General features: G+C 38.4%; 9 protein-coding genes, 1 long non-coding RNA gene and 1 other non-coding gene across 18 annotated transcripts in view; 7 read left to right on the top strand and 4 right to left on the bottom strand.

Annotated features, from left to right (window-relative positions):
• The first annotated feature begins 65,729 nt into the window (after positions 1 to 65,729).
• LOC121295787 (fibroblast growth factor 16-like) lies at positions 65,730 to 71,717 on the top strand. The gene is made up of 3 exons (XM_041220836.1): positions 65,730 to 66,189; positions 68,146 to 68,249; positions 71,106 to 71,717. The coding sequence occupies exons 1-3, from the start codon at positions 65,919 to 65,921 to the stop codon at positions 71,349 to 71,351; spliced, it is 621 nt and encodes a 206-aa protein (XP_041076770.1). The 5' UTR covers positions 65,730 to 65,918; the 3' UTR covers positions 71,352 to 71,717.
• Positions 71,718 to 76,340: 4,623 nt separating this feature from the next.
• LOC121295282 (transcriptional regulator ATRX-like) lies at positions 76,341 to 157,888 on the bottom strand. The gene is made up of 35 exons (XM_041219736.1): positions 157,733 to 157,888; positions 146,807 to 146,913; positions 146,464 to 146,516; positions 146,034 to 146,086; positions 145,329 to 145,450; positions 144,083 to 144,199; positions 143,391 to 143,500; positions 140,741 to 140,808; positions 137,657 to 140,010; positions 136,777 to 136,846; positions 129,749 to 129,897; positions 127,778 to 127,945; positions 126,059 to 126,173; positions 125,111 to 125,213; positions 124,234 to 124,437; positions 114,652 to 114,793; positions 112,060 to 112,169; positions 110,438 to 110,584; positions 109,893 to 110,070; positions 108,005 to 108,142; positions 107,577 to 107,752; positions 106,782 to 106,899; positions 103,119 to 103,249; positions 101,656 to 101,747; positions 101,302 to 101,456; positions 100,591 to 100,747; positions 100,379 to 100,479; positions 98,997 to 99,105; positions 97,575 to 97,752; positions 96,889 to 97,083; positions 90,605 to 90,754; positions 80,446 to 80,571; positions 79,843 to 79,938; positions 78,228 to 78,356; positions 76,341 to 77,726 (listed from the first exon to the last, which is right to left on the bottom strand). Exons 1-35 carry the CDS (start codon positions 157,750 to 157,752, stop codon positions 77,466 to 77,468), a joined length of 6,702 nt encoding a protein of 2,233 aa, XP_041075670.1. The 5' UTR covers positions 157,753 to 157,888; the 3' UTR covers positions 76,341 to 77,465.
• A 1,866-nt stretch (positions 157,889 to 159,754) lies between these two features.
• Positions 159,755 to 176,965, bottom strand: LOC121295695 (magnesium transporter protein 1-like). Of its 2 annotated transcripts, none has more exons than XM_041220666.1 (10): positions 176,843 to 176,965; positions 174,679 to 174,848; positions 173,764 to 173,881; positions 172,773 to 172,913; positions 172,087 to 172,227; positions 171,760 to 171,849; positions 163,068 to 163,131; positions 161,870 to 161,944; positions 161,410 to 161,500; positions 159,755 to 160,583 (listed from the first exon to the last, which is right to left on the bottom strand). In XM_041220666.1, exons 1-10 carry the CDS (start codon positions 176,927 to 176,929, stop codon positions 160,568 to 160,570), a joined length of 993 nt encoding a protein of 330 aa, XP_041076600.1. In that variant the 5' UTR covers positions 176,930 to 176,965; the 3' UTR covers positions 159,755 to 160,567. The 2 variants fall into 2 exon arrangements, with proteins under 2 accessions (XP_041076600.1, XP_041076601.1); XM_041220667.1 differs by having other exon boundaries at positions 176,770 to 176,853.
• Positions 176,966 to 178,202: 1,237 nt separating this feature from the next.
• On the top strand, positions 178,203 to 182,648 carry LOC121295655 (membrane-associated progesterone receptor component 1-like). Its single transcript, XM_041220592.1, has 3 exons — positions 178,203 to 178,539; positions 180,056 to 180,211; positions 181,856 to 182,648. The coding sequence occupies exons 1-3, from the start codon at positions 178,248 to 178,250 to the stop codon at positions 181,957 to 181,959; spliced, it is 552 nt and encodes a 183-aa protein (XP_041076526.1). The 5' UTR covers positions 178,203 to 178,247; the 3' UTR covers positions 181,960 to 182,648.
• Positions 182,649 to 184,464: 1,816 nt separating this feature from the next.
• Positions 184,465 to 186,139, top strand: LOC121295657. Of its 3 annotated transcripts, XR_005946955.1 has the most exons (4): positions 184,465 to 185,124; positions 185,450 to 185,519; positions 185,891 to 185,997; positions 186,100 to 186,139. It is a non-coding gene; the product is annotated as an uncharacterized LOC121295657 (long non-coding RNA). The 3 variants fall into 3 exon arrangements; XR_005946954.1 differs by having other exon boundaries at positions 184,465 to 185,519; XR_005946956.1 differs by lacking the exon at positions 185,891 to 185,997 and having other exon boundaries at positions 186,100 to 186,138.
• A 6,897-nt stretch (positions 186,140 to 193,036) lies between these two features.
• LOC121295169 (A-kinase anchor protein 17B-like) lies at positions 193,037 to 206,964 on the bottom strand. 2 transcript variants are annotated; one of them, XM_041219571.1, is made up of 5 exons: positions 206,835 to 206,964; positions 198,280 to 199,023; positions 197,230 to 197,366; positions 195,151 to 195,391; positions 193,037 to 194,939 (listed from the first exon to the last, which is right to left on the bottom strand). In XM_041219571.1, exons 2-5 carry the CDS (start codon positions 199,006 to 199,008, stop codon positions 193,200 to 193,202), a joined length of 2,847 nt encoding a protein of 948 aa, XP_041075505.1. In that variant the 5' UTR covers positions 199,009 to 199,023; positions 206,835 to 206,964; the 3' UTR covers positions 193,037 to 193,199. The 2 variants fall into 2 exon arrangements, with proteins under 2 accessions (XP_041075505.1, XP_041075506.1); XM_041219572.1 differs by having other exon boundaries at positions 195,241 to 195,391.
• Positions 206,965 to 207,327: 363 nt separating this feature from the next.
• trnal-caa lies at positions 207,328 to 207,435 on the bottom strand. The gene is made up of 2 exons: positions 207,398 to 207,435; positions 207,328 to 207,373 (listed from the first exon to the last, which is right to left on the bottom strand). It is a non-coding gene; the product is annotated as a tRNA-Leu (tRNA).
• A 359-nt stretch (positions 207,436 to 207,794) lies between these two features.
• LOC121295271 (cytochrome c oxidase subunit 7B, mitochondrial-like) lies at positions 207,795 to 210,770 on the top strand. Its single transcript, XM_041219725.1, has 3 exons — positions 207,795 to 207,902; positions 209,945 to 210,069; positions 210,527 to 210,770. Exons 1-3 carry the CDS (start codon positions 207,866 to 207,868, stop codon positions 210,602 to 210,604), a joined length of 240 nt encoding a protein of 79 aa, XP_041075659.1. The 5' UTR covers positions 207,795 to 207,865; the 3' UTR covers positions 210,605 to 210,770.
• Positions 210,771 to 214,442: 3,672 nt separating this feature from the next.
• Positions 214,443 to 251,020, top strand: LOC121295497 (copper-transporting ATPase 1-like). 3 transcript variants are annotated; one of them, XM_041220185.1, is made up of 23 exons: positions 214,443 to 214,869; positions 220,643 to 220,745; positions 223,698 to 224,178; positions 224,739 to 225,467; positions 226,071 to 226,322; positions 227,616 to 227,779; positions 228,799 to 228,960; positions 229,811 to 229,887; positions 230,294 to 230,516; positions 230,770 to 231,003; positions 231,592 to 231,683; positions 235,091 to 235,218; positions 236,357 to 236,511; positions 238,337 to 238,471; positions 240,294 to 240,488; positions 242,479 to 242,661; positions 243,839 to 244,049; positions 244,410 to 244,556; positions 244,645 to 244,787; positions 245,302 to 245,505; positions 245,842 to 245,959; positions 246,761 to 246,863; positions 247,419 to 251,020. In XM_041220185.1, the coding sequence occupies exons 2-23, from the start codon at positions 220,659 to 220,661 to the stop codon at positions 247,675 to 247,677; spliced, it is 4,482 nt and encodes a 1,493-aa protein (XP_041076119.1). In that variant the 5' UTR covers positions 214,443 to 214,869; positions 220,643 to 220,658; the 3' UTR covers positions 247,678 to 251,020. The 3 variants fall into 3 exon arrangements, with proteins under 3 accessions (XP_041076119.1, XP_041076118.1, XP_041076120.1); XM_041220184.1 differs by having other exon boundaries at positions 220,643 to 220,778; positions 247,419 to 251,019; XM_041220186.1 differs by lacking the exon at positions 246,761 to 246,863 and having other exon boundaries at positions 220,643 to 220,778; positions 247,419 to 247,612.
• A 1,912-nt stretch (positions 251,021 to 252,932) lies between these two features.
• On the top strand, positions 252,933 to 264,090 carry LOC121295652 (phosphoglycerate kinase 1). Its single transcript, XM_041220580.1, has 11 exons — positions 252,933 to 253,101; positions 254,886 to 254,936; positions 255,507 to 255,662; positions 256,996 to 257,140; positions 257,961 to 258,064; positions 258,812 to 258,931; positions 260,744 to 260,858; positions 261,314 to 261,493; positions 262,283 to 262,460; positions 263,134 to 263,232; positions 263,588 to 264,090. Exons 1-11 carry the CDS (start codon positions 253,037 to 253,039, stop codon positions 263,626 to 263,628), a joined length of 1,254 nt encoding a protein of 417 aa, XP_041076514.1. The 5' UTR covers positions 252,933 to 253,036; the 3' UTR covers positions 263,629 to 264,090.
• A 6,367-nt stretch (positions 264,091 to 270,457) lies between these two features.
• The window catches only part of LOC121295393 (angiomotin-like), a 53,077-nt gene continuing 50,675 nt past the window's right edge, over positions 270,458 to 272,859 (top strand). For both annotated transcript variants that reach the window (XM_041219953.1, XM_041219951.1), the window contains exon 1: positions 270,458 to 270,518. The gene's annotated coding sequence lies outside the window, so the exon portion shown is untranslated. The remainder of the gene's footprint in view (positions 270,519 to 272,859) is intronic.

Raw genomic sequence — 272,859 nt, 5'->3', positions numbered from 1 at the left:
ATTGTATCTTGAATGAAATGCATCATTAAATCATCAAATGAAAAATACATTTTTCTCGCTATATTATATTCTGTACATCTAAATGACGTGGACAAGTAAAACTCAGAAGCAAGCAGTATGTTGTGTGTGTCTATGCAGTGGCGCCAGCTGCAAGGTTTACTTCAGCAGTGTAGCCTGGACTGCAACTCCCTGAATGCATTGCAAAGCAAAGCGGGGGCCTTGTTCTAGTGTGTGAAATTCAAACAAATCTGTTAAAATCGATAAAGAGTGGTGGTTTAAAAAAAAAGATTACAAAAGTGGACTCAGAAATTATAAATAATAGTGCGAGTAATATACAGTACAAGTAATAGCACTACTTTTTTAAATTAACTATATAATATATATATATATATATATATATATATATATATATATATATATATATATATATATATATATATATATGTAATGATATTGTATTCATTTTTTTCCAGTAATGACCCCAACTCTGTATCATTGGCCAACTTGTTTTACTTAGCATCTGATGGGCATTCTAAAACATTAATAAATAGTTAAAATGCAAAAGAATACGATTCATTTGATGAATCGTTGGACTATGGGCTAAGCTTTCTGTAAATTATATATTAAAAAATATTAACTTGATCATTATGTACTGTACAAATGAATTGCATTGTTGGGCAGACTGTTTAGTAATGTGTTACTGATTGGTTTGATAAGCACATGAACCACGTTAAGCCACGACACCAATTTACAACTCTATTCATCGGTGTTTCTTGCGCATAAAAGTTGAAAGTAAACACACATGAAATGAAATAAAAAAATGGTTGGTGTTTATATAAATTCTAGCTAAGAGGTGCACCTGCATCTGTTGTTTTCCCTAATTCTAGGGGAACACTGGCAGTAGTATTTGATTCAGCCTGTTCAGGTTCGCTATTTAAAATGAGCGATTCTGCATATCAGCCTGCAGCTTCAGAATCTAAAAAGAATATTACAAAATGTTAAATAAAAAAAATAAATATATAATATATATATATATATATATATATATATATATATATATATATATATGTGTGTGTGTGTGTATATTAACAATTACCGTTTTGAAGGCGGATTGCGGTATTCGTATCTACAGTTAAATCCCATTCATAGTTTTTATACAGCAGCTTGATCGTGGTTGTGGGTGTCGCCATCTTTCTGTTGAGCAGCGCTCAGCAGCTCTGAGAGTTGATGAGTTTGTTGAGTGAGCGTTGAGTCAACGCTGCACGTCACTAGCTCTCAACGGTAAGTTTAGGAGCGATTTTGACAGTTGTTGTTTCTCAGCGTTGAATTGTGGAACGCAGCCATACCTCCAATATTTTGATTTAAATGTTCCTTTGAGAAAGATATGTACAACATATCGAAACGTTGGGCAGCTGGCTTTTTGTATACCTGTGTCGTCTGGTCAAATATTTTTCTTCTCTGGATTAGAACATCTGATTGTTCAAATAACATAAGTTTCATTAGAAAACAATTGAGTGCAAACAGCCAATCAGCTTCCATATCTAGCGGGCTGTTATTTTGCATAGATGCCCAGTGGAACGTTGAAGTGCTTAAGTGTGAATTAAATTTTAAATCAATCCGCACAAAAAATACTGTCTTTTTCCCTTAACATTCTAATCTACATCTGTTCTTATAATATAAAGAGCTACATAAACACTGATCCTTTCTGACGCTGGTCTAGAGACAAGGAAAATCATTTCTGTGACAGGACAACATAAAGAAGGCTACAGCTACTGGACAGCTAACAACAGGAAACACTTGGTCAACAATTCTGTCATAAACTGGATCCAAACAACACCCTGCCTCAAAACCAACCGGTCAAACTGCCAACCCTGTTTCATTTCTTCCCTTACCAGCCAATCCACTCCCTTCCAGCTAGAATAATAATAATAAAAACCGTTTTCTCTGTGTGTATGTCGTTTTTCTATTCTAATTATGTTATGTTACCCGATGAAAATATCAGAAGTTTTTAAACTGAAAATAAAGAAATAAATCATTTTTTAATAGCCTACAGCTCGGGACGCATAACTCTAGTTGCGGTTATCTACCACATGGTAGAGCCCACATTGACGGATATCGCTTAATTATTTATCCCTATTAGCAAGTGCACAGTGTCTCTTCGTATAGTAGACACACATATCCACTAAAAACTAATACCTACTGTAAAAATAGCTCTGTTGTTTATGGAATAGCCTGTGAAATATGCATGGAATAAAGTATGTTCGAGAGACTGGAACAACTTTATATAAAAGAATTCAGAACCACCTTTCATTAATTAGAAATAAACAAAATAAATGAACCAATACTACAGCACTTCACCAGTCAAGGACATGACACAAATGATGTAAAGTTTGTAGTATTAGAACAGCTAAAATTAGACAATGCGACATATAGAAGAATAAAAGAAAGTAAATGGATAAATAAACTGAACATGGTTATGCCAGCGGGACTCAACATTAAAGAATGAACTAATTAACTCCAATAGATATATAACATTTAAATAAATAAATAAACACAATCCATTCAAAAGTTGTGCATGCTGATGCACTGTGGAGGCCAAATCAAGATTGATCCTCAGAGCCAGCATTGCATGATAATATAAATATAAGTTTATATAAAATAATGTTAATTAGAATTAATACAGATTTAAACAGTCACAATATATAAAAGTCACAATATATAAAACACCATTACATCATGTAAGAATAAATCATAGATTTGAATATAAACAATAACAAGTAGTTGTCATGACGTCAAAAATCTATAAATACCTCCAATGTTTTGACTTAAACACATGCTCTCTTGAGAAAGAGATGTACAACATATTGAAACGTTGGGCAGCTGATATATATATATACCTCTGCTCAAAAATCTTTCTTCTGTGGATTAGAACATCAGATTGATCAAACAGTATAAATCCCATAATTTATCCCTATTAGCACGTGCAGAGTGTCTCTTATTATAGTAGACATAATTTCTATAAAATCAGAGGGCTGTTGATTAAGAGTGGAGCTACTGAGGATCTGTAAGCTATGAGAGCCAGGGCCACCATTTAATGACTGAGCGCAAGTGATCATATAACTGTTAACAGTCCTGGTAATAAAACACAGCATCTTGCATTACATTTTAAAGCCTGGTATTAAAGACCTTGTTTTTTTGTTAAAGAGTTATAATTAGAAACAGCCCTTGAAGAATGTGTGCACTTAGCTGTTCTTTTTTTGTTCATTAGTCATTTTCTCCAGACGAAGGCTCTACAGGTGCACCACTGTCTTTGTGGTTGAGAAGTTTATTAGCACAGTTTAAATTAAAAGAAAGGCACTGCTACGCAAAACTGTTTACACACTGGGTTATTTACCCCTTTAAATCCATTTGCTCCTGTGGTTATAGTTGGTGTTATATCCAGGCTACGTGTATATTCACAAGATCTGACTTTATTTAAATGGCATTAGGTTGAACCAGGTTATTGCTGGGTAAATGTTTGCTATGACAATGTAAAAGATTATGTACTTCAAGACATGCAACTGTATCTATCCTCCAATATACTGTAGAAACCAGGCTAATGTTTGATTGAATGGGTTTTCAAACTAACCTGTACAGCATGTTAAAGTGCCATTTATTTCTGGTCGTTATTCATTAAGTCTTGCAGTAAGCTGATGATAAGCACCATATTTGTCTTTTGGAAGAAACGGTTATTTTTCTTTTTCATGTTTTCTTTCTTGTAAAACGAGACAAATCTGTTTTGGTCAGAGAATCTTGCCAGGGCTACTTTCAGCAGATCTGAGTTTATAAAGGATTGCTTGGTATGACCTTTAGTTATTGTAGAAAGTTGTGCGAGGTTACGTCACAAACAGGATCTTCAATGCTGATGTCTTGTGAACATATTGTACGGCTTTCGTACTTGTTTCCATGCGACAAAAAGTGTGAGAAGGCGATTTACCCCCTTTACAGTTTTGACTGCGCATTTCCTACAGCACGAGGGATGTGCATGATGTAAGCGTGCTACGTCACATTCTCACGACAATGGAGAGAGAATGTGAAGTTTTTAAGCATGTAAACCACACAAATGTTTCTGAAGCAAAAAATAATAATAATAATAAAAAGATAAAATAAGCCATCTGGCATTACTATTGCTGTAGAGCTTGATTACTTAACTCACAACATTACTGTCCAACAAGATCAAAATGCACTGATCAAAAGGCACTGAAAAGGTTAAACATGTATACTTTAAGCATCTTGGTTTTTGTTTTGCTTTTTTTTCATTCATGAGGATATGCTTCAGCAGCAATGCACTGTGCCTGTCTGCCATGGGTGAAGGATATTTTGTGGTCAGTGTTGGCTGCCAACTACAATTTGTTTGGAGCATGTGCTCCTACTCCTTTGATTAGATTGAGCAGAAACAGAAGGCTTCCTCTTCAAGCCCTGCTCCAGCTCAAGCTAGCCCCAGGCTGTGTCCTGATGCAGGTACAGTACATCCAGTCGGGCAGGGCCTGCGTGTGAGTGCGTTCCTTTGGATACAAGCATAAACACCACAGAAGCCACAGTAATACAGACACACGCCAGTAGAAGTTGGGAGTTAAAGTAATCTTCAGTCCTGACACATCAATAACACTTGTGTTTATCTTTTTATTTAATGAAGCATGCTCTTGTTTGTTGGCATATTGCCTTGTTTGTATCATTTCGATACCTTTTTTTTTTTTTTTTTAAATGTGGTGCTTCTGAAGCTAGTGCCCATGAAAGGTGAGGAAATGGCACTGGCTGCAAGGCTGGTAGGAAGCATGAGATGGTCTCTTCCCTGCACACCACAATCAAAATACCCACTGTCATTCAGTCCTGAGACTTCTTCAAGCAGACACTGTCAAATTGTGCTGAACTGTGTTTTGTAGATTGCCACCAAGTTTACACTACATCAAAGAAATTACAGTAATTTATACACTATAGGATGCACTATTCTATAAAGTGTAGGAGATTTCCTGTCTTTTGTATGCAGGCAGTGTGTTATATACCTAGTATACGCGGGTCATAGTATTCTGTATAATATATAATGATATTTTTGCTATACAATAGGTTGTATGCATGTTACACAGAGTGAGCATTGTATTAAAATAATTATGGCAACCCTTCCCTAATCCCATAAGAACTAACAGTAGCAAGCAAAGTTGTCTAAGTAACTTGAACTGCGTACCTCCCCATGTGCCTCCAGCAGACATGACATCACTTAGCAGAGCAATATGCTAGCAAGTGGTAATGGGTAGCATATCTCTTTAGAGGTGTCACAGAGCACGACACCGACACACACTCTTGATGCTGAAAAGGCATCCAAGACAGTCAAGACAGCCATGGACAGGTCAAGACGGGCCAAGACTATTCCAGCACATTGCTCTTTCATCCCTCCTCATGGTTCTTCATTAACAATGGGAGGTCAACCAGCAGTTAGAGAAGGTAAAGGGTGTCAAAAGAGGGGTGAAATATGCACCTTAATGAATTCCACATCTTTATATACAAATAGCCAGAGAGAGACTGCCACTTTCAAAATGAAACGAGTACATTACAGCTGCCTGTTTGGTTTGAGCACTGTGGCTTTTAAAACTTCAATTCTGGGGCTCCTGAATGGGGCATCCAGTAAAGGCGCTCTGCTCGGATGTGCCCTGTAGCCTGGAGATCGCAAATTCGAATCCAGGCTATGTCACTGCCAAACGTGACCGGGAGTTCCTAGGGGGAGGTGCACAATTGGACCAGCGCCGCCCAGGAGGAGGGAGACTAGGTCGGCCAGGGTGTCCTCGGCTCACGGCGCACCAGCAACCCCGGTGGTCTGGCGCCTGCGGGCTTGCCTGTAAGCTGCCCAGAGTTGCGTTATCCTCCGATGCTGTAGCTCTGGGTGGCTGCATGTTGAGTCTGCAGTGTGTAAAGATGTGGGCGGCTGACGGCACACGCTTCGAAGGACAGCGTGTGTTCGTCTTCACCCCTCCTGAGTCAATGCAGCGGTGGTAGAAGTGAGCTGAGCTAAAAATAATTGGGAAGAAAATAATAAAAAAAAAAATAAGTGGCGACAACTAAATAAAAAAAAAAAGAAAAAAAAATTCAATTCCAACGAACCTTTAATAGGAGCAGCATCAGTTCTCATCAGTTATATCAAGTCGCAGTAATAACAAGTAGATATGCCTGTGGGATTGGACTGTGAGCACTGAACGCAAATTAAAAACAGATGTTGGAAATTACATCTCGAAAAATGATAATTGTTATTATAGCAGCTGTCATTCTTAAAGTTTCAGCTGGCTCGGTAACTAACCGTCAACATATGTAGAGTGTGGGAAATGACTGCTTTGTGAAAATGGGGCTAGCTAAAGCAGATGGACACCAATGAGTGTGTTTAGAGAGACTGTGGTATTCCCAGGTAACCACTAGATGGCGGTATGAATAAGCCCAGAGATACAGCTACTGGGTTACAGCAGTGGTGGGAACACTCACAATACTGTGACAGTTTAGAAATTACACTTCAAAGAGCAAATTGACCTGGGAATAAAATCTCAGAGTTCTCTTAACTAGTGTATTCATCTTGTTCTTTAAATTCGCGTTGAATATCATTTTCTGTTTCAGTCATCACATCCTGGTGGCTTTTTTAGATTGATAAGTGTATAGCCTCAACGTGGCCTCATTAGAGCTCTCAGATAAATCTAGACCGTGGGTTTCCCAGACTGGCTATGACATGGTTTCAGGGGTTGTAGTACATACAACAATGTTCTCTTCCAAATTATCCTGACAAAGCAATGTTCCCCAGACCGTGGGATCAATTCATTTACACATCGCTGCAGTTAGGTGCTTTGGGTTATTTTGAATGTAACAATTATACAACGGTAATTGGGTGATTGTAAGGAAAACTATTTAGATAACTATATTAATGCATTTATAATTATGACCTCAAAAATGTTAATTTAGGATTTCTGCCAGTGTATGTGTTTTCTGTAAAGTTATTGATACAGTTTCCTCCTCCCACATGAATAAAATAAACCATAGCATTCCCTCTTACCTTTACAGGCAGGTTTATGCTGCGTTTGCAGTCAGACAGTGTTCCACATGGATGCTGCACAATTTGGAAAACCTGCAAGACCTCCAGTGGAAACCAGATATTAGATTTGCACAGATGGATACCAATTACTTTTTTTTTTCTTTTCATGCAATCCAAATGCTTTGATCCCATAAGATTTGGAAGCTGTGATGGAGGAGCCTAACGATGCCAGGTTTTTGGAATACATCACTCCTCCTGGGGGCTTTGACAAGCGTTGATTTATCTCTGCTCAGAGGCCTTCATTGGAGGCATAACCATGCTGGAAGTTATTCTGAACTTTACTGTTACTCCTTCAAAGTGTGTTGACTACACACGCAGCCCAACAGTCTTGCCTATAATAGATTATGGTAGTGTCTGCCTTTCTGAACTACTTGCTGTTTTAAATCAAATCTAGCTGTGTGAGCTTGTTGGGTTATTTACAGTCATCACTCATATTTCATGTACAGAATTGTGAACTGCACTAGGTACATTTTACATTGGGTTCTGTTTTCTGTTTAATCATGTAAGTAAATGTCCAACTCCACCTAATAATACATCATTTTTTAGTCCTGTTAACATTCAGAATAGTTTCGAAAGATTAAAAGAGATTTTGTTTAAATCATCAAGGACTGTCCCCCCATCTCACACCAGACCCTGCCATTATGTGGATGTCTACTGTGATGGAACATAATTGGACATAGGAAGAAAATCAGAGGAAAAGTTTTTTTTTTTTTTTTTTTAAACAGATTTTTATTCACACAATATGGATCATAACTCAGCTGGAAATACATTTGACTTATTTAACGAGTATCTTAGTCTCTCCAGGAAGCACTACAGCTGCCCTTAGTTGCCAGGTAACCAGTGTGCCTGCAGGGCTGTCATTTGTCCTCCAGTGGCTGGAAGCTGGAGTATTCTCCCTAACCTTCTTGTAGGGTTTACTGCAGTGAGGGAACATAATTGGACATTCTAAAAAAGGGGAGTAAAAGGACTCAGAACTATAGTAACAAGGCAGGGAGGGGGAGTTAATATCCTCCCTGCCAGAAATGTGTATTTGTTTATTAATTTATTTGTTTAATTAGTATTTATTAGTTAATTATCATCTGCACCTGATGATCATTGTAAATTAGAGCCAGGTGCAGGGTGTTTAATAAAGCAACCAGTCTAAAGCAGCACAGGGCGACTGCAGTGTGTGTACAACCGTAGATAAAAAAGAAAGGTAGTGTAAAAACCTTTGGTTCTATGTGTAGTTGTGTGTTTGTTTCATTTTATACCGGTAAACAGTTTAGCTGTCAAGTTTATAGTTTAGGTTCCAGTGTGTTTTAGTTATTGCTTGAGTAGAGCTAGGTGTTTGTTTTTGTTTTGTTTATATTCTTGTTTATTAAAAATAGCGTTAAAGTGCTTTGAAAACTCAATTTATCTGTGTCCTGGGTCATTTTTAAAGGGGCAACGAACCGCAGAGAGAGAAGCCTGGTATACTATATATATATATATATATATATATATATATATATACACACACACACACACACACACACACACACACACACACACACACAGACACACACACACACAGAGTACTGGTGCAAAGTATGAAAACAACAAATGATTTACAGCAAGACTAGGGGTGTGGATTGATTGGCCATTACTTACTAAATACCCTGGTATCTCTGAATAGATAGCTGTCTCCTCTTTAAAAAACTGTGCTTAATATTTTAATGAGCAAGACATCTCACATGTAGAATGGTCCCCTGAAATGTTCTTTTTAACCCCTTTTCAACGGGGGATGGGGAGTTTGTTGCCAGATAACTTAACTAAATATCTTGGTATCCCTGAATAGATCATTGTCTCTGATGCAGGAACTTTACATTTAGATCTGGCTGAAATACTCTTATTTTTAAAACAGAAAGTATGGAAAAAACAGTTAAAATGCTGTCCTTTCAGTTTTATTTATTAGTAAGACAAAGACCCCTCAACTTTTTTTTATTCTCTCTCTCTCTCTCTCTCTCTCTCTCTCTCTCTCTCTCTCTCTCTCTCTCTCTCTCTATATATATATATATATATATATATATATATATATATATATAGAAACTCAAAGTGTGACGTGTAGTATGTAGGCATGTATGTTTTAATTTACAAATCTTCTGTATTCAGTCATGGTATGTGGAAACAGAAAACGTTTTGTATTAAATTTGAATATCTGAGTATTCTAAATTAAAACCAGCACAGAGGTGACATTTTTTGATTTAGCATTTGGTTCTTTTGTGCTAAATATACCCCAGATGGCCTTCTCATGTTCACACAGTGTTTAATCCACAAGTATGTTTTGCAATTATTCATAGAACAGATGTTTGCTGTATTATAGCATTAAGCCCATATCTTATGTAGGCCTGCATTTCAATGTTACTTTTCAAAAGCCATGGATTGGTATGAGGCAGTGTTTTTCTTATGTTTGAGTCAGTCAAAAATAAACACAAAATGTTAAAAACGAAAATTATAAATCTAAAGTTAACATGTGTGTGTGTGTGTGTGTGTGTGTGTGTGTGTGTGTGCGTGTGTGTGCGTGGCATTTCTGTGAATACATTGGATTCCCATGCTGTCCTTTTTGGGTCATTTTATTGGTGCTAAACTGGGCAGTTGTCATTACTTTCACACCATGTGTAAAGATCTTTTATGTTTTTCAACTACATACAAAGGACGCTCTGCTCATTTGCATTGACAGCAATGTTAAGAGCTGTGGTGGTTCAATACACTATCCTTTGAAAACAGAGTAAATGACACCTGAGTGAGAGCTGCAGCAGACTGCTTTCCTGATACAGAAACTCTCCAGCCACTGCATCACCACGAGAGAGAGTCCCCTACCACTGTCAGCATACTTTATAATCCACATCATTTACCCCAGTCTATCCCCATCATCCTAATGCTCATTATTCATCCCTGCCTGTTATTTAAAGGTTTCATTACAGAGATGACACACAAAAAAAAAGATTTATGTTACACATAGCTGCATGTTATATCCGGAAAATGATGGGTGAGAACTGCATTTGAAAAACAAAAGCCCAGTTCCTGAGGATTATTGATTTAGTTTGAACACAATCCACCTGAACTCGGCAACTCTGATACACTGCTAGGCTTTTCATAAAAAGTCCAAAGCACTTTACTAGGTCGATATTTTAGGCACTCGAACAATAATTGCAAATGTTATAAAAGATAACAGGTAACAAAATCAAAATTGTAAAAAAAAACTGTTAGAAACGACTTTCCCTTTAATATTCAGGGGCATTTTAATGTTATGCCTGCTGCTGTTATTTCAAATTAACCATGCAGAAATCCTGTGGGACAGATTCAATAACTGAAAAGAAAATGTAATTGAGCTACCTTAAATTCCTTCTGATGCAAAAGAATTTGAAAAGCTAATCTGTGGCCGCTTTTGGCTCTATTTAAATTTTCCATAAACACTTACAAAAAAAGCTAATAATACTCAGTGATATATGAATCAAATGGAAATTTAGATTGCAAACAGGACTGCTGTCAATTCCGCAGCATATTTTCAACAAATTGCCTGTTCTATAAACAATGTTGCTTTTGGTTTTCATCAATTAAAACCCAATATAAGTTTCCATGTGCAGTTAATGAAATCAATATGAATAAATATTTTAAAAAAGCTTTTTTTTTTTTTTTTTCCAATAACACAAAATATAAAGGATTTTTTTTTTTTTATTATACAGCCTTTCATCACCATTCAATGGCACTAAAAGTTTAGCCTACAGTATACTATTGTACTGATTGGATTGTTAATCTTCATATTACAAAACAACAGTAGAACTTCAAAACAGCACAATAAAAAATACACCACTTATCTTTTAATTGTTTATTCATATTAAGAAAATACATTAACATTTAGAATTTTTTTTTTTGTTGTACAAAGCCTTCCGTTATTGTGATGTGTTATAATCAGGATTGCTCTTTTTTATTTTTCATAAAATACCGTAATAAATCTCTCACCTATTAGAGAAACAGATTTGCTTTTGAGATGGGTCTCAGGTTCTTTATTAAAACATAATGAAACTGGTTAACTGTGCAATGGTTTGCAGGAGCTTTGCTTCCAAATGTGATCATTTTATTAAACTGCTTCTGACCAGCAGCTTACCAAATACAGCCCTGGCTGGTTAAAGAAAACCACAGTAAACAGAATAGCTGTCAGTCATACCGGCTGCTTTCTACTGCTTTACATACCAGTATCTCTTCCCAACTCCATCACGGAGTGTCGTCAGCTCAGCTTCTCAGAAACAACTCATAAACTAAAAGTGGCAAAACCTGTTCAAAAATACTCTCCAGTTAACTACATATACTCAAAAAGGTAAGTGCTTTTTTTTTTACTGCATTTTGTGAGCCCCTGGAAAAGAAACAAAGCAGAAAGCCTGATTATAATGGCGTGTGAATCTTAACAGGTCTCAGTATCATAATGCTCTGAAACTCTGTAATTGAGTTTGACATGCTGTATTAAACAACACAAGCCCCACATCTAAATTCTTACCATTCAGTTACCCTGATAGAACGACTCTCTCCAAACATGCACCAATTAATAACAATTATCTCATTAACTTTCTTGGCATTAAAAAAAAAAATCTTTGCGTTCAAAAGTAGACAAGTCGTAACAAGCCATGCCTGTATTAAATGAAATCATTGCTGCTAAATGTATTGGAGAGCACTAAGGGCTTCATTTAAGGGTTTGCTGTACAAAGGCTGTGGCTTATCAGGTTGAAAAAATTGACCACTAAGTGATCTACATACTGCACACCACAGTACTGTCATCATTTTATGAATTGGAGATTTCTGGAAAATCAATAATGACAAAAAATGAAAAAGCTAAAATGGTTTCTGCTTCTTGTACTGCAAACGTACCTGAATATTCCAGGAGACTGTGTTTAATTGAACAGTCAGCTACTCAGACCACACAAGTGACCCACATTTCGTGAGTCAGACCCACAAATTGAAATTAAAACCAGCAGACCAGTGACAGTCATTGTACAACCCGCAAAATAAAGCGTACATGTAAGATTTGATTTAAGGTCACTCTTGGCTGGTTCCCGGCTTCTTTGCGCAACACAAGACTAGAGTCCTCCGCGTTGGCACAGTTATCAGCACAAGACTAGACTCCTCTGCATCTGTACGGTTACACTATGTAACACAATTTTTGTTCCTGGGTAGTAAGTGTTATTTTCTAATTGATATGCCTCAAAAGTATAGAAAATGGCTATTATTCCCCACAAACTTTGCTTTTGTGAACAGGACAGTGATATTTCAAAATATCACTATTTCCAATGGGAAAATGGGCAAATGTGTGTTTTTTCGTTCACATAAAGTCAGAAAAAAACAACATATGAATCCAAATTAACATGTATTTATGCTAAAGTAATACAAAGATGACTACAAAAGATTTAGAAGCGAGTAGTTTTTCGAGATTTACAATTATACTGTATTTACAGTATGGTCACAAAAGCAAAGTTTGTGGGGAATAATAGCCATGTTCTATACTTTTGAGGCAAAGCAATTAGGAAATAACACTTACTACCCAGGATCAAAAACACTTACTACCCAGGATTCGTCGGCACAGTTATCAGCACAAGACTAGAGTCCTCAGCCTCGACACAGTTATCAGCACAAGACTAGAGTCCTCAGCCTCGACACAGTTATCAGCACAAGACTAGAGTCCTCAGCCTCGACACAGTTATCAGCACAAGACTAGAGTCCTCAGTCTCGACACAGTTATCAGCACAAGACTAGAGTCCTCAGCCTCGACACAGTTATCAGCACAAGACTAGAGTCCTCCAGACTGCGCAGTTATCAGCACAAGACTAGAGTCCTCCCGTCTGCGCAGTTATCAGCACAAGACTAGAGTCCTCAGCCTCGACACAGTTATCAGCACAAGACTAGAGTCCTCAGCCTCGACACAGTTATCAGCACAAGACTAGAGTCCTCAGCCTCGACACAGTTATCAGCACAAGACTAGAGTCCTCAGACTCGACACAGTTATCAGCACAAGACTAGAGTCCTCCTCTTGTTTGTAGAGTTGAGCACACCAAGAACCCTGATTTCAGGACATTGGAAAGCACCATACAGACAATTACTAACTTCAGACAAAGGCAATACGTTATTCCCAAGTTCAGAATCAAATAAAGAAAAAAAGGGTCTGGTTTCACATGAAAATGATCTAAAGTTGTGTTTAACCTGAAAATATGTGACATCACTCACATTAAACTGAGCCCGAAGAAAAATAATACAAGCTTTAGGAGAAGACTACTATTTCATTTTTTGGCTCTGACTTCTGCCAAATCTACAGTTGCTGTAAGTCAATATTGTTAAATTTTTTTTTTTTTTTTTTTAAAACACCTTATCCCAAAGTTTTAAATATTCTCAAAAGACCTAGTTACCATGGTTACCATGGTTACCCTGCACCAGATAATAAGTTTGATGGGAACATATCCACTTCCTGGGTGACAGGCGATAGGTCCACATATGACATGGGGCTGCAAGGTAGGTCTGATACAACTGGGATTGGAGTCTCTCAAACTATCAGACCTTAACCCCCTGCACAGACATTTGGTTTGACCTTGATGTGTCCTACAGTTGTAAGCCAACTATTTTGGCGCCAGTTTACCTGTTACACAGGAAGAGAATATACTTCCATTAGGAGGGTGCTATGTTTCAAAAGTGATCCTAGATCCCAAAGCATGGAGCACAATCCAGTGCATTTGGACCTGTCCATATGATCATGATTTTGAAGTCCTGCAAAAGGGTACGTGACAGGATGGCGTGTGTGGTGACGCCAGGCCAGAATGCAGGAACAAAAACAAACAAGGTACTGCAGAGGAATACACGCTGCGGCGCCATTTATTTAAACACAAAAATAAATCAAATATTTAAACAAACAAAAACACTTGCTCACAGAGCACAAAAATAAAAAGGCAAACAAAACAAATCACGAACACAACACACTCCTCTCCTCTCCTCTCCTCTCCTCTCCTCTCCTCTCCTCTCCTCTGAACACCCACCCTGAATATGGAGAGCTGCAGGCTTTTTATACCATGGACGAGAGGTTTAACTAGCTCGTAATTATTCTATTACCCTCGGCCACAATCTGCACGAGTTTATTAATACTCCCGAGTTTATAAATAGGTGTTACAGACATTCTCTTTAAGAGCACGGTGGCCTCTGCAATCAACCCACTGTGATTTTGATAGAGGCTTGATAAAGCCACGGGACAATTATAACTGGTATTTTGCATGGCTTTGATTGTTTAAATAATGTTGCCTATTTTGTGTTTATTGCACGTCAATAGGTGGCTTTGTTGGGTTGATTTTATTATAAACAGCATACTTTTTAAGGGCTCAGTTTAAATAAGTTAACTTGTTGTATAGTGAATTGTATATGTATTGTAAATACTGCCAAAACACAATCTTTAAATAAGAAATATTAGCTCTATAGTAAGTAGCAACATTTTAGAGTAATTTATTTCAATGTGCATACAGTACCTTAGCAGTGTACAACACCTGTAGGCTGTGCACTGGTCATTAAATTGATACACTGATACAGGGCTCCCCCTTTATAACGCTATAGTCAGAGGCCATGTGTTGCTACAGAGACTCTGCACTGTTAACAGCTGGACCTTTGATACAAATCTGTCAAATGAGTGATTAGCAATTCAAAACAGAAACAAATGGTTCTGTTACTGTGCAGCGCAAACAGATACACAACAGGATAAAAAGAGACTGGAAAAAAAAAGACTATAATTAGGGCTGAATAACACTTCATTGTGCTCTGCGGTGCTATATTTAATATAATCTACCAGAGACTGTCTTGTGTCCTTCATACAATACCTCCAATTCCTATCAGTATTGCTGTGACTCTATCAACAAGCTTAATGCCTTGTGTTCTTTGTAGTTGTAGAGTTGCTGACAGGTATCATTAATTTCCACAGCTATTCTAAATCATGGCAAGGATCTTGGATAATGAGTGCCAGTGATGCAAAACAGGCTAAATGCATACTTCTTGACTATATGGTTACTAATACAGTATTCTGCATTTTTTTTATATCTATATACTTTAAATTGTACTGTCTTTTGGTTAAAACATAAATAATTATTTACTATGTGATATTTAAAGTGTTACATATGCAGTATAAGGTGTTACAATGTAGCATCATACAGGTCTTATCTATGTTCTAAAGCAGGGGCTTTTCTATCCCCTTTTGAAGTGGTTTGGGTCTGCTGCAACCCCCGAATATATGCCCTTATTAATATATCTATACCTGTACATAGATTAACATTAGTAAAATTATGTTATTCTTAAGTATACTTTCATAACACAACTATCTACAAAATATTCACTGTAAATATACTAAATAAATCAATGCGGCTGTTTTGTGGCCCTGTGAACCCTGTCTGTGGCCGCCCCCCGGAGAACCCCTGCTCCCAAGTTCTTGTCATAGTTCAAACAGTAAGAAATAATATACATACTGAACAAATTAAACAACTACAGAAAGGAAGTGCCATCCCGAACAAACAACAAAAAATCGAGTTGAGCTTGGTCAGTGTTTACAGAAATCTCACAAAACACAGAATCATTAGCAGGCAGTACTGAGTAAGTCCAGTTTGGAAGGCACCTCCTCTGTCTGTGCATGCAGTAGATCTGGGTAATAGTAAGAAACATTATAATATTACTGAAGGCTCAATACTGCATTTACAGCTGTGGTGTGATGAATGTCACTTTCATACTGGTTATTGTTATTATTACTAATAGTCGTAGTAGTATTTTATCCAGTTGTTATGACACAGAGGTGATGCGACAGGTTTGAAAACCGCCAGATCTATAGAACTGTTCATAATTTCTATTGACAAAAATATGATCAAGACTGCTACATATTTGTCAATATGATGTAGTAGTTATAAATGTCTTCTCTGATGGGATTTCAACACATATGGCAATAAATCATACATACCAGGCTTATCCAGTGCCTTCGAAATGGATTCTCATATATTGTCTTTCAAATCTGTATCTTTATAATTGTGATATCTCATAAAGGTATCTTTTCAATGGCAGGTATTAGTGTTTCCTCTGTCATTTTGGATACTGCTTCACCCTGCTGGACCACGTGCATTGAAGCTCTTCTCTGATTGCTCAACGCCCTAGCTGACGCTATTTATTTTGCGTCGCTCCAGTGCCACCCTGGTGCCACTCTTGCATGTCCTGTCACGTCACCTGTGGTGTGAAAGATACCTATTAAAGGTACTGGTTCTATTCATTGTGTCGCATCGCTACAGTTTCACTTGCCGCATCGCGTCTGGTGGGCCTTTAAAATACAAATCACTTGTGCGTTTGTTTCTTATATTTTGTCCACCCCCTGCCATACCAGGGTTTAAATGCCACTTCACTATGTATAAACCTGCTGGTGTTTCCTCCCAGCCCAGGTTTATTGTCCTCCACATTGAACACTATACCTTCTTGTGACAGAAATACAATGATTATTGGCTGTAAATCTCCCTCTCGACCTGTGAGGGTGCTAAGCAGTGAGAACAGAGTTCCTTGGACAGACTGGTCTGACAATTCTTCCCCAAGGTTCAAGGTAAGTTGACCTGCCAGGAAGGGTGCGAGACTCTGTTGCAATAATGCATTGACCCGGAAGGGAAATGATGTGGCAGCCGCAGATTGGAGAGGTGGATGCACTTGTTTACCAAGGGGTCATGTGTGACAGAATAAAAGGGGAATCATAATCTGTTCCTTCTCATTGGTTTATATGGATAAAACCGAGAAGGACTGTGAGAGATCCAGTAAGAACCGTGAAACAGTATTGTGAGTGTTTTTGTTTGTTTGTCTGTGTGTGTAATCGTCTTATTTGTAACACTACATTATACAGCTAACATGATTCCAGACCTGTCGCCGAGGGCCAGCACTAAAGCCGGAACAGCACTACACTACTGTCACAAAAATAAACTGTATCACCCACCACGAGCAATACTGCACTCACCCAGGACTGGTGACCGTGTATGAATAATTGTGGGATATATGTTGTCTATTATTATTGTTTGGGTCTGTAAACCTGTTATTGTTTATTGTTATTGTTACTAGTCGCCAGACCTGGTACAAAAATAAAAATAAACATTTCCAAACCTGTATTGAAAGCCTCTGTTTGTTTATTACCACACTGCATCACTCCTGCACCTGTTTCCGCTCAGCCACCTTGTCACACTTCTGAATGTGCATATTATTTTATCCTCCTCGGTCTCAATTATCAATAATTCAAAGTGGAGTGAAATCTAATTAACAGAAATCTTTCAGGTCACAAGAGGAAAGAGGATATTACTGTTTCTGTGCTCATGGATGTGTGGCATGATTAATCAGCATTACCCCCTCCAAGGTTGGTAATTCAAAACTAGAGCTTTCAGTATGACCACAAAGTTAATGACCATGATATTTGTGTAGGATAGCTGATTCCAGGCTATTAGGTATGATATTATCTAATAAGTGACACAAGCTCAAATACCCTATGACATGAGAAGCAAGGGGTTGCCAGCGGTAATGGAACAAATCAAGTAAATATCACAACTAGCCTGGAATCAGTATTTTATACATATGTAAATTAATTTAATTTGCAGCTCTTTTGTAGAAAGCCTGTATGATTAACTGTAAGCAACTGCCAAATACCTAAGAGAAGAAGAAGCATGCGCTAAAGATTACCAGTTATACAAATTAACATTTACACCAAGCACTAATTTTCTTTTTACTGTAAATGGAAAATATATAACATTAAAAATAATTTTGGTGGTGACCTAGTCTGTGTTTTCTAATGTGGTTTTCCTTCTTGTTCATTTTGAATTTTTTTAGCCAACAGGTGGTATGAAGAATAGAATAGACCAGAATAATAAATCACAATGAATAGAACATTGGTATTTAGTGTCTACATACCATTAGGTAAGCAGACTAGGTGTTAGTATCTTGATAAAGTGGACTATTGAAATTATTGATTTACAGTATGGGGAATAACTTATAGTGTTCTCAAGAAAGTGTATATCTACCTCCACTACATCCCGTCGCAGGGTTTTTCATCCCCTGCTGGGTTATTCAAGTCAACAGCATATTTTACCTTTATAGTTTGTCATATATTTTCCATTGTGAGAAATTATTAATGCACACCTCAAGTGCGACCTACTGAACATTTTTATATTGACCTAATTTCTGAAATAATATCAATGATAAACAAATTAAATATTAAATGTACTTAGAGAGTACCAAATCTTCTTTTAAAATGGTTGTATCTTACAAAATAATTTAAAAAATCTGACCTGTCATGCACTTTTATTCACTATGTAGATTTCAAATGTGTCGTTTTGAAAGAAACATGTTAAAGCGATTTTTATTTTAAAACCTGACATCTGTTACTACACTGGGTTAAAGAAAGTTCTCCGTTTTCTGGCCTTACCTTCCAAGAAGTCTATTACTGCTTTACATCCTTGGTCCCCACAGCATTGTCTTCAAGGCTGAAAGCCTCATACTGGCTGCAAGTCACTAAGTGGGGAAGCAGCTGGCTGGTTGCGGACAGGAAAGAAGGCCTTGAAAGGGAGGGGACAATTTCACTCTCTAGGTGAAATGAACCAGGAAATGTGAAAACATGTTTTGCTAACATACATGTATTTAATCTAGTGTAATACCAGATGCCATGTTTAAAAATGAAAACACTGTATGTTTTCTAAAATATATGTTTATTTCAGAACTGCACATTTGAGACCTACAGTATATAGTGAATACATATGGCAAGGGATATATATATATATATAGTAAGCTACAATCATGTTAACATCATACAAATCCAAAAGAAAGTGGTCCTCCATAGACCAGGCTTATTGATTCAAATGCAGGTGCATTACTATCACAAAAAATACCCACTATGAAACACATATGCCTGTTTAATTTAAGAGACTGATTTAAAACACATACAGAACGTTTCCATGTTACTGATACTATCTTTTTTATATATATAAATAACCAGCAGCAGTGTTGACAAGCATTTTTATTTTCCAACAAAAAATGCAGGAAGTCTTTTGTCACTAACACTTCAGTCAAATCCACAAACAAACAGAATAACAAATCCAATCCGCATTTAAATTTGGTGTGCGCCAATTCAGTGGCAGCTTTGAAGACTTTACCTTTGTACTCTGAGCTAAAGAGGAAAATATAGCATGTGGGAACCTGTTTCACCTAGCAGCACTCAACACGTACTGTCTGCAGCTGGGTACAGAAATAGTCGCTCGTCGCAAGATCAAAATGCAGGAACAAAAGAATAAGTTTTCCATAGTTTGAACAGGTAATTAAGCATGTATAATTATAGCTGAAATATAATTTGTCTTGCCACATGTCTTCGACTTGCAATTTATTCAAGAGCTGTAGTAACTGAAGGATTTTCCAGACAGCTTCTGTTAATGACTACGTGAAGGAACCTTAATATTAGGACCCATTTTACCCCTAAAAGCTGCAACATCTAGAAGGTTTTTCCAGTTGACTCATGAAGAGTTAAACAGTGCCAGTATTTAGATGACCTATTCAGAGGTACCAAGATGGGAACAAGGAGTTTGAATCTCGGAAATGGGCAATAAATAAATCCCCTTGCCCCAGATCGTCATCATTCCTAGAAAATGGATAGTTTGGAGAGGAACTATTGAGTCAGACATAAAAATAATTTAAGATGGGTAAAACAACCAACAAATGCCCCAGGACCAACAACCAGTTTTATTTTTTTGTTAGGTCAGAGTATGTGTTTTGTTTACATGTATGTATATATCAGCACTAAATTAGTGTCCTTTTCTATATATCTCACAAGTATTCACCTCCTTGGACTTTTCCACATTTTATTGTGTTACAACATGGAATCAGAATGGATTTAATTAGTTTTTGCCACTGATCATCACAAAAAAGTCAATAAAGTCAAAGTGAAAAATTAAATCTAAAATTGTTCTAAATTAATTACAAATATAAAACAGAAAATAATTGAATGCATAAGTATTCACCCCCTTTGCTATGACACACCTAAATAAGCTCTGGTGCAACCAATTCTCTTTAGAAGTCACATAATTAGTTGATTTCAGGCTAAATGCACCTGTCTCTTGAAGGTCCCACAGTTGGTTAGTACATTTACTAACAAAATCTACATCATGAAGACGAAGGAACATTCAAAGCAAATCCGGAATAAGGTTCTTCAAAAGCAAGGCATTGAATATCCCCCGGAGCACAGTAAAGTCTATTATTAAGAAATGGAGAGAACATGGCACAACTGTGAATCTGTCTAGAACAGGCAGTCCTCAAAAACTGAGTATCCGGGTGAGAAGGACACTAGTCAGGGAGGCCACCAAGAGGCCTATGGCAACTTTAACGGAGTTACAGTCTTCCACAGCTGATCTGGGAGAGACTGTGCATATGGCAACAGTGCTTCACAAAACTGGCCTTTATGGGAGAGTGGCAAAAAGAAAGCCATTGTTGAAAAAAACTCACATCAAATCTCGGCTAGAGTTTGCCCGAAGGCATGTAGGAGACTGAGACCAAGTGGAAGAAGATTTTATGGCCTGACAAGACCAAAATAGAGCTTTTTGGCCTCAACGCTAAGCGATATGTTTGGCGCAAGCCTAAAATCACACATCATCCTGAGAACAACATCCCTACCGTGAAGCATGGTGGTGGCAGCATCATGCTATGGGGATGTTTCTCTGCGTCAGGGCCTGGAAAGCATGTGAAGATAGAGGGCAAAATGGAAGCAGCAAAGTACAGGGAAATCTTGGAGGAAAATCTGCTGAAGTCTACAAGAGACCTGGGACTTGGGAGAGGACAATGACCCCAAACGTACAGCCAAAGCCACACTGGAGATGCTTAAAAACAAAAAGGTGAATGTCCTGGAGTGGCCCAGACCTCAATCTAATGGAGAATATGTGAAAACAGTTGAAAATTGCTGTTCACCAAAGGTCCCCATCCAACTTGACAGAGCTTGAGCAATTTTGCAAACAAGAATAGACAAAATTGTAGTGCCCAGATGTGCAAAGCTGGTAGAGACTTATCCAAATAGACTCATGGCTGTAATTGCTGCCAAGGTGCCTCTACCAAATATTGACTCAAGAGGGTGAATACTTATCAATCAATTATTTTCTGTTTTGTATTTGTAATTAATTTAGAACAATTTGTAAATTTTATTTTTCACTTCGACATTATGGACCTTTTTTGTGTTGATCAGTGGCAAAAACTCCTAATTAATTCCATTTTGATTCCATGTTGTAACACAAGAAAATGTGGAAAAGTCCAAGGGTTAGGGTTAGGGTTAGGGTTAGGGTTAGGGTTAGGGTTGAATACTTTTGAGAGCCACTGAATATACAATGGTTTGCAGAAGTATTCACCCCCCTGCAATGTTTTCACATCTTGTTGGCACTTGAGCATACTCCACGACGCTTTCAAATTAGACTTTACATGTAGAATCTACACAAACTACTCCACATTGATAATTAAAAAAAAAAAATGCATATAGAATATAAATAAGTAAGATTTAAAAAGAAAAACAGATTAATCTCAGTTGCATAAGTATTCAACCCCTTTGCTACTGCAGCCCTAAATCAGCTCAGGTGCAAATGATTTGTTTATAATGTCACAAAATTAGTGAAATGGTTTCAGCCTGTGTGTACTCAAAGTGGTTTAATTTTTAGATAATTTCCCTCAGGCATATAAAAACTTTCAAGCTGCACTTCACATGGTGATCCAACAAAGCAACCACGAAGACCAAGGAGCTTTCGAATCAAGTCAGGGATAAAGTGGTACAGAGGCACAGAGCAGGAGATGGGTAAAAGAAAATTTCATAGGTGCTGATTATCCCTCTCAGCACAGTGAAGTCCATTATTAAGAAGTGGAAAATGCATCATACCACCGCAACACTACCCAGATCAGGTCGCCCAAACTGAGCAGTCGGGCAAGCAGGAAACTGGTTCAGAATGTCACTCTGAAGCCAACAACGATCCTAAGAGATCTACAAAGTTCTGTGTCTGAGATGGGAGTCAGTATTCACACATCAACAATAAACTACACAAAGCTGACCTGTATGGACAGGTGGCAAGAAAGTAGCCATTACTGAAAAAGCCTCATCTTAAAGCATGTATGGAGTTTACAAAAAAGCATGTAGATGATAGACATGTGGAAAAAGGTTTTGTTGTCAGACGAGACAAAAATTTAACTAAATTCCAAGCCCTATGTCTGCTACGTCCGTTATGTATGCGTAAGCATGGTGGTGGCAGCATCATGTTATGGGGATGCATCTCTTCAGCAGGGACTGGGCAGCTTGTCAGGATAGAGGGGGGAATGGATGGTGCAAAGTACAGGTGAATCCTTGAGGAAAACCTATTTGAGTCAGCCATGACTCTGAAACTGGGGAGAAAATTACATTTCAGTAGGACAATGACCTGAAGCACAAAGCCAAAGCCACACTGAAGTGGTTGAACAAGAAGAGAATTAATGTTCTTGAGTAGCCCAGTCAAAGTCCTGACCTGAATCCGATCAAAAATTTATGACAAGACTTTAAGATTGCAGTCCATTGACGATCGCCAACAAACTTATCAGAACTGGAGCAATTTTCATGTAAACAATGGGCAAAAATTTCACCATCCTACTGTGCAAAGCTAAAGTTTAACCACTACAGCTTTGAATAAAAAAAGTTAGTTGGAAAAAAACTGTGCATACATTATTTGTAATTCTGCAAACCACTGTATATATATATATATATATATATATATATATATATATATATATATATATATATATATACACGTGTGTGTATATATATATATATATATATATATATATATATATATATATATATATATATATATATATATAGACACACACATACATTTTTAATTTGTTGTAGATTTTCAAATGCATAATTGGCTGTGAATTAGTAGCAAAGTTGAATTGGTTTACAAGGCTTGTTTCTGTGTCCTAAGTCAGACTGTAAGAACATTAGAAAATGTATAACCCATTCTGTCTCCTCAGTGGGGTCTTTGGGTTCAAATCATGTTAAGCTGAGTCAACACAAAGCCACTTTGTGGCTTGAAACTTGATTTCAGAAGACTAGGTGCACGGTCCACTGAGACTCAAAAGTAGGTCTTGTCTGCAGCTAGGTCTCCCGGTCTCTTGGAGCCAGGCTTTAAGCCACTGTTCCTGAAACAGTACAGATATCTTTTTTTTTTAATTAAATAATTTCACCATTGACATTTGAAACAAAATGGAAAAACCACTTCAAAGTAACTATCCTAAAAGTCTGTGAAAGAAACGAACACCAGCGTAAAACAACCCCATCAACTGTTTTAAAGCTTTCTGAATATGCATCCTATGATTCAGGACTTTCTCTGCAAGAGGAATAATACAACAGTGTTTTTTTCCAGTTCAAATAGGGGCATAAGACTGAGCTCCATTGCCCTTGTGCTTGAGACACACTATAAATAAACTTCTTGTCAGTAAAAATAAGTGGAATTTCATATTTAGAGACAATTATCTTAAAATTGGCAACATTTTCGAAAGAAGTGTTCTGAAAAGTGCTTGAACTCTCTGACTAAAAAATATCTTTTAAAAACTGTATTACATTTCCGTAGCAAAAATATATAAAATCTCCAGCTGCATTGTCTCTTGAGTATTGCTTTATGTGTAAAGCAGATATTGGCAGACCTGTTTCTTTCCCCTCTCCCTCGTTTTCACTCCCACAACTTGTGCTTGAGAAACACCGCCATCAATTGCAAACAAGAGCGCTAATTGCTATGCCTGCTGCCGTATGTACACAACTGGCAAGGAAAACAAACCAATTCATCACTTTTAAAGCAAGCATCTCTCACTGGAGCAGAGGGAAGCCGAGATGCAGAGCGATTAGAGTAGCGGGGGAGAAGAACATGAGAAAAGTTGGAAGGAACACAGAAGAAAGAGTTTTGTGTGATTCAATCCAGAGTATCCACAACCCTTAACCTGAGCTGAGTTTACACCAAGCAGGTCAGCGGCTACTCAAATTACAAATAATCCAGGTGATCTGTAGCCAAGGCACCTCAGTGGTAACTGTACAATCTCTGCAGGTGCGCCTCTCTGCCAAATCTCGCATTGCATACCTCCATGTTCAGCAATGCAAACCGTTATTTAGGGAAATGCACAACATGACAGCACTTGTGATACAGACACTTTGTATATCCTTTAGTGAGTGTGTGTTCTCATTTCACCATCACCAGGATTCTTCCAGGAATGATCTTAAAGAGGAAGGAGGCAAACCAGGCTTTTAAAATGCATTTTCTTACCTTTTATTAGATATTTCATCCATAGCTATAGTATAAAACACTCATAGTAGTACATTCAGAAATACTAAAAGAAACTAAAGCTAAAACCAAACAGTAGAACAAACTGTCTAATCCAGGCAACAATGCGCTGCATTCTGTATAAGTCTGCATCATTTTTTTGTCCTTTTTTGTATAATAAAGTGTATTACTCGTGGGTATGGCACCCCTACAGCACAATCCTTGCATTACATGGTATACCTGTATAATACTACCGTATGTACTGAAATACATACAGTAGAAAACTGTTTTTAAAGAGTTGAACCAGTTTGTCATTTATACCTATATCTGATTTTGATTTGTATGTAAACTATAACCCAGCACAATTTTCAGTTCCAAAGTGATGCCAGATTATACAATTTTAATGTATTTTAGAAATTGACCTCTTTTGAGCACTTGCAATATTATAGCTGCTTCTCCTCTTATCTTTTGAAGGTCTTGGTGTGGTAAGTCTCTGCTACAAGGGTACAAAACACATCTGTGAAATGGCGAATTTAAACTAATTCTGAAACATTCTCTGGCAAATGGAATTAAATCAAATTAATAAAGTAAATTTAAAAAGAAAAATGTTTTAAATTGTGTTGGCGGTTGTTTGTCTCTGCAAATTCTACATATTGTGCTGTGCACATAACTAGAAGGGTTAAAAGTGAAAGAATTCTATGCATTTATGTCACACATGACCAAAATTGTAATTGTTTTAGTCACTGGTGGTTTTATTGTATACTGTTTTAGTTGCACTAATTATTTTATTTTTTACACTGTTTTAATTATTTTTATACCCACAGGGAGACTCCAATAAGGGGAGAACATGGGAGGAACACATTGGAACCCGGCTGTGGCCATTTTGGACACAGAAGGAAGAGAAGCAACACTGGAGCCTAAACAACAAATACATTGAAGAGAAGCAGAAGGAAATAAACCGGCTCAATGCAGTGAAGACTCTACGCCGCAGAAAAGAAAGTACTCTTTGCATTGTCGAGATTGCAGAATGCTGTTTCACAGACTGCGAGTATAATGTGTGTTACACGACTCCTGTACATAGGGACTGTGAATGGAATAAGTATACTGTCGGACCGGAAGATATCTTTATTGTATTATGGGTGCTGACACATTGTAGTTCTGTCTGTTTGCAGGGCTTGCCCTCTCTCCCCCGGTTCCAGAAAGCTGTATTACCTGCAGACATCCCGATAAGAGAGTCTCTCACCTACTAGAGTTAAGTATCAGTGGCCGGGTTGGAAGACTAATGCTCTTAAAGGGAGGGGCCAAATGCGAGGTGTGTGAAGTATTAAGGACGGATTATTTTAATTGCTTCTCCAGGATTGACGTCACAGAGGGAGGGAGGAACCACCCCCTGGAGGTGGCTGTGGGGTCTGGTTGCAACGTATTGGCAAGGAGCCAGCTGGACTTTTGTGGACAAATTAAAGTGCTTGCATTATGGTGAAACCATTTTGAAGAATGTTTTTTGTCCTTTGAGGAATAAGACACTCTGGCTATTAAAGGTCATGTGATACTATAATGGTATTGTGGATATAATTAATACACTTTCTAAACAGTGTGGGACATCTTGAAATCCTCGGGTGGGACTGAACTATACTGTTTACTTACCTGAAACCTACCGCGTGGATATTAAATTATAGCATCGCTTGGAAAACCATTGTTATTTTAGGGGGTATATGTGTTCTTATTGACATTTCTTTGTGAAAACTGTTTTGTTTTCTGTTTGACATAAAGCAACCATTTTACCTGTCTGTATGGTTCCTGTGCATTCCTGGGGGGGGGGGGGGGGGGGGGGGGGGGGGGGGTTTCCAGTGATCAGTCTGAGATCCAAACCTGGGTGGTGTAGAAGAGAAGGTTATTATAAAAAATATGCTTACCTGTAAAGTTAAATAAACAAACCCCTGACATGTATTCAATCTGCATTTGTTTTTGGTGCGTATGGCGCAGTGCTTCAGTGCATGCTGTGCGTATAGTATCTAGCATTGCATGGTACTCAGGGCACGTGGCGCGCGGTACATGTTGCACGCAGGCTTACGATGTCGAGCAGGGCTGGTTTCCATGCCTGTGAGGCTCGTGGAACTAATATCCCACAGGAGGTGCTTAGGCCCCGAGCACACTTCTACAGCCCTACAAGGCTCTTGCGGCATCTGCACAGCTTTTCAGCCCTGAGTGCTCGCCAGTCGCCTGGAGGGAGTCGCACGGGGGCATTCTTCATTCCCTGCTGCGGACCCCTCCCAGCCACACCTCCCAATACCGTCACAGAGCCCCTCATGGGGCGCTTGGCAGCGTACCTGCAGGTCCCCTGGACAACAGAGGCAGAGCCACGTCGCTCCATCTTTCGGTCGCATGTTGTGGCTCCTCGACCTTAACCCTTCCCTGCTTTCCCTGATTTTATGAAGGAGGTGCTCTCCTCTTGGGATCACCCAGCCACAGTGCCTAGCCAGTTGAGACAGGGTTCTTAACTGGCCTCGCTGGAGGGGATGGAGAAACCGGGCCTGGCAGTGTTTCTCCCTGTAGATTCCACCATCGCAGCCTTGGTGAAGGCTCTAGCTGTGGGAGGTATGCCCAGGGACCCTATGTGCCTGAACCTGCAATGCAGGGTTACTGAGACACAAGTCTGGAGGGCTTATGTGGCAGGGGCCCGGATCACCCTCTTGGCCAATACATCCAATATGCTGACTGCATATATGAATGGTATCCTGCATGACGCCCGCTCCCAGTGCCGGTGGCCACGGAGTTGCGATTGCTGTCGCACACGTTGCTCCGCATCTCTAGCCTGCAGAGTTTGGCGGGCCCAGTGGTCGCGCGCAGACAACTGTGGCCGTCACAGGTGCAGGTGCCTGATGCCGATAAGTCTGCGCTTTTGGATGCGCCTATATCGCCAGGCCATACCTTTGGTCCAGCAGTAGAGGAGATCCAACAGCGTCCTCTTCGAGAACGTGAGGCATCTAAGCAAGTTGCTGCGTTTCTCCCTCCCCCCAATCCGGCTCAGGGCAGGTCTTGCTGCTGGCACTTGCCCCCAATGCGGACAGTCTCTAAAGCAGTGCCAGTTCCCACAGCCCCGCTAGATGACCTTAGGCATCGCCTACAGGCCTCATCTCAGACGAGGAACAGGACTTTCCCACAACATGGAGGGCGCGGCCGGGGCCAGCATGAACAGCAGTGCCCTAGAAAGCGGTTCCAGGGCACTCCGCCTCAGCCAGCCCCGCCTCAGCCTCATCCGCCCCAGCAGGGCCCGAGGGCTTGAAGCACATGAGCTGCACTACTGGCGCGCTTGCACCTCCAGTGCGTGGGTGCTCGCAACCGTACAGTACAGTTACGAGCATCCGCTTATCTTGGGACACCCTTCTTTTTGCAGCGTCATGACTATGTACGTGACAGATCCGCTTCAGGCCTTGGTGCTCCAGACCGAAGTGGCAGCCTTGCTGGACAAGTGCACCATTCGTCTTGTAGATCCCACCTCTCCTGGGGAGGGGTTCTACTCAAGATACTTTCTGGTTCCGAAGAAGGACGATGGCTTTCGCCCCATCTTGGACCTACAGTTTCTCAACCGGTTCCTGAAACAAAGGATGTTCCAAATGCTGACTCATCGTCACATACTCCAGTCTGTCCTGACAGGCGACCGGTTTACCATGGTGGACTTGCGTGACGCGTATTTTCAAGTCCCCATACGTCCACAGCACAGGAAGTATCTCTGCTTCACATTTCAAGGCAGCGTTTCCGAGTTTTCCATGCTGCCGTTCGGCCTCTCCGTAGCTCCCCGTACGTTTTCAAAGTGCTTGTGGCTGCAAGGGGTCAGAGTGATGAACTACCTCGACGACTGGTTAATCTGTTGCCAATCACAGGAGGGAGCGGTGGCCCACAAGAAGTTACTGGATCTGATGGCGGCAGCAATATAAGCCATCGAGCTGGGTTTATTGTGCATGCACCCGCTGCAGGAGTGGTTCAATGCGTTTCACTTACATCCCAAGCGAGACAGGCACCGTCGACTGACAGTGTGTCTTGCGTGCGCGGCGGATGGAGGATTCCTTCTCACCTGTGCCAAGGAGTCCAAATGGGAGTGGTCTACAAATGCAGGGTGGTGACGACTGAACCATCCAACTCAGGTTGGGAGCGGTCTGCTAAGGCAGAGGAGTCAGTGGACCCTGGTCGGATCGTTGGACGTCCCTGCATATCAACATGCTGGAATTGCAGGCTGTGTTCCTTGCCCTCCAGCACTTCCTACCCATAGTACGGAACTAGCATGTGCTGATCCACACGGACAACACATCAGTGGTGGCGTATGTCAACCACCGGTGTGGCCTTTGGTCCACGGAGTTGCATACCCTACCCTTCAGGTTACTGATTTGGACACAACGGAACCTGCTGTGTGGAAAATTGGGCAGCGGACCTCCTCTCGAGGGTAGGCCCGCATCCGTCGGAGTCAGGTGGTGGAGCGCGTCTGGGGACGGTTCGGAAAGGCGCAGGTCGATTTCGTCGCCTCAGAGGAGACGACACATTGCCCCCTGTGGTACTCCCTCCACTGCTGCGGTCCACTCGGTGTCAACACCCTAGCCCACATATGGCCCAGAGCACTCCTTTACGTGTTCCCGCCTCTGCCTTTACTATTGAACGGCCCGCCTCGCCAGGATCTTCTCAGCCAGGCGAGAGGCATGCTTTGGCACCTGGACCAGGGCAAGCTCCAATTATGGGTCTGGCCCCTGAAAGGGACCACTGGTCAGCTTTAGGGCTGTCAGACGTGGTTGTGAGTACTCTAGGGCGCATTCCACTAGGTCGCTAGGGCACATTCCACTAGGTCGCTGTACGACTATAAGTGGAAATGTTTACAAATGGTGCCGTACTAACGGTTATGATCCAATCTCTTGTCCCATGCCTGTCATCTTGCAGTTTACCTAGCGGCTATTTCTGCTTGCCATGCCCCCATTGACTCAGTGTCCCCGGGCACACATTTTCTGGCTACCTGGTTTCTCCGAGGCGGTCTCCTGTTGAGCCCTCCTAGGAGGGCTACTGTCCCCAAATGGAGCCTGGAGATTGTACAGAAGGCTTTCACGGAGGCCCCGTTTGAGCTTATCTACTCCTTTGAGTTTAAGTATCTGTTCATGAAGAAAGCCTTCCTCTTGGCTATCACCTCCACAAAGCGGGTTAGAGAGCTGCAGACGTTGGCTGTGCATAGCTCTGCATGTGTATTTGGGATGATGGTAGCAGCGTATCACTGCGTGCAAACCCTGCTTTTCTCTCCAAGGTGGTTTCAGCCTGCAGAACTGGAGTCCTTCCATCTTCCACCGTTTGCTTCGGCGGAGGATAGAAAGTTGAACTTTCTCTGCCCAGCTCTTTGTCTGCCATGGGACACAGACCCGGGGACAGCCCCTCTCGAAGCAGCGACTGCCGCATGGAATTGCAGACACAGTCTGCGTATGACGGTGCCGGCTTACTCCCGCCTATGCGGGTAGCCGCATATTCTACTGATAGATTGCACCGCTGACCTTGGTCAGACAGGGCTAAGGTGTCCCTCGTATGCTGCCGTTCTTCTCTCCCTTGCGACGGCTCTGGTACTCGTTTTCCCATAACAATGTTTTGGTGGCTATCTTCGAATTGACAGGTAATGTTAGTTTACCTACCGTAAATCTGGTTCCCTGAGAGAAGATGGCCACCAACTATGAGGTTGCGTCGGTCGTCATCACGGTTTTGTCGCGAAAAGAGCGAGTATCCCCTGTGTGACGGTTAAGTACCCTCAGGAGGCGGGACCAAGGGGGTCACCGAAGGAAGAAGGCCTATCGGCAGCTTTGATAGAAAGAGCTCAGTGACACCTATCAATAGGCAGGCGTATTCCCATAACAATGTTTTGGTGGCCATCTTCTCTTTCAGGGAACCAGGTTTACATTAGGTAAACCGTTTTCAGAAGTGTCAAAGAGAAAGCACGTGCCATACTGTTCAATTTTTTTATATCACAAAGCAACGTTTCTCCTTTAACTCATCTGATCTGATTCACACATGTCACTTTCTGTATTGCACTATTTCACACAGTAATTTAACATGGAAAATACAGTTTATACACAAGAGATTTTTATAGTGGTCCCTCTATTATAAAGATCTAAATAATATTAAAGTGCTACAGAACGCCCTGTAAAGTTTTACAAGAAACGCATTCAGTTCTTTGCTGTGCCCCATGCTGTTTGTATCGTAGCGTTTATATCTTAAACCTGGGTTATAAATCAATCAATTTCTCAACACTTACTAGGGAGCATTCGCTAGAAGAGAATAAATACACTGCGATGTTTAGAAGAAAAATGATCTTTCTCCTGGTGAACATTCCTGTAAAAAGTTGAAAAAAAGTAATTACGTGGTTGAATTACCGGGGATGTGTGAAAAAAAATCAGGGAATATGTTGAACAACATACGATATGGACACAGGACACATAGCAACGGCATTGCATTTCTTGTAAACACTGCAGGTGGTCCTGTAACACTTTTTATTTGAGAATGTAATTTAATTATATAACAGATCTTAATACTTTAATCTGTTTAGTGATGTGACAAAAAAGCGTTAAAAAATCTGCAGTAATAATATAGATTAGACAAGTATTATAGACCTTGCGCTGTTTAAGAGTGATTTTATTTAAACTGTGCTAGATCTAATTTTAAGACTTACAATAAAACTACAGTGACATGAGGAAAAGTCTTTTGACTGCAGTACTATCTGCTACTGTATAGATCATTAAAGTAGACCCCAGTGTCTCATCTTCCGGCACCGTTTTTCAATATTATCAGTGACATCAGGGGAAGATAATGTTCCACACCCCATTCCTTTCCTATTCAGTTTCCTTCACGTCCCCATTTGGCATCTATAAGCAGCAACTACTCTCAAACAGCACATTTTAACTGAACAGATTAAACCGGTTAATATCAGCTTTTTGTCTGTTTTTTATTTAGATGTACTGAGTGTTTTTAAGTGTTCAGTAGTTGCCTCTAATCAAATTAAGAGTGTATTTTCTCTTTGTACCCTTTGCTCTTCGTTGGCGGGCCAGACACAGTGAAGAGTGTGTGAGAAATACACCGTTAAGGTGATCTGGGCCCAGTTGATAGGTAACTGAGAAACTATGAGAACCTATTTTAAATCATAACTTGAATCCTTGTCTTGTTTTGTTGTTTATTGTCTCGTCTATTTTAAATTACGTTTCTGTTTCTGTGCTTGAGACAATACACTTAATTAATGAAATGTGTACACAGTCCATGTTCCTAAGGTTTAGCCATAAATAATGCCATAAATCTTACTGGTCACGTGTTTACATTCACTGTCTAAAATATGAAGTTCTGAAAGAAACACAATCCATGTTATAGCAAACATGGATTTTAATTTCTAGAGGAAAAAAAGTTCTATGTTTGCTTGTCTTTTTTTAAGTTTGTATTGTTTAACTTCCTAGGTCATCTCAGTAGTGTCTTCTGGGTCAAAGCAGGTTACTGGCTGCAAAACATGTCAACAGGGGAAGCAGCTGGTTGATTCGTGCCAGACAAGGCTTTCACATACAGTAGGGATATATGTAACCTGGTGCAGAATCAGATATACCTGTACAGTCAATAGACATTTGATAGAAGGTTTGTGGAATTATTTTGTTCGCCTTAACCACTGTAAAGGAATATTGAATCTGGCTAATATATTTTTTATAACATATTCATCACATTATCTCATTTTGTGTTCTTAATCATCATTCATTCCTGTTTCTGCACTCACAAGATTTACCCCAAAGGTAATTTAATAAAAATATCCTTGAGTGCAGAAAAAGTTGGAAACCAGTAAAAACACAACCTGAATCTGATTTGATGGTATTAACTTGGCAATATCATCAAAGCTACCAACGAGTTATTAACCTGAAGCTTGGGGTTTGTAAACATGAGGCCTGCCTTTAAACAGACGCCAAGAAGAAAGCAGAGCAGGAGACTGCTCTAATCTGCATGGAGAATTGCTTTTACAGTGTGCATTTTATAAAGGAATGTGACGAGCTGTTTATTTATCTGTCTTCAATGACGCCTGTGTTGTTTGCTTAATGATAGAAATTCATTTGGATTTGAAGTGCATTTTTCATCTTTCTACTCTGACAAAGACCATTAGACTGAGTGGACTTTCAAGTCATTTAGAATAAAAGTCATGGGTCCCATTATTTGTCACTATTAGCATGTGACCAAGCCCATACCACTTTTTTTAAAGTTGCAGACCGCCTCAACTCTAAAGACATGCATGGACATATGATGGATAGCTGAATGGAAACAGTATGACACTTGCAAATATTTTCATCACTGTTTAACACCCATCATAATAATTATATTATTATTGTTCTTGTTTTTAATAATAATAATAATAATAATAATAATAATAATAATAAATAATAATAATAATAATAATAATAATAATAAGCAATTATTATTATTATTATTATTATTATTATTATTATAAACTATTATAGTCAGTAATTTGTCATGACTCCAACATCAAAACATTACAGTTTTACATGTCTGCTCCATACAAAAGCCTTTCAAAACAGTTTAGGAAAACACTAGTACCAGCTGTTGACCTATTGATTTTAATCAGGAATTTGTAAAGTTAATCTCATATAAGGATAGAATTATGCAAGAAAATATTTATAGAGCTGCAATAACACATGCATACAGTTTGAGGTTCAACCTGCAGAATATTTGAAGACCCCACAGCAAAGCTCCCTGTTAGCTGTTAATTGGTTCCTCTAGTGCAAGAGAGAGGCTGCTGTTTAAAAACCAACACAGTAAAACAGAAGAAAGAAATGAAATGGGACTAAGTCACAGGGGTTTCACCCTTATTAATGATTGCTAATCTATATGCCTGGAAGTAGTTTCACTTCATAAAACAGAGTGATTGTTGGGCTCCTTTAAAAAACAAAAAGGGGAAAGGAAAAAAGAAGAAAAGTGATGAAAGGAAATCTTTTGTTTGCAGAATTACTAAACCTGTTAGCAGGTCAAGCATGATGATGTCATGCATGGAAATGTGCAGTATTTTTTATTTTTGTATTTATTTATTTTTACAAAGCAGGGAGATTCCATGGACTAGTAACAACTAGATACAAGTGTGAACAATAGTTCGTCTTAACTAATGTGTTCTCCTTGATCAGATTCACTCTGATTGTTTTATTTAGAGTCCCCAATTTGTACCCCTGATTTTCTCGCCAATTGAGAATGTGCGATTACATTCCCACAGCACAGCAATTCTCCCCAATAACTCAGGAGAAGCAACTGTCAGTGGGTGTCCTTTGATCCCAAAATCAAGCCCCTTTACACCCAGGAAATCTAGAGCATATGTTGCAGAGGAGGACAAAGGCCAGGCCTGCAGGTATCCACTGTGAGCTCTCCAGATGCCAGGCCAATAGAGCCCTCTGTTGTGCGATGAAGAGAAACTGATGTCTTTGCCTCCATAACCTCGTGCCGAAGGATCCCTCTGGAATCCAGAGGAACCCAAGTTTCCCTGACTGTATGACTCCTCTTGCACACCACACGGCTGTGCTTTTACTGGGTGAGCCACTCTGGGATCTTTTGTTTCATTCATTGCACCTCTGTGACCTCAATATAGTTCACAGAATCACATCTACCCTCCAAAGGCATCTGGTTCGCCAGAGTGTAACTTTAACACCCACCCCACATCACTCTGCTGCCAGGGCAGAAAGAAATACAGGTACCTTACATGCTCCACTGCATGTGGTATTTGTCCTTGTATGAAAACCAATTAAGAACGTACATGTTTTTATGCAATGACTCGTCCTGAGTGGACATTTTTAAAATACATATTTCTCCAGAAAAAATCTAATAAAAAAACAAATATCAGTAATTGCTCAATGTATTTAAGCACACAAAATAATTTAGAATAAGCAATATATCATAATTAATGTAGTATAATTATTGTGTAAAAGTGCTTTATAAAGTATTTTGTTTTTAATGATGTCTATATTTATTTGCTCAAGATAACATTGTTTTTGTATATATAAATAAAAACAAGCAGAAAGGTCATTTTCCTGTACTATTTTTAAGTTTACTGTTTCAATTTAAATGAAAAGTAGACAGAAACATCAGTGTGATAACATTAGTAAATTACACAAGCTATATATTCCTGTTGTTTACATAAAATAAAGTGTTTTGAATTTTGAATACTGCAATTGTGCAAGACTAGTGCATCCTCCTCTCTCTCTCTCTCTCTCTTACATCCATTCGCCTTTTCTTCATAACATTATTGTGATCTCAGTCTGTATACAAATTTGACAGCCAATGGTCTTTAAACTACGTGCCACACATGTTTGCATCTCATTGGACAGTTTCCCTAGTTACGTGTTGTGCAGCTCTAGAATCGGACCTTGGCTCGCTTAGTACAACACCTTCTGATTACCCAGCTCCATATCCAATCACATTTTTTTTCCACTGTCATATACAGTGCCTATAAAAGTCTACACCCACTTTCAAAAAATTCACCTTTTGTTGCTTTATAGGCTGGAATTAAAATGCATTAAATTATTTATTTATTTATTTTTTTTTTAAATTTATCTACACATCCTACCCCACAACTTCCAAGTGAAAAAAATATTCTATAAATTTGTAGAAAATTAATTAAAAATAAAAACTGAAATAGCTTGGTTGGATAAGTGCCCTTGTAATAGCAATCCTAAATTAGCTCAGGTGTAACCAATCGCCTTCAAAATCACACATCAAGTTAAGTGGCCTCCATCTGTTTTAAATTGTAGTGAGTCACGTGATTTTGTGATAGATTCAGCACTTCCTGTAGGTTCCCTCTGCTGGGTAGTGCATTTCAAAGCAAAGACTCAACCATGAGCACCAAGGCGCTTTCAAAAGAACTACGAGACAAAGTTGTTGAAAGGCACAGATCAGGGGATGGGTTAGGGTTAGGGTTAGGGTTATGAAAGGCCTTGAATATTCCTTGGAGCACGGTCAAGACGATCACTAATGGAAGGGGTATAGCACCACCAAGACCCTGGCTAGATCAGGCCGTCCCTCTAAACTGGATGACCGAGTAAGAAGGAGACTGATCAGAGAGGCTACCAAGAGGCCAATGGCAACTTTACAAGAGCATATGCTTCTATGTCCAAAACTGGTCAAAGTGTGCATGTGACAACAATATTCCAAGCACTCCACAAATCTTGCCTGTTTGGTAGGGTGGCAAGAAGGAAGCCATTACTCAAGAAATCCCCTTTGAAGTATGCAAAAAAACACTGGCATGTGGCAAAAAGTTTTGTGGTCTGCCGAAACTAAAATGGAACTTTTTGGCTTAAATGCAAAGTGTTATGTTTGCCGCAAACCCAACACAGCGCATCACCCAAAAAACACCATCCCTACTGTGAAGCATGGTGGTGGCAGCGTCATGTTATGGGGATGTTTCTGATCGTCAGGAACTGGGGCACTTGTCAGGATAGAAGGGAAAATAAATGGAGCACAGTACAGAGAAGTCCTTGTGGAAAACCTGCTGCCTTCTGCAAGAAAGCTGAAACTGGGAAGGAAGTTCAACTTTCAGCATGACAATGTCCCAAAGCACATAGCCAAAGCTGGAGTGGCTAAGGAACAAAAAGGTAAATGTCATTGAGTGGCCCAGTCAGAGCCCCGAACTAAATCCAATCGGAAATTTGTGGCATGACTTGAAGATTGCTGTCCATCAACGCTCCCCAAGGAACTTGACAGAGCTTGAACAGTTTTGTAAAGAAGAATGGCCAAATATTGCCAAATCTAGGTGTGCAAAGTTGGTAGAGACCTATCCCAACAGATTCACAGCTGTAATTGCTGCCGAAGGTGCTTCCACCAAGTATTAACTCAGGGGGGTGGAGACTTATCCAATTATGATCTTTCAGTTTTGGATTTTTAATATACAATTTTTTTCTCAATAAAATCTTTTTCCCCTTTAACAGTGTGGAGTATGGTGTGTAGATAAGTGGAAAAAAACCTTCATTTAAATGTATGAAACTCTGAGGCACTGACACAAAATGTGAAAAAAGTTCAAGGAGGTGTAAACTTTCTATAGGCACTGTATAGGGGTCCCTGAGTGGTTCATCTGGTAAAAGCAGTGCCGCGTGATGTGCTGGGTGAGTCACACAGTTAGGGGAGTGCTGGTTTGTGTCCTTGCTCTGCAAAGTCACCGGTCTTCGCTGGAGATTCTTAAGAGAGCATCGCTTTTGTTCTGGCTCGCCCACGGGTTAGGGAGCCAAAACCGGAAGGAACTTTCTCCTCTTCGCACTACAGCAGACCTTACTGGCCAGGCATGTAGTGAGCTCAGGAGGACACCTGGGAGTGCTGGTCGACGTGAAATGATCTGTGAAACAGTACCAGACTTCCTGAGAATCAAGTAAGCAAACCACACATTTTCTTTAAAATAGTAACAGATATTACGTTTTAAAATTAATGTAACATATGTTTCTATCAAATCTGACAAATATAGTGAATGGTCTGGGATGATAGGTAAGATTCATGGAATTATCTTATCAGCTACAATCACATTACAGCACAAATGTTTATATTTAACAAATTGTTATATTTAATCTGGCCTGGGACCATTCTTACAGAAAGAAACTGCAAATCAGATCTAAACTACTTCTTTATTGAGCAAGTTCAAATCTTTTCTATTACCTTGGGATTTTAAAAATATGGTTTCGTTCTCAAAACAGGTTTAGTGATCAGACATTATTCACCGGAATCCAGCAATCTGAACTTGCGAGGTCTAGGATTACCGACGCTCATTAGTCATAGGCAGATATTTTCTTAAAGGTATGCGTAAACATTAAAGTTTTCCTAGCCCAGGGGTGAGCACCCCAGCTACCACCCAGCCACACCCCACTGCTCAGGGCAGGAGTGAAAGACACTTCCCTCCTTTAATTACTTTTCTCTCCTGATGCTGCAGAGTCTGCCCACATATTTCCTGTAGTCATGTCACTTTAGGGCTGGTGAATCCCAATTCTTTTTAGATTTGTTCTTCTCAATTTATACAAGAATATTTATTTATATAATATAGATATATAATATATAATTTATCATTATATATATATATATATATATATATATATATATATATATATATATATATATATATACACACACACACACACACACACACACACACACACAAGTACTAAATAAAAAAAATGCAGGGTCATATTCAATTGATCTGTTTAAATAATGACCCAGCATCGAACATGTTTTATTTCACAGTCATAAGGAATATTGCATAATCTGAAGGATTGATGGCTACAGTAAATATCAAATGGTAGGCTGTTAGGAGGCTCACAGTGTTAGTTGAGATGAGATGTTACATTAGATGTAGTGAAGTAATGGTTTGGAGTGAGGAAATGAATACATTCAGTTGACCAATTCTGGGAATTCTTTAGGGACCATCTATGTTTACTCATAGTTGTCTCCAGACTGGCCCGTTGCAGAAAACAAATTGTTGGTGGTAAAGAACAATATTATATGTTGACTATTAACAATGTAATAGGTTATCAATATATGTGTAAAGGATAAGAATGACAGTTTCTGAAACTGACAAAATACAGTCATAAACACCTCAGTTTATACTGCAATGAATGCTCCAAATAACGTCTCAACTAGGTCAGTTTGCTCTTTATGTCACACTGGCCAGTATCACAATCTTTAATGCACAAATAAATAGTCAAACAAAACATATGGCTCAGGGCTTTTTTCAAATGTTTCCCTCAAAAACAAAGTTCATTTTTTAAATCATTAAGTTTAAAAAAAAACAAACACATAAGAAAAAGGAAAATAACCTTGTTACTGTTCCCTCCAAAAGGCTCGAGACCTGATGAATATGGTGGACGACACAACAGAGTTTTATTAAAGATATGAAACCAGCTTGACCTGTAGAGGTATCCAGTATAAATGGTTAATAATTCAATAAAGACTACAACTACGACTGCTATGACTAGTAAAAATAATAATCATTCTTCAATTCAAATTTAGTTTTAAATTCCAGAAGAGCAACAGGCAACCTCTTTTCCCTATGTCAAACAAATCCTCTGCTGATTCCAAACAGGTATTGTTGTTGAACTCCTGAACCCCGGAGACACATCCCAGCAAAGACCAATGAAGCCCTTTCTCTGGTTCTTCAGCCAAGATTGGCAACTTAACATGACCAGATTGCAACCAGTGAGCTCTCTCAATCACATGACTCACCCTGAACCCCACGTGGCTTTTTGAGTCACTGGGGATCGCAAAAGCAAAGTTCTAGTATACACCGGCTATGTTTACATGCAAGTTGTAGTCGTACCAAATGACATGCTTTAAGTGTTAAATTTAAAGTGGTACCGCTGAATTACAATAGCTGCGTTACATAGACAAGTCTTTACCAGTTTTGTCCAGATGGACTTGCAGTACTTTGTTGGGAACTTGTTACTATCCACGCTCTTCGGTTGTCATGTGATTTCCTCGTATCTCGACAACATAGAGCGACTCGAGCGGCTCGTCAGAATAGCATGATGTTTAAAGCACGCTCCATGGTCACTCTAATGCTGGTATATGAGGAATTGACATGGCAACCATGGAGCGTAGATAGCAACAAGTTCCCGACAACGTATAGCAAGACCATCTGGACAAAAATTGGTAAGGGCTAGTCTATGTAACGCAGCTATTGTAATTCAGCGGTACCACTTTAAATTTGACACATAAACCACGTCATTTGGCACGATTCAAACTTGCTTGTAATTTGCCCCACTGGCAAGCCTAGAGTACAGTATGAAAAACGTGTACATCAGCACTTACCAGAATTCTTACTGGATACTGGATCCAAATCATGTTAAGGGGGAAAAGTGCTGTTTTCAGAAAACTAATAATTCGATTATTTTTTTTTTTTATTTTAAATACTGCACTTTTCAGAAATCTGAACTTATGAAAACATGTAGAGATGGCTGCCTGGATCTCTTCCAGCAGATGATGAAATACTGCAGTCAACCTGAGGTGAGACTGGCTGGAGAACTCCGCTGGGAGTGGATATAATAGAAGGCCAACTGTCATTCCAATCCTGTTTTCATTATGTGTTGATCAGTTGATATTTAGGCAGTGTAAAGTACAAGAAACACATCCAAAAAGGTAAAACAGGAGTGGGCTGGTCAGGATTCCTACAGATACATAATACTGCCTATGAGTGATAGGTCCACAATGTGACAAGCTGCCTTGGTGATAACTCACTGATACCACTTATACCATACAAATGAGCTTAATCTCCATTCCTGGTTTCATGGCAACAAATAAAAATAATTACTTTAGTCATATTGAAAACATTTTTTTATCACCATGACAATATTGTTTTAAAAACATTGCGTAGGATTTTACTTCAAGCAAAGGAATACTGTACTACAATTCTGTCTCAGTACACAAAATGCTTACCCCAAGCATTAACCTTTTTTTATGGTCAATGAACAATAGACCCCCTCATTGTGCCACTGTAATAATTGCAGTTATACACTGCTATATTCAAATCTCTGTTTAAGCATTAAAACCATTAAGTATAATAAAGCTGTGTGTTTTTTTTTTATTATTTCTTTACTACAAACTGAAAAGTTAAAAAACAAAACAAAAACAAAAAAACTCTGCAACTGAAACTAGAAAGAAATTACACAGACTAGTATGACCAATTACCCACCAGGGTCACTACAATACTTTACAACTACAAAATACACACATACACCTACTCAGATCAAAAACCTCTCTGTAGTAACATGCATCAATCAGCTGGACATACTGGTAAGATTGATACTCGGCCTAGAGAAATTCTATTGTTTTTCTGAGCCTTGTGTCCCCGTTGAGCTGCTGGGGTCCCAAGCAATGGATTTTTCTGCTTGTCGCTGCCCTGCAACTGCTTCCAACTACAACAGCCTCTAATGAATGTAAACAGACTAACCAAGTCGGTCAACAAGGTCTGCTTTCTTCCTGAGAGTTTTTGTTTTTGATAAAGTAGTTAGCTAAACACTAAACTATGGAGATGCATTAAGTAATAACAGACTCTGAGTGTGATTCTAGGACACTGCAGCTTGAAGTAATGTATTAACCCTTAAAACCTAAAAATGCATTTTTCATATGAATTCTGGTTGCCCATTTTAAGAAATCAGACATGTTTTACAAAGACACAATAGCTTTGGTCATGGAAACGGGAGCCCTTGATTAATCTCCTCTTTCTAAGTGTTCTTCTCAAACTCTTACTTCACCCTACATTTTCTTCATTATTCAAAAACATCTGGCAGCCAGGTTTTTTTTTCTTTTTCTTTTCTTTTACAAGTTGCCTAATTTTGATCCCAGTAAACAGAAAGGTATGGCATGAACCAGCCAGCTGCCTGGAATGACATCACACCTCAGATAGCAAGCCCACTAATAAAATATTCCATGGCTCAACGCTAAACCTTCCAGTGGCTTGGATTAAATAGAAGAAAATAAAGTAACAAATAATTCAAGACACATTATTGCCCTATTATTTATCAAAGCTCAGCAATAAAATGGGTTTCTGAGTGAATGTATTGTATTTGGACTCTGAATTGGGGAGAAAATGAGGAGTAAAATAATCAGACAATTTATAATAAAAAAAAAATACATATAAAAAAACCTAAGCCTTATCCATGGCTTGTATACAGCTCCAGTCCATAATGTCAAAGAAGGGGTTTGCTAAACTAATGCAGGTCATTATTGTAAGACTTCCTCAGCCGTACAGTCAACCCCTTTGCAGCCTCCATAGGCTGTGTTCGATTCCCCTTTGGGTAGCCACCATTGTCCATGTTTGATTGTGTGGTATGCGTCCCTTCTTAGTGGAGTAACTACAGCATTCCATCATTAAACTGCATCAAACTTTGTATAGAGACAGTTAAGCCCTTTGCAAACCTGCCAGACTTGTCTCTGTTTACTTACACATTTGATTGACAGCTTTGAAAAATCACTTTGATTGGTGTTGCAGCTCTTTTGTATGTATTTTCAATTTCAAAGAGCAACGAAAGCATCTAATCCATGTAAAGAATACATTGTGTGATATTCTAAACGTTAGAAATGTGCTTATATGCATGCATAAACTATAAAATTTCATGCACAGTATTCTGTATTTGTTTTGTTTTATAGTGTTTTTTTCTGTCATTATGTTAGTGTGATAGTGACCAAGCTTGTTATACAACCATATGCATGTCAGATAAAATGTAATGGAAGTAGGAAGACATGCTATGAATGATTAATATGTTTCTTTGTACTAGATCTGTGTTGTGAGCAATAATCAAATGTAGAAAGTAGTTAATTACGTTGTTCTTTTCTTAATCTCCTCCACTGTTCTTTTAATAATGGCTACACTCTAAGAAGTAAAGGCTCTCATTAGAACCTTGCTTTGCCACAGTGGGGAGACCTTTTTAGGTGCTTCTAAGAACCTTTTTCACATGGATTCTATATTCTCTATTTGCAGACTTTCTGTTTTGTCATGTAAGCTATGAAACATGTATTGAAAATTGGAGTTTGCAAAACAATATGGTACCGTTATTATAAACCGTAATTTACAAACTGACTTGATCAGAAGGGTTAAAAAATGAGCTCTTTGCAAAATGTTATTAAATGTTTCTTTGTCCTTGAAAACGATGACTCCTTGCTGCAGACAAGCCTCCCACATCACCTTGCCTTTTATATAGCCTACTGTCTGACTGCAGCAAATTAACACATGCTTTTCAGAGTTCTTAAAATAATCACGCAAATAAGAGTAATCTGCAATTACCGGCAGCTTTAATAAATTAGATGAAATATTTAATAGACCTCATTTGCAAAATCCCCTCCCAATTTTAGCAGTTTCATTCAGAAACGCCCCAGAATTACATATGCACACATAGAATTACATATGCATCAAGGGCTAAAGCCATTGTCCCGGCAAATCACGTCTTAATTCTGTGTTTATGCCATTGCATGTGTTTTATAAATCCTATCCAAGAATTCAGAACCCTCAGCGCCCCGTTTTACGGTCGTAAAACATGTGCAATCCTTTTATAAATCTGGGCCTAAGTGTTGCCAGGAACGGAAGTCAACCTATCAGGTTTAACATGTGGTGATCATGACCATGAAATGGCTGTTTGTAGAAGTCTCTTATGGTCCGCTGCCATACTGTAAACTGTAAGGCATAATTTTGTACAGTTTAAGCTGTATGTGGGTTTATGTGTTATCTTTCACTGTGGCAAACAACATTAATCTACAGCAATTATATCCAAGTAATAATGGATAATTGAATATCACCCTCTAGCATATATATTAAAGCATAAAAGCCATTCATACAGTACAACATATTTGCCAAATTAAATACACCTACAGACGCAATAGCATTAATGATATACTAAATACCAGCGATAAGGGCAAATCAAAACAATTTCCATTTGCGCTGGTTTTGAAGCTATAGATGAATAACCTACAGCATGGCAAGATTCGCTCAACTCAAGAAGAAACCAAAGCCACTAATACATTAAAAATGCAATGCGTAATCCATACTGCTTTTGTAAGGGCTTGGGTGTGTTGTTGACATTAGGCATGTGGGTTCCAAAGGCTTGTATATAGCAATACAGGCAGTCCATATATCAGGCTCTAAAGAAGATCCCTATTAATTTTCCTTGTTATTTCTGTGACATTTGCCTTTGATCTAATGAGAAAAAAAGACAGGTACATTTTAGAAATAATTTCTAGTTGCAAAAGCTATTAACAGGATATGGCCTGCCCCAGATTCACTATCGATTCATCAATGGACTGACATTGCAAATGAGGGTGACATCATGGAAATATTAACCTTTGCCCCCAAGATTACAAAATTACAATATTGTAGCACTTTCTACTTATTTTTTGCCTATAATATCCTACTTTTCTAAACTAGATTACAGCCAGCGTCGCCTAATCGGGGTAATGATAATTAGGATTGCTGCTGAGATGGATTGCTCTGGGAGACTTCCCAATGCTAATTTCATTATTTTTCTTTTCATTAAGAATAAAAAAAAGTGTGTCTAAGGTTGTCTCAACTGCCTCTCGTTTAATTGGGACAGCCCCTTATTCGGGATATTTTTGCTTCTCCCGAGGCATCCCGATAAAGCGTCGCCGACTGCATACGTAAGCAAGGTGTCTAAAATAATTTCTCTCGCTTTTTTAAGTCTTGTTTTTTTATTATACCTTACAAAGTGGAAATAGTAGCTGATGTATTTGGCAGATCAATCAATAGATTTTTATTGTCTGAGCAATGTAATGAGGAAGAAACAGTTTGTTGTATTGGTCAATTTTGTGTGCTATACAGTAAGAAAAGTAATTAGAACAGAGTCAGGGGCGCTGGAAACAATTTCTGAAATGTGCCGACCCCACATTGTTTAAAATACTGCAGTGGAAAAGAGGGGTAGCAGTTTGTTTAACTCCCATTGGCCGGTTGGCTATGTGCTACTCCCCCTACACAGGGAGGTCCCGCACCCACATCATTAGTCTCATTAAAATAAATCCCCATACACTGTCATTCAGCGATTTGTGAAAGGTATTGAGCTTTACAGCAGGGCAACACTAAAAAGCTTGTGCTGCTCTAATAGTTACTGTTCCTGTGTCGATTGTCAAGAAAAATAAGATGAATTCATCCTCCACTTCAAACACATGCAAAAGATTTTCATGAGCAATATGCCCTTACTGCCAGCGAAGAATTACTAGATGGGGCATTTGTTCTTTATTTTACCCTGGTTACTGGTTGCTTTCAATGTATTTAATCATCTATGCCAGTACGTGTTGGAGGTTAGTGTATACATAGACATAAAACATAAAGAAACATGAGGTGAAACTCTTAAGAACTGTAGAAATACTTTCCATGGATTCAAAGTGTATGTTCCTGTCTTCCTGACAGCCTGTGCGCTTATTGCAAATCCTTTCCCAATGCCATTTTCTAAAGCTGGTTGGAAATTCTGACAGGTTTGTATAACTCAGTTCTTTACCCAGCCCGCTGGAGCACTAAGTACAAGGAGATCTGTCCCATTCAGAAGCCTTGCCACAGTGCTGAAATATGCACATGTAATTGTTAATTGTATTTCCACAAAGTCTGGTAAACTAAATACTGTTTAACATTTCCACTGTTATTTCAGATATTGTTAGTGCCAATACTGTACATGAGATGGAAGCATGTTTAGTCTCTCATTAACCTCATCATCTATTTTTTGTTTGTTTGTTTTATATTTGAACAGAATGGGTGCTCTCAAAGAGACAGCATTGACTTTATATTCAGTTTGAATGTGGTGCTTCATGTTTAGGATTTTTGAGCATAGAGTTTTGAAATAATTAAAAAAAACAACCAATCTGCACAAACACGTGGAACACAATTGAAATGAATTGGTGTTATTTTAAACAAATATAAACAGACAGCTTGACTATTTTAAACATGTCTACTAATAGACATTGCAACACAGAGCTGTAAAAAACTAGAAAGGCCACTGAAATATTGGGAAATTCAAAATATTTATTCAGCTAAACACTAGTGCCTTATTCTGTAAGATTTTACAGCATTAAAGGGAAAATAATTGCAACCAACAAGGGGAAATAACTTTTCCTCTTCCATGGTTTCTTTGCGGTTAGCAGGCGGTTCTTCTTTTCATTAATTGATGTTAAAGAGCACAGGATGATGTGGATTCAGTAATCAGAGTACGTCAGCAGCATTCCTGAGGGAATGGGGATGTCGCTTTGAGGGTCTGGTGAGAGAAGAGAGACATTTAGAGAGCCAAGTGATGACACTGTTACTCAAGATGGTGCCACTGTCGGTAAAGCATATATGATAGTCTGAAGCAGTATTTCCACATGTATGGTGTGCATACTGAGGGAAAACCTCACTGAAAAACTCCATTGGCATCTGCAATAGGGTGGTGGGAGCCCAGAGAGAGAGTGAGGGATAGTGGTTGACAATGCTGGCACAGGTATCCAAGTTTTATTAGTTTATGGTGCAGGTGCATCACCACCAGGCAACGAACAATGGTATCACTTGGGGTGGTGTTCCTCTGTGGCTTACACACAATGGCCTAGATTTGACATACGTCCTTCCCGATACACAGGGAAGTCCAGCACCAGGAACGCTGCTCTCGTTAAACTAAATATACCTTTTACAAAACTAGATCTGTATCTATTTCTCATGGGTAAAAGGAACTACATCCTCTTCGATTAATAAAGCATGTGGCCAGACCCTAACTGGCAATCAATTTATCAAGTTGAGTCTGGCTACATTCGTCATGTTTTTTTCAGGGATGGGTTTTTGGTCAAATACAACATATTTATACCATCTTCATTTTATCTTAACTGCTCAACATCCTACTATGTGAATTTTGTTTAGTTTTCTATTGCTGCTTCTGTTTATTTCAACTAGAAGGGACACTTCTGAAAAGCCTCCTAAAAGCCAAATCTCTGAAGTGAAGTGGTTTTAGAAATGACCACGGGTGCATTAAATCTGTCAGCAGCAGTGTGTTAGAAAATGGAAAATCCCCATAGAAATTAAAGTTACAGAGGGAACAAAAATAATAGAGTTACGCTGCACATCTCACTTCAGAAATGCAGTCTTTTCAGAAGCAGATCTAGTGGTTGAAAGTGGAATATTTTTTCTGTAATGTTCTAAAAAGAAACAATAGGGAAAACTAGATATACAAAAATATAGGGACTTAGGGATACTTTATACTTGATGATGTATAAAGTATCCCTTAAGCATGCAGTAAAGGAGTGGTTACAGGAAGGTCACCAAACCATATACATGCCAACGAGATCCTGATAGTATATATTAACCTATTAAAACACTAGTCAAAATGTACAGTAAAATAAAACCCGATGTCAGTCGTGCTAAAGGTCATGTCAGTGTCTTCAGTGCTGGTCAGATGTTTGCTGATCAGTTAAGCTGCCCTTTTTTATTAGTCCATAAACAGGATAATACCATAAATGTAGTGTCCCTTAAAATAAAGTGTGACCCAACGATTTATACAAAAATGATAAAGGGTTGTGGAAAAGCTGCTAAGCTAATGATCGGTAAGAATTATTTTTTTCAAATTCTTGGTTATTAACCATGTTAGTACAGAATCTCTCACCATACTCTATACAGTTCTACTGTCAGTAGGGAGTGGGATCACTACTGTCAACCAGCACAGCACTTTTTGGCCTGTCAGTAAGATATTTAAATTGTTCTTCAAGAATACAGAACATAAGAAAAGTTAGGAACTAGAGGAGGCCAGTCGTCCTGTCAGTACTCATTCAGTTCCTAGTAACTGTTTGATACCAGAACTTTGTCAAGGTTCCTAAGAGAACACAATGACTCAGCAACATTCTGTCTTGTTAACCCGTTCCATACACTCAGCACACAGCATGTAAAACAATAGTGCCTCCTATCCCGTATTGTAAGGTCTCCACTCAATTCCCAACTGTGTCTTCTAATCCTGATCTGCTTGTCTCCTGTCGACCCTCCTCACAGATTAATTCTTTTGGTGTGGAATTCCACAGTGAAGTCTATTCTACAGTCTATCTACACAATAGGCCACACAATCTTCACATTTGACTGCAGTCAGCCTTCAAACTAACTTAATCAGTCACATGAGGTCATTGATGGAAAAGTGAGTCATTTGGATTGACATGCCCGTTATTGTTAGATGCACATACCCTGTGTATATCACACATGACTGAGTAGTCATATTGTTCACAGTAAGTTTATTCTATAGCACTTTGTTTGAATTGGACCCTATGGAGCATTCTTACCACCTTCATAAAGGTTTTTTAATGCTGTACAACAAGGACACACACTTGCCTCTCAATGCCAAGCTCTTATAGTGCCACCCTAATGGAAAGTACTGAAAGCATTGAAAAAGCTAATTTAATTTCCTGTTGTTTGCATTCTAAGCTGTAGCATGTGTGCTGGCTCGTGAGACATGTAATTCTCGGAAGCCTCTCCAAGACTGCAAATGGGCGCGGTTACAACCCCTGACATTGAAACTCCTTGCGCCTCGGTGGACTCACACTGGGGTTTACTCTCAAGCGTGAGCTTTGATTAGGCTGAGGGAGAATGGAACGGAACTAGCGGCTGATGAGATAACAATACTGGACACCTATGTGCCTCTTGACTACAGAGCTTGCTTAGTTGAATGACAAGACATTCATCTTTGAACTGTGAAGTTCCCAGTTAGGTTCCAGCCCTTGCTTTCCAATGTTATGGACTGAGGTGCCAATTCATTAGTACATAAACCATCATAATCACTTTGAAAACCAGCATGCATATAATTAATCATAACACATTGTAAATAAACGTAATGTATCTTTAAAATAACATTTCAGGTGTATGTCTGTGAGTTGAGATTGATGACACAATTTTTTAGCATTATAGTTATAAATGCTTATGTGGGTTTTCAAAGTGGTTATGAAGGATTATTCACAGTTTAATCTCTTTATTAAAGTTAACCACAGTTAAGGATAGCAAAGTGTAATAATCCATGGTGAGCCCAGAGAGGTATGGTTAAGCATATAAAAAAAGAAAAACATGGTAAGCATGGGAAAACTGAAAAATGATGTGCAAATTTGCCATGATAAACTTTTATTAGGGTAGTGTTATATAGCCTTTTTGAAGGACTTACAAAGTGTCCCATGCAAATAAAGTATTGACGTTTATTGGCTAATACTGGGAGGAGTGCTCTTAACTGTCTAAAAAGGATAACGTTTTGGACTGACTGCAGAGGAATTATATTACAGTAGGGACACAGTTCTGAAGAGGAGCTGTTTGAGAAGACCAGGCCTGGAAGCCAACTGTATCTCCAAGCTGATAATATGTAAAGACTGCTTCAGTCAGTTGCCATGACAATGATTGTAAATGTAAACTGCCTGGCTAGATAAACCACCTCCAAATTTAAAAACAAATAAAGCCACTTGGGAGAAAAAAGAGGTGTTCAAAGTTGAAGTCTATTGGAAAATCTAAAAATAAAGTAAATCATTAATAACAAACATGAGTTACATCACCCCTGCTTGAACTTTCCACAGCAATTAGCTTATGTGTCTCAATTCTTCTTGCCCTGACAGTCTATGGTTTTAAGTCAAGCCGAGATGTTTGTTTAAAAAATTGAACATTGTAGCACCATCTGCTGGTCTTAAACTTTTTGGAAACAAAGGCCCCCCCCCCCTTTCCTTTCTGTATTTCTGACTCTCATTAAAGAGGTTAATTGTCCTCTTTTCAGTTTAGATGGTAGAAAGAGGTTGGCTAATTTATGTCTGGTACATGCAATCCTTATGGAAAGACTCAGGGGCCTTCGTTATGTGTCCACATCTCTTTCGCCTTCACTGGAGAATAGCTTTATAAAGCTCTGCAAGTGCTTTGATTCTTTTACAATATTAAAGGATTTAGGGCCTCGAGAGAATGAAACCTCTAACCAGAGAAATGGGAGCAGTAAAGTGTTGAAAGCTGGAACAATTCCACCAAAACAAGCCTTGAGCTCAATGAGGTCCTGTATTGTTTTTAAGCCTTGAGCGTGAGGAGGTCCTGTATTGTTTTCATTATTTTGCACTTCACAATATTTCACATTCACATCTGGGGTTCCCTTTTCAGTCAGGCCGAGCCAAAACAAAGTAGGGAGTGGAAAAACCGTTGTGTTTTGTAGGAATACCTAAATTCAAGGACTCAACCAACTTCAACCTGGTAACAGTTAAGAAGGTGAACTATTCAGCATGCATGTCATCAGCCTGGGTGTCTATGAGTAGGAGGGTTGTTTTAACGATACAGTGACTCAAAAGGGATTCAACAACAGAGTTTGTGGTGTTTGGGGTGGGACATGTATTGCCCTTGATACTAAATATTGGTGTCCTTAAATAGATAATTGTCCCCTCGTCAAAAATTGGCAAAAGATAAGAAACACTTTCCACAGGAGCAGTGCATTTCAAATGTAACCTATATACAAATTTTAGTGAGCCACCGGCCCCCAACAGGTGTTGCTGACCTCTAGGGGGTGCTGTAAGGTGGTGTGGTGACTCAGTGCCTGCCAAAATGTGACCCCTTAATCCATTGCAATACTCCCTGTGGAATTCCCAGTGAAGAGCACCAACTTCACACAGCCAGGACTCTTCCATGCGCTCCCCTAACTGCATGACTCACCATGGGATCAGTTCTTTAACAGGTGCAACACTCTCGGTAACTCAATTTAATACAACAGTACAGTGCATTCTAAACTCCAAAAATCACCAGAATTAAGACAACCTGTTGTGATTTTTGAAAAATTGTTAGTTATGAAAGACATTGTAAGAGTATATAGGGTTAAAGAAGCTTAGTGCATATCGACTTCAATGATGATGAAACTATGTGTTATAACAGTGCCCGGCTGTTAGCACATACAGTCAGATTACTGGACATTATGAACTGAACCCACGGGAGGCACATTCACGGTACTGTGATCTCGCTTTTCTGCACCTGCAAGAGCACTTGAAGCAACACAAGGAGGATGGCACAGAGACGAGAGCTCAAGCATCCAGCCAGCAGATGTGCATCCCTGGCATATCAATAGGAACGCTCACACAAAATAAGTAAGTGGATGGGAGCTGCCATATACATGATTTAATCCAGGTTAAAGGGCGGAGGACTTTTCAAAAGCCATAGTTATCTCCTGCTACCAAAATATTGTAGCTTTAATCTATGGTGAAAGTATCTCTTACAAACATTGAATATAAAACTTTACAATAGGTCACACCTGCTAGAATATACTAGATTTCTCAATTAAATGTATTTGACTCTTGTTAATGCAGTGGTGTGTATGTCATGAAGTCTGGTAAACACTGACATAGAACTGTGCAGTAGGTATAGCTGTGCTTTGTATTTTAATTTCCCCATTAATGCTCAAACTAATGTATAAAGCATTAGCACTGTAGCACAACTGTCATTTAATTTAAAACACATATACAACCCTCAAACAAGAATGGGACATCTAAAGATAGACTGAAAGAATGTAATGTATTTAACCTAGAATAAAGAATAATTAGGGAGAACATGATTGAAGTATTTAAAACCTTTAAGTACTTAAATAGTTTAAGCACAGGAACCAGGACCAGGAAATTAAGTGGAGATCAATTTAAGACAGAGGGAAGAGACACTTCTTCACACAGAGTGGGGAAGAGATAAAATGGGCAACCTAGTCATGTTGTTGAGGCACAATCACTTGAATCCTTTAAGACCTGACCTGTAAAAGTTTGGATATCAAACAGTTAGGAAAGTTTGTAAATGTTCTTATGTTCTAATAATCTTAGCCAAAAAGTACACCAAGTTAGATTTAAACGTAGGAAGAACATTTCTGGGGAACTGCAGTCATCTTTCAGAGGCTAGCAGACTAAAGAGGGCACTACATGTAAACAAAACTATTTGAAAACTGAATTTACAAGTGCTCATAAATGTTTGAACTCAAGGTCTAGTACATTAAACTGAATTGTCATGTAACATCAGGCCACATCTGTGGCCCATATGCTTCACTTAATGAGTCCATACACTTTCCCTTCAGAGAACATTATATATGCTTTGAGGTTGTGACACACACACACACACACACACACACACACACACACACATATATCATACAACCTGTTCTTCTATGTGTCACATCAAAAGGTCACTGTCCTTAGAAATATTGAGAACTAAAGAATTTTCTTTTAAATCTAAAAAATAGGGCATGGGCACAATATTCCATTTCTAAATAATTCAAAATACATTTCTGAAACCAAAATGTTTAAGATGTTGCTAAACTGCAATGGCTTATCAAAAATCTGCACTGAATTTAAATAACCTATAGAACACATCTTCTGCAAAGAAGATTTTTAAAAACATGGTGTGGGAGAATGGGTTATCATGGGTCTGGGAGTGGGTGGTGAGTGCAAAAGAAAAAAATAGAAAATGTTTTTGACACCAGCACTGTAGTTTAGTACTTTTGATATACTTTTATTAAGGAGCTAAACAAAAAAAAAAAACACAAAAGAAAAAAAGATGCCCAGATGATTACCAAATCATACACCTCTTACCAGAATGTCTGGAAACATTTACATAAATAACCAAACCACTCAGTGCATTCACAGGACTTAGAGAGAGGAGAGCATGGTGTTGCACTAACGAGAGCTCCCCTTTATTTACAGCTGGACTAGATCAATGAGGTAATCAAGCACTTGATAAGGCCTGGCCATTTTACTGCCAACTAAACCTGTTGACCAATCACTGCCTAATCAGCTCATTGATTGTTCCCATTCTAATCTTACTGAAGCTATGAACAATGTTGATACACAGCAAATTAACCCTATATCTGCTGGATATAAATACAAACAAAAATTCTATACAGTCCAACATTTTTACACCTTTTTACTTGTTTCCAGCTCTTAAACAGTTGTAGTTCAAGTTACTTATCAAATGTTATAGCTAACTTGAAATATGCAATTGTTCAAGAGCTGAAAACAAGTAAAAATGTCTAATTAAGCAAATTATCATTTCAATTAAGGGTATAGTTAAGTAATTGAGCGCTTGTTTGGAATGAAAACCAGCAGCCACAGGGGGTCCCCAGGATCGAGTTTGAGAAGCCCTGATTTACATACAAGTCACATAGTGGTATTGTTTAAAGCAGTGGTTCGCAATTCTGGTCCTGGGGGAACACTGCTATGCTAATTAATTATTATGTTATATGTTAATTATTAGTTCAATTAAGGTTCAATTATGTAAATGAGCGCTTGGTTGGAACAAAAAACCAGCAGGGCAGTGTTCCCCCCAGGACCAGGATTTAGAAGCATTGGTTTAGAGCAGGGTTTTCCAATCCTGGTCCCGGGGACCCACTGTGTCTTCTGGTTTTCATTTCAGCACAGTTCTTAATTACTTAATTGAACCATCAAAAGAACTATTCATTAGCTTAATAAGATCTTTTTAAATTGTTTTCAGCAGTAAAACAGTTTGATATTTCAAGTTAACTATATAATTTTATAAGAACTTGAAATCTGCAACTTTTTAGGAGCTCAGAACAATTAAAAAAGGTCTAATTAAGCATATTATTAGTTCAATTAAGGGTTCAATTAAGTAACTGAGAGCTCAAAATAAAAACCAAGACAACATAGTGGGTCCCCAGGATCAGGATTGGGAAACCCTGGATTAGAGGACGGCAAGTAATCATCTGCTCAGGGTAAGAGTGCCCTGTCACACATGGGTACATTTAATTTTGCAAATCATAAAAACGTTTAGTATATTATATTATTAATATATATATATATATATATATATATATATATATATATATATATATATATATATATATATATATATATATATATATATATATATAATGTAAGCACTGATATGAAAAAAGTACTAGCGTTAAAATCCCTTTGAATCACCATTGCAGAAACACACATGCTGTTTATTTGTACTGAGTTAAATGAAGAACAAATGTGTCACTAGGTGGACTGGGATGTGCCTTAACATGAATCATTCATTTATGTAAATTAATCCCCTGGTGTTATATCTGTAATATATAAAAACTGTATCTCTGAGGGCTGACAGTAGGCACTGGGTTGGCTGATGTTTCAGTTTTTTTTTTTTTTTTTTTTTTTTTATGTTCAAGAGGAACTGTCTCAAATGACAGGACTGCAGTATGGATGCTTCTGGAGAACATGTGCTGCAGATTTCCACCCTATCTCTAATGGATTAATGATAATCATTGAGCAGGATCACATAACCCTTCAGCACATCGGATGCACATCTTTCAGACTGGGCACGTTGAATCAGTTCATCTCAGGTATACGCTGACTTGTCCAATGTTGAAGGTTGCTATGATTTGGCCCACTCTGCCATTCTGTGTTCAAGATTGGAATTGTGCTTTTCCTTGGTGGTTTCCATTCCATTTTTTCAAAATATGAGAAAAGGCTCTGCTAAAGTTACAAAAGGAATTCAGGTGTGCAGTTTAAGGTCTTTTAAGTTCAGCTAGGTTGTTTCCTTGTCCTTTGGAGACTTTTTACCATTTGATACGTGCAGTAAATTCACAGACACATGCTCCAAACATTTATTTTAATATTATTGATGGCCGAGTCTTCAAAGTATGAGATTATGGTATATGAATTATCGTCCATTGTTTCCAAGTGTTCGCTAGATGTTTGAAATTCTGCCTGCCTGCAACCCAGTCTCCTGTATTCATTGCACTTCATTGGGAGTGAGTTCTTTTTTTGGAAGTGGATCACACACAGCTTGGGGGTCACCCCCCCCCCGATTAGGCAAGTAGTTACTACCAGCAGGGATATTGTTACCTATTAAGTCTACTGTTGTCCACATAACTTATTGACTTGCTGAACAATGATTTAATTAATAAGTGAATAAAGGTGCACTGCAAAGACATGTTTCTCGAGAAACTTCCCACGTGACACAAGCCTTGTCTCCTGTGTATGTGGTTGAGTGTGGGTGGGATGTAAGTAGTCCATACCCAATCTACAGTTGCTAAGGAATACAAATAAATAAATAAATACAATTAAGCATATCTATTGGCACCTGAATGTAATGTTGCTGGAATTATATGAGGTACCCTGGCACTAGAATCTAGCACCATAGCGCCAAATTTGCACTCCTGGGGGTTCTGTAGAGGAACTCAATGCCTTTGCACTCAAAAGGGTTGCATCTATTGTTCGACAATCCTGCTCAAAAAGGTTGGGAATTAGAGCACAGCTGGAGAATCAGAGCCATGTAAATAGTTGTGAAGATAGGTAAAGAACTGGGCGTCGCTCCAAAAAGCACTAAAATAGGGCTCCCAACATTTGTTTGAGGGTCGACTCTTAATCGTGCTCTCACTCAAGTGTTTTCTAATTGTGTCAGATCATGGGCGTGCATACATTCTGCGCAGCAGAGGCTAATCATGAAACGACAGAATTAAATGAACTCTGCCCTTCAAATCGTCACTTCAATATTCTATTGCAATAAATGATGGATGAAGCAAATTAATAAACCAATTTGTGTATATTTAAACAGCAACACTTTGGTAAAATGTCGGTTTCTGGAGATATCTTTAGATATTTATCAAAGTAAATATAGAGATATAATATTAGATATAAGCTGTTATATATATAAATATATATATATATATTATATATATATATATATATAGATATTATATATTAATTTTGGCTGCTGGCTTACACTTGGAACTCCCAGTGCGTGTTCATGTTGCTGTGATAATGTATGTATTCTGTCAAACCTTAAACCCCATTTTTCATTTTCCTGGTTCGCCGTCTGTTTAATCAAAGTATTTTTCGTCAGATCTACAGTCTTCCTGATCCCTTCTTTCATCTGGGTTTTGTATTTAATTCTGTATTACCAGGTGCTTTGGCTGCTTACCAGAAACTAGGAATTAACCCTTGTGTGAAATACTCACCTAGCAGAGACAAAGACTAAGATTCTCCTGTTCTGCCAACAAGAACTAGAAATCCAGGACTAGGTTTTGAACAAGGCACAGGCCAGGGCGGTCAAGCAGCATGTGTCAGTAGAGGTTCATACTGAACTGAAGGAAACCAACTGTAAAAAAAAAAAAAAAAAAAAAAAAAAAATTACAAAATTTGTGTATTTTGGGAGGTGAGAATGCATCCATATTCTGTAAGATCGAAATCCAGACTCATTTTCCACAAGCATTTAAGGAGCTTTTAATTGTGCATACAGTAATGCATCACAAAAAATTGCGATTTTAATGCAGTAACAGTGGGTCAGGGATACAGAAAAGTAGGAATATTTCTCTTCACTGGACAACAACGCTCCCTATTCGTCAGGTGTCCTGTGAGCTGAAATGGATACCCATAGGCTTTTTGGACATCCCTGAGCTATCAAATTAAACATACAAAAGCTATGGTAAATGCCTAATATAACTTTGGGAAAAGCATTAGAAAACTGACCGATTTACAAGGGGTGCTAAATCAATATACAATCTGGCTGAACATAAGCTATGGCAGGGGCCATAACTGAACTAACTGCTCGTCTCATACAAAGATCAGTTAGAGGATGATGTCATCTGTTCTTATTAAACCCTCTTGAAGCAGAAAATGACCTGTTCTGGGAAATATTTGTAGAGTTGGTGTTATGTTATTGTACTCCATAACAAAGACATAACATGAAGTTTCTCTTCTTTCATGCAGGTGGTCCTCTCATTCAGGATCAGATGGAATATATAGTCAGACAGTATTACGGGTTCTGACAAATACATTTGAATGTAGGTAATGGTGTTCAATTTCACCCTGTGATTACCTTGGCTATACATTTTAAACATAGGGTTAATTTATTTATTTGCTTTGCATTATACTGTGATAAATGAATCTGTCTGCTTGTGAGAAACTATCAACATCAAGGAATACTGTCTAGAACTAACATTTCTTATACAAATTACTTTCATATGTTTTGGTGCAACAACAAGATGGATGTCAAGCAAGCCTCATACATATGGGTAAAACGTCTGAATAATTTAATAAAAACACACATCTCTAAAGAGAGCAACTTATTATCTTTGATGGAAAAAAAAAATTGTTATCTTTGTACAGCGCATTTGACATTGGCTTCAAAAATCTTGAATAGTTTTGTGTTTTCCCCTGTGGCGCGTCTTGTCTAGAAATTGATTTAAACATACTGTACAACCCTGCAGCTGCCCCAAAAGAAAACAATCAGTTCTCTTCTCATGGATGCATTTAGTTCAGATGAAATTCTACTATAAATGTAAATAATCTTTTCCCCGTCTAAACCTGAAATACTTTCCTTCATTGCAACAAAAAAAAAAGCATTTCAGATGTTGCATGGTTGAATTATTTTCATAGGTTTTGTTTTTTTAAGGGTCTTTGTCTAACAATTCTTAACCCTACGCCAGGGGTGTCTAAAACAAAAACAAAACTTTTAAGTTTGGGGCCAGGCTCCATGTGTTGAAACAGTAAGGCACTACCGTCATTGCTTTTGATGCTATACAGGTGACAGATCCCAGCTTGGCACAGTAAACTGGAGAGAACTTTCTGTAAAGTGTAGGTTTTCTCCATGTTTGCACCCCATTACAAACTCTTTGATATTTTTTTAATTGGCTGGAGTGGACAGCTAGAATTGATTGCAGAGTTGACTGACTGGGGTAGTATTTCCATGTGCAATAAAACAGATATTTTTGTAGTATGCATGTGTTTGTGTCATTTTAAATGCAGGTGCATAGAGACGTTTATAAAGAGCATTCTTATCCAGTCTATGCAATGTTGGTAAGTGCTTGCTGCTGAGTTCCAGCCCTGTTTGCTTCTGTGCATCTGTTGCCTCAATCTTGATCCCGAAGTCTGAAGACAGAACTCTGACCACTTCACTATTAAAATACACATCTAAACTAAAACAAAAGCACCCCCTGACAATCTGTGAACTACTGATACCCCTGTAATCCCAGCAATAAAAAAATAGCATTGAAGCCAAAAGTTCTGAATGACCTAGAATTTTAGGGTTAGGATATAATAATAATAATTATTTTATTTAACATCAAAGAAACTATAAAATTATACCGCAAAAGTCTACCAGCAGCCATAACAGTAGAACAGAATTTCACGTCAGATTTCAAAATGTCCCAATTTTCGTCCCAATGACATTTTTTGTCAGTTTTTCATTAAATATGGAAAACTACAAAGCAGTATGTAATTCAGTATGTTAATGTAACATTATTCAGCAAGTTTCATTCAACTTTATGAAGCAAAATTTGTTAATTATATAGGGTGGTGCAAAACTTTTGGCCATAGCTGTAGAGCTTATGGTAATAAGATACTAGAAAATGAACTCCTTTATGTAACCAAGGTTTTGAAAAACAGGCTCAAAAGAAACAAATATCATTACATAGACAAAGGGCATCTTCCTTTAAATACAAAACAAAACTGGAAAAGTAGCTTACATTTTTGACTAAGTTTGATATGCCTTCATTAAAAGTTGTTCCAGGAAAGGTGTGGTATTAACATTACAAAAGTCCAACAAGTATATTTACAGGATGCGTTTGACAAATTGGCCATGGTTCAAACATTATTCCACCAGGTCCTTCCATCCCTACCTTTATCATCTGGTTGCTATTAATACATTTCCTTTGATGCAGCAAATCCCTTGAATCCCCCGGCACATATTGCAACTAAAACTAGGATAGTAAAACTAAATAGAGGTCTAAAGGAAACATCGCCACACTAAGGCATGGAAAATAAACCAGCCATCGCTGGAACAAGCAACTATCTTCTGACGCCCGTCACTCAAAAGGGGTTTAGCTTCATGCTATATTTAATTTCCAAAGTGGAAGCTATTGATGACATTGTCAACTTTGTTTTATTTTTTTACCTAAATCCAGGATATAAGGATATGTTAAGTTGAAAAAAGATTCCCGGAGCGCAATCACTTCCTTTGCTGTAGGTGGTGAAAATGACTAATCTGGAACCGTAGTATATTGTCAAGTCAATACCCTAAGAAAAATGTCATCCCTGTAGAGTGCCACAGGCTTAAGCCCCTTTCAGACTGGCACTCCTACCAGGGTCCGGACCCGGGTCCTGGCTAACCTGGTCACAAATCTTGCGTAGTGTTAAACCTGGGGCATACCCGGATTGACCCGGGTCCCTGCGACCCACCTCAGGATGTGGGTTGACACGCTTTGACTCAGGTTGAGTGAGACAAAATGCTTGATGGCCAATTGTGAGCTGACGCAATAACAAACAGCCACGCCTGCATGAAGGGTTCACTTCTGCAAGGAACATTTCTGTTTATTCTGTTTTGCCATATTTTTGTTGCTTAAGACACAGCATGAACCAGATTGCAGCAGGGATGTATAAAACATTTGCTCTAATCAACGTTTGGGCCGACGGTTGAATCCAGAGAAGCTTGGATGGAAGCGTCTGTATTGATACACTCATTGTTTACTTGCGTCTGTCACCCAGGTCAACCCTGCTTATCAAAAGCAGTGTGAAATAGCGGACCTGACCCGCATGACACCGGGTCCTGTCTGGTTAGGTTCTGACTCAGGTAGATCATGCCAGTATGAAAGGGGCTTTAGTAACTGATGCTACCTGAAACTGAATGAATGACTTACCCCATGGCTCTCTTAGTTCATTCAAGGTCAGGACACTTAGGTTCAGTTAACCACATATGCAATGCATAATGGACTGAAGGAGAGCCACACTTCTAGTGACCACTTTGCTCCTAACCCTATTTGCATGCTTAGTACTACATTGTCTATAGGGGGGATCAGTTACATGATCCTGCTCAAAGGGAGAAAAGTACACAGCTCATTTGAAAAATAGAAGTCCATTGAAGTACAGTATACTCTTGCTAAACTGAATCCCAATAGGCCTGCAACCATAAGAAAGATTGATAATTCTTCAATGTCTCCCTGGAATGTATCTGATTTTGGTATGAATGGAGCCAGACTGGTAGTAAACATAGCCTATGAAATATGTGGCCAACTCAAAACACACCCCAATAATAGAGCATTCACCTTAACCAGATTTAGCATGAACCAACAACTAGCATTGCAACACCAAGCTAGCTATAAAAAACAAGGAGGTCTTCCACAACTGTACTGTGGGATTACAGAATTCCTACAAAATTGTCTTGCTATACTTTTTCCTCCAATGTGCTACATTTTTTAGCAACCGCGGGTAGCCCAATAAAATGATTCTGACACCTCTCTAAGACAAAGAGAAGGCGGGAATGTAGTTAGCATAGTCGGCCACTGATTCTCAAAGGTGTCGAGAAGCTAAAGGCTTTTAGGAACTGAAAGTTCAACACCTGCTCTCAAAACCATGCTAACATGTTAGTGCTTTGTCAATGTGAGCTTCGACAGCGTATGTGTGTTTTGTCTACCCAAGTGCTAGCTGAGCTCTGAATCCTGTGCCGTATCCCCTTCACAGCCAATTAGCAATTTATCTTGTGAAAGCGTCCCATGCTCTGCACAAAAAAGCAGGGCTGAGTAGAGTGTTGAAAGATAATCTTTCCTGTTTGCCATAGTAAAAGTAAAGTATGAGCACATGGTATATGTAAGCATGATAAAGCGCAGAGAGGTATGGTAAAGTATAAAAAAACAAGGTAACCCAACCAATGTTATCCTAGTAAATAGAATTAAGAAATGAAGTAAATATATTCAGGTTAGCTTTATTTCTTTTTTACACTTTAATTTGCATTTAAACAGTTGCTGATGAATAAAACATGCCGGTAGGGTGCAACAGTCAAACAGGCTCATTTATTTTTTGTTCCCCCTCCAAAAAGACAAATAAACGAAGGGGCCTTTTGAGTGATGCACCACAACATTGTGCTCATGAATAATGAGTTATTAATTGATTTATTTTGATCAGATTCGAATTTAAAATATTTACATATGCCAGGCATAATTCATTTTCGGGAATTTGTTGTTGATTCACTCGGAACAAATCTTTTCTTTCCTATGAATTTCTTGGTAAAAGATAAATAAAATTATTTATAGGACACGCGTGCCGAAGTAATTGGGTACAGGTTTTGAAACATTAACATTCTTTTTTCTGTTACGAGAAACGATGGTTCCTTTGTTGAGGACCAACTACACCAATACGCAAAGAAGGTGTGAGGCTGCCACTGAAACAGGTTCTGATTGGGGGACTGGAACACCAAGAACGGGGAATAGGCTTATACAGTCAGAAACTCAGTATGATCCGAAAAGCTGTTCCCTTGTGCCTGCATTGCTATACTGATTACTTCTATTGACAATTCAAGGACGCATAATCACTAAAACGTACCTTAAATGGCGTAAAAAGATTATGGAACTATAGAAATAATAACGTTTAATATGCAATCATTTTTATTTAATATTGTTTTTTGACCAGTTCTATTGATCATTAGTTATTTACAGCAGTTCAGTTTAGGTAAATGGTACCCCTTGAGGCATAATGTGGGAATAATTATTGTAGCACATACTGTAGCTGCCTAATTGCTTTAACTAATGAGTTTAAAAGACTTTTAATTGACTGTTTACTAACAAAAAGAGATATGTATGCGTATATCTGTACAAAACAGTTTTCAAATAAATCAATTGCAATTTTAAACAGTTTTATGAAAGTCACACTTTATTTAATGAATCAAATCAGACTTGAAAAAGTCTTAAATAACATGCAAGATACTGCAACTGTAAAATGATTACAATAATGTGGTAAGGTTTGTTTTGGATTTATAGTAAAAAAAAAAAAGGAATGTATTTTTATAACAATGTGCCATTGATTTAATTAATCGTGTTTTCTCTGTATTTTGGTCAAATGTTAATTTTATTTTGTTATTTTGAAGCTTTTATTAAATATTTTAATTCTATAGAATTAAAATATAACATGTTTAATTTAATTATTATATAATTTATTCCAACACCCCTAATGGCCATGCAGGTAATCCCCAGTTCTTGTCAATCCCTACCATAATGCACAATTGCTTGAATCCTCTTTTTCAATTAAAACAGCTGGTACAAGATTTCAGCTTTTTCATTGCCTCCTAATCTATTACATATGTGTCTAAATATAGAATCTTAATAGAAATCCAGTTTTTGGAAGAGATTTCTCATTATGTTTGGTCCACTGGGCTTGGCAAGCAAATCTAATGAAATGTGTAACCATCTTCAGCTCAAAAGAAATTAACAAAAAGAAAAACAGGTTTATTTCACAGAGCAGGGTGAAATCAGGTACATTTGTGTCTATTCCATCACTACAATAAGGATCTTGATCATTTAAGAAATGATCCTTCCTGTATAATAGGTATTCAACATTAATGAAGAGCTCAATTAGGTTAATAACTCTTACTTTAATTATGCTTTGTTAGGTTTAACCCATAAAATCTAAACAAGTCTGAATAAAAATGCTCAGCATACATATGGAACGAGAAGAGAATTGCAACAGCAGTGGAAATGTGGATTCACACACGCACCCCGACTACAAATCTGTTGACTGCTTATTAACATTATTAATAATATTATTTATTTCGTAGCAGACGCCCTTACCAAGGGCGACTCACAGTTGTACACAAAAAATACATATCAAGAATTACAGTACAAGAGCAAGACACAAAATACAATGACTTCAGTCCTAAGAGCAAATACAAACCACAATACGATTTGATATCGGGGCAGTTCAAGAGCAGATAACAGTGTTGATAGTTACATCAGGGTTAGATACGAGTGCAAGTGAAATACAAAATACTACAGATTGGGTTACGTGCAGGATTCAATACAGTAAAATAGGGAGCAGATAAGTGCAAGTTAAAGAGCATTAAAGGCAGAGTGCTATATTGTCCAGAAGGGAATTGAGTTTTACAGTTGTTGTCTGAAGAGATGTGTCTTGAGGAAGCACCGGAAGGTGGTCAGGGACTGGGAAGTCCTGACATCCGTAGGAAGATCGTTCCATCACTGCGGGGCGAGGGTGGAGAAGGAGCGGGCTCAGGAGGCAGGGGAGCGTAGATGAGGTGCAGCCAGTCTTCTAGTGCAGGCAGCGCGGAGATGTCGGGTGGTGGTGTAGGGAGAGATGAGGGTCTGCAGGTAGCTGGGCGCAGTCTGGTCAAGGCATCGGTAGGCGAGTACAAGAGTCTTGTACTGGATGCAAGCGGTGATCGGTGGAGTCAGTGGAGTAGCAAGGCAGAGAGAACACCAGGCGAGCTGGAGCAGATAGGTGACAGACATGAACGAATGATTGTATGTCAAATAAATACTGAAAGTATTAATGGAATGCATAATAAACCATTACTTAGCTATAGCGCTTTAAGACAATATAATAATATTAACAGCCAGGCGAGTCATTTGAAGATTTTGGTAGATTTCCACAACTGCATCATCACTCCAGGAAAGCACAGCAGGTTCCTTCACTGTACTGAAAAACAATTGAAACTCTCAGAGACATTGGTTTCATTACACCTTTCCACAGCTAACTGGGAACTGTCATTTCAAACAAACAACCGCAGCAGCGTTTCGCATTGGCTCACTATTACTTTGTTCTCTATATAGCACTGTTACATTGTTTACTTCAGCAGCTTGGTTTTTAACATGATTTACTACAGGATACAATTCAAATTCCCACTGTTAGTTCCCTAGATCACGCCAATCCCTATATGTATGCATAACTGCTTGAAACCCCCCCTGATATTATCTAACAAGTTATCACAGATATTAACTTTGTTTTTCCACAGGATGTGATAGTGTCTGTACAGAAGCTTAGGAATTGAAATGCAATATTTGACAATCTACACGAAGCCACACACAGAATTCCAACTGATAATGCAAACAAACACGTTCTCAGTTGCTCATGTCCTGTTTTAGACTATACTCTTAAGTGATCAACTGAAGCAACCAACAGCTGTTCAGTAAGCATATTGTTATGGCACAAGTCAAGAGTCTCGCTCTTCATTTTAGCAGTAACATTTGTCTCTGCATACATAACTTTGTTATTTACCTGTCCCACGATTTCAGGAAAGCACCATGACACGTTGTGATAGTTTGTAAAGGAAAGCATATGGGGTGGGTACTATGAAAGATGCAGACCAATATGGAGGAGAGGACAGGAGAGGCTCACCACCACCTTCTCATGCTTTCTTGGCTTCATCTTCAAATCTGTCTGCATTACTGACACAAAAAAGTTGGCTTCTTTTGATACTCAAACTGCAATGATTTATATATTTGACATCATCCTGAGGTCTGATGTAATTCATGCATGCACAGCTCATCAAAGCAGTGATAATCTTACAAGAATAAATCACTGTCATCGTCATGTAGGAAAAAATCAGCATGATAAATTGTAGCAAACAAAGTATGTTTAAAAGGAGGAGGGGCATTTGAAAAGATGGGAAACAGAAATACAATCACACGTTGCATTTAAAAAAAAAATGAAGTTATGCAGTGTAATAATATATCCCTTTTGTCATTTCATGCTGTTTTTTGTAAATGATTTATTGATACAAGAAACTACTTTAAGTAAACCTTTCTAGTGGTACAGTTGTGTAAACTAGAATAACTCAGCATTGTTAACATTTACAAAGTGATGGATAAAGTCAGTATTTTCTTTAATGGCTAAACCTAAATATTTTGAAAGCACTTACTGTCGTCTTTAATGAAGTCCTGTTTTTTCAAAGGAGAAAATTCCATGTAAATCATATTAAACTGAGAAGCGAACAGCTTTAATGCATATGAAAGACCATCCATAGTAGTATAAAAGTTATTTGGTTCTAGTTTTTAAAAATCAGCAGCTTTTTTCTCCAAAAAAACAGGAGTTCATTAAAGACTAGAGTAAAAATAGCTTTGAAAATATAGCCCAAATCAGCTCGCAGTCTAAATACAAGGACTCTCCAACAATAAGTTCCAGTGCAGTTGAAGGTCTAAAATTTCACACTTCACTAGCTGACAGTCATCCCTTTTGTTCCTTGAATAGAAATGCCCCCATCACCTGGGATCCTACTTGCATCATCTGACCATCAGATCAGATCCCACTGGAACTAATGCTCTCTTGCAACAGGGAGATGCATCTTTCATATATTACAGAACATATGCAATGGATGCCACAGATAAGTCAGGGAATCAAAGTGTGTGCTACATATTGCAGGTGTATATTTCCACGTCAAGCCTCTATATTCCTCCATATTGTCTGTATCCATTTAAATGCATGTTGGGTATTAATTACATAAATCAGACCGAAAAGTGAAGGCACTATCCAACTGTGCCTGATGTATTTTCTTGACTGACTCATATTATACTGCTATTGTTACCTCTGTTGTTACCTGAAGCTTTGAGCATTATAGCCCCTTGTCAGTAACAATCGTCTTCCCTCATGTCAATAATTTTCTACTACAGCTCTCCTCTCCAGTCCATCCACACACACACCCCATTTATTTATATATATATATATATATATATATATATATATATATATATATATATATATATATATATATATATATATATATATAGATATAGGATCAAGTGATTAATTCAGATGTTTAGTTTTTGCATATTTATTTTTGTGCAACATGATTTACAAGTAGAGTTTATTCATACCCTAGCGCCCCCTGGTGTCACTGCAAGAACTCCCCAGTGAGTCTCTAGAACCCCCTGCCTCCTGGTGTATTCGTCCATCATCAAACATAGATCCACCCAGTCACATCACAAACTTTTGTTTCTATCACACTGGAAAAATAATCCCCAGCGTCTAACAAAACAGGAATAAGAATGAGAAACTAAATAACATCATAATTATCTCTTTGCCAAGCCTGCTAAAACAATATTAAAACATTAACTGACACTACATGTTTGCATTACTCCCCTCCTCACAGGTGGCTCTTGTAAATGGGATCAACGGCGCCGCCTACTGGCCACCACTAAATAACTTCCTTAAACATCAAACATTTCTCCCACGATCACAATGACAAAATATTACGAAGTGCCTTTAAAAACGGAAACAACTGCATTAATGATACCATTCTGTTCATTTATATTCAGTGTTTCTGTATTGGCCTTTTTGTTTATTCGCTTCGGTTTTTTTTTTCTTTTTTAATCCAACAGCTGGATTTCAATCCACAGTAACACCACCGAGGGAAACATTAAAGGAAACACCTGTTTCCAACGAGAAAGGGGGTGGGGGCAGTTTTTATTAAACTTCAAACTCAACAAGCATCCCGTGGCTCGTAATAAATTGTAACCCTAATACTAATAGTGACTGGTCGGTTCTGTTGGCATTCATCATGCAACCCAAGCGAGTACAAACTGGCCTCCGGCCCGGATTAACATGGACTCTTGTGTCAGTAACATCAGGTAAACAAAACGAAGCGAGAGGCTGTGCATGCAGTAGACTCCAGTTCCTACTATAACAAGACTCAAGCAAATGCTTGGGAGTTTTCACTATTTATTTTCTTGACTTTTACATTGCCGACGCGGTTACTCCGCTTGTTAGTTGCAGAAATCACCTATTCCTTAATATTGCAGTCCGGAGGCAATGCACCAGCAACCTTGCAAGCACATGGCAAAGTGATTTCATCAGCAGCGAACAAATACCTGCCAAAAGGCGACATGCTCCACTGCTTCAGTGCTATCTGTAGCTTTCCTCTGCTTTGTAATAATAATAAAAACAATAATACAAGAGGGAGTATACTTACATTTTCAGCAAGCAAAGGATGGATGCCAGCCAGGCGTGGCTTATTTAAATCCCCAATATGTCAATGCAAGGGGAGTACGTATATAAACGGCAGGATCCATCTGATAGCCATACACTTTCAGTTATGAATAGCAACGAAAGAAGGCTAATGAAAAGGGATTCTTACAAAGTATTCAATCAAAACGAAGTCTGTGTTATTGTGCTCCAGAGAAGACTCGTGAACTTGTATTTTCTTTCATTTTTATTTATTTATTACTACTTTGTTTTGTTTGTTTACGCTTCAAAGCAAGCGTGATTCCTCTTCAAACGAAGTTTTAAACTTCACCTTTGCGATGGCTGAGGTAGGGGGCTTTCTCGGGGCGCTCGATTTGGATTTACACGGATTTTCTGCTTTTGGGAATATTCCTCTGTCCGACTCTCCCGGTGTTTTGAATGAGAGGCTGGGGCAGATTGAGGGGAAGTTGCAGAGGGGGTCTCCCACGGATTTCGCCCACCTGAAAGGCATTTTGAGGCGAAGGCAGCTGTACTGTAGAACGGGTTTTCACCTCGAGATTTTCCCCAATGCTACAGTGCACGGAACCCGACAGGACCACAGCAGATTTGGTAAGAACCTGTGGCAGCTGTTTTTTTTGTTTGTTTGTTTAAACTAATCTCGCAATTACTGTCTTAATTAGTCAGATAACAGATGTTCGGGGTCTTTAGTCACTGATGTACAGACACCTAGAAAACCTGCAGGATTGGGACTCTCCAGGACCAGGTTTGGAGACCGCTGCTTTAATGGGTTTCTGAAAACATGCATTACTGCACTGGTGTTGGTTCTCTCTTTCTGTGCAGAAACCAAGTTGATAAAACATTGCATACTTTTAAAGTTATTAGTATGATTCTGCACACTTCAAATTAAAGAATCTGGACATGCATCTGTTTATTTCAAACTTGCAAGATCCCCCCCCCCCCCCCCCCCCCCCCCCCCCCCCCCCCCAAAAAAAAAAAATAAAACTGAAAAAAAACTCTTTCATTTAAATTGTATGTCACTGCTATATCAAAATTGTTAGTTATTTTAAACATCTGGTTAATTTTGTTTCCATATTAACAGTAATGTATTTTTAAATTTCTGTTCCTGAGGGTGCCCAGTTTAAAAACTGTCCTATATACACTTCTATGAGTTTTTTTTCCCTGAGCCTACTGTATTTTTTTCTTATTCATATTTCCGGGATGTAACAGGTGTCTTTTCTCTGTTGCAAACACGCGACCAAAGAGCTGTCTGTTTATTTTTTTTATGTTGCTCACAGAGCTACCGCGACCACCGCGACCACATGCCCTGTTAATTAATATAAACCATCCCGCCAGCAGTTATAATTAGCATTATAAACAAATGTGTTCATGCCTCAAAAATGTGTGCGTTTTCAAAGTCTGCTCTGCTAAGTTTTTCTGCAGGTGCGAAAAACAAAACAAAAACAACAAAAAAAAAAACCTGTAAATAAAACCATGATCGTCGTGGAATTCAGTTAGAGGGTAGGCTACAATTTTCTTATAAACCGGTTTGATCACTTGGCGAAAGGAAGAGGCAGAAATGTTTTGTAGTGTTAAACAAAATAAGTGGCAGTATAGTTAGAAACCATTTGTTAAAGAAACGATCAGAATTATAATGAACGCACATGTTTGTTTGTTTTTTTTTTTTTTTTCGTTTTTTTTAATATAAATGTTGCAAAATGGCCCAAATGTTAATTTATCGGTATTTTAATTGTAGGCTACTGGAAAAAAAATAACGAAAAAAATAACGGAAGCCCTAAAGAAGCCCAAAACGACTCGGCGCCGTTTCGAAAAATGTTATATATATTCTAAACTCGCTGCTTATGGATTGGGTAAGGTCAATGTGACATTAATACATATCGATAGTTCGTACGGGATGGTACCGCCGTTCTGCTGCAGTAATTAATCCATAGCGTAGCAAACATATATGATAAATAGTAGCCATCTAGCAGCTATATTGTATGTTGTTACAAAGTAGTTCTCAAAGGAAACGGCAATTTTGCTTCAACCTAAAAATATCCAGATATTGTATGAATTGTATTAAAATCAATATAAATTGAGTAATCAATACAAATACAAAATTATACTGACCTGACAACGTGTGGCGCTTTTTACTGTACAGTGAAATCAGTTCGTAGTAGCACTAAACGTATGTATTTACAATTTTCTTTCTTTCTTTATTTTATATTCATTAATATTTTTTTTTGTACATAACTTACCTTTACTGTGCTCTATTGCAAAAGTAGTATCCTGTAAGGGCCAACTTAAAAAAAAAAAAAACAACACACATACACACATAAACATATATAATGTGTGGTAAATGAAAAATACTGCATTATGAAAGACACTACAAGCATATTTAATTACCCAGTGTTTAAATCCACACTAACAAGGCGTTTTGTTTCTGCAGATTTTATTTATTTTTTAATATGTAAACTGGTCTATTCATGCTACACATTTGAAGAGCTGTTCATTATTTGTGCAGTGCGAGCTGCCCCAAGCTGATTGTAAATCTATTGTATTTTCAAGGAATTCTGGAGTTTATTAGCCTGGCTGTGGGCCTGGTCAGTATCCGAGGGGTTGATGCAGGACTTTACCTGGGCATGAATGAGAGGGGAGAGCTCTATGGGTCGGTAAGTTTGAAACTTATTACCTGAACCGTATTTGAAACGCTTCACAGCACAGGTTGTGTACACAGGTGGAGACAGTTAGTTTTATGACACAATTTATATTTCCCGTAAGGTATCTGAATGAATTGCTTAATTAACAAAAGAATAGTGGGTGCAGAACCTGGAGCTGTCACTAAAAAAGTGTGGTCTCTAATTGGTTTTTCTAGAGTGTGAAATTAGTGTTTGCATGTCAGGCACTTTGGCAGACAGCCACGGTCCTTGGTGCCACATTTTGGTATTATAATTACTTGGCTAAAGGATATGGGGGAGCCCAGTGCAGCAAGATCATGTAAAACAAAAGGAGGCCAAACATCATTTATTCATACAGCGTATTTGAAATGATCAGAACACAAGCAGAAAGTAGTACAAACCGTGTTAGCATGACATCAGCACTGGTCCCCCTTTTTATCTTGTGATTAAGGTCTTTGTTTATACTTCAATTAAATATTTGGTTCTTCCTGGTACTGAATCACTTCCTGTGTGCTAGGTCACCTTTTAAACATGGAAGCAGCAGCAGCTTTACTTCTACCCAAGTTGTCTTTGACATCTGCATTTTACAAGTTGAATACAAATTACAAACAGTGACTATATTGCCAGTGCTAATGAGAGGTTATAAAATTGGTTTTAAAACATTGGTCAACACTCCTTTATTAAAGACAGCTCTATTATAATCTTCCATGAAACTTCTAAATAACAGGATTATAAATGTTTAGGGACCCAGTATTAAGACCCACAGCTGTTTTCAGTTATTAAAATAGCCCCTAGTTTCCATTGAGTTTTTAACCTTCCCATGGTATCACTGTGTGCTAATGGAGCACCTGCCATCACCACAGTATTAGTCTGTAAGATCTGCTGTATTGGCCCCAATGACAGAAACAGGCTTGCAACAGGGTGATGCAGCTTTACTAATAACAGAATACACATGAGGGAGGCAGAACACGAGTCAGACATGTACTGCAATATGAGGAAGGGATGGAAAGATCAGTACCCTACCTCTGCTCTTCTTATTGTTTTTCCATATTAACCATTCCTCTGCTATTCTTATTGTTATCCATATTAACCCTTCCTCTGTAATATGCCCAAGATTAGTTGACAGACCCCAACAACTAGCTACACCGTAACCATTTTTGTGCATCTTAATGATTGTTCGCAGTGCTGAGCTTTGTGCCCTATATTTGTAAGTGCCATATGAAATGAACTTTAAAAAAAAAAAAAGAGGCACTATCTCTACATAATATTTTCTATATATTATTAACACACTGCAGTTGTTATATAACCCCTTCACTCCGCACATGGTCTACAGACACCCATGAGCATCTTTAACATGGGTAGCATACAAATAAAAATAAATTAATGTGAGAAAGAGAGAGAGAGAGAGAGAGATGGTGTTGGGAGGCTGTTGTGAACTGTCCCCCATACAGATTAGCTGTATCATGGCACACATAGGAAGGAAAGATTAGCATGGTGACTGATTTCATTTGAATTGAAAGCAGTCCAGAATTACCTTGTGATGAATTTTGTTCCAGAAAAAGGTGTTCGATTGGCAGTGCTGGAGACTTTTTCAAAGGGTACAGGCAGTATCAATGTGAGCCACCTTTTCTCATAGGGGTTTAGGAAGCAGTGCCTCAAACCTGTCTGGACTGGCGGGACCACCCTTCGAGGGTGAGGGAGCAGTTCATTCTCCATGCCTCAAGTCTGTCCTGTACTGGAGAGACCACCCTTTGAGGGTGAGGGAGTAGTTCATTCTCCATGCCTCAAGTCTGTCCTGTACTGGAGAGACCACCCATTTTCTTTCTGCCTCGTGTTTATGCATCATGTTTATCTTGTGTAAGGTCCAAACCCAAGTATCAAAGAAAGCATATACTGTGCAAAAAGAAAGGTATTTTATTAAGATGTAAAGCTAGTCTCTCAGCAGCAACACATTAAGATGAACAACATAATACAGTAGAAAATACAAAACATTAGAAGAATATCTACCTCATAACATGTACCTCTTTGTAGCATCAGATAAACTTATATAGTAGCGTGAACATGGTCTCAGTAGCGCAACAGTTTATTAATGTTCTGCATCTGTGAGGCAGCAACATGCACACTGGCTACAAAGAGACTTCCTCACAGGCGTTCCCAGTACAGTCACATTTCACATGCTTTGCACACACTATGAACAAGTGAACTGTATGTTAACATGTCTTGTTTGCTCGCAACTCATAATAGCAATGCAGATTATACTATTCCAGAACTGATCTGCTCATAAATGAAATGCACAGGAGACAGTAATTTGGTAATAGCAATAGTATTTCAGCGTGTGGTTCACACTGAGTGAATACCCTTGATTCTTTGATTCCCAGAGTCCAGCGGTTCAGTGCACACTTGGGAGTCAAATGACTAATCAAGACTATTAATGAGGCTTTGAATCTTTAACCATTTTTAACTTCTCAACCTTGACATCCATTGTTGTGTTATACATATTCATATCTAATGTAGAGTTATCACTCAATATGGCCATTAATACCACTGGGGAGGGGGGGGGTGGGCAATTCCGATATTGCATAATACTAAAAGCTTTCTCTTACCAAATACAGCCCTGATCTTTTCCACATGAGCTATGAAAGCAACAAGAAGCGCATGGGCTTTGCAAGATGTGACATGCGATCTGCCTGAAAGATTGGTTGACCACCTGGTCGTTATGTTGGAGCTGCAGGTGCTGCCTAACTCTTCCTCCCAGGCTAGCACACAAGCTGTCCTTTCACTGCAACTAATAACAATAACTAATAACTAATTTCAAGCCGCTAATAACTGTGGCCCCGTTTTGTCTTGCAGAAGAAGCTAACAGCTGAATGCGTGTTCCGGGAGCAGTTTGAAGAGAACTGGTACAACACCTACGCTTCCACTCTGTTTAAGCATTCTGACACAGGGAAATACTACTACGTGGCCTTGAATAAAGACGGATCAGCAAGAGAAGGATACCGGACTAAGAAACATCAAAAATTTACCCATTTTTTACCAAGGCCTGTGGACCCTGATAAAATCCCAGTGGCATATCGAGACCTGTTCCACTACAGGTGACATGTTCCATGCCCACTGGTATATATAGGGGTGTTTCACGCTGTAACTCAAGAATTCCCAGTACTAGATGTTAGAAGACAAGCACTTAAATTCACCACTACCGTTTTATATTTAATAGGTTATGTAGATCTGTTTTGGAGCTCCACTGAAATTCTTATAAAGGAAAAGTCTAAACTGTTATCCACACTGAGAACTTCCAGTATTGATATCGCACGTGGACAAAATGCTGCTGCAAATAAGCTTAAAGCTATAATATATTTAAAGAAAAAAAAAAAAAAAGAATGTTTAATAAATTGTTTAAATTGGATAATGAATCAAGGAAGACGCGTGATGGTCCAGCTCTAGGGAACATTATTAAAAAGGTGGTGTACATATGGATGGAACTATTTATAAAATTTACATTTTATTTATTTTATATATATGTTATATATAAAAGTATATTTATTTATTGCAAAAAATTTATTTTGTAACAAACTATAGATTCTAATGAAATGATAAGATCTTAAAGAAAAACAAACAGATGAATAATGAGACAATAAAATTGTCCTGTAATATCAGATACTCGGGTGTTTTTACTTGGTGTTTTTACGTTTATGCTGAACAGGGTTTGCATTCACACTCAATTGGGTGGTCAAATAAGATTTGCTTACCTCTCGTAGCAAAATCTCACAAGTCAAAGTAATAAGGCCACATCAGTTTAAGCTGAACAAAAAAAATGTGTGTGTGTGTGTGTGTGTGTGTGTGTGTGTGTATATATATATATATATATATATATATATATATATATATATATATATACATACATACACACACTCAATCACACACATATATAAAATATTAGAAATCACCTGCCACACAACTGTCAATCGGGTGACTGGTCATTCAACATGACAGCAAGTCTGGAAGATGTTTAAATTGTTCTGATTCATTAATTAATGATTACTGCCTTCAATTTCTGTGCAGAAATTGGGGAGTCAGCTTTTTTCAGAGTGTAATTCAGGGAGCATTTATATATTATACAAAAGCATATCTCACACACCAAGTGATAACAGACCTACAGTTATTTTGGGAATTGTCAATAGCACAGATATATGCACACATGCGCAAGTCATCCAATTTCATCCTGATCGGAGGACCTGGGTAACTCATTTCAAGTCAGTTTCCAATTTTGTTGCCTTGTAACCAGTTACAGAGAGGGCTGATTACCTGAAGCCATATAACATTCTGGATATACAGTAACTAGGATGTTTTCAATTACCAGTTAACCTAATAATGAAATACAAATATAAAGTACCAATCCCGTCCTTGAAGTGTGCACTGCGTATGGGTGTGGTAATGGGGAGATATTGTAGACGCACAAATAGGGTTTGCTAAGTTCCCCAGTAGCAAATGCAAGATGTCCTATAACACTTTTGACCTAAGTCATAACAGACGTGATCACTGGTCTGCTGTTTATCCTGTGACTATCAAGGAGGCCTGTGCAGGGTTCCCAGTCTTCACAAACACACAAAACACTCAACTGGATTTCAAGATGGTCAGTTTGAAAAGAAAAACTCCCAATGCAATAATCATTACAGTACAGCTACTGCCAAAAGGTTTTCATCGCCTAAAATTGTAGGCTTGAGACGTAATACACATAAAAAAGCTATATGGACATAATTTAGATCTTTTATTTAACACCACGTAATCAAAGAAACTACAAAATGATATCACAAAAAACGTGCCTGAAGATTATTAATAGGGCATTGGCGCACCAGCTGCAACCAGGAAGGCAAGATGTTTCAATTGTTGAGGGGGTACATGGCCATTTCGCAATGATAACCACCTGATCAGGGATGTTGCCAGAAAGCATCAGCATCAAATTCCAGAGTTGCCCTTTTGTCTCGCTGCTTTCAAGACTGTTTCTTTTGGAAAGTATATCTGCACCTGGATACAGAATGTCCTGTCAGAGCTGCGGTCGTGAACCTGCTCCGATATATGGAATGCAAAATGGAACTTAATAAATGACAAATGTTTCTACTCAAAGTCTTTTTCAATGTCTTCAAAAAGATTGAAAAAGACTTAGTCGAAAAGTTTGTCATTTCAATTATTAACATTCTTTTAGTGTTTCTAAATTAAGCATTATGAAGTGTTTAATAGTTATGGACGGGAACCCTTCTCTGGATGTAACAATCCTGCCTGTATGTTTACATTCTTCACAGACTGGACCCCACATCATTTTAAAACTGAAATGCACAACTCTCTCAACTGGCTGAGCCGCTCCCCAGAAACATCTCCTAGCTGTTGTACTGGATTACCCCTTATAAACATTTTTTTTTTTTTAAATCAGAGTGCAGAGAGCCTTGGCCCTTGCAAGAATTCATTCAGTGTACTCTGAACCTGGCTGGGATTGTGACTCTGTGGGACTCGTGAGGTTTGATCCACAGCCTGGCTGGGATTGTGACGCTGTGGGACTCATGGGGTTTGATCCACAGCCTGGCTGGGATTGTGACGCGGTGGGACTCGTGGGGTTTGATCCACAGCCTGGCTGGGATTGTGACCATGTGGGATTCGTGGGGTTTGATCCACAGCCTGGCTGGGTTTGTGACGCAGTGGGATTCGTGGGGTTTGATCCACAGCCTGGCTGGGATTGTGACGCAGTGTGACTCGTGGGGTTTGATCCACAGCCCGGCTGGGATTGTGACGCCGTGGGATTCGTGGGGGTTTGATCCACAGCCTGGCTGGGATTGTGACGCCGTGGGACTCGTGGGGTTTGATCCACAGCCTGGCTGGGATTGCGACGCAGTGTGACTCGTGGGGTTTGATCTACAGCCTGGCTGGGACTGCAATTCAATATGTTAGCTTAACATTATTCAGCAGCTTTCATTTGACTATGAAGCAAAATTAACTCATTCTATAGGGTGATACAAAACCTTCTCCATAGCTGTACAGTATAGTATATATCGAAGTTAAAAATTTTTGGGTATATATATATATATATATATATATATATATATATATATATCTATATATATATATATATATATATAATATATGAAGAACGCTTGCTTAAAAGTGTGCAGAAAAAAATGTAGTTGGCAAAAATGGGTCAGATTTACAGTTGCTGCACCAAAGCTATAAAGAAAATAAAGAAAAAACACACATTACTTTAAATAATACAAGACAAAATGCAATAAGCAAACATGCTGAAGTTGGTAGAGCGATGACAAACTCAGCATTGTTAAAGGATGGGATCAAACTCACAACATCTGCCTAAGTTAGTTTTGCTGCTTTGCTGGCAGATTTCTGGAGCTGTGAACGATAGTTCCCTGGGGAATGAAATGGAAAGAAAAAAAAGAACAAAAACCTGGCAGCAGAAGAAATAAAAACAGCTCAGAAAAGAAAAATGTGAAGAAAATGCAAATGACCAACGCAAAAGAAAAAAAAGTAATGTTAAAATGTTTTATAACACAATGAACAAAGTCCACACAAAAATACATAATGGGGATGGAATTTCATTGGATCAATCGGGTGGCAATACAATGGTTTATTCATGTCACAAGGGCACAGAAATATAATTCAAGCTTTACAGTAGCATGGAACTGATTTTGCTGTGTAACCATCTCTAAGATTTTGTCTTCATTGTTTCAGCATTTTCTTGTTGAATATCATTGTAATCCTCTTCCATGGTCAACATTTGAATTATGGAGGCTATTTTGAAGATATTTGTGTATTTACTACAGGAGATATGTGCAGTCCATTATTATTTTGCCATAGTCACAACAAAGATGTTGAATGTGCGTTACTGTTCTGCAGTGTAGGCTACTATTTGATGCTTAAAACTCTTCTAATGCAACATTCACGGTAATGCTTAATAAATGCATACAAGCATAAAAAACACAGGTATGGAAGCTTGAGAACACCAGAAACTAGATTGATAATATTATAAAAAACTAAAACAGGGCAAACTTCACAATATACCGTAACAGACATGTCCCCACAGCAGCTCAGGAGAATTGAAGGTCAGTTGGCATCCTCTGATCCTGCTACCAATCCAATTGCCTCTTTACACCCGGGAGGCGAGATTCCAGCCCCTGCGGGTGCAACCTGACCAATGCAACACTATGATAGGTATTAGGACCAGCCAGGACTTGAACCTGCGCTCCCTTGGCTATATGACTCACCTTGCACATCAGTCATGCCTTTATCACCATGCTTACTTTATTTTTACCTATAGTTTTATAGAATGTGTTCTCAAACCTATATCATAACGTAAAAGAAAAACTACACTACTTCTCTACAGTATGCCACTTGTGTGATCTGTAATATTACATTTGGACAAGGGAAAGTAAGTTTAAAAGCTGCCTCTGCAATGTATGCCTGTATACCAGCCTATTTGTAGAACTTGTATAAATAAACATATTTGATTAATGTTGGACTGACTGAGATCATAAAAAAAAGCTGACAGCAAAATGTGATACAATAAAAATACAACAATGACAGGTCTGAAGGAAAAAATGAAGTATGTAAAAATGTTACGCCCTGTTTGGTGGAAGCAGACTGCACCTGCTGATTGAAATGGGACGTCAGTCGGGCCTGGATATGATCGTACCTGCAGTGTAATTTTCTTTAAATAAAGTGATCAGATAAAAATACTTCCACAGGGACTTTTCATTTTGCACAGTGCAAATGTGTAGACCTATTGTGAACTAAGTGGTACTGCTGAAACAATTAATTCTCTGTTTTGAGCTTACAGATTTTTATTTTATGTTTGCCTTAATGATTTATGCAGAATCTCACATTATTACATAAAATGTGCCTGCTTTTAATAGGGCTTAACATTTCAGATATTGTATTTTATAGTATTACAAGGTTTTCTGGAGGGTTTCTTTTATTCTATCGCCTGAAAATGACAACTAGTGAAAACATAAACTTGAAACCAATTTAAAACAGAAGTGTAGCACTTCTTGTAAAGTCTTGACAAAATGAAGAAAATAACCACAGTATAAATACAAGAGAAACACCCTTTTGGTCACTTTTATTAAATGTTATATTAAATACTTAACTAGTAAATAGCAGGTTACCGGTAATAGCAAAACAAATAGGTGAATCTCTAGCATAAAACAACATTCTTGCAAAAAAGAATACAATTCAGAACAGCTGTCCCTGCACATTTCTCAAAATACACCTTGGGCAATCAAAAGGAGTTTATCTCCAGAATGAACACATTTTTGAATTTTTCTTTTCAAGAAATTAAACAGTCATCACAGCTGTGCAACTTCAGCATTGGAAGTGAGCTGACGTACCGAAACATTACTACACAAGTGGGACAAAAAAAAAAAACATACAGGAACACAATACTAAGCAAATAACACTTTACAACCAGAAGTCAGGTTACAAAAAGTCAGAATTTAGCAAGCAATTTTGAAACAATACAGGCATTTTCTAAATTTTTTTTTTTTTTTTTTTTTTTTTTACAACTACTACTAAAGATAATCACTCCAAAGCATTATACAAAAAATACTTCCTATATTGAACACGACTTTCATTTCTGTAATATTTTTGTATCTTTTGATGTTACAACATATAAGGCCATAACCTAACATTTGTCTCAAGTGATCTGTTTTTTTGTCTTTTTTTTCTCCAGCTTTAGACCTTAACTCTGTCCTCGTGCAATATCATTTTTACTTCCTGGCATCCATAAAAAAAATGTTAGAGGGCAGGTGCTACAATAAGCATCAGGATGTTTTCATCAATACCTATGTCAATTAGCAAAGCAGTGGTCCCAGTTTAATGTCCTCGATTGTTATAAAATTAGTTTTGATGGGTTTTGGAAATTAGAAAACTGAAAACAACAAAAAATGGACCAAGAGACAGAAATGCAAAAAAAAAAGAAATAATCTTAAGCAAAAGCACTGTTTAGTGTATTAAAAGCAGTTAAAACAGGGCTGACATTAATTAAACTTGAATAAAATGAACTATGTACACAGTTTTTCAATTAAAATAGCAGGATCCCTTCTGTGTATTACATTGCCCTTATCTACAAAACAGCATTTTGTTTTTACTTCAGGAAAGGCGGACTTGCATGTTCCTTTTTCAATGTACAGCAGGCCCTGGTTGACTGCCCATGCAGTGCTAGTTTCCTTGGGATGTCCCTGGGTTTTTGCTCTTCATCTGGTTTGCAGGAGATGGTACTCGCTGCAGAGGCGGGGGTTGCATTCCACCGGTCATCTGCTGATACAGTCCCATCAGATCCAGCTGGCTGAACCCTCCCTGCCCGCCACCCATGGCTCTTTTGGGCATTGCCATGCGGTTCAACAGCGTTGCTCTCTGCATTGCCATTTGCTGCTCGTGTATTTTTCTGTCTGTTAACACTTTCTGGATATACAGGATTAGCTGTGAAGTAAAAAGTTGTTTTAATTTTTTGAAGAGTCCAACTCATTTGCTTTAACCTGGAACTTTTCTTGCATTCAGCTCTAGGTTTTGAACTTTCTAATGAATTAATTTTGTAAACACAATAAGAAAGCATGATTGCTTGTGTTTGGCAAGGGCTTGGCATTTTTCAAAATTTTGTGGCAATATTTTGTGCCTTTAGCACCCCCTAAAAATACATTACATAATACAGCGTGCCAATTTGTTGCAGGAAACATGTATTCTTTGACAGAAAGATGGCAGCTTGCCATCAAATATCTACAATGCCGTTGGCAGTAACAGGAATATGAAAAAACAACCGGTTGTAAAAATGATATACAAATTGTAAAAATTTGTGTGTAGTTCTTAGTCTTCTATGAAGGCTTAAGGAATAATACAACTCTTTAAATGTTCTTTTTAAATGCAATGCCAATTCTGGAACACGCAAAGTGTTTTGGGTAGTAGAAACATGCAGTTAATATTTACCGTTTGCTGCTTTGTGAGTACATCTCTGTAAACTGCCTCCCTGCGTTTGAGTTCTAGCTCCACGCTAGCCTGCCTTCCCAGTGCCATAGACTGAACTTGAGCCTCATTCAGGTTGGGATTTTCTTTCCACTACAAGAGAAACAAACCACAAACAGCGCATCAGAGGTTTAGCCAACATTATACAGGAGATACCAATTTCTTAAAGGAGAAAACAGAAGCATGAGCTCAGTGTAGCAAGGCTTTTTGATGCCTACAAATTAAAATGTTCTTAGGCTTTGGCAAGCCAATGAACTCATTTTTGCTGTTCAATCTAGAATTTTTGTAATTGTAAATACACATTTAGAAAGAAAAAAAACGAATACAAATATTTCAACACTTTTTTTATTTGGAATTCTATTTATTCTGATTTAAATATTAGTAATGAAGAGTGTTTTAGGATCTCGCTGGACTGAAATATCAGAACTTTATAAAAAAAAAAAAAAACAACATCAAAAGAAGATTTAACATGTTTTCTTATTGAAATTTGTACTATTGTACAACTATCAAAACACAAGCTGCTGTGTAGTATCCAATAATTAATTAATTAAATTGTTTAAAGTGAGTTAAACCTCAAAACCCATTTGCACAAACATACAATAATGGGGAGTGTCAGATTCTGCGTATTGCTGTTGTTTCTTTGTACCTATGTGAGTGATGCAGTCATAACACCCACTATGTTTCAGAGAGAAGTCTGTCCGGCAGTATTCCCATTAGACGTGAGATTCAGACACTCTAGCCTTACTGTTAAGCAACTGTGGCAGGGCAGGGTCCTGCCTGTAAATAATATTGTTTTGTGGTGTTTTGTTGGTGGTTGGCAGGGATGGGGTTAGTTTCCTATCCCTGTCAAAATACATATGAAAATGTGGCTGGAGCGGATTGAATAATTGATGAGAATTAGGCTCCAGCCACATGTTTTGGCCCATGTGCCTTTTTGTTTGCACTTTGTGTTATTTTTTTTATTAAAACATGCAGCCGCACTTAAACTGCAGCTTCCTTGTTTCTGAGTCTCTGTCCCTGCTGATACCATCTGGGCCTGCAATGCTACCAATTAACCATGCGATGATAGCAAGGCGGTATTTGCGCAGCATTTTCTGAAGGACCCCTAAACTGGTTACTAAGTAACCAGGCTCAGAGCTTTTAGTATGTCAGTTAAAATGGTGTAATAAAAACTGTCAGTAAAATACAGTATTTAGAATAATTAATTCATTACAAAAAATTAAAACGGGAAAACGCACACATGGTATTGAAATAATTTTTCATAAACGTTTGGGGAGTATCCATCATTTATTTATTTAATAAAAATAGTAGTATTATACCCCTTTGGTGTAGCGCCGTAGCAGAACCTCCAAAACAGTAGCTGCTACGGCCAAATCGTAGCCGTTGGCATCTCTGCATTACAACAAAAACCCAGAACGTGAAAATGGAAATGCCCTGTACATGTCCACCTGAAAATCTGCAGAGACTTTATTGGGTGATTCATGTAAAAGTCTCATATGCAAGATAACTTGTACAAGGTGTGCAACACTTAGCTTTCAGTATCATAAATCTCTGGAATAAACCTACTGCAACTACTCACCACATTTCCAATGATATCTTCGAGGGGCTCTCGAGTTACTGATGTTATCTGAGCGCTGGCCTCCACAACTTTCTCTCTCCCTTGGTTAATGAGATCCTGAAAGAAAACACCTGGAAGTCAGATTCGGAGACTACCAACGATGATTTAGATATACATTTATAACAGGACCATCAAACAAGAGATTAAAGCGTTCATGCATTTACATGACACTGCTTAGGCACATGGGTTGCAGGTTTAGTGTTAAACACAACTTGGTCCAGATATGCTGGTGATCAGTAAGCCTGAGAGTGGCTTTCAAAACAGGAAGGTAAAACGTCATTACAATTTGTTAACGGATAAAAACTAAAATTACATTACATGTAAATTGGTATATAAATCTGACAGTCAAGCCACAGCTATCTTAGTTAGTTTAGTACGTCAGCAAGCAAGTTTGAATCAACTGGCTCAGAGCTCTGCACTTCTCTTGGTTCAAGTTATGTATGACTAGCTATACATATGACTATTAAAAGTATACGATATCAATAAATTACTTGCATAGTTACATGTCACAAGTCACAATTAGCTCCCAAAGAATGTTCCATCCATGTGGCTCTCATTACTTACCTCCAGCTGCTGGTTCGACATTGTGCCGAGTGCTGCTACATTGAAGGGGAAATATGTATTGGGAGCTGCCATGTTAAAAGCAGAATAATTGAGGTCAGGTTGCATGTTCCCACGGAAGGACATACCCTGAAAAAAAAAAAAAAAAAAAAAAAAAAAACAGTATGAAAAGAAAGAATCTCCTTATAAAATGGCAAGAATAGAGGGAGCAATCTGATTGGCTAACAAGTGTTCCAAACTGTGCATATATGTCACCACAGCAGCACAGCTCTGAACTTGACAACCAATTCACTTTGGTAAGGGTGCTATTTTAAAAGAGCAAAAACAAACTCTAGGGTGTTCAAATATTGTAATAGTGTATACTTTTATGCTGCATATTAAAATCACCCCCTTTTAATCTTTATAATAGTTCATCTTATTTCTACAAATCAGTCCAGTTCACTGTAGTTGCATCTATAAAAAGACAACTGTCATTTATATTGCTTTTTGAACTGTTTATGAAAAGTCCAACTGAAGAGTGGCAGTCTTAGGAGTTGGTTGACCATCACTCGGTGCCTCCCCGTGCCAAGTTTCATTACTTGGCAGTGAATGTTTTTTCCACAACTGCAGCCCAATTGCCCAAATAACTGTATAAAATCACCATGTATTTGCATTTTCAAGAACACAAAACCACCCCCTCACAGAAACACAAATCAGTCAACATAAAGATATGGCGCCCAATCATTTGCCATCTGAAGAATAGTTTTCAAAAAGTATTGGGACAGATGAATAAATGCAGAACGGGGGCCAATTAGCACTAACCGTAGAAAACCAAAAGTTAGGTAAAGTAGTCCATTGTCACTGCGACATTACACACAAGTCAAATATCACCTGCATATTTATTTTTTTTCTGTACAATTTCTAATTATTAATGAGTTCCTCCAATATGTCCTCAACAGGATAAAATATTCATAGGCTTCAAGTTCAGCCAGTTAGAGAGCTAGAATTCTACCAGCCCGCGACTAACAGAGTTCCAGTTGAAATCGATCTGATCTTGATTGGCTGTCCATCCCTAATCAGTGTTTAAAATGCAGTACAAGACCACCCGAGAGGTTCTACAAGGCTAAAAGCTGAAGCAAATGAGCTGTGAATGTCAGCGATATTAGAGCCATTTAAAAACACACTGACAGTGTCTTGTGATTTCTAGGACTGTTCTGCCACTCAAATGTTAAGAAAAGGAGGACCTGTGCTGAAAAGTGTAATTCCTTTTAAAATAAACTCAATTAACTGATGAAAACTTCGACAGGGTTGCCAAATTCACCAAGGTGATGATACAGCTCAACCAGAATGGATACAGACTACCTTTTCTAAATCTCAGAAAATCAAGTCTCGCTCAAAATATTTACACAGTATATGTTAACAGAAATATCACACTTTTATAAGTAATATTTAATATTCCTGTGGGAAGTGATTTCATGAGCTGGAAAACTAAGCATTTACTTTACTTCCCACAAAGTGGCGCTTCTTAAGTAGTCTTTGACAAACAGTTGGCTCAGGTTCTCGCTAAATGTTTAGAGCTGAACATATGTAAAACTAACCATATAACAAGGGCTTGTTACCGCACTGTGGCTTGATGGGGAAGGAGCAGTCAATTATTTCCAAGTGCCCAAGTTGTACTACTCAGCACCGCAATTCAGGTTTTATAAACAAGATGACATTGGCTAGCACCATAGTAAAAAGATCAAGAAAAGGTATTGTAATTTTTTTTTTTAAACTTTAATGTCTGTGACAGAGCTAGCGGGGTTATAAAAAGATGCTATATTGTCTTTGCACATAAGGATTTAATTAAAAAATAAAAAGCTCTATTTAAACCATGCTGGATGTCATCTGGGAGATTATAAACCTTGTTAAATAAACATTACATTAATTAAAACTGAATTAATTAAACTGAAGGGTTTTAATGTTTTACTAGATAATGTGTATAAAAGTTAAAATCTTAAGAAAACCAAAACTGTTCATTAAAACCTAATGTACTCCAAAGTAGTTTATATTCCAGCACACATCATACAACACCTATGTTTCCTACGTGGAATTAATTGTTTTGGGGTTTCAGAGTCTTTCCTGAAACCTAGTCTGTTTATTATTATTATTATTATTATTATTATTATTATTATTATTATTATTATTATTATTATTAAGTAAGCTAATGCACTTTTGTCCAAGATTTATCATTCTAGTTTGTACATTGAGTTAGTTATAGTTGTGTGTGAATAGTAACTCATTGAAATCTGGCTTCCAAAGGTGCAGAACATATGCTAGCTGCAACTTTAGCACCTACATTATTCACTATTCAACCCTGCCACTTTCATCTGATACTACAATTATCCATTATGCCACTTGTCTAGAATTTAAATTCTTTAACATTAAATCAACCACTAAAGTTGATTTAATTTAATTAACTTATTTGTTTTGTATGGGTTAGTGTGGAGTATTAAAGAAACTCATTAGAAAATAGTGTTGGGACAAATCTCCAAACAAATACTTTTTGGCATGTAATCGGACACAAAAAATCAGATATTTGTATTCGCACTTATTTACTGTCTCACTAGAATTTGCGCGGCAGTTTAAAAAAATGGCAAATGTAAAAGAGCTCTGTGTTATGCAAGACATACATACACACATATACATATATATATATATATATATATATATATATATATATATATATATATATATATATATATATATATATATATATAAAAATAGATGGGCTTCAATGAGTTACAGGAAAATAATTCCATCTTGGGTTTCTGTGACGTCATAAATTACGAGATTGAAAGTCGAGTTTATATCCTGTAACTCACTGAAGAGGCACATCGATTATTTTTTTTTATAATACATGGGACACCCTTGTGAGCTAATAGTACGTTTAAAAAAAAAAAAAAAAAAAAAAAAAAAAAAAAAAAAAAAAAAACTGTTTCAGTGCTTAACAGACGCTCTATGTTGTTATCTGTTAGTGCTTCAGCTTTATTTGGATGATTGCCTTTACCTTGTTTTAAATGACCTGTTCCTCTCCAGTTTCTCAGAGATACAAATGTACCAGCTTTACATCATCTTTGTTAACTTATTCTTATTTTGTTGATCATTAATGAACACTTCTGCATCGTGGGTGTTGTCGAGTGACTGAAAATGAGATATTTTGTGTTTGAATTGAAAGGGATGGTCTTGAGAAGTCGAATGGGTCAAAGTATATTTTCCTCTAGAGGAATTATCACGTTTTGACATCACTACTGTGGCATTATGCATTTTTTGCATTTCGAATGGCTCAGGATGCAAATATAGCCTTCATCCATGTATTTTCCATATAAGCACACAGGATCAACACGGCAGTTCCTGAGCCTCTAATTTATGACGTCACAGAAACCCTAGATGGAATTATTTTCCTGTAACTCATTGAAGCTGTAAAGTAAGAATGCTTTCAAAAATAGACATGTTAATAGTTTATATTTATCAATTAACAAAATGCAAAGTGAGTGAACAGGAGAAAAATCTACATCAAATCATTATTTGGTGTGACCACCCTTTGCCTTCAAAACAGCATCAATTCTTCTAGGTACACTCGCACACAGTTTTTGAAGAAACTCGGCAGGTAGGTTGGCCCAAACATCTTGGAGAACTAACCACAGTTCTTCTGTGGATTTAGGTAGCCTCAGTTGCTTCTCTCTCCATTTAATCCCAGACAGACTCGATGATGTTGAGATCAGGGCTCTGTGGGGGCCATACCATCACTTCCAGGACTTCTTGTTCTTTACGTTGAAGATAGTCCTTAATGACTTTCGCTGTATGTTTGGGGTCGTTGTCATGCTGCAGAATAAATTAGGGGCCAATCAGATGCCTCCCTGGTGGTACTGCATGATGGATAAGTATCTGCCTGTACTTCTCAGCATTGAGGAGTCCATTAATTCTGACTAAATCCCCAACTCCATTTGCAGAAATGCAGCCCCAAACTTGCAAGGAACCTCCACCATGCTTCACTGTTGCCTGCAGACACTCATTTGTGTACAGCTCTCTAGCCCTTCGGTGAACAAACTGCCTTCGGCTACAGCCAAATATTTCAAATTTTGACTCATCAGTCCAGAGCACCTGCCATTTTTCTGCACCCCAGTTCCTGTGTTATCGTGCATAGTTGAGTCGCTTGGCTTTGTTTCCACGTCAGCGGTATGGCTTTTTGGCCACAAGTCTTCCATGAAGGCCACTTCTGACCAGACTTCTCCAGACAGTAGATGGGTGTACAAGGGTCCCACTGGTTTCCGCCAATCCTGAGCTGATGGCATTGCTGGACATCTTGCGATTGCGAAGGGATGTCTGCCTTGAAATTTCTGCCTGGGAGAGACCTTGCTGATGCAGTATAACTACCTTGTGTCTTGTTGCTGTGCTTAGTCTTGCCATGGTCTATGACTTTTGACAGTAAACTGTCTTCACCAACCTCACCTTGTTAGCTGAGTTTGGCTGTTCCTCACCCAGTTTTATTCCTCCTACACAGCTGTTTCTGTTTCAGTTAATGATTATGTTTCAACCTACATATTGAATTGGTGATCATTAGCACCTGTTTGGTATAATTGTTTAATCACACACCTGACTATATGCCTACAAAATCCCTGACTTTGTGCAAGTGTACCTAGAAGAATTGATGCTGTTTTGAAGGCAAAGGGTGGTCACACCAAATATGGATTTGATTTAGATTTTTCTTCTGTTCACCCACTTTGCATTTAGTTAATTGATAAATATAAACTATTAACTTTTCCATTTTTGAAAGCATTCTTACTTTACAGCATTTTTTCACACCTGCCTAAAACTTTTGCACAGTACTATATTATATATATATATATATATATATATATATATATATATATTTTTATTTAAACTCAGGAGTTGTGTCGTTAAGCACTCGGTTATTATAGCAAAAAGTAAACAAACCCCATAATGCACGTGCACACATAGTGATCTCTATGGAAAGCCATCTGGGACAAAAATGCGTTGTCCTGGTTTAGAGTAAGTCAATTCTGAAATGTCTCGCTTCAACAGTTCCCAACTTCCTCAAAATGTTGTGTAGTGATTTTATATAGAGTGCATATATTATACATTTTTTGTCACTACTTTCTTATGTGGAATGTAATAAACGAGAACCAAAACTGCATGTTCACTTCAGCAATCAACACCAGATAGGTTATCTACATCATCAGATGGAAAACAACGTAAATGGATGGTGATGCAGATGGATCACATTAGTTTACTGTAAAGCTACGTCTTAGATGGTGCTTATCTTTGCGACAGCAGAGTTCAAATCAGCATGAAGTTCAACATCTACTATCGTAATGGAAATCATGAAGATCTGGATACATATAGTGACTGCTGTGAATAGTGCAGCTGGCTACAAGGGAAAGACCTTGTGACAGCATGGAGAGACAGCTGACAGGAGGAAAGAGAACCCATTGGGGCTCACAAGGGTTAGCTACCCTTGTCGGCAGTATCCAGCTCTATGTTTTCAAAGGTAAACAGGATGCTGGAGACACCCACCCAAGGCTTCTAAGAAAATATAGAGAAAAATACCCCTAGAGTCTGCGAGAGCAGGGGTGGAAGATGACTCAATGTTGGATAACATGGTTAACGACTTAGGAATGGAAACGGATATGAGAATGGAGAGTACTTCACAAAAGACTAGTTCAAGATCTGCAGTTAGCAAAGACATGGAACTCCAGGTTTGTGTCTGTGGCTGGAGCAAGGCAACAAAGGTCAGGGGTTTTTAGCCTTTCAAGATAAGCTGTCTGCCTGCTCCAACAATCACTTACTCAGTTCCTTTGTTTGTCAATCAAAGTAAAGATGAAAGGAACCGAGGTATTTTCAGTCTGGCAGCCTGATTTAGATCAGCAAAGATGTCTGCGTGTTCATTATTATTATTATTATTATTATTATTATTATTATTATTATTATAATAGACATTTAGCAGATGCCTTTATCCAATAATCAACATATGTTCAAGTGTCAGCAGTGCTTGAATGAGTGTAACCACTTTATTTTGAAAAAAAAAAAAACCTGATTATTTTGCTTCTTCACATTTACATACTTTCAAGCAAGTAAGTAACAAAAATACAGTCAGGTACTGAAAATTCAGAGCTACAAAAAAATCTCAGTAGCAACATTCTCCTGCACAAACACACAGTTATGTGAGAGCAATGTGCCTGACAGTTGTGGCATATGAACTGAGAGTATTTGTAACGCATACTCATCATGGATACATTTTGGGCACCCCAAAGCTCTCCAAAAAGGCCACCTTTGGAATGAAATATTGGACAAATAAGTAAAAAAGAGGATTACAAAATCTAATTCATGTCGCAATGTATAGCATTTGAGGTGCCAGAAGGTAACCTCCCTTTTAGATCTTGCTCAAGAAACTAGTGTATGACTGGCCATAAAGATTTACACAATATTCATTTCTGGAGAGGTTTGGGGAACCTTGGGCCTAGTTGTGTAAAAACTCACGTAGAATTTGATCCCTTTTCAATCAGTTTCAAATTTTTATCCAGTGTAGCAGACATGTTGGGGAAGCACTGGAAAAAAAATCTCTTTTCATGTGTTACAAGGTGAAAAAATGACTGTAGAATATAAACAAATGAAAATTGTTTATTTTTAAAAAAAAAAAAATTCTGGTTATCTCCTTCAAGTGTGGTACCGAGTAAGACTCAAATCTGTTTTAGTCCTAATGGCGAGGGGGTTACCTTGAATTCAAACCCTGAACCATGCCTGTGCTGTCTATACTTTGGAAGATAATTTGATTTATTTAAGGTCATAGCCCTCCAGTCAGAAATTACCTGTGGGAGGCTGGGGGTTTAACAGGTTAAAGAACTGCTTCATTGACACTTCAGTACAAAAAGTAGGCATTCCAGGTTTCCCAGGATGCTTAGAACACATCAGCATAATCTGGCAACAAATTCAATCGGCAAAAAAGGAGAGGAAGGACCTCCATGTGACATTCCTGGATTTGGCTAATACATGAACTTCTTTGGGCAGCATTTGATTTTTTCAGCGTACCGATGACAATAACAAATTTAGAGAAAGCCTGCTTTGGAGATTTGCAATTTAGTTTTTCAACTTCATAATTCAGCACTACATGGCAATGCCTAGAAGTTGGAATAATGGCAGGATGTACCATTTCTCCACTGGCTTTTACTATGGCAAATGAAGTAATTATTAGGGCATTAAAATGGGTAGTGGGAAGACAGCGCTTGGCTTCTGGAATGAGACTTCCACCAATTCGAGCATACATGGATGACATGACAACGATGACTACAACAGTAGCCTGCATTAATCGGTTATTGAGCAAATTAGCCAATAACATTGAATGGGCATGAATGCAATTCAAGCCCACTAAGTCAAGGAGCATCTCTAGAATTAAAGGTAAAGTAGTAGATAAAAGGTTCTACATTAAGGGTGAGGCAATATCAACAGTGTCCGAGAAGCCAGTGAAAAGTCTAGGGAGAGGGTACGACAGGGGATCTAAAACGACACAGTTCATGTGGGAGAAGTTAGACAACAAGCAGTGGAAGGGTTGAAGAGCGTAGACAGCAGCGCTTTACCAGGCAAACTGAAACTCTGGTGCTTTCAGTTTGGTCTACTGCCAAGACTGCTGTGGCCACTGACTGTGTATGAGGTTTCCTTGACAACAGTTGAGAAGCTGGAAGCTTTAATCAGTTCATACGTCAGCAAATGGTTGGGAGTTCCACGCTGCCTCAGCAGAGTGGGACTTTATGGTAAAGGAATACTGCAGCTACCAATTTCTGCTCTAACCAAGGAGTTTAAGTGCGCCAAAGTCCAACTGGAAATGAAATTAGTAGATTCACGTGACAAATGCGTAAGGGAGGCAGCACCTGTGTTGAAAACTGGAAGAAAATGGACAGCAAAGAAAGCTGTGGAAGATGCCAAGGCTGCCCTTCAAATAGGAGATATTATGGGGCAAATTCAGCATGGAAAAGGAGGTTTTGGTCTCAGTTCAGCTCCTCCTACATGGCACAAGGCAATCCCGGCTCAACAGAGGAAGCTGGTAGTCAATGAGGTGCAAAAGCAGGAGATCAGGTCTGTAAAGGCTGTTTCCCAGGCCAAGCAGGGAGATGGGAGTGTCTGGAACAACGCAGAATCGGCTGGCAAGACCTATGGACAATGGAACAGAGCAGTATCAGTTTCCTCATCAGATCAGCATATGAGGTTCTCCCATCACCACAGAACCTAAACCTCTGGGTGGGTGAGGATCCTTCATGACCTTTGTGTTCATTACCTACACATTTTGACAGGATGTAAGGTGGGTCTTAGCCAAGGACAGTTTTCTTGGCACCATGACCAGGTGCTGCGATGTTTGGCCTTAGCATTGGAAGACAAGCGTAACCTGACCAATAAGTTGCCACCAGTTCCATCAAAGCATTACACACAAGAGACAATATTCCTCCGTCCAGGAGAGCAACCACCAAGAAAAGGTGTTAAAATCAAGCCTCGCTCAGGACAACTGGAAGCTGCTAGAGGATGGTCAATGGCTTATTTTTCCACCTGAGATTGCCACCACTAACCTTCGACCAGACATTGTCTTGTGGCTGGATCAGCACGCCTTGTTCATCTGCTAGAGTTAACAGTGCCACGGAAAGATGCTGTGGATGAGGCGTATGAGAGGAAGAAACTTCGGTATGCTCAACTAGCTGCTGAAGTGGAACAGCGAGGATGGAGAATCCGAGTTTACCCAGTGGAGGTGGGTTGTCGAGGATTTGTGGCACACTCTACAACCCGGTTTCTCAGAGACGTCGGGTTCAGTGGCCAAGAGTTGCGTCACACAGTGAAGAAAGGAGCAGCAACTGGCTGTGGTTGAGACGGAAAGATTCTGGATAGGAATCTCAAGCACAATAGAAAGAAAGCAACGCTGATGTACTGTAAGTAAGCTGGGCTGAGCTGAGTGGGGAATGGAGGGGGGTGATGCTGGGAAGCCAGAAACATTGTTGAGCCCTCTTGAGGTGTCATGGGCTAGTCAACGAAACACTGAGGATGGAAGGTGCCCACTTGGAGACCCCAGAGATGTACCCTACTTAGCTCAATCCAGACGGTTGTCATGCTGATGTGCTGGGGAGACCGCACTGGGTTGATCCGGCACCAGCCAGCATCACAGCCGTTGTGTGTGCTGATGCGCTGGGGAGGCAAAATGAGCTGATCCTTGGAGCCAGCATTACACTTCAGCAATCAACACCAGACAGAAGAATATCTACATCATCAGATGGAAAACAACGCAAATGGATGGAAATGCAGATGGATCACATTAGTTTACTGCAAAGCTACGTCTTAGCTTATCTTGGCGAGAGCAGAGTTTAAAATCAGCATGAAGTTCAACATCTACTCTCTAATGGAAATCATCAATCCCCTTCACTTTACAACGCCATTTCCACATTTGTTCTATTTGTAGTGTTTAAAGTTAAATTTCAGTTTTTGTTTGCATGTTCAGCTACAAAAAGGCATACGTAAACCTCATTTTAGTTATTACTTTATGAAAATGTGTCGATGGCCACTGTTTACTGTGAAAAAACAGCAATGGCAAGGAATGAAAAAAAGCGCACTATTTATTTCGGGAATAAACAAAACAACGTTTAACTTGAACTTCTACTTGGCATCCTTTGTTTTGTTGTTAATTCACTGCGATAAAGTAAGCCCCACACAACTTATTCTTTACTCCTGGGATATTTTTCTATTTTAACGTGCTGCTGTAAAATAAAAGGCACCTACACACAGGCCATGGCCACGCCCCCTGCCACTGCTCCTATGCTGTCTCTGCCTGCGTTCAGAGCAATATAATGGCTTTTATTACTTTTTGAAAAACGAACGAATATCCGAACAAATACTTAAATTATCAGCAAATATCCGAAAATGAAAATCCTGTGTTCGTCCCAGCACTGGAAGATAAACAAGAAGTTACTGTTGAACAGATTCTTTTACAGAGTCCCTCCCCATTTGAGAAACATTATTCTCATGCACCACTATGGGTAGAAGAAATGGTAACTGTGTCAAGATCAAAATCCACTATATAAAACACCACAAATGAATGCACCGTCACTTAAATGAAAAGTAGCTAGTCCTGTGCAGCTGGCCGAGCACTCACCTTCTTCTCTGCCTCGTACTCTGCCCAAGCTGCTTTGCGGTCCTCCTCACTGAGAGCTTCTTCCTCTTTGTGGTCCAGCAGGGAGTCGTGTTCATGGTAACCCACGATGTGCTCTTTCTGGTTATGGAGCAATTCTGCCAAAAACAGGTCCTATGCAGCAACACAAATAAGCAGAGTTTTAAAAAAAGCCCTGCAACCCCATGTGCTGTCACTTTTAATAACATTTTCTTTAGGAGAGGCCAAGTCCCTGTAAAAATGTTTTTAAGTTTTGTCAGATCCTTTGGTGCCGATAATAGGGAGGTAATGTAACACCCCTTCAACTTCACCTACCAAAATTACTCTGAGCACATTTTTGTGTTTTTTGGTGTAATATCAACTTCCTTCTTCACAAACAAAATAGATAAATGCATGTTGTTTTACATGGCAACTAGCCTCCGTCCCAACTGCACTTTTCAGATACTCTATACATTGTACCACAAATTGCAGTGATTTCAAATGTCTGCCTATTATAGTATTTCTGGAGTGATCTAAAGATAAAGAGCAGATTATGCAAAATATCAGTTTATGGAAATACTGCCATCAGGTCTTTGGATATATTTTTTCTATAACCGGAAACCTTGATTGCATGCTGCCGTTTATTCATCCCACTTTATAGAGCCTTCATTGCTCCTTATCCAATAGTTCATGTGTTAATATCTTCACTATTATTCTTCAGGTGTAGCCTCCATTTGATTATATGGAAATCTGGAGGCTACACGACTCAATTGCAGGGGAGTCTGCTTGTTTGAAATCACCAGTGAATTTCTACAGGCCCTATTTATAAAATAAATAATTTCTCCTAACACCAATCATAAATAACCCTTATGTTTTGGTGAAACATGACACTACTTAAACATGTAAACACTGTATACCAGCTGCGTTCATCTAAGCAACTGGAGTTAAATAATTTTACAGTCAACTGGTTTAATTTCACTCTAATACAGTTGCCAATATACCATTAATTACGTGTGACACTTCGAACTTTGACATTTAAATCAGTGTGCTGGGGGGGGGGGGGGGGGGGGGTCATAAACCTACATGTGACTTCAGTTTCTATGACAACACTATTATTGAAAACAATACTGGAATATAATACTGGCTTCCTTGGCCAACACTGTCATCAAAATGTGGTTTAAATTACACCCAACTGTGTTTGCTTTTTTTTGTCTAAACTTTATTTTGCATTAAAATAGACCTAAAATGTGGAAATAGTATCAACAAAAGTACAACTTCCAACTTTTTACATTTTATATAGTCCAATGTTGCATTACTTTAATTTCTATACAGAACTTTGAATGACCCACAAGTATGGTAAAAAAAAAAAAAAAAAAAAAAACCTAAAACCTGTAATGGGCAAACCTCTAAACACAACATTGTTTCCAATGACTTCCCCTTTTATTTATTTTTATTTTTTATTGTAATTGTACTTGTTACAGGCATGCCACTTGGAATATGTTGAGTCTTAAGAGAATCTTAAATGCATTCAGCTATGAAAACAAGATGACCACCTCACCTGCTGCTGTGCAGAGCAGTCACACTATAGAACAACCATAAGGGCTCAATTGTTTACTGCAGTATTAGGAACAGGGGGGGTTCTGACTTCTGGGCTACAGATAGATTACAAAGGGAGATGGCAAAAAGTCATTTTGCTGCTACTTCCCTTTGTGTCCATTGAACACTGTTGTGCAAATTTAAAATCAGAACCCAAAGCTATGTATCATTTTGAGAAAAGCTTACATAAACACTGCTCTTTGACAGATCACCCACATTCCAATGTGCGTTTTTATACCCAAAAATTCAACCATTAAAAAAGAATAATTCTCTGTATCGCATGATACACAACAAAACAAAAAAGCAGCTACTTCCAAATGAAAATGAACTGCTAGGCTTTGTGAAACTCCCTGAATAAATAAATCCAGTGAACAAAATAAGACTTACAGTTAAGCAGCATAACACGGTTTATGACTGAGCCTTTGTAGCTTCACCTCCATGTCGGAATATGTTTTTACTGTACTGGCTTTGCTTTCAGCTCCCCTGTTGAGATCGCCCCACAATGCAGTGCTCAACAATCTCACTGTTGCTAAGGAATCATAGCTACTCTGTACTTACCAGTCTCTTCCACAAAGAAAGACAGATCGTGAGGCTAATCTAATAAAACAAGGACTTCCATTACAATGATAAATTCATGAAAAATCTAATGAAGCATGCCACAAGGAAAAATAAAACGGAATATGCACTTCTTTTACAAAAATAACTACACGGGAGGTAAATGTTGAGTTAATTTACCTCTAGAGCTAAAACATGTAGTGGACAAGAAGTGAATCCACCATAGTCAGCACCAAGATGGTCTCTAATCTGTCATCAAACCCACTGGTAGAGGTAAAATCTGAGGTAGACTGCTCTTTTGTAGAAGGAAGTCCACCAATATCCCCTTACCCACAGACTAGAGTGCAAACAATCAAAAGATACAAAATACCATTGGTCTTTTCATGCAAGAACACCCCCCCCCCCCCCCCCCCCGCCCAAATTCAGGATCAACAGCCCTCACATAAAATAAGATTTACAAGCTTACATCTATGTAATCTGCATGTTGGCAAAATAAATCGGGTAATATACAACCTGTGTCAGGATGCTTACTTGCTTCAGGTTCTTTAACAAAAAAAAAAAAAAAACAAAGAACAGCAACTCTAAATTCTGACAGAATTGTTTATCTGCAGAGCTCGGGAGAATGCAGGAGGCTGAATCTCTTCTACATTTCTCTTCTGTTGTGTTGAGCCCTGACTTGGTTTTAAAACTGCTGTACAAGCAATTCAGGCAAGAATGAAACTCTCAATTACTTGGTCCTTTTAGTTTGAACTGGACTATTATGCTTCAGAGCTGCTACTTTTTTTATGTGCAGTAAGCAACTTGGATGACTGTTGGAAATCTTTAACATTAAATACTGTCCATGCCTAGCTTGGAAACCATAGCAGATTTTAAAATTGAAGCTCTCTCAATCATAAACCCAGCAAAACTTCTCTCTCCAGTAACACTACATTATCCAAGTGCTGAGGTCAAATTAAGGAACTGCGAGTATAGTTATACACAATACTAACACCTCTTAAAACTGACTTGTGACTGCTGCCGGCACACTGTAGGTGGTCTCAAACTCCATATTGTGGACAACTGACTCAAACATTTAACTTGAGATGTATTGTCCATGTAACCCAAATCCTATTCTCATGGCATAAGAAATGTAATCCTTATTAACTCACCAAAAAACGCGACATTCAATTCCTTTGCTGTTAAACTAATGAGGGTTGATTTTTTTAAAATGAGGGAAAACTTCAGCGCCAGAAAAATTTGTGTTGCCCTGTCTGCACTGACTAAATACATTAGCTTAAAAATCCCAAAGGCTTCAAGACATAGCGCTTCAAGAAATTAACAATTCTTTGTTGTACATGACAATGACAAAGATTTAAAACTACTGGACATGTTATTAAATGGTGCATATGGATTAAGTTTGTTTTGCAGTAAATGTCAGTACAATAGATTGAGCCATTCTCCCTGGACTTCTCACACGAAAAAAACTAAAGACTAATCAATAAATTAAGGACCTCCAACCAGCTTAATGAAACCAAGACGTGACAAGCTTGCAATACAGAGGGAGAGCTCCTGACTGGCAGAATGTTTCTTCAGTTTGCATACATCACGTCATACCGCCTAGTTAAAACATCCATCAGCAAGCACAAGAGTATTACTTACACTTGTCCTTGAAAGACATCTACACGGGACATACCAACACATAGAGGTCAATACATTGTGTGTGGGCTGTCATTGTTATAAGATATGCCACCTTGTCCAGACACCCACACAATGTATTAACTTCTTACAAAATCACAAAAATGAAGACTGTACTCAGGAATCTCCATTAAACATAAAAAAGAGCCAACCTTCCCAACTCATAGAAGGTGGCCTCAAAGATGGCACCCAACTGTTCTTTTCTGTGATGCTAATATACAGCTATGGCCAAAAGTTTTGCATCACCTAGAATTTTAGGACCGAGACAGACAGATGTAGATATAGATATATAAAAATGATATGAACATAATTTAGATATTTTATATATCATGTAAATCAAAGGAACTGCACAATGATATTGCAAAAGTCTACTGCAAGCCATAATAGTAGTACAATACTTCATGTTAAATTTGTCAGTTTGATATCAAATATATGGAAAACTACAAAACTGTATGCAATTAAATTAATGTTAACGTAACATTACTCAGCAAGTTTCATTTGACTTTATGAAGCAAAATTTGTTAATTATATAAAGTGATGCTAAACTTTTGGCCAGAGCTGTACAATAACATAAGAAAATGTGTGAACGAGAGGAGGCCCTTCAGTGCTCCAGGTCAGAGTAGATGACTGATCACAAAACTTTGTCAAGGTCTTAAAAGGATCCCAATGATCCCTTTCCTTTATGATGGTCTGCAGATATTTTAGGTCCCCCTTTACAAAAGGATGACTGCATGCTACCCCACAGGCCATAATACAGAGAGCTTGACTTTAATCCTGCCCTGGTGTCACATCAGAATATTTTCTTGTTGCTGGATCTCTGGGAGATAAAACTGCAAGGTTCAGAGATAAAAGGCTCAGGCATTCATCCATTCTACCACCTTGCCACAAACTTTACTGATACTTCATGTCTAAGAAAAATCACTCATTTAAGGAACATCTGGTGAGCTTGTTAAGAGCCGATCCCTGCATCTAATTATCAATTCTTTTCCTTTTCAAAACGAGCCACAGCAGGCGACAAACGGAAGCAGTGGCAAATTATCACATTCCAACCAATCGCCTGCTGGGCTGAGAAATGTGTTCAACCCTCTCCCAAAACGCATCTATGTGGAGAGGTACTAAAACAGCCCTGATTTTCAGCTCCCCTTCCACCCCCTCAGGGCAGCATATTCTGAAATTAGACTTAATTTCAAGTACATAAAGCTGGAGGGACACCGTGCTGTGAAGCTCCCATGCTTACAGTTTCATCTTTTTTTTTTTTTGTCATTAAAACCTTTAAAGTGTATTATTCCCAGATTCTAAATTCAGCTTGAAGCTTTTTTTTTTATTTAAACTACAAAAGATATATATTCAAATAAAAATTTCTCCCACCAAGATGCAAAAATTGATTTGTTTTCTCAGGTAATTATAATCTATGTAGATACTTATTTGGTGTAAAAAGCACCTGTCTGGAAAAGCTCATTTTCAGGTCACCTCGGTCAACTTTTTCCATCAGTACTGCGCAAAAACACCAGAACATGCTCAAACTAATTTTCTGATGCATACATATGAAGCAAACCTGCAGAGACCACATGGGTTGCCAGCACAAACAGCAAGCTCCTCCAACTGTCATTCATTAATGTTATTTATTTATTTATTTAATTGTGGTGCTTGTGATTCAAGTGCCAACAAGAGATGAAAGCAATAGCATAAACTACAGGTTAGGCACTTCAATCGTGACCTGAACATGCCACTCCATCCTGGGACGCCAATGGTTATGAATTGTGGGTTTTGTTTTTAAATTAAGATTAATTTCCTCTGGGGGTAAAATGAAGCTACCAAATGTATTCAAACCCAGAACTCCCAAAGTGAAAGCCATGAAAGGCAAGTGAATTGGCCAAGTCATCCACGAACCCTTGGTCCCCTGCCTGTGTCAACCCAAAGAGGCACAGGGTAGTCCCTTCCTGAGGAGGCTCTCAATCAAAAACACGTTTGAGTTATACAGGAATTTTCATTTTACTTTACCTTTAAAAAGTGTCCAGTAATTACAAAATTGCGCTAAATAAAAGGTTAATTTTCAAGTAACCACCACCTCCTTTTTATTTATTTATTTAGCTCTTGGACTAAGCTTGACATTGGAAACAACTCTGGTACGGTGTATCATTTATGTAATACAATGGGCTTATGATGTGTTAAGCTAGAGTTGTAATAAATATGGAATAGGGTACCACATTGCGTAATTTATAGTTATAAGTTATGCATTTAATTAAATCACTAACATATTAATGCATTTGCAGGCCTCCCAGTAAAGCTTATTGAAAACGAACAACTAATTTAGTTTACATACCTGCATCAAACTAAAAGATAACAAGATATTAGAAACTGTAATTGACATTGGAATTCTGAAAACTAGTTTGCTGAATGCAGAGGCTGTTAATTGAAATGATCACTTGTATGACAGAACTGTGAAGCTCTATGAATAGACTGACCTTGGGCAGCATGGGGGTAGCTCGCTTGCTCTTCTTCTCTGAGTTGGGATCGTCCAGCTGGTCGGGTTCAAAGGTGTAGAGCTCCGTGAGCTCGTTCATGGTGAAGTGCCGCTCGATCTGCTGCTGATCCACCACCCGGAATGAGAGGGACTGCTTCGCCACCTGCCGGTCATAGATCTTCTCCTCCATGGTGCCCTGAGACAAATCAAGCAAATCAGATTCTAAACCTCACTTTTTTCAAACAGTTTTATTTTATATATATATTTGCAGAGCACAACGAAATAATACCAAATCTTTCTTATAACCTGGCAAATAGAACCTGCGATTGCCTCACATTTAGGAAAATACCTCTAGTGATGCCTGCAGCTTACATAATAGTTTCCATTTTTGAATAAAGAAATAAGCCACATTCTTCTTGTGTTTTATATTTTTTTCTTTAATTGAAGGCTAAATAGAAAATCTTGTAATAGACATTTCTCTCAAAGGTTACATAAAGGTTAAATAATAATGATACTTAGCACAGTTAAACTCACTTTATGCAGAAACGAACATACCTGAGATTTGTTTTTAGGATAATGTAATTATTTTAACATTATCTATCTTGTATTCAAATTGAAAATTGCCCAACTACAAATACTGAATTCCTTTTAAAAGGTTTATTTAGTTATAGAGATTATTCATATTACCTGAGCCAAAAACCTGTAGACAAAAACAGTTTTCGTCTGCCCAAATCGATACACTCGGAAGATACTCTGAACATCATAAGACGGGTTCCAAGAAGCGTCAAAAATTATAACTCTGTTGGAAGCTACCAAATTAATCCCAAGAGACCCAGCTCTTGTAGAGATGAGGAACAAGCGACCCCTGCAAGAGGAAAATGCACAGTGGCAGTAAGCACCAGGGATACACAGTTGTCCTGGTCAGTTTAATTAAACCCCAGTGTGACACTGATTGTAGCAGATTACCTTTTCTTTACTGACAATCAGTACTATATGCCAATAGTCTGATGCTAAATAAACTTTTGACAAAGCTTGGTTAAGACCATTTTTAGCACAACTGGCTAAGCTAGATGTGTGTAAATCTGTTTAGTATGAAGTAGGGACGCCACTTCACTATATCGCTGTCTCTGGGGGTAAGCATCCTGAGAGGGGGGTGATAAAAGGGAAAGAGTTCTGTTCTGGTTTATAGACCTTTACCAAACTGCACAAATCTGACTTGAGGCACTCACAACAACCCAATCGCCAGCATATGTGCAGAAGCCGGTACAAATGCCACATCAAAGGCTGGGGCATCTAACACAGCCTACCCTTTAATCAAGCAGCTCAATAGGAAACTGCACAAAGACAGAAGGAGCTCTATGAAAAGCACAGGTTTCACAGGAACCCACCTTGGCTCGTTAGAGAACACAGAGTTAGAGCTGAAATCCAAAACACTGCCCTTTTGTCTTCTGTTTAAACTTTAGAATGGCATTGGATTAAAAAGAGACCGCATAACACTGTTGTTTTCTTTCTTAAATGAAGTTTAATTCACTTTTTGTTTTTAAAATATCACCAACTACAAAAAAGTATAATTCTTTATTACTTTGTACATTATACTGAACATTATTTTCTGAAAAATAATTCTGTGCTGGGAAATGAGCTCATTGTTGCCTGTAAAATGTTACATTAAAAAAACTAAAATAAATAGATAAAATAATGTTTCCTTTCTGTATGCATTACTAAACAGGTAACACTTCTGTTTAAAAAAAATAAATCTGTGAATGCTAAATGTGTAATAAAACCTTATTCTGTTCAAGCAGAAACAAGTAAAGACCATTCCATTTCAAACAATGTAATTACAGTTACATACATTTGTAAATGTATGTTCCCTTGTATTCAGAATGAAAAAGCTCACTATGAACATTTTTATCACTGGGATCATTAGATATTTGAATATGAAGGGACTTCACATGCCCAAATTAAATCAGAAAGCACTGACCCAGACTTTAATACCCAGAAAATGTATAATAAGGAACTACCATATCAAGAGCAAAATCCTGTGAGTGATTCTCATGATAAAAATGATGCTGCAAATATTCAAGGTGCAGATGTTTAAACCGAACTATTTACCTGTCGTTGCTAACATCATTAAATTCTTCAGCCCATTTCTTTCTTGCGACTGCATTAGTGGAGCCATCAAGACGGTAGTAATCAATATTTCTAAACCACTTCCCATCTCCTGCAATTCAGAACAAACAGATCAGTTAAAGGAATACATGTTTTCCAGATAATGGCTCAATTTACTATAATTAAAAAAAACTTAAAAAAAAAAAAAAAAAAAAACACACAAAAAACACAACACAGGCCAGCAATGTGCTTATTATATCAAGAGTCAAGCAAGTATACAGGCTTCATCATGATTACAAGGTCATATCTGGACTGTAGACATTGTTTCTGGTTCAGAAACAATTGTTATTAGATCATACCTAAAATCCAGTGTTTCAAGTTTATCAGAACACATCTGAACTAATGCGTTCTTGAACTGCAAACGTGACATGGGAGAAGTACAGTATTTGTATTTGGTACACAAAATCAGGTTATCAACTCCATCCTTAAAGTGAACAGCATCACAAAAAGCTACTATGTTTAACCCTCATGCTCACTAACCCTAGTTTTTGTTCTTCCTTTGTATTTCAGCATGTTTCCAATTACTGGGCTGCAATCTATCCAATACAAATTGCAACCCTTAAGTAAACGTTTTTAGGAGAATTAGTAAAAAAAAAGTTAAAAAAATTAAAGTCAAGGTCTAATCATTTTGGAAATGAAAGTCAGGAGCAGCTGGTGTAGTTTAATTAGGGAGTGAGGCAGCACTACCTCATGCCAGATGTTGGAGAAAAAAATACAAGCTTTTGCTAAAGTATAACCCTTAATTTTCTTGGGGGTCAAAGTTTATTTATACAGTACAAGCCCTGTGGTGCATCATTTTCAGTTTTGGAGCAGTACACGGAAGCAGTGGCGCTGAGTGATGGATTATCACTGGAATAAAAACCAGCAGGAAACAAGAGGTGGGGGGGGGCCGGCAGTGGCTCAGACAACAAGCCTAACTGGGAAAAACTAACAAGAAAATCAGCAAGTGCTTAAAAACTATAGACGTACTCAAGTTTGAAAACATGATCACAGCTACAGTTTTAATAGCAGATGTAAAAGGACACGACTCTTTAGCTTAAACAACTCATTTATAAGCTGTAAAAATGCAGAAATGTTGTGTTTTTCTGAAAGCATTTTTAAAAAGGTGAAAAACACATTTTTAATAGGAATTTAGGGTTATCCCACTTCTAACTGCATTTCAGGCTCTATTGGTAAGAGATTGTCAGCAAAGAAGGAATTGCTGACAGAATCGATCACAAAATCATAACTAGTGAATCGCAATATGGGAATGTCCACATCTTATGTGATGCTACTTATGTTCATTCTACAGAGGAAAATAAATTCTAATAAAACTAATTACAAACCTTTATAAATCTCTGGTTTTCCCTCTTCTTTTGCCCTGCCTGCAAGCTCAAGGAAATCTTCTATTAAGTCCAATGATATCAATGACTGGCTGAATACAAGACTGGAAAAAAGTTTTGGAAAAAAAAAAACCCATTATAATATACATAACAAAAAAAAAAAAAGTTACAAATATGCTTCCATTTTATTTTTTTATGACCACTGAAAACCTTACACTTTGTCTCCTACTTCCTCAGCCATCCTGAGAATTTCAAAGAGCAGGACCATCTTCCCAGAGTGCTGCAGGATTTCTGCGTCTGCTTCAGTAACAAACTCCTTGTGCCAGTCTGGGGATGGGCTGCCAGGGCTTGAACTGGAGGTAGGTTTAGATACTATATAAAAAAAACAAAGCAAATTCTATTTCAATAACACTGTTTATAAGCGCTGACAGCAAATTATGTGACTACGACAAGTTTGATTAATGCCAAAAATTTGTCAAATCAAACCATGTGCAGTCAAATCATTTCTGCTATATCACACAACTTAAATTATAGCTTGCACATTTAACTTTTTTATAATACCAACATAATAAAAGGTGGTCTTTGACAGAGCAGATGTGTTACAAAACTCATTCATGTATTGTTGTTTATTATACTTAAAAACACACACTAATGCAATTTAATAATTAGCAATGTTCTTTTTTGTTGCCTGGGGAGAGAGGGTCACAGCAGGCTCAAGTAACTCAAACATTTGAGAACATTAACTACAGCAAAACCAATAGAATTACTGCATTAATCACATCCTGTAAACCACCACCCCCCCCCCCCCCCCCCACTCCCCCCCCTTACTTGCTGTTAAAATTCCACTTATACATGAATGAAAGAGAACCGCCATGATAGGGAAAGGGCTGGAGGTTAAAAGGTTCCACAGGAGAAAGCAGACTTACCTTCTTCTTGGGCAGGTTCTATTTCAGGTCTCTCTCGCCCCCCCTCGCCCCCACGAGATCGAGAGTTCCACACTTTAATCACCTCCATATCATTGTCACTGCCACTTTCATCGGAGCTGCTGCCCATCTTCCCTTTGCCTTTCTTTTTCTTCTTACTAAAAAACACACACACACGTTTACACAGGCTTTTACATACAGTAGAAAAATAGGCATGTCACTTGTACAATTACTAGTGGGGGGTTTGAACACTGTATTAGGTTCAGGAAACAGTGATGAAATGAAGCAATATTATGCAAAGGGAGCCAGCCACATGGCAAGATGCATTCCCAGATTAATTCCCAGAAAAATGCATACCTTTTTTTTTCATCTTCAGAAGATAAACTCATTGAGGACTCATCTGTTTCTGATGCAATGAATTCCTCCATACTGTCCTCATCAAAGTACCCCTGGAAAAGAGAAGCAACATTTTATTATATAAGGTACATTTAAAAAAAAAAAAAAATCACTACAATCAAAACCACAGCTCTAAAACAAGGGGGAAATTGGCAGAAAAAAAATAGTTACTCCTATTCAAAATTATTATAACTGCGATCTGCACATAAACTGTTAAAGGGCACCTTGCACCAATTAGTCTCAATTGATTAATCTGTCAAACTATCTACAATCCCAGTCATGTTTCAGAAATAGCCAATAACACATCTATAGCTATCAGCAATACCTAACATCTACTGGCAGGAACATGCTGAAGGCTCTAGCTTGAGAAATGATACCTTGACCAAGGATGTTTTGTTCTGTGTGATTTAATACTGTCGGAATCAATTCTTCACTGTATGTATAAAAGCAGGTCCCCCACCCCTTTCCTTAACAGAGTTTGGTAAATTAAATTAATAGATAATGGAAACTATTCACCAACACGATTACTTTAATTAACGCAGCAACTAACATTACCAAAGGGTTATGTGCCACAAGCAGTTCCAGACTGAAACCAATACCAATACCAAAGCTAACTCACACATGCATGCAAGACTGTCAAGAGACTACTAATGAGCAAAAGGGCTTTCTTCCACCAGAAACATTGGTGTGGTTCAACAATGTAACCAGTGTAAGGCACATGCACACCATTTGCAGCTTTAGGTTCTTTTATAGTTTGTATGTGGATCCCAACCACAAAGGTAAAGGATACAAGGTCCTATGAGGAACTAGATATTTTCATCACACCAGCCTAAATTCCACTTCAGGTGCCATCTTGTAGAAACTAGCTGCTTCACATCCAGACTGTGTTTACTTATTGACTGCATGCTTTTTAAATGCCCTTTTTTCTCTTCATTATTTACGACCCCCTACCCCATGGGAATGTTTTGTTTTTGTTCACATTTCTAGTTTTAAACTCCCTTTAAACACCATTTATTCTGTAAAATTGTACCAACTTTTGCTAACAGGGTGTGTTTTTGATGCAACAGTTTTTAGGTATTTCATTATTGAATATTGCCTCGATGGATTTTCTTACGGTATAATACATTTCTATGGGTTTACTTTGTAAAAATGTAAACACTATATAAGATCACAATACATTTATTCGATTTGAAAGACCATTCGTAAATCCTTTTAAAAAATCAAATTAATACATAGATACACTTTGTTTTTAATTTCAAAATATCAAACCGTGAACAGCTCCATACATACTGTGTTAAATTCTTGCAAAGTGTCACTTAACTTTTCCAAAGAAAATCATTATTGCAAGGAAATCCCGAAGTATTTGTCTGGATTTATTAAGCAGTGGTTTCAAACCTAAAAGACTGGTTTTAACTCTATTTTACCTTATTTTCTTTGCTAATATAGTCCAGTTGCAAACACCAGGGATGGGTCCAGATTCTGCTTAACATTTGGAAATCCTGGAATAGTCTGGTCCCTGTTTTGCCTCTCCCACTTTCCACACTTGTGCCCACACCTGATAAGAGATTTAGTTAACTTAGAGGAGCACTTCAAAGCAGGTTCAAACTAACATTGTTGTTTTAAGGTCATTACCAAGATTTGGGGCTAAAAAAAATACCAAGGATAGATTTGTATGTCAGATGGAAAGGAGGGATGGAGAAGGCAGGGGTGAAAAATAAATATTACATCAAACTGAAATTTACATGAATAAGAATACACATGAAGTTCATATATGAAAAAAACATGATTCATGTTGAAGATTACATTTAAATGCAACATAAAATACCTTCCCATTGTTTTGTAAAAAAACCCCACCTACAGTCCCAATCAATTACAGCAAGGAGGTGTAATTTGATAGAATCCCATATTAAACAAAAGAAGGAGACAGTAAAACCATTCTTATAGGCATTCCAGGTGAGGCCTCCAAGCAAAGCTTCTCTTCATAACACATGCTCACCCAGTGAGGCTTAACAATGCTGCTGGGAATTGTTTTCATCCTGCAATGCGTCTTCAAGAGACAGCCGTGCCAGCAGCAGATTATCAATGAATGATATCAATATAATCAGCTTTGAGGTGTAGTACTGTAGGAAGTGGTAAATGTAGCATGGATTTATTTCCAGAAACAGAATTGAAATAAAATATTCTAGTTCAAAACATCTTTAGCTTACTTGATCTAAATTTAACTAACTGAGTTTCAAAAGCCATTACACTATGTAACACAATTTTTGTTCCTGGGTAGTAAGTGTTATTTCCTAATTGCTTATGCCTCAAAAGTATAGAAAATGGCTATTATTCCCCACAAACTTTGCTTTTGTGACCAGGACAGTGAAATTTCAAAATATCACTATTTTCAATGGGAAAACGGGCAAATGTGTGTCTTTTCGTTCACATAAGGTCAGAAAAAAACAACATATGAATCCAAATTAACATGTATTTATACTAAAGTAATACAAAAATGACTACAAAAGATTTAGAAGCGAGTAGTTTGAGATTTACGATTATACTGTAAATACAGTAAATTTGTTACACGGTGTTATCAGCTTCAGGCATGTTCAGGACCGTATTTGGCTTTTCCTTATTATGCCAGCATTTTTTAATTCTATAAGAATCAATTAAATAATATCTCAGAGAATCTTACCCATGTGAAATTAATTTGTTTACAAATCATAAATGCGCCACTGCAAAGTTCAGTTCCTGGACACAAGATAGTGCAGGCAGTCACTTGAGCAGTGATCACACACAATGCATTTGCTTTAATCCAAGACAACCATTCAAGACATTGAATATTTTAGAGGAAACAAGCAAGCCATGACATGCATCTCGCTAAAAAACTAAGCATCTTATTTTGAGAGACGTGAGAATGGTCTCAAAAATCCTTAAGCACATTGCCAACTTCCACTCACTCTTACATCAAAACCAGCATTACACACTTGACACTTTGCCCTACTTGTACATGTTTTACCATTAGCCCATATTGCAGGACCCTACAAAATCACACAAACAAGAAAAAAATAAATACAATAAAAGCAGACAGTTAATTTGCAGCCAATTCAAACCCTAAACTGACATCAGGGCAATATGTACCATTTCAAAAGAGATCTGTACAAATACAGTGAAGTGAACCAAAAAATCAACCCAAATTAGTAAACAGTGCCTCTTTTCATACCCCATTTTCACATCTGCTGCACATTTGCTTTAATTTTGAAGCACAGGCTTCACAAGACCATTCTTTACACAAGAGCAACTTGTGGGGTCAATCTGAACGGGCAACCTCCCCGAGAACATCACAGTTCTGACGTTACCACCGTGTTGAACGCAGCTCTGAATGATAAAGTTCATTTGGCTACAGTTTCAAAGGGGCAAGTGACCAATTATAATCACGTAGGTAGCTGATGAATCAAATGAAAGAAAGCACAGATTGACTGGCCCTGGGCTATTCGTGCCCAATTAGCTTTAAACTTGCAATTCAGATTGTAATCTAACTCTCCCCTTAAACTACTATGCTATATCACTACCATTAATAGGCTAGAACCACCAGAATGAATGGTTAGAACTGATTCATGTTAAAAAGTGAGTCAGTGCTTTAGGAAAACATCCTTCATCTTAGGGATCAAAGAAAAAGCAGTAAAGTGCTTCACCAATATAGGATTGCACAGGAAATCTGGAGCTGGCGTTACAACATCCTACAGAAAACAATTTTGGTAATGTGCACTAATTACGTGACCTTTAATGATGCTTCCAAAACACGGAATGAATGGAAATGCATTCATTTAGCACTGTACGAGTATGGAGAGTGTCTATCTGGTCTCACAAACATTGCATACGTCACCTTTTTTACAAGTATGTCAGTAATATGCATCTCCTGTCACTGCTGTAAATACAAAATAGCACTATCAGAAGTAGACCACCATGACCTGCAGAACAAGTTAAACAGATGCCAGGTTTTTCTATATACAGTAAAGCCTGCACAATTCAGCTTCATTTGGGATTGGAAAATTGTGCCGGATTAGAGTGTGTGCTGGATTATAGAGTTACTGTAAAGAATCTAATATTGCCTCAACAAACTATACCTGTTATTAGCACAAGTCAGTTTAAACCATTCCTATTGAACGACGTTCACAACTGTTCCTGTATGCCTGATTCAGGCACTTTCTGCTGGCCTTCACAATGTCAAACAGGTTGCCTTGCGGTTTTCAATTTTGGTTGGTTTTGATAAACGTTCGGGTTTTTGGCAAGTTCAAAATGTTCTTTCAAGGTGATCACTCGTTCAACATTTATTTGCTGTTCAACAGATGCACAAATCAGAATGGCACAAGTAGGACATGAGTATATATGCCAGTTGCATATCACGTCACGTGACCCAGTGCCCAACTGCACAGTCAGATTTACATTGATTTTAGGCAGTAGAGACTTAATTATGCCGGATTCCAGAACAGACAGTTTCCGGATTGCAGAGGACATGGCACCATTCATTTCAACAAAATCCTGCAGATTTATATAGAATGGATTAGACAGGTATCCCTGAATACTGATGCTCTCAAATCACCATCTGGGAATAAAACCGCTGCTGCAAGTTAGGGAATTATAGGATACATGTTTTTTTTTTTCTGCACTGGCTGCAGATAATCAGGTTTTATGGATTTTATTCAAAATGTTATATCTTCCCTGTGCAGTAACTTATGGATCTAGTGTGTCCACATGCACATTAAATCATCAACTAAATAACAACAGTCTTGGATTTATATATCACCTTTCAGAGACAAAGCTCTTTACAAAATGTACTAAATACAGAAAAGGCAATTTGCCAGAAAACCCTTAAAAAAGCCCAACCTATTTTGTACCTACTGAGCCACCAACAACTTCAAAACAAAGTTAATAACAAAACAGTGGTCACTTCCTTGTGTTTTAGACCCAAACACAGAAGCAACCAGAAATCTATTCATTCAGTAGAGACCAGACAAACAATTATTAGCAGACAGTGTCTGTCCTTCTCGATATGTAGTTACTAAACATATTGGTAGAGATCAATGAAACCCTTCCAAGCTTACCTGTGAAATGTTCCAAGTAGTAGCGATATAGTGTGCACTGGATTGGAGTCATCCTCACTGCAAGGACATACTCGTGTTTTGGAGGCAAGAATTTTGTCAAGGCTGTGTAATCTTTTCTCTGAAAAACAGTTACTTAGGAGTTTTAGAACTCTAATAGAAAAGTGTTTTTGTGAATAAAAACCAAACATCTTTGGTATCACAATCTAAGGTGAATTATTATTTCAGACTGAATGTTTTGTAAAAACAAAATAAAATAAAAATCTGAATTCATATGCCCAAGTGGTTTAAACACTGTGGCAATGAAAAGGTTAATTTCTACCCGAAAAGAGCTTTATTGAGAGAATCATAGATTCATCTCCAGCATTATTATGACAATAACTTCCTCCAGCTAGAACATGGTTAAAAAATAATAATTTAAGTCTGAAACATATTTAAATAATGTAATGCATATTTCTTTTAATTTAAAATGTATATATGATATATATATATATATATATATATATATATATTAGCTCAAAGAGCCAGCTGCCCTTTTTTGATTTAATATATATATAAAGCATAGCATGAACAAACTGCAAGATCACATAGTGAGACAAGACTTGTGCAGGGAGAGAGCCTACATTTTACTCAAAACTCCTTCAGTCATATTGCAGTACAGTCAGATATATTTGAGGAAACAAAAGCAAGAGAGATACCATGGGGGCTGTACACATCTGATTAGTTCACTGCAAGAGTTGAATAGGACTCCACAGACATCCCCACACGTGCAGTCCCATTTCCTTCCTGTTTACTTGCCTGCACACATCCCGCTAGCATCTCGTACAGTATGTGGGCTCGCTTCTTCATCACTCGGACGTCCTGCATCGTGGAGTCTGCACACTGGCCGTTCTGAATGGGGTTGATGAATCGGTTCCGGAACTCTTTTACCGAACCCAGAAGGTTTTCTTTGATAAAGTTCACCATGCAATGGTCTAAAAAGGATAGAACGCAACACATTAACACAGTTTGTCTTTAATTGACAAATACAATTGGCACTTGCTTTAAAGGGTAAATACTATTGCAGCTGCAGAGTAGAGTTTAACCACATTTCACAATACTTTTTCATCGTACTTCGACTGTGTATCAGTGCGCTTTCAATTAGAAGTCCCCGGAAATTTGACATAAGAATTGAAGCGCAAGGAGACAAAATGAAAATGTAACAATAAAATAAAAACCATACACACATTCAATAAGATTGTTCTGCAATGGGGTTCCTGTAAGGACCACTCTGCGTCTTGTTTTTATAGAGTTCATGGCCTTGGATATAGCAGAGGCTTCGTTCTTCAGAATGTGTCCTTCATCACATATGACAAAGTCTGGACCTGCAGAGACAGACAGAATCTCATCAGTTACAAAAATCAATGGGTGTCGTTCTTAAAAAAAAAAAAAAAAAAAAAAAAAAAAAAAAAGGAAATACAATGTAAATGGAACAGCAAAACAGGGCCTCTCTGCCAGGTTTGACTTCAGATAGTGTGTGCTGCCACCTACTGAAGCAAATGTTAAAATTAGAAATGAATCATTGTATTATTTTAACATGTAAATTTAAAGTATGATGGTCAGTTAACCCTCAAAATAGCACAGGGCAAGCAAAATATAATCGTTTGAATAAAAAGATATTGTACCGCCCACATACATGTTCGCTCCTTTCCTTCCCATGGATGTGATTATTTTAATATCATTCCAGTGAAGTAAAAGCTTGCATAACAAATGAATGCGAGGGGGACTTATGCCTTGGTAGGGTCAGGAGCAAATAAATACACCACAACATGCATAAAGCAAGTTTAACATCCCACAGGAATGTTACTAAAATATTTATTCCAAATAGATTATAGTACTTTGGAATGTAATCTATATAAAAACTAGACACAAATTTATGAAAACCGTCTTTTTATTTTGACAGCTTCAGTGTCACGCATTGCATCTTGTTAATACTGTACCACCTAATCCCTGCCTAAAACAATAACAATAATAATGATAAATTGATTTACTTACCACAACATGCAGACTCGCTACAGGTCAAACAGATGGTTACTCCAAAATTACATTTAACATCACTGAGCGTTTACTTTATTAACGTTATTGAATATTGTTAAAAATATTCATTATATAACAGTTCATTTTGAAACTGCAAAAAGCACAAACTATATACAATCAGTTTTCTTCACTGTGCACAATTTATTTACAAAAGCATTTTGAAAAAATTCTCTGGTAGGATGGGACCAGCAAATCAGATGCTAGTTAACACGAGCAGGAACAGAAGAGCACAACCACTGCTTGTCTCTGGCAGAAATCATGTAAACAGCAAGGCAGGGTGTTCTGTGCAGTTTCACTGATAAATTTAAATAATGCTATTAACTATGCAAGTTCAGAAACTTAATTATGGAATCGATTATCCAGTATTTATACCGCTGTATATAATAAGGAATGGAATCGATCGAAAAATCGATTTTCGATTTAATTAATTATACATCAGCCAGCCTACTGTCACAATTGTACATATTTCACATCCAGCACAAAACAGCATTAAATTCAATCGGGTGGGCAATTCCAGTCCTGGAGGGCTGGTGTCCCTTCTGGCTTTTCTTCCAGCTTTGCCCTAAATTACTTAATTTCACCAATTATTGGTCTAATTAAGTAATTTAGAGCACAGTTGCAACAAAAGCCAGGAGGGGCACTGGCTCTCCATGACCGGAACTGCCCACCCCTGAATTAGATAGTCCAAAGGTGTATGCCCTTCATTAAACTAAATACAAATGATCTGAAAACTGAAAATCATTAAATTATTCATCGTTGGCATATTAAATTTATTTAAAAAAAGAAAATCATTGATTGAGTTAACAAACGACTTGCATTGCTCTCACCTGGTTCTATATGAACCTGCATTTCGTTCTGGCTCTAATCGCCGAATTCAGCTTATTCATTTCCACTGCATTAGTTTTTAGTAGTGCATCACTAAGTTAAACAACCTGGTATTCAGTTAAGGATTAACAACTATTAATTAATGTTTAAAGGGAGGGGGAGAAATGGAAAAGAAAAACCGAAAACTAGAAGCCCCAATTAGACGAGTCTTACCTGGGTTAACCAATGTCTTTTGGAAAGTTTCTTTCAGCTTCTTGCTTTTAACATTCTTGCCCTGAGTGAGATTGCGGTACATTTCATAGCCGATGATAATGACCCCACCATCTTCCTGCCAGCGCTGCAGCATATATGCCCGTTCCTGGGGCCGCTTCACAGTGGCAAGTTCGTTCACCTGGAAAAGAACTGATACTTCCAACTTCCGCAAAATGCATAAAGAAAAACGTAGTATGTGTTCCATTTTGTTCTTCCAATAATTTTATTAAAAACTTGAGATTAAAATTGGACGCTGTACACTTATTACTCAAGACCATTCATGTAACAATGAAATTAAAAAGCCCATTAGCACAACACATTGATCAAATTAACACACAAACAATCTTAAATGCCTTTGAGGAGACGCACTTCATTCAACCCAGGAAGGTGATTAGTTCCTTCACTCTTATTAGCTAAACTAGCCTAGATGGAAGTGAGATTAGAACACAATGTGTGTCTCTAGAATAAAAAAAAAAACAATACAATAAAACGATTACCGACAATACCTCTAAACTCTCTTCATCGGTCATGCCTTCTTGCCACTTCTCAAATTCATTCAGCCAGTTGAGAACAGTGTTGAGTGGACAGACCACCAGGGCTGTTTTGAACTCCAGCTTCTCACACAACAGCAAGGTGTGTAGTAACGTCACCACCTAGAATAAGCAGGGCATTTCAAACAATGAGATTCACAACTCTACATAAAACATTCCTTTAAAAACATACTGCATTTAAAAACTACAGAGCTCCGAAAATACTTCTATATTCAAAATTACCTTTTCAGATCTAAAATTTACTTATAATGAAAAGATATACACATTATGGTGTGTGTGTGTGTGTGTGTATATATATTATTTTTTTATTTTTTTATTTTTATATAGCGTGTGCATACTTCATACGGGGGAAAGTGTGAATTAATATAAGATTTACTGAAATTATGTTAGCTCTGTGTCATTACGAACTTAAAGTGCAATCTAAATACCTGGCCTTCAGCTTTCAGGCACATGAAATTAGCAGAATCTCAGGTGGAAATGATCACACTAACTTGCCGTGCACTCTCGTTATACCATTGAGAACATGCAGTTACAAGTATTACAGTAAAATTCATTTTGAATAGTTAAAACACAGCAATGAACAATATCTAATATAAAAGTCTTGCACTTTTCAGTTTTAACCGATAATAAACTTATAACTAGGCTTGCCATTTGATTATTTTTTTGTCAAATCGACGATTAAGACGTTTATTTTAGAAAGAATTTTGCAGGTTTTTTAGATCTCTATTTTTCAATTCAAGCAGAGAATGTGTGAAATTGACCTTTTTATGCCATTGAGAAACGTCTCATAGTAAAAACCCTTTATCATATCAACAAGCAACAAAACCATGGTTACCAACATTCTAATTGAAATAACGTTTGGTCACAGCAGAGCTATGCATTGTAAAAATAAATATTCTACACAAACTTAAAAACTGTCAAATAAACCGTAGAGAACACAGCATATAAAACTGTCACACAGACCTTTGTAGCATAAATTTACAAGTAAAAATAATATGCACAGAACAAAACATTAGATAGCTGAACAGAACTAACTTGAACTTATTAGTCGGAGTCTGAGCTCCACCCCTCTCCTGCTTCAGCACAACCGCACTCAGTTACTGGAAGACAAGGCAGACTTCAGCCGTCAGTCAGGGTATTGTGCACAATACTCATTAAGTGTTTTCCTCTTGCACCCTATTTTCAAATCAAACTAGTAACTGTCACCATATACCTATAGCAAAAGCTTACCTACACCGTAACCCACTAATTTCAAAGTAGGCGCTTTGGTTGACAGGCGCTATAGCTGACAAATGAAGGTGCACAGTTGGTGCAGGTCTTGATGATTGACAGTCATTTAAACGAATTAGAGCATTCTAGCCCTGCTTCAGTTAATGAGGGCTGTCAGAACAGGATGGAATGACTGACAAAGAAAACTACAGATTTTGACAAATAAAAAATCTCCACCGGTGCATATTCGAAAGTAAAAAATTCAAATTAAAGTGCTTCGTGCAATTGCAATCTCAACAGATACAATATTTGCACCTACTCTAAAGTTGATAAACTGTTACTTGCATGTTCAATGCATTTTAACTTACTTGTAACGTCTTTCCAAGACCCATACAATGTGCAAGAATACAACCAGATCCAGCTGACTTTTTAGTTTTCTTCAACGACTCACAGCAACAATCCCACATAAACTGCACACCTGTAAAATAAACATAGCTTCACTCTCTGGAAAACCAGCCAATGCAGGATTTAGACATTTCTTAAATCACCTTTAAATTCTACCACAAGAGGATTTATCAAGTGAACACCCAGGCTTCACTGCTTTTGTTTGTCAAGTTTTTAAAACAGTACTTCTATGCCGTTAAATGGTCTGTGATGTCCAGAGGATAACAACTTTACATACATGTAATATACTTTATTATTTAATTTAAAACAGAATTGTCTTATGTAAAACATATGCTTTTAACATATACAGCTATGGCCAAGAGATTTGTACCAACCTATAAAATTAACAAATTTTGCTTCATAAAGTTAAAGAAAACCTGCTGAATAATGTTACATTAACATATAGAACACACACACATATATATATATATATATATATATATATATATATATATATATATACATATATATATATATATATATATATATATATATATATATATATATATATATATATACACACACACACATATATACATACATATATATATATATATATATATATATATATATATATATATATATATATATATATATATATATATATATATATATATATATATATATATATATATATATACACACACACAGTGCCTTGCAAAAGTATTCAGACCCCTGACCAATTCTCTCATATTACCGAATTACATTACACCAGTACATTGAAATTTCGTTCAGTTTGATATTTTATTTTTAAACACTGAAACTCTGAATCAATTACTGTAAGGTGACATTGGTTGTGTGTTGGGAAATATTTTTAAGAAAAATAAAAACTGAAATATCTTGCTTGCATAAGGCCCCCTGTGCTGTGGGAGCTCCCAGTTTGCACCAGTGAAAGTGTGCCCTAACAAGGACACAATTACCTTACCATTGACCTCCACCTGTGAACCATTAAAGTTGCTGTCACATTTTCTGGATAAAAACCCTACTGTTGAAGGATCATTGGCAAGGCTGTGAATCTGAAGGAAAATGAAGACCAAAGAGCATTCTACAGAAGTCAGAGATAAAGTAATACAAAAGCATAGATTAGGGAAAGGGTACAAAATAATATCCAAGTGTTTGGATATCCCAGTGAGCGCTGTTGGATCAATAATCAGGAAGTGGAAGCTGCATCACACCACCCAGGCACTGCCAAGAAAAGGCCGTTCCTCAAAACTTAGCGCTCAAACAAGAAGGAGACTTGTGAGAGAAGCCACAGAGAGGCCAACAATCACTTTGAAGGAGCTACAGAATTCAGTGGCTGGGAGTGGAGTAATGGTGCACCAGTCAACCATATCAAGAGCTCTGCATAACACTGGCCTGTATGGGAGGGTGGCAAGAAAGGAGCCGTTACTCAAAAAGTACCATCTGAAAGCAAGTCTGGAGTTTGCCAGAAAGCATGAGAGTGACCCAGCTACGATGTGGGAAAAGGTTTTGTGGTCAGACGAGACCAAGATAGAGCTTTTTGGCCAAAACTCAAAGCGCTATGTGTGGCGCAAACCTAACACTGCCCATGCCTCGAGACACACCATCCCTATAGTAGAAGTATGGTGGTAGCAGCATCATGCTGTGGGGATGCTTCTCATCAGCAGGGACTGGGCATCTTGTTACAATTGAAGGAAGAATGGATGGAGCAAAATACAGGAAAATACTGCAAGAGAATCTGCTTCAGTCTGCTAAAAAACTGAAGCTTGGGAGGAAATTCACCTTTCAGCAGGACAATGATCCCAAGCACAAGGCCAAAGTAACATTGGAGTGACTCAAGAACAAAAAGGTGAATGTCCTACAGTGGCCCAGTCAAAGTCCTGATCTCAATCCCATTGAGAATCTGCGGCACTACTTGAAAATTGCGGTCCACAAGCATCGTCCAACCAACCTGAACAACCTGGAGTAAATCTGCCAAGAAGAATGGGCCAAAATCACTCCGACACTGTGTGCAAAGCTGGTACATACTTACCCCAAAAGACTTAAAGCTGTTATTGCAGCGAAAGGTGGCTCTACCAAATATTAATGTGTGGGGGTTGAATACTTATGCAAGCAAGATATTTCAGTTTTTTTTTTTCTTAAAAATATTTCCCAACATAAAACCAATGTCACCTTACAATAATTGACTTTGAGTTGAAGTGTTTTAAAAAAAAATATCGAACAGAAAGCAATTTCAATGTACCATTTGTAATTCAGTAATATGAGAGAATTGGTCAGGGGTCTGAATACTTTTGCAAGGCACTGTATGTATATATATATATATGCAGAACTTTTGGTCATACCTGTAATACATTGAAGTATGACTTTTTTCTAAGGAAAGAAGCAGCATCTCCATCTGCAAGCAATCAGTGCTTTAAGCCTAATATCAGTGTTGCAAATACATGGTACGAGATTAATCTGGACCCAGAACAGTTCCCTGAGCTTGTCTCTATCTACACCCACAGCCTTGTATAGTTGAAAGGGGACTTTAACTATTGTTGAATTGCAATCCATACCATCGACCTGATGAGGTTTTAGTTTCGTGACCAAGTTCCGGTGCACCTGCACGAGGGGTTCCTTGGTCTCTTCATCTTCATCCAATACCAGCTTGGTTGTTATGGGAACCGGGATTTGAGAAGACTCTTCAACAACAACGACCTGCAAAACATTAAATCACAGTTTAAAAAAATAAACAAAATACTTCAATATAAACTCTCAGTTAAGATTAAAAAAAAAACCACATCTCAAAAAACAAATTCGCCACATGCCAAATAACTTCATCCAGAACGTTGCACTCAAATCATTAGATCCAAGTGCTGTGCAGTCGTGCAGGCTGTTTTAGTAGAAAGTGAAGACAGATATCTATCAGTAACCCATATTCTGCTGAAAATCATTCTTGAATATAACTTCACTATAACAGTTTTTCATGCTTTTCTATAGGAATGCATACATGTGTCTGCAACGTCTTGCACTTGGACTAAAAGTTGGTTCATACTTCAGATTACGTTATCCACACTCTTGCGATGTGTCTTTTTTTGAAAGTCGTCCAGCCTTTTCTCTTGCGTCTGTGATCTGAAATCGCATAGGGATCGGATAATTTTGAAATGTTGCATGGTCGGAATGAAGCTGCACAGCTTTCACAGCTGTATGCACCTGACGTATCGCATTTATCTGTGACAGAAGTATGAACCAGCCCGAAGTGCCAGCCATTGGAAGTGCCTATACCCTGTCAGCACGAATACCTTAAATTCCAACAAAAGTGCATAAGCCTGTATATGAAACCAAATCAATTTCACAAAGCAGCAGTGCATCCAAGTAGAAGTCCTTATACCTATTTATAAAATTATAAACTTGTTCTTTTAGCCTACACACATTCCTCTGCAACACAAATTACAGGCCAAACTTAATAAACAAACTTTTGAGAGGTCTTCAGATGAGAAGTTGCTAGTTTAGTATGGTTCAGACTGAGAAGATTAAAATAACTGTTACCGTATTTTACATAAGCATTCAGCCTACCCTTTAAAAAATATCTATTAAAAACAGTTACATTACAGGTCGGTTGAACACTAACAGACCTTATAGATTTAAATATCTTATCTTAATTAAAAGATTATTTATGTTAATCTTAACTTTGTCATGCATATCTGTAACTGTTTCTAACTATTGAGAGGAAAGGCTGTTCCTCATGGCAAGTTATCAGCAAAGCGCGAGAACTGCCTGACTTTCTATACAGCAAGGGCAGTTTACGTGTTTTCAGGGTATTGGCGCAGCAAAAGTAAATCAGCCAAAAGCACCATTTCACTTTTAATGTGTAGTTCCCAGTTTGAAATGTAGAAAAAGTCCTCCTCCTTTACGTATTTTTTTTGCAGACCCCAGGCACTTTTATCCATGCATTTGTGTATTACAGGACATCCAAGTTTAATGACAAAACTTGTTTTGTCAACATGGAAATACACTAGGGAACGCATTTATTTTGACATCTATCATTTATATTAAATTATTTATTTCTGTTTTAAAATAGAACCTTTACCTGCAAAAAAAAAAAAATCTTTCTTTATATACAGTACTGTGAAAAAGTATTTGGCCCATCTGATTTTCTGCATTTTTACAAATTTTTGACACAATGTTATCAGATCTTCAACCAAAATATAATATTAGATAAAAGGGACCCCGAGTGAACAAATAACACAGTTTTGATATTTATTTCATTTATTTATTAAAGAAAGTTATGCAACACCCAATGCCCCCGTGTGGAAAAGTAACCCCCCCTCCCCTTAGGCTCAATAACTGGTTAAGCCACCTTTAGCAGCAATAACTGCAACCAAACGCTTCCTGTAGTTATCAGTCTCTCACAACGCCATGGAGAAATTTTGTCCCACTCCTTCATGCAGAACTGCTTCAACTCAGTGACATTTGTGGGTTTGAGCATAAACTGCTCGTTTCAGGTCCTGCCACACCATCTCAGTGGGGTTTAGGTCTGGGCTTTGACTTGGCCATTCCAAAACTTTAAATTTCTTGTTCTTCAACCATTCTGATGTAGACGTGCTTGTTTGTTTCAGATCATTGTCTTGCTGCATGACCCAGCTGCACTTCAGCTTCAGCTCACGGACGGATGGCACGACATTCTCCTTTATAATTCTCCTATGCAGAGCAGAATTCATGGTTCCTTCAACGTTGGCAAGTCGTCCAGGTCCTGATGCAGCAAAGCATCCCCAAATCATGACACTACCACCACCATGCTTGACCTTTGGGTTGAGGTTCTTACTGTGGAATGCAGTGTTTGGTTTTTGCCAGACATAACAGGGCTCATGTTGGCCAAAAAGTTCCACTTTTGACTCACCAGTCCATAGAACATTGTTCCAGAACTCTTGAGGATCATCCAGGTGCTTTTTGGTGAACATGAGACAAGCTCTCATGTTCTTCTTAGTAAGCAGTGGTTTCCGCCTTGCTACTCTGCCATGAATCCCATTTTTGCTCAGTTTCTTTCTGATGGTGGAGTCATGAACACTGACCTTAGCCGAGGCGAGAGAGGCCTGCAGATCCCTGGATGTTGTTCTAGGGTTCTTTGTGACTTCCTGGATGATTTTACGCCTTGCTCTTGGAGATATTTTGGCAGGATGGCCACTCCTGGGAAGATTCACTACTGTCCCAAACTTTCTCCATTTGGACAATATGGCTCTGACTGTGCCGGAGGTCTTCAAGAATTTCTTTTGATTGTGGCATATTGTGCCTCTAGAACCTGTGTGCTAACAACTTCACTCTGATGGTAAGGGCCAAAGTTAGTCAGATTTATATTGGACAGGGCTGGTCCAAATCAGGCCTGATTGTTAACCAAAGTATTCAAACAGCTGACCCTAATTATCCCTTTAATTGGGTTGAGTTAACTAGGGGGGGGCAATAACTTTTTCACACCTGAAGATTGCATGTTTGATTACCTTGCACACCAAACAAATGAAAGAAGCACCAAACTTTGGTGTAATATTTTTCACTCAGACTCCCTCTACATACTACAACCCAGAAAAAGATCTGACCAAATTCAAGGTGAAAAATGTGCAAAAATGAAGAAAATCAGACAGGGGGCAAACAATTTTTCACGGCACTGTGAATTCAATACCGTCTCCTTGAGGTTACCACCTGTCCGGGTTTGACCAGGACAGTCCGGGAATTGGTATCTGTGTCCGGGTGGCAGGAATTAACAATCCCAGACACCCCAATTTCTGTTTTTTTAAGTGAAAACGCATAAGAAACACCAACCTTCATATAATATTTTAATTGACATACATTAGTTGCTTAAACAATTTCCACTATCTTATTAGAAATGTACTGTTTAGTCTACTTTATCCCCAGCATTTGAATCATAATTTTGCACTGGGATAAAAAAAAATAAAAAAAAAACCCTTGTCAGTAACAAGAATCTGTAGATTTCCTGTAAAATCAATGTCAGCGAGTAACAGCTAAATGGTTAAGGCTAAGGAGACTGTATTAAAAGGACTATGCTGTGCAAAAAGGATAATGATTTCTGTTTTCAAGTTGCCTAAAATTACAGGTAGATGGATGCAGTTTGCAATTATTGCGCTTTTAAATGTTATAAATGATTATGTTTCCGTGATTTCAAATTAGATCATTAAAATAATGGCATAATTTATTTAAGGACTGGGAATCACCAACACACTTAATTGTGTCAAACTGTATTTCAGTACTCCGCAGTTTTGATAGACCAAGGCTGACCGAGAATTATATCCGGGTTTCTTCTGTGGAAAAGGTGGCAACCCTACCCTGAGTACTACTATCCTAAACATGAAAACGTTACAATGTACTAAATGAACAGATCAAGCTGCTAATGATAGTTAGCAAAATCAGACGAAAGCATTCAATACAATTGCAATAATACAATCATTATTTACAAAATCTTGTACTACTTGCAAATGAAATGGAAGTACAAACTTTGTGGCATGAAAGCTACAGCTTCTGCACTGCAAACTGCATTACAAGCAGGTCTTGGGTTCGATTCCCATACTGGGTATATTGCAAACTTAAAAACACCAGGAGTGCCCCACACTGCTAGCGAGAGCGTGCTGCCGCCACAACTGACAGACTTCACAGTGAAGCCAGCTAAAGAGTACCTCCCGTCACCAGAAGAGACTACCTTGCGTCGCCAGAGCACTAGAGAGTCCTGTGCAGCCAGAGCCCCAGAGAGGGAGCCCCGCGGTGCCAGAGCCAAAAACAGAGAGTCCAGTGCTGCTGTACAAGAGAGTGCCCCATACCATACCATACCATGCTGCAACACCCAGCCCTTTCCAAATAGCAGCCGTGTTCAGAGGTTGCCGTTAAGGCTCTGCTAGCTAGCCTCTGCCACGCTGTGTGGAGACGGCAGCGGTCCCAGGAAGCTTGGACCCAGGAAGGGACTGCCGTCCAGGACTGACACGGGGGTCTGGGATTGGTGGCCGCCCTGGAGACCCATGATGCGGCTCAGCCCCTGAAGTGGTTGTCAAATTGCATCACCCTCAAACACGCCACCAAGACCCGTCCGTTGCCGTCGTCCGCCCTGGCAACCACACAAGCTGCCACACCAAGACTAGGTCAGTGCTTCCTGGGCCGGGAAGCATTTGAGTGTGGGGCAGTGTAACGGCGGGTCAGTTTGACACTGGTGCCGGTATTAGTGTTGGTGTATTGGTGTATGTGGCAGCTCAGGGTCATGTTGTGGTTTTCATGTAGCTGTGTGTCCTGGAGCTGTCTATCTGAGCTAAACCATTTAAGAAGAGTGTGTCCTTTTGCCTGCTGTTCCAACGCTTCAATAAAAATAGCAGTTTTCATTGCTTTAAACTTCATCCTGTGCCGTCTCCATTTCTCCCTGCTGTGGTCCAGATACGCTACTGCTATAATATATAGCAGATTGTTAAGTATCTCGAATGTGAATTGAATGCAGTGATTGCTAGATTACTGTTTCTAGTAATCGGATAATGGTGTTAAATGACAATGAGGACCTGGTGCATTTAACAGAGCCAATGAGTCCTGCTTTCAATACATTGTGATGAAGACAACATGTCGAAATACATCAGCATACCTGTTTTTGATTTGTTTTAATGAATAAAATATGAATAACTGAGACACACGTTTGGGATATAGACTTTAGTGGGAGTTGCTGTCTTTTCTCTTCGGCAGTGGCAACATCTAAGAAATGTTTTCTATTTAACTTTTCGTGGGACGAAGCACCTCGTGTCTGATTAAATGGACTGAAACATCTCTGTATATATATATACACACACACACACACACACACACAGTGCCTATAGAAAGTTGTGTTGTGTCAGTGCCTCAGAGTTTCATGCATTTAAATAAGGATTTTTTTCCTCTTATCTACACACCATACTCCAAACTGTTAAAAGGGGAAAAAAGTTTTTGTTGATAAAAAAATTATATATTAAAAATACAAAACTGAAAGATCATAATTGGATAAGTCTCCACCCCTCTGAGTTAATACTTGGTGGAAGCACCTTTTGCAGCAATTACAGCTGTGAGTCTGTTGGGATAGGTATGTACCAACTTTGCACACCTAGATTTGGCAACATTTGACCATTCTTCTTTACAAAACTGTTCAAGCTTTGTGAAGTTCCATGGGGACCGTTGATTGACAGCAATCTTCAAGTCATGCCACAAATTTTCGATTGGATTTAGGTCGGGGCGCTGACTGGGCCACTCAAGGACATTTACCTTTTTGTTCCTTAGGCACTCCAGTGTAGCTTAGCTTTGAAAGGTGAACTTCTGTCCCAGTTTCAGCTTTCTTGCAGAGGGCAGCAGGTTTTTCTCAAGGACATCTCTGTACTTTACTCCATTCATTTTCCCTTCTATCCTGAGAAGTGCCCCACTCCCTGCTGATGAGAAACATCCCCATAACATGATGCTGCCACCACCATGCTTCACAGTAGGCAAGGTGTTCTTTGCATGATGCGCTGTGTTGGGTTTTCACTAAACATAATGCTTTGCACTTAGGCCAAAAAGTTCAATTTTCGTTTCAGCAGACCACAAAACTTTTTGCATACTTCAAAAAGGGATTCAAGGTGGGCTTTCTTGAGTAATGGCTTCCTACTTGCCACCCTACCATACAGGCAAGATTTGTGGAGTGCTTGGGATAGGACTGCTATTACAAGGGGGGTGGACACTTATCCAACTAAGCTATTTCAGTTTTTATTTTTAATTAATTTTCTACAAATTTATAAAATATTTGTTTTCACTTGGAAGTTGTGGGTTAGGAGGGGTAGATAAATAAAAGTAAAAAAAAAACCCACTATTTTAATTCCAGGCTATAAGGCAACAAAAGGTGACAATTTTGAAAGGGGGTGTAGACTTTCAACAGGCATAACACATATATACAGATATACATATATACACACACACACACACTAAATATATATATATAATACCCACAAATGTCACAGAGTTGAAGTAGTTCTGCATGAAGGAGTAGGCCAAAATTTCTCCACGGCACTGAGAGAGACTGATCAATAACTACAGGAAGCGTTTGGTTCAAGCTATTGTGTAACCAGTTATTTAGTCTAAGGTAGCGATTACTTTTTAACATGGAGGCATTTTAGGTGTTGCATAACTTTCTTTAATAAATAAGTATCAAAATGTTTTGTTATTTGTTCACTCAGGGTCCCTTTTTATCTAATATTAGATTTTAGTTGAAGATCTGATAACATTCAGTGTCAAAAATAGGCAAAAATGCAGAAGATCAAACAGGGGCAGACAAGGTGCAAATACTTTTTCACGCACAGTACTAATATATATATATATATATATATATATATATATATATATATATATATATATATATATATATAAACATAAAGAGAGAGTGTCCATTTCACTAGTCATACTTTCACTCCAACTACAAAACCGATACGTTACAGATTCACATCTTAACCCTTTCAACAGATTGGTCTACTATTTACCCTATCCAAACGGCAATACATTGCCTCAATATAGGTTGAACAATTTTGCTATTCCCATAATGTGTGTATGCCTTAAGTGAAAAAATAAGTGATAACAAACAAAAACACTTGCTTGCCCAGCACCAAGCAAATAGGCACAACTTAAAAAAGCGGTGGGGGTCAATGTTGCCCCAATGGTTTCTTGAAACTTGGCTGGTGTTTTTGCTATCTCGACTTTAAAGGGCTGGGAACCTTTGAAAGCCTGCTGTTTTTTCACATTTCTAATGTGTTTGTTTCAGATTTAACTCACACTATACATGACTACTCTTTTCCTTTCATGAACCAGAGGACCATGCAATTGCTTCCAAGTAGACTTTCTAATTGTTGCAACAAAGATTGGCGCTTCTTTGGCACAGTATGTATGTTCATGCCTGTAATAGGCGTTGTATGGTCAATAATATCAATTCCACAGTGGGGTAGTAACGTTAATGACAAGTGTTTTCTCTATAGTTTTCTATATAGTTTGTTCTATATTTAAAATGACATCTCCAAATAAAGGAAGCCACATTTGGAAGTATTTTGAGGAACCGGACGAGAAAACCGTGGTATGCAAGTAATTATGCCAAACAAAATTGCCGTACCACAAAAACACAAGTTCAATGCTTCACAGTTTTAAATTATTGTGGATGGAGCTACAGATGGCAATAAAAAGCAAATATCCATAACAACATTTGCTACAGACCTGGCCGAACATTGGGCGTGATCACATTATCCCCTATGAGGACAGTGTGTGTGAATCGTGAATGCAGCAGTTTTGAAATCGATGCAAGATTATACCAATACTATGCCGACCCATAAAACAATAAAAGCGAGGCTGGAAAAACTTTTTAAAAAATCGTGCTGCAGCGGTTCATACAAAACTTTCAAAAGGGAGATAAGTTGCAATTACGACAGACTCGTGGACCCCATTCCCCAATCTTCCCGTAGGTGGCAGGCTTTCTTCACTTGAAATTGCTCTGTAAGCTTTTAGACCGAACGGCCATTTATGTTTAGTACAGTTTTTATTTGTATGTTAAAACTAGTGAACTAAAGTAAAGGACCCCTGAGACACAGTTCAAAAAGGTAGGTCAATGGATACGTAAATTTGAATACTTTACGTTATTTAGTAATACTTGACCACACACAACTGTATAAGGCGGCAAACATATAAAAAAAAGGGTATATAAGGACCTTTTTATTTTATTGTGTTGCATGTTCCCATGTGTTATTACAACTGGTTACTTAAGGTGTGAGTATTGTTTAAATTTTTTTATTTAATTATTAATTTCTTTCCACATTTTGACCATTTTTTAAAACTTTTAAATTGCATTCCCTGCCTCAAGATGGCGTCCCATATACCAGCATGGACCTCTCAGAACTACATTTCTCATCATCCTCCTGCTCACTGGTAAATCCATCTCAGTTACATATGTGACATACGGACACGTTTTCCTAAGTAGTTTGGGAACCGGACTCAAAACACCAGATTCCAAAAATCTCCTGAAATGCACAGTTAGTTTTAACAGCTGTGGGCGGCACTGACAGTACTTACATCGACTAGATGTGGTCGTCAAATCAGGAAACACAGTTCATTTGAAACTGTAAAAGAAGCGCAAACTATAGATCAGTTTTCTTCAATGTGCACTAATTGGTTGCCAGGAATACAAGCTTGTTGTAATTACAAAACACTTTCAAAACTGTTAATACTAGCTGGAAAGGAAGAGTACACCCACTGCTTGTGTTTGGCAGAAATAATGTAAATAAGCAAGGCAGGGCGTTCCTTTTTGTTCACAAGCTTAATTTTATTAACTATGCGCATTACAAAAATGAAATTTCAATCAATTGTCCAGTATTTATATTGATGTATATAATGAGAAACTGAATCGACTGAAAAATCGATTTTCGATTTCATCGTAGTAGCCCTAGTCTACGTTAAGACTTAGAAATTACTCCAGATAAAAATAATAATACTTTATATAAAAAAAACAATTAAAAAAATAAATAAATAAATAATAACTCTTTCAGCACAAATTTTGTTGAAAGACTGCCCCAGGACGCCTAACTAACGGCAAGTTTAACAGAGCCTGATGCACTCTAATCTTGTTATCCAATGTTACTTTAGATAAGGAAGAACAAGACTAGTTCTATTCAGGGTCAGTGAAACCAGCTGCAAATATTTATTGAACTACCTGCAGTGTTCAGTTATCTGTAGAAACAAATACAGTGGAAAATCACTAAATGTAAATTACAGAAGTGAAAATATAAATAGGGATCCACCACTTTTTTTTCTCATGCTGCATATACCTCAGAAATGTCAACAGGAATAAAATGGTGTGTAGTTTTATTTCACAAGGTAGTTAATTTATAAGGTGTCTTTACAATTCCATGACCTTCAAACCACTTAATCCAAATCCTTCTCAGGGTAGATGCGCTCCACAAGAGAGTCAGGAAAAGCAATATTGCAAGGTGTTTTTGGAGTACATTTCTTGTACTAAATTCTTATTAGCCAAGATAATGACAGCTACCTGCTGATTTGACTGCCATCAATTGGGAGTTGAAACCATTTGTGAGAATGAATACGGTACTTAAAAGCTATTTCATGGTTATGTAAGCTCTCGGACTGTGTACCTCTCTTAGCTTTTCCCTTAATTGTTCTCGTTCCGCGATGCGCTTCCTCCTCTCCTCCTCCTCCTTCAAGGCGTTCTGGGTCTCGGATCTCAATTTATCCACTTTGAGAATCTTTCGAATCTTCTTTCGACCCTTTCCAGGAGACACTGAGTCGTCGTCATCGTCTTCATCATCATCGCTGTCTTCATCGTCCTGCTCATTACTCTGAGTGTGCATAAACACATTAGCAACTCATTAGGCTTCATGAGGCAAGTCTATGAAAGGTGTGGATATTACAAAAAAAGAAAAAAAAAAAACAGAACACACTCACAAAAGTACGTCAGTAACATACCATTCCCACCACGAGACATCAGTACAATGACCATGCTATACTGTACATCAACAGTATGTACAGAATATCCCCATAACCTAATACTCAATAATGTTGATACCAATCCAGATCTACTGTATAAAAAAATGTGATGTACGTACGAAACAACGTACAACTGCCTCACCTACATAAATAAACTTCAGAAGAGGATAATAAAGGTTGGTACGGATACAAATTCTGGAACTTGGTAGCCCATTGTGGAAAACGTCCAAGTATCCTGGTAACCGCCAGGTAATTTCAAGTACACATTAAAATCACAGAAAGATGACATACTTTTACTGTATAGTGGGACTTGGAGATTAAACAGACATAGCAAGATTACTAAAACTGCAGCTTATAAATTGTAAACTATGAGCAAACATATCTGTCTAACATACATCTAACATACATCTAACATACATGTAACTCCAGGCAGCATTCAGAATGACTGACAGCTTATGTATTAGATGTCTTATTTTGCAAAAGTGAATAAAGATTGTCAAAGCCTTATATCTGATCAGTTATTACCTTTTCGTTACTAGATGAATCCTCCTGCACTTTAATACGCCGTCTCTTCTTCTTCTGTTTGTAGCTGCGCAGATTTTCTTCAGCGCCAGATTTCTTGGATGATCTAGCAAGGGAAAGAAACAAGATACTTAATTATTTATTCTAAATAAAAAGTATTTGGAAATGGTTACCCACAACCCATCCCTGGGACCGTATTGAATAAACTGTACAACAGTCATTAAGACATACATGTGCACCTTCCTCAGTTATGTTAGTTTATATTTTGGAAGCAGCTTATTGCAGAAAGACAAAGATTTAAGTCACATAAAACAATTATTAGTCTCCTGGTGACATAACAGAATGCATTATCATCTCATTACGCAGGGTTCAAATTTGACTGATCACCATACATCTGCTTGGGGCAATTTAGTTAAGAGACCTGTGATCAGTTACAAGGTACTGGTAGTTTTTTTTGTGTTGAGACATTCTAGTGTCTACATATGATGTTTTGAAGGAACCAAACCTATGTATTAAATCTAAAAGGTTTGTTCTTAGCAATTCAATTATAAATTAGCGGTTTTCATCCCTAGTTCTCAAACACTGTACCCTTAACCTAGAACGAAACATTTTAAATCTGCAGTGCATATTTGGACAGCCCTAGACCTGGGCTGAAAGGGACTTGTGCATTAACCTTTTGACTGCCATGAAAACTGAACAGTGCGATCGTGCTGCTCCATGTAAAAACAGCACCTTGTTCTATTAATATCTTTGTTTTAACTTCACAAGGTCAAAATGGGGTCCAAGCAGCCAGATAGTGTTTTTTTTAGAAGACACCTCACTTATTTTTTGTGGATTGCACAGTTACACCTTTATTGTGAAAGAGAGACAGCAAACCAAGGAGAGCTCTCATCAATTGCATCGAAATGGACTACAGAAGATGAAACTGAAAACAATAAAACAAAAACAAACCTTGTTCTAGGGCGCTTCTTTTTCTCTTCCCCATCCTCATCATCCTCCTCCTCACTCATCTCCTCACTCACACCAGACTCTTCAAAATCAGAATCCAGAGAATCATCACTGCTCACTTTAAACACAAAGAAACAAGAAAATTCAACATTGAGTCTGTGATTGTTCTGCAGATTTTGGGTTATTCAGGTGAAGCAGATTTACCATAGCACTGAAGTCAAAGAAAAATCAAATCCCAAGTAAAATGTATGCAAGAATGTGACACATATACAGCCCTACACTGATAGTACTGTGTAATGCAAGTGGATGAAACTTTTTTGAAATTATTATTATTATTTTTTTTTTTACATGTTTGTTAGTTAGGCATGGATTACTTGGGTCTATCTTTGTATCTGTACCTATGCTGGCCTCATCCTTGTTAAAAAACTAAACACAATTTTTCTAAAGGCAGTTTTAATTGCATTTTCCTACAGAAAGTAAAATAATATATTCAATAATATATTTATATATATATATAAATATTTATATATATATTATATAAAATATACTGCAGTATATTTTAAAGTTTTGCATTTGGAGTGTATGTAAAAATGTCCTCTTCGTGATCTTTAATTTCACTCACCACACAAATACTGTGGGGTTTGTTTAATAATGTGGACTGGTATATTTTTTATCTTGTAGTAGATGGCAAGGTTCTAGAGTGGATTAGGCATGGTTTTCTTTTTGTTACAGGAAACCCCTTAAGCCCGAACCTCACATTCTTAAATTACCCATAGGAAGCTATGAGGGGCCAGAAGATGTTCTCAGGGTTCTCCCCACGAATTCTGTACAGCAGGGCAGCAGAACATTATAGCCGGGAGCACTTTCAGCAGAAAAAAAAAAACTTGCCTTACCTTAAATATATAATACGACAAATAATTTGAATAATGTGTTGTCTTTGGTAGACTGTCGTTTTGCACTTTTTTATATTCTATATTTTTTTTTTTTTTTTTTTTTTTTTACACAACAGTACTCACACACGTTTGTTCATCATGTTGCATGAAACCAGAGTGAAATAATCCAGCACCTCTGCACTTAATTATTTGTATATCAGCTGACAAGTTCACATGATATTCCATCACGCCTTTCTTCTTAAAGGCATACAGCCTCTATACATGAACCCCCAATATCTCTCAAGCGTCTGTGTACATATTTTTACGATCTCACGACAGGAATACTTTTTTTGTTCTGGTGCACATGTATAGCTATTATGTACTACAGATCACCTTACAGTACAATAATACGACAACAAAGGGACTGAATGATAATACCTGAAAATAATCTTAACATGTTTTTAAAAAAGTAGTCTGCGCAAACATAGTATAAGGTGGTGGACTGCACCGAACGCCGGCTTATTTTGAAAACCCTGCATTCATTGTCACTATTTTTCCTTTGAAAATAATCTGTTATTTTTTTAGCAGTCAATTTTAACGTTTTAGCCTCTCGAAGTGCTTAACACGAAAATCCGCCCCTTCAACTCTCTGATTGGCTAAATGTGGTGACAGGACGTAACACAGCTGTCATGGTTCCAAGATTCATGAACGGAGTAAGTTCTTCCATTAAACTTGATAAACAGTCAGACAATCAGGAATGTGTGAGGATGAGAAGTTCTAAAGCCTTTCAAATCTAGCATACATAAGTGTCTTGGTCATGAGAAAACACATCCCCCCTCGTGAGACAGACCTTTCCTCTTGGACCTCCGTTTGCCTTCCTTTTTCTTAATTGATTGGCTCTCCTCCCCAGACTCGCCGTCACTCACGGAGAGCTTGTGTCGAAGCAGACGGTGTCGATAGCGAGACTTCTTAGTCATCTCAAAATCAGAATCCGAACCAGTTTCAGAACCCTCTTCCTCTACAGGGGGAGAAATTGAAGTACACTAAGCGTATGTATAATTTGGCAAAGAGAAGCACCCTAATAAAATGTCTGATTTTAAAATAAAGATACATACTAAAATCTAGTTTATAGACACAGCTCTGGTGCTGCAACATACATCGATTGTAAAAAATTTTAATATTAAACTTTCATGGTGTATTTGTGATGGCGAGATAGGGCACCAAATATACACTAAAGCTAAAACAAAAAACATTTTCACTGCAAAAAACAAATGTTAAGATAACTTTGTGTTGCAAACGTCATCTCACAAAACCAGGGAAACTGGGTTTTTTTTACGTTAGTGCGTTTAGTTTTTAAACTACAGCAATCTTAACTGAGTCATGTTCTGCCTAAGCAGCACAGACAGGGAAAGTGTGGACTTTCCCCAGGTACCCAGATGTATCATAGACCAGCACAGACACAGTCCGTTAACAGGGTTAGAGGACTGTGTCTGTGCTGAACGGAATGTTTATACACCTTGCATTCTGAAACATGTAGGCGAGGCATTTTTCAGGTTTCAGAGACAAACTGGATGATTCCACGCTTACCAAATTCCAGAATTAACTTTTAAAGCACAATGTATTCAGATCTCAAATGTCATGTTTATAACAGCAGTGCCTCTGTAATATGGTAGAGATATGCAACACCTTTTAAAATAGCAATTAATATTCAAAGTGATTGTATTTTACATCAATAAAATAAAATAAGAGAATCAGAGAATGGTGTATGGCTAGAAGTTTTAGTAACAACAGACCTGAGGTTTAAATGCCCAGAGAGCCCTATGATTCAAATTCTGAACTTAAATGGTCAGGACCAAAGCATGCAAAAATATATATATATATATATATATCTATATATATATATATATATATATATATATATATATATATATATATATATATCTACACATCCTACCCACAACTTCCAATTGAAAAAAAATAGTGCAGAAATGTGTAGAAAATTAATTAAAACTTAAAAAAAGTCCAAACCCCTCTTAATAGCAATCGTAAATTAGCTCAGGGGTATTCAATCGCCTTCAAATTCACTCACCAAGTTAAGTGGCCTCCACCTCTGTTACACTGCAGTGAGTCACATGATTTCAGGATAAATTCAACAGTTCCTGTAGGTTCCCTCTGCTGGGTAGTGCATTTCAAAGCAAAGACTCAACCATGAGCAGCAAGGCACTTTCAAAAGAATTCTGGGACAAAGTTGATCAAACCTAGGTGTGCAAGGTTGGTAGAGACCTATCCCAACAGACTCACAGCTGTAATTGCTGCCAAAGGTGCTTCCAGCAACTATTAACTCAGGGGAGTGGAGACTTATCCAATTATGATCTTTCAGTTTTGTATTTTTAATATATACCTTTTTTACCCTTAACAGTGTGGAGTATGATGTGTAGATAAGTGGAAAATAATCCTCATTTAAAATGCATGAAACTGAGGCACTGTCGCAACAAAATGTGAAAAAAGTTCAAGGGGGTATAGACTTTCTATAGGCACTGTATACATATCTCACACACATTTTGCTGATCTGCTATTGGCCTGACTGATATAGTCTCGGAGGATTATTTTTGATCAGGCTCATTCAGGTTTTCTTTGTTTATTTGCTTAAAACAGCAATTATTCAATGAAGATAACTTGCCTACCTTTATTCAAATTTTGTGTCTTTTTAAAGAAGACTTGACGCATTGATCAACACTGGTCTTAAAACAATATGTTTCAATATGCTTTAAAATATACATATCTGTATTTCTAGAAAGATCCAGTGAACACTGTCACTCACCCTCCTCTTCCTCATCATCTTCCTCCTCCCCAGCTGCCTTCTCAGATTTCTTTTTCTTGTCCTTCTCCGATTCTTCATCATCCGATGAGCCATCCTCCCCAGAGGACATGTTTGCCTTGATTTGAGCCAAGATCATCTTCTTTGCGATTCTGTGAAGGGTGGTAAAAACATAAATGAATAATCTCCAATGTTGATCTCCTAAATTGCTTAGAGTTGCAGTAAGCAGCTTCAACACTCCACCCGACTTTAATGTCTAGTGCTGGGACTTGGGAGCTACATTGTATCACAAATATATTTCTTTAGCTACAATTTCCATTTAAATATTCTTCAACAGTGCACCGTTCTGTGCACTCAGATGTTGGCTTTCCATTCCGTCTGATTTGCAGACACAAGCTGAAACCTTCTTGCTACTACCTGCAACACTGTGCAAGCTCTACTCCCGTTTAATTTGTTTATCATAAAAAAAGCAAATGATGGCTCTCTATTACATATTACAGTGTATTGTGGAAATAAATCATACAAAATTATATGGGCAGACACAAGACAAACTGCTAAACTGGGGCCTAGCAGGCAATTTTTTTTAGTTGGAAGACAGAGCTTGTGTTTCTGGAAGGCAACGTTAATTGCATATTTGCAATTATTTTTTTCTTCTTGCAACTCACAGAATCCTAGTACAAAACTGTACCCCTGTCATAATGCTACTTACTGGTCAAGCAATCAAACATGGTATAGTTGATTCCAAAAATTAAAGCACACCAGTTGATAACTATCAAATAATCATAAAGCATTAAGATCATTAATACCCATATCAACATAATCCTTTTGATATGTAGGATTTTGGAATAGACTTTTTAGAGAATGTATTCTTTAGCTGTGTAACCTCATGAAATATTTGTCATCTTAAACATCTTCAAATTCAGCCGCTTTCCATCGGTACCTAGATATTTGCAGCGTCATTCACTCTAAACAACATGACATTTTCGAACAAGTGTTTCAAGTAAACAAGGTTTGCTAGCATTTGCAAATGCTGAGTCTGATAAAAGGACATTGCAAAACATCCTGAACTCTGAGTGGAAATGATTTTCCCAGACTGTCCAAGCAGTTTAAGAGGTCTGCAGTGTTGAGAGATAAGCAGCAAAACAAAGATAGGGAAGTAAATTAGAAAAGGGTCCTTTCACAGTAAAGTATTACAGTACAATTTAAATGCCAACATTTCCATACCGTGAATAAGGGAATTCATCAGTTAATGAATGAGTATTACTTTGTGTTAAATGTGCCAAAAAAAATGATTATTGAGCATGTTAGATGAATTTAGTCTTTTTTTTATTTTTATATATAAATGTTGACTTAGTCATGTTCAGATCCAGTAGAGGTTGAGGTTAGCTTTAACTACAAGCTGACCTACAAATAAAGGCCACTCTGCTCAAAGGCACTTGGATTGTGCAGTGTACACACATCTGAATTCTGCAAGGAAATATAGCTGTTGCTCTCTCTACATTTCTAGAAAGAATGTGTTTGTTCTACCTGGGGCTAGAAAAGAAGGTACAAGCTTTTCAGAGGGCAAGCTTGTTTGCTACCTCTCTGGAAAAGGAGTCAAGTGCTGACTGTATCCAAAGTAACCTGGTTAAGTAACATTAGAGGGGGGGAGGGGGGTCAGTCACGTGATCAGAGATCAATGTCATCCAAGTTGTAGCTCTGGGTGGCTGCATGGTGAGTCTCCAGTGCGTAAAAAAAAAAGCGGGTGGCTAACAGCACATGCTTCGGAGGACAGCATGTGTTAGTCTTCGCCCCTCCTGAGTCAGCGCAGGGCTGGTAGCGGTGAGCTGAGCTAAACAAAATAATTGGACACTGCTAAATTGGGGAGAAAATAACAAAAAACTAATTGGCGACAACTAAATTGCTGTGGGACTGTGTAAAGCTGAAGGAATTAACCTGCATCAGCACGAAGACGAGAAAAACAGGCTATGCATATTGCATTAAAACACATTCATTATTTACATAAATGTTCAGTGTCAAAGATTTTTTTTAAACCAAACTAAAAAACATGAAGCCAGCCTAGGTATTTTTTGTTACTTATTAAACTGAATATGAAGAGCATTGGAACAAGTTGACCAAATTTTGAACCAGTGCAAGGTCTGTACCATGACAACTTGTTTCCGCTTTAGACTAATGTAGGTGCCTATAAGTGATCACCTTTGTGCTAGGAAGTTTGTCTTGCATATATTTAACATTAACTGTTTTGCTATTGATAATATATAGTTTAGAGTACGTTCTTTTTGCATCCTGATAACGTAAGTGGTCTTTTAAGAGGGCTGTAGCACTTGCCTGGTTGCCTATTCATTGAGGGTTTTGCAGATTTTAAACAAATGTAAAACAAAATAATAATAGTACATGGTTTTAGTGAGCACTCCAATTGGCTTGTGACATTGGGGTAGTTTAATATGTTGAGTCACTGGCATCTGTGCGCTACACACAAAGTTATCACTCTGAATCCACACTAAAATTCTTAAATCAAATTACATACATTTTAAATAACTGCATTCACGATCAGTCAGGCAGAGCTATTCAACTGAGTGTTAGAACATTTCTACGTAAGTTTGTATTCAGTAGTCCAGCTATGAAAGGGCATGGCAGTATGAATAAGTATGAATGTTACACAAGCGTTAATGGGCAACAATTTTATTTTTTTTAATTATTTCTACTTCTAGAAAAGCTAAACATGAAACAAACTTAGCGAACTGGCATACATCTCTGGCAGAATGTAAAATGCAAACTATTTGTATTTGTGCGCTGTGATTTCCAACTGCGCAGACTGCTTTAAACTATATCATTATACTAGAATATGAATTGATTCAGTATAATCATGTTTCTCTGCACCATTTTACTGGTTATATCCTGTTGCGTTTAAACTACAAGGGTGACATTCGCTAATCCTTCCTGATATCAAGAAATAGGATCCTATGCCACACACAATAGGTCCTGGGTCTGTGCTCCTGGGGTGACAGGGGCCCCATGCTATTTTCTAAACCTAAACAGCTAGTACCTCTCTTGGGGATGAGCATAATTATTACATTTTGTGAGCTTCAAATAAGATGTTGTTTAAAATATTTAATTCAGAAGAATAAAGGCAAAATTCAAAAATTGCTCAACTGTCTCCGAGTAGTCACTTGGATATTAACACTTTCTTCATCTATGCACTACCCATTAGGGGAAATTACTGTAGACAAAGATTTAGCGACAGTCTTCAGTATTCGTGCAAAATCAACTACAGTGCACCTGTTTACAAAGTATTGGCTGCTGCCAAATCAGCCACCAACAACTACAGTACAATAAGAACCACAGGGGCCAAGAGAAAACTTCATTGTGTAGCATCTCATGGTTTTTCTGTTTAAAATTTTCCCTTTTTAAAAGTAATTAGAAGGAGCAGCGCATCACTATCATTCTACCACGGTAATAAGGTGGAATAGTTGCATGCTTTTGGTCTTATGTAGGTATTTACTTCAAGTCAGGCCAATAAGATTTCAGTTTACAAAAGCTCCCTTATTTTGAATACTCAATGTTGACAGGTATGACATATTATAATGACAATCACCACAACAATGCAACCGAGTAAAGAACATCTTTGCAGTTTTATTGGAAGTATAACTTTCATGCAGAACTGGCTATATAAACTGTGCATGTAAAACAAATGAAATATTGTTTTAATCACTTCAGAAGCAAAACAAACACTGTTTCAACTTCCTTTGTACATCATGAAGATAAACGAACCTACAATGATATTTCAGTGATGGGGGAAAGCCTCATTAAAATAGAGCCAAATAACACTAATTTTCAAGATAGGTACAAAATCATGCACTAGGGACATTTTCAGCCATAAAAAAATGTAATTAAAAAAAAAAAATCTATTATTGGTTCTTGACAGAGGCTTCATTAACCCCTAATATGCCCAGATTATTATTCAGCTTTAAAAGCCTAGCACAGACCTGCAGAATTTCATGAAACAGTTACACAAAACTAGTTTCTACTTTTATCCGTTTCACAAAATGGTTTTACGTCAGTATCTTGCTTCTCACAAAGCTTAAGATAACTTCCACAAAATTAAATATCAAAGCTTATATATTAGCCAGACAGATATATTCATATGAAAAGTGTTACTATATAACTGTATCCTTTTCTTCCAAAAAGCTGGGGGATAAATCAAACCTGGATTATTATTATTTATTTATTTATTTTTTAAAAGAGCATTTTCCACTACCAGAGAATCCACCTGGATTGCATCAACCACATAATATTCCAGGTAGTCCCTGGATAACCACATATAGATGGATGATGCAGTCCATGGTGATTCCTTTTTGTTGGAAAATCCAGGTGTACTTATCACAGTGGGTTACAGGTTTCATATCAAACCAGTTTTACCCAAGATAATTCGCATCTAGCAGCAATATAAAAGGAAAAAAGGTGTACACCAAATCCACCATGGGATTTGCTGGAAAAATGTAGAACATGCAAACTTAACAGGAGTTACATTTCCACCAAGTCTTTGCATACAAACCTGCACCTTTCCCATCAGTACATTTTTCCAATCACTGTACATATATACAAAGTATATGCAACAAATTACAATTTTAGTGAAATATATTACATTTACTGATTAAATTTCAAGAGACACATTAAATAAAATGCAGTCGCAAGCAGGGATCTGCTCGATATCATAAATATCTTGTTTTTTTCTGTTTACATAAATGTAAACCAACATGTGTTTACATTTTCAAATTCAATGTATATTCTCAATGAGCCCAAAGGCATGACATGAGTTAAGGAAAAAAAAACAATATACCTCTACATCCAAATGAAACAAGCTGCTGCTGCTTTCCCCAGGATGATATCACAACAGTTCAAACAGGTGTATTGAAGATTACTTCTTAGTTTTTTTTATTTGGTAAGCCACAGCCATTGACCCCCAATTTTCAGGAAATAAAGCATGGAAGCACTACAGCAAATCTCAACCAGAGTTTGATCTATTGGTACAGAACTCAAAAATGTATTTTACATGGCCAAACTGAATTTGAGGGAAAAAAAATAATAAGAATAATAATAACAACAACATTATAGTACCACAATTCTTCCAGCTTTAACTAACATTTATTAGTGCTATTGATTTTTTGGAGGAATGGCTATAGATTTGCTACAGAAATGACACTACCAGTTACATTTACATTCATGGGCAAACTGTTCATATAGGTTAGAGAGTCTACTCAACATAACTGATTGATCAGTTATACAAAAGTGCATTTGAGTTTCAATTACAACATGTTCATGCATGGTTGAAATTGAAAAAAAAAGAAAAGGTCAGTCAGCCTGCCTTTGATTCTGAATACTGTTCCAAATAGTGACACAACACAACTCATTCCTCCACAACTTGAGTGTGTTTTTTTTCTTCTGAATTCTGAAAGATTTTACCTTTACTCCACAACTTTTCATGAATTAATCTCACATAGACAACTAAATGTAACAGCCATACTAGGGTTGGGCGATATAACGGTATTTAAATATTGTTGCAAATAAAATGTATCATGCTAGATCGAGGTAGAGATGATATAAAAGAGATATACCCAAAACTAGATTTGAGTTTTCCCTTCGGTTCACAACCCTCCATTTTCTGTTCTCTTCAACTATCTACACGTGATACCGTTTGTAACAACTTGCGTGTTAGTTACTTTAGATTTTAAACCTATAAATCCCAAACAGAAAAATTAATTCTGCACGATTAAATTGTAAAAAGTTAAACTGCAATCATCTCCTTAGTTGATTAAAATTGGTCAGATTAATCTGTTAAATTTGGAACAGCCCTAATGTACATACATTTTTTTTTTATATAACCCTTGTGCATAACGCGAATATTAAGCTTCGGATTGATCCATTTCAACTTCTAGGAAAGTCTCAGGTAGTATAAACTTGGGGGTTCAGGTCCTGATGGCTCGGCAAATTTGCACAGAAGTATTTGTGCATACCAGCAACAAGTTCTGCATCTGGGAGAGTTTTCAGTACGCGGGGTAACACTGTTACATGCAGCGCTCCAGATAAATATGAATGACAACGTATGACATCTAAATGCATGCGTAAACAATACACATAGTAATGACTCAAAACCTTATCTGGAGCGCTGATTACATGTAAAACAGACAAGACTAAAACTTGATACTGTTGACAAACTTGTGTATTTTGGCAAAATATGTATTAAAAAAAAAAAACTTTGAACAGAATGTTAAATATTGTGATATATATCGTATATCACCTTGAACTTCTAAAATATCATGATATCATGAGGTATATCGCCCACCCCTAAGCCATACTACACAAAAGATTTTTGAAAAAGCATCACATGTGAAAAGGAATTTAATAGTGCACCCATTTTATGTTGAAAAAAAAAATTGAGTATGGAAATAAATACTGTGAAAGGTACCTGCAAGAATGTGAAGCCATCCTTAAAGCGCAAAGCTGACGGTTCCTTTACATTTAAAATACATCCAGAATGCATTGTTATCAAGAAATACTAAATAATAAAATTGGGTGGACATGTGCCTAAAGCAAATTTTCAGACAGATCAAGTCAGTAGCTTTTCCTACCTTCTCAAACATTTTGGTTTAAGGATGGCCCATTGTACACGTACAAAAAATACACTACAAAAGGTACAGCACTGTCCACATCACAGCTCAGCTTTGGTAAAGTATTGTGCATGAACATATATTCCACCAACACTGGCAGACTTAAATTGGACAGCACTGCAATATATTTATAACACACCCTAAGCAAGGGGTGTTGAAATGTTTCTCTCATACTTTGTCTTTGCCGGGATTGAGGTCTGTTTGGAGGCTGCTTGATCAATGCCACGGGCAGATTGTGAGCGAGTCTTTACATGGCAGGCAGTTCCAGTTTTTGCACCCCGCTTGGAGTTCCGTTGCTTTGCCTTGCTCCCACGCCTAGGGTGTGTTATAATCTTTTTTAAGTCCATTTTCTTGGAACCATACCTATTCTCAGGGTCGTCATCGTCATCAGCAGCACCTAGAGCAAGACCAGATTTAACGTCTGCTTCATCTCCTGAAACAAAGACCCAAAAGCGTCAGCTCATCCTTATACCCACATCCATCCTTCACAACTTGACTTCTGAAATCACATGTTCTGAAGTCAAACCAAACTGCATCTGTACTTCACCAAGAACTTTCATAATTACAAGCAAAACACTGACTTTCACAACAAAACAGATATGCTCTCTATGAATGACGCATTAACCAATATGCCCTGCTGTAAATGTGGCCTTCAATAGCTCAGCCAAGCAGCTTTGCCTCATTTGCCAAACAAACAGACCAAGATTCATAAAACATGATTTTTGTGTCAGTTGTCTCTTTCAAATCATACAACTTCTAATGTCAGTTAAAACAAATGTCACCCCCCCCCCATTATAAAACGGTGTTAAATCCCGTTTGCCCAACAAAGTTACTATGCCGCAGTAATCACTAAAGGTCAAAAGCCTTTTATAAAATTTTATTTATATGACCCGTCTCTAGCTGTCTGCTGTGGTGTCATTATTTCAGGTGTTAACATTAGCATCATTATGCCTGTGAGAATTTAACAAAGAGGTCCTCAAAACATACTTTACATAGACCTGAATGCAAAGTACAATGGTCAGAAAGGAATAAAAGGGATTAACTGAAAATAGCAAAACGTAGATTTCTCATATTTCTCAAGTTCAGTCCTCTTTCATTATTTATTTCTAACTTGACATTACTTGATGCATTGCATCTGGAGCATTTCAGAGTTGGTGATAATCCAGTCCTAAATTACAATGTTTATTTATTGATGAGTATGTTCAATTGTATATTCAATTGCATAATGAAATGGAGACATTACCTGATGACTGGCAAAAACTTTTGCCAATGGGACCAGCAAGAGTTTCTGTTATTGATTGAATCTTCTGCTCATCACTGCTTCCTGCAGAGTCCTGCTCACCAGTCTGTTCTGCTGTTTCTGCTTCACTTGAAGACAAGTCAGAATTTACAACCTTCTTGACTTTCGGTCGCTTCTCTTTGGTTTTTAACTTTTTCTTCTCTTGAGGAGTCTCATTGTCATCAGATGAAGAACCCTTTATCTCTTCCTCCTTCGGGTCTTTCTTACTCTTTCGACTGCCCTTCTTGGCAGTTTCTAATTTACTAAGACTCTTCATTTCCTTCTCCAAGTCAGAGTCATAATTAGAAGAATCGGAGCCATTCTGTTTTTTCTTTTTAACAGTAGACTTCTTCACCTCAGGGTCAGATTCAGAGGTGGTTTTAATCTGTTTTCGCTTGGCAGCTTTCTTATCCTGGGACTGTGCAGTGCTTTTCCTGAGGCTAAACAAGCATTTCCTTTGCACGCTTTTTGGCGAGTCCTCACTGCTGTCTGCCTCGAGGGAACCAGGACTCTCATCTTCCACTTGTTTTAAGATGTCAGGAATGTCAGAATCGGAAGAATCTAATGCTTTGCTGCTGGAAGCCATCTGCCTCTCTGTGGATTCTTTCTTTGCCTTTGCAGAAGATCCATCGGTAGATTTGGCTTTTGCTTTTTGGAAATGCTTGGGTTTGTCATTGTTCGTATCACTATCGTCTTCTGGGTGCGAAGACAGCTTTGTGTCAGCATGTCTCCTCAGGGGTGTAGTCTTTACACGTGGAGACCGCCTGCATTGCAGACCCTCCTTTAAGGCTTCTGGATCATCAGACTCCTCTTCATCTGAAATAACCTTTTTCAATTTCTCATCATTGCTTTCTTCTGCCTCTGAAACACTGGTAGAATCTGTTATTGAAACAGGAGTCAACTTCACAACAAGTTCTTTTGTCACTTTAACTGTAGATTTTACTTTGGAGTTGCTGCTATGCTTAGATGTTTTCCGTGAAGTACTGCTCTTTGACAAGCTATTTTTTGCTGTTTTCCTGTTTTTTACAGGATTATCCTCAGTTACTTCTGCACTGCCAGAAGCATCCACCGAGGAGTCAGCTGCCTCAAAAAGCTCTTCAGGAACAGATGATGGAACAGAGACAATTTCTTTATCAAGAGCACACTCATTGGCCTGTGCAGATTCATCTTCTTGACAATTCGTGCTTCTTCCAGTCTCTGGTTTCTTTTCATTCTGCTCATTCTTTGTGTCATCATTTTCCCTGGGCTCATCAACTTCTCCAGGAGAAAGAGCAGGCGTTAACTTCATTTCAACATCACTCTCCTGGTCAACGTCTTCATTCATATCAAAATCTGGGTCATCGTGTTTGTCAGAATCAGCATTTTCCTCAACTGCATCATCAAAAGCATCAACTTTGCTCTGAGTAACATTGTCAGCAGCATCATCAACAGCACACCACATTGTCTCCTCTCCACTGTTCTCATCGGGGTTAGCACGGCTCTCATCTTCATTGTTCTCAGCTGGGGTAACACTGCTCCCATCTCCACTGCTCTCAGCTGGATTAACATAGCTCTCATCTGCACAGTGGGCATTCTCAAGAGTGTCCTCTAAATTATCTTCAGCACCATTGTCAACATCACTGTTAGGCAGGTCAACATTGTCCTCAACTTCACTGACTTCCTTTTCCTGTTGTGATTTTAATCCTCCATTATTTACCTCACAGCCACTTTCTTCACCATTCAAAAGCGCCAATTCCTTGAACTCCTCATCCAAATCTTCCTCTAGTGCAGCATGTGCATTCTTTAGGTCTTCAAGTACAGATTTGAAGGCTTTCAAATGTCTTAACCTAATTAAATTAGTAGGTAGCTTTTCCGTATCCTGCTGGAGAAATTTCACAAAAGTGGCATTCAAGCCAGTTGTTGTTTCTACTAGTTTTTTTGTCTTTTTAATCAATTCTTTTGGCACCTTCAGTGATTTGTAGGAAACTGTTATGGTGCCTGAAGCCAAGTTGTCCAAGCTGTTTTCTGTTCCATTACAGGTAGCTTTGGCTTTCTGTGAATGTTTGTGCATGTTGCCATCCTGGTTTGTCTTCTCATTTTCAGATTTGGGTTTCTTTCGGTGTTGTTGCCATAACTGCTCCAGGTTCTCCAGCACACTGTCACAAGCAGCAACCAGGTCCAGCAAAGGTTCAGAGTTACATACATAGCAGTACCACTTGCTGTTTTCATCCATAATACTTGACAGTTCTTTTCTACCCAGGTTGCGTAAAATACATTTTTTGCAAAAGGCGTTATTACAAAAGTCACAACAAATAAGGTTTCCTCCTTCAGCACACCACCTGAAAAGAAAAAAAAAAAAAAAAAAGTGTTTTATCACAGCAGGTTATCAACCCCTATGCTCCACTGATAACGTTGGTCCTCACGGTTGTTCATCATTAAGCAAGTTTTGTTATTTCTAATAAACTTATTTAGGATTGTCAAGCACTACAAATTACAAATAAAAAAAAAACTTGTGGGTTCTCACTGCTTCAATCTACTTCAGAGGAGTAGCAAGGGAGAATGAGCAAATTTAGCACATTTATCATTCTGTTGATTGGACTGTGGCTCATTTATTGAAAATGTTATACATGTTACCCACAAATGTCACTGAGTTGAAGCAGTTCTGCATGAAGGAGTGGGCCAAAATTCCTCCACGGCGCTGTAAGAGACTGATCAATAACTACAGGAAGCGTTTGGTTGCAGTTATTGCTTCTAAAGGTGGCTTAACCAGTTATTGAGTCTAAGGGGGTGATTACTTTTTCACACAGGGGCACTGGGTGTTGCATAACTTTATTAAATAAATGAAATAAGTATCAACATTTTGGGTTATTTGTTCACTCAGTGTCCCTTTTATCTAATATTAGATTTTGGTTGAAGATCTGATAACATTCAGTGTCAGAAATATGCAAAAATGCAGAAAATCAGACAGGGGGCAAATACTTTTTCACAGCACAGTGTGTGTGTGCGCACGCGCAACTGTACATTAAGCACTAAGGGGGTTATGTTTTATAGTGAAATTTGATAGGATACCTGCACTGTTCATCCATCCCATCTGCATCCTTACTTATATCATCACTCATATAATATTTATAACAACTCTGAAAAAAAGACAAAGAATAAGGTTATTTTCACAGGGGATGCTTGTCGCCATGTTACAGACATCAAAAACCTCCCACTGTATAATGACCTTTATATATTATAGTTTCTTTAGAACAATAATCATTCCTTTGCTTCACTTGAGTCAGTCATTTGTCATTGGTAAGGCCTGTAGTTTTTCACTTGTAGCTTGTCTACTTCCCTGTAGTGCAGTACTACAACCAAAAAATGTCAGTTTAGTTTTTATTTTTTGGGGAAATTTCACAGCGTTTTCTTTTTTTTTTTTTTTTTTTTTTTTTTTTACAATTGCAAACTGGGTGACAAATCGGCCGCGAAGAAAACGCAGGGATCGTTTTGGTACTGCACATTGTAAAATGCAAATAAAGGCAACATAATGTACTTGTTCAACGCTACTGAGATCTATTCAACAATGAACCAATAGCCTCTTATATTTTCAGCTGCCCTTTATTTATTTATTATTCCTCGAATTTTAGACTGAACACATTTTTACCAGCTTCAATTTGAGGAAAAAATAAAACTTAATAAATATGCATTTAAAAAGACACAACCTCAATTATGCTGTTGTACTGTACAAAACTGATACGAAACAGTGTTGTTGTAGATTAACAATGGAGCTTGTTTATTGTGCTGTGCACTGTATAATACTTAAGATGGCGTCACTGCCGTACACACACCACCACTCACTTACGGCATCATACATCCTGGCAACAGTGAACACGATTCAACACTCCATGGCATCAGGCAACATTTAAACCAGCAACCACAACAGCATTGAACATTGCTTGGCAAGTCAAAAAACATGGGGTGTGATGGGGCCCGTTTCTCTTGGAATTCCACAGGAAGCTTGGTTTGTTTTTTGTCAGCAGTGTCACGTTGCTGCTTGTGTACTCCGGCAGACGTCTTTCTTGTCTTTACTCTGCAGTGTCACGTTGCTGTTTCTGTACTAGGGTGGTCATGTCTTTAGTTGGTGATTTTAATGCGTTTATGAAAAGTCGACACGACGCTGCGAGTTTCTTTAAAAAAAAAAGTTATTTCAGTGGATTTGCTAGAGATGACATAGGAATCTGTATCACAACTGTTCAAGTAACTCTTTCAATTCTGAGCTTTCACCAGCAGAACCAGTTTGTTTCTGTAACTTCAAAGACACATACTGTTAAAAGTATGCTTTTTTGTTTGTTTAATTTAAATACTGTATGGCAATATCGAGGTTGGGGTGTTTTGGATTGTGCATGCTGTTTTAAGTAAGTAGGCCTACTGACAAATGTTTTTTGGTTTGTTTTTTCAATGTATTAAATGCACTGAACAGTGCAGTGCTAAAATAACTACAACTTTTACGCATGCTTTCCTGTTTAAACATGTTATCCTTTATATTGATATGCCGACGCATTTATATATTAACAGCATTTTCATGAGTTTGGTTTAATAAAGCATATTTGAACTAAAAAAAAAAGTGTACAGTATATTAACCCTTGAGTAGTGAGTTCTAAAATGCACTGCCGGTCCTACGGGAGTGAGCTTTTTTTTTCTGTCTATTAAATGCGCTTGACTATCACGAGCACACCATACAAACCAGCTGAAACCTATAAGTTTGTATGTATGTAATTAATACTACACGAAAGACAAATCATTTTTACCCTAAATAAATAAAACCAATAAATATATATATTTTTATTCAGTCAAAAGGAAATGTTTTGACTAAAAAATAACAAGTAATAAACAATAATCAACGTGGTGGAACAACCACAACACGAAAAAAAAAAAGGCTGAACCAGAGACAGCGAGCGAGCGAGAGACATTAATAAATCATATCCGGGTGAACAGGTTGTGGGGGCAGAGGGAGTAAGAGTGTCTAGTGCTTCAGCGTATGATACGCCTTGAAGCATGGAGCAATGCACAGGGCTTGGCGCCGCCTCTTCACTGTCAATTGATGTTAATGGTAAATATTCTTCGCTTATGTCTTCACTGACACACTCGCTGACATTCAATTCAGTGAAAGAATTGTATGCATTTGAATTTAAATTGGAATCTGAATTCAGTATTATTATTAATACTTCTTTCTCGCTGAGAGATTTTCGCCGATTTACAAACACTGTTGACATTTGTGACTTGAATAATTATATGTAATTCAGTCAATATCTGGCAGAGGGAGCAAAGGACCAATAAAAGTTTTTATAGAAACCTAGTGTTACAATATTATGTGATCAGGGGTTTTGTAGGCTCAGTAATTCAAGTTTAAAGTTGCAGAATGTTCTGGTACGTTCGTACTACTCATAGGGTTAATGCCAAAAAGCACATGTGGAAGATTCTGTAGTTTTTCACACGGTAAACTGTAAGGAAGTATTATTAAAGCTGTTAGGTGTTTTCTTCTATTTACAGAGGCATAATGCATTTATTTTTACTAAGTTATTAGCTAACGTCTGATAGTGTCAACTCCGCTTACTGTCACAATTTTTGGTCAGTCCCTTCAATGTGACCTTAAGCAGCTTTGACTAACTTAATTGGGATGCAACAATATCATGTGTACAATTAACTATTTCAAAATCAAAAACATCGATTTACATACCTTACAGACAAGAACTTTAAGTGCAGGATGCTGATAAAATGAATCTTTTTGGAAATGGTTCACTTGTTGCCCACAGGAAGTACAGCTGACGATGCCATGCATGCTTTCTTCTGCAAAAACATAAATAAATAAATATTTTGGGAAAAAAAGCACTTCAGCTGGATAAAACAAAGGTTAACACAGTACAGTAAACTTGTTTTTCAAGAATTCTGTGGATGGATCATTTTACAGCAAAACCCATCTACACCATTTACTTTCAAGACTCCCCCAATGATATATGAGAGAGATGAGAATCTAAAAAGAAAGAGATTCATCCTTCTGGAGAAACTCTAAAAAGGCACACTTCCATGCAATAGACCACAATGTATTACCTGTAAATACATTTACACCCAAACATAGATAAGACGCAGTAAATAATCATTCAACATCCATGAACCTTTTATAAAGACACACACATCTATAAACAAAAATTGTTATCTATAAGAATTTTTTACTGTAAAAAAATTACTCCTACATTCAGGAGATGGCAACTTCTGAAAAATAAACATCAATTTTTAAAGGGCAACATTTTTTTTTTTTTTTTTTTTTTTTTTTTTAAGATCATAACCCACAGGGTTGAACAGTATCCATTATGACAGTGCAAAACACAGCACTGGCTATTACGCTGTCCTCACTGGAAAAAAAATTCTTACCTCCTCGCTTTTTCGAACTTTCTGCTTTAGGTTTGGCAGTTTTAGTTCTGAACTCTGGCCCTCTGAAATCATCTTTTGCTTCATTTGATACTGGCTCGGGCTCAACCACCACTGTTCCTAGAAAAAAATATTTCATAATTAACTCCATCATCCTCCAAGAAACATTACCTGGAGTTACTTTACCAGTGAATTAACTACAAAACAAAAGAATGCCAAATAGCAGTTCAAATTCAACGTTGTTTTGTTCTTTCCTGAAATAAATATTACATAAAATTGAAACTGCATTTTTTATTATTTATTGTTTTGTTCATTTCTTGCCATTGCTGTTTCTTCACAGTAAACAGCAGCTATAGACACATTTTCATAAAGCATGAGGTTTACTTGTGCCTTTTTGTAGCTGAACAAGCAAACAAACAAATTTAACTTTAAAACATGTCAAATAAAACAAACGTGGAAATGGCGTTGTAAAACAAGAGGGAGAAAAACACCATTTTGGTTCTTACACTTTATTACATTCCACATAACAAAGTCACAACAAAAATATATAGAAGACATAAAATCAACTTAACTACTACACAATTCCAGCAAATTGGGCACTTTTAAGCAAGGCATTTCAGAATGACCTGCTTGCCTTTTTTCTCTCATGAGATTCTGACTCGCTCTAAACCAGCACAATGCGTTTTTGACCCAGATCCATAGAGATCACCATGCATGTGTAATCTGGTTTGATTACTTTTTGATGTCTAAAATTTTAATAGAGGCTCAGAGCTGCAATGTTGATCCTGTTTTTTATATATGTGTTTTTTGCCATTTTTTAAAAGGTATTTCTATCATTTCTAGCGAATAAAAACATTTGATTTTTGTATACAAAAACATGTAAAAAAACATGTTAGACTATTCAGATATTTGTCACAGCACTAGGTGTAATACATCCTTTTCTTATTAGACCAATTATTTGGATGGGCTAGAATTCTGTTTTAAACACATAAATCTCTCTGCGCTGACGTCCAGTGAAAAGTGGAAACAGATGCAGGTGGATGTACCAACGCTATAAATCAGTAACACTACACCACGGAGTAGCAAATGGGTTTAGTTTAGACAACTCCATGTAAAAGCCATTCCAAAGAGTAGATCACGTTCCAAGGGGGTGAATCGCTCAAGCCTTAATTCAGCATTGTCCTTTAAATCTTGGAAGGTCAATTTACAATTTAATAAAGACCTACTTCAAATATTGTATAATAATTACCTTTTGGCAATCTTTTCACATCTAATTTATTCTTTGATGTTCTGAACTTCTCCTCATTGTCACTTTCCTGTGAATTATCAGAATCTTCCGACCCAGTGTATTTGGTTACTACTGAAGGTTTCCTGTAAAGGTAAAAAAGTGCCCCATTACTTTATGGTTAAAACTCTAGCAAAACAACATTTGGTGAAAACCTATATAAAAACCACAACCTCTCTAGTGACCACTCAGGATTTCTATTGCCCATGTTATCGAAAGCGGTACTAAAAAAAAAAGCAACAAGAGCAATTTTAGATAGTCCAGGAACCTGCTCAGAATCTCAGTTCCCTTACATCCCTAGAAGCTATCCTTTCCATCAAAGAAAATGGCAGATAAGAAGGAATCGCCAGCCCTCACTCTCCTTACACATCTCGTCTTCAGCTGTGTTTCCGCGGCCCTAAACACAGTTCTGCAAAACCACTCTAATGCATGTTCTACGTTCCCTTTGCTAGAGTAACCATATGGCATAATGCATTGTGGTACCTTTACCTGTCATCTTGGGTATCTTTCACTTATCTATTTATCTTAGAAAGATAAACAGATAAGTTAGTTAAAAAGCCAGAGTTGTTCCAAACTTCTCAGTGAACACAAAGTGATATGGTCATCCTACCTGTGCAAGTGAGCTCAATCAAATGGTTATCGAAACCTTCAACTGAAACTAAAACTAACCTTTTTGAACGGGAAGATAATGGAGACTTCAAACTCTCAGATGAGCTGCCAGGCTGGAAAACAAGATGAAGAGGAGTCAGTAACTGCCATACATAATTGTCAAAGTAAAACTGGAGTAACATAAAATCAAGAAATAGTAGTCTCATCAATTTTTTTTAAAAATGGACATGCACGAACAATTACTTTTGGTCAGTGTGCTTGATTTTTCCAGGGCATTTTATAAAGTTATTTAGCAAATTAGGCAACTAATTTACTTTTAACCCAGATAAAAACACCCTGCCCCAAACTAATTTTACAACTGGAGGAGTATGCTTTGCCCAGTGTAAGACGACAAACCACTGGCTGATCTGACTTTCAAGTCCAGACTCCAACTCTCTTCATCCTCAAGTCCACAAAACAATGCTGAGAGAAACAGTTTGACAAAACTCACCTCCTCCATGTTTTGCTCCTTGTTGTGCAATCTATCACTTCTGTTACTTTTACCTGGGGGTGAATTCAGTTTTAAATTTAACAATATATTTCATACCGATACAAAAATACAGTACACAAAACAGGATGGACATAGTAGTTACACAAAAAAGGTAAAGACCACACTTAAACAATTACACTGGTTTAAACGTTTTAGAAACTTTAAAATTAAAACATCTGTCATGGAAAGGTTTGTGTATTCACAAACAAACACATATGCAAGCAATTCAGTAGGACAAACTTTAGATCACAGCAGCAGGCTTCAATGGCAAATACAGGAAATTACACATTTCTTATGGACTTACCTAATGATCTGTCTGAAGCCGGGGGCGAATTTGTTTCCTCAGATTCTTCTGATGAATGAGCCAAATATTCATGAAGTTTCTCCACCAATGTATTCAACTTGCTCGTACTAAAAAAGAAAAAGCAAAAAAAAAAAAAAAAATGATTTTGTTGTACGTATTTTCCTGTAACTAGACAATGTGGATTTTGCAACAAAGCACATTTTCCCTGCCCCAACATTACCAAAAAGCAGTATGTATTTTCCATTTTATGCAAAATATTTTTTCTTAAGAAAATCAAAGACTTTAGCTGCGTACTAAACATGAAGACATTAGCTAAAACTGCACTGTCTCTATTCAGCAACAGCTTCACAAGGCCACAACCTCAATGGCAGCCATATTAGGTCAATGTCATGGTCTCCAACACACTAGGCTTTGAAACTGTGGCAGGGCAGCTTTGCAGAGGAATCACAGAATACATAAATTTGTCAAGTATGAAAAATATAAAATTGCATTATTCTAATATGGGCAGTCATCTTGGGTCATAGGCCAAAGTGAAAGGTACAGTTAGCTTGTGTTCCAGGAGTTTCCATACCACTGAAAACATGAAGTTCCCAGTTTATACGGTTCATGACATAATAAAAGCAGATGGTGCGTCAGCGGTGGGTTTTCAAACACACACTCTCCAATGCTTTCCCAATCAGCATCTAATAACCGAAGAAAGAGACGACTGAATGGCCACATTTGTCATAAATTGTCTAATGTTCTCATGCTCTAGGCTCATTATTTTTTGGACTGTTGGTAAATTTTACTGCATTGTATAATTAGGACTTCTGATTTTCGGATTTAACCAATTTAAAAAAAAAAAAAAACGACAACACACACACCCCCCCATACAAAAAAATAATAATCTGTGTACAGTCAATGAACACTGGAAATGGTTACTCAATTCACATTGACTTCATTCCTTTTCCCATAAAAAAAAAAAACAACTCTCCGTGCAGTGGCGCAATCTCCCTCCTTCCTGACTTATCCATCACTGATTTGTTCTGAATACTTTAAACCTGCCCCAACTACAGAGTGGCAGCAAATTCTAAATTACGATTGGAGACTCCGCTTGTAAGATTTAAAACGAGATTATGGTTACAGCAGAATGCTTGTTCACAGAATTTAACCCTTAGCGGTCCATTTATTCAGAGCTTGTCAGGCACATCAGGTCCAATTTATTTTCACACATGCTATTTATTTGACACGCACTGTTTGAATTCCACCCCCCCACCCCCAGGAGTAAAACAGGTTTAAAAGGCACTGGATCGAAAAAAGGACACTCAGTACAACATCTCCCGTCAGGCCCCACCCCTTGTTCGCTGTACTTTTCACATACCACTTTATGGACAGGCATACTGATAAATCCTCTCCTGGTGACGCAATTTAAATCACTAAACTCCTCAACAATGCGATCCAAGTCATTATTTATTACTGTAACATCTCAAAAAGCCCCGCAAATGTCTGTGATATTCTTTGAGCGCTGGATGCGGAAGCAGCTATCCCTTTGTTTGTTTGTGTCCATGTTATCTCTGTGGTGCACGGGGCTATCAGATACGCCCTTTTATTTTGGCTTTATTCGGCTCATATCAGTCACACTCGGCCATTGAAAGGTTTTCTCTATACATCTTTTTGATGATGTCGGACAGGGTCCGACATCGGACTGGAAAGGGAAAATTGTAATGTCGGACCTGGTCCAACATTGGGCCGCAAAGGGTTAAAGCTATATTACAGTTAGATAGTGAGTTTAAAACAGAACTGCAAATTATGGCGAAATGTAAAACAATGTCTGAACACACAAAAAACAGAAAAATTGTTAAGTAACAGAAAACAAAAAGCAAACAATAAAAGGTACAAACGACGAGGAATGGTTTTCGTGATTAACACATCATTGACATGCCCAGTGGTTAAAATATCATTTTCATCTTTTGATGACTGTCAAACATGATTATGGACAATACAACTACATTGACAATACATTTCAAAAGAATAAATCAAGACAAAGCAAATGATCAATAAAGTCACAATGATCAACTATTGTTACAGACCTAGGTCACAGTCCCCTATCAACCTGGTACAACCTGTATGCTTTGCCACTGTACTAATTAAATCAGTTTGTTTTAAATGTGGTCGCTTTGTTTATTTTCAGTAACAAACACCAGATGTGTTTAGATTAGCTTTGCCTTGTGTTTAGACTAAGGGAATGTGAGACAGGAGCATGGGTCTGTACCATGTACCAATGAGACTGAAAATCAATGGTACAGAACATAGCTAACAACTAACCTATAATCCACACTGAAGCTTGTTTACTTTCAAAACCATATATTGCCTACAAAATCACTTTTACGCCACAGTTGTTTTAAATCCGAGCTTCCATTGAATACAATACACTTATCATGCTTTACACAAACATGGTAATTTGTCTCTCACATTTAAATAAAAGTTTGTTTGTTTGTTCCAGCACCACTAAGACCGGAACAAATGCAGTCTTAAACCAAGACTCGCCCTAAGATCCTTCCACTTCTGTGCTTTTATTTAAAATCACCACAGTTTATCTTAAATACTGCTGTACAAATACTTGTGAATTACAGGGTTACAAACGACAGCAAATAGCTTTTACCTTAAAGATTCTTTCAACAATATATAATAACCAAAAGAACACCACATCATGAAAACTGACTACGCAGTGAGTAGTGAATATAAAAGACACTTCAGCTCTGACAAAGAAAATAAGACATGAAAGGGTTACAGACTGCATATCAACCATTTTAGAGAGCTGTGCATTCACTCCTGTGCTAAAGGTGGCACTGTAGCATCAGTGAACAAAATGGAGGGTGGGTATTTACATTTAGAGTGACAAATTCGTTGTCCTCGAGAAGAAAAAAAAAAACACACAAAACCACAACACATCCTTATCTTGAATCTCATTAATAAGTAATTTGATATGGATATTTTTTTTTTAAAAGATACGGCAGGCAAATTGCAAATAGGTTGACTGAACATACTCTGCACAGTAATGTTATTCAACAAGACTGATACAATTTACTGAATCATTTAGATTTTCCGTTCCCTTTGCTCTAAATGTAGATAGTTCACTAGCCTACATTTTGTCACAAAAACAGCAATCTCACCGAATTACACCATGGAATTAAAATGAAATGCTGTCCGTAAGCCTTGCTAGAAAAGGCAACATAGTATTTAACTATTGTTATGATTCCCTGAAAGAGGAGCTGAAGCAACCCCCCACCCCCTTCCCCTTCCCTTAAGTACAAACGTACACAGTGTAACCCACACGGTAGTACTACCACTATACATGCTACAGTTTATCATCCAAGCTTACTATAATGCATGTATAGTGCCAGTACTACAGTATTACACATGCATTGATAACATGGTCATATACTGTAGCCATGGTATTGAATGTAGAAGACATTCCTTTTTTTCAGATTTACGGTCTCCACACACCAGACGCGATGCAATTTGGCGATAAAATTGTATTTTCGCTGTGACAATACCTTTTACACCATTGCGAACTATTGGTGTGTCTGTATCAGACAAAATGAGTTCAAATGTATTCAAATTAGGTTTGTGTTTTTTTTATATAATATTACAAATAATAACCGATTTACATGTATATGTAAACATGCACACAAGCATATCTAAGGTTTAATTATGAGATACATAGATATATTAGTAATGGGACAAATATCAGAATATTAAAACAAATATTTTGACACGTATTCGCTACAAATGACAAAAATACCTAATTTACATACACTTATTTACCACCTCAATGTAATGTATGAGATGATAAAACAAAAGCAAGAAAAGTATCAACATTACAATTAAATACTAATAAAAAACACACAAATATATTTGTGTTTTACTCTGTTTGATACGATGTAACAGGCAACTATCCTCAGAGTATCATAGCTGGGGGAAAATAAATAAATAAACAAATATCACACGTATGTTAGTCCTGTTATACAGCTAATAAAAACGCAGAACGCGTAATAGCTTTTCAGAATACTTTTAGGAAATGTAAACAAAAACCTACACACCAGCGATATCCAGCTCCCTGGAAACGGACTGCCAGATCTTCTCCCTCATTGCCGTGTCTATCATTTTTTGTCCTATATTGTACAGCTGCGGGTTTTGATATTGCAATAATTATTTTTTTTCTTCTGCCATTGTTTACTGAAGGCTTTATAGGTCAGTTCCCTAGCTGTCGCGCGACAAATCGCAAACTTAGACACCAATCCTATTTTATCACATTGCTTCTGTGTCGGCCGTTGCATGTTTTATTTTTTTTGTCCTGGTGCGGTGACGTACGACACGTTCGTTTGGCACACAGCGTCTGGTGTGTGGAGACCTTTAGTCAGATGGCATATGCTGTATTGAGCGTTTGCAGTTACACATAACCTCTTCTCTGCCTAGCTGTCGCTGTACGTTCTGTCATTTCTATAACCCAGTAAGCTACTGTCAGTCTTATTTCTGTTTCTGTGCAGTACACACGTTCATTGACAGAGCTTAACATTTTCATCTGCAATACTTTGTATGTAAATAACAGAATAGAAACAGTTTGCTAGTCATTTTTAGCCTTTTACATCCTTCAGACAAAACTAAGAGATTTTCCTCCGAAACGTGCTCCTGCCACTCATTTTTAGCACTGCGGATCCACAGCGAGGCCACCAGACCTACAGTGCCGGAAGACAACACAGATCTGGCGGCTCCACTGCAGAACCACAGGCGCCCCATCGGGGTTGCTGATGCGCGGCGAGCCGTGGATTCCCCTGCCGAACTAGGCCCTCCCTACCCGGGCAGCACTCTGCCAATTGTGTGCCACCCCCTAGGAACTCCCGGTCACGGTCGTCTGTGACATAGCTTGGACTCGAACCTGCAATCCCCAGGCTATAGGGCACATCCTGCACTCCACATGGAGCGCCTTTACTGGATGCGCCACTCAGAAGCCCCTCTAAAGAGATTTTTTCATATCCCGCTGCCTGATGCCATACCCAAACCACAGAGCCCTGGAACTCTGCTGTTAATCCACTCAGATATACTTTCAGAAGTGGTCAGAAGGGCATCTAACCTCATTCCAAAAACTACAAACCAACAACCCTCCCTTTCTCCTTCAATGTACACCTGGGGTTGCTGAGTATACGGTCATGTAGGCATGAGGCTGTCTATCTTCCAGAAACTCCTGCAAAACTAACCTCATTGCAACTTTGTCCACCATTTTTGAAAACGTTTGCTAACATATCATTCAATAAGACCTACTTTGGCCTCAAAGAGCCACAAAAAAGCTCTCTGCTTATTGAACGCGGCCCAGGCGACGTTAGAGCAAGGGTTTCACTGTTTTTGGTGCTTCCTCTGTATCGTCAAGGTTGTCGTCAGAGCAAGTATTAAAAGGCTCTATTTTTCAAGAATATTCGTGTCTCTGGTTGCAATGCACAAAATAACTCCTTGCAGTCTGTAAGGTCTTAGAACCTAACTGAATGGAGGAACCAGGTAGCCATGGAATCTGAGTGTATTTACAACTGTAATTGTATTGTAATAGGCTGGTACCTTTCTTAGAAACCACAACTTTATATACATTATCCATTTATTACGGCACAGTGGGGGGGAGACTAATCTAAAAAACTTGCTAGACTACAGAGACTTGCGGCATGCCAGAGAGGCACGCACCAGAGACTCTCCCAAATGTGTTGAACGCCGCTGTAGACCATTGGGGTTTACGGGGGAAAATCACTGCCTGTGTTCACGACAATGCCAGCAACATCATCTTAGCAAACTCAAGAGTTTGTTGAATGGGACTCGAATTTGAGTCCCATCTGAAGCTTGCCATCAAATATGGTTTTAAACTTGGTGCCATACATAATGTAGTCGGTGCGGCCAGCCGTCTTGTGTCGCATTTTCATCACAGTGCAATAGCTACTCAGGCTCTGAAGTTGAAACAAAAACAGCAAACTCTGCCTGAGCACCGACTGGTGCAGTGGTGCCGGACCCGATGGAATTCAATCTATGGTATGTTTGAGCACTTACAGGAACACAGATGTGCAGTTGTCGCAGTCCTGTTTGACAACGTGTACACAAACCTTTCAAATGCCTGCACACTTGACCTGGCTGACCACAGTTGGGACGTTATCGAGGAGCTACTGCTAGTGTTACGCTCTGCTTTGCGCGGCGAGTCAGAGGTATCGATCTCTATGATGTACCTTGTCACGTCCAAGCATCTGATTTCTACCGCAGGAGAGTCCACAAAAGTCTCACAGTTTAAAACAACTGTGTCCGAGTCACTTAAGCGCCGTTTGGCACCCGAAGACAAGAGAAACAGAGCAGAAGGTGGCACTTATCGCTTCATTTTTAGACCCCAGACACAAACACCTGAAGTTTATAGAGGATGCAGTCAGGAATGCAGTCAAAGATAAAGTTGGGAAATTACTTTCAAGTCTCCCAGAGAACACCGATATCGCAGAAAAGGAACCAGGTACATCAGAGGCAAGTGGACCACCCGCAAAGCAACAATGCTCTGACAAGGATTCTACTGTGGCTACTTTATTCTGAGATGGGTACTACAGAGACACCACAACCTCTCTGCAAAAGGAACTGGAAAAGTACATACAAGATGAGTGCATTCCTCCCTATGAAGACACTCTGGCATGGTGTAAGGTGAATGAAAGCAGGTCCAGGAAATGATCACGGCTTGCAAAAGTCTACCTGTGCATCCCAGCAACCTCTGTAACAGCTGAGAGTGTTTTCTCAGCTGCGGGCCTGATAGTCAGCAGACTGCGCACTCGTCTTCTCCCAGACCATGTGGGCATGCTGATTTTTTTAAACAAGAATAAGTGAACATGATAATAACAGACACTGACAGCCTAATTATTCCTAAAGTTTTTGTTAGGATTTTTTATTTTTTTTTGCTTCCATGGAAAGCTAGTGTGTTAATGCCACTTAGGTCTTTTTGTTCATTTGTTTATTTATTAATATTATTAAGCTAGCTACATACATAGCAAGCTATTGCCTACATAGGCTGTTTATTTTTTATTCACTGGAACTTGAACACACAGGTATGTTTCTGATTTGATTTAACGTAGACCGGTAGTCTATATAATGAGTGTGGTTTGAAAATGTGGGGAAAAGTAAATCATTTAGTTAAGTGGATTGTATAAATTAGCTAGCTAGATAGTCTAATGCATTTTGTGTTTTGCTGTTATGACCGGAAAACATTATTGCAACAAGGACGCTAATGTTAAGGCAGTCTCACACGAGATTCGTGAGAGCTGACAGGTATCCTTATGTTATTGCTGCTGTTATTATGGCATTTCTGTATGTCTCCTAATAGGAAGGTATTTTGTACATAGCCTAATGTTTATTTAACCAAGTTGTTAAAGTTGTTGTGTTAGCTAAGTATTTTAAAATAAAGTTCAGAATGTTTGTGACATCCAATTAGTTTTCGGTAAAACTGAACTGAAAGTTTAAAACTTAACTGCATTTGTACCGAGATGCATGGAAGCATTTTAGATAGAATGCAGCAACAAAGCTATCAGACAAACGAAACCAACTACAATACTTGCACAGGAAACTACATTGCTCAATGAAAGTAAACATACCTCCTCACAGAAGCATCTAATTTAAAACCAGTTTCCAGATATCCAGGTGGTAGGCTATGGCGCCCCTTTGAATCCAGGCTTCTGCACCACACACCAGATAAAACAGTTAAATTCGGAGAAATGTAGCAAACAGATGCTCCATACACAATGAGAATGCATGCAGAACAAAACTACAACTTTTGTTCAGCCGACTCAAATTGACAGCACATGACATGCATCTATTTTAAATGACGTTAAGACCTGACATTTTATCAGGACCTTACCTGCAAAGTTCAACTACTGTCAAGAACAGATCCTGAATTATGGACACCTGTCTAAGAACAGAGAACAGTATTTATTCTCTCACAACAAACACAGCTTTTTTGTCCACAAAATATTATTTCCATCCTTTCTTTTGCAATACTGAGTAAGACCTACTATAAATCTGCAACCATTTGGTTATTATCCACCAATTACCATAGCGTATTTTACGATTCTTAATGTGAACCTGGCAAAATTTTAATTCTACAGCAAAAAATACATTAGGGACAACATTAGAGGTCCCTTTGACAGATGCTAGCGTTAGCTGGTAGTAGATATTCCTCTGTCCAAGTTGGAGAGTCACTGTAAAGACATTTCAGACCTATGAACATTCTTGGTTCCCGACAATCTGCTTATAAAACTTTGGGAATCTACTGGAATAATATAGCACAGCCTCAAGCAACTGATTGGGATCTGAATGAATCTCTAACAGGGGTGTATGTAGGCAAGGTGCTATAAAACGAGTGCATGCACATACAGAGTTAGTTGGGTTGTCTTTTGGCCCCAACAGCTGTAACCAGCTTCCAGGGCAGCTAATTTATTGATAAAGCACCCAAAGCTTGAATGTTAATTTGTGCAGTGCATTAACACAGCTTTCAAAAGGTCACTCTTCGACTTTTGTAAAGGGTTCATACTAAAAACCTGAGACTTGAGCCATCAAGTCAAAAAAAAAAAAAATAGAAATACTAAAAGGAAATAAAAATAGCAGATGTTATAACAGAAGTCCAACAAAAAAAAAAAAACTGCATGGCAGCAATTAATGTATGCTCAACTTCTGTATTTTGTTTATTTTACCTATATTTTGGTGTGTTTTTAATACCTTCCACCCTTTATTTGAAAACCTAATTGCATTATGTGGCCTTAAATGCATGTAAATGTATTTATGTTTAAGTGTGACTCAGAGTACCACGTACCAAAATGTATTTACAGTCTCGATTTCTTAAATAGAATGACCTTGAACATAAATGAGATATAGTACTGGAGACAGACGGGCTTAATTGCACTGGGATATTTTTTGCACACACTACAGTTCGGGGTTATGCACGCACACACATGGACAAAACCAGCCTAGGTATGTGCTCAAGTGTAAACATGTGGCTCAAATGATAAGAATCTTTAATTGATTCACCGTAAGCCAGCTCAGGTCCGAGTAGCAACTGTAAACGCACCCACTGTACACCTGACCAATACCAGTCACTACAGCACAATGAAATAAACTATCCCCAGTCAAAATTTCCTCATTAAACTGCTGGAAGGCCAAATCAATCCACCCTGTGATAACTAGCAACACAACAAAAACAGGATTTGAGCCTTGCAAGACTTACCCAGCACTCCAGACAGCAGTGCTTTTACTAGGTTAGTCACTGTGCACCACTGATCGCGCATACTTTGTCCTACTCCTTTTCAAGGATTTGTCACTTAAATGAGCCACTGTGCACATGTTAATATTCAAATAGATAAATACTGCTTCCCAGTAAAGTAGAATCAAACGGGCAACTTTGTTCTGCTGTATATCTGGTGTAGCACAAAAGCAGAGCATGTCTTTGTAGCAGGTAGGTGGTGATGCACAGGTGTTAGACAGTCTTTCAATATCTTACAATGTAATTTCCAAGGAAAGCCTTAAATAAGGGCTATGCCTCTAGGAGAGTGAAAACCCCTGCTTGTCTGAAAAATGCTTCACTATATTCCCCAGACCACAACACTGGGGCTGCAGCAAAATGGTACTTGCAACAAATACATTTGCTGTCAATAGCAGACCATGGTTTAACAGTGCTGAATTCATTTTAACAAGAGTTTTTCCCTTGCACCCCCCCGCTCCCCGTTACAGCATGGTACATGTAGTAAGATTTAAAAGTTTTTTACTGCGCAACTGTTCCTAACTTCCATAAGATACATCTGTATTTGATACTAGATTTTTTATTCTTCAACTGAGCAATATTATCTTGCGACACCATTTACAATTGAATGTGGTATGGTTTTATTATAGTAAATGGGCACAGTTACAGTTTGTCTGCCTGCACCACCCACCAGATAAAACAGTCAAATTCGGAGAAATGTAGCAAACGGATGCTCCATACACAATGAGAATGCATGCAGAACAACTTTTGTTCAGCCGACTCAGAAATTGACAGCACGTGACATGCACCTATTTTAAATGACGTTAAGACTCCGCACTTTACCAGGACCTTCCCTGCAAAGTTAAACTACTGTCAAGAACAGATTCTGAATTATGATGGACACCTGTCTAAGAACAAAGAACAATTTGTGTTTTCTCACAACGAATACGCAGCTTTTTTTGTCCACAAAATAGTATTTCCTTCCTTTCTTTAGCAATACTGAATACGACCTGCTATAAATCTGCAACCGTGAATTCCAATTACACTGCAGACAGACCGGTACAGCACATCTGTCTATTAAGCGACTCTCTTGTTACAAAGAACAATGCCCCTAACTTATATAAACACCCATAATATAGAAAGGTGCTAGAGGAACGTTACAATATTGCAAAGTTCTTTAACGAAAATGGCCATAATAATTGAAATATATAAACAAAAGCATCCTCATATGTTCCCACATGACTTGCGTCAAGGAACGCGAGTGGACAGCGTGTTTACTTTCAAATCATGTGTTCCGTGAGAATCAAATACACAGAGATAAAATAATAGCCAAATAAACCTATTCAGTGCGGGGGTGAAACAAAATGGCCTGCTTTTCTGCTGAACTATTAGCTCTGTCCAGCCTCCTCTCCAAAGTAGGATGGTTCACATATATTTTCCTTAATCATTGTCTGTTTTGTTTCTTTCACAGTCGACATACAATGCCATTTTCAAAACCATAAATGCTTGTACCAGAACCGGGTCATGAGGCAAAATGCCGGGCACGAAATCTCTGGCTTCATCACTCAGAAAAAAAGGCCCGATACACAAAATATTAAAAAAAAAAAAAAAAAAAAAAAAAAAAAAAAACTCGAAATGATTTTGTTTACTTTTACCTCTTGTGCTCTTCAGTCATCTCTTGCTGATCGAAAACACGAGGTGCGCGCTTTGCCTCTCATTAGTGTTGATATCTAAGTGAAACCAAAACCTGTTTCTCCACAGAATTACAATTTAACCAGACCCGGTTAGACAAAGCGAGGCAGCCATCTTGCCGGATGGATTGAGACTCGCAGAATTGGCGCGTCCTCCCTCCAATCTCACATGTCTTCTGACTGGTTAGCAATCCGAAAACTTTTTGTTCTCATTGGCCAGTCATAGGCTTGTCGTGGATTGGTTACTAAGATTCCTATGCCACATACCTGCTTAACAATATTGGTAGACACTACATCATTCTATTTTTTGATTGGTCAGTTGTATTTTTCTAATGTTGCGTTTGTTGTTTTGGTTAAGGTTTTTTCAGCTTTTTAAAAGGGAATTTACAGTGTGGTCTGCGTAGTTTAAGCTTTTTATTAAACACATTTTACTACAACCGTAAATGTCACACTTTTTATTTTTACTTTTCGCTTATAATGTTAAGCATTACAGTAGTGCAGTACCTAGAGAAGTGACCGTGGTACATAGATCAACTCTACTGATATTACAGTGTACTTGAAAATGTGTATTGTTGAACAGCAGAATGCAGTTTTAGTTAAATATTGATGCATCTAATTTCTTAATGTCTCAGATTCTACAATAATAAGATTTTAACATATGAATATTATCTTGGTGACTTCCCGATAGTTGTTTTAGTTTTGGAGAGAAATGCTTAACCCTGATTTTTGGCCTGACCACTAAATCTACAAAATGATACTGATTTTGGAAAACAAAATCGTACAAATTTTATAATGTTGCTGTTAAACCTCTGTAAATGGGTGATGTTAATGTTAAAATATGGACATTTTGAGGTCCAAGGCAGGGTTACCAGAAGTCCTGGGAAAAATTGGATTGTTCCAGTTTTCAACCTTCATTTTTTGTCCCCGGTCAGAAAACAGTAAAATTGTTACCCCAGTTTTGCTACTGTATTCACATTTTTATTTTAAAAAGTACAAACCTGTAGCTGCGTGGTCAGCAAGTTATTTTTTATGATTTTAATCACAGTTTGTTTCGTTTTCTTTTAATAACTTCCCAATTGTAATGAATCCAATTTTATTTGACTGAATACAAGAAAATGTTTACATTTAGACTTTCCAGCTCCTGCCTGCACCACTTGATGTGATTTCTTTGGAATCCTGAAGTACTCTAAAAGAGCCACTAACACTTCTAATAAAAGCGTAAAGGAAAGGTGAATAAATAAATAAATAAAAAGTTTAAGAAGTGAATCAATCCAATATCAACCAGGGAGGAAGTCTGATCAATTGCAAATACAAACATTGCTTATTTTTTCCCATACTTGTAATCATGTACTGTTGTTAGAAAATGAACAGGATTTCATATACTGCCAATGAATCTGTCAAGTTCTGAACAGTTAGGACCTCATTAGCCAAAGCAGCTTTGAAATATTTTGCTCCCTCTCAAATCATGTAATTGTAATAGCTGTACAGTACAGTGTAACATTTTACAAACTTAAATAAAAAGAGACACCTACCAAAAGTCAGTAAAAAAAACAAACAATAACCATGCCTTAAAATACATTTTCTTACCTCTTATTGGCGTGAGCAACATTGCCACTAGCCCCTCTTTTTATGTAGCTTGGTTTTTAGCTTTCTTTGAATGCAGATATGCTTTCATTTAAACAAACAATCAGAAGATTAACAAAAAGATGCTGGTACATTATTCAGTACAGTGCTCTAGTCCAGACCATGTGACCTACAGCAGGGAAAGTGATTTGGTACCAGGAAACACAAGTTTAATCTATAGTGTACTACTTGAACCACTTGTGCATTCTAAAGAGAGCTGAAGTTGATAATTCTGTTAAGAAGTAAAAAAACTGGATTAGAGGGACACAGTTTTAACTGCTTTTATCAGGTAACAAAAGGAACACTTCAAGAATTTACCTTTACTTGTGTTATTGTAGTTGTCACGAAAAACCACCCAGTATATGAAAACAGCATTTCAAGTTTTTATTGCAAAATGTGAACAAATTGAATGGCATCAAGTTGTTTGTCATCACTTTCTGGGCACTGCTGTCTTGAATACATTTTTTAAAAATATGAGTCTAGAAATAAGCCCTTTGAAATGAAAATCTAAAACTACAGTACGTTAAGGCACTTTACTGCAAGAAAGAAATTTACCACGAGAAGCATTGCATAATATTTTCAATTATTAAAAATGCACTTATACAGAGTTTACTCTTTGCCAAAACATTTTTTAATTTACTTAGTTCAGAACACAGAACTTAAAACTGACAACTTAACAAGACCACACAGGGTAAGACAAGAATCCCGTTTCATAGCACTTAGTCATTCCAGGCTTTACAAATAACTGGACATATTGTCAACTGATTCAACTAGTAAAACCTGAAATGGCTTGCATTGCTATGCAATGGGATCTGTTACCTTGGCACACAATGACTTATGTGCTTTCGTTATATAATTGAGGACATATTTTATTATTAAACCAAAACAGAATTATATCCACCCCCCCATATTAAAACCAAAGAATCTAGAAAGCAAAAAAAAAAAAAAAAAAAAAAAAAAAAAAAAAAAAAAAGGGTAGTGAATTGCAGCACTACAAAATGACAAAAGTAAAAAAAAAATGCCAGCCAACATATTAAGGCACTGTTCAGTCTTTGGTTCCAGTGTTCCATGGGTCGTACCTCGCATATCAGCGTTTAGAGGTAGCACTGACCACTTCAAATATCCTAGCTCAGCCTTTTCAATTGCAAGTTAAATGGGTTTGCCACTGGGCTCCATTTAGCTCAGAAGAAAACTGAAATAGAGTAAAACAATGACTTAGACAACTACATAAACATTAGAAACAGAAAGAACATGGAATTGAATGTTTCAGGTGGTGTCCATATCATGAAAAAAAAACAGGTTACTTCATCTATACAGGTGTAGATAAATTCCACTCCTCAACCTTGTTTCTCAATTAAATACCCCAGACCCTTGTCCCAGGCAGGTATTTCACTTTTTAATTGAACCTCTTTGTTCAATTAAATAATTAGAGTACCTGGACTGGAACAGACTGAAAGAGCCACAAGCAAGTACCACTGGTATACAGTATGTAAATATAAGATACTAAGAAGTAGCATTAAATAACTCAGTCAAACAAGGAGTCAATACTGTGACAAAGGTGGGAACCATAACAAACATTCACAGCAAGATGATTTCTTGTGGGACAACACTTTCGTTGTGAAAGGATCATGCATTTGAAGGCGACACTGATGAAATGTCATATCTAACTATTTTTGGTAAACGGTTATTATGTATAGCCATTGGCGTATTTCATCTGTATTAAAATCACTGTATATACTACAAGATCACAAATCTTTTTTTTTTTTTGTGGAACATGACGCATTTCTTTACTACACTTCAGATTCTATTAATTCAGGCCAATTTAATCTGCATCACTAACTTCACCCCAGCGTCGCAGGTCGTGACATGTGCAATGTGAAATAGGTGCTATTATTTTTGTTGCATCTCAGCACACACTTGCTTGTCGCATTGCACTGGGTCTGTGACAGACTTGAAGGTGCCCCTGCTACACGCCCTTCAGAAGGGATATTCCTCCAGCTTGAGCCAAAGAAACTCACCTGTAAGGGTATCCATGATATTTGGCTCTGAAGATTGATAACAACCAGCTGAAGAAGAGCACGACCAATGCAATGCCACCAACACACATAACTGCATGAAACAGATCAGTATTAGAGAAAACACGAATATAGAATTAGATGAAAAATAAAAAGTACTGTACTGATGCATTAACATGTGCCACACATTTCTCAAATACAGGAATCAATACAAACATAAATGGTAAAATACAATCATTCTTCCACTGTTCACTTACCTAACAGTCTAAAAGTATTCTTTATAATGAACAAAGTTATCCTCCTTTGATAATAGGTCTCAAACACAGCCTAACACTGTAAACAGTTGTAAAGAATCCCCATGTTAAGTGTCTACTGCACAAAAGCTAACCTTTCTTGCAGGAGTCTATCATGTCTTTAGAAATACAGAAAGCATGAATCAAACATAGTGTGGGTTGCTACTTACTCTTCCTTTTTCCTATGTCCATGTCAGAAGTTGCAGCTTCATGCAAAAGTACCATACCCAACGTAACCGCAGAATCTAAAAAAAACTAGTTTAGGAAATCATTTTTTAGGACAGTCAACTAAAAGATATAACTTAACTACATGATACTATACCATAAAGTGACATTTTTGTGAGCTATAAGGATAAAACAGAGGACTGCTGTATATTCAATACATGTGTAACACCACCACCACCTCCATTCCATCACGTCTGGTCTCCCATGGTTAACCAAGTGTTGATGTGGGTTCGGCGTTACCTTTCCACTTATGAATGAGGGAACTTCAGTGACACACATATTACTGGTCACAGGCTTCTTACTCAAACATTATTAACACAAGAGATCAATGGGAGGGAGTAATCCATCATCATGCTGCCTTTTGTCCATAAACTACTTCATAATTGTAGTCCCATTCAATTACAAAGGCAAAAGTACGAGGATTTTAAATAAAGCTTCAACTGTTTCAGAAACCCAAGGGAAACACCAACTAAGACACACACATAACGGTGAGTAATGTGTTGTGTTGGGGGCTGTCACTCCTCGAACTGTTTTTAAACTAATTTATTAACTGGCCAGAATGCACCATTTTAGTATTGCACTGCAATTGCCTGAAACACCAAGATGGGTTTCAGAATCCATTTCATTGGTTTTATTTTTATTTATTTATTGTCCCTTGCTGTTTTATGATGTTTACAGTCATTCTGAGTTTTTCCTATTTCCTCTGCTCAAAAATTGTTTACTCAGAGATGTGTTAAGTTTTTTTTTTTTTTACTGTACGTTTGTCTTCTTTTGATCTTTGAAATCATTCCAAGTGGTTTACTGCATTTTTTCCTTTGACCTGCGTTGCTCATCTGGTCTTGGTTGCCGTGTGCATGTGTGGCCCAAGTTAAATGAGCTAGTGTCTTTAAGAGGTAGGAGGCACACCTGCTCACGAGACAGAGCTGGTTCTTAATCCTATACACTTCAGCTTTATGATTGTAATCCACATTAAAAGGGAAGGAGACAAAAGATAATAATAATCTGTAGCTATTTAATCTTTACGATTACCTTCGTGATATTTAATTTCCTTTCAGTCCCTTCTGAGGGGTAGAGGTGATTTCTACAGGGTAGAGGGTACCCTGTAATTAAATTAGTTCTTGTGTGTATTTATTAAAAGGATACTGAACAAAAGCACAATGTGAGTTTCAGCCACAAATTGGGCCTGACTGCTTCCATGGATATAACTCTGTGGGAGGAGAAAAAGAGAAACACATTTTACATGTTTTGATTAATAAAATTAAAAAATCGAACTCTTCCCTATGACAAGTTAGAAATTGTACATACAAATGTTAAATATGAAAGTTCTGTAACAATTAAAACCAGTGGAAGCATACATCTGCATAAATAGATGGTTAAAGTATAAATCAGATAAAAAATTATACATGTTTTTTAAACAAAGAAAAAATTATTATGTGTAACCTCCTACTACCTCCTCTTCCTTCGAATGAGATGTAAAACCGAGGTCCTATTGTAAGTGACTGCAGTTGATACATAGTTCTCCCCCTAGTCTCTGTAATTCACTTCAGATAAGTGTCTGCTAAATGACTCAATAATAATAATAATAATAATAATAATAATACATTATGCACCACTTACACCGTCCAGGGTTATTGTGGGAAGCCATTTATATCGGGCAAATAGTGTTTGCCATTTGAAATTCCCACTGATTTCAATAACAAAGGAATCATTTATACCGTGTTATGCACGCCATTTATTTTGGGCACATTCAACCGTTTGGATCTCATTATGTTCCACTGTGACAGAAAGACAATGATTCTTGGTGGTAAATATCCCTCCTAATATGTGAGGGCACTAACTAACGGGAACAGAATACTCTGACTACTTGACTTGACACTTAGTTCCGAGGGTTAAAGGAAGTCGGTCATGTAGAAAAAGAGACGGGGCTTCGGTACACTAACTCATTGACCCGAAGGGAAAATGATGTGCCAGCTGCAGATCATAAAAAGCAGCAGCAATCGCTTACCAAGGGGTCATGAGTGACGGTATAAATAGGGGTCGAAGCAATGTTATCTGTTCCTTCATTTTGGTTGTGTCACTGACTTGGAAATGACCTGCCCTGTTGGTGAAATAAATCTTAAGTGTTTGTTTGTTTGTACTGTCTATTGCCAAGTGTATTCACTAGACCGCTAACACGTTCCGGAGCTGTCGCCAGAGGTCAGCACAAACCAAGAACAGCACTTCACTTGTTCACTGTAAAACCGTATTGCACCACAATCACTAATTCACACAATAACTGGACTTGTGTATGTGTTTAAGTTTTAGTGTGGGGATACAAGAACGGGATTATTATTTCAGAAACCAGCTTGGGGGATTATAAATGTAAGTAGTACACGCTGCTGTATTACTTACCATCGTTATTATTTCCTGTTTGTTTCACCGTCAGGAACTGAACAAAGACAACTAATAAAAACAAACCTTTTCACCTGGATTACAACTGTCTGTCTGTTCTTTAATCACCTGCACCTGTGGGGTCACACGTGGGGTCAGAACATGGGACTATGGATCACGCAGCACTTTCAGCGCTTCTGCAGAGGCTGCGGAGAGAGGAGTGGTACGTGGCGTTGGTGGAGAAGATCGGTCTGGAGGTCCAGACCGCAGTACCAACGGCACCGGTGATGATGGCCCCAAAAGGTACGTGCAATGAAAATGGCGGCGGAGGAGTATGACCCTGAGGCTTACCTGGTCGATTTCGAATGGCTACCACCACATTATGGCCAAGAAAGTACTGGGCAAGCCAGCTGGGATCCTGCCTGATCGAGGAGGATCAGCGAGCATATCAGGCCATGATGGACACCGAAGCCGCCAACTACGAGCTGGTAAAGCGAACCATCCTATGCCGGCTCAACATCAATGGGCAAACGCACAGGGTACGATTCCCAGATACACGCCCCAGGGTGGTTGCGCAGCAGTTGTGTGACCACATGGTGCACTGGCTAAGCCCTGTCCAGAAAACGGGTCTGTACATGGGGGAAGCCATAGCAATGGAGCAATTCTGCCAAACCCAGGTATGGATACAGCGCTACAACTCCACCACCCTGGAAGCAGCAATAAACTGGCCGGGGATGTCGAGGACTCCCTGTTTTCAGCCAACAACAACCTGGCCACAGCTCCCGTCCACCGGAGCAGCTGCACACAACCTCCTTTCTCTGCTCCACCTACAACATTGGGACCAAAACCTCCTAGATCTCTGGCCCCAATGGGCAACCTTGCCTCCTTTTCATGGAGATCAAAGTTGGCCCCCAGCGGGTGTAAAGCTGCTACCCCGGCCATGTTGCCATACCAGCAACGAGACAAACTATTAACTAATGTTCCCTCCTTCTCCCCTATCTGTTTTAGATGCAACCAACAAGGGCCCCTGGCCAGGTTATATCCATCGGCAACGGAGTGTGACGTGGCGGCGTGCAACTGGGCATTTGGAGCAGGTGGGGAAAATGGTCGGGAGGGGCCTTGTATTGTGAATGCAGTTGTAGGCAAGGTAACAACCCACACATTAGTGGAAACCATGTGTGAGCAGACCTTAATTAAAGCAGCTCCCTTGGGCGTTGTGCTGTGGCAGCCACGACGCCAGGTGGAGATCTCCTGCGTCCATGGAGATACAGCGACATATCCCACCCTAAAAGTATATTTAAAATCGGTAGGAGCGATAAAACGCCACCTAGTAGTTTAGGTGGCGGAAAGGCTACCACACCCATTAATTCTGGGTTGACACTGGCAAAATTATAGAGAATTGGTTAAATTAATGGCAGTCAGAAAAAAAGAAAAGGGAACGAACTGGTGATGCGTTTCCTTTTCAAGCCGAAATGTGCATCACCAAGACGAGACTGGGGTCTGGTGGGAGGGTGCTTGGATGGTAACAAACGCTAGTCAATGACAGTCAGAACGCATGTGACCGAGAGGGCGAGGTTACTGGGCCATCTAGGGCAGATGCTACTCCAGCCCCTCTCAACACACCAGACATGTGGCACTCAACTCGGACATAGTGCAAGGCCAATGTAATGACCCGTCACTGGTGCACGCTTGGGGACAAGTATGGTCTATTGAAGGTAAGAATGTTGATGGCGCTAGGACGCTAGTATTTTCGCACTTCAGTATCAAGGAGTAATTACTATATAGGGTAAAGCTACCTGCGTACACAGGGCAGCCTATAACAAATTTATTGATTCCCCTGTTTTGCTGGCCCGAGGTCATGAGGCTGGCGCGTGATACCCCTTTTGCGGGGCACCTCAGAGCCAACAAAACAAAAGAATGGATATGAATGGATATACTGAGGTGTCAAAATATGTAGCCACATGCCCAGACGAGTGCGCCTCGCCCCTTTGGTTCCACTGCCGATTATTTCCACCCCCTTTGAACACATTGCAATGGACATAGTGGGCCCTTTGGTACCCAATGATTCCGGGTATACACATATACCCGGAGGCAGTTCCATTGAGGTCCACTAGTGCAGCTGCAATTGCCAAAGAGTTGAATGGCCAGAGTAGGGACACCCAAGAATATCCTGACTGATCATGGAACCAACTTTCTGTCTAACACGCTAAAGCAGGTGTATAAAATATAAAAGATATGTCCCATTAGGACCTCTGTTTATGATCCACAGATGGCTGGTGTTTAGTGGTTAGTCAGACCCTAAAGCAGATGCTGAGACATTGGGCATCACTTCTTCCCTACCTCCTTTTTGCAGTGAGAGGTGCTGCAGAGTTCAATAGAGTTCTCCCCCTTCGAGCTCTCGTACAGCAGACAGCCTTGTGGCATCCTCAATCTGTTGAGAGGGGTGGGAGGAGCACAAAGGCTTGTCCAAAAATGTAGTGAAAAAAGAGATCACCTGGATTTGGTCTGTCGTTTAGTCCAGGACGATTTGAGGTTGTCTCAGCACCGGCAACAACAGCATTACAATAAAAATGCATTCATTCAAACTTTTTGACCAGGATACAAGGTAATGCTGATATCTCCCTCCTCAGAATCAAAATTATGTATTAAATGGCAGGGGCCATATGAAGTGATTCGGGCTATAGGAAAGGTGAACTATGAAATTAGACAGCCAGATTGCCATAATGAACGTGAATTTATCACATAAATTTATTAAAGCCCTGGCAGACAAGGGAGGCCTTATTTATAGCCCCAGGCAAAGTAGAGGATGATTTAGGCCCCTGTCCAGAGACCCCTAGCACTAAAATCATTTAGATGGGGGAACAATTGGTTCCAGATCAGCAACGGGAGCTGCGTAATCTTATTGAGGAGTTCAGCGATGTTTTTTCTAACTTGCCCAGCAGAACTAACTTAGTTGAATATGACAATCTCTCCACCAGGTGTCACAGTACGCGAGAGACCTTACCGGATCCCAGAAAGTCGACAAACTGGCATTTGCAAAGAGGTATGGGACATGGTTGAACTTGGGGTAATTGAGCCTTCCAGGAGCCTGTGGTGCAGTCCTATTGTCACAGTGGCCAAGAAAGACAGCACCAACCACTTCTGTGTAGATTTCCGGAAGGTAAACGCTGTTGCCAAGTTCGATGCGTACCCTATACCTCGGGTTGAAGAACTTCGAGATAAACTGGGAAAGGCAAAGTTTCTCTCTACTCTGGACTTGACAAAGGGATACTGACAGATCCCCTTAACCGGCAGTTCTAGAGAGAAAACCACATTTTCAATTTCAATTTCAATTTCAACCCCTGAAGGGCTGTTTAATTTCAAAACCATGCCGTTTGGGCTACATGGTGCGCCCGCTGCCTTTCAGAGACTGATGGACCAGGTTTCATGCCCACATCATGAATATGCAGCAGCGCATATTGATGGCGTGATGATTTACAGCTCCACCTGGCGACAGCATTTGGCTACGGTTACAACTGTCCTTCAGTCTCTAAGGGCAGCCCGACTGACAGCTAACTTGGGAAAATGTGCATTTGCCAAATCAGAAACCCAATATTTGGGAATTTTAATGGGGAATGGAAGGCTGAAACCCATTGTCACCAAAATCCAGGCTTTGGTAGATGCAGCGATTCCCAAAACCAAGGTCGCTACTGAGATTAGCCGGCTGTTACCGCCGCTTTATCCTCGAGTATGCCACAGTGGCTAACCCTTTAGTTGACCTCACCAAAAAGAGTGCTCCAAATTTAATTAAGTGGTCAGCTGAGTGTCAGGGGGCATTTCATACCGTTAAGCAAAGACTCTAACAGACCCCTACTCTCACCACACCAGATTTCACCAAGGGATTCACCCTCCACACTGATGCGTCGGATGTGGGTTTGGGTGCAGTCTTGTCCCGAAAGGTTGACGGAGTAGAACACCCGATATTGTACATCAGTAAAAAGATGCTCCCTTGGGAGCGCAACTACTCCGTAGTCAAAAAAGGAGTGTTTGGCCATTAAATGGGCTACTCACTCTTTACGACACTACCTGCTGGGACATTCATTTGATCCTGTCACAGACCACGCCCCACTCAAATGGTTAAGCACAATGAAGGATAGCAATGCTTGGATAACTCGTGGTAACTCGCATTGCAGCCCTTCATGTACCACATGGTACATCGTGCAAGGAAAGACCACCAAAATGCAGATTATTTTTCCCGGGAGGGCGAAGTAATGGGAAAGGTAGATTCAGCCGATTGTTCCTTCGGCGCCACTCAGAGCAGTAGCATATGTGACAGAAAGACAATGCTTCTTGGTGGTAAATCTCACCCCCCAAACTTTGTGGGGGCTTGTGGCAAAGCGTAAGCCCTGCACATGGGGAAATATGTAGTTTATTGTATGTTTTGGGGTTAATTGTTAACATATTGATTTAATTAATTGTTTAGCTGCTGTGTCGCTCCACTGTGGACGATTACCCGTCTGCGTGGAGCAGCAGCTGAAAGCAATCAGCTATTCCAGCAGGCGGGTGGGCATGTCTCGGCGGAGCGTCAGTATAAAAGCATGGCGATCGCTGTGATCGGGGCTGCTGCAAGGCCTGCCGTTTTCACGGCACCTTTGATTTATAGTTTGTGGTATTGTGGTTTATTTTGGATTTTTATACAGTTTGCTGTATTAGTCCTCTGTGTGTTACCATCGCTGGTAACGTCACATGACCACCTTAACTTTCGTTTTCTCTTTGTTTGTGAATAAAACCTGCACGCCTGTGCCGGCGTTTTCAACATCAACACCACGTCTGTCTCTCTGTATGCTTGAACAACAGCTACCCTCACGCGTGACACGAGAAAGACCCTGTCACAGGGCTAAGTAACGGAAACAGAATACTCTGACTACTTGACTTGACACTTCGTTCCGAGGGTTAAAGGAAGTCGGTCATGTAGAAAAGAGACGGAGCTTCGGTACACTAACTCACTGACCCGAAGGGAAAATGATGTGGCAGCTGCAGATCATAAAAAGCAGCTACAATCGTTTACCAAGGGGTCATGAGTGACGGTATAACTAGGGGTCGAAGCAATGTTTGTTATCTGTTTCTTCATTTTGGTTGTGTCATTGACCTGGAAGGACTGTTCACTGTTGGTGAAATAAATCTTAACTGTTTGTTTGTACTGTCTATTGCCGAGTGTATTCACTAGACGGCTGATACATTCCGTACAACTGGGTCAGCGGAAGAATTCTCAGCTGTGTCACCTTGGCGACCAGGACGCTCTGCCTGAAACAGACAACGATGATGTAAGCATGCGTGCTGCACTTTTAACACTGTGGTGTGCTGTGGAGCAGCATCCAGATATAGAGCCGAATTGGGATTTTTTTAGAAAACACTGATAAAGTCTGCCGTCCATACTTGCAAAAATAGACCATCCAGATGCGTACCACAGAGTTCTTCGCTAGAAACAATTTGCAGTAATATAGCCTATATAGTTCTACACTTAATTACTTTTTTTGCACTTTATTACATTCATAGGTTTTAATACATTTTTTGTATTATTGTAATGTGTGTCTTGTTGGATAACATGGATCGAGAATTGATTAGCAGTTTGCTACGCATGTGGACTGGCAGAGCTATACTGGTGTTCTTTTCTGAAAAGAGACTAATATTGCAGATAGCAGACTGTTTGGTTCAAATTGCATGTACTGCTTCAGAGGTTGTCACACTAGGCTACACACACAGACACACACACACAATAAATTAAAATACCATTGCTATTGGTTAAGTGTCAGAGAAAGTGGAGGTGGACCACCTACACAGAAGGGTATTTAATGTCATGCAAACATTGTAATGATGAGTATTCTGTTTGTCCTGTACCTGGGACCAGACTCCCTGCATATTTCAATAAGCCTAACAACTGATTGAAGAAAAGCACTCTGTGCATTTTCTTGAATTTATTTAATCACCACCATTTTTTTTTAAGTTACTTCATGTCTTAAAAAAAAGAAAAATCAGATTTTTAATGGTGATTGGTGGGCATTTTGAATGTCAGGTTATTGTGTGGGAGTTTATACCGTCCATCACTTACTGCGGGTGAATCATGTTACACAAACGCACTCGTTCTAAGTGGTGACGACTGTCTATCTTGTAATTTTGGTCCCTAAAAATCACCCGACCCGGGTTCCGGCTACCTGGGTCACAATCCTGCATAGTGTGAAACCTCATACCTGGGTGGTACCCGGGTCACAGCGACCCACCTAGGGATGTTATCCTATTTACATGTTTTATTCATGATATTTGAGTACTGATTTAAGAACCTTGCTATTATTATAGAAAGACAAATATGAATGTTGATGTTTGCTTTTACTTATAATTGACATGCCACATTTAAGTTGAAATATTAATTGAATATTGTCCATTGCTAAACGTAATGTACTGGTTATTTTGAAACTAATTAACTTTCTTACTTTTGTACTGTATTACTGAACTCATTTTGATAAAATGTATGGTCTATATAACCATGTTGTGTTGTTATTGTGTATTACTGAACTCACTTTGATAAAATGTATAGACTATATAACTGTGTTGTGTTGTTATTGTTGACTGAGTTTCATTTTCTGGATCTTGAGCTTGGCTAGAAGTAACTAATAATTAAGAGTGTCAATTAATTAAAACCATTACACACATCAGCTAGTTACTCTTGATTGGGGATTGTACATTTATTTACTTGTTCATTCTTCCTATGCCTGTTTATTCTGTTTAATCATACACACAATGAGCCAGATTGCAGCATTGATGAAGAAATATTTGCTCTAATCAACATCTGGGCCAATGGTTCAATCCAGAGGAGCTTGGACAGAAGTGTCTGGGACATTGATACATGCATTGTGTACTTGCATCTCTCACTCAAGTCAGCCCTGCCCAGTTCTGACCCAGGTATAGCATGCCAGTGTAAAAGAGGCTTAGGTTTCATGTTAGTGAACCAGTAAGCTTTGCAGAGGCAGTATGCACTTGCTTTCTGTAATACTGTTAAAGGGACAGGGGTCGTATCTGTTTTTCCAGGGCTGTAAAACAAATTCTGCTTATTTTTGGGGGGTGTAAATGGTTGTTTTTTTAGATGGGACTTAAGTGCCATACTGTCATATCTGGAGACCTGATCTGGTACACCAGTGTGTAACCACTAACCTGCGCGCCTGCAGCACTCTGCCCCTTGTGGGTATAAGAAATACCACAATTGTTCTTGTTTATACAAAGCTGTATTATGGCCAAGGGTGTTTTCAAATTCTAAAGTAAGACTGCAAGTGGTCAAGCGGACAAACACTTCAGCAAGTGCCTTCTTCATTATTACAATGACTGAGCACATCTGAAGTTACTGACGACTGAAACAGAAAACAATACAAAGTGAATCTAAACAAGAAGAATATCCCAGGTAACACCGATATTCTCTGTAAGGCAGTTGTCTTACCACTTGTCCAGTGTTAGGATTCTTATGGGCATAGGGAGGCCCTCGTATGTGGTTCCACATCTGACCTGAAGTCATGATCAGCACGAAGCACTACAGAGCAGCCAGAGAAAAAATACAGTTAATCAGCTATTCGATCATATTGTTAACAGGTCACATTACTTGATGTGAAATGATCTGAAAGTTAAGATTGCCAATTAACATTCAAATACTGATCTCTGATGGATTAAAAGAATATTCTCCAGACTTGTGGCATAGTAATTTTAGGCTGGTAAAATACAAATCTAGAAACAGGAACCTCCGAGCAGCGTATAATATAAAAACACTTACCAAACCAGCAAATGCCCAGGCATTTGTATTATAAAGAAATTCAAGGTTATTTCTTCTCAGGTACACCAGCCCTCCAATTACAGTCAGCAAGAATCCCAGCATCAAAGGTCCAGCATAGTTTGGTGGCCTTATTACTCGAATCTGTACGAAACAATACATAGAACATTTATCATATAGTTAAAACATTTACAGAGCTTAATTATTTTGCGTAAAAAGTACCTATTCTCAGATTTTTCTAATACATTACATGTCGAGGGAAAGCCTTTAAAAAGCACATAGATGTCTTGTTTAGATAGGGGTGAGACTGGATTAAACTATTTTTTCATACAAGTAAGCAAGCATAGCCGCCAAACTTTAAGTAGCAAAAAGGCCCTAGAATGACAGTTCAGGTCACCACAGGTACAAACGAGAAATCATTGCACTCAGTGCATTCAGGTGTTAAACCAGAAGGATAATGCATCACCCTGAGACTCAAATACAGAAACAGGGAGAAAATTAGCAGTACACTGGTACAGCAGAAGTATTATTTCAGACGCTTGGTCAGTGCAAATTGCATTCTCATTCAGCCTGTAAAAACATTCTCTCTTGGGTTAAATCTTAATGTTAAACCCTTGTTTTTACTTATTCAGTTACCCAGCCAGTTCTTTCACAGGGGTGCTGCGCTGAGAGAATAATGTGATACTTACACTGACGTCAGTTCTGTCAGCAATCCATCGAGATATCTGCTCTGCAGCAAAGCCGCGGACCTGAAGTTCGTACGTGTCAGCTTTTTTAGGCTTCCCTTTGGACGGGAAAATCATGAAGGTTGGAGCAGAATTCATATTCATCTGCACAGATTAAAACGTAGGATTAATATCAAGAAATGGCAAGATAATATCTGTGTTTTACCTTTGTTGATTCACATGCACGTCAAAGATACAGGAATGAACTGGACAACTACACTCAAAACAGCAGAGTAACCTAATGTTAATATAAATGTATTCCCATTTAATTCGATTTTTTTTAAAGTAAAAGATACCGAAACTATTATACCAGATGTCCTTGGGTAGTTTTTTTGTAGGAATATTTAAAGTTTACAAACATCACATTGTTAATCAGCTAATTAATTAAGCATAGAATAAATGTGACCACCTTTTATTTTGGGGAGGGGTTTGACTTGGTCTTAAGTAGTTAATAACATGATGCTTTTTTAGTCTTTTAATGCATTTGATGAACCAATCTCTAAATACATTTAAGAAAGAACTACAGGACGTACGGAGTATATGTGGAGGTAAGAGTTTTCTGAGTGGATAAAGACAAAGTCAGAGTTTCTATACTAGTGTCTTCTTGTTCTAGCTACAAGACAAATGTTTCAGTCTGTATTTCTTTAAGGTAAAAAAAAATCAGTAGTTTGCTGCTTGGACTACAATACATATCCCATTTAAACTTACTGGATTTGTTTGTAATATTTTGAAAGGACATGAAAAAACGATGACCATCCCTGCAATATATGACCTATCACTATCACTTTCAAACCCTTTATTTCCAAACACAAACTACTGGATCAATTTGTAAAAATTGTAGCCAGTGCTTTGTATGATATCTGCCCTAGTATGAGATGAGAATTTCTGCTTTCATCGGAAAGTAACTCAGATATCACATCCAGATATCACGAACAAACAAAACCGTAAAGCTCACCATGTGGAACACATCTGAACCTTCATCAAAGTCAACAGCAGCAAAGAAGATCCTGTTGGTGAAGGCACTGGAGTAGCGCCATGAGTTTGCCAGGATTTGGTATTCTTCATCTGCTTGCCTGAAAGATTGAAAAGAATGCTTCATGAAGACGACTGTGTAAATACAGGCAGAACTGATCATCACCAAGAATACTCTACTGCTTCACTTTCACAAAACATATGTAGGCACCATAACACACACGTTACAGAAGCGTGTGATCACTATTATGGCAGTGCACTTACAATTCTAGCAAATCAGATGCAAGAGACAACATATCTGCTAAGGTTACATTAAGTTACAAAACTAGGAATAATGCAGGCACACTTTGGAGTCTTGAGTTGCTTGCTAATATGTTTGTAACATTAACCACTTTGTATTTGTTTAACTGAGCTCACATTAGATTTTCCTCTCAGTGGTTTATATAAAACCTGGAATGGCTCAAACAGCTACACAATGGAAGTCGTATATCCACCACTGAAAACCCTGATAATTCTATCCCAATGTATCTGGTATTTTTATCATTCGATGAAGCTACTTACTATAACATCAATAATACAAATACTAAAAGAAACTAAAATTCAATGACAAATATTTCAACTTGAAGTCTTTCAGTGGCTTTCAATGTTTGTCATTGAATTTGAGTTTATTTTAGTACTTCTAAATTCTGGACTACTAAGCAGTTAATAGTTATGGATTAAAAACACTAAGAAGCAAATAACTACTGCATTAATCACTTTCCAAAATCTTTCAAAAGCTGTGTAAAATGTTTGTTTTATCATTTTGGGACTTAGGGACCTCATCAGCTAAGTTCCACTAAAAACTTGTAATGCTCTCAGATGGTTGTGTGACTCAATGGCAGCCTGTGCACTTCCTTACTTGCACACAGCGCACTGCCTCTGCGGCTGCAGTGCTGTAAACATCACCACAACAGAGTAGTTTCTCGGTGGGGCTTTCACAAACCGCCGAAACTTGTCTCCATTCATACGGATTACTGCTCTTTTACTAGCCCAATCCATCATCTGTCCAACCTTCTCTGACAAGACAGTCTGAAAAACAAACACAGACATATAAGTAGTATGGTATACAACAGGCACCACAACTCACAAAAACAATACTAGTGCAACAACAGCATGCTTTAGAACACACTAATGTTATTTTCAACAGGGTCATTTTATGAAAATGGTTAAGTTGAGAAGTCATGATCTTGGAGGACTGATTCTGAGTTGGAGCGGTCACCTTTTAGTATCCTACAGGATCGCACACACACCCTGGAACTGAGATATAGTGAATGTGCTAGTAAAGTATGCAATCCTCGGGAACTGATTATTCCATTGTGAAACATGGGAAGGGCATTTTTGGCTTAAATTAGAATTTCAGGATCCATAGAACATAGCGGCTCCTGTCCTTCCTTACAATGCAGGCCATGGGGATCTCCTTTTTCAAGATAATCACAGCTACAGTTTTATACCTTATATGTTACCGACACATATCTATCACTAAGAAGTTGCATTGACACTTGCTTTACCGCATTGTGAAGTGGAAGTATGAAAACCAAGCAGGACATTACTTGCGTGGATGATACTTGTTTTTTTTTTTTCATAATCTGCTTTAGAATCAAGTGTTGGAGCAACTGTTATTTTAAGATACCCATTCATCTATTTTATTTTGTGGTTCCTAAATATATCAGTAAACCATTCAAATAAACCTAATAAAAAAGCCAGTCAAGAATTCTAATGCATCTGCAGTGGTCCCAAAGCATTAAGATTACTGTAACCTGCTGGACTTGGGCACATAAATTAATTCAGCATATTGTACTGTACAATACAAGGCCACGGGCCATAAATTTTTTTTAAAAAATACAGTTAAAGGTCTGCACCCAGAAATGAAAAACTTATTTAAAACTACTTTGAAAAAACAAAATCATGAGGGATAGAAATAAAACTCCAATTGAATAGCAGTTTAAGCCATTCCTCATTTTACTAAAAATCCAATCAGACACACCTGAGCTTGTTATCCATCAATCTGGCTAATCCATCTTGTATTAAAACCTGGAACTGCTAAGCAATAGGAGTCGTATCCCTATGAAACATGTACAGTACAATGACTACTGCATTTCGAGTGGAATCGTCTTTTTTAACTTGTATAGCGCTCTGCAATGATGAAAGTGTATTCTAAGCAATGTACCGATAATACAGTAATAACTTAAAATCAAGTCTGCCTATACTCATGTTTGTTTCACGCAAATATTTAGTCTTCGTCAAAAAACCGCGATTGTTATTGCACAGTTTATGTCATAGTTTACCGGCTGTTTATTTAATTTATATTAGCTTACATTTGCCTGCCATAGAAAGCTATCTGGTTGAGCAATGGGAAATTGCACTTACCCCATCATTTGAAATATTACTGTTTGTAATGATATGTCGTATTAGTGTAAACACCGTCGAGTTAAACATGAAATAATTCGTTAAGCCTCTACTTGTCTGACCTGATAGAAAGTAAACAAACATTTCTCCAACCTATTAATACACAGAAACACAACACCTATATTATTAACTGTACTGCAATGACTTAAAAAAAAAAAATGACAGTGGTAACATTCCGTTTCAGTGAATGTATTTAATATATTTTAAAATGTTTGAAGTCATATTAAAAGACGTGGTCTGTATATACAATTTGTGTAACAATGTTAACAGTTTAATAATTGTATTATCGACTTTATATTTTCTCAAATTGCATGCCGGTATATATGAGTTTGATCAAAGTGCACCTGGACTGTAAGTGGCATAATTCGCTAAAAAAATATATTTGAGCAGCAAAGGTCGACGTTAAACTCCCACATTCATAAGAGCTGAAAAGAATATTACAATCTGTAAAACGTTAATTAATAAATCCACCCTCGAGGGATGGGCCTCGTCTCCTTGGAACTTATCCGTACCGATATCACTTCCTCATTAATTTGCAACTAACCTTAACAGCACAAGTTTGCCAGTTCGGCCACAGAATTTCTCTTGAAATGCACATCACGGTTACAATGACCCACCTCTTTCTTCTTTTGTCCATCGGACGGTATTCCATGAAGTATCACAAATATTAAAATAACAGCGAAGACTTTATTACACAGAGACATTTCTACAACACTCACAAAGCCCAAAGCATTTGCTAATCGCTTTGACGTTACATTCAACGTGACTTCAAGAACATTTTCCTATTGGCCTGGTGCTGTTACCAGAGAGCCAATAAGCGAGAGTTGTTAGTTGTGATGACGCGTAAGGCCATGTTTTTTTTTTTTTTTTTTTTTTGATTGGTTGGACGTTACTTGCCCTACAACCTACCAGAAAGAGTCAAGCTGTTGCATTTTCATTTGTCGGCACAAGTTCTAAGGCGGAGCTAATAATATACCGCAAGCTGTTGAAGAAAGTTAACGTAGTGTGTTTAAAAATGCGAGCTCATGTAAAGTATGTAAAAACTTAAAACAAACATGTGAAATTGAATTTGTGTTTTTTTTTTTTTTTGTTTGGTTTCCACACATCGCGCATTAGAGATCACATGAGATGTATACTTCCGACATGTACAGTGTTTGCATGCCGTATTGCGGATGCATTTTTTATCGTGACAAACATGACTAATGTCAAGCTTGAACGGGTCAAAAGAAATCATTCTGGTGTAATGAACACTCACAAATTACAGCAGTGTCTTATTCAGTTGGATCAGAGTACGCCTGGGATCGTATAGTGGATTCCGGAGCTAAGAGAAGAATTGAGGGAATGTTATTTGCATTCTGCAGAGCTGTGTGCAGGACTTGGTTGCAGGACTGGGTTGCACGACCCCGCTGCTGTTTGCAGTTTCATTCCCCACTCTGCGACTATAACTCTGCACCAGTGTGCGGGTAAGGCGCCCTGGCATCGCTGGCAGCCTTTTGTTATTTATTCTTCACTGAGTTATTACACTATTTTTGAGAGAATGTTTGCTTATTAATGCAACCTTACTGGTCCTAGTTTTATTTAGACACACTTTTCAACTGCAACAACACATATCAAAACAATTGCACGATTGCTTCCTGATAGCTAATCTCTTTGCTTAGATCAGCAGATCTGACGCACCTGGACTTTTCAATTGAAATGGACATACACAGCACAGGAGATGGTAAGGTTACTAAGCAACAGCCACCTTTTTATTTAATGAACTACGTTAGATGTGTAATGGCTGCAGTATAAGATACTGACCTTGGGTTTAGGGTTTCGGTGTTGGGAGAGGATTATTCATTGTTTTATTAATAATAATATGATCACCAATCAGAGTGCAGTATTCTGACAGGAACATTTGGTGGTACCTTTGTAAGGACAGCCTATCTAGTGGTTCACTGGATATCTGTGTCCATGTGGTAAGGGAACCGCCCCTTTCGTGCCTTCGTGCTGTTTTCATTGTTTTTTCACCAGAACAGAAAGATGTCTGAAGAGGAAGCCGTGCAAACTTCTGTGGGTATTTTGCAAGAAATTTACACGTCTCCGCTCAACCTGAGCCTGCTGTGTTTATGTCTCTTCTTGTTGTATAAGATAATTCGCGGGGATAAACCTCCGGATACGGGGAAAGAGGAAGAACAGCTTCCGAAATTAAAAAAGAAAGATTTCACCCTGGCCGAGCTGAAGGAATACGATGGAGAGAAAAACCCGAGGATCCTCATAGCTATCAACGGCAAAGTATTCGACGTGACCAGGGGAAAGAAATTCTACGGGCCAGGTAAAATAACAAGGCTAGGCATGCACAATAAAACAAACATTATGTTTAATGAGATCGGTTTATTAATTGCAGGTAGTTCTTTTTTAATCAAATACATTTTTATGGAGAGGATACTTAATCAAAACTCTCCAATGAATGTGCGGATATGATTCAGAACGTTTTAGGATGGTGTGGAAAACGTCTTGGTTCAGGAATTGTACCTGTATTCAGTTTAGAGAATAGTTTGCAAAAGTACATCGCTCATGTAGACTCACTTGTACATTTTGCAACCTGTTAGAACAAACCGTTCTTTTTCCAACTTAAGTGGTGCGTTTTCCTGCGTATGCGCAAGACTCCGGTATAAAATCAGACCCTATTGTGCTAAGTGAAGGATACAGTAATCATGTTTTTGGCAAAGCCTGGAATAACTCTCCTGTAGTAATAGGAATTAAACATAATTTACAAGCTTATATCTCGAATATTTCTTGACAACAAAAACACAACTGATAAATAACAATCAGCCAAGAGAAATATATATAGGCGTTGATTTTTGTTACATTTTTACAAGTTGCCAAAGTTTGCAAGCAAAGTTAAATCATTAATCAGTAATCTGCGACTGGCACAAACACATCGAAGTTAATATCGTATCTGAGTAGCCAATCAGTTGTAAATGGTGTGACTGGGGCATGGTTTAACCGTAGTGTTTTACAGTCTCTGAATGGCCTGGTAAAGTGTCAGTTTTTTAAACACCATTTCATTCTGTTAAAATTGACACTTAAATTTAAGAGGGCCCTTTTCATTCACAGTGCATGAACCCGTGAGTTATTTAAAACATGTTTGTATGAACTAAACACTGTAATATTGGGTGGGACCATTGCCTCATGCATACCAAAGTATATAGATTTCACAACGGTTACCTTTTACCCAGTATCTGGTCCATACGTGCGACTTATACATTACCTTGCAGGCAACCAGCTAGATATTTCCTCTTAATTAACTTTACCTTGACACGCACACGGTGTCAATACATGTCCTTGCCACTTGCGTTCTGCTTGAGCTGCAGGGTGCTTTGCATTCTCTGGGGAAAGATTTGTATTCTTGGAATGGAGTTTAATATGAATTAAATGCTGAACTATATCCACTTGCTAGCACACCATTTGCACCAGGGCAGTTTCAGTCAAATTAAAGCTAGAAGGGTAAGCTATTAAAGTTGATATCTGTAAATTGTCATTTATTTGTACAATAAACAGCTTCATACTTTGGACATCTATGTCCTAAGATTGATGTAGAGTAATCTTAAAGGTATTTATTTGTAAGAGTAGAAACTAACCATCTCTAATCATTGTGCTAAAGATATTTTCATTCTTTGCTATTGTTGATTTATTCAGGCACCTTACTGTTGCAAAATAACGTGCACTGGTATTAATCAGTGTCCAAGAGGTAAATTTCTATAGTCTGGCCAAAAGTCATTACTTTGATTAACCAGGCAGCCTCTGCAAATGGGCACAGTGATAGTCACGCCTTCGTTTCCCTGTAGAGGGCCCGTACGGTGTGTTTGCTGGCAGGGATGCTTCCAGAGGCCTCGCTACCTTCTGTCTGGAGAAGGAGGCTCTGAAGGACGAGCATGATGATCTGTCTGACCTCAGCGCTATGCAGCAGGAGAGCCTGGGAGAGTGGGAGATGCAGTTCACTGGTAAGTCAAGGCCAGGCTGTTTTAAAGCTGTGTCACAGTCTGATCACTGTTTGGTCTTTAAACCTGTCAAGCCTGATTTTACTGTACTTATCCCCAGAGGGAAACCTATGTATACATATGCTTGTGTGCTTTTTGTATACTAAAACTATAGGCAAATGTTTAGCATCGCCCTATAGAATTAACTCCTTTTGCTTCATAAAGTCAAATGAAACCTGCTGAATAATGTTGGTTAACATTGCTTTGTAGTTTTCCACATACTCATAATAGAAAAATGTGAAATTGAATCGTTGATTACATGATGTTAAATAAATACCTAACTTTGTTTGTTTTATATATATATATATATATATATATATATATATATATATATATATATATGCATATGCACGTCATAGCTGCAGATTCCATTTAATTAAATGTTTAACCAATGAAGCCATCATGAGAAGCCCTCCTATCAGAGTGATGTTACTACAGTGCTAACGTGGATGACACTACAGCTGTACAGTGTTTATGTAATAAAATGACCATACCCTGCACACACCCTACTGTTTAAGCACTTCAGCTGACCTCTTTGACATGCATATACTTTGACATTGAGTTAATGTGTAGGAAAAAATCTACCAGTAAGTTTCACACACCCTGATTAGTAAGAATCTTGAACTACCTGATGCGACCTTCGGTAAGGCAGTCCAAAATTAGTGTTAATCGGAGTCTGTGAAACCTACTGTTCATGCTAAACTATTATCATCCCTGTACTAAATTCCAGTGTATGAGAGAGAACTGGTGAACTTTGCAGTGGTATATCTCTACTCTGTTTCAATGAAAGGGGCTATTTGACCCTAGTGGTAACATACACATGCTAATAGGTGTGTAGAGACTGTATACATTATACAGCCTCAATAAAACCTGAACATTTGAATGTCTTCTGCAATCTAGTTTTAGCCATAAATTAACATTGCTACATACAATGAAAATAAAGTTGAATGAGTTTAGCAAAATATATATGTGGGTAACCGTTGGAAAAACAATGCATGGGCATTAGTTGTGGGTTGCTGTTGTGCATGAAGAGGATGTAGTGACGCCTGCATTGTGGTGTGTCCTGTATATCTGTAACATACATTTCACAAATAGTTGAAGGTGGAAGTCAAACGCTGAAATAACAAGGGAGCTTGTTGGTGCTTTTCCTGACCGTGAATCGGCTGTTTGACCTGAAACTGAGCTCTGTTATTGCCAACACCAGTAGGCTTGGTTTCCAGTTCCTGCTCTGATATAGCTACTAATTGGTAACAACAAAAACAAAGCATGGTCCCAATGGCTTTCAAAAGGGTTTTATTGTCAGTGATGTAATTCTAATGATAACCCAGTATTGAAGAAGTTAATCGCGCTGCACTGAAGGGCCATTTTACAAGGGTATTTGCAGGGTAGTACTACTCTGTTCAAGAATAATTGTTCCAGATTTCACGCGCTATAACACTTTTTTCAGAACAAACCATCTGAGTCTGTAGCCAATGGAAATCCTTTTAGTCTGTGTTTGTTCCTGTTTTATATCCCTAAAACTGGCCTGGGGGTGGAGGCTGCTATTCAGAACATAGTGGCTGTTGTGCAGTACCTTGTGTTTCATGACCCCTGTGTTGTTTTTCACAGTTAAGTACGACTACGTCGGAAAGCTGTTGAAACCCGGCGAGGAGCCGACAGAATATACAGACGACGAGGATCCGAAGGATGCGAAGGAGAAAAAGACAGAATAAAAATCTGCAGCTTTTAATACACATTTAGAACAGAACTCAAAGCCTTCATTACTACCTGTTGTTAATTCGGTATGTTTTTGGATGCTGTTTATATTTTGTGTTTCATAGTGTTTTTCTTGGAGGGGTGGGAGTATAGTTTATTGTAGAATTGAAGCTATAAGGGGTGTGTCACTGATTACCACTCGGATCGCATTATGTGTGAATGATGACCGTATAGAAGTAATGCATATAACACTAAACAGATGTGTGTAGTTCATTCTATTCTTCTAGGCTATGAATAAGACAAGCAAACTTTTTTAATTTTGTAAATTTTGATTTTTCAACTGGATTTTCCGTTGTTGGAGCTCCATTACCGTAGACCCATTTTTCTTCAGTTTTCAGTTAAAAAAGGAAAAGAGTTTGGTTTGACTGGCAGAAAACTGCTTTTATCATGAATTTGCTAACCAGGTGTGTGCTGCTGAAACAAAAAGTAATCTGCAGGTGCAACTAATAAGCATTTGAATACTGATTCCCAGCCCGCTGCAGAATAGGGACCACATTGGTGTTCAGGTTTGTCCTGTGAATCAATACCAGCATGGGACCAACATCTAAACCTGTGCTTCAGACTGATCTAATTTGAAAGCTCTTGCTTGTTATTTCTTAATTCAATTTGTCCACCAATTTAAATAAAATATCCTGCTTTTGTTTTATTTCCCTCTGATTTGTTTTTATTGGCGGTGTGAGAATTGTTCACATTTGCAGCTTCTCCTTCATAATGTGTTTTGAGCTAAATCGCATCGTTTAAAAGGGAAACAATATAACGGCATATCCACAAATACATCAAATGTGTCTGACAAGGCCTCTGCTGTCTAACCAACTTATAATGACCACTCTGTAAAAACTGGTCTTTATAGGTTTCCGACTGGCTCATCTGGTAAAAGCACAGCCGCGTTGTGTGCAGGGGGAGTCATACGGCACAAGTTTGGTCGTGGGAACGGAGGGGGTGGGGGGGAATGATTGGACATTCCAAAATAATTGGGCACACTGTAACGCCATCGGATTATACAGGTGGTCTTGGCTAATGTGGTAATGATTTAACTCTATTAACACTTCTGTGTAGTATGGGATTCACAGGTGGTATCTGATGCAGATTTGACTGTGTTACCTCATCACTATGTGTTTTGGAGTAAGGACTTACAATGGAAACAGACAGGCGCACCACTTTCCCAGGACAAAAATACAGGGATTTTTTTCAAATAAGAAAGAAAAAAAGGAGCTGTTGCAATCCTCCACACCAGAGTGGGGTCGTTTTATTGCGTAAATTACTGTTTTTTTCATATAGGAAAATCTGAGTCCACAGAATATAGCAATATGTATTAAGTAATATTTACTGGAATTGTTTTGTTTCCACCAAGGACTTTAAGTGGAGGTATCATATAACAGTGACTTTGAAACTTTGCTTTAAGGCCACATTCTGCTCTGTGTGAAGGTAATGAGATACCGAAGACTTGAAAACAAAACTAAACAATCTTTCTCTCCTAGTTCTCTCTGAAATGCAGAGAAAGAAGGTTCTGAAATCAAAAGCCTTGAAAACACAACCTAACAGATGGTCCCGTCTGAAATCAAACACAGATGTTATGCAATTCAACCATCCACAGGCTCAGACTTTCAAACAGGAACCTTGTTCTTTAATAATTCCATCTGAACAATTTTTTTTTTATTTTTTTTTTGTATTTGTTTATTGAATTTTGTGTACATGTGCTTTCTCCTCAGACATGCCGTTCATCCCTTCAATGTTAGATGGGAGAGAGCAGGTCCTACATGTAACAGAAAAGGATCCCAAATCCTATGGAATTGTCCTAATTTTTTATCCTCAAAATAACTTCACCTTTCCAGTGGGAGTACACTGTAAATAGACTTATCCTATTGCAAAATTGTAGGTGATCTGTCCAGAATCTAATTTGTTAGGATGCACTTTCTTGCTATTGTTAGAAGACCCCTTATGAGTTTATCTATTTTATAGTGTATTTATTTATTGCATTTGTGTAGCGCTTTTTATTGCAAAGCACTGTACAGTGCATAGGAGATTTGTATAGCATATAACACAAGTGGACTGTCACAATCAGTCCATTTAAATAACAGTATACACAATACAAAAGCAGCAATTTTAAAGTTCTATTAAAACATTAGTCATTCTATAAAAGTGCATTTTTAGTCCCAGCTTCCCTGACAAACAAGGGCAGAGCGTTCCATAATTCAGGAGTACTACAAGAAAAAGTCTAACCTCCGCTGTTGCTTTTGTTGACCTTTGGATAACCAGCAGCCCCCCCCCCCCCCCCCCCCCCCCCGCATCCTGTGATCTCAGAGTGCGGTTTGGAAGATACGGGGTTAGTAACTCCTGCAAATAACTAGGTGCTAATCCTTGTAAATTGCAGCTAAATTTTGAAGGCACAGGGAGCACAGGGAGCCAGTGTATTCTGAACAAGCTGCAAGCGGGATACCACACATTTTGGGACACCAGAAAAAACTGTATTAAAATAATCCATTCTAGATGAAACAAAGGCATGCATTCGTCTCTCGGCATCAGATACAGAAATAATTGTACACTGTACATTCATGGGAGCACCTAAAAAATAAGGGTCAATTTCAAATGGGTTCCCCAATACAGAAGTTAACAGTTGACCAAATCCCCTGTCATGGTACCTTTTAACTTCCTGCCACACCCTGAGTGTATTACCCAGAACAACACTTCCCCCAATCAGTCCTCTCCATTGTTTTTCTTTTACTGTCAGTAAGCACACTGCATCAGATTCTATGGCCTGCCAAGCACAGTCCACATTACAGGTAAGCCATCCCTGGATATGTTTCAAATGCATGCCCCAGTTATACAGTCTAAAATTAGAAATTGCTAACCCACTCATTTTTATAGGCAGTTGTAGTCTTCTAAACTGATACCTGTTTTTTTTTTTTTCCCCCTGCCCATAGAAATGCTCTTATTACTGGGCAACACATTCATTTTAATTATCCCTGCCCTTCCCAAAAAGGAAACGGGCAAACTGGTCCACCTTTCTTTGTCTTTTTTTACCTTTTGATTATAGGGGAAATTAAACAACTGCCCCAAGCATGGGGATACCCGTATTCCCAAACATGTTAGTCCTCTTGGGGACCACCGAAAAGGCGCAGAAGGTAAAGGGTTTATCAGCATAACCACTGATTTTAAAAAGATTAAATCACCTCTGTTAGTCTCCATTAGCAACCAATATATGCGATTTAGTCAAAAATAATATGATGTCATCAGCATATAGTGACAAGTGATGCTGTCTTGTACCAGTCTGAACACTGTGAATATTGGGCTCACGTTTAATAGCCTCTGCCTGTGGCTCAGTTACCCTTCTGGTCTGGGTTAATCGCACTACGAGGAATCCACCTTTGTGAGGACCTTCGCATCTGTGTCTGTTAAAGATATAGGTCTTTATGATGTAGTGTCTCCTGGGTTCTTTTCCTTTTTCAGTAATACTATTATGTTGGCTGATCTCCGTGAAGGGGGAAGAGTGCGTTTTTGGAATGCATCATTGAACATAGTAAGTATTTATATTGTACGGTTTTGTAAATCCATCAGGGCCTGGTGTTTTATTACTATTTAGAGATTGTATTGCCTCTGAGATTTCAGTTATGGATAAGAGCTCAAGGTTACATCTCTTATTGTTGGATATGTGTATCATACTAATTCTATCTAGAAAAGCAATCATGTCATGGGTCGGATTTGTACATGCAGATGAATATAAACACTCATGATATTCCCTAAAAATATTAATATCCTTTCATTGCACCTTCCTATTTTTATGCTTATCTTTAATAGCAGATATATAGTTACTCTCCCTATGCCCCAGGAGAAACTTAACCAGCTATTTCCCTGGTCTGTTACCGTAATTATAAAAACACTGTCTTGCAGTAATGCTGAGCGTGCTTCCTGTGTAAACAGGGCATCTAATGATGCTGGTGTAGCAGTTAGTTTCCTGGCAATGCTTTTACTGGGAGATGCTATCATTTTTCTTTCCAGTTAAGTTGTTATTTTTTCTATACTTTCCATTGTTTTAGTTTTATTTTTAATATAAATTTAGTCGTCTCCAATTTTATACCTCGGTTTTCTCCCCAATTTAGTGTGCCCAATTATTATCTGTATCCTTGGCTCACCGCTCGCAACCCGCCCTGCTGACTCAGGGAACGGAGGCTGGAGCACGCGTCCTCCAAAACGTGCTCCTGCCAATCCATCATTTTTCACGCTGTGGATCCAGAGAGAGGCCACCGGACCTATAGCGCTGGAGGACAACACAGATCTGGCGGCTCCACTGCAGAACCACAGGTGCCCTATCGGCCACAGGGGTCACTGATGCGTGGTGAGCCATGGATTCCCCTGCCGACCCTAAGCCCTCCCTACCCGGGCAGCGCTCAGCCAGTTGTGCACCACCCCCAAGGAGCTCCCGGTCACAGTCGGCTGTAACATGGCTTGGAATCAAACCTGCGATCCCCAGACTAAAGGGCACACCCTGCACTTCACATGGAGCGCCTTTACTGGATGCGCCACAATGGCACCCCCCCATTGTTTTTTCTTAGTGGCAGAATATGACATTCATTCCCCTGTCGTAAGCCTTCTATGTTTCCCATAGCAACGAAGGATCCGTACCAGACATCATTAGTCTCTAGAAATAATTTGAGTTTGTCTTCCATATAGGAAACAAGCAAAGGGTCCTTAACTAAATAAGCTTTAAAGCACCAGGAGAACACATTGCACTCATATTTAGAGGGCTTATATAGTATGTAAATGGGTGTATGATTGGATATTATGTTTCCTATCGATACCCCAGTAATGTTATCTAAAGTCTTCTCTGCTGAAAAAAAAAAAAGGTATATTCTTGAGTTAGTTTTATGAACCTATGAGGGGTCTGTAAGGCCTTTGTCTCTTGGATTAAGGATTCTCCATAAATCTAATAAACCAAATTCTATACAAATATCCTTTATTGAAGGGCTTTTACGGTTAGGCAGGACTGGGGATCTCATTCTTAGCGTCCCATATACAGTTCATATCTCCACCAAGTATAATATCCTTTCAGGAAAACTCTAGAAAATACTTCCACGAAAAAGCTAACATAAAAATTATTTGGGATATATATATATATATATATATATATATATATATATATATATATATATATATATATACCCATATATATATCTATATATAATATTGCCCAGAACAACTGGCTCACCATAAAGAGACCCCTTGATCAGTACATATCTACATATCTACACTGTGTGTCTTTTATACATTCCTCAATACTAGACGGGACATTTGTATGTATTAAAATTATCACTCCTCTACTTTTAGATGTATAAGAATACACTTGCCCTACCCATTCCCTTTTGACTTTGTCATGTTATTATTTTAGTGACTCCTCTAGAAAAGCAATGCGAGCATGCTTTTTCTTAAGAAAATCTAAGATTTTTTTTCCTTTTAATGGGACAGTGGCGGAGTGTCCCGTGCCTTTATGTTTATCAGTGTTTTATGTTGTATGTAGTGTGTTAATGTTGGTGTTTACAAGGGATATAAATATGGGTTACGAGCACAAGTGTTTAAAATGTATATTTGTATGTAGGCACAAGGACTGCACAGCACTTCACCTGCAGGTAAAATAATATGTGAGCACGGGGAATTGCGCTTTTATTAATTCACGTGCAGTTGTACCGCGACTCCAATTGAATGATTGATTAGCAATTGAGTCACGAAACAGCTGCATAACCGCTGCAAGTTTTCACACACTCGGTGTTGTGTGTTCGTGAGTGAGAGATTGGAGTTTTTTAGATTAAAAATAACAATTGCTACAGGTTGCTGGAAGTGCCAGCACGGTATTTGTTTGTTCGTCCACTGTCTTGTTTAGTGTTGTCCGTTTTGTTTACCTTTTTAATTTGGCCGCAAGTGCCATGTCCTGTTTTGGTGTGCTGTTTTTGTTTCAATCGTTTGTTGTTATTTAATAAAACTGGACGTCGTAGCGTCACAGATTCATGCCATACCTTTGTTGTTCTTCGTCCTTCTGGTCTGACGTCACCCCTGCAAAGTCATCCTGTTCACAGATGGTTAACCCCCCCTTAATCCCGCTTTATCAGCCATTATCAATCAACAAGGAATATGATGCAAGTATCACACCACTTTGAAGACCAACCCAGCATTATAAACAACAATAAAGAACTGTAACTATCAAAAAGAGTGATTTACAAACTTGTTTGTCAAGATCCATCTTTCAAAAAAGTATTGGTAATTTACTCAGACTCCTCGCTCCTGCAGCTTTTGTTGTTTCTCAGCAGACATGATGCATTTATCTCGATCACTATCTCCATTAAAGATATACGTTCTTCTGTCGCTTGAATCCTTTTATTGGATTCAGCAGTCAATGCCTTTAGTGAGTCAACTGAACTAATAACATGTTTCAGTTTTGCATCCAGTATGCTTTCAATTCGTGTGGAGATTTCTTGAACAATTTGTGAAATTAAGGCTTCAGGTATACAGCAACGGTCACCATCTTACTCGTCTCCTTGTTGTCATGTGGCTCTCCTAGTTTCCGAGTTTTTCTTTGTTGATTTTATATTATTCTTGGTAGAATTGGCCCAGTAATCACCTAAAGACATTGTTCTTAATATTGTATTGCTTTTTATATCAGGATTGAACAGGAGGACAGATGGTGGCAGGTTGCGATCAAAATATCAGGAGCATGTTTCTCTCACATCCACTCTGCTAGGCCATCACGTGACCCCCTCCATTTTAACTTTTTAATTTAAAGTTCTCCTTCAAAAGAAAAGTGCTGCTCTAATGGGGAACATTATATCTTTTGAATATTAAATTATGTCTGTGGTAGATGTGTGGGGCATAATGAAATAATCAACCTCCAGTACAACTGGAACCGTACACTGTTTTTTCACAAAGTTGTATGGCGTATGGATTTCCCAAAATGGCTGAAGCACCATGGACATGCATCCCTATGAGTCTATGGAATCCAATACCTCAACCTTGAAATATTTAACAAAAAATGGGACGTTGAAAGGACATTCTTTATTAACCAATCGTGATCTATGCATAGAGGTAGTCATTAACTTATGTGCATTGTCAAACCCTTTGGCAACAATGGCCCTGTCAGTTCCTTAGGGGTCTTCACGTCTTTGCCAAATATCTTGGAATCCTGGTTCTGTCTTCAAGTGTTTGGTATGACTCACACAAATTGAAACCCCTTGGCCAATGTTAAAGCTTTTAATTTTACAACACACACAGATAAAATACAGTATGTAATTTATCTCTGAAATACACAGCCTTAAAAATATACAGTAAATTCATGTTTTTACACTGACAGAACACAATTAACGTATCTCTAAATGCATTAACCTATTAAGGGCTCTATCCAGGAAGAATGTTACATTCTGTTAAGAAGCAAGCCGCAGCTCGAATGCCCGATTCAGAAACTTGTCCTTCAGAGCGAAGGTGCCTCTACCCCTGCTTGCTCATTTGAGTGCTGCCGTTTCTCTCTTTTTTTAACCCCCCCATTTTCTCCCCTATTTAGAATGCCCAATTAGGATCCCTCGTCACAGCAATTCCCCACACAGCTTAGGAGAACTGATGGTTCAGTGGGTGTCCTCCAATCCCATGATCAAGCCAATTTCCTCTTCTACACCCAGGAACTCGAGAGCAGATGTTGGCGAACTACCGGACTCTGGAAGACAAACACCAGCCTGCTTGGGCTCATCAGGCACCTGCCCAGCAGGGTCCTCTGTAACCCGATAAGCAGAAACAGTCCTTTCACATTTTGCCTCTAACCCGTGGGAGAGCGAGAGCCAATGCGACGCTCCCTCTGCAATCCCCAGTGAAGACGGGAAACTAACCTGCGCACCACACTGCCGTACTTTTACTAGACTAGCCACTCGGGGACCCCTATGCTGCCTTTTCTTTACATATGATTTCAATGATGATGTTTTATATATATATAAAAACTTTCTTTCTTTCATTCATAGTTTGTTAACAACACCCAGCTTTACTCTGACTGTCTCAAGAGATACTGAAGTACATTTTATTAATTGCATGCCCAACATAAAAAGTTGTTCAAAAATATATAAACATTTAACAAAATGTAACTCATTTCATGGGTTAATGCACATATATAGCCCCTTATGTAGGTGTAGGGAAACACCAGGATGAAATATTCAATACAGACTCTGGGTTGCATGTAGTGTGGAATTCCCAAAACCCTTCCACAAACTGACCTCAGCTTTCCAGAGAGCGGTAATGCAAGACTCTTGTACCAGTCGTATTAAACGTTATTTACACATACACAGCAAACCACAGCACAACACTGCTTTCTTTTCCAAACAGCTGTAATAGAACATTGCCATAGACACAAAGGACACTTCAACATTCACTTTTTTTCATGTTCTCAAAATTTTAATAAGGTCTATATTGTCCCTACAATGTTTCTATACATTCTCACCATGTAGAAAAATAAACTGACAGACACTTCTCTATCTGTGTCTTCAGCTGGTATCATGTTTGTAGGGATTCTTAGGTTAGGGTTTGGTTCCACCCCCAGGTGATGTGGTGTAAACATCTCTCGTGATGCACTAACCTGCTCCTCTCCTTATCTCACCTTTCACTCACTCTCACTTAGTATTATTTATCTATTGTAATCTCTTTTTGAGAAGACTATTTAGTTTTGAATTGTGAAGCTGGTCATGAAACAGGAATTGTAATTCATTCATTCAATTAAAATTTTGCTATAACCAACCGATCACAATAGTTTTCAGACATATGTGTAACATAAGGGACATGAGACAAGATGAGCAATAGAATTCACACTCTGTGGTACCAATAAAGAAATTGTACATAACCTGAGAGCCCTAACTGTCTTCATTCCAGATGTCCGTTACTCCATTCTCTCTACTGTAAGAGAACCAAGCAGAAAACTGCATTCCTGTCACATCTATAGGTAATACTACTTGCAATACCTGTTTTGTTGCACTAATTCAACAAACTTAGTTTTGTTATTTTGTATCATCAAAAGTTGTAGATTCCCCATTGTGACTGCCAGCCAGGTACTTCTATGAGTATTAACACCTCCTATTGGCATCAGGTTCATTATCTTTGCCCTCTCTTTGTGTCATGTTGCTGAAGACTGGTTTGCTACTTCAACTCATGCTACAGAAAGTTTTTTTTTCTTTTCTTTTTTCTTGCAAATATGCATCAGAACCAAGAGATAATTTGTCTAGTGCTAATAAGAAGCAAGACCATTTATTTTAAGCCATATAAAAGGATATGGGGCTGACAATGACACACCAGGATTTATTCATTTTAATTTAGCATTCAGTGCAAGGGCAAAGGCGAGCTTCCTGAAAGGAATCTGAGGGTGGGTTTTTGTTTCCCTGGAAATGCAAACAGTGCTGCATTGTGTGACGGTTTGTAATGTGAAGGAGCTGCAGCACCAAACGTCATTTAATACAAATTGTAACCCCAAGGTATTACGTTTAAACTGCAAGTAATTGTAGCAAACAAAATAATTCCATAAATGACCCATTTTTCACTTCCATTAACTACATAAGTCTCAAAAGTGGTGTTTATAAAGAAAGTTGCAGTAAACATGCAATTTCATTTTAAAACATGGTATCTGGTACTACACGAAGATCTTCCAGGAAGTCTGTTAGTGTTTCACTTCCTTGTTCATGTTTCACTTCCTTGCATGTATGTCAGTCAATAGGGGAAGCATCGGATTGGTTATTGACAGGAAAGAAGCCAGTGAAGGGATGGACACAATTATTCCCTTCAGGTGAGATGGCCCAGAAAGTGCAAGACAGTCTAAAGCATGGCTTGCAAACACAGATGTCTTTAACACTAGAACTGTCATGCTGGTCAGTTTGACCCATTTTGCATGTAAAATGTTAATTACTCTTCCGTTGTAAATCGTATGTGTGTGTCCGTTTTTGACTTTTCCTAAATATATGAATTAAATATCCTGACGGCGTTTGATAGCCAGAATCGCAAAAATGATAACATTTTAAATAGTTCTACCTGGAACTGTCACGCGCGTCAAGGTGACCCAGGCATTACAATACGTGTCTTTTTTTTTAATATAACGTAAGATATTCTATTTTTTTGTAAATGCAGCAAACAAGGTATGCCTCCTCCTCCTAGCACATGTTTTTTTTTTTTTTTTCAAGCCTTTCTTTGTTTGTAGACTGACTACAAGATAGAGATTGCTATAATTGTGGATTTGTTAAAATGCCAACTCAGTGAAAGCCTAGTTTTATTTCTCTGGGAGACAACAATCCTTCGTTTTGTTACACAAATGCAGCTGGGAAGGAAATATTTACTCTCCAAAGTAGTCATTTTGACTGGAATATGGCAAGCTGCACTCAGATGCACCCAGCAAACTGAATTGACAGGTAGGATAACAACTTGCGTCTGTGAAATGTATGTTATGCTTTCTTTTCTTTATATTACTTTTAGAAAAAGAAAAACATTTCGGTTTTACAGGTTTGTATGTACCAGTTTACACATGTTTACACAATAGTGTTCGATGGAACTGCGTCTGTGTTTACAACACAGCTCCTGGATGCAGGCACAGTCAGCTGGCTGACGCGTACGCTACTCCATAGAGTACAACGCAGCTGTCATAACGGAAGTAGTGTTATATTTTATTTTTATGTAGTATTAGAAACAATGATTTTGGTTTTATAGTTTAGTGTGTACATATACGTGTTTACACCTGCACATGGGTATTTGAACATACCCGTTTCTTTTGAAATGTGTATTTTATTATATTTTTTTCACTCATTTTAAAAATAAAGCCTTTTATGTTTAATTTTCCATTCAAATGCAGTGTTTCTGCAATGCAAATGTTAGATAGGACGTTCATGAATAAAGCTTTTCAGTTGTATCAAATAGTATGTCTCTCATTTTCACAACAACGCAGTTTTAAAATGTATGGGTCAAAGTGACCCACGTGGCGGTTCTAGGTAGTTCAAAAATCCAGTAGTTCTAGTGTTAACCAAGTGTAGTACCAGTTGCCATGTTATAAAATGAAAATACATGTTTTCTAAAACATGTGATTCTTTCAAAACTACACAAAAACAAAAAAACAAAGTAAGGTTGAACATTGTGAGTTTAAGGCAGACAGGCCCTGTACCTTCATATATAAACTGAGACTCAGGAAGAGACGTTCAATCAGGAAGTCTCAATCTTGTTTCTTTTCTTCATATCCATCCTTTATCCCTGTGCCAGTCTCCTGGTAAAGTTGGTCTAACTGGTTATGAGCATACCGGTCATATTTCTGTGCTGCAGCGTTTGCAGTTTTACCAGCGTATTCCTCCAAGCCGTTGTAACGCTGCCAACCTTTTTTACTGTAATAGTTACAGCCCTCAAACTCCTCACTGCAGTCATAAGCATCCCCAAAGCCATTCCCCCAATAGTCAGGCTTGTGGTACTGGTATGCCCATTTTTCTGACATGCACTGCTCCCTGGACCGTTTGCATTTTTCTGTATTGTCCCTGGAAGAAAACTCACCCTTGATTTTCTGATGTCTGTGCTTGTCCTGCTTCATGCTCTTGTGTTTTTTTCTGCGTTCTTCGTTTTCGCTGTTGCACCTGCTTGCTGAGACTTCACACTCTTTCTTTTTGTCCTTCCTCCTCTTCTTTCTTTTCTTACTCACCTGACCCACACCTGCCGCACTGCCTCTTCCTTCCCCTTTGGATTTCTTTCGCTTTTTTTTCATCTTCTTTGGATCGCAGGCTGTCAATGATTTACTGCTCAAGAAAGAGCCGTCGTCAAGTTGCAGAATGTCATGCTCAGCCGTCTGCCCTTGACCTTCAGATTCCTCCTCAATCCTGCTTCCATATCCAAAGATAGCCGCTTTACCAATTATTTTCTTTGTTTTGGGCCCACTGCTTTGTTCTTTAAAATCCCTGCTTTTCATGTGGACATACTTATTTTGCCACTGGTATTCCTCACCAGTGAACTCAGAAGCACTGTTTATCTCTTCAAAGAAGTCCTTCAGATCAGTTCTTGTTTGATGCAAAGGGTCAGCAGGGAACGAGGCACATTCGCTGTCCTTTGCACTCTCTCTGCGATGTTCGGTCTTGTTTACTCTGAAACCTTTCACTGGAGTCTTTTTATACAAGCCCTTATTACAGTTGGACTGCTCTAAGCCTTCCTCCTCTGCATGCAGGCTGGACTCGTTCCACTGTACCTGAAATTCCCTGCTGCAACCCTTTAACCTGCTGTCTTTAGTTCCCAAGCCCCTCTGCAGTGGCTCAGTCGCTTTGATGGTGATTTTCCATTTGTAACGATCCTCCGTGTTGCTCCCTGCCTGCCCTTCATTTTGACTGATACAGACTTCAGTACAATATTTGCCGTCTGTGTTCCTCAGGCTTATTTGGAAGCTGTTTCCATTATTAGATACCATTCTGTCCCACCCTGAGGCCTGATCCGAACCAGGGTGAGGGCTGGGGTAAAATCGGGCATAGCTTGGGTAGGAATAATGGTTTAATAAATAATTCAAAAACTCTTCCGATTCATAAATCTTTTCTTTTCTGCGCCGTTTGGATGGCTTTCCCATGCAAGAGTAGTCCAGGTCAAACAAACGGCCACCCATCCCATCACTGGAATAGGAATGTGGCTTGGAGGTTGGGGTAGGATCCCTGGCTTGTTGGTTCTGGTTAATGGTTATTTTTATGGGTCCATAATCAAAACCTTCACCAGTGTGTTTATCAAAAGCAGTGGAATGGTCCCCGTCTAGGACCTCTGAAAGGTGACCAGACACCACTGTGGCTGGTTGACCCACATGGAGTTTGTTTGCTTTCCCATGTGCCCAGTTCTCACTGGTGGTTTGTTCTTCTAAGTGTTCTTCTGGGAAACTCTGTGGTAGATCCTTTTCTGGTTTGGTTACATTGCTTTTGATCTTCAGTTTTTCAAGATGCTGTATAAAGAAAAAGTGTTGACTTTATGAGAATGGAATTTCTCAATGTTCTACCCTCCCTTTGGTTTAAAATTGAAATCTTCCTTATAAAAAAAGCTACATTGTTCCTGTAAAACTGCATTAAATTGGAAACCCAGAATTCAAGACTATTTCCTCTTTAAAGAGTTATATTAATGGTAAGTGGCCCCAATGGAAACAGAGGTCTACGTACTTGAGCTTTTTCAAGCAGCGCAGCAAGAAGCCTGATGGACTGTAGCCGCCTCAGTGCCAACACCAGCTTCCTCTCCTCCCAAATATCTACCTCCATCCTCTCTTCCTCCTCCTGGTCTTCTTCAGCTTTGAAAGGCATGCCACTCCTCGGGAGACCTCTCTCCTCCGGGTCTCTCCGTCTCTGCGCTCGCTTTCTCAGCTTCTCCTGCCTTCTCTTTTCACGCTGGGCTTCCTTCCTCCTTCTAGAAAATGTAAATACATGAAAACAAAGAGTTCTTCTGCCTTTATTCTCAAACAGTCCAATCAGCAATCCGAAATTAAATTATATTTAGTGCACAGTGGAACATGTTAAATTCTGCGAGATTTTATTTTAGAAATGTAAACTGAGCACATTTTACAAAAGGTTAGTATTCAAGACTTTAAATACATTTGAATCACCTCTCATTAGTATGTAATTCTCACAAATGCAGTTGATCTTAGTTTGACAGACCTGTGGCGGGGTGCCCTCCTTAATGAGGTGGGTGGACCAAGTACAGTACTCACCAATTCATTCCGGATTCAATAGATCTGGGTTATACCATGCTGACAAAACATACAGTATACCATACTTTACTGTTAGAGACCTCCACTAATACACTGTTTTCAGTTATGATGGAACACTGACTTGGCAGAAGCCTGATTAAATCTGGAAAACTAAAAGATCAGCAAAGCAATAATGGACCTTTGGGTATCGTAACAGGGTTACAGAGGAATGGCATGTTAGCCACTGAATGAATGCTTTATTCCCATTGTCACACTGAAAAGGTGTACTACAGGCAATCCTCAACGTACAACTCGTTTGCATTATTACCCTGCTTCGACTTTATGACACTGATACGGCATTTAAGACACGGCGAGACCTGAGCCATGCATCACGTGCGCAGCTCAGTGTCCGAACCGCAGTACCTGCCGTGGTCACCCTGACTTAGTCTAGTGGGTTTTTTTGTTTGTTTTTTTTTTTTTTTTAATGCATGTAACTTTTTTTTTTTTTTTAATTATTTATTTGCCGTTAACAATGTCTGATAAGAGCAATTGACTCAAAACGAAACCTAAGCTGTGAACTCTGTCACACGATGAGGGGCTTAACTTCAGGCGATCGTATTTCCTACTAGGAGTCCCACATACACACACATCTTTGGAATCCCCAGAGTCTGTACTTTTAAACAAGCCAGGTAGGTGTCTGAGTAATATGCATGTAATCACCAGTCTGAGTGTAAAGATTTAAATAAATATTTGCATGAGTACAATATAACGGGTCATTTCTGTAAAACTATATTACCTGGCTGAAGAGTCAGGAACATAACCCCAATTTCTAACTCTGTTCCTACGGGAAAATGTGCTTCGACTTACAACGCAACTTTCAGGAACCAATTGTGTCGTAACTGTGAGGACTGCCTGTACTATCGATGTTCATTGGAAGCCGCTAGTATACGCCCCAAACATTGATAAGAAGCTGAGCTGCATAAGCAATCATTATAAGCAACTGAGTGTGTGGATTGCAATAAAGATTGGTGAAACAGCTCAATTATTATGTATTTAAACTCAGGTTTTTGTCTTGATCGGGTGGAGAGTTGAGTCAAAAAAGCTGCATGACAAGACACAAGAAAGAGTGGTTGTTTGAAAACTCAAGTGATTAAAAATAGTTACAACGAAATAGCAGGGAAATGGATTAGCCTTCTTGGTTTAGGCAGGGAAACCTGACACTGGTGAGGAAAAACTCAAGGGTGTTTAGTTAGAAGTTCAGAATGGGAGGTTTTTTTTTGTTTTTTTTTGTTAGTTTTGTTCAAAGACAAACTGGTTGTGAGGGAAATCTTTAACTCTGTAAATAAAGCAATAATTTTCACCTGACCTGAGACTGGACAAAACGTTATACCAGAACCTCGCTATACAGCTCAGAACAGTCACACCAGACAGACCAGTATGTTACAGTACATTATGTTAACGAGACCACAGTGAGTATGTTATGTTAACGAGAGGTGAGACGACCCCTCAAGGAAGTAGTATATTGAAATACATGTCACCCCAGCAGTATCCAGTGTACCTCTCTGCCTCCTCTTGCTCCTTCTCTCTGAGCTTCTCCTGCTGCCTCTGTTTCTCCAGCTTCCTGAGCTGCTGTCTCTCGTACCCGCGCCTCTCCAGCGCCGCCTCACTCAGGTGGCTTGTCGTGTCAAAGGTCACCTGCACCAACACAGAGCAAACTCTGAACAGATCTGCACAGCTCTAGCATCAGATTCCTGAACATCAGAAAATCAGCTGCAAGACCTGCACAGAACATGCTTTGGAAACACACAGTTTACATGCTTGGAAAGTAGGACCCAGGCGTTATAAACATCTGCACACTGATGATTCATGGCTGGTTTCACAGACTTACCCAAGTTAACACTGGATAATTCAAGACTACTACTAAAACAGGGGCTATAAAACCACCCCTCCGTGATTAAGTTGTCGAGTGCCTGCAACGTACTCTAATAAGAATGTGTTTAATGTGTTTATAGTTTGCATTAGTGCAAAAAGTATGATATCAAAGAGCTGGCCATTTAATTTGTCTATATAATTGATCAAAGGCTTAAAATAGCTACAGTTTCCCTTCATAAATCAGGGTGCAAGTTCACTTAACTAATCCCAACCCCACAACCAACTTAAATACCAAAGTATTTATTTCAAGAGTAATAAAAAAATAAATAAATAAAATAAAAAAATAAAATAAAATAAAAACAAAAACCAGTGAGTTTGTAGTCATAAAGCAGTAAAAACTATCAAAGCCGTATCTGTCTTACACACACTTCACTATAAAACATTCATTCCACACTGCATGGTTCTGGTGTTTATGGTAGCTTTTCAAGTGAATATTACTGAACATTTTTGTGTTCTGTTTTCTTGTTCTGGCACATTTTTCTCTCTATATCTGCATCCAGAAAATGTATGTTGGATAGTCAACAAGCAGACATGAGAAATACCTGAAGTCGAACTAATATTTTCATAGAATCTGTACCACCCCACAGCTGATAACACACAATTCTAGACTCCATGAAGGTTTGAGGGCCCAGTTAGTTCAATCCCACGGAGACCACAAACAGCATTCTGGTCTTACCTTCATGCTGCATGCCAGTGCCTTTCCATCTTCCCCTTTAAACATCAGCTTCATTCCTCTCAACGCCTCCATGGCTTTGACAAAATCCTCATGTTCTTGAAACTGGATAAACATGTCAAAGGTGTGCAGCCCTCCAAAACCGAAAGAGCTGAAGTTCCTGCCACTCATCTCCTGCCTGTACATATCAAGCATGGGGATGTCCATGTTGCGGATAGGCCCAAATCGTCCAAAAACCTCCCTGACGGTTTCTTCACTGGGTCGCTCGCTTCTGGCCTCTTTAGAAGTAAACCACTTGCAGGGGAGCCCCTCCAAGTGAATGGTGTCTGGCTTCTCTTCTCCAAAGAAAGACTCCCATTCTTCTTGAGTGGGAAAATCCACTTGGGATTCCACAGCCAGGACCCTCAAGCCATCAGAGAAGCCCTGGATTGCTACTGTCTTCTGGTGTAGCTTGGCCTGCAGCGTGTGGACCAGACTCTTGGTTTCCAACTCTCCCTCAAAGCGGAGAAACTCCATGGTGCTCCTGGACAGCCGGATGGAGTTGAATTGGTGGGGTTGAGCCATCTGCTTGAGCCTGGCTATCACCTCCCAGTTAGAGACGGTCTTGCTGGCCTCCCTTGATTCTGGAAGCATCACTGTGATCGCCAGCTTGGCAATGGGCTTCAGATACAGGCACCGGTCCAAGCAGAGCTCCACTGCCTCTGAAGAATCGTAGACGATTGTGGCTGCCATTTTGATATCACCGTCCTGGTTAATAAAATAACAAAAACAATTAGGGACTCGTAGGCAAACCATTCATAAAACTAGATGAAAGATACCTTAGAAGACTTGAGAGTTTATACTAAAAGCATAGAAAAGTGTAACAGAGCATGCAAAAGCATAGATAAACACTGTAAAGCCCAGAGGGGTATGGTAAAGTATAATAAAAAAAACATGGCAAACCATGGTAAATGCAAAGTACAATATAACTAGGCTTGCTACTATTCGGTATTAGTTCAACTGAAATAAATTTACATAGGATAAAATGTCTGTAAAACCACTCGCTATTTTTTATTTTCTTACCAAAACTAATCATTTAGAAATCCTCTCTAGTTTGTGTGGTTTTTATACATGCTGTCTGTTCCGTCTCTGCTCCGCTCTGAATAGCTGGGGGTCGCTGTCAGTCATCTCAGTGGCAGGGTTGCCAACTATTTTTATAAAAACCTGTCCACTTCTTCCTGAAAACCCACCCAAAACCCACCCATCACAATCACCTCTGATGTTCCCCATTGTAAGAAACAGCAACCACACTATTTTCAATTGCAACTTTGTTGAATCCGTTTGATGCGGAATAATGAGGAAAAACAGATTTTCTATGCTGTCAGAGAATTTTTATTTTAAAACCATGAAAGGCTTTTTTTGGTTGTTTGGTAACCAAATCAATTAAATTATCATTTATAATCATCGACACAAGCAATTGAGATAAACTAATATAAATACTATTTTTTGGTTTTTATTATTAGTACACAGATGTATTTGTAATGTGTACAGTAAAATGGTAGGCCTATGTTTGTTTATTATTGATTGATGGCACTCTGGTGAGTTTATGGAACTTCCTTCGAATTTAAAAGTGTACTAATTAATGCTTCCTGCAAAAACTAACTGTTATTCAATAGTACTGTTTGTGTATCTTATTATGTGACGCGGGGGGGGGCACAAAATCTTAGCCTTTTATTTGAATTGTGTAATAACGCTGATATGAATCAATCAATCATTAATCTTCTATAACCAAGTAAAACCCAGGAGAACAAATTCTCATTTGCAGTAACGTCTCTTACCAGACTATGTCTTTTAGAAAGTGCTATGTTAGTAGCACAAAGTATTAATGAAATGTACATGACATGACAGATTTTGAATCATGTTATTGTTACAATATTTAGCAACAGTCATGTAAACACTAAGTGTTGTGTATCAATAGCTTAGTATTTTGCTTAAAAATATTGTAAATATTTTAAAACTATTCAAAATATATCCAAATGTAATACCCGCAAAAATACCCAAAACTAGCCCAAAAAATTGGCACCCGCCCAAAGCAATTTTTTCACGCAGAATACAAAAAATACAAGCCCAATTGGGCGTGAACCTGTCCAATCTGGCAACACTGCTCTCGTTGACTGAAGCAGTGCTAGAATGCTCCCATTTGCCAGCTACAGCACCTACTTTGAAATTAGTGGGTTAAGGTGTACGTAAGCTTTTGTTTTAGGCATACGGTGACAGTTACTAGTTTGATTTGAAAATGGGACGAAAGAGAAAAACACTTAATGAATATTGTGCACAATACCCTGGCCGACAGCTGAAGTCTCAGCGGCAGAACGAAGCGAGCCCGTCTGCCTTGCCTTCCAGTGACTCCGAGTCTGGCTGTGCTAAAGCAAGAGAAAGAGAGCTCAGACTCTGAATAAGAAGTGCAAGTCAGTTCTGTTTAACTATCTGATGTTTTGTTCCGTGCATATTACATTCACTTGTAAATGTATGCTATAAAGTCTGTGTAATACACTTTTATATGATGCGTTTACTAGGGTTTTTTTGAGACCATTTTTAAATGTATAGCTCAGCTTTGACCAAACATTTAGGGGTTTCGCTAAATGAGACGTTTTTCAATGGCATAAAAAATTTAGTTTTTTTTTTTTTAAAAGCATAATTGTCGATTTTACCCACTCTGTGCTTGAAATTAAAAAATAATGATCGAAAAAATGGTAAATTCTTTCCAATAAACGTTGATATTAATTATCGATATGGCAAAAAAATAAAAATCGAATAGTAGCAAGCCGAATATAACTAACTGCAAACTTACCGTACACATTCACATTGGACACTGTTTTGAGATAATATTTTGCTTGATGCTTGTAGATCTCCAACATGTATCCAAACATATCTTTGGGTGATTTGTTGGAGTCCCTCCCACGCAAATTATTACAGCCTAAACTTAGTACAAATAGCAAAAATTAAAATTTTATGTGGGCATAATGACCAGTGGTGGCACTGGGACTAATGACCAGTTTGTCATATAATTTGGAAGACTGGTTCCTAAGGTTCTTACAGCAATACTTGCATTTTAGGACCCACATCTCCTACAGGGTAAAGGGTTGGGCTGAAAGTCAAATAAAACCCATCACTTACCCCTTGTCTGGCAATTCGCCAGAAGTGAGTAGGGTGCTTCTAGTATTTTTTTCTAAAAAGCCCTTTTCAATACTAGTAGAACGAGGAGCTACACATGATGGTAGCATCTAAATTGCACCCAGGGTGATTTTTCTGGTCAAGGTCCCTTTCTCATATTAGGTTGACATTTGCAAGGTCACAGGTCGAAGGGGACATTTAAAAAAAAATAATGGCTGTCATTTCTGAACTCAGCATGTCAGAAAACTCCCAGGTGAATTTGTCTAGGAAAATCTGAGACAGACTGGCAACAAAATGTCCCTTTTCTGGTTCAGTTGGCAAGGAATGGCCCCTCTGTCAATGACAGGCCACAAACTGGGAGACAAAGAGTCACAACACCTGCCCAAGATTAACAGATCATTTTGCAGCATCTTCGTCATATCAATTTAATATCAAATTAATCAGCACAATAAAAAGTCACTGCACCTGCTGTAAAACAGTTTGTCATTTTTTGATCACATCTAGTGAGTTTTATCCAAATAAGTGATAAGTTTCGTTTGATGCTCAGTATACAACAACTGGGTACTGCTCTCCCGTTGTTTTCTATGGAGGTCAGCCTTTCTGTTTTAATCAACGATGGAAGGAACAGCCAATAAAGCCACTGCTAATGCCACCTATTGTAGAAGCATTGCTTACTGATGAAACACTTCCAAGTGACACTCAAGCCCTGCTCTGAAAAAGTTAATTTTGAGAGGACTTATTGGGCAATGGGTTTTTTTACTTTAATGGATTTCCATAATATTAGCTTATAACATGCCACAACATGCCCTTAATTATAGCTTGCAATTGAAATTTACTTTATTTTGCTTGGAAGAAAATTGTTTTAAAAAAAAAAAAATCATATAGGTCAGATAGTTTCATTTTATATTTTATGGACCTTGCAACAGCTTCGTCATGCATGAGCACTGACTACAGATGAGGATGACACCTAAGCCAGGAAGAATAAAAACAATCTGCATTTTCCACCTATCATGCTTATGTAACGGTTAACATGAATAGAAGACAAGATTACAATGACCTCATCACTCGCTGCAAATCAGACACAGACTGAAAACTTCTACAACAGGAGGTTCTGTTTACTCTCTTCCTATACCGTCGCGCGGGATTCAAAATCCAGAAACTAATCCTTTCCTGGACAATAACTAAACAAACTCTGACCCTGGTAAGACGTGGTGATACAAAAAAGAACTGAACAAACTTTGACCCTGTTCACACTCGCGCTTTAGGCTGGCAGCCCTGGGCCAGGTGAAATTTAGACCAGCTTTTCGATGCGGCCAAAAGTATCAATGCCGCCTCGGGGCCGGCCTATCTGTATGTGTGAACCCAACGCAGGCCCTGGGCTGGCCTTATTTTATTACTATAACATCTCAAAAAGCTCTGCAAATGTCTGTGATATTCCTGGAGCGCTGGATGCAGAAGCAGCTATCTCCTTTAAGTCTGTGTTATCTCTGTGGTACAAAGGGCTATCAGATACCTCCTTTTCAGTGGAGTTCAGAGAAAAACCTGCAAGTTTTTTCCCCGAGAACCTTCGGAAATACTGAGCAGCAGGCCAGAGATAAACCCACCACGGATCTTGGATTTTATGGAACCTACAGCCTCCAGCCGGGAAAACAGCAATGGGGAATGCACTGAATATACCGACACTTTTGACGATGATGATGGGTCAGTCATGAATGGTAAGTATTTCTTCATCGTATTGATAAATAATGCATATGACATTGCATATTCAGTCACCATTAATATAATAATCTGTATTGTGACTAAGGTAATGTACATGTCCTTGTTTGCTGTATTTACGCATGATCCAACACGATCGCTTCTTTCCACAGTAACCGACTGCACTGTCAACACACGCCTTTATCGTATCTTATGCAATAATTACAGTACCAACAGTGTTGCAAAAAATAAGATGGCCATATTTATGTTTGCAAATTTCCCAGCTCAATCTCTTATGTTGACTTCTGGGAATGCAGTGTTTACGTCACTGTTTACATTCTCAACAAGCACTCTGCCACAATTTAGGCTTCCTTTTCAGCCACATATGTGAACGCACTTAGGCCTCCTAAAACCTCAACTGTGAACAAAAATTTGAGGCGGCCCAGAGACGGCCCAAGGCCGGCTCAGTAAGTGTGAATGGAGTCTTTGGCCCAGGTTAGGCAATTTCCTGGCTGCTCCCCACACAGTACGGCATCTTCTGCTCACTGTTTGTAGCGACTCCTTTGTCTGGGCCAATAGCTGAGATTCACGCTCAGGAGCTCGGAGGTAGTTTTTTTTTAAAGTAGTGAGTAGTTGTTTCTTGATGAAAGAAATGCACAGTCATTTTCTTCAGCTATAAGTTTGGTTTATTCAATATATACAGGTTTAATTCCGGAAACAAAAAGAATGCTCAAAGCAAAACAGGACAGATCACACTTTCATATGCAAACTGCACGGTACAAAACTTAAGTTCAAAACAAAACAAAACAGCCCCACCCTCCTTTCTTCTCTTTGTGGATTCAATCACCCTGGGCAACCCCCTGTGGAGAGTCTCATGTATGTGTCGTGCCTAAGATGGTGTTGTCTTGGTGTGGCCCTTTATTCATTTATGCTTAACCTTTGTTATCTCTTGAATGCATTGATTCCTCCAGCAATGTGTGATTGTGTTTATTCCAGCAGTCAGACAGCGGTCGTCAGTGCAATCTTGCAATCTCGCATTTACCAGTTATTATACCTTCTCTGATAATCTCCTTTTAAAACTAACAGAGTACAAACCTGCAAACATGTGTATCTTATATTGCATTCAAACTTCTTTCCATGTTTTCCAACATATGCCACTTTCAGAAATAAAGATGGGGGGGGGGGGGTCCTACCGCGACAGGGTTGCCCACGAGGTACCCCTAGCCACCTGCTGTCCTCTTCACTGGGTCTGAACTCTGTCTACGTCCAAGTCTAAACTATTATGCTATGGTCATTACAGTATGTGTAAGTATTTATCATGCATGGTAGTTGTGTCTCTTGTGTTTCAAGCTACAAAAATAATATACAAACAGCATGTTTCTCCAACAAGCTCCTTTTATAGTGAGACACCATTTCTGCACAAAGCAACCAATACATTTTCTTAACTGATAGCTTCCAATAAATTTAAAAAAAAAAAAAGCTGAATAAATAAAGGATTTCTGAAAGCATGCCAATCCAAACCTGGACCCCCTTACCTGTAGTCTGCTACAATCTGGAGTGTCTGCACATGAAAGTACCTGGGAAAGCACCCAGAATGAATTGTACTACAAAGCATGTAGTAATTGGTCCTTGAGGAACTGTACTTAAAATGCTTCAATGCTTAAAAACTTCAAGTAAACAATTGGTGTCAAGTGTTGATTCTGTTTTTTGTTCTTTTTTTTTTAAATCAAACATTCCAGAATAAACTACGGTGTTGGAAATGTTTGGAAGCAGGATAAGCGTTCTTAATTAATTACAGTAGTACAAAGTTATGGTGTACAGAACTACATATGTAGGTCTATGTTTATACAGAACAGACTCGGAATACACTTTGAATATTAAAAATGATTAGCCTTGCTGTAGAGTGTATTACTATATGAACCATCTGATCTGACCAGCTTTTAGTCACCCCTTGGTTTTACTACAGAGAATATTACAGCACTAGTGAATTCACCTGAATTTCACCAAGCAAGTCTTTTTAGAGCTACATCTCACTACAACTAGGTGGTTGATCCAATCCAGGGTGATTCCACAATACTATGAAATGCTCCAAAAAAATAAAAGTTAAGAAAACAGCACTGACTGTCGCAACATATTTTGTTGGCTAGCACTTGGAGCACATTAGAATCTTGTATACAACAGAACGGTTATAGGAAACGTCCCCAAAAAAAAAAAAATCAGATTTTTTTGTAAATTCTTCAGCAGCACCACATGCTACAATGAGCTCGTCACAAATGCAGATAACTGGGGAGCAGCACTAAAAACACAGTGACATTCTGGACACACCAGCTGTCCATTTCCTCATGAAAAAAGTATGACATCAGAGCGCGTCAGCCTTTGGAGCCTGTTGATTGTTCTTGCCGGCAACGACCACTGGAACTAAAATACAACTGTAAACATTTCTCACAGTATTTAAGAGGATCAGAACAGCGAGGATACTTTTCGATTTGATTGCTCTTAACGTTTGCCCAGGGGTTACAGCTTTAGTCAATGGCTTTCAGCACCCCCACTATAAAGAGTACACAGCGCCACCGAGTACAAATCGTCTCTTAAATAGTATCAGCATCCTCCTAGCACACAATGAGTCCTGTTCTTCCACAACAATCATGCTTTTTCATCTTGTTGTTATGAAGGACAACATTTCACAGGAGTTAAAACAGTCAGGAGAAATTACAAGAGAGCTCATGTGGAGTACCAGAGGGCAGACAATATAATCTGCCTATGGAGTATAGATTCCCTATTGGCTGCAGCTAAACTGGAAAATGAAGGCAAGCAGTTTCCTGGGAAGGAAGTTTTCTCATGTGACATGCAGTGCAGCAGGGTCTATTAGTGCAACTACAGTATGTAATACAAAAACAAAACCCTGAGGAAATCTTCTGTATTGTTTACCAACCTCTGTAATCAATTGGGTGCTGTCAGTGTTCGAGAGCAACTGATTACTGAATAGAAAAAACTGTATTCCTAATTACTTCTTGGGATTACTTTTCTTTGATATAAAAACATGATCATAAGAAAGCAGAGGCATACTCACATAACCCATAAGAAATGGAGCCTGTGGTGCAACATTTTTTTTTTATCTTAAATCAAGATCCTCTCTTTATGCAATCCTTCAAAGATCTGCCTCTACAAAGCCACTGAGATGGAGCTCTTCTATTGGATTTTTTGAAGATGAATATTACCAGTCTACATGACCATAGTTAACATACAGTTAAAAGGAGGACGCTATCCGCGGTTTATACTAATAGACCAGATGGTGTGGTAGACCATACTGGTGTGAGTTAACGACTTTTCACATCTCACTATCTCTCTGCGCGAACCAAGTTACACCAAAATTATAACCATGCAGACTGAAATAAGTTGTTTTTAAAAAAGGAGCAAAATCGAACAAAAACAAGTCCACTTGACGTTTTTGAAAAAGGAAACGGTGAAAGGAAAGTAAATTAATCCAAGCTGTTTACTTGGTAAATGTTTTCAACGAAATGGACGCCACCTACAACACATCAACACTTTTTTAAAATTTATTTACGTGCTTTCCTTCAGGGTTAAAGTGGACCTAGCCAGCCCAGTTTATGGCAAGTTTTAAAACAACAAAAAGCAATACGAAACTAAAAAGACACAGGCGTCCGAATGGGCGAGCAGAAACTGTCACCCAGTATTTTATATGCACCTACCTCCTTTTGACGCCTTTACTTTATTAACCGTGTTTTCTGTACCGATTATTGTTCTTTAGCTGTACTGTGGTCTACCTTTGGTAAACCACCTCCGACAAACAACCACTCTCTCTGACATTACCGGGTTTGCTGTGACAGAGCAAGCGCAACGAGAACACGCTTCCTCCTTCCTGTTGAAGCTGCTGCTGTAGATTTCACAGCTGCAATTTATTTTATGTTTAAACGTCTAAACTTATTTCATTAAATTTGTTGTTGCAATCATTTGTTTTATCAGTAAACCAGTTCTATCAATATATTTTACACGCCTCTATTGCTGTGATTATCACGTAGAAATATTATTTTAAAATATGTATTTTATTAGTTATTACATCTTTAAACTCCCTAGCCTCACATTTAAATGAAATTATTTGGATTTTTACTCAATATTTATTAAAAAAATAAATAAATAAATAGAAAAAATTGTTAGATGTTAAAAAATTAATTTAAAAAGATGTGTCAGAAGTGGGATTTGAACCCACGCCTCCATACGGAGACCAGAAACCCCAACGGGAAGGATTTTAGTCCTTGAGTCTGGCGCCTTAGACCACTCGGCCATCCTGACACTGACGCTAGCACTACTGAACTTATTGATGTTAAGGTTACTTTTTAGAAACGCATTTTTAAAACATTTTATCTCTGTGCATCTTGTAATTAATAATAAAATAAAATATCAAATGAATACATTTGCAATCGATATATATTTTTTAAAAGTAAAAGTACAGTAACATTAAAACTACATTTCCCAGAAAGCATTGTTCAAGGTTTACGCCACGTTATATTTATTTTTGTATAAATAACACATTTATTTAAAACAAATGCAGTGATTGATATTTAAGTATAGAAATGTATGACCACATGTATAATAGTAAATAAACAAAAGGAGATATTTTAAATTCCTTTATAACACACTTCCGGTGAAAGGGCCATTTTGTTTTTCACTGTTCAAGGGTATTTCGTGTAGTCCGAGAGCAGCTGCAAGGAAGACAAGAACGATGTTTCCTTTGGCAAAAACAGCGATGAACTTCACTGGTGAGACTGAAACAAAATTTAATACCTCAATTTTAACACCCTTGTACCCTATCCATTTCATAATTCCTGGAAAATAAAAAAATAAAATGCCAAATAAATTGTTGTCAGGTTCGCCGGTAAGTTACAGTACGCTGATATATTTGTATTATAAAATTAGTAGATAGCGAAAAAAGCATACATGTATCTAATTGCAGCTTTGCATCCAAATTATAATTGCCCATAAAAACATGTTTTCAATTAACACACAGGTGCATCCTGGCTATATTGAACATCATCTGAAACAGTCCATTGCACGTTTGGTTTAAGTAATAACGCTCTGGCAGTATGTACATTTTGCGAGATGTTACCAGTACAAAAAAAAAAAAAAAATACCACATGACCTTGCAAAGGCCTTTTACGAATCAGTTTTTAGTACATTATTTTGAGCGCTTATTTCACAGATGTTCAGGTGGGTTGGTGATTATTCGAATTGTGTTATACTCGACCTTTCTGGCCATAGTAAAATAGGTGTGAAAGTGTTACAAATGGAGTCTTTTTTAAGTTTTTTTTTTATAATTGATAAATTGGCATTAAATCTGTGCCTGTCTTTATGTTTACAGAGGTCACCAAGCAAGTAGGCATGGGTAGTGCTCTCAGTATTGTGGCACAGCAGTAACAGTTAAACGCTCGCCTCAGTAAACCACTAAGGGAGCAATCTGTGATTTAAATCTGGTTTAGTTGTCTTAAATAATATTATATTAAACATACAAACCTATTTGAAAAACAAACACTGCAAAATAGTCTTAAAATACGTTTTAAATATAAAAAAGAAATACGTATGTTTTACGTTGATGCTATATAATCTCAATATACTGCCATATACAGTTTGTTTGCTTGAAAACGTTTCGTTGTTGTGGTCCAAAGAATTATACCCGGTAAGGAGTACAAAGTCTTGTGGATTTATCAGTTGAATAGCAGATGGAATCAAACTTATTTAGACAGCAGCTTCTTTTAGTCGTGACCTTGGTGATCTGGTTGGTCTAAACCAACACAAAGTGCTGCTTCTGTAGTCGAATTCCTCATTCTCTATCAATAGTTAGTTGAACTAGATACTTGATTACATTTGTAAATCCCAATTTTGCACCCATTCAGTATGCATGAGGGGGTCTGGTTGTGACAAAAACAAGCCTGTAGCTAAATATTCTAAATAGTTCTGGAACACTGTTGTGCAGAGACGCACCATTATCTCTTTTTCCCAGTTGATTCCCACATTTTGTACTCTGGACCTGTAGGTCTGTCTCCGTTACACTCTGGGAGTTTTTCAGTCTGTGAATGTACTGGCATCCCAACATTTTGTAATATGTAAAAGCTGCATCTCCCTTTTGCAGGTTAGTTTGTCACAATGAGCAAGACAGCAGGTCTGCCAGACTTCAATAATAAACAGTTTGCAGGTTATTTATTAGTAATTCATTAAGGTAATGACTGGCTGAGCTGTTCTGCAGAACAGAGTTCACTGCCCAACTATCCTGAATGAAATGGAGAAGTGAGGATATATCACCAACACTAACAGCAGTAAAACATTGAGCTGCTGTTAATATACCGAATAGCTACTAAATAACTCCTCTTAAAAAAAGTCTCACCTTGATTAGTGCAGAGCGGTGGTAAAAGCACAAGTCAATTGAGTAAGTAAACAAGTCAGTCCAAGTAACGGATGGTGCGTCTTCAACAACATAACAAAAAAAAAAATCCTGTATCTTGGTGCCCATTTTTTAATATTGTGTTTTTAAGAAAGAGGATGGCATCCATGTTCTTTGCTTTTAAAGAGGAACATGTGTTTTAAAGAGTCTGTCCAGCCTTGCTGAAAGCCTGCTCGCTGGGGACTGATGTTGCTGGGATGCTGAAGATGCTTCTGGCCAAGCAGGCTACTTTTGACCGTCGATTTATGATCAAACGATTCGGTGGATCTGTGCATCACTCCAGCCTTACGTACAAGGAGGAGTACATTAATAGATCAACTCTTTAAATATAGTGTACCCTAATCGTATTTGTTTTGTGTGTTTCAGCACGTGGCATCCGCCAAGCTGCAGTGAGACAATGCCACCACGAAGCTGGACCAAATTTTCATCAAAAGTATGGCAACATGCTTCTAGTCTCTGGAATACTCTTCTGTGGGGGTGTCTGGACATACGTAAGTGTATACATATATTTACCTGTCATTACACCAGTAAACTGTAACTAAATGTGTTAAGATCAGTGCCATGAAATTGGATTTAACTGGGAGCGACTGTATATTTTAGTCATCATTGATTTATTGTTGGATATTTAGGCAGCCAGCTTTCTGTGCACTTTCCTAGCAAGTTATATTGTGATCTTGCTCTATATTGCACCTTCAGATTGCTACTGCACAGAGAGAAATAGGCTAATACAGGGTGGCTAGGGCATGTTTTAGCAGCAGATGTATTGCTTCTATGAATGTACAATCTGCAGGATACATGGAGCCACATGTTGCTCTATTGAAACACTACAATATCCTGTACGGTTCTCCTTTTTTTTTATAATCTTTACAAACAATATCCTTTATATACTCCAACATGTTCCTCATTGGTCTCTGAAAGTATATTTACTGCTTGTTTAATATCTTGCAGGTTGCAACACAGACCGGCATTACCTGGAACCTTTCACCAGTCGGCAAGATCACCCCCAAAGAATGGAAAGAGGAGTAAAGAAACCACAGCTTTGAACTACTGAAGCAAAACCTAAAAACATATTTTGAACTGTTCTGCTGAAATATATAGGATGTATAAATACCATCTGCACACATGCTGGTGATCTAACTAGTTTTGTCATTTGTTGTGACATAATTGGTGTAATAAATGAAGTTAAACCTCATTAACTGACTCCTTAGTCTATTCCTGTGTCGTCTGTAATTGAGCTGAAGACCTATGGTTCAAAACTTGTTAGCTATGTTTGCTATGGAGTTTAAGATATGAAGAAAATAATATTGCTTCTATTGAGAACTCTGTATAGATATAGACTTGATTTTAACAAGTTGCTGTCTTTTTGTTCCCCTTCGCTGTGGTTGTCCAGTGGAGATGTTTGTATGCAGTTGTTATTATTAGATATCTTAAACTGCAACCACCTGCTTAACATGAGTAACTGCTTCACAGTAGTACATGTAGCGAGGGAATCTGTCCAGAACACATTGAGAGTTCTCTGGTCTAGGTTTCTTCTCTTGTAGATCTTCCTTTTTTAAAAAAAAAAAAAAAAAAAAAAAAAAAAAAAAACCTTTAGCCTTTTATTTCCCTTAGAAATGTAATTTGTGCTTCATTTACTTTTAGTACTACCATAAACGTCTCCCCCACTGTACAGTGGCTCTCCAAAGTATTCACCCCCTTGGACTTTTCCACATTTTATTGTGTTACAACATGGAATCAAAATTGATTTAATTAGGAGTTTTTACCACTGATCATCAAAGTCCATAATGGCAAAGTGAAAAATAAAATCTACAAATTGTTTTAAATGAATTGCAAATACAAAACAGAAAATAATTGATTGCTTAAGTATTCACCCCCTTGAGTCAATATTTGGTAGAGGCATCTTTGGCAGCAATTACAGCCATGAGTCTATTTGGATAAGTCTACCAGCTTTGCACATCTGGACACTGCAATTTTTGCCCATTCTTTGCAAAATTGTTCAAGCTCCATCAAGTTGAATGGGGACCTTTGGTTAACAGCAATTTTCAACGCTTTCCATATAATCTCAATTGGATTGAGGTCTGGGTTTTGACTGGGCCTCTCCAGGAAATTGACCTTTTTGTTTTTAAGCCACTCCAGTGTGGCTTTGGCTGTATGTTTGGGGTCATTGTCCTGCTGGAAGATTAATCTTCTCCCAAGTCCCAGGTCTCTTGCAAACTTCAACAGGTTTTCCTCCAGGATTTCTCTGTACTTTGCTGCATCCATTTTGCCCTCTATCTTCACAAGCTTTCCAGGCCATGATGCAGAGAAGCATCGCCATAGCATGATGCTGCCACCACCATGCTTCATGGTAGGGATTCTGTTCTCAGGATGATGTGCCGTGTTAGGCTTGCGCCAAACATAGCGTTTAGGATTGAGGCCAAAAAGCTCTATTTTGGTCTCATCAGACCATAGAATCTTCTTCCACTTGGTCTGAGTCTCCCACATGCTTTCTGGCTAGCCTAGATTTGATGTGAGTTTTTTTTCAACACTGGCTTTCTTTTTGCAACTCTCCCATAAAGGCCAGTTTTGTGAAGCACCCGCCATATGCACAGTGTCTCCCAGCTCAGCTATTGTTGCCATATGCACAGTGTCTCCCAGCTCAGCCGTGGAAGACTGTAACTCCTTTAGAGTTGCCATAGGCCTCTTGCTCTTCTCGCCCGTTACTCACTTTCTGAGGACGGCCTGTTCTAGACAGATTAACAGTTGTGCCATATTCTCTCCATTTCTTAATAATGGACTTTACTGTGCTCCAGGGGAGATTCAATGCCTTGGAAATGTTCTTATATCCTACCCCTGATTGGTGCTTATTCCAGATTTACTTTGAATGTTCTTTCGTCTTCATGATGTAGTTTTTGTTAGGAAATGTACCAACCAACTGTAGGACATCCCAGAGACAAGTGTATTTAACCTGAAATCATGTGAAACACCTTAATTGCACACAGATGGACTCCATTCAATTAATTATCTGATAATAAAGACAATTGGTTGCACCAGAGCTTATTTAGGTGTATCATAGCAAAGGGGTTGAATACTTATGCAATCAATTATTTTCTATTTTCTATTTGTAATTAATTTAGAACAATTTGTAGATTTTATTTTTCACTTTGACATTATAGACTTTTTTTGTGTTGATCAGTGGCAAAAACTTGTAATTAAATCCATTTTGATTCCATGGGGGGTGAATACTTTTGAGAGCCACTGTGCCATGTTTTCCAATTAGGATTACACAGACTTTAAAATATATTTTATTGGAGCTAGCAACATATTCAGAGTAATCCACAGCACATGAATGATTTAGATACCAATGGATCATAAAACTATGAAAAATCTTCAGCACAACATAGAGGCAGTCATTTTTATTACAGTCATTTATAAGAATAGAAAGGATTTCAGATTTCTATAGTCACAGAGCCTTCTAAACAAAAATAAAGTACTGTCCACTTTATAGTCCTTGACATTACTGCCAGTGTAGTAGTTGTCCGCAAATCTTTGCCACTAGATGGCAGCATTGCTTTGTCTTTAACCACAAGGTTGCTAGATACAAATGAATCAGTTAAGTGAGGTATAGCCAACACAAATAAATAAATAAATACATGTAAAGATGTATGGCATTTAACACATTTCACAAACCAAACCATACCAAAGAGACGCACCTGGACTGTTGGAGATTTTATTTTGTTTTCAAGACTTGGCCAGCTCCCTCAGCATACCAATATAAGTACATTTTGAAAATATTATTTCTATTTTAATTCCTTAGTTTTCGCAGAGCTCCCCATGTCAACAAAATATACTTATAATAAAACCGTAGAGACAGTTAATTAACATTCCTTTAAAAAATAGTATTTATTGATTATAAATTAACAAAGCAATACCGTTTCTGTAGCAAATAACTCTGGAGAATTGCATACAGTATACATGTAAAAAAGGACAACCCTTTCCCAAGGTTAAACTGCATTCATCATAGTTTACCATGATTTGTCATGTTTTTAAATATACTGCGCCATACCTCTCTGGGCTTTACCATGCTTTTCCTATGCTTTATTACACTATGGTACAACGGAATGATAGCACAGGATTTACCAGGTGTTTTCTGAAATCAGTTACCCGTTTAAATTGCTGCACAACTGGAATGGGGTTAAGGTACAAGCTGGGTATGCAATAACCACGTGTTTAAACGTGTGTTCTTAACTTATTACTGCAATTAAAAAGTGTGGCAAATGTCTTCTCTGTCCTCTAAATAGATCGTCCTTATGTGTTAATTACTTTGCAAACACACACTAAATGTATATTTAAATTCAGATATGTTTATTTAATATATCTAATATATAAACAAATAAATGACAACCTATATTTTAACAATACGCTTTTTACCCATCCACTTAATAGAACGGCATATTACAGCTGTCTTCATTGACGCCTATGTCATCTTCCAAACATGTCAGTACACCTCCCGCCTATCTGTCATCAGTATGGTGAAAAAGAGTTCACGACCTTCACATCAACAGTATGTACACAAAAAAAAGTAGAATAGGAATGATCAAGAGATATGCAATCATGAGAGCATGCTATACAGAATCTGATATTCCCAATAACGTAATGTATGCTATTCGCCTTGCTGCATTTCAGCTATACTGCCTGACTCGACGACTTGACACACAGTTTGGATCAGACGAGTTTTGAATCTGTAGGTAGAAGTTTGTGTTGAATTAATTTGCTATGACAACACGCCTGCTTCTCCTGATTGTCCCGCCTACTTCTTGATGTCGCATCCTGTTTGATTTCGGAAGTGGCGTTTATTTTGTACTTTTTGCATTTTACGAGGACTTCTGGTAAGCCAGTAAAGTGTTAGTGCAGCAGATCGTGGTACTGTCTGCTTTAACAAAACCAGAAACAAACAAAGCAAAAAAGAAACAAATACAATTCTAGTTGATTCCACAATCTTTCCTATTACGTGCTGGACATCCACGTTTGAGAGTTGATTCCCTGGATTATTATTTTGCATTTATTTAGCTACGTGACAGGACCCGAGTCAATACAATGAAAACAGGAGTAGTCAGCAGCAATAGCAACCTTTGCTGTTAAAATGGTCATTTTGTTAATATCGTTAAAATAACAAGAAGCAGTCTTTACAAATGCGTCTGCCAAAGGAATGTAATATGGAATAAACATAAGTGATTAGAATGCGATACAAAAATGGATATGCAAAAAATCACCTTGGAAATGCCACGTTGAGCAAGATAGCATTTTTTTTGGTAAGTTTTATTTATTTTGGCTGATTGTGCGTCATTATGACAAATAAATGTGTAATAAATATGTATAGATATATATTATATATATATATATATATATATATATATATATATTATATATCTATATATCTTTAAACAGCTATGTTACAATTCTACCAGAAACAGCATACTACATTTTGGATGTAGAGCACAATTTGTTTGAACGTTAAGAACAGTTGAAACTGTGTAAACGCGGTAATAGCTCATACTCGAACCGCTTAGTCATGTTGAAGTTCACACTAATGAAATTCCTTGGCGTGTGTTTTGATAAAGTTTTCCGCTGCGTGAAGCAAGTGTCATTTACTTTTTTAAGAACCGGGCTCGACCCTCCAGTTTCTTTAGTTATATTCCCAAAAGTGTTGCTTTAGCTTTAGGGTTACAAGCTTCTGTTTAAATTCAAATAAAACCTGTATTTAAAAAAAAAAAAAGACCTACTGTTTTTAAATTGAAGCAGTCGAGTGTAACGCCGTCCTGAGAATTCAGGTAGCAAAACTGAAACGAAATTTTACAAGCATCTTAAAAATGTGCTAAACTGAATCCTGCTGAATCATGAAGTGCAGTGTAATCCAATCACTGGCAGAGTAGCGCATACTTTAAATGTGACAGGATATTAATTGGAAATATTGCAAGCACACGAATTAAAGTTTGTAACTGCTGCCAATTGAAATTTCCCACAGCTAGAAGTTAATGACCACAATTAAAGCACTTTTAATCTCCGTGAACCTGCACTGTGGAATTTAACACATTTTCCTTTTATTGACCACGACTGCATCAGGAAAGTTGCCAGGATCATGATTGTATAATTCCTTTTTTGGCTTTGACTTTCCTGGAAAAAAGGCATTAGCTACAAAGAGCATTGTTCCAGGCTCATAGTTTGCTAAACCTGAACTCAAAGTTCACAGCTAATTAATTTTTTGTCTTGCATGCAAACCAGCAGCAGTGGAACTAACAAACAGGAACCAATTTCCATTGTCTTTCAATGGCATTAGTACACGATTTCAAAGCCATCTTGTACACATAATGTAATTTTTAGTGCTGGGATGAACATGGGAATATTTTTCAAACATTTTTGTTCAAAAATAAAACAGATATTCAAATATTTTTACATTTTGAATTACCCACAAAAAAGGGAGAGGAAACACTCTTCTGTACAGTAAGATGTGTGTTATTTATTTTCATTGGTTTCCATTGCACAGTATCTTTTTGGTGTGTTATATGAGCAAATACATTCAAGCTGTGTTTGTTTTAATATTTCTATATTTTTTATTATGTGAATCTTCATTTTTTTTTTTTTTTTTACTTCACTTCCGACTGTAAATAAAATATCAGTTCGTAGTCGGGTAATTTCTTAACCCCCTTTAGAAAATTATGAATATTGACTGACGCTATAGGCAGACTTTTTTAGATTTTAGGTGTGTGCCATGACAGTTCCCAGTATACTGTATCCAGGTTTCAGTTTGGCCAGACAGTTTGAATCAGGTTAATGTGCAAAGTGTTTGTTGTAGATTCCAAATTCAGTTTATCAAAGTGACTAGTCTTATTCTTATTTAGTCATTTAGCAGACACTTTTATCCAAAGCAACTTAAGCCACTTTCACACTGGCACTCCTACCCGGGTCCAGGCTAACCGGGTCACAGTCCCGCGTAATGTGAAACCATGTACCTAGTTCGGGTTTACCTTGGTCCCAGTGACCCACCTCAGGATCTGGGTTGAGCAAGACAAAATGCTTGACAGCCGGTCGTGAGCCGACGCAATAACAAACAGCCATGCCTGCGTGAAAGTTTCACTTCCGCAAAGAGCGTTTCTGTTTATTCTGTTTAGCCATATTTTTGTGGCTTGAGACACATCACGAGCCAGATTGCAGCAGGGATGAAGAACCATTTGCTCTAATCAACATTTGGGCCGACGGTTTAATCCAGAGAAGCTTGGATGGAAGCATCAGTAACAAACTGCATTGGGGCATTGATAAGCGCATTGTTTACTTGCGTCTGTCACCCAGGTAAACTTTGCTTTATCAAAAGCAGTGTGAAATTGTGTAGCCGACCCACATGACACCGGGTCCTACCCGGGGAGGTTCTGACCCGGGTAGATCATGCCACTGGAAAGGGGCTTTAAAGAGATTAGGGGGTGAGCTATGAATCACAACTGCTGCTGCAGAGTCACTTACAATAGGACCTCGGTTTTATGTCTCATCCGAAGACAGAGCACAAGGAGGTTAAGTGACTTGCTCAGGGTCACATACAGTGAGTCAGTGGCTGAGCTGGGATTGAACCCGGAACCTCCTGGTAACAAGCCCCTTTAACTACTGGTCCACCAAACCTCCATCATTATGACTACTGTTAGTTTCAACTCCAAAACATGATTGAGTAAAGGGCTTCAGGGATAAACAACGTCTTCTCCACCAATTTTGCTGACCTTTGTGTGTAGGGGATGTCCTACATCATTTAAAAGTGCTAGTACAGTAGCTAACAATGTCATCTATCTCGGCTGTCGTGCACTTTCAATGGTGTAAAACTAGGTTAGAGAAATCTCTGTTTGCATTTCTTGCTTTCAAGTTGTTTTGCACTCCCACCTATTTTATGCCTTTCATTAACCAACTATTTGCTTTCCATACTGACTCGCATGCTTTAACCCTGAAGTGAAACAGTCAAAAACTCCCTGAAAGTAAGGCAAGCAACTTTTTTTTAACCCTTTGCAGTCCTGTGTCGGACCAGGTCTGACATTACAATTTTTCCTTTCCGGTCCGATGTCAGACCCTGTCTGACATCATCAAAAAGACATCAAGCAAAGGTCTCTAGTTGTTTTTTCTTTGGAGAAAGCTGAGAAAACCTTTCAATGGCCAAGTGAGACTAATAGGAGCCGAAAAAAGGGGCGGATCTCGGCAATGCACATAGCCCCTGCACCACAGAGATAATACGGTCATAAACAAACAAGATAGCTGCTTCCGCATCCAGCGCTCAAAGAATATCACAGACATTTGCAGAGCTTTTTGAGATGTTGTAGTAATAAAATAATGACTTGGATCGCATTATTAAGACAAGTACAGCAAACAAGGGGTGGGACGGGGGCTGGAGATGCAATCCTGGGTGTCCTGTTGATATGCAGTGCCTTTTAAACCTGTTTTACTGTGAATAAAATTACTTTTAAACAGCGCGTGTGAAAATAAATTGGGCCTGATGCTCCTGACAGGTGCTGAATAAATGGACCGCAAAGGGTTAATCTAGTTTAGAACCTGATATAAAAAAGAACATGTTTTCTGAAATGTGTGCCTTTCAAAATAACACATTTGAGACCTAGTAAATGGACAGACAGGTGAGATTTAGAGAATCATTTTTATGATAAGCTAAGACCACTTTAAACTTTCAACAACGTTGCATACTTTAAAGGCCCAGTAAACTTCACTCTGTTTCTGTACAGTGGTCCATTGTTTGTCTGGTAAGCCAATAATCGTGACATTGCATTCTCTGACAAACTTTGTTTACTTACTAGCCAATTAAAATACATTTAATTCAGTACACGGTAAAGTATCAATTACACTGTGTAATTTAATAACAATTGACACTTTTTTTCAAGTACAGTAACAGCTTTTCGTCCAGTCTTTTGTGTGAAAGTTTTACAGTGAATATTTGTTGATGTGTGAAAAAATGCATTTGCTGTCTTTTACTGTTACTTTTGAAGCAAAAATGTGTTGAATTTTGTCAAGGTCATCTGCTTTTCCAGGCACGAAACCCACAGTACCCGGAAACATTTTATCAGTTAAGAACACACTACAGTATAATGGAAACTTCCTAGTTTTTCCAAGGGCAGGTAAACTTATGTGCAGAGAATCCAGCAATACAAACGCCAATAAGCATGTCTTGCATTAGGAATGGCTCCTAAATATAAGCAATGCAGATTTATTTTACAGAAGAACCCGATTGTAGACTGATCAAAGTGTTTCTTCTTGGTTTCTAGTCACCTGCATGGTAGTTAACATTGCTTGATGGCATGGTAGCTGTCCCTAAACGGGTAAGGCATCTGCCTGTTTAAGGTAATGACAGTTTAAACATTGAACACTGGTTTTAAAAAAAAAAAAAAAAAAAAAAAAAAAAAGTGTGGCCTATTGGTCATATTGTCAGTAGATTCAACCCCTGTCACAGATGAATTCAAGATTAGAGCCATTAGTACCATGTCTAGTCAGACAGGTTTCCATATACCTCCTGGTACTTCTCAAGAAGGTCCCAAGCGACAAGCGATTCTCTAGATACACAGCATGTAAAAACAGATTGAAATACGTATATGTTTTAAATTAGGGACAAGCTTTGGTTAAATTGCAGTACAATAGTGCATGCCCTTTATCACACATCGCTGAGTAGAAAAGGTCCATTATTGCAGATTTGGAAGTACACAGTGGGAGCTTCCCATACTGACTCATATGCTTTAACCCTGAAGTGAAACAGTCAAAAGCTCCCTGAAAACTCCTAATTTGGAGGTATACAGTGGGGGATATTCAAGCTTGCAGGCAGCAAATTCAATCTTATGATTTCACAGCAGGTCATTCTAAAAGTGTTGACATACTGTAGAAATCATATGACTTCCTTAAAGTAAAGTATCTTGGAGAGAACCTATTTTCTAAAGAGCCAATGTGTGTCATCGCTTTATTTTAATGAAACAACCAACATTTTTCTTGTGCATTGTAATGAACCATTAAAAAAGCAGACATGTCTTTACAGTGGCATGGCCTTTGAAAACAACCTTGCAGGTTTAACCAGACATTCATTTCTATTTGACTGATCAATAATAATTGTTCTTGGGTAGCTGAAATACTTTAGAGAAACTTGATGCAGATGAGGAGTGAAGCAAAGCAAAAAAGCTCGTGAAAGATTTGAGGATTTTTTTTTTTTGCCTTAAAATTGTATAAATTGCTTTTTTTATGCTACAAAACTGATTTAAACAGATTTTGGGTTTTTATTCAAACGGTCCTGTTATAATTCCTGGCTGAAACACAGCCTGTACTTAATTTTTTCACGTACAGTAAGTGATAAATAATATGCAAGTATAATACTGTAGCAAAATACTGTACTGTCTGTACAGCAGTAGCTATATCTTCTCTCTCTGTTTAATCAGTTTCTGTTTATGGTGTAAAAAATAAATCCGAGAGCACACAAAGGGTTATCTCATGCCTTATTTACATCAGTCAGACCCACACAAACACCCCTGTGAAATTCATTCGCGTCAATGCATTCACTGTTGTTGGAGTTGGTATTTTAAATCAGCACCTGAGTATGACATACTTCACACCATTTGAAGTAATCAGAGTGATCATTTTAATAATACTTCAATTTGGTTGATGTGGCACAAAGATGTACTATGATATACTTATGTATACATATGTTACAATCTGCATGAGAGTCATATACCTAATAATGTTTACTTATAGACAGACATACAATATAGTAGTATAACAAATACAAATTGATTTATGGTAGTCAAATGCTGTAGAGACAAAAGGACATATATTTGCATTTAAAAATAAAAATTCAGATGAACTAATACCATGAATTATATTATTATTTAAATATTTCTACTTGACTGACAATTGGGCTCTGTGTAGAAAGCGGTAGAGAGGTGTTATTTTAATTACACCGCAGTGTTTGTGGAGAGTAAAATGAGTTTTCTTAATATTCTTTGTTCTATATTTGTTTTTGTCTGCGTACATGCATGGTGTAACATGATCCACTCTCTTGTGATTCTTAAGGTTGGTTGCAAGCGCTATGGGGCTGAAGTGTGAAGTGCACTCCATCACGGTCTGTGTGGAGGGGATGACCTGTAACTCCTGCGTCCAAACCGTCGAACAACAGGTGGGGAATCTGCAAGGCGTGCATGACATACAGGTGAGTGCTTTCTTTAGCCTTGCCAAACCAAGCCCTCTCTATTGCTTTTCAATTCCATGTGTTATGCAAATTACTGGTACAGATACAGTACTGTTTTTTTTTTTTTTTTTTTAGTGCAGTTAAAGCTGCAGTCTTCCTTTGCATGCAAAAGACCTCCTGTACCCTGGAACCCTTTTCTCCCTTGCATGTGGTTTTGTGTCATCAGCCTGCAAATAGCGAGCACCGCCCTAAGGTGACGCTTTTATTTTGAAGCCTGGGCAGCATCAGTTCTATGCTAATCTTCCATATCAATGTAATTAACACACATTCTGCATGCTGTATATTGACATCTCTTAGTAAGTAATTTACCTACTGTATATCGTCTGTTGATCTTTGTAAAAAGAGGGTGAGATTTTTTAGGTTTTAGAAATGTGAGGAATCATAATTCATTCTTTTGGGGAGTTTTATATTAATCGTACCGGATTGTCCTATATGTGTTAACATTTATATCCTTATGAAGGCAATCTTTACTTTTAATAAGGGTAGTTTTCATCTGGTACGTTTACCCGGAGGTCAGAAAGCTCCCCTGGATTGGAAGCTGTTTGATATGACATTGCTAAACACTGTTCAAATGGAGCACAGTGTGCTGTTGTTAACCTAGTGAACCACTTTTGAAAGCTGTTAGTTACAGTGGTCTGGGTTTGCTCTGTGTATCACAGCATATATATATATATATTTATAGATTAAAGTAGAAGATATGATCATTTATATATATAATAATATATAGCCATATATATATATATATAATGAACAAAATAAACACCCAACTCGCAGTAAACAGTGGTGATTAGCGTCTTACCTTTTCTGTAGACAGATATTCACATGATCTCACCTTTTTGTTTCTTGTTTTATGCCATTTATATTTAACTATTTACAAACAGTTCGGTTTTTCCCTGTTTCAAAAACACCACTGCTTCCCGGTGTTGGCCCACACTGAGCACAGCCTGCATTGTTCTTTTAAATGTTTTTTTCCACTTGGGGCTTAAAGGGACAGGCTCAATTTTGGCCCGTTACAAGGTTTGCAGCAGAAACTCATGCACTGCAACCTAATTTGCTTTAGCTGTTCCCTGTCGATTCTTTCGAAGGGAAATTAGCCATAGACCAGCAGTTTTAAATTCTTTATTCAATAAACACCACCGTTTTCTGCTAGTTTGTACGCCTAAGGACAGGTTCAGATTGGGAGATAATATAATAGTGTTTAGGTTAGGTGACACAAGGCTGCCCTTTGTTAAAACAATACTAATTGCTGGTTATTAACCTGGAATTCAGTTGTGGGTATGGAGCGTATGTCTGGAGGTGTGTTCCCTTGATGTCCCCATACTCTGCACGTGGGATACATCAGTTTTGTAAATGAAATCTGCTGCACAATACGCTATTGTTAATTATAAAATTAGGACCGGTACAAAACTTCATTTAGACCTAACATAATGCATTTAAAACTGTTTGTTTGTTGTTAAGGTCACTGCTGTAAATCCTTCCAGCTGTATTTTAAAGTGTTATCCTGCAGTTTCTAACAATTGTACAGTGGATGTCCTGTGCACCAGGACTAGATTCTCAAAGCTCACTACTCCTTATTGTCATCAGCACATAAGAAAGGTGAACCCAATAAGAATAAAGAATGGCTATTTGGATTAAACATCTTTGAGAATGTAGTCCATACTGTCATGTGTTTGCTTGTTTGCATTTGTATTTCTATGAGAGCTTCTGCTCAGACTTCTGAAAGCCTGGTCTAATAAACTGTATTCGGTTTCATTATTGTGAGGGAAAAAAACTGGCACAGTTACCGTTTTAATACCAAACAGTAACCCCAAAACACCCTTAAAAACACACTGCATGGTAACTTGCCAGCGTACACAGGTGTGATTTCTCATGTTCTAGTTCACAATTAGATTTCATTCACCCAGAGATTGTTTATAGATCCCATTGGTGCTTATCTGGCAAAGCAGCAGGTTTCCAGTGAGGGCATCAGGTGACTCGAACACTGTGAGGGACGTGACTAACCACACAGCACTGTGCTCAGTTAATGCCAGATTTAAGAGCACTGTTCCATACTTACTCAACACCCACAGAGAAGGTGCTTCTCCATATACTTTCCTGTAAATAATTGACAGAAACATGTACAGGAGGCCTCAGTGGGAACAGGAGCATTCTGATTTATTTTTAAAGAAAAACATGTTGCGAGTGGGTAAACCCGAAAATAATAAATGAGTGAAGGAAGACACAAGCACAGTGTTGTTAATGCCTTTGCTCACAAATGCTTTCACACAGGGATTCAGAATGACATTGAATGTGTTACAAACAGAGCTTTATTAGATCATACACAGAATGGAAGTATTCATATTGAGTAAAATATGCCCAGGTGCCCTTTTCCTTGACAAACAACTGTAGACAATCATACTTGGCAAACATGATATTAAACCGGGAAGAAATGCAATATTAGGAAAATGTAAATGAAAGCAGTACTATTAGCCAGGTGGCATTACTTTGTGGCTGGTTTACTTTCTTGAGAAATAGAACAGCTTGTGAGTTAATTCTCTTTACTAGGAAAGACAACATTGAACATGTTTATATACTTTGCTAAGGTTACATTGTACAGTGTATGATAAAGTGTAAAAACAAGTCACATTACTACAGTACAGTATAATATCTTCTGCAGGGTATATTCCCATATGTACAGTATAAAGGATATACACCATGACTGTTCATAGAGTACTGTAGCTATTCCACCAGTGAGTATAGCTGAATAACCCATGAGCCCCCAAAGTGTGTTGTTTACGGTTATCAAATTTGAAATGAAAATATGTCTAAACCTATTATCAAACGGCTGAATTGAGAGAATTACTTCCCTTATTAATATTATTTTTACTTGTCCTTTTCCAGGTCTCTCTAGTAAGTAAGGATGTGGTCGTTGTATTTGATCCCAGCCTCCAAACCCCGGAGTCTCTGAGAGAGGCTATCGAAGACATGGGGTTTAAGGCGAGTCTTTCTGATTCAGCCAAGCCAATACCCACTGAAACAGGCCTGTTCAGCATCCCCGGGCTGGTGCCTCAGCCCCAGAGTCAGGTCCACAGCACACTCTCCCAAATGAAGGGAGTTCTGAGTGTTCAGATCGCCCCTGAGCCTCAGCATGTCAACGTGACTTTCATCCCCTCGCTTGTCAGCACCAGCCAGATTGGCGAGGTGGTTCGGACTGTAGACGCTTCTCCAATGGAAAGGAAGTGTGATTACCATGAAGAGCCTGGGCTGAGCCAGGCGAGCGAAGCAATGATAAAAATGATGATCGAAGGAATGGTGTGTCTCTCTTGTACAACCACCATCCAAGGAAAGATCAGCAAACTCAGTGGGGTCCAGAAAATACAAGGTTTGTAACTGCTCCAAATCTCTGTGCATACATTGCCGTGCAGTGTCTCGTGTAGTACGATGAGAGAGATTGCCACAAATAAGAAAGCCGTTAACTGGATATTTAACTTTCTGATGTTTGCACCTCACTTTCTGTCACAACAAGGCTTGTGATGGGCTCTTGTGATTGTGTTACAAGTCTATCCTAAGGAAGACTTGCAAGACTTACAAGTGTTATCCTAAGGAAACACAGGAAGCACTTTGTTGTGACACACTGTTTACTGTTAACAAATTAATAAATACAAGGAGTAAGTGTTTCTATGGCAACCTAATCCTTTAGCTCACAGGTTCAGTAAGGTGTGATAAAACTTGGTATTAATATTATTTAGCATATGTTACTGAGAGTATTAGATTCCAATGGGGATATATTTGTATATTTGTATCTGTATGTCACACTTTTAATGTTGCATATATCAAAATACAGCTGATTCAATTTTCATTATTCATTGCCGTTTCTTGTCCAAACTATCCTGTATATAATTTGATACTCTTATTTATTGATTTTTTTTCTTTGTCATTTAGTCTCCTTGGCCAATCAAGAAGCGGCTGTCATATACCAGCCACACCTCATCACTGCAGAAGAGATTGTGAACCAGATTGGCTTGGTAGGCTTCAAAGCGTCCCTCAAGAACAAATCCAGGCCTCTCAATCTGGGCTCAATTGATGTGGAGCGCCTGATGAACACTCCAGTCCAGAACTCTGCACCAGCAAAGCAGAGCTCTGAGACAGACAGCGACCTCACTACCGTTGCCCTGCACGTAGACGGCATGCATTGCAACTCCTGTGTTGTCAATATCCAAAGTAATATAGCAGAACTTACTGGCGTGCATGGAGTCATTGTTTCTTTGGAAAAGAAGACTGCTACTATAAGATGTAACCTGAAACTCATTACAATCAATAACCTCAAGAAAGCCATTCAGGCTCTTCCACCAGGAAACTTTAAGGCAACTGAATGTGAGTCTGTGTTTTGTACGACTCCCGCCACTTCCCCAGTGTTTGTGCCTCCTCTGACTCCAGTGAACTGTACAAGCCAGCCCCCGACAGGGTTATCTGTGATTACCATTGAGGGAATGACATGCAACTCCTGTGTGCAGACCATCGAAGGAGTGCTGTCCCAAAGAAAGGGAGTGAAATCCGCACAAGTGTCTCTCGCTCACCACAGTGGAACTTTTGAGTATGACCCGCTGCTCACTAACCCAGAGGAATTAAGGGAAGCTATAGAGGATATGGGATTTGATGCCTTTCTACCTGGTAAATATTCTATTTTGTTGTCTGGTGTTACAGTTATGTATGTGCCATTTAAAGTGGCTCACTGGTCTGGGTCTTATTTTGTCGATTAACCGAGAATAATTTGCTCAGTACGCAATTAGTCAGTTTAATGGGAATACTTTATTTAACATCAAAATCAGCATGCCAAAAGTTTTGCATCACCTAGAATTTTAGGTTTGAGACATAATAATTACATCGCATTTTTCAATTTTTTTCCTTAAGTATATGGAAAACTATAAAGTAGTATGTAATTCAATATGTTAACGTGACGACATTTAGCAGGTTTTGTTCGACTTTATGAAGCAGAATTTGTTCATTCCATAGGGTGATGCAAAACTTTTGGCCATAGCCGTACAGGAACATTATCTGATTTTCAAAAACTTGGTAGTAATTTGAAATTCAAGCCTATTTAAACAAATATTGTTTTTAATATAGTGTGGAGCTACAATAAAAAATAATACAGTGTTATGCTTGTACTGAACTGCATTTCTTGTCTGATTGTCTTTGGGGTGGGGGTTGATGGCATTAGTATCAAATTGGCCTTAACTGGTAACAAACACAGCAATTTCTCACTTTCAACTTTAGGTACAAATTCGTTAGCAGAAGGCTTTGAATCATCATTAGCACTGAAGGCACTGTTGCCAAAGGGGTCTCCCAGTAATAAACAGAAGAGCCGCAGCCTTTCAGAACGGTGGAAGGACGAGGAGGAGGACTCCACATACCCAGCGGCTGCACTGACCGCTCCACAGACCCCTATGAAGTGCTTCATCCTGGTGACTGGGATGACCTGTGCCTCCTGTGTGGCCAGCATCGAGAGGAACCTCAAGAGAGAGGACGGTGAGCTCGGACTGCAGGTAGTCTGTGGGAAAGTCTTGTCTGTTTGTGATCTGTCCTTCTTCAAAGATTGACCAATCATTACATACTGTGTACAGTAGAAACTTGCTTACGCAGTTTCAAACCACAGTTAATTTGCGCAGTAATCATGCAGTTTTCCCCTGCTTTTTCCATGGTTATACTGTGCATTTACTGTGGTTTACCGTGTTTTTTTTGTTTTGTATTTGCTTTACCATACCTTTCTAAGCTTTACAATGCTTATGCATGCTTTACCCTGCTTAATTACACTTTGCTATGCTGGTAAACTTGTATAAGGGAATATCTGGTTTCACATTTTTCCACTTTTGAGACTTCTGTGTTTGTTTGTTTCCTAATAAGTTTAATATAGTTTTTATATAATAATATGTTATGCATAAAGATTTTCTTTTCCTTACACATTATTTTGACAGGCATATTTTGGCCTGTTCTGAGATGTAGTTCACCTTCAATGTTTGGTTCATTCACAAGAATTGTTTTGACAGAAAATATTGCTGCAAGGTTGACATTACATGAAGCACTGTATAGTGGGTGAGCTTGCCATAGGATCTGCACCTCATGCTCAACATGTGAAACTAAATAATGCTGTGTGGTTGAGTTGATCATACTATACAACATGGGCATAAGCCACAGCTGTTTTTTTTTAATCAGCCACTTCCGCTTGATTATCCCAGGATTGCCCCTGAAATATGTTGTTTCTGCAGTCCAGTTGTATTCCCAGTTGTGACTTATCCTGGTAGGGTACTGTGGCAGAGTACCTGCCCCTGTGTGTGTTTTGTGTGTGTTAATGTTGGTGTATAGTCATTGGTACACAGGATATAAATGGGTCTGTGTAACATGAGTGTTTAAAGCTTCATAAAAGCAGTGTACAGCTGCATAAAAGCAGCCTGTTTTCACTCACTCGGGGTTGTGTGTTCGGTGAGTGGAGAACGGGATTGGAGACGGAGGTAATACGAATAGTAATAATAGTAGTCATAGTAGTAGTAAAATATCTGCTCACCGTGTTTTGTTTAGTCTGTTTTGTTTGTCTATTTATTTTGGCAAATGTGCAGTGTCCTGTTTTTGTATTGTTACAACCATTTATTGTCTGTCTGTCTGTCTGTTCTTTCATTAAATGCTGAGCGAGACCATTCGCTCGGCTCCACCAAACTCCACCTCTCTTGTTGTTTATTTCCTGGCTCTGGTCTGACGCCACCCACTCCGGCCGTCTTTGTGACAGGTACATGTGGATTGAATCAGCCTCTCTTGTGGTGTTTTTAGGTATTTTCTCTGTCCTGGTTGCCCTCATGGCTGGCAAAGCAGAGGTGCGCTACAACCCGGCTGTCATAGAACCTGCGGGAGTGGCAGAACTAATCAAAGAGCTGGGGTTCGGAGCCTCAGTCCTCGAGAACTACGACGGGTCTGATGGGAATCTAGAACTCGTCGTAAGTATGGAATGTATATGAAGTGTTACGATTTAATATTTGATATAATAGTGTACAGTATCACTCACTGTATGTGGTACATTTGAAGTTTATACATGTGCACAGTTAATTACACTGTGCTGTGCTGTGGATTTTGTTTTCTAACCCTATCTCGCCACCCTGTCATAGCTTTGTAATTGAGCACATAGCTACCTGTTTTCTAAGACAGATATCTTTGTCATTGTGCTTGGTATGCAAGGTAAGTCACACCTTTATGCCATGATACTGCATATAGATCAGCATCCCCCAATATTATGTAAAAGTAGGTCACCATGTGCTAAAAGCTAATGTTCGTGTAGTTTTATGAAACCAGGAAATTGGATCCACTGCCCGACAAATGAACCCTTATACTGTGACACTTTTATCATGAGAAGTTAGAATTAGGTCATCTTTAGCTTACAAAATACAAAACAGGTTTTTTCAGATGTGAAAAGGGCTGCCTAAACAAAAAAAAAACTTATTGCACTTGGAAAAAAAACAAAACACATAGGCATTTTTCAGTCAGCTGAGGTGACATGACCTATGAGTCACTTTCTTAGAAAGATGTAAGTTATGCAGCCTAAAATACACTATATAATAATGTATAACTTTATAAGAAATATTTTTTTTTTAAAAACACACAGTAGACAATATACAGTGTCTTTACAGATTTGCCCCACTTGCAGTGGTCTCTCTTCAGTGCAGGGTGAGTCCTGTCACAAGACCACAAAAAATTTGTAGATGATTACAAAGGGTTCTGTTTTAGCCCTGGTTCTGTTGCAGTAGTTTCACTGTATCTGGTTGATGTTTGATGACCTGGTTCTGTTGCAGCAGCGCCACTGTATCTGGTTGATGTTTAATGAACTTCCTCAGCTTTGAGATATTTTGCATTGTATGAGCAAGGACATTCTCTGACATTTGAGAACTGCAAGCTTTATATTGTAACAATTGAAACCATGCTAATCGGATGCTGCTGTTCTTATCTTCTCTACCCTAAATAGGTTAGAGGAATGACCTGTGCCTCCTGTGTTCACAACATAGAATCGAATTTAATGAAGACCAAAGGTATCATTTACACATCCGTTGCACTTGCAACCAACAAAGCTTATATCAAATATGACCCAGAAGTCATCGGACCTCGTGATGTCATGAAACTAATTGATGTAAGTGCTGGTGTTTTACTTTCTTACAGCAGTATGAATGGCTTGTTACTTCCTTATGCAGTCTCTCATCATTTTCTTTGAAGTAAAAACATGTTTGGGGGACAGATATACACTGCCTGGCCACTTTATGTTTACATGTACTGTGTTTAATATTGGGTTGGTTCACCATTTGCTGGGATCAACCTTGATGTTCATCCATTATTTGGTGCAGAGGATTGTGAAAAAAGTGGTGCTCAAGTTCATCCCAAACAAAGTTATTTGGATTGAGATCTAGGGATTGCAGTGGCCATAGAAGATGCCTGAAGCCTCTGTTCCGCTTCTCAAACCATCCCCAACTCTGCTGCACTAACGTATTGAATGCATCCATCGTTATCAGGGTGAAAGTGTGCGGACTTGATCTGGAACACTGCTTAAGTAAATTACGGCATTCAATTGGCCACCGTCACTGGAGCACAGGTGTATCGAGAACATGCCCCACACTGGTCCTACTCTAATAAAGTGGCCAGGCAGTTTATATTTGTACGTTTCTCATGGCTGGTTTGGTGTAAACACCATATCGGCATGTTCACTTTTCTATTGCCTCCATGCATGCAGTCTTTTTTACTCAAGGTAGTATTGTGACATGTTAACATATTAAAGACATTCTCCAGGCTCTCTTTAAGCAGCCACAAGACATATTTAAGAAATCAGTACATGCACTAGCTAGCATTTAAACAAAACTACAGTGAAAAAACATGTGCATTTATTAAAATGAACACCTAGCGTTCTTTGAAACTTTAATAATTCATATCTGCAGTGCTTTGTTCACAGTATTTGTTTTTTAATGTATTGCATTTTTTTCTCCTTGCAGAATCTTGGTTTTGAGGCTTCTTTAGTGAAGAAAGACAGATCTGCTAGTCACTTAGACCACCGAAGTGAAATCAGGCAGTGAGTGTACCAAGTGGAGCATATATATTTTAAAATTCATTTTTGAAAAGCATTGCATATAGTTTAGTTATAATACTAAGCAAGACCCTATTCCCTGTCAGCTAATCCCCAATAACTGGGATTATCATCACATCTGCCTGGAACACACATGGCCTGCCACGATGTCACTCTCTGACATCATTAAGTTCTGTTCTATCTTGTTTAGTTTTTTTCCTGCCAAAATTGTGTTTTTGTTATACTGGTGCCATTTTATAGGAAATTACATACATTTAATTTTCAGTACGGACTTGTAAAAGTAACAACCTTATGAAATTTAGAGGTATTTTTAACCATGTAGAATGTCTTTTGTTTAAAAATACGTTGCTGCTGTGTGAAGGTTTGAATTAATTTTCTTTTCTTTTCCTAGGTGGAGGCGATCGTTCTTTGTGAGCCTGTTTTGTTGCGTCCCAGTCATGGGACTGATGATCCACATGATGATAATGGACAGTCACTTCTCCGGGCAGCATCACCACAATGTCAGTGGTGTGGATCTGGACCAGTATCACTCCACCATGTTCCTAGAGCAGCAGGTTCTCCCAGGACTCTCCAAAATGAATTTAATATCCTTCATATTTTGTGTTATTGTGCAGGTACGGGAGTTTAGAAAACTAGTTTATGGTTAAAACTTTTTCAAAGTTCACTATTCTTAAAAATGCATCTGATTAGCACAGATTTTAAACTAATATTTACTACTAAACTCTTAATGGTTACAATAAATAACATGGTTTTTATATACACATTCAGTGGTATTTTCCTAGGTTATTTTTACTTACTAAGTGAAGTTGTTTTTTTTTTTACCTTTCACCTTTTCCATTCTCATGATCTTTCTTGTTCTCTTTCTAGTTTATAGGAGGCTGGTACTTTTACATCCATGCATACAAAGCACTGAAGCACAGAACTGCAAACATGGATGTGCTGATCGTCCTGGCGACCTCCATTGCCTTTGTGTACTCCTGTGTTATCCTGGTGGTCGCAATGATTGAGAAGGCCAAAGTGAATCCCATAACCTTTTTTGACACCCCTCCTATGCTTTTTGTCTTCATCTCATTGGGAAGATGGCTGGAGCACGTAGCAAAGGTAATGGCATGTGTGTATGAATTGATTAAAAACAGAAACCGGTTGAACATATACTATTTGCTTTAGAAAGCTGTTGGTAGAAGCTATTGCAACTGCACACTGTAGCTCTCTTTCTTAGTCAGCTGCTTCTTTTCCTATGATTTGCATGTTGACAATATCTTTGTGCATGACCTCAGAAATGCAGCCTCGAATTATAGGAGAGGACTGCTTGGTGCATTTATATTCACATAGACAGTTTAAAAAACACCTTTACCATAATGTGTGTTACTTCAATGCAGTATATGAAACCAGTTCAATACTAAAAGAGAGTTAATAAATGTAATGACAAATGTTTTGACAGTGAAGACATTGAAAAAGACTTCTAGTCATAACATTTGTCACTGACAAATGTTATGACTGACTGTGTTAAGTTTCTTTTAGTATTTCTAAATGCAGCACTAGTAAGGGTTTAATAGTTATGGAGGATATATAAAACTATGTGAATGCAATACATATCAGCTAATATTTACTGGAATTATTTTGTTAGCTGTATTTCCTTTAAGTCTGGAATGCAGAGTTTTCTAAATGTATTTCGTTTTTTTCTTTCAGAGTAAAACTTCAGAAGCTTTGGCCAAGCTGATGTCCCTGCAGGCTACAGAAGCCACTGTTGTAACTCTGCAGCCTGACAAGTCAGTGCTGAGGTATGAAAATAATGTGCTTTGGACTCATCTTATGTTTGTCACCCTTATTGATGCCATGGTGTGACAGGATAGCGTCACGGCCCAAGCTGTTACCGGCAGGAAGAGAGACTCAGAGACAAGCTGCAGTGAGGCGCTGTATAGAGACTCAGACAGAAGCTGCAGTGATGTGCTGTATAGAGACTCAGACAGAAGCTGCAGTGAAGCGCTGTATAGAGACTCGGAGACAGATGCTGCAGTGAAAAGCACTGTTGCACACATTTATTCAGCAAAACAAAGGAACAAAACACAGAAACAAATAAACAGGCACAATTGACAAAAAAAAAAAGTTTTAAACAAATGTACACAAATTACTGCTGTCAGGCTGGGCATTCGGCTTCACTGAACAGCTCTAAACACACAGATCAAAAACTCACCTACTCCCTCCACCAGACAAAGGGTTTCTCATTACTTATATACATGTGGTCACTCCCCAATTAGCACCAATTACCTAACTGGGCAATGACCACACCTGTGATTGCTGGCAGGGATAGCTTTAACCCTGTCCCTGCCAACCTTACATTCCCACACACACATTACCTACAGGGGCAGGAAATGTGCTAGATTTTTTTAGATAAGTTTGAGCCCTGTAATTTTGCAGGAAATAGGAAAGTGTAAGTAGAATTCAACTATGGGATGTTGATAGTTTAGAGTTTAGTTTAACTGTTAAAAAAATATGCAGACCAAATATAGGTGTTAACCTTATTCCACAGTGTAAGCCAGTGTATTATAATCTAATATTATAATCATAATCAGTATTTCTTATGTCTTTTCCGTGCACAATGACATACCGTACACATCCAGTCTTACACACAATGAAGTAATTCTTGTGATGACTTTCATTATTGGTTGCAAACATTCCCAATACATTAAAATTTAACGTTTAAATGTGTTTAGTACTGAAGTTTTAGGGGTTAGTTTTAGTTTAATTTCCAGGTCTGATTAATTATCTTGATTAAATACCAAATAAAACAAGTAAGTGTGCTATACACCATATAGTCCTACAATTTGTTACTCCCAGTAACATATTACATTTAATTAATATTATTATTTTAATTAATGTTAGTACCAAGTTTCATGATATTTGGTTAAGCGGTTCTCCAGTTCTATGTAAAGTGTAGATGGTTGTTCTTCAAAAATGTAGTACTAGAGGCGCAAAACAATTACATCCCTAAAGTAGACAAATCTAAATGTAAAACTAAATTGCCAAAATGGTTTAATAGATCAATTAAAAAAAATATTCAGCGAAAAAAGGCACTTTACAGAGCATTAAAAAAGGACCAAAAAGAAAGTACGCAGAAAGAGTACATGGAACTGCAAATGCAAGTCAAAAAGGAAGTTAGAAAGGCCAAGAGAGAAATAGAAATGAACATTGCTAAGGGAGCTAAAACCAATTCCAAAATGTTTTTCCAATATTACAACAGCAAGAGAACATTCAAAGAGGAGATTAAATGTTTAAGAGATACAAATGGCAAAATCGTAGAGGAAGAAAAAAAAATAGCAAATATATTAAATAATTACTTTTCACAAGTTTTTACAAAGGAAGATACTGACAACATGCCCCACATGTCATCCAGTTCCTATCCAGTTTTAAATAACTTTAGCATAACTGAGGCAGAAGTGTTAAAGGGACTAGGAGCTCTTAAAATAAACAAATCCCCTGGGCCGGATGAGATCCTCCCAGTAGTACTCAAAGAAATGAAAGAAGTAATTGACAAACCGCTAACCAAGATCATGCAGCAGTCTCTTGACACAGGGGTGGTACCGACAGACTGGAAAATTGCAAACGTAATACCGATCCACAAAAAGGGAAACAAAACTGAACCAGGTAACTACAGACCAGTAAGCCTGACTTCTATTATATGCAAACTTATGGAAACTATAATAAGATCCAAAATGGAAAATTACCTATATGGTAACAGGGTACTGGGAGACAGTCAACATGGTTTTAGGAAAGGGAGATCGTGCCTAACTAACTTGCTTGATTTTTTTGAGGATGCAACATCGATAATGGATAATTGCAAAGCATATGACATGGTTTATTTAGATTTCCAGAAAGCTTTTGACAAAGTCCTGCACAAAAGATTAATTCTCAAACTGAACGCAGTTGGGATTCAAGGAAACACATGTACATGGATTAGGGAGTGGTTAACATGTAGAAAACAGAAAGTACTGATTAGAGGAAAAACCTCAGAATGGAGTGTGGTAACCAGCGGTGTACCACAGGGATCAGTATTAGGTCCTCTGCTATTCCTAATCTACATTAATGATTTAGATTCTGGTATAGTAAGCAAACTTGTTAAATTTGCAGACGACACAAAAGTAGGAGGAGTGGCAAACACTGTTGCAGCAGCAAAGGTCATTCAAAATGATCTAGACAAGATTCAGAACTGGGCAGACACATGGCAAATGACATTTAATAGAGAAAAGTGTAAGGTACTGCACGCAGGAAATAAAAATGTACATTATAAATATCATATGGGAGATATTGAAATTGGAGAAGGAATCTATGAAAAAGACCTAGGAGTTTTTGTTGACTCAGAAATGTCTTCATCTAGACAATGTGGGGAAGCTATAAAAAAGGCTAACAAGATGCTCGGATACATTGTAAAAAGTGTTGAATTTAAATCAAGGGAAGTAATGTTAAAACTGTACAATGCACTTGTAAGACCTCATCTTGAATATTGTGTGCAGTTCTGGTCACCTCGCTATAAAAAAGATATTGCTGCTCTAGAAAGAGTGCAAAGAAGAGCGACCAGAATTATTCCGGGCTTAAAAGGCATGTCATATGCAGACAGGCTAAAAGAATTGAATCTGTTCAGTCTTGAACAAAGAAGACTACGTGGCGACCTAATTCAAGCATTCAAAATTCTAAAAGGTATTGACAGTGTCGACCCAAGGGACTTTTTCAGCCTGAAAAAAGAAATAAGGACCAGGGGTCACAAATGGAGTTTAGAAAAAGGGGCATTCAGAACAGAAAATAGGAGACACTTTTTTACACAGAGAATTGTGAGGGTCTGGAATCAACTCCCCAGTAATGTTGTTGAAGCTGACACCCTGGGATCCTTCAAGAAGCTGCTTGATGAGATTTTGGGATCAATAAGCTGCTAACAACCAAACGAGCAAGATGGGCCGAATGGCCTCCTCTCGTTTGTAAACTTTCTTATGTTCTTATGTTCCATGTAAAGTGTCACACATACATACTGTGTTCCACAGTGTCTGTTTTGCAATGGGTATGCCCTTTTTTTATCAGTTAATATACAAGACCCATTTCAGACAACTTTTATATATATATTTTAAGAAGCCTTGTGTAACAGAAATGATGAACAAACCTCAGGAATGGCCCTCTTGTTTCGTTTTTGTCTCTTCAGTGAGGAGCAGGTGGAAGTTGAGCTGGTGCAGCGTGGAGACATCGTTAAAGTGGTCCCTGGAGGGAAATTCCCTGTGGACGGCAGAGTGATTGAAGGGCACTCCATGGCAGACGAATCTCTAATAACAGGTAAGAAGATTGCAAGGTAGATTGCAAGTAGGGCCTGTTACCTGTAAAACAGGAAGTGATGGGGAGTGCAAAACAAGTTTCTCCATCAAAACTTAGTGTTGTGGTAGGATATGTTTGGGCTACCTAAATCGCATGGAAAATTAAGTCTGAAAAAGCAGTTCAACAGCAAAAAATGTTAATATGATAATGACAGGTTAAAACATGTTTTTTAAAATCCTATGTTGCTGCACCTTGTAATGCATGTTTACGATATACAGTCGTTCTAGTTGAATGCCTGTAAATAAAGTCATCCTTTGAAACTGAGATTGTTTCAAACAATATGGCCCACACAAACAGTTTCCAGTGGAGATATCGACTACTTGAGTAGACATCCCACACTGGTAATTTTATTTAAAAATAAAACTTGCATTAGGAGAACATAAGAAAATTGAAAAACGCGAGGAGGCAATTCAGCCCATGTAAGCTTGTCTGGTTCCTAGTAGCTGATTGATCGCGGTGCGGTTACCATAGCAACATGTCGTTAAGCTGTTAACGTTTTTTCTGGAAGGCAACTTCTCTCTTTTTTCTTTGTTGGCTGATGAGAGGTGTTTCTGTTTTGTTGTCCTTCTTTATAGCTGTTTCGGCTAATGCCTTAATCAGCGTTACGAGTTTAACTGTTTCAGTGGTGCCCTCCCCCCCCTCCAGTGATTTTTAGGGATTAATGCAATCCGTTATGACAATTGTATTGTTTCTAACAGTTAGTAATACTTATAACTGACTGTTAAAGGGGATCACATTGACCTATATCTACTATATGTACACGGTCCTCTATTGGGCTGACTTTCCATTGTGGGCAAATAGTCAGTGTATTAAGTGTACTATGAAGGGGTAAATGTGCCTGTGAGTTGCCCATCGGGGGCATATAATCCTATATATCAACAGATGCTTTCAATAATTTGCACCAAAGAATGTCCTAAGAAAATGTAATCACGATTGTATAAGCAGTATAAGTTGTGTGTGTGTGTGTGTGTGTGTGTGTGTGTGTGTGTGTGTGTGTGTGTGTGTGTGTGTGTACGTTCATGAAGAAAGGAGGAGAGGCAACTCGTCACTCCCCACGCCCAGGTCCAGACGTGACCTCATTCCATTCCTCTTGTTCCAGGGGAGGCCATGCCCGTCACCAAGAAGCCAGGGAGCTCTGTGATTGCAGGCTCCATCAACCAGCACGGCTCGCTGCTCGTCACCGCCACACACGTGGGAGCCGACACCACCCTGTCTCAGATCGTCAAACTCGTGGAGGAGGCGCAGACCTCAAAGGTCACTTTTGGTTTTATTTTTTATTTTGTATTTTGCAAATTCAACTGTTGATATAGGCACCAGCACATTCTATCTTGTTTCCAGAGCCAGTAGCAGTTACAGGTATCCGGCAACAAATATGACAAGAATTATAAGAACAAAGAACAAATATTATTCGTGGGTGTGTGCATATACTGGATCTACCTATTGCCTAAGTAGTGCTAACATTTTACTGATAATACAAATACTGATTAATACAGAGCTTTCATTTTCAGCAAAGGCTTGTATAGTGTGAACAAACGTGTTTTATCAGATAATAATACCGCTGTAAAGCAAAAATGGTCACTCTAAACTAATTAGGGCTATGTTCGAAGGTTTCTTCACTAACCAGGAATTCAATGGTAGTTTTAAAGGTTTGTCGGGTTAATTCACGCATTTCTCTTTTGATAATATGTGAATACTATAAATCACACATTAAATGTCACTCACATGCAAAAATTGGATATTTTGATTTGTATCATGAATATACGTAAACAGTAGTTGTTGTATTAAAATCCACTACCAAATCGTTATACCTAGCAGCTCATGGCATTGCTGCCATGTATGGAGCAGGGCGTAATGTCCAAAGCACTGGGGTACCTGTAGTGGTTGTAGTGCTTCAGTAAAATATCTACTGAATACCTAGTGTACAGGACCGTGCAAGACAAGTGCTTTGGTAGAACATGTTTGAAACACAAAATATACACCAACACTAATCATTTAAATTAAAAAAAAAACTGAGCACCGTCTGCGCCTTCCTATTCCAGCTCATATTACCCAGAGGCAAACCTTTAATTTCTTAATTTGCCATCTCAACTGCAAAGCGTTGTATAACATAAGCTGTACTGAAATAAATGATTCGAAACCCCTCTGCTGTTTGGGATTTTGTTGTTAAATGTCCAGACGACCAAAAAAATTTTTTTGAATGTAAACTGTGCAAGTGACTGTTGATGTAACATGGAGTCACAACCAATCTCTGGGGTCACCTGACAAGTGTAAGGTCATATTAGTATCAATATTTTTAGTAGTAGTAAAATGTGAGTGATAACCTGCTTGGAACAGTGTTAAATAAGCTTTGTTTTGCCTGAGCCCGCTGCAGTTGTTGCTGCTGCAATGCAAGCTTCCTGTATATATCTCAAGCAGTCTCAGTTATGTCTAAATAAACAACATGTTTTCGTTTTTTTTAATTTAAATTATAAAAACATGATTATTGTTCTGTATAATGCATTTTTAAACTACATGTGAATATTGTATTACATTTTATATGGATTACCTGTAAAATGATAGGATTTTCAATCAAATATAAACAAGTAGCTATGGTGAAGTAATCAGTAAATTATACAAAGTAGTGCCATCGAAGGTTCGAACCTTCCTTCGGTAAGGAGTTCCGAACCTTCGAACCACAAAATGTACCCTTTGTTGCAGCCCTAAAACTAGCATAGCACTTATAGCATTACTGAACATTAGCAAGCTTGTATTATCTGTGAGGGGGTAGTTAAAGTCCTGTAGTTTAGTGAGAAGTTCCATAGCTACAGTATCCTGCCCTGCACCTTTCAAAACTGGGTCCTTTTCAGTGTTTACAGAATTATCCCTCATGCCATTACCAAGTCTGTTACTTAAAGGCTCAGCATGTCCAGGTTTGAAATTTGGTTAACCTTAAGTACACATAGATCATTTTTCATGACTGTGGCTACAGGAATAAGGTATGTTTTAATTGAAACTGTAAATGGTACGATGTTAATCTCCTGATTTATACAATACTGTATGTTTAGAATTATATAACCCTCTTAATCTTCCTCTCCCCCAGGCTCCAATCCAACAGTTTGCAGACAAGCTCAGTGGATATTTTGTCCCCTTCATTGTTGGGGTTTCAGTCATTACACTTATTGCTTGGATCGTGATTGGATTTGTGGACTTTGAACTAGTGGAGAAATATTTCCAAGTAAGTTATGCTGCTCTCCCATTCTCGCTTAATGGAAATGCTATTCCCCACTGTAGAATTATAACTCTGTTTCTGTCTGACAGGAGCTGTATGGCATGCCCTGTTGTGGGACACTATATTAGTCAAATAACATCACGGTGGTTTTTTTTACTGATCAAAATTGTTCAGATCAAAGAAATAGACCCCCATCAGTATCTAGGACAGCACTGATTCAAAGTGACAAGTCTGCCAAGTGTAAATTGGTCTGGAGAGATACATGACCATTCCACAGTTATTACTGCCTCAGCTGTCTCAGAGGAGGTCTAACTTATTTTAGAAAATAGATTTCAAGTTTTCAATGCAGCACTAAATTCAATCTAGTAATTCTGAAGAATAACCTAAAACTGCTTCATTTTAGACAATTATTATAGAGGTAAGTACGAGAGTGATCTCGTTATTTCAGTATTTTATATATATATATATTTATATATTTATTTTATATATCTATTAGGGATGTCAATTAATTGCAGTTAACTTCTGCGATCCTCTGTCTTGACTCTCTTAGCACACAGTAACTCATTACCAGCATCACCATTTTAATATACTCAAGCACATGCAATGCAATGAGTGCAGCTGGCATTTGTATAGAAAGTTAGTCACAGAACTGCATTATGGAGCAAAGTACTAAAAGTGAAGACTTGTGAATGGGAAGTTTATTTAAAAAAACACTCTGACATATCTACTGTCAAATTGAGTTTCAGTATCACAAGGATAAGCTACATCTGATCTGAACACGCTTTCACTTCTGAAAATACACTGTCTAGCAACAACACAACAATTGAAACCCATCAGTTTCACTTTTAGAAATTCAGGATCGCTACAATTTTAAGGTATTAATAAAAGTAATCCTTTTATTAGATTTTACACGGCAATTAAAAACATCAGTAAAGGATACCCTTTTAAAATATACAGTATAATTTGAAATGCATTAAGGTGAGTAATAAACTGACTCCATTGTGATTTAGCAGTTGGTTCAAACAATGTAACAACAATGCTGGAATGTTTCTGTATAATTGTGTGTAAATAAATATAAAACTATAAAGGACAACAATATTAATCCAGAAATAGGACAACAGGTTTTTTTTTTATGCTGGGTTGTTTTTTGGATGCTGATGATGATAATAATACAATACAAATTTTATTTCATATAGCGCTCTTCATGCTAGCATTCTAGAGCGCTTTAGAAAGAAATATAAAATAGTCTGTGTCTAATATATAATCCAGTTACAAATAAACAAATACGTTTTCAAACAGGATTTAAAAGATTCAGTTGTGCTAGCATTCCTGATTGGGCATTAATTGGGTGCAAGACAAGAGCATTATAACTGAATGCCCTGGCTCCGACAGAGTTCAAACAAATTTTAGGGACTGTCAGAAGATTTAACATTTTCCGATCTCAGGGAATGACCAGGGACAGAGGGGTGTTGAAGGTCTTGAATATAAGAAGGTCCAAGACCATATAAAGCATTATAGGTAGTAAGAAGAAGAAGAAGAACTTTATAATAATAATAATAATAGCATCAGTAAGAAAACAAACTTGAACGAGATGGATGTAATAATTGTATCAATTAAATATGCGATTAAAACTTTCAATTAATTTCTAAAGCAGTTGGAAGAATGTACTGTCTGCAATAAGGTGGAGGTATTTCTGTAGTCCTGCAGTAATGTTACTTTAGGATACAGTATTCCAAGAGTAGTCTTAATCGGGGTCGGTGAAGCCAGCTCATTATATAGCATGATTAAGGTGACACTGTGAGATTTGACCTGCTTGTATTTTGCACAGGGTTATAACAAGAGCATCTCCCGCACGGAGGTGGTGATCCGCTTTGCCTTCCAAGCCTCCATCACAGTGCTGTGCATCGCCTGCCCCTGCTCCCTGGGGCTGGCTACCCCCACCGCTGTGATGGTGGGCACGGGGGTGGGAGCTCAGAACGGCATCCTCATCAAGGGAGGGGAGCCTCTGGAAATGGCACACAAGGTAAGCTCCTCGCTGAACCAACCTCTTCTGTTACCACCTCCAGGAGGACTGGATGGGATTGCCCTGACCTGATGGAGGGTTGGTGCTGTTACAGGGCAAGGAACTTACTGATAATGTAATGCTGTTAGTGGTGTGTGGTCTTCAGATTAAAAACATTTGAAAAGTCTTGTATATCATCTGAAAATGAAAGCGCAAGCAACACACGTTTAGAGAAACATGCTTTATTTTAATGGATTATAAAGTTAGAACCCTTTTGTGGGCATTGGAATATAGTTCATTTTCATTGTGATGGTAAACAGCATCCCTTGCTGGAGAAATCATGAAAAAAGGCTTTCCTCTTATTATCTTTAAGGGGCGTTCACACAGGACGTGGTGCGTATGCCGCTCCTTGCGCGCCATTCTGCAGTCCCCACAGACCACAGTTCACACCGAACGCGGCAGGGGAAAGTCAGTGGGTGGTCTGTTACGTCACAGCTGCAGGTACAAGCAACAAACAGTAAATGCCAGCGGGAAGGGAAAAGTCTTTTTATACAGAAGACATAAACCTTAGTAAAAACATATATTTCAAATAATGAGGATCGAAATATTTTTTTTTTGATAAAACATAATTTAACCCCCCACAATTACTCAAAATATTAGGCAATTGTGGTGTTTAAAATAAAATAAAAACATGTTGATTTTAAAATTTGAGATATTTTCTTTCTTTGTGAGTTCCGTCTGGTTTGCTGGGTATGTAAAGAGAGTGTGAGTTAAAGGCATCATTATACATTGATATTATTGAGTACTATCGTATACACATGATTACAAAATGCAACTACTGCCATTCCATCATATCATATCAAACTTTTTTGGGGAGGGGGGGACGGGACGGGACGGGACTGTAAAAGCGGCAAACAAGATAATTACTATTGCCCACCTCTACCGGGGGAAAAAATAAATAATAAGATCGTTGGGTCCATGACATCCTCAAGAAAAGGAAAAAGGTATGGCAAATATCATCTGCTGATACAGGAGTTCTGGTTTGATGAAGGCAGATTTTCAAATCTGAAATCAAAACCGTGAGCTTTTCCTCCATTTTATTATTATTTTTTTTTTAATGTCTTCCTCGCAAAGTCTCCTACTTTCCCCTAATTGGCTACTTGTAGTTTACGTCACAGCTTAAAATATGGAGGCTGTGTGGTCCAGTGGTTAAAGTAACTGGCTTGTAACAGGGAGGTACCCGCCAGTTCAAATCCCGGCTCAGCTACTGATTCATTGTGTGACCCCAAGCCTTAACCTCGTTGTGCTCCATCTTTCGGGTGAGACGTTGTTGTAAGTGACTCTGCAGCTGATGCATAGTTCGCTCCCCCTAGTCTCGTATCTTGTAATGCTCTTTGTGATGGTGGTCCTCTATGAAAGGTGCTTAAGTGATGCTTCCCTCTGCCGCCACGTGTGACCGCCTTCATTGAAAACAACTGCTTTTGCTGCGTGGCAGTGCCGCGCTGCGTCTGGTGTGAATGCCCCTTTAGGGTTTGTAGCCTGTTGATTTTTTTTTTTATTTTTGATCACTTTTTTGGAATTAAAAAATATACAGTTTTCGATTTTCCCTATTTTCATGGTCAGCTGTTTTGATCATATTCCAATTTTTATTGCTGTAATTCTGTAATCCAAATGTTCCCACATCTTGTTTGGTGAAAAGTGCAGTAAGTTAGCTAGAGTACAAGTGTAGTAACAGTTGATTTTATTTGAGATCGAACATGTGATTTCCCCTTCCACTCCACTCAAAAGGCAAGGTTGGTGTCGTATCTGGGGTTCAGCTGAGCTGATGCAAAGATATAAACCTATTACAACTGGAGGTATAAAAGGTGCAAACCCATAGGAAAACATATATGCTAAAAGGAACAAGCATACTGTATTCCTGTAGCTATAGCATTGCAATACTGTCACTGTTAATAAACTGTTCATTCATTCAGTGCATCATTCTGTTCTTTGATTGGAAACGATCTTGCAGATAAACACGGTGGTATTTGATAAAACTGGAACATTGACCCATGGCACACCCAAAGTGATCCAAGCCAAGCTCCTGGTGGAGAGTAACCAAATGCCACGCAGCAAACTGCTGGTGATCGTGGGGACAGCTGAGAACAACAGCGAGCATCCTCTGGGAGCAGCAGTCACCAAGTACTGCAAACAGGTGAGCTGCACGTTTCAAACAGATACAACAGGGATGGAAACAGCACCTGCATTGCAGAGCAGTTTGATCAGTTCCTAGACTTGCTGGGAGTTTAATAAGACACCTGGGCTTGTTACCTATACAGTGTGGCTGATCAGGCTCATATTAAAACCTGGAATGAGGGATACTGCCATGCAATAGGAGTCTTATTCCAATCCTTGATACAGTCAACCCAGTATTGGCCCATAAGCAGGAATAGCACAAATGGAAATGGTATTATAAATCACCCAAATAAAGATTGTACTCTTGACTACTATTGTAACTGACTCTGCATATAATGCACAGTTCACAGCCTACCTCTGTAAAGCACTTTGTGATGGCGGTCCACTATGAAAGGTGCTATATAAAAATAAAGATATTATTATTATTACTACTGTTGGTAACATAGGTGTAGTGTATGCTGTATGTTCTGTGCACAAGGTGACTGCAAGGAGTTTGTCAGCCATCATGCACATTTCAATGTGAAATTAAAATAAACAACAAGGCATTTCCTGATGGTACCTGACTGAGACATTTACTGTAAACCAAGTAAATCGAAATGTACATTATACCTAATCTGTGGACAGTGTAGCAATTCACAAGCATTTTCTTTTCTTCCTTTGCAGTAAGTTGTGTCATTCAAACGTTAGTGGTATAATTAATGGGTAACACTTTGATTTGGTGTCCGTTATGAGTGATTATAAACAGTAGCAAAAAATAAATAAAAAATCAATGGCAAAGGTGTATAATAACTATTGCAAAAGCAAAGGAGCCCCATACCATTGGTGAGACAGACAGACCTGAAGACAGGCAGACAGACTAGTTGTTATAACTGAATATTCTAAATATATTCTATAATTTTTAATCGTATCATTAATACAATGTTTGTAGCTTGTTTATAATCACTTATAACAGACCACCTAAACTAAAGTGTTACCAATAAATGTTTGTCTTGATGATAAAGATCCTCAGTGACGGGCTTCTAATCAGGTGGACTAAGTTCTGTTTTTTGTTATTTTAAAATGAAGTTGCTGTTTTGCTGTGGTACTGTACTGGTAAACTCTAAGGCACTATTTCAGAGACATCAGATGCTTGGATGTCTCCAGTGTGTAATCGCAGGCTGGGTGTGCAGTGTGGCTGATTGTGCTTGTCTCTCAAGATGCTGGGCACTGAGTCGCTGGGATCCTGCACAGACTTTCAGACAGTCCCTGGCTGTGGAGTCAGCTGCAAGGTCAGCAACACAGAGTCCCTGCTGCGCAACAGAGAAAATGAGTCTGAGGAGAGGAACTCCAGAGATGCTGTGTTAGTCCAAATTGAGGACAGGACAGCTGACCACACGCATCCTTTGATTATTGAGCCTAAGCCTTCAAGTGAGTAAACAGGAAGACTGTTTACACCACCATTGCATACTTGGAATAGCTTTTTAAGTGTAATATAATGATATTTTATTGATCCTATTCACAAAGATAAACTTTGTTTGGTGTCTTCATTATGTGCTGATCTGCCCGTCTCACTACATGGTAAACACAATAACTGCCTTCCACTCCTAGCCTCCTATAGATGTCAATAGGCTACCAAGTCATCATGTTGAGGCAGAAACACTGAGATCCTTTAAGACCCAACTTGACAAAGTACTGAGATCAATCAGCTATTAGGAACTAGATGAGCTTAGATGGGCTGAATAGCCTCTTGTTTGTAAAGATTGTTATGTTATGCTTTCTCTTGCCTAGCCTCTGTGATATCCCAGACCTACACAGTGCTGATAGGAAACCGCGAGTGGATGAGAAGAAACGGTCTCGATATTAAAAGTGACATTGACGATGCCATGATCAAGCATGAGCGCAAGGGGCGCACTGCTGTCCTTGTAGCCATTGATGGTAAGGGCACACTCAATCTCAAGAACGAGATCGCCCGAGATTACTTGGGAGCCGACTTCAGTTCAGCAGATAACTTTGTGTTTCGTAGGCCTCCTGTGTGCAGTGATCGCGATCGCAGACACAGTAAAACCTGAAGCGGCGCTTGCTGTCTACACTTTGAAATCCATGGGGCTGGAGGTGATTTTGATGACCGGTGACAACAGTAAAACTGCCAGAGCCATAGCCGCACAGGTAGGTTTTGATTCTTGGGCTTGGTTTTACTAACTACCTCATCAAACCAACTGAAATAATAACAGTAACTCCTGTTGAGCTTCTATAACTGGAATTGTTCTGCATCAGATCTTTGTGTTGAAGTTAACACTATAATATCCATTGATGTATCACATACAGCATTATGCCGCCACCCCCTGTAGCATATTGTGTTTACAATCCAGCCTCAAAAGCCAACATCTTCATATGCTATATACAGCGCTCCTCTTTATAACGCTATAGTCTGGAGCCATAGTTATGGGACCATGCGATTTGTGTTCCGCCTTATAGTGAGAATGAAAGTGCTGTTGAATGGCATTGTGGGGCAAACGAGCCATGTCGCCATGCCATGTTATAGGTGGTTCTTTGGTATAAAGGGCCTCCTTTTAAAGGGGAGGTAAACTGTTATGTGTTGTCGGCTCTTATCATTTTGTGTTTGATACAAAAAAATAGTATCTTTTCTTGGTCATTTCTTACTGTTTGACTTGTTTTGCAGGTTGGCATCACCAAAGTGTTTGCAGAGGTCCTCCCCTCCCACAAGGTGGCAAAGGTGGAGCAGCTCCAGAAGGAGGGGAAGCACGTGGCGATGGTTGGGGATGGGGTTAACGACTCGCCAGCTCTCGCCATGGCAGACGTGGGAATCGCCATTGGCACGGGGACCGACGTGGCCATTGAAGCGGCAGGCGTTGTGTTAATCAGAGTAAGTGCTATAGTACTATATACCAGCCATCGTGTGTTGAAAGTTGTCAGTATTTTGTGGGGATCCAGCAGTGGGGAACCGCTTATCCAGTTGTGTTGAAACTTGATAATAATATTCTTTACCACAAGAATCTGTGAATTTAAAGAGACACTTGTCCGCATGTGCAACACTTTCATTTCCACCTCCATACTGGGGATGTTGTTCATGGGGAGCTGTGTTTTCTTGATGCTCTCATGTTGTGTTCACAGCAGTGGCAGGTACATGCTTGTTACTGACTCATATCAATTGGTGTCAAATATAAACTGTAATTCAAGTGGTGATGTTTTTTTCTTCCAGAATGATCTGTTGGATGTGGTTGCGAGTATTGACTTATCTAAGAAGACTGTGAGAAGGATTCGGATTAATTTTGTTTTTGCTTTAATTTATAACATTGTCGGGATTCCTGTGGCAGCTGGTAAGCAATTCTCAGTGTGCTTTTTCTCTCTGTCGTTTTAACACTAAATTGAAAATGTAGTTCTGTATTTATTGAAAGCATTTACGATCACCGGTAATTCAATATTTATTTATTTGTTTGTTTGTTTATGTGTTTATTTTTTCTTTAGATGTAATATACTAAATGAAAGCAAATGACCACACCACCTGTTGTTTATATATCACTTCAGTAATAGAACAGCACATCACATGTATTAGTGTAAAATAATAATTAAAACTGATTGACTAGCCCTTCATTTCCTTTAGTTTTGGAAGCCTGAGTGAAGATCCGGTCAGCCTTGTTCCAAATGGACATTATTCCACACTACAGCTCTGGCCAAAAGTTCTGCATCACTCTGTAGAATTAACTAATTTTGCTTCGTAAAGTCTAATTAAACCTGCTGAATTATGTTACGTTAACATATTGAATTACATAGCGCTTTGTAGTTTTTCATATACTTAAGGAAGAACTGATAAATTGAAAAACGTGACATTTCAAAATCTAGCATTAAAATACTATACTACTATTATGGATTCGTGTAGACTTTTGTGATATCATGTTGTAGTTTCTTTGATTACATAATGTTAAATACAAGATCTAATTATGTTCGTATTTTTTTTTTTTAAATTATATCTTAATCCTACAATTCCCTGTGATGCAAAACTTCTGACCATAGCTGTAGGCAGTGCTTTTGTCCCCCTTCTTCCATAAGCACTACATCTGTGTTTAAAGCAAGAAGCAGACAAGTCTACAGCATGTGTCTGATGTGTGCTGTTCCCCTAGGGGTGTTTCTCCCCATAGGCCTGGTGTTGCAGCCCTGGATGGCATCTGGTGCAATGGCTGCATCCTCTGTTTCAGTGGTGCTGTCTTCATTATTACTGAAACTGTAAGTACTGTGAACAAGGGTTCTGTTAAAGGTTAATGCAATTCTATCATTAGAAAATGAGCAGAACATGTCACACAGCACCAGACAGGAGACACATAGCATTGACTTTGCTGTACCTTGTGCTGTTCACATCACAGCAATATATAACATAGTCCTGGTTTTCATGATCAGAGATCACAGATCAACTGGGGATTGCATTTGTTGCCAGATGAAGCTTAATCTGGATATACTGCGAGAATGTTTCTCCTGGCAAACGCTTCAGAATACAAATTGAGAAATGTACTCCCAGGGTGGTTTGTGACTCATGATGTGTGTGAATAAACTGTTTTTACTAAGATAATCTAAAGGTAATTGGCATATTTAGTTGTTTTTTGCTAGTTTTATAATATCAATGTCATTTCTTCAAAGCCAATCTCAGTGAATCAGGAGCCTCTGCTGTAATCCGGAGAAGTACTGACATGGAGTATTTAACTCACTAGAGTTAAAAACAGATCTCCATGGTGTAGTTGATTTGAAAAGGGTGTCTTTTGAACCCCTTTTTCTTTTCTCTTTTAGTTACACTAAACCAAGCGCTGAGAAGCTGGAGACACGAGCCCGAGGCCAGATCAGACAGAAGAGCCTTTCTGACATCAGCGTCCACATTGGAATCGACGACATGAGGCGCCAGTCTCCAAAACTCAGCCTGCTGGACAGGATCATCAACTACAGCAGAGCCTCCATTAACTCACTGAGGTCAGACAAGCGATCCCTGAACAGCATGGCTCTGACAGAGCCAGACAAGCACTCTCTCCTGGTGGGAGAGGAGATTGTGTGAGACCTTCCTGCATTCACACCAGCTTCTCCCACTCCCCGAACTGAGAGGTTTTTTTTTTTACAAATGTTAACCCCTTCCTTCCCAGCCTGTGCAATCACAGTTGAACTCTTGCTGTATCCAGTTTGATTAGATCATTGCAAATTCCAGTCCTGGTCATGGAAACACTGCACCATGGTTACATCTGGCGTTTGGAGAATTCCAGCAGGGATATGGAAGAGTGGAATTTAGTTTGCAGGGTACCCGAGGACACATGATAAACATGAATGGACTAATTGTACAATACAATACGGTGATCAGTGCAGAGAGTTTGGTCCTAGTGCACTGAACCCAGAAGATCTTCAATTGGCACAAAGCTAAATCTGTAGTGGGGCATTTCATATTAGTGATTTTAATGTGGATGAGCGTATTTAGAAGTAAAAAAATATATAGATATATATGTTTATAAGTTATCGGTTTTAGTTCAGTATTAAACATGCTGGTTATCAGTGTAGATTTTATTGTTAAAATCCATTTTGTTTATGGATCTGTTTTTCAATTTAACTCCTTGCTGTCGTAGATCAAGCAAAACCTTTCATGTTTTTTTATTAAATGGTCTTAAGGTGGCAGTGTACTTATGATGCTGTTGGAAATGAATGGAAGTGAGTAATTACATAATTTTTGCATACTTTGTTTTTGCTGTTCGAAACTTTTTTTATTGTGAGGATTTAGCCACCAGTTATTAAATTTTTTCTGAGTTTAAGAAACGCCCAATCAATAATTATGATATTTATTGAAAATTATAATTAAACATCACTAGGAATTGGATCAGTCCGTGGAGCAGCGTGGAAATCATATTGATCATTAAAGTGTTCTTTATAATGTATCGGAGTCCTCATGATACTCCAAATCCTCCACCTTTATTCTTTCAGGTCCTGATCATGTAAGCACTATCACACCATTCACTGCACTACACCATTCACCCCACTGCAAACACTTTGGTGATGCCTAACATACAAAAAAGCATTCATCCATTTATATATATATATATATGTGTGTATTTTAGATACCCTTCTGTTTGTATGTGGTGTTCCAATATTATGTGGATAACTCAGTGCCAAGATACTGATAGGAAAATTATAGTTAGGATTGCAAACGTGTGGGCTTATGTAACGTTAAAATGCTCATTTGACAATACAAAACTCTAGAATATTTCTTGAGTGACATATATGAAGATCAGAACTTTCACATAACATAACCCTGGTGCTGCACATTCAATCAAGTGCTTATTTGCTGGGGCTATTTTATTTGTTTTTGTTACGGTGAGGAGCAACACATTATTAGACATATGCAGCCTCGAACCAATATTTACTGTAAAATTAATATTATTTTGCATGACTAGATGTCAGTTTCATATACTGCAAAAGCTCCTTGTTTATATAGATCAGTGTTGTTCTATAACTGACCTCTTTCACAGTATTTTATTGTGTTGAGTGAAGATAAGAAGTAGGTCAATAAATGGATCTCTTGCAGATGTAAACACCAGCAGGGTTAATATAAAGAGTTAAAGAGCGGTCACATTGACTGACCCTGAGTCGCTCACCTGGTGAAAGGACAACAGTGTGAGTCATGCAGTCAGGGGAGCGCCCGCTGGTCTTTCGATTCCACAGGATTGGCTCTGGCGCTCCTGTGGGTTAGGGAGGCAAAACTGGCAGGGGCTGTTTCTTCTGATCGTGCTGCAGCGAACCCTGCTGGCCATGCTCACGGTGAGCTCAGGCGGACACCTGCAGGGCTGGCCTTTGTCCTCCAGAGGTCAGTCACTAGCTGGGTTGTCGGTGGTATCAGAGGTGGCCCTCTATACTTCATTTATCCTGAGCTTCTCGTGGGAATTTCTGCGGTTAGAGAACATAATTAGTTAATATAATTTGGTACTCTAATAAAGGGGTTAAAATAATGAATAATATAAATACTCATTTTGATGTGCAATTGTTAGATAATTAAAGTAGACAGGCTTCTCGTTTCATTGATGGTATTTAGTTGATCTGTGAACTGTTTCCACGGAGTGTTCCTTAAATGAGGCTAAATCCCAAAATAGAGGTAGAATAATAGTATGGCATTTTATAACGATCGCAAAACAGACACATGCTTTAAACATGTAATGAAGAACAAGCACAGACAATCACTTCTTCATCACTGTCACCACTTTTATTTGATTTTTTTTTTCTTCCAAAATCTTTAAAACTGCTTGTGGTTCAAAATGATATACAATAAAAAAAAAATAATAATCTCAAGGAATCAAGTTTCATTAAAAACCTGTTTCTTAATGTTTGTAGGTTGTTTAAAAACAGAGTGATTTGTGTTTTCTCACTTGTGCTTTTTGTATGAAACGAGAAAAGTGATGGCATGCTTTTACAGTAAACGGATATACTGTTCTGTAAATACATTGGTTTGCATCTTTACTCACGTCAGTCCATATATATTTTAAATATACTGTATTGCATATAATGTGCCTTCTTCCAAACGCCTTGTTTAATATTCTTTTAATATCTTGCTGAGGAATCTCCTGTTCATAATGTCACCTTCAGGTGTTGATGTAAAATATTTTGAAGTACTGCATTAGAGATACCAAAAAAGATAACTTTGATTTACATTTTTGTTTTGCTTACCTGAGCTATGGCATAGCCAGTAGATTACACCAATAACCACCTTCTGCAGAAGGTCCTTTCAGATTGACACGGTGGCTATGGGACACCCAAGGAGGGAGCAAGCCTGTGCACCTACAGTTGAAATCCATGGTATAATGTAGACTGCACAGTCACGTCTCAAATGGAGCACCATGCAAACAGACTTAAAGTTTATAAATATTGCCGCTGGGATTGGAACCCTAAGCTCCTGTCTCACTCGATTAATTTTGCTCGGGTAATTGGGATGTGCTGAGTCACAAGTGCAGATAAAAGATTACTGAATCCCAAATGAATGCAGGAAGCTTGGGTAAGGATCTGCCGTTGCTGATGACACAGCATCAGGAATGGAAAATATGCATTACTTCTATGCCAGCCTACAGTACACAGTAACGAATTGGCATGCATTATGGGAGTCTCGCAGATTCATTCATATTATTATTGTACTTCACATGCAAACAAAAGAGCCTCCTGGTTCTTTGGCTGTTCTGTTCCAGTGATCAGCTAAAGCTGGACCTGTATGCTGCTGCTAACCTGTATCAATGAGAACGTTGTATTATCAGTTTGCGATGGCACCATCGTTTATCATGTTCTGTATACAAAACATATTTCTATTTTAAGCTTACTATCCCATATGTATTTATGGAATATATTGCAAATGTGTTTGATTTAAAATCTGTATTGCAGATATAGTTGCAGTATATTTTTGGTCTGTGTGAGAGATTCTAGAATATGATGTATTTTTAAATATATTTTCAGGTTTAGAATATATTTAATTTAAAATGTATTTGAATGATTTTTTTTTTTTAATCAAGTGATAGAGATTTTTGTGTTTTTATGTCTTGTGATATCTTAAAGACCTGCTTTTAATGTCTATTATTATTTTATAATAACTATATGGGTAATGCATTTGCAATACACTATGTTTTTAAAACCATTACTATACCTGACAGCCAGTAGTTCAATCATGTTCTCACTAGAGGGTACTGTGTGTGACTCATGCTGCTGTCAGCATCCTCTGCCAAGAATCATGAGGAACGTGCAGAACTGCCTGTGCTCAGAGACTCAACTACGCATGATTATTACTACGTTGGTCTGTATGGTGATTGTCAACATCCTTGACCAATGAAAAGCTAGTATTATCTGTGGGTGTGTGTTTAAACAGCTTTTTAAAAACTGTTTTCCTGCTAAAGCTGCATTTCATATACTTGAGGGTAAGGTTAAGCATAAAGAAATACAAGTTATGTTTTATATGCAGTTGAAACATGCTGGGTCAGTGGTTAATCGTGAAATCGCCAATAGCGATTCTTTCATTTTTTTGAACAAGGTTACTTTAAGGTCAAATAAAGGAATACAACTTCCCCAACTCTATTCAGGTCATAACAATAATATATATGTATATATATATATATATATATATATATATATATATATATATATATATATATATATATATATATATATATTTTAAACATTGGTATATTATTACATACAAGATTAAAAATGAAGCATTTTACACTTAACATGTTAAGTAAAATCATAAAAAACAGTCACACTACATATCATGTTTACAGCACACACGTATATACAGTGTGTGTGTATATATAATAGTGCTTGAAACTGTAGTATGATGGTTATAGTGCCACACACCTGAGACCCGTTGTTTCTCCACACAGCCTGCCGTTCATTTGAGGTCATTTCAACATATCCATTAATTCTCTAATGGCAGCTAATTGTGCCAGTGTATACTCTGCAATACAACAGTAAAACTGCATCTAAGGCAGGGGGGTAGGGAACTAAGATCATGAAGGTCCATGCTAGTGAAGGTTCTACTGGTATAATGAATAGGTGTACTTTAATTTGGTTTAATGTATTAATCAAGGACATGGCTGGGACAAAGACAACTACCAATGTTGTCTGCCTGGGATATTAGAGCCATCGTTGCCAGCTCGGGTCTGGTTTGACGTGACAGGTCTGGAGGGACTAGGCTGCACAATTGCTCAATGATTCCTGCCTGAAAACGCCTGGAATTGGGAAACTGGGTTGTAAATCTGCACATAAGCCTGTAGAATGGACAACACTCACTTTTGGAACGGCCCCTAACGTTGTGCAAACTTAAAAAAGGAAGCGCCAGCTAACTAAAAACCTACTGCCATCCATGTGCTGAGTGAATACCAAAAATAACAGTGCTGACTGGTGACATTGATGCAGTGAGAAATTATTGATAATACATTTCATTGTGTCATTGTTTTTGGTCGTGTACATTGCTTTTCTTGTTTTAAAATTGTTCTTAAAAAACAAAGGGTCTTGCATAAGGGTAGACATGTAGAAAACAAACACAAGGATTTAGTTTTTTATTGTAAATAATGAGTCGCTACAAAACTGTTTCTACCTAACTATCGGTATTTATACATGCTGAATATTACTTTACTTTTGCTGCAGGTCTCTGTGCTGAACAATGAACTCCAACGTCACGTACTCTCAGGCGGATACCTTTCACCCTGACAGACAGCTTAACTAACCAATAACGAACCGAAAACGGTCTCTCCCAGCGACAACGAGACCAATGGGCTGATTGCGAGGCTTGGCCAGCCGTGAGCCTCTGATCGTCTTTTTCGCAGTGTTAAGGTGACCTGCACTCAAGCCCAGCAGTCGCAGGAAACGCAGTAAAGCAAGTGTACTCAAACGCAACTGTCAAAAAAATGTCTCTGTCTAACAAGTTAACGCTGAATAAAGTGGATGTTAAGGGGAAAAGGGTAATAATGAGGTAAAGCGTTCTTTTATTGTAAATTGTATTTTTTTTGTGTGTGTAATGTGCTGATTCTGTACGGGGGCTGAATCAATCCATGTTCTGTTACTTTAGTACCACTCCGGTATCTGTTGTAATGTGATATACAAGATTTGCTAGAAGGTTCGAATAGATCCGTTTTAGTCATGACAGCGTTTCAATTGTACGAATGTTATTTATTTATTTATTTATTTTACCATCAGACTGTCTTAAGTGAATACGACTCGGTTAAATTGGGAACAGGAGGTGTTAATTACTCGGCCATGTGCATCGTTAAATCAATTAAGTCGCTAATTAAATTAGTTTTATTTATTTTGAATGTATGTAATTAGGAATTAACCCAAGCATGTCCGAGCAGTTCATGGGACGCTGAGAATTGCACATAGCATTTTAGTAATACATGAGAAATGTCATGGTTTAGTAAGTGAGTGGGTGGGTTTAACTGAGCACACAACTGAGCCGTGCCCAGATGAAATGGGTTTGAGGAAATCTCATGCGCAGTGTGTAATGGAGTCTTCCGTTACTGCTACAGCAGGGCTGTAAACCGGGTAAATGAATGAGATCGAAACACGGTTTTCGTTATTGCAGTAAAATTTGCTCCTTGCGAAATTATTCATTGAACCATGAATTAGAATAGCAATTTTAATTATTGCTAGAAAGAATCTAGGCCTGTGACTGAAATGAATTGATGAAACCAAAAGAGAATTGCAATAGGAAGGTGTGAGGGAATGATTTGTAGCTGCTTTGTAGGGACCCAGATTATTGCTGGAGTGGTCTTGGCACGCCATGACCTAGTTCCTGGGCAGGCAGGTTAATCAGTAACAGTGTGCAGAGATGAAGGGAGGTTCTTCTACATGAAGACGTTTATTGGCTTGTGCCAGCAAAATGAAGACTGGAAGGAAGATTGAACTGTGCTCCCCTTTATTTCAGTGCCTCTTAAATTAATCCTGCAAAGCTCTGTGTTGTTTGGTTAAGTCACTGGAAATGAAGACAGTCATTTTTGACCTAATCATGGGGAAGAAAGCTGGTAAAATGGCTGTTGCATAATTTACTTTTAAGTTAAGTTGTGAAAGCATTACTAACGTAATGGACATTCTCTGGCACAGAACTAGCTTGGAGCTTAATATATAAGCATCGGTGAAATAAATTAGTACAGAGTCTTGCATAATGGGGACAAGGAAGCAGTTACCAGTAACTTGCTGCATCACTTGAATGTGGAGGTGGCCCACCATTTAGTTTAGTAGCCTAACATTTGGATGGTGCTTTGCCTACGCTGGCATACAAAATTGCCTGTTTAAAAACTGCCTTGAGTTTCCTGCATATGAACTTGAAATTTATGTTTTAAACAGCAGCTCATATTCACAAAACCTTAACGGTTTCTAGTATAGCTTTGTTATTTTTTTCTTTTCAATAAGGCAGACAACAGGGCCCTTTTATTCATAGGCCTACTGTAGTCTAGCACAGCTAATCTGGGGTGTCCTGAGTTGCAGCATCACCCTGGCATCATGTCTATGGGCGTGGCACAAGTGGAATACATTTGGTGGTCTTAGCTTGGCAGTACTCATATTAATGTACTGTACAGGACAACTGTTAAAGCGATTTAATTCAATTGAATGGCCTTGATGTTCAGGTTTATGACACTGAATTATGAACAGATAATACAAGCTGTAAAGGCCTGTGGAAACATTTAAAATTGTAATTTCCTAATAGATTTGGTTAATTTCATACAACGGTAGTTTAACAATGTTGTTTTTCTTTTGCAGGGTTGATTTCAACGTCCCTATGAAGAACAATGAAATCACAAACAACCAGAGGTAAGAAACTGCTGATATTTATTTATTTTTACTGGATAGTAGATTCTCCCCTCATTGAAACCAAGTTCATGTCCAGTTACAGAACTGCTCCTTTGCAAAGCTGCAGTAATTGTCAAACACAGGAGCCTGTGCCATACCTTGTTTCCTGGGAGATTGTTTCAAAAACTCAAAGCTGCATGCCTGGTATTGAACAGTATTGTGTTTGTTTTCAGTGCAATGCTGGTTAATAATGCTGCTTGTAGGATAGTGCATGCTTACTTTTAGATGTGATACTTAAATATTTTGCATATTATCCAATACGTTTAGCAGTTTGCCATGTACAGTGTACCGTATTAAACACATTTGTAGGGATAATCCCAGGATTTCCACACATAGTTTGATCCCCAATGCTGTAAAATACTGTGGCTTTTTTAGTTGGCTTCTTTGTTTCTGTTGATACCAATTTCAATTGCAGTCACTGTGTTGGCACAATCCTAATACATTTTAAGTATTAAGTGTCAATTCTGTTAAACAAATCCTGAAAATTAATAGAGACTTGACCTTTTACCTCTTATTTATTTGTTCCTTTAGGATTAAGGCTGCTGTCCCAACTATCAAGCACTGTTTAGACCATGGTGCCAAGTCTGTGGTTCTCATGAGCCACTTGGGCCGCCCTGACGGGAGCCCCATGCCTGACAAGTACTCCCTGAAACCAGTGGCGGCCGAGCTGAAAAACCTCCTGGGCAGGTAGGAGCTCCAGGGGCTTCAATGTGCAAGAGCACTAGACAAGAGAGATGAGGGGTTGTTACAGACCTCCCTCCTCAACCCCTCCAATAGCTTGGCTGACATTTTTTAATGTAAAATAATAGATATACACAGCTATTCCATTGTTTGTTAATGGGAAAGTTTTGTTTGCAAAGGGGTGGTGGTGGTGGTGGGGTTCTGGAAAGGTTATCCTTTCTATATAATTGAGAGGTCAGTATGTGTCCCATTTGACATGTATCTAGAGAACTGCAAACTACTGATGACACGTTTAGTACTAGAGCTGCCAGATTTTCAAACTACCTTGAACTGCCACGTGGGTCACTTTGATCCATACATTTTTAAACTACTTTTTGTTATGAAAATGAGACATACTATCGGATACAACTGAAAAGTTTTATTCGTGAACATTATAGCCAACATTTGCATTGCAGAAACACCTATTTAAATGGAAAATGAAACATAAAACGCTTTTTTTTTAAATGAGTGCATATACAGCATGACTATAAACAGTGGATTTTTTTATGAAGTACACATTTGAAAAAAATGTGTATATATACTTGTGTAAATGGATATATGTATACACATAACTATAAAACCGAAATCTAATCTTGTTTCTAATACTACATATAAATCAAATATAACACTACTTCCTGTATGAAGGCTATGGAGGAGAATAACAGTCTGCCAGCAGACTGTGTGTGCCTGCATCCAGGAGCTGTGTTGTAAACACAGACGCAGTTCCATTGAACACTATTGTGTAAACATGTATAAACTGGTATATACAAACCTGTAAAACCGAAAAAACACGTGTGCTAGGAGGAGGAGGCGTCTTGTTTGCTGCATTTACAAAAAAAATTGACTAAATTACATTCGTATTAAAAAAGATATTGACCCACATTGCTGTTCTATCTAGAACCGCAATAACAGTTATCATTTTTGCGATTCTGGCTATCAAACGCTGTCATATTTAATTGATATATTTAGGAAAAGTCATAACGGACATACACGTACGATTTATAATGGAAGAGTAGTTAACATTTGAAATGTAAAATGGGTCAAACTGACCCGCGTCATGACTGTTCTAGTGTTAAGGACAATCTTTAACACATGTAATGAGTATCATAAATTTGGGGATAATATGGCGCACCCCTGTCTCTGTCCCTGTATCACACTTAGGTTCTTGCATATATCTAGAGACCCGCGTATTCGATTGAGATGAAACTTGGTTTGAACATCCTTCAGCATGTGTTACTGAGTATTCGAATTGTCCCTGCGGGTTTGTTTCTGACGGACTTGTCTTTTGTTTGCTGCACAGGGAGGTTGTGTTCCTGACGGACTGTGTTGGCGCAGAGGTTGAGAAGGCATGTGCTGACCCTGCTGCTGGGACGGTCATCCTTCTGGAGAACCTGCGCTTCCATGTGGAGGAGGAGGGCAAAGGCAAGGATGCATCCGGGAACAAGGTGAGGGTAGATGGACACACAGTAAACCTTGTGCTTTGTTATTACGTTGACGGCGGAGATCAGGCCAGGGTTTGAAATTAGGACTAATATGTATTATTATAAACAAGTACATTACAAAGAATAAAAAAATCGAATAGTTTTTTATTTATTTAAAACCGGCTAATGTGTTACTGCTGTACTGTATGTTCTGAACCAAAGTTAAAGTCATCGCAGCAGTGATACCTTGACATTTGCATGAAGGTCAGTGGGTCATGGTATCTAGATGTAGTTGCTTTTCTTGTCCTCAGCCCCGTTTGGTATGCAGTGTTTGGAAGTGAAGTGATACAGTAAGGCCAGCAGCTGCACATTTACAGTAGTGTGACCTTTTCGAGACAGAGGGTGAGAGCCCTGCATTGGATGCTCTGGTGTTGGGGGAAGCCAGCCAACATTGCCAGAGACAAAACAAATTAAAGTTTTTTGTATGAAAATTACTACTTTGATGTAATTCTTACTGCATAGCAAAGCCCTTTTTATTTGAATGTTCAAAACCCTCAGTCCTAAGGGTAACTGGTAAAGGCATGGCCGTGTGGTGTGCAGGTGAGTCATACAGTCAGGAGACTGCAGGTTTACATCCTAGTGGCTGTGCGAAGTTCTGTTTCTAGAGGGAGTGTTTAATATTTGCACACAGGATTATATGGCATAAAAATGCTCACTTGAACAGATCTACATCCAAGGAAGAAAGAAATCCTTAAATTTGAGTGATCATTACAGTATAATCCAATGAGCATATAGTGTAATGTTTGCAGATGTCTTGAATCTCTTCAAACCTTTTCTATTTTAGACCAAAGCCACCCCCGAGAAGGTGGAGGCGTTCCGAGCCTCTCTGTCCAAACTGGGAGATGTTTACATCAACGATGCTTTCGGGACCGCGCACCGAGCCCACAGGTACTTCCTGGGCAGACTGGAACACTTTCCGCATATAGAATATGTACAACGGCTTTGTTAAACGGGGGGAGGGGAGAGTTGTTATCTTGCCTGTAATCTCATACAGCCCCTTCTTTTGCTTTGATAACACTGTGTAACAATTTTTTTTTTTTTTTTTGTTCCTGGGTAGTAAGTGTTATTTCCTAATTGCTTATGCCTCAAAAGTATAGAAAATGGCTATTCCCAACAAATTACGTATTTACAGTATAATCGTAAATCTCGAAAAACTACTCGCTTCTAAATCTTTTGTAGTCATTTTTGTATTACTTTAGTATAAATACATGTTAATTTGGATTCATATGTTGTTTTTTTCTGACTTTATGTGAACGAAGAGACGCACATTTGTCCGTTTTCCCATTGGAAATAGTGATATTTTGAAATATCACTGTCCTGGTCACAAAAGCAAAGTCTGTGGGGAATAATAGCCATTTTCTATACTTTTGAGTTACATAGTGTAATGTATTCGATAAGGTAAGGGTATTTTTTTTATAGATTAAATGTAGCTTGTACAGTTATCACTGGACACTATTGGTACTGTTGTATATGTTATCTGTTAATTAGCACAAATAGAATTTAATCATGCTATCAAATAAGTTTAACTAATGGACATTCTTCACAACGCTGCACTACAGCTGAGATTTTGTTTTTGTTTATTATCCAATTTTACTCCTGACCACTAAGTATTGCCTCCCTGTCTCCCCTCCCTAGCTCTATGGTTGGAGTGCAACTGCCCCAGAGAGCAGCTGGATTCCTGATGAAGAAGGAGCTGGATTACTTTGCCAAGGCCCTGGAGAGCCCAGAAAGACCTTTCCTAGCTATCCTGGGAGGGTAAGAACTCAAACCGAGCAGCAGGGAATGCACAATGGCTCTCCCCTTTTTGTCTTCGCATGGTACTGTGTGGGAGGCAAGCTGGGGTTTTCTGCTTGCAGTTTTCTGACTGACAAATACTGGGCTGTGGATGGCAAAGTGTAGCACTTCACTTCCCTGTCAAGTAGATTATAAAAACCTAGAAGCAGATTTAATATATGCTGAGGTCCATGTAGAGGATCTAAATATCGAGACCCAACTTCTCTGCTATGTGACTTGTATGTAGTATTGTCTTTTTAAAAGGCAGTAGAATGCCAGGGTTCTAGTTGAATACTTAAGTGGTAGGGCTACTTAAATCTGCCACTGTGTAGAATTTAGACCCTCTGGTATCTCAACTGTTAATGAAGTGAAAATTTATTTTATTTTAATCCTGGTTGATTTCTGGAAAAACCAGTATCTAGCTACAAAATTTAAACCATAAGTAAGTCTAAAACACTACATTGTATTAGGAAATAACAGGTTTGTGTTCTGATTTATATACCAACAATATGGCTTGTATACTTGTTTGATAATCTTACTTCAGTTGTATGCCAACTGTTTAAAATACTTTTAGAAGTTGAGATGACCCATGCATGGCTTAAATTTATTTGAACAAGGACTCCAGTCAAGTACAGCTACTGTGCAGAGGCCTGGATATACAGCTTGCATTCATTTCCAGTATTTTGATTATTAAACATCATTCTGATACATTCATGCATTAAATTTGCTCCACTGCAATGAACTGTTTATCCTAGCATAATTAATCCCAGTCAGTCGGTGTCCTTTTCACTATTGTTTATGGCATTATCAAAGTGCCAACTCTGCTGTCTTGTAAACTGAAACTGTCTGCATATTATGCAATATTCATTTTATAGCTTTTTTGCATTGGAATATCTAGTATTAAACATTAATGTACAAACACAAGGAAAACATGATATTTACTGTTTTTTTCCCAGTAATAAAGTTCAAGTTTCTCCTAATGATTAACATACTGTTGAAGAGATGGGGGCTAGGTGGTACAGCAGATTAGCTTCACATGACTTTTCTTTTCTGGAGTCATTAAGTCTTATGCTTGTTGAGACATTGGTGTAATTAATTCACTTCACAGAACCACCACATAAGTATGAGGGGGGCCCAGGATTCAGTGGTAGACGGGGTGTTCAAGTCAGGAACAAGGTGCTCTTGTGAGGGGAAGCTCTGTCTGTAGCCAGTAATAAAAATTTATAACAGTGCATTGTTTACAACAGTTTTAGGCGTCTAAAGTATTTTCATGTCATTGCACTATACTTTTACTTTTCTAGGTTTTAGAAATGCGTGTTCCAAGTGTGGAACGCCTGGAGGGGGTAGGTCAGTGCCAATTTGGTACAATTGACATTCCATTGGTCAATGCGACCAATTCAAGACAAATTAAAAAAAAAAAAAAAAATTGTTACAGACATATGCTTTCTTATATCTTGTTGCAGGCCTCATGTTAAGTAATGCTTAATGCACAATTTCCAAAGAAATAACTAAATGGCCAATAAAGAATGGCCTCATTGTCAAGAAATTGTTACATCATTGCTTCCCCATGATTGACAGAAGTACATTTTGAGGAATTTCACGTTCTTCTCCTGAATGCTCTCAAAAGAGGTTAATGTGTTTGTACTGTACATTTTTTTAAAGTTTGTTTTGTAAACAAGCAATTGGTAGAACAAGAAATCTGTAGAAGCCATGTATGGTTCTTCCTAAAAAAAACTAAGTAAATGGTTCTCAGGGTGCTGATAGCTATTTCTGTTTTTTGATTTGTGTTGCCAGTGCTAAAGTCCAGGATAAGATCCAGCTTATCAACAACATGTTGGATAAGGTCAACGAGATGATCATCGGAGGGGGCATGGCCTTCACATTCCTTAAAATTATCAACAACATGGAGGTACGACCACACTAGGGACTAAGCCGGGGCCCAAAATCAACAAATGCACATGAGGCCGATTTTAGGTCCTGATGCACTTAAACTAATCTTCTGCCAAGAAGGGCTTTTGAAAGTTTTTCTAATTCTGTAATGGTAATGGGTGAAGGAATTCATTATTGTAGCTTGTCCTGCTCGGGATTGGTTTGTAATTCTAGTCTGGTAAACTAAAACTTGAATTAAACCAGTTTTTTATAGTCTATTTTGAAATAGTGAACTTGTTTCAACTGGTATGTCATTTTTTCCTCTAAAAATGGGCACATGGTGATGTAAATTATATTGTCAATCTAAGGATTGCAGTCCCTCTAGTGGAGAAATACATGAACAGCAGAACATACAGTAAATCATGTGAATAGTGCAGACTGCAGTGATTTGAAATTCCCTTTGTTCAAGCTGTGTTGATTTAATCCCTCATTCAGATTGGCACGTCCCTGTTTGACGAGGAGGGTTCCAAGATTGTAAAGGACTTAATGGCCAAGGCAGAGAAGAATGGCGTGAAGATCACTTTGCCTGTTGATTTCATCACTGCAGATAAATTTGATGAGAATGCACAAACTGGAACAGCTACTGTAGCATCTGGAATCCCTGCTGGCTGGATGGTGGGTTACAGTAATTACTATTTTTTTCTCTTGTCTTTCAGTGGTTTTTTGAAGTTTTTATTCCAGCATTGAAAACTATTTCACACTTGTAAAGAAGTATCAAACGTTGCTTATACAAGACATTCACCCAAAGACAGCAGGCAGTTAATGTCTGGGGTTAATATTTCAGAATGATTGCTTGCAGTAGTCTGCAGCTTCTGGTTTTTTCTAATCTGTCCTTACCAGACAGTAAAGCCCTCTTCTATTTCTATTGCTTAATCTTTTCTTTAGCTTTTGAATTGAATATTTGGTGCAGATTACTGGCATTGTTTGACTAGTGTCCCAAGCTGTTAAATTCTACTCAAATAAAATTCCTTATGATCTGTTTTACTGCACAAATCCCTTCATAAACTGTCCACTCTACTTGATGAACGGACATGCTTTTCTGGCAGTTCATTGAGCTTTCTTCCATGTCACTCTGTCACTCTAACCAGCCCTCCAACAGTAGTCCCAGGGATGGCTGGAGGATTGGGTTTAGACATGGTCCTGCTACCACCAGAAGCAGTTTTTAAATTAAATGTCCAAATTATTGTTGCTCAAAGTGCAAAGACCTGAACGAATATGTGCCTTTTTCACTCTGAGAATGTACTGAAAAGCTGAAGTTTTCTAAGGCAGAAATATTTTAAAATGTGTGTGGGGCACTACACCTTTTTAAAGAGTGAAAGTTATTAGCAGTTGAACATAATCTCTGTGATGCCAACCTGAAAGTTTGTTGATCGTGGTGCTGACTGTGAACTGGTCTTGCCCCAGGGTCTGGACTGCGGCCCGGAGAGCACCAAGATGTTTGCTGAGGCTGTAGGCCGGGCCAAGCAGATTGTGTGGAACGGACCAGTGGGTGTGTTTGAGTGGGACAAGTTCGCCAATGGAACCAAGAACATGATGGACAGGGTGGTCGAGGCCACACAGAAGGGCTGCATCACCATTATCGGTAAGCTACAGCTGGAAACGAACAGGTACACTGTTCATTTCATCTTGATACCAGCACCATTCATGTCATAATTCATCAGACTGCACAGGGTGTTTGTTAATTACTTTTTTTTTTTGTCTGCAGCCTAATGCATCACATTACATTTTTACTGGTAGAGGGGGAGCTTGCAGACTGGCACTGCTTTGTGGTATTGAATCTGCCCACCTAATTATATAATGTAAAAAACATGTTACAAAGATACTCAACATTTTATTACAGTATAAAACCTTGTTATAAAAATAATGGATGCTACTTTTTGTTCACTGTACAGTTGCCCAGATGCTGCCTTCAATACATTTGTTATATATTTTTTTAATAAAACCAATACATAAATAGTAGTCCAAGACTGCTATCATACAAATTTGAAAATGTAAAAAGTGCATAATTTGACACATTCAAAGACCCTGTTCAGTACGCTGATATTATATACAGTAGGTTTGCTTGTGAGGCGGTCCTTTCACAGTTGTGGTTTCCAGAAACCCTGCACTATGAAATGACTATTTACTTTTGTAATTGTTGGATGTCTTCCATCACTCAATTATCGAGGCAATATCTGCATAGAAGCATCACATATCCTGTATAGAATGTTTAAATGGAGCCGCTCTAAACCCATGTGGCTGTGGTCCTGTTCCAGGTGGTGGAGACACGGCCACTTGCTGTGCCAAGTGGGACACCGAGGACAAGGTCAGCCATGTCAGCACTGGAGGCGGAGCCAGCCTGGAGCTACTAGAAGGTACATTTAATCAATTATTGGGAGTTGCATCATTAGGGGTTTTCAGGGTTGTCTGTTCTAAGTATATACGTGTTCATATAATGGAAAAACAATGTATACAAATTAAAGTTGCTTTATAAATTAGCATATCTTGTAAGAGAATGTGAAACACTGAGAATCTTACCATGAGAATTATTTTACTTTTCTGTTTTACACTAAACAAAATGGCAGTGGATGTAAACTTTGTGTTAGACTGGAATGCTTTAGCAATTCCCTGAAGCTTTCTTCTCCCAATGAGTTGTCTAAAGATGGCACCAAAGCTTTTGCACAATAATAAATAAAACCAATTGGCTAATTATTTTTGTTCATTTAACAGGCAAACTTCTTCCTGGTGTGGATGCCTTGAGCAGTAACTAAACCCTTGGAAATCCTGAAGATCTTAGCAAAGGGTTTCGATGCAGAGACCCTGAGAACCACGCCCACACCGCTTGTCTAGCTCCTCCATAGCACAGATGATGAATTCCTCTCTTTGCACTATGCCTTTGCTGCGACTCCCTAGGAGCTCTTTTCTGAGTTCAAAGAAGATACTTTACAGTTTGGAATTGGTCGTTTGTGGTAGCCTGTGTGTGTGTCGCTTGTTTTTGTTCATATATTTGAGAGAAAGTTTGTTTGTTCTATGTTGACTATAGAGTATATATTTTGCCTTTACCCACGGGTAAATCTATATTTAAACACAGACGGTCCCTATTTTACAAGCTGGTGTTCTGTAGCAGCTTGTACTATTGTTGTTAAAGTAGGTTTACTGTGTCTGAACAACTTATGCCTAAATGCACCATCTGCTAATGGAATAAAAACAAACATTGGTGTAAAAAAAAAAAAGGATGACTTTGTGGTGGCTTATGGTACAACAAAGAGAAATGCCTCGTGAAAGTGCTTGGTCTTGCTATACCATTGCTTCCTATTACATGAACAATTGATACAGGATGCTTTATAAAAGTAGTAACTTCAAAACTAAATTGCTTTGAAACTATCACAAGCAAAACTGTTGCCTTGAGGTATAAAGGTATAAACATGCTTGAGCAACAGCCTCATTTAAAAAAGCACTCCTGATCATACTGGTGAGAGTGCCTGAGTTGCAGACCATACCAGCTAAAATGGAAATACCAATAGATCTGCATCTGCCAATCGAAGACCGGGACACTGGGTAAGAAGCTAGCTGAATTAAACTGGCTCAAGGCTGTGTATTGACTATTAAAATGAAAACTCAACTTGAATCGTGACTGGCAGCTAGTGTATGGACCCAAGAACTGGAGTGATGTGACGAGTTTAGTATTTACTATTCCAGCTGTGATGTACTGAGGCATCTGCTAGTCCAGCAAACGATGACTTGCGATCATTAATAGAAGAGGTAACAAGCAGGAATCCATACTTTTCCAAACCAGTATTGACTTGTGATGGTATTAGCGTCAACCCTGTAGCATTTCATATTCATGCCATCTATTTATTTTAAAAAAATACATAAAAAAAATTCTACTAATGGTGAAGTTGCATTAGCATTGGAGAATGGGCTATTAGTTTCAATATATGGCAATTTTTAAATAGTAACACGCAAGGGCTTCAGTCTTCTTACTGTAATTTCTGTCCTATTTAAATTGACTGTACATTTAGCATACCACACGCATCAAAGGATATCTTTGTAGCAGCCGAGATGAGATGAACTACAAAGACTCGTTCAGGAGTGTTCAGTGGGCAGGGTTCGACATTAACCATAGCCCGGGTCCGGTAGTTAAGAAGCATCACAGGCCCGACTAATATATATATACACACACACACACACACACCTCTGGAAAAAATAAAGAGACCACTGCAAAATTATCAGTTTCTCTGGGTTTACTATTTATAGGTATGTGTTTGGGTAAAAGGAACATTTTAATTTTATTCTATAAACTACTGACAATATTTCTCCCAAATTCCAAATAAAAATATTGTCATTTAGAGCATTTATTTGCAGAAAATGACAACTGGTCAAAATAACAAAAAAGATGGAGTGTTGTCAGACCTCGAATAATGCAAAGAAAATATGTTCATATTCATTTTTAAACAACACAATACTAATGTTTTAACTTAGGAAGAGTTCAGAAATCAATGTTTGGTGTAATAACCCTGATTTTCAATCACAGCTTTCATGCGTCTTGGCATGCTCTCCACCAGTCTTTCACATTGATGTTGGGTGACTTTATGCCACTCCTGGCGCAAAAATTCAAGCAGCTCGGCTTTGTTTGATGGCTTGTGACCATCCATCTTCCTCTTGATCACATTCCAGAGGTTTTCAATGGGGTTCAGGTCTGGAGATTGGGCTGGCCATGACAGGGTCTTGATCTGGTGGTCCTCCATCCACACCTTGATTGACCTGGCTGTGTGGCATGGAGCATTGTCCTGCTGGAAAAACCAATCCTCAGAGTTGAAGAACATTGTCAGAGCAGAAGGAAGCACGTTTTCTTCCAGGACAACCTTGTACTTGGCTTGATTCATGTGTCCTTCACAAAGACAAATCTGCCTGATTCCAGCCTTGCTGAAGCACCCCCAGATCATCACCAATCCTCCACCACATTTCACAGTGGATGCGAGACACTGTGGCTTGTAGGCCTTTCCAGGTCTCCGTCTAACCATTAGATGACTAGGTGTTGGGCAAAGCTGAAAATTGGACTCATCAGAGAAGATGACCTTACTCCAGTCCTCTACGGTCCAATCCTTACGGTCTTTTGCAAACCTCAGCCTGGCTCTTCTTTGCTTCTCATTGATGAAGGGCTTTTTTATAGCTTTGCACGACTTCAGCCCTGCCCCTAGGAGCCTGATTCGAACCGTCCGCGCCATGCACTTCACCCCAGCTGCCGTTTGCCATTCTTTTTGTAGGTCACTTGATGTCATCCTACGGTTGCTGAATGACATTCGAATGAGTTGGCGGTCATCCCGGTCAGTGGAGAGTCGTTTTTGCCCTCTGCTGCTCTGTAGCTTTGTTGTCCCCAATGTGTGCTGCTTGACCTTGTTCTTATGAACCGCCGTCTTTGAAATTTTAAGGATGGAAGCAACCCGACGCTCACTGTATCCCTCTGCCAGTAAAGCCAGAATTGAACCCTTCTTTTCCTCACTCAAAACTTTCCTTTTCAACTCTTTGGGCATGGTCAATAGTTATTTTTTTTATTCCAATTACTTTTTAGGTACTACTAGCACTGTTTTGCCATCCAGCTGGTCCTATTGCAAGAGGATAGTGATGACCGCAGGAGTGGTTTTTATACTTTTCCTCGTTAAATAAGATTTGGTTCAGGTGATCCCCTAATCAGTACCTCATTCAGTAGAATGAGGTGTGCCTGTGTTGGAATTCAACAGACACTGGAATGGAATGGCTGCCATACATGTAGAGATGCTGATTTAAGAAAAATTTGCTTTGGTCTCTTAATTTTTTCCAGAGCTCTGTGTGTGTGTGTGTGTGTGTGTGTGTGTGTGTGTATATATATATACAGATGGCTTCCGTTTTATTGGAAATGGGCCAGTGTGTCAAAAAGCTGAAAATTAATTTACAAACCATTTTTAAAAACATAACAATGAACTAATTCTAAATTTCCCGCCGCGCGTCATATTTGTTGTACAGTCAGAATCTGAGACTACCTACCGAAGTGCTGTGTTGGTACTCGTTCCCGCGGCAAATCTTTTACAAATCGGGTTTTCTACCACTAAGCAACCAATAAGCCAAAAGGAAAGCGCTGAAATCAATAAGTCATAAAGAATGTAAGTAACGTTTTGCCTTGTTTGGCGTCAGTTTCCCAGACTTGCAGATATAACAGCAGCCTTATTTGTTGTGAATTCAACAGTTCGTTTACAGCATATCCAGTATCACTAAAATGTCCCGATGGATACCCAGATACGCGACCGAAATGTCAAACTTTTATTTGGGTTCCGATGCGTTCGGGTCAAAAATGCCGTTCACAATCATTCCAGGACTCGCTGGTATCACTCAGCAAGATTGGCGCTGACTTGGGAGAGGCTACACAAGCTCTATATAGGATTGCTATTATTTTGTATTATGAATATTGTTTTAATAGTGTTTATAATTGGGATTAGGGGGTGGGAATTCCGAATAGTTTCCTATTTGGAATACACAGGGTGCAACCTTTTTGTGTATTCTTTTACCCGAACTCTCTTCCCTTACACTACCAAGAGTAAAAGCGTGTGTACAAGCAGACAGCATAACAGTGTAAGCCGGTAAAGTTTAGCCGGATTCACAAAGTGTTCAAACAATGTCCAATACAAGATTTCTTCTCTCTGTACCCTATTTCCTTAGGCCCAAGTCTTTTGTTTACTGAATTAAAATACACGGCACTCAATGAGGAGCTGCAAAAATTAAAGCAACAGTAGCATAACATTGCGCAAACCACCAAATAACTTTTGCTGTAATGTATTCAGAATAAAATAACACCTATCATATAGAAACCTAAATATTCTACATCTGCTTCATTTTATCAAATAATATTTATAAAATACCCTTAGTGTAAATATTGTAACCTAGCCAAAATATTAAATACATTCCAACATTACAATAGTTTAACATTACTAATTACAACTAGCCATCAAGTACTGACATCACATGAATCGAAGTCAAGCTACTTTGTTTGTTCAATAACCCCTAAATAATTCAAAACAAGGATACCTGGTTGTACTTTCAATGGTCAGTGCTCCATCCACTCACAGAAAGTCAACAGTAGATGTTTACATTGAACTACAGTCCAGAGTTAAAAAAAAAAAAAGTTCCTTTCCAACTCCAAGTAGTTTGTCTTTTTTTATTAGACACTCCGCTTTACATTCATCATAACGTTAAATTACCTTTCTAATTTCAAGGTTACCCGTTTGGATTACTTCTTATAGCACTTGATATATACGTGTTTAATAGCTGAAGTAACATATATTGAAAGGCTTCGTTTAGCCACCTTCTTTTAAGACGTGGGCTCTCATTGGTTACTATACACAGTTAGAAACATACTGAAAATAAAAACCAGCATGAAAAAATATATATAAATATATTGGGCCAGTAAAAACACTAGCTCAGTGGCCCGTGATGCCAGTAGTTAAACATCTAAACGTAGAGTCCCGGTGGGGTGTCATGATTTCTATTGAAAGGGAAACGCATTCTAACAGAGTTAACCTTACACTGCTTTGTAAGATCGCTGATCATGACAAAGTTGTTTTTATGCAGAACTATTGCCAGGTAAACTTTTACTGTACACAGAGACCCGACACCTAATTAGAACCTAAATATCAAGCAGGACTGAACGTATGCATCTTAAAGGCAGAATGAATGTGGTGTACAAAATGTTTAAATAATTAAGTATAAATACATATTTATCTGGTTCCAGTGATGGCCTCTGTTTCTCTAATAAATAATTTGACATTCCTCAACATCTTTCTTGCTGTATAAAACTGGACAGAATTTGAATTTTATCAGAATTTTATTTTTTTTAAACAAGTTGTGTTAGGCTCCCGAGTTGTGCATCCAGTAAAGGCGCTCCACATGGAGCGCAGGATGTGCCCTATAGCCTGGAGATCGCAACTCCGAATCCAGGTCATGTCACAGCCTGCCGTGACTTGGGGTTCCTAGGGAGTGGAGTAAAATTGGCCGAGCGCCGCCCAGGTAGGGATGGCTTTGGTCAGCAGGGGAATCCACCGCCCACAGCGCATTAGCAATATAGGTCGGAGGACGCGTGTTCCAGCCACCCTTTCCCGAGTCGGGCGGGTTCTGGTGGGGCGGAGGAGGTTATGTTATAGGCTCCCTCTGAACCTTGTTAAATCTCAGTGGCGGCGTTTACATGCACAAGTCATGCCAGTTTTCTTCACGACCTATTTGCGTACTTTTCAGGAAATGCATTTCTATGCAGTTCTGATTTAGAGGGGAAAAAATCAATTCATAGTCATTTAGGGGAGGGGATATTTAAATATCCGTGTCTGCTTCACACACACACACACACACAATGATTATATAAAATATAATTTGTACATTTTACTACTAAGAATCTATATTTGTGTATATGTGTGTTTGTGGGACATCTAAAAGTTACATTTCATTAATACTAAAACCGCCTTTTACAAAACATGTTTTTATTTTAAATATAACCTACAATATTAAATTATATATATACCTGTTGTTCTCTCTACTGGACCTGGTAGCCACCGATTCCATCGTTTTATACAAGATAGGAGAGTTTTCATCATTAAGCTAGCCACAGCGCTACAGCAGAAACATTTCAAACTCTCTATCCTCTACTTGGATTCCGCTCTGCGAGTGACACACGCGAGATAAATCATGTTACTTTCGTTTTAGATTAAATATTATTTTTGTTTTTATAGTTTTGTATGTGCATACACCTGTTTACACACTAGCTTCTTTTGAAATGCTTATTTTATTATAGTTTTTTTTTCATTTTTTGAAGCAGTGCTTTATATGTGATAAATGATAAAACAAACCCTTTTATGTTTAATTGTTCATTTAAATACGGCGTTTCTGCTGTGCAGATGTTTGATATGATGCGCTTTAATACAACTTGAGTTGTATCCGATAGTTTGTCTTTTACCTATATATTGATGGTTTTAAAATGTGCCGGCGGTTGTAGGTATGAGTATAATCGCGTCGGTTCTTGTGTTGAAGTAGTCCATAAATGTACAGCGTGTGTGTGTTGGGTAGGTGTCTAGGTTTGGTACGGCCTTTCTGCTGATGATTACGCGATATTAATTCAGACAAATTATCGAAACCTCGTGATCCACAAGCACGATTCCTGCTCCGGTTTACAGGGGTTTTTATAGCAATTTTTATCGTGAGAAAGTGATTGGCAATGCCCTTAAAGTCGCGCTGCTTTACTATGTATTCGCGTGACAACGTCACACAGTGACTGATTTTCAAGTGCATGTAAACCAAGCCAATGTGACCTCACTTCCATCTGATAAAAGAGCCAAACTATCAGTTACAAAGAAATTCAGGGTGTGTAGAAATGTGTAGATTGGAACATTGTAGCAAGTAAAAAAATACATTATATAAATAGTAATATATAGTAAATATATATAATATACCCTTATATACATATCTATAGTTCCACATTATAGTAGTTGGGAAACTGCACAATATACCTTAGTCATCAAAGCTGTAGTAAAACTACTGTGCCCACAATGCACCAGAATCCATTTCCACAACCACCCCTTTACCTGCAAGCTCACATGTTGTTGGAGACACACCTGGTCGGTTGATAGAGACATTTTGGAAGCAGGTAAGTGTTTTTCTCTGTATTATTTGAAAATACTGAATTACTGTACAATATTTTATAAACCATATTGATCCAGCCTAACCCAGTGGTTTCAAGGAGAGGCTGTCTGCAGACAAACCAGCTGGTAAGACCGATGTGTGTTTCTGTGTTGTCTATGGTTACAGGCCTGTTCAATTTGAATTTGAAATAAACTATTGTCCTGTTCAGTTATTGCTGGTTCCAAGTTAAAAAGTGCTTGCCAGATTTTGATTGTTGTTTTAAAGGGCTGTGTCATTCACAGTCTAGTTTGAATTTAAGCTGGTTAGGTAAATAGAGAACAACAAAAGGCAATAGGTAGGTACAGTACTTTGTGTAACGTGAGACAAATTCTGTGCTGTGGCTCTTTTTGTATTGTGTAGAGTTAATAAAAAAGTGTTATGTTTTTCTATTTGTTTTACAGTATCCAACAATTCCACAGTCAGTTTTCATATCATTTAAAAAGCCCTGTTTTGAAACAAATTCAAAGGCATAGCAGCAAAAACATTGCAAGACACAGTAACAATAATTTCAGTGCAATAAACTTGTATCATGATAGTTTAATCTCCTTATATTTCTTGTATTCTTCCTGCTTTTGCACTTCTGTTTAGGCACACTATAGACTGTCATTGTTTGGAGGATGTGAATGTGATTAAAACAAATAAAGTTAGATGAAAGGCATTCCAGCTACATTTCAAAAGAGAGAAATCTTTAATGCTTTCAAGTGCCTACACGAGCTGCCATTCCTGAAAATTCCCCTTCTGATTTTGCATTTTGTACATTGGCTTCAGATTACAGAACATTGATCCTGTATACATAAACATACGCATCAATGAGAGCTGACGCAAAAAAGCATGTGACCCACAACACGAATTCATGAAATATTGTCGGCACTCTGTGTTATAATCACACAACGACATTAGCTGGCTCTCTGCATCTTGCCAAGACATATTGATCGATGTTTCTTGCTGGAACTTCAAAAGGATTGTACTGTTCAGATTCTGTTCACTGTACTTTGTCAGAAATTATACAACAACCAGACTGCTCTCCCATTGTTTTCTATGGCGGTGAACCATTCTGCTTTTTCACAACGGCAAATAAAGCATGGCTGAAAAGATAACAGCTGTTCTAAAACCACTGCTTACTGATAAAGCGCTTCACAAGGACACTTGAACCTTACACCCAAACTCTCTGTGATCTCTGGCCTTGATCTTTAGCGAATAGTGCCATTATTACCTTGTTACATGCTACAGCAATGTCATTATTTCTTAAGTAGACCATGCTGACTGTCCATTTTGTGTTTATTGTAGGAGCCAGTTTTCCAAGTGTTTGATAAATCCATACAGGGAACTGCAATTTTAAACTTGGCCCACAATGTGTCACACATCCACTAATTAGAGTGTCTGAAGAATTTGAAATCTGTGATTTAGAAAACGGAAAACTCAATTCATTCGCTGGCCTTTGTCTCCTGGTTGAAGAAGTTAAATGCTAACTGGATATACAATAGCAAGAATACTAGTCAGTTTCAACAAGATATTCCTTCTAATAACATTTCTGTCACCCCTGACTTGTCCATATAAGTCTGATGTCAAGCAGGTCCACCTCTTGCACTTATTACAAAGGATTAAACACTTTTCTGTTCCAAGTGTTTAAAACATGTTTGCAATTACGTTATGACATTTTATCCTCGCTAAAAGAAACACTGAAAAAAAAACTATTATAAACTTTGCAGTCCTAAACTTCTGTTTCTAAGTGTGAATGAGGCACACTTTGTGTCAATTGTGTATTATGCTTTAGTTTTAAGAACATAAGAAAGTTTACAAACGACAGGAGGCCATTCGGCCCATCTTGCTCGTTTGGATGTTAGTAGCTTATTGATCCCAAAATCTCATCAAGCAGCTTCTTGAAGGATCCCAGGGTGTCAGCTTCAACAACATTACTGGGGAGTTGATTCCAGACCCTCACAATTCTCTGTGTAAAAAAGTGCCTCCTATTTTCTGTTCTGAGTGCCCCTTTGTCTAATCTCCATTTGTGACCCCTGGTCCTTGTTTCTTTTTTCAGGCTGAAAAGTCCCTTGGGTCGACACTGTCAATACCTTTTAGAATTTTGAATGCTTGAATTAGGTCGCCACGTAGTCTTCTTTGTTCAAGACTGAACAGGTTCAATTCTTTTAGCCTGTCTGCATATGACATGCCTTTTAAGCCTGGAATAATTCTGGTCGCTCTTCTTTGCACTCTTTCTAGAGCAGCAATATCTTTTTTATAGCGAGGTGACCAGAACTGCACACAATATTCAAGATGAGGTCTTACTAGTGCATTGTACAGTTTTA

Source organism: Polyodon spathula, chromosome 20 (assembly GCF_017654505.1).
Source record: "Polyodon spathula isolate WHYD16114869_AA chromosome 20, ASM1765450v1, whole genome shotgun sequence".
NCBI lineage: Eukaryota > Metazoa > Chordata > Actinopteri > Acipenseriformes > Polyodontidae > Polyodon > Polyodon spathula.
Note: the sequence above shows the minus strand (reverse complement) of the source record. Positions and strands in the feature narration are given on the sequence as shown.

Excerpts from the sequence above, each read along its gene's own strand:
- LOC121295787 (XM_041220836.1), top strand. The coding sequence starts at position 65,919 with ATGGCTGAGGTAGGGGGCTTTCTCGGGGCGCTCGATTTGGATTTACAC. Across the intron at positions 66,190-68,145 it reads ACAGGACCACAGCAGATTTG|GAATTCTGGAGTTTATTAGC; the intron begins GTAAGAACCTGT and ends TGTATTTTCAAG. Across the intron at positions 68,250-71,105 it reads GGGGAGAGCTCTATGGGTCG|AAGAAGCTAACAGCTGAATG; the intron begins GTAAGTTTGAAA and ends TTTGTCTTGCAG.
- LOC121295282 (XM_041219736.1), bottom strand. The coding sequence starts at position 157,752 with ATGACTGAAGAGCACAAGAG. Across the intron at positions 146,517-146,806 it reads GGCTTCAGACAGATCATTAG|GTAAAAGTAACAGAAGTGAT; the intron begins GTAAGTCCATAA and ends ATTCACCCCCAG. Across the intron at positions 100,480-100,590 it reads GAGGAAGTAGGAGACAAAGT|TCTTGTATTCAGCCAGTCAT; the intron begins GTAAGGTTTTCA and ends ACTTTTTTCCAG.
- LOC121295695 (XM_041220666.1), bottom strand. The coding sequence starts at position 176,929 with ATGTCTCTGTGTAATAAAGTCTTCGCTGTTATTTTAATATTTGTGATA. Across the intron at positions 172,228-172,772 it reads CTGACAGAACTGACGTCAGT|ATTCGAGTAATAAGGCCACC; the intron begins GTAAGTATCACA and ends TGTTTCGTACAG. Across the intron at positions 161,501-161,869 it reads GGACATAGGAAAAAGGAAGA|TTATGTGTGTTGGTGGCATT; the intron begins GTAAGTAGCAAC and ends TGTTTCATGCAG.
- LOC121295655 (XM_041220592.1), top strand. The coding sequence starts at position 178,248 with ATGTCTGAAGAGGAAGCCGTGCAAACTTCTGTGGGTATTTTGCAAGAA. Across the intron at positions 178,540-180,055 it reads AAAGAAATTCTACGGGCCAG|AGGGCCCGTACGGTGTGTTT; the intron begins GTAAAATAACAA and ends GTTTCCCTGTAG. Across the intron at positions 180,212-181,855 it reads GTGGGAGATGCAGTTCACTG|TTAAGTACGACTACGTCGGA; the intron begins GTAAGTCAAGGC and ends TGTTTTTCACAG.
- LOC121295169 (XM_041219571.1), bottom strand. The coding sequence starts at position 199,008 with ATGGCAGCCACAATCGTCTACGATTCTTCAGAGGCAGTGGAGCTCTGC. Across the intron at positions 197,367-198,279 it reads CACTGGCATGCAGCATGAAG|GTGACCTTTGACACGACAAG; the intron begins GTAAGACCAGAA and ends GTGTTGGTGCAG. Across the intron at positions 194,940-195,150 it reads CGCTGCTTGAAAAAGCTCAA|CATCTTGAAAAACTGAAGAT; the intron begins GTACGTAGACCT and ends TTCTTTATACAG.
- LOC121295271 (XM_041219725.1), top strand. The coding sequence starts at position 207,866 with ATGTTTCCTTTGGCAAAAACAGCGATGAACTTCACTG. Across the intron at positions 207,903-209,944 it reads AACAGCGATGAACTTCACTG|CACGTGGCATCCGCCAAGCT; the intron begins GTGAGACTGAAA and ends TGTGTGTTTCAG. Across the intron at positions 210,070-210,526 it reads GTGGGGGTGTCTGGACATAC|GTTGCAACACAGACCGGCAT; the intron begins GTAAGTGTATAC and ends AATATCTTGCAG.
- LOC121295497 (XM_041220184.1), top strand. The coding sequence starts at position 220,659 with ATGGGGCTGAAGTGTGAAGTGCACTCCATCACGGTCTGTGTGGAGGGG. Across the intron at positions 244,050-244,409 it reads TATTGAGCCTAAGCCTTCAA|CCTCTGTGATATCCCAGACC; the intron begins GTGAGTAAACAG and ends TCTCTTGCCTAG. Across the intron at positions 246,864-247,418 it reads TCTTCATTATTACTGAAACT|TTACACTAAACCAAGCGCTG; the intron begins GTAAGTACTGTG and ends TTTCTCTTTTAG.
- LOC121295652 (XM_041220580.1), top strand. The coding sequence starts at position 253,037 with ATGTCTCTGTCTAACAAGTTAACGCTGAATAAAGTGGATGTTAAGGGG. Across the intron at positions 253,102-254,885 it reads GGGAAAAGGGTAATAATGAG|GGTTGATTTCAACGTCCCTA; the intron begins GTAAAGCGTTCT and ends TTTCTTTTGCAG. Across the intron at positions 258,932-260,743 it reads TTCCTAGCTATCCTGGGAGG|TGCTAAAGTCCAGGATAAGA; the intron begins GTAAGAACTCAA and ends TTGTGTTGCCAG.